Genomic DNA, 288358 nt, shown 5'->3' with positions numbered 1-288358 from the left:
CACCCCTACTGGTTTAGTAAATGAGTACTACCATTATAAAGAGAATTGTGACCACTTGGAATCTCCTGTGTTACAATTACATTGATCATAGTTGTAAATGCAAGCTTTTAGGGTGACATAGACCTCTAAAAATTGGGAATTATAAAATAACAAATAGTCTGGCAAATAAAAATAAATGTCTAGTCTTGGAATTGTCATGTTTTTCCAGTCATTTATGTAGCCCAAGATAAAAGCTCTTCAACATTGTAGACTTTGAGAAAATAATTGTTGAGTTTTAGGTTGAATTGAGTTGTGTGACATTTGAAAATGCCAGGGTCACTTTCTGCAGTCAGCGAGGGTGACTCTGAAGTCTTCTTGTGAAATCTTTTAAATTCAGGTTCATTTGTCTAATGTGCAATTAAAATTGTACACTGAAATACAGTGCAGGGAGACAGAGAAAGGTTTGTTTGATTTGGCCGGAGCAAGAGGACTTGGACTGGAGAGCAAGATCTCTGAAATCTCCCCTAAGAAGCAAAAATAGTGAAATTTTATGTAGGTAGGGAGTAGGGAAGAGGGTATTTCATGGAACTGAGGGAAAAGTTTATGTTTCTTCTGTCTGAGAAAATAACATTTTGTGCCAACAGTCTTTGGGGCACAAGCAGATGGTCACAACATATATTCTCCTTTTGACCCTGGAGTTGTCTCATTCTGCTTGACAGAAAAACAGTCCATCAGCAAGGTAACATTGCAATGTGAGAGCAAGGGGTGCTTGGTGGGAAGAGCAGCTAATGTGTAAGTGAGCAACCACAGGGCTCCAACGACAGCTTTAGGTACAGAATGTGATCTTGTATCCCTCTGCCTTGACTTACGGAAACATTACCTGCAGTTGGTGTACTTAGATGTTGAAGATTATTTTGTTAGAGATCATCACTTTCTTATGGGCATCTTCACATTCTACCAGTTCCTGAAAATGATCATGACNCTTTGGGGCACAAGCAGATGGTCACAATTTTCTTAAAGGCATTCCTTCTGCACTATAAACCCATATATTCTCCTTTTGACCCTGGAGTTGTCTCATTCTGCTTGACAGAAAAACAGTCCATCAGCAAGGTAACATTGCAATGTGAGAGCAAGGGCTGCTTGGTGGGAAGAGCAGCTAATGTGTAAGTGAGCAACCACAGGGCTCCAACGACAGCTTTAGGTACAGAATGTGATCTTGTATCCCTCTGCCTTGACTTACGGAAACATTACCTGCAGTTGGTGTACTTAGATGTTGAAGATTATTTTGTTAGAGATCATCACTTTCTTATGGGCATCTTCACATTCTACCAGTTCCTGAAAATGATCATGACTAAGTTTTACACTCTTATTTGTTATTTGTCTACCTTTTATTACCTACAGTTCATTATCTATTTCTTCTTAATGGTTAAAAAACTCTCTTCCCCCAATCCCATCTTGGCTTTTGGTCCTGTCTTTCAATTCTCTCTATGGTTGGCTGACTCACCTTCCTGAAATAGAGAGATAATTTGTTCTCATTTGTAAAAATGCTTCAGAAGCCCTCTACCTGATAAAGTGCGCCCGGACACCCAAAGTGCACCTCGGTCTGGCTCTTGTCTCCTGGTTGCAACTACAACACAAATTGTTTTCTAAACTTCAGTCAAACTGGGATGGTTAGCCTAGATTACTGTATTTTTTCACGTATTATGTATTCTCTGCTTTATTCTCCCATCTGCCTGTCTGTACTTTGTCCAAGGTCTATTAAAAAGCTAAGTTTCAGAGAGTCCGTATTCTTACAGAACTGTGTACTTTTCTTCTAAGCATTGTACGCCTCTTGTATGAAAACCTCAGTTGTGTAGAAATTGTTATGTCTTATCCTTGCAACTAGAGTATTAATTCCTCAAGGGCATGATGAAGCAAGCCTTACTGGTTGTTAGATGCCCTACAATGTGGGTCACAGTAACAACAATAACAAGAACTCTACCGTTTATTGGGCATTATGTGCCAGAAGTTTTATATAAATTTGTATTATTTGTTCCCTTTTTATAAATATTATCACTAGAACTCAGAGACAGCAAATAACATCTAAAATTGAACAGCCAGATTCTGAGTAAGCTCTGGTTAGACACAGGTCCCTATGTAGTTTCAAAGCCTGTGCTTTTTCACCAGATTGGATTTCTAGATGGACCTTGCTTGGATGTTTCACATTAAACATTTTTTAACCTCTCAATTTCTCTTATAAACAGCCACCAGCAGCAGAGTTTGCTGGTAAAAAACTATTGTAAAGTAAAGATAACATTAGTGCTCATTGAGGCATTTGGGTGTAGATGAACCAGACGAATTTGAAGCGTTGGAATTTTAATTCTGTATCTTGCTAGCTGTATAACTATGGGAAATGTACTAAGCTTTTCTATGGCTTGTTTTCCTTAATGGTGAACAAGATATTATACATTTATCACATCATGTGTAGAGACTAACAGTGTCTGAGACAGTGTCTGAGAATAGCTACAGAAGACTATAGCTATTCCCAATACACCATATTTTGCTGTGTATAATGCACACCCATGTTTTTGACCTAAAAAAGTCTTTAATTTTAATTTTTTAATTCAATATTTTCATTTATATTTAGATACTTATTTTTTTGTATTATATAAAAATTTTAGCATTTATTTTTGAACATACAGATATCAGTTTGCTTTCTAGAGTTACACTTTTAATGCATAAGCATAAATAAAAGAATTAAAAAAATTTATATAGATGCAAAATTAGCACTACCTATGTATGCATCCTTTCAAAAATTTGAGCAAAAAAGTACACATTCATGGCAAAATACAATAAATAGCAAATAATTTCAAGATACTTGAGTTTGTATGTGCATAAGGCTGTAATACTTATTATTTATGCCTAAAGACCAGAGACATTAGTGCCAAAATATTCTATTAAGTCTATCAATATTTAACAGCCTCAAATATGCTTAGTGGAATATCAGCAAATATTTTCCAGTTTTAAGTACTTAAAATCAATCATGTTTCTACTAGAGCACATCTCATCTTGTAATAGTCAAACAAATTTTTACCTTTCTAATTATGAAATTTTAGTTCTCTAAAGAAAATGATTCTTTGCATGTTCCGATAATTCTTTGCATGTTCTGAAAAATGAAAAAAATATTTCATTCCATTGTCATGGTGTGGCTCATTAGTTGTAGGATGTGTACATGCCATTTGATAAACATTCCAACGCATTCCTTACAAAGACAATTTTGAGGAAGACTGAGCAATTACAAGTCATCTCTATGAAGTTTTATTAGTCTAGCAAACACTCTTGTGGAAGCATTTTAATACAAATTTTAGGCCNATTATGAAATTTTAGTTCTCTAAAGAAAATGACTCTTTGCATGTTCTGAAAAATGAAAAAAATATTTCATTCCATTGTCATGGTGTGGCTCATTAGTTGTAGGACGAGTACATGCCATTTGATAAACATTCCAACGCATTCCTTACAAAGACAATTTTGAGGAAGACTGAGCAATTACAAGTCATCTCTATGAAGTTTTATTAGTCTAGCAAACACTCTTGTGGAAGCATTTTAATACAAATTTTAGGCCATGGAACTAACATCTCAAACTCTCAGAACTGTACATAATTTACTCTACTTCTGAAATCTAAAATAGTAAAAACAAATACCTAGTTTTTTTATGGGGAAAAATTGCAAGTTCTTAAAATTAGAAAATCATTCAAAAGTAAGTGAAACAAGATAAGACCCAATTAAGCAATGGACAGTTAATTCAAACATGCTATCATAGGATACATAATAAAATTCAGTAACACTAGTTAATGTTGGTCAAGTAGTTTATTATTATTCCAAACAAATTCAGTAGTGTGTGGCAGAATATATTATTTTAAATGTCACACTTATGTGTAAATATTCGCTCCAATATAAAAAATAATAGTCATTCACCATGATCCACATCAAACAAAAAAGTGGAAAGAAATATTTTCAGTAAGAAATTTTAATGAAAATATCTCAGCAATATGTTAACTGTAGAAAAATATATTGTAGTGAAACTGAATTCAAAGCCCAGCCTTGCTGCTAGTATCTTGTATGACTTCTGACATATTACTCAGCAATTCTGGGATATTTGCCAGAATTGTGTATAATCAGTACTTCCCTTTGTTGAAATGTAGAGACAGACTCACAGGATATAGGAATCTGAGGGAAGCTTAGACATTTCCAAGCATAGGTCTTTCTTTTTATAAACACCCTACTTTGCAAAGTATCATGAAGAAACTAGGCCCTCTCGTCTCTAAGTAAAGGCTTATAGGCACAGGAATAGTGGCCTGGCACTTACTGATAAGTCTAATAATCTGTCCATAGTTTAAATTCTGCTGTGGACTTTAAGACTAGAAAATGAAAAAAAAATCTTTCAAATTGCAACAAATTACAGTTAAATAAAATCTCTCCAAATACTGATGTTTGCTAAATTAGAATTGAAAACAAGATATTTAAGATGTTTTCATTAACAAAATGAATTTTCATTTCTCTAGGATAATACTGATGCTCTGTTTCCAAAGTTATTGGACTTTCTAATAGGTTTTAATTAATTTGCAAGCATGCTATAACTTTTAAAATATGGGAGAAACATATTTAATAAAAACAAACACAAGAGAACCATCTCAGTCTTTCCAAACCACATGAATGGGGCAGGCTCTTTAAAAGTTGTGTGGATAGTATAATTGAGAGGGATAATCAGTGTAGCTGTATATAATTATCAGTATAGCCTGATGCTCTATAAACGGACTGCCTCATGTTTGTCCTTACAACTCCCATGAAACTCGACATAGTCTCCAACACATTCAAATTGGTGTTGTTGATCGACCTGAATCTCTGAACTAAAGCACCTTGTATCCTTTGGGAAATTATTTTTCTGAAAGAGAGCAAAACAACGATAAAGAAAAATAAATTCTATAGCTGAGGGAAGACAGAACAAGAAGAGGAAGAACCTGAACATGCCTCTAAAGAGAAACTTTAGAAAACTAAAACTTTCCTTGACTATTATTAAGGTTTTGCAGAGAGAGCCTATGCTCCCATGATGGAAGAGTAACCTGCAGCGCAGGCCTTTGGTTATGCACTGTGGGGCCAACATGGTTGTTGTTCATCAACACGGTTGTTTCTGCGTTATCAGCCTTTAGATCTCCCGTGTTACGGAGGTAGAGCCTTACTCAGCTGTGGGTTGACTGGTAGCGCATGTCCACCCTGAGGTGCAGCTTCACCTCCAGGCTGAACTGCCTGGAAGAAGTCTTCAGTGCTGGGAAGGATGGCAGGAGAAAGGTTTGGTGTCGTGGTCTTATTGATAGTCCTGGACAGGAAATTCCACTCTTTTCTTTATTACTGTTGTCGAGAGCCCTTGAAAAAATTTATAATTAAATGGAGTTTGGTACCTAAGAATGACATAGAAGAGCAGTGTGATTTCTCCTTTATCCTGTCATTATCAGCTGCTTAAAGATCATCGTTAATTCATTAAAAACACCTCTGATCACCTAATATAGTGAAGAACTGTACCAGATTCTGGAAATTAAAAAATAAAGAAGATACAGAACAATGTCCAAGCAACACAGAGTTTAGTGGAGAAGGTGAGCGTGCTGGCAAAGACAGGTAGTGCAGGAGGGGAAATGCAGGACAAAGAGTGATAACTCAGTGAAGGTGAGGCGGAGTCTCGAATGTCAGAACTCCGCCTGAGGGAGGTAAGGGCATTTGCCCCGGAAGGGGTGACATTTGACTCACGCTGAAGGCAGAGGCAGCAGAGGCACAAACAGGCCGTAGGAGAAGCCATTCCCGGCTAAGCAATGAGCTGAACATAGGACTGTAAGGAAGAACTCTGATGTGTTCACACAAGAAAGGGAAATAATTGTGGCAGGAACATGACAGGAAGGAGAAATTAGTATGAGAAAGGACGTTGGAACAGGATTTGAGTGATCTTCCATAACCAGCTAAGACATGTAGCTCTTCCTAGTATGTATAGTGTCTTAGTTCTATTCTTTTTTCTTTCTCTTTGACTACTTTCATGTTTGTCTTCTTTTCCTTTTCTTCTTGAGATGTTTTCAGAATAAAGCGTGGCCAGAATCAGTCACAGCATTTTGCTTGCTCTGGCCCTTCTTGTAGAGTGGGTTTGGTGAAGTAAACATGCACTCGCTGCTTTTGCACAGCCTACGTCGGTTAAAACCCTCTCCAGCTGGAACTGGTGATGTGTTTAGCTATGCAGCAAATCACCATAGTAACAATCGAAGAGAGTTAAACAAAAAGTAAAACACAGGGTGGGGCAAAAGCAGGTCAACCGTTGTGAGTACACCAAACACAGATTTTATTCTTGTATTATTATTAATTATTGTATTATTTTCCATACAACTGTAAACATACTTTCGTCCGACCCTGTATGTTTAAATCAATGAGCTGAGCAGACTCCATCTGTGGACTCATTCTTTCTGTCCTCGGAGAGCATCTCTAGGAGGTCCCACAGCAACCCTAGTCATGCTCAGTTAATAACATTTCTCTGGGTATTAAAATTTTAGTCTAATCAAGTATAATTTCAAAGTTCTCTTAAATGTAACTGCTTCCCTCCCAGCTCACTTGCACCTAAAGCAGAGAAGCCTACTGCGGACCATCCAAGTGTCATCTGCCACTTGTTTCTCCTTTCATCTCCACACTGGCTCCTGCTGCGCTGGCTCCTCCCGGATCAGGTAAGCACGTTCCGGATGAGGAAGAGCTGTGGATGCAGAGCATTTCTTACCTGATGTGTGGAAAGGTCATGCTGTGATTTGGCTTCACGAGCTTTCAGTGGTACAGATATTATGGTTAATTTATTCCCAGATAGAACCGAGATGGCCATTCCCAGGCTAGACTGAGGCCTGGTCCCTCCAGCCAGTCTGGTGTGTGCTCACTTTCCGCTTTGAACCTGCACAAGCCACCTCGTTTTTACTGAGGTTGCCTTGCTTCCAGTAGGAGGTCATCTTTGACATGAGGCCATTCAATAGATAATTTGTTGATTCAAATGGAAATAGGCTGCTTTTGTTCAAAGCTTGCTGTTACAAACCTATGTGTTGGGGACCACTCTGTGTGGTTCTGGAGACTGCAGCCCCTTAAAAGCAGGCTCTGAAAGGGGCTAGTAAGTCTCCCTGGAAAACCAGGTAACACAGGTGGCAGACATGACCTGACTCTAACACCAAGGGTTCCCATGGGAATCAGGCCTGCTGAATACATTTTGTCCTTTGAAGTTTGCTTTGCTTTGGATAGCTGTGTTGATATAAACTGGATGTTTAAGTTCAAGGCATAAGGAATAAACTCCTTATCTCATGAAACATGTCTTAAAGACGCTCTGGCATCAGCATGACTAACAGACCCTGACCTGTGACAAATCTCTGTGCTCCTTCCATTGTTATCTATAGATTATACCTGTTTTGTATGACTATAGCCTTTTGACATAGACTGATGAGCTATGCATGTATGCTGTATACACCTATACATACCATTCCCAGTAAAAACTGTTTGGGAGAAGGGTTCGGGGCGTCCCCCACTAGAGGGAATTTCTATCCCCTTTCCCAGGGGAACAACAAGATTGTGTGCCTGATGACTTATTTCTCATCCATGGTGGCTGGGAGAGCTCTGTGGGACAGAGTTCCTCCCACGCCTATGTTTATGGACTAAAGGGGCATTTTAAAAGAAAACAAGTCCGTACCTCTGCCTTTGGGCATTTCCATTTGCTGTTATCTCTGTCTGTAAGTCTCTCTCTTTGGAGCTTCATAGCTGGCTCCCTGGCCTTGTAAGGGGAGTCCCCCCACCTACAGAGCTCTTTCCTCGGAGATGTCAAAACTGAATTCTATGTTTCATTACAACCATCTTAACCAGCTAAATGTACCACAGAACTAGGAACTTTGAGGGATCTTGGTATGCCAGAGCATTCCTGAACCTGGCTGAAGACTTTTCCCCGACCAAGGACCTGTAGACTCATTCCCTCCTCAACAAGGTGCCCATTTTCAATTCTGTATTAGCACGTCCATCATGACACTCCTGTAGCAGGGACAAAGCAATGCTCACTGTAGACCAAGCCGTCCTTCTGCATACAAATATTAAAGGTTTTCATGACGAGTTTTAATTCAAAGAGTAAACTGGGTAAAAGTAGTAATAATTTTGCTTTTAAACTAAATTGTGAAAAATGTTTACAAACTCTTGACAGATCTTTGTGAATACACATATATAAAAATATATGTGTATATTCTTTCTTTGATATCATTGCAATATAATAAACCAACATAAGGCTTTTATTTTTATATATTTTATTATGCTATTATAGTTGTGCCATTCCCCAGCTTTTTATTCCTCTCTGCCCTGCACCCAGCCTCCTACCCACATCCCCCACCTTAGTTCATGTCCATGGGTCATACTTATACATTTTTTGGCTTCTCCATCACCTACACTATTCTTAACCTCCCACTGTCTACCTACCATTATGCTTCTTATTCCCTGTACCTTCCCTCTATTCTCCCCACTCCAACGCCCCACTAATAACCCTTCATGTGATCTCCATTTCTGTTCTTCTGTTTTGTTGTAGTTGTTTTCTTTTTTTTTTTTTTCTTTTAGGTTCAGTTGTTGATAGTTGTGTTTGTTGTCACCAAAAGAAAGCTTTTAAAAGAATAGTATAATAAACCTAATTTACTGTTGTGTACATTTTAAAGAAATTTGTACAAATTTTCACTAAAGCACCAAAGTCATCTTTGTTTTAAAATGTGCTTAGCAGAGAATCTGTAACAGAACAAGCTGAGCTAATTATATCAATTACATTGAGTTTAGTTGATTCATAATTTCAGTGTTGTGTGTATATATATTTGCATACATGTGGTCTTTTTCTGCATAATTTTCAAATATCTATTAGTGTCTTTGTGAAAAGAAAACATTTTGAACAGAATAGATTTGTCAGGCCTTCCTGAGGTGAGAGACTCCATTGGTCTTACAATGTAAAAAGGATTTAAAATAAGATTATTGAAGACATTAAAATTGATTTGCTTTCAGATTTTCTTCCAAATATCCACAAATCCCCTTTGAAGACACATAATCGATCAGGCCATTCCCTGAGTGGTGATGAACGACCATTCCCCAGCATCAGCCTGATGAAGCTGCATGCATTCAAGGCTGCATGCATTCAAGGCTGCATGCATTCAAGGCTGCATGCATTCAAGGCTGCATGCATTCAAGGCTGCATGCATTCAAGGTGGCTCTCAATCAGTGGGTGACCCATTCCCCACACTCACCTCTTGCTATTTCTTGCCATGTCCAGGCTGAGGCCAGCCCCAGAGCCTGTGAGCTTTTCTCTGAGCAATCCTGCCCTCTTGAACACACCTGCATTTTCATTAATGATGTGGTCTCTTAGAAAACACATCAACATGTCAAAAATGATGAAGAAAAATAAAAATATTGCTTTTTAAAAATATTAGACCACATGGAGACTAGTGATTCTTCTAGTAATCTTGCCTTCTATTTTACAGACAAAATTGAGAGGGTCAAAAAAGCTCTTCCATGTCCAAATTACCAGAGAATTACCCAGTTTACTGCTCAGACACACTTATCTCTGGGCCCTTGTCACTCGTGCCCAGGCTGTGCCCCTCCTCACTGCTTCAAGGACTTGCATCCTGTGATTATTCCCTCTGTCAGGGGCATCGTCAGTTCCCAGTCCACTCTTTGCTGGATTATGTCTGGAGAATCAAACGTTTAGCATCTGCAATTCTAAAAACAAACACTTTTTCCTGGCCTCTCATCTCCTCCCATGTCCTGCTGCTTCTCTTTATAGCAAAATCATCAAGAGGTTTTTCTTCCTCTAGTTGGTCTCCATGGAGAACATTTCAATCAATCTTTTTTTTTTCTACCAGTTCACCAAAAGTGCTCTGGTCAAGGTCATCACTGACCACTTTGTGGCAGTGGTCCATGGTCAGGCTTTATCTTGCTGGACCTTTCACCAGCATTTTTGCTAATGGATCATTCCTTCCTTCTGAAAATACTTCTTCTTCATGTAGCATTTGAATTATTATCTCCTACATGACTCACAACACCTTTCCATTGTCCTTCTGAGAACTTTCTGGTGTTAGAGATGAAGAACATGGACCTTTTTGCTGAAACTTGAATTTCAGGTGCCAAACAATGGAAAATTTATTTGGTAATTAACAGAGTGATATAGTAGACTATGGCGGTTTTGTGATTCGAAGATGAACATTACTTTAGTTTATATGGAAGTAACAGACCAAAGCCCAATCCTGGGAAAATAAAGAATTTTTAAACTGTTTTGTGGTGGTTGTAATTAAAATGGAGAGAGATACATACTTGAAAGCTTACAGAGAGAAAAATTATATTATTTGGAGATTGAGAGGCAGTGTCAGAAAAAAGTATAAACCAAAATGTTTAAATTATTATTTTGATAAGCTAATCCAGTTATAAGTACTTTCTTTGCGTGATTTAAAACACTTGTAGAATATGCTTCATTATTTTACAGACATAAAACAGTAACTGTGGCAAGTGATCTGTAGGGGAAAATCCCATGTAGTCAGCCAGGATCATAGCAACAAATTAAATGTGCTTTGGCATACTGTGGTTTGTGGAAGAAATGAGCTGAAATGATTTTGCAGATGACACTCCTAATATATTGGGTCGAAAGGGAAATAAATACTTTACCATAAGTCCACATTGCCTGTTTTTAATTTTTTTTAAATGAGCCCTTGGTATTGTTATTACTGCTGCCATTTTAAGCCTACCATGAGACCCGCAGGTGGCAAATTGACTCAGCCTCCAACACTTGGTCAGCCTCCAACACTTGACTGATATCCAGGACCAGACAGTGAAGAGCCTGAGGTGTTCTTTTCTGTGATTCTTCTGGAAAATGAGACACTGTCTTGTATCAGTTCTCAATTTGAGGTGGATGGTATAAAGTAATTCTGACTGAAAATACCATGTTACTGGCAAAGGAAAAAATAAAGATTGAAGGGTATTGTGGAAGTGGTAGGATAGCCTTTCCAGAAAAAGTGGAAGTCAGATGTGAGTTTTGAAGTGCAGACTGATACGGGTGTTGGGAGTTTTCTAAAATCAGTACTCCTCCTTGTGACTGTGTTGGCAAAGCATGTTAGGTCTGACATCTACTGACCTGTCTTCAAGTTAGAGAATGAAGGAACAGGGCTGCCTTTTCATTGCTCCCCATTGTTTCCTGAGCCAGTGTTTCCACTGACTATCCCTCCTTCATGGAGCTGTTGTCCATGGAGTTCCCTTAGATTTCTTGTTCAGTCCTTAGCCCCGTGTCCCTTTGCTTTGGCTCAAACTTTGGCCCATGCAATGCCAGTGTTCATACAGTAGTATGGAGACAATGATTTCTTCCAGTTTCAATTGAGTGTACACTGTGTGCACAATTTACCCTTTTCACAGCAGCCTAATTCACACTGTCTCCCTCAAAATCCAATTCAATCAAATCTTTTTTTCTGAGAAATCCAGAAACAATCATTTTGTGTTATGGATTCTTACATCACTTTTTGTGTTTTACTGCTATATCATTATATGCTGTCATACAATGTTTCCTAACCATGTTATGGGGTTTTTTATTTGTTTGTTTCCCAGTTGAAATTGTACCTTGTAGATTTAATGATTGTGGTTTACACAGCCTGTACAGCCCTGTCCCTCTATCCCATGCTGAGCAGAAAGCAGGGATTCAACATGTGCTGAATTCAATTATGTGTCACAGCTGATTTGCAAACAGAATCTGGCAGAACCATAAAAATGCAAACTTCTCTTTGTGTATCTTCTTTAGGATGTTTTCCTCAGAGTTTCCTGATATCAATTGTTGTGAATGAAGGGGGGATGAAAATTAAATTTCCTATAGAAAATATTTTGAATATTCCTAGGATTAGGTTAAATAAATGTCGTATAATCACAAGAGTTTATAAGAACTCTTGATTTCACATAAGAAAATCATTTGGAGATATAAAGAACCTTGAAATTATGAGCTCCAAGTGGCAAAGTCAAAGGTTGCTCAGGTTCTCAGGCCTCAGATAAGGGCTGCCAGGAGAACTCTGTGTGAGGTGTAAACAAGCAAAATGGGACAAGAAAGGAGAGTTTTTGTCTTGGGCTTTCAGATCAAGGCAGCTGACTTAGAACCTGAGTGCTAAGAAAAATTATGGGTAAAGGGAGGAGTGAGAAACACAGGTTGTCTCTTGATCCTACAGACCTATCCCAAAGCTCAAAATGAACTGGAGAGTGATGTAGCTTAACTCCACTTACTGGACCACTATTCCTGCCCACTCCAGAACTTTAACTTTTGTCCTTGAGACTTTAGTAAGACACAGAAAACACTAATGTCTTAGGGTTGTATGCTCTTATGTCCTTATGCCTAATGTCTGCAACATTTTCTCCTTCATTTCAAAGGAGCAAAATCCTCAGTAAAACATCTAAGCAATTTGGGATTAGTTAGCTATTATTTAATGCTTAGGCTTGAGAAGCTGACGCCACATGCAACATGAACAAGGATATATGATACATTTTTTAAATTAAAAATATTTTAAGTATTTTAGATGCAATTCTGATTATCTCCCCTCTCTCTCATATTCACATTGAAATTAAAAATCCAAAATGTGCCAAAAGAAATAAATGCATTAACATTGTTGACAAGAGGTGGTGACCAGCGTATCAAGTATGGTCGCAAATTTATTGAAGATGGAAAGCAAATAGAACCACACTGACGGACGAATTACAAAAGAATACAGAATACACACAGAGAAAGACTGCAAAGTTGAAAAGTGCTTTTCCTGAGAAAACAAGATTTACTGCTTCTGAAAAACCACTCATCACTTTTTTGCATCCACTACTTCCCTCCAAATACAGAGGCATTTGCCTACAAGCTAAACTATGTTTTCATTATGTATATGCTGCTGACTGAGACAGAAGTATAAACTAAAATATTTTAGTTTAAATGTTAGCTTTAAGTGTGTTGAAATAAGCTACTTTTAAAGATTAATGTCCTATACATTCAAACATAAAATCAGATTTTTAAAGGAAATGTAAAATTGATGGAATTGAGGTCTAATAGCACATGCAGAGAAAACATGACATGGACCACAGGAGATGGGCAGGCCTGCTTCGGCTCTGCCCTGAATTTGCTGCTACCTAGAGAGTCACTCATACATTTCCTGAGACTGGTTCCGAAGGAGTTGTTGCCGGTGTCAGCAGATAGCCCTGGCCTCCAAACAGGGACATGGGCAAAGCCCAGCACAGGCATCAAGGAGGAGCACGCACACCAAATTTTGCCTTGCTAGTTTCTTGTTGTTTTCTTTGCTTCTGGGACTGTACTTGAGTATGGCTTCGCTCGCTGCTGCCCGATGGCTACTCTGCGTGATGCCCTGACCACTTCGGGAGGCAACTACAGCAAGACAGGCCAAATCTGGTCAATGTCTTATTTTTCCTTCTTTTCCAAACAAAAGAGAGAATTGAGGTTAATTATAAATTTAGGCAAACTACCATAGATAGTAGCTTCTAATTAGTGTATAGTTCTATGTCCTTAGTACAGCTGGGAGAAATAAATGGAAGGGAATGACAGATAGTACGTGCTTTGTTCTGGGCTCATTTGTTGAGCTGTTGGGTATTTGCAGATAACTTAGTCTCTTCATTCCCTGTCTCATTACATTATCCGCCATGTGCTTGGGGCTATACAAGTGTTATTGTGAAATGCTGCCATTATATTTTTCATGGCTCACCTACAAATAAACACCAGTGTGACAGGCATGTTAATGGACACTAAAAGCAAAATGACCGTGAGATAGTTTTGTCCAATTCCATACTTTCAAGTTAGCAGGGGCTGTAACTTCATGTTGCCAGTGATTTTTTCCATCAGAACTTTATAAATTTGTTATTGAATATTTAATGAACTTAAATATGTGAGTTACCACCTGTACCTCTGGTTTTTCATCTTCAAAATGATCAAATGAGTACTGTTTTTTCAATTGAAAAATATTTTCAGCAGAAATATCACACTGATGGATAAACCAAACCAAAACAAGTGGAATTTCCTCATTTAACAAAGACAGGGCTGGACCTTGTCTGCATCCACACCTTCCAGCTGCGCCTCTCAGGCCTCCCAGCTCTGGGAGGCACATCTGGAGCAACCAGACCAGGACATCCATTGGACCCTCCTGTTCAGAGAGTGTGAAACAGGAAGCTGAATGCTACATCTCACAAGGGTCGTTGCTTCCTATACAAGAGAGAGAAAAATCATGCCCATAAAATGTGTACTTCGTGCATTTTGATGAAGAAAGGCAATATTTTAGAAAAGACATGTTTCAACGTGTTGGCAGAACCATTGAGAAGAAACCAAAACTTTGAAAGCCTCACTACTCAAAGGGCAGCATCACCCACTTCACATACAGATCCCAGGTCCTTCCCCACGAGTAAGGAATCAGAATCCGGATTTTAACAAGCTGTGTTGATGACTCACGTTAGGTTGGTGTTTGAGACGCACTACACGTAACAATGGCTCTCAGCCTTGGCTGCTCGCTAGAACTGCCTGGAAAGTTTTACACTGACACTTGTGCACCATCCCCAGGTATTCTCTTAATTGGCCTGTACTGGGACATTGATAATTTTGTACAGTTGTCAGGTGATTTAAATATGTAGCCAAGGGTAAAAAAAACTATTCTAACTAAAAAATAAGAACCCCATATTCAAGAAAGCTAGAAAGAGTCTCCGAGGCATAATCAAACAGAAGGCAAGTTTCAGGCTGACCCCTGGGGGAGAGCTATGTGTTTTGATTAATGACAGAGCCACTCTGCTGAAATGCATACATGTCACTGAACAATCTGACAAGCCTTAGTGGGATGTGTGCTGGCGTCTTGAAACCAAAAGTTATCTCACAAATTGAATCTTATGGGGACAGAGATTAAAATGTAATTAACCATGAAAAATAAATATTTGGATGGCTTATTAAGATAGTGTCAAAGGATTTCGATTTCCATGTAATAGATTATGAAAACAAATGTGTATACTCTTAGTCATAGGCAAAGTGCATCTCATAATGAATGAAAAGACTTAAGTTAGTAAGGGTTGATTTATCCATGACTGGTTCCCTCCAGGTTACCCACTCAGAGATGTGGACCTCCAATAGAGCTCTATGGAAACCAACTACTTCCAAATCCTTAAAGCAATTAATTATAAATAAGAATAACAAAATAAAGCCATTGTCCCATTGTGCTATATAGCTGCAAAAATTGCAGGACTTAAATCCTAGACTTCTCATCACCCCAGAACCCAAGCTGGTGATCTTCCAACCAATGAGCATGAAGTAGCTGAGCTGGACTAGATCCTAATCCATGGTTAAAAACAGGCAGGGTCTCTTGCTTCTATAATTATGCAGCTAAAGTTTCTCATCACGAGAGAGAGGGTCCCTCTCCTGCAGTTGGTGTCTGGGTACAGATCCCTGCTGTTTTAGAATTCTCTGAGCAGTGTGCACCCATGTGCACCTGACACTGCTACTTTCTCTGAGAGCTTCCTCCAAAAGCTTTATTCTACAGGATTTGATGTGTATGATCTCCAATGTTGGCTTAACAAATATGTTTGTTTAGGGAATTCTCCAAAAGCTCATTAAAGGCACAAAATGAAACCTGTAGAAAAGAGATGACAATATCCAAACAAAACTATACGATGGGTGCTGTGGAGAATGCAATAGTCAATTTTATCTGTCAAGTTGTCTGGTACACAGTCTGATATGTATGCTCAAACATTGTGGATGTTTCTGTGAGTGTGAGTTTGGACTAGATTAATATTTAAATCACTGGATTTTGAATAAGGGACACCATCCCCAATAATGTGGGTGAACCTCATCCAAGTAGCTGAAGGCCTAAATAGAACAAAAGACTGACTTTCTCTGAGCCATAGAGAATTCTTGCCATCATGTGGCTTTCTGACTTGGACTGCAATGATGGCTCCTCCCTGGGTCTCCAGCCTGCCAGCCCACCCTGCAAATTTTGGATTTACCAGCCTTCATAATCACGTGAGCCTGTTCCTTAAAATGAACACGTACACATATGCACACACACCTGTATATACACACCTAATTGGTCCTATTTCTCTAGAGAACCTGATATACAGAGCAGCAGTGCAACACAGGGAAAAAGTTTCCAAGTACTTCTTGGTAGATAACAATGTAGCCACACACCAGGGGGCAATAATTGGGAATTGAAAAATCTGTGTGCCAGTTTAAAGAATGTGCATGAGAACAAACCCAAACTTGAAATGTTTACTGCTGGTGACAAATATGTCATTGGCATCACTGAGATAATGACACTGAACCTTAAAAAGCAATATGACCATAGATCAAATGTAGGTTGTCAAGAAGAACTAAATAAAATTGTTCAGATGTAACAGTAAGTAATGGTTGGGAAGTAAAAATTCTAACAAAGCAAAAAAAAATATGTTGCTCTATTACTTTATCTATAACAATGAAGCTAAACTAGGTTATTTCTAAAAACATCATCTGAAATAACATGAAGGATTAGATTGTCAAATCAAATATCTATGAATCAGAGATCTTCCTCAGAATCAAACTTCACTAAGTTTCAAAGACATAATTAATTGTGAGGCCAACGAGAAGCAGCAAATAAGAATCTCCAGTGCGAGATTTGAATGTGGCATGGCCCAGACTAACACATAAGATTTCTGAGTGATGCGGGAAACCACATCACTATACAGAGGGAGGTATTTCAGTCGTGGAACGTTACCATTTTATACTCAGAAAGTTACATAGCTTATACAACATTTTCCAGGAATCCATGCCCTACATGCACAGATGTCAGGTTTGTTAACCATAAACAAGCTGAGAAAATCAGGCGCACCTCACTAAAGCATTTTTTAGTTGTTACTGGAACACCAATGTTTTTCATTGCACTGCACTCACCGACCCAAAGAAAGTCAGGAGTAGGAGTTCACAGTATAGAAAAAAAGTTTACCGTTGAATTGAACAATCAGAGATGGGGAGCTAGTGCTGCAGACCTGACTCCCCAGTGGTTTCTAAGTTACAGATTTTATAGGCCAGCATCACAAGGTACCATGGGTTATTCTTAAGGACAGCTCTGTGGTCTTTTCTGTTTTTTTAAGATTTTATTTCTTTATTTTTACAGAGGGGTGAAGGGAAGGAGGAAGAGAGGAAGAGAAGCATCAATGTGTGGTTGCCTCTCAAGCACCACCTACTGGGGACCTGGCCTGCAACCCAGGCATGTGCCCTGACTGGGAATTGAACTAGTAGTCCTTTAGTTCCCAGCCCACACTCAGTCCACTGAGCTACACCAGCCAGGGCCTTAAAGTCTTTTTCAGTGTCCCTATGTCTGGCCTCATGGGAAAGTAGCCAGGGGGCCTTTCCACTGTAGGGCTCAGGAGCTGAAACATAACTTAGATCAAGATTATGATGTTTAGCCTGCCAGGTGTCCAGAACATGTGGCCATTAGTCAGGTTCCAGCTACAGTCTATTGCTGCATCTGTGGGTCATCAGAGGAAAGGGTAGGTCTCTTAGGAGGTATATGAGATCTGTCCAAAAAAAGTCTAGTCATTATTAATATAACAAGAACATATTGCACACCAGTGATGTAACCTGGCAGCCAAGGAGAGTAGACTAGAATGTGTGTGTGTGAACAGTGATGACTTCATGGTACTAGGCAGTGGAGGGTGGTAGATGCCAGAGAGTGAGCATGTGTACTGTGTGGCCCATCGCATTCAAAATGACTGAGTAAGTAAAGCAACCACTCTGCATCAGATTTTGGTTAAGCTTGAACATTCCTCCGTGGAAGCTATGCAAATGATTCAGAAGGCTGCAGTTACAGGCAACTGGTGATTGGCAGCTTCATCACAACAATGTGCCTGCTTGTGCACCATGTCTTGTTCAGAGTTTTTTTGTGAAACATCAAATCACCCTGGCAACTCAGCCCCTCCACAGCACAGATTTGGTGCCCTGTGACTTCTGGCTTTTCCCCAAATTAAAATCACCTTTGAAAGGGGAGAGACTGTTGATGAAATTCAGGAAAATACAAACAGGTAGCAAATGGCAATTGGGAGAATTGTGTGAGGTCCCAAGGTGCTTACTTTGATATTACCTGGCTGGATACTCTCTGGACAGACCTTGTATGGTTGGAAAATATGGGAAGCTTAGAATGTTGCCTTCAGGTCTTTCTCTAAAAGCGCTAAAATCTTTCTACCAAGTACATGCAGATAACAACACAGCCCCCAAATATATGAAGATTAAACTGACAGATATGGAGTCTTCTATCTAAGAAACAAACTAGTAAATGCATTACTTTACAAGGCAAAGGGAGAATTGCATGTATAATTTAGGTGAAAGACTTTGAAATGGGGCATTTATCCTGAATTAATACTGGTGGGTTGAATATAATTATATGAGTCCTCAAAATCAGAGAGTCTGTCCTGACTGTGGTAGAAAAAGATGAGAAAGACGTGATCTCATGTCGCTGACTCTGCAATGTAGGGGACTGTGGGCAAGGACCAGGGAGTGGCCTCTAGAAGCTGGAAAAAGCAAAAAATGGATTCACCCTTAAAGTCTCCCCAAAGGAATGTCTGCTGATGCATTGATTTTAGTCTAGTGATACACATATTTGGTAATAACAATAAGATAATACATTTGGGTTGTTTTAAATATGTAGGTTCTTTTATGTAACATATCATATATATAGTTGTTAAAGTAATCAAACAAGAAGGTCATTAAAATAGGGTGGTTCTAATGCTTGGTAGCCGATGGAAGCAAACCAAAGCTTAAGCTGGAATCAATGTGCTCAATTCTGAGAAAGTCAAACTTCACAAAAACCAGTTACAAACACCCAACTAGGTTTTCCCAGATAAGACAACCACTTAAGCTCTAGCCAGCGAACTAGTTTCCTTGCCTTTCTTCCTCTCTGCTCTATAAGAACCTTTGCCCTGGCTCCTGTCGGTGGAGGGCTCCCAAACATTTTGGTTTGCTGCTGCCCAACTCAAATTGGTGTTTGCTCAAATAGTCTTGAAAATTTTAGTGTTTCCCAGTTTATTTTCAGTGGTATTTGTATGTCTATATATCTCTATCTGTTCATACTCATATGTCCACTTCAGTTCAAAACCACGGGGTTTATTCTTGCATTTTCCCTTTGCTCATTTATAACTTCTCTCACTGACGGTGGGAAACCTGGCCCTCGTCATCTGCGGCACATATAGGTCTGTGTGTTCAACAATAATATGCATGTGGAAACTGGTTCAAAATTGCCGACCCATATTGCTAGGGGGAAAAACATTATGAACTGTTTGTATACAGTTGTTTCTGGCTCTCCCCTTACAATATCTAGGGAAAATATTGTTTTACCAAATTACTTCCACTATGTCCCTATTTCTTCCTCTTGGATGGAGCCCCTTAGGAATCACCAAACACTGAAGTGGAAACACAGCTCAGGAGATTGGACTCACTTTTCTGCATTTCTTTCCTGGAGGTTTACTCCTCAAGTTTTGGGTTGCCTTGTTCATTTGAGACGTATTTTTGTTTGTTCAAAGGTCCACAAATGGCTAAAAATTCTTCAGTTTCCTCATTTCTTAACAACCCTTTTATGCTTGACTTCTGAGCATCTCTAACCGTGCAGCTTAAGAAGCAGAAAATGCTTCAAAGGAATAGTAAAGAATATCTAATTCCTCAGTGAGTTTCATTTTTCCCTGAAATCTTGGCTCCTTAAGTCTGGGCTGCCTTCGTTGCCCTCCAAAGCTTTCAAACAGATGAGGTGTTTGATTGTTTTGTTGTTTTTTTGTTCCTTCAGCTTTTCAGTTTTACTGGGAGCTCTGGTCAGCTACACGCTACTCCTTAGTAGCTAGCTAGAAGGGGATGTCGCCAGCACTGTTTTCCTTGGATAATATTTTTAGTGTTTGGTTTCAGTTTGTGTTTCTAGTTAATTCAATGTTAACAGCCTATAACTATAACTTCTGTCCTCCTGTCTGCATTTTTATGGTAGGTCAACTTTGGTTTTAGATGGCATTGGAATTCTTTACCATTTTAGAACTTCCGATGGGAACTTTGAAGAGGATACGTGATTCCTTTTGAACAGGTTACTGTATTGGCCTGGAAGTCTTAGTAGGTTTGGAATTGTTCGTTTCTTTTTCTTGCTCAAAGAATAGGACATTTTTTTAGTCAAAAAAGTTCATAATTAAATTCAGTAGTTCCAGAATTATTTTCACAACATTATTTGCCCTGAGGAATATCTTCAGGTTTTGGTAATATATCAAAAAGTATTTTAGTGCTTTTAGAAAAAAAAAAAGACTGAGTTAACATGTGAAAAGCATGCACAAATCATATGACTATATAAATTGGTTAGATTTTATTTTTTTAATTCACAATCATTAACTTCATTCAATTTTAGATTTCAAAAAATGTGGTGGAAATCATTTTCTATATGGACAAATGTAATGAGTATTCTCCGAGTGGTAACCTGTGGTGCTTACAGGCACATCTTCTTTTGGGTAGCCCCCAATTTCCCACTGAGTAACCAAGTGGGTTAGCTGTCACCAAAGAATGCAGCAGAGAGAGTTAAATAAATGATCATGGGTTATTTAATCTTGGAAATTCTCATCTCTCACTGTTCTCCATTACCTTGGCAAAATATAGAACTAATTCTCTGCTTTCGACACCCTTGTACTTATCTTGGCAATTGTTTCCATCTTTTCATATTCAATGTCTTCATTAATACATATATTTGTCAGACTTTTAAAATTACACTGTTTATCATAATCAGAATTTTCTCTGTGTTTATTGTAGGAAGCCTACAATTTTTAGAGTGATGTTATTCCATTGCTTTGATGGACAACAATGGCAAACTTTAGGTACAGGTGATAAGTGGAGGATTCATCTCAGCTTTGTTTCAGAGCCAAGAAAATAAAGGAAAATATAAACGTTTCTTATAGGCATTGAATCTTTTGCTTTCTAGTGACTCTATCTGCTCCTTCTCAGCATCTTGGGTGAAAAAAATGAAGTTTGTTTTGAAGTCTTTCTAACCTTTCTCAATATTTTTCAAGACATAGTTTATGGACACCCTGTATTCAACTATTTGGAGGAGTTTGTTGAAAATTCAGCTTCCTTATTCCATTTGTAAAACTTGGATAACAAAAATACTCACCTGGATCCCTGGCTGATGTGGCTCAGTGGATTGAGAGTTGGCCTGCGAACTGAATTGTCACCAGTTTGATTGATTCCCAGTTAGGGCACATGCCTGGGTTGTGGGCCAGGTCCCCAGTAGGGGGCATGTGAGAGGCAACCTCACATTGATGCTTCTCTCCCTCTTTCCTTCTCTTCCCCTCTCTCTAAAAAATAAATGAATAAAATCTTTAAAAATTCTAAAGTCTTCTGAGGATTGTGTGAAATAATATAGTGTATATGCATCAACTATAATACCTGAAACATATTAGACACTCAGAAAAAATAAAAAAATCTATTTTATACTTCTTATGACATTCTCAATTGTGCATGTTGTGGATACTCGACAAGTATGATTGGCTCTTTTTTTTAATATTCCTCTTTTTATTGTGGCAAAATGCATGTAATACAAAATTTACCATTTTAACCCTTTTTAAGTGTATAGCTCAGTGGCGTTAAGTATATTCATATTGCTGAGGACTCATCACCACCATCTGTCTCCAGTAATTCTTTTTTAATTATAAGAGGATGATGCTGGTTGAAACTCAGATCATAGATGAGTGAACATAAGCACAGATGTGAACTACGAATTGGAAGCAGGCATAATTTCTCTACATTATGTTCAAACTCTACAAGAAGATATTCATATTTTCTTCCAACAAGTATTCATTGAACAGTTACTGTGGGTTAATCACACTTCAAGGAGTATTTCAATGAACAAGGTAAGCCAAAATCCCTATCCAATATAGCCTCTATTCTAGTAAGGCTACTAATTAGTTCATTCCATAATATGATGGTTACACACACATATATAGACATATGCACAGCTTCTTTAGTCAGTTACACTTAACAAGTTAGAGCCTGAAATGAAGAAAAAGAGAGATATAAATAGAATGGAAAGGAGTAACAATAGTACAGGGTCTGGCTGAAGTAATGCCTCTGTGAGTGTGGTTGGTAGGGCAATAGTATGGGTGAAATAATTTATAGTTTAAATTTGAACATTTCACCTAAAATGTATTTGATGTGCTTGAGTGTGATATTGTTATGTTACAGAATTACAGGCTTATGATTATGTAAAAAAAAGGGCGGGGGTAGGGGTGTTATTTGTGCCAGACCCTGTGTAATACAGGTGATGTGTTTCTGGATACTCCCACGTTCTCCTAGTTCATGATGTGGTTATCCCTTGTTATTTCAGCACATCCAGTGTCTCAACGATCTCCAGTGCTTCTTGTTTCTAAACTCTTTAATTAAGGATAGAGAAAAAAAGATTTGATTTTTTCTGCTTAACTTCTTTGGTCATTTAGAAAGGTTCGAGTCTCTCATAGCAGCAATGCTTGGCACAAGCACGATGATTAGCTTTCTGGTGTCACATTTTAAGGGGACATTTTTTCTTTTCTTCAGAAACAACTCTTTTTTCCCCAAATAGACAGCGCTTATATATATTCATGATTTTCCTGCTAAAGTATTAGCCCTGTAGAAAGTAAGATGTATGGTACTTGCCAGGATAGATTTAGTTCTGTAGCAAAAGTTGGCTGTCTGGTTTGGGTTATGCTCGGTACATGGTGTGCTCGAATAAATTCAGACAAAATGCTTGTAGTTCACCTATTCAATTCCACCCACTTCTCAATACCTATTTAAATTCTCCATACTTCATCCAACCTACTCTGACTGGTTCAGCCTATACCAAATTGTCCAGCTTCCAAAATTCTATGTACTCTTTATGTGACCATTTAATTATTGTCTCTTTTGTTTTTTTAAAAGATTTTACTTCTTTAGTTTTAGAGAAAGGGAAAGGAGGGAGAAAGAGAGGGAGAGAAACATCAATGTGTGGTTGCCTCACACATCTCCTACTTGGGACCTGGCCTGCAACCCAGCATGTGCCCTGACTGGGAATCACACCAGCAACACTTTGGTGTGCAGGTCAGTGCTCAATCCACTGAGTCACAATAGCCAGGCCCTAATTATTGTCTCTTTTAATTTGCTATTTAAAAATGTTATGTTTATATGGAATATACTAGCAATTGGACTGTAAAATTCTTTAAGCCAGTGATATCTTTTTTCTCTTACTTATTTCAGAATGCAGCATAAGCATCTAGCAAAGTTCTAGGTGAATTTTACTAAAGCCAGTTCACTGAAGGTGCATCAGAATATAATGAAATCTTGTCCTTAGTGAACATACTGAATAGTAGAAGAAATAAAACATTTAGCTTAGTACCATAATATGGTTCAAAATATATTAAATGCCATAAGATACATAGAGACAAAGTACAGTCGATTTCAGTAAAGGAAAATGTTACTTTCATCTTGATCAGAAGAGTGGGGTGGGTGATAGGGAGAGACAGAAACCGTAGAACAACAAGTGCCTCAGCAATATTCAGGAAATACTGAGCATTCTGGCCGGTACATTGAAGACTAGTGGAAAATATATTCAATAATTAGAAAGGAAGTTTGGAAACAGTTTGTAGAAGTCTTGAAAGCCAGACTGGGGATTCTCTTTCCTTGTGTAGACAAACCACAGTGGTTTTTGTGCAGGAATATGGACAACGCAGTCATAACTACTTTATCTCACCCATGAGGAAAAAGAATCAGGGAGTTATTTCTTATTTTAAAATAACAGACAGTCATTGAATAAGTTTCTCCAAGATTATGTTTTCCTTTTTGGAGTCTCCAAAGGCCATTCAATTCCCTGAGGGCACCAATATGACTCAACCAAATTGGCAGGGTTTTAATTGCTCTTTTCTGCATAAATACAGGACAGTCCACTAATTCCACATCTTCCAAAGGCCCACATCGGAGGCTCTGTGAATGACACCAGACTTTTAATGTTTGGTAAACCTGGGTCTGTTTAATTCTTTACGGACTATGGGCACAGTACCCAGGGACTATGTGCTTTTCAGGGGCCTACACAATTTTTTAAAAAAAATTTAAAGATTTTTTAATTTATTTATCTTCAGAGGGGAAGGGAAGGAGAGAGAGAGAGAAGTATCAAAGTAGGGTTGCCTCTTGTGCATCCCCTGCAGGGAACTGGCCTGCAACCCAGGCATGTGCCCTGACTGGGAATCGAACCGCAATCCTCTGGCTCACAGGTCTGCACTCAGTCCACTGAGCTACACCAGCCAGGGCTTCTGTACAATTTTTGAAGTAAAAAAATATATTATTCTGTCACCAATAGGAAAATAAAATCTACGTATAAAAATTAATAAATATTTAGCAGTTAACAAAACATAACTTAATGCTAGCAACATTATTGTTAAATTTAGTATTCCTAATATGTCTTTTACACTTGAAACTAGTACCTTAGATTTCTTCATTTTGCAAGAATCTCCACATTTCCACAGTGATTTGAGAGAATCAGAGCTAACTATAAATTATTCATATTGCCTATAGACAAATACTTTTAAGACAATATTATAAATATCCTTTTATTTTTTCTGTCAAGTATTACATGTAGTGTGAGTGGTGGCTACATTTTGATATACTTAATACGATGTAGAATGAAGCCAGAAATTGGCTGAGCAATTTTATCTCCATCCTTTTTCTTCATATGCTGTTGATCACTAAAGAATTCAAATTTACCTTTTAAATACTTCATCTATCACTCACTTCTGTAGCCATCGTCTCTTCTCAGGATATGCTGCAAGAGCCTCCTGGCGGAGGAATCAAAGGCACCAGATAGGGACAGTGTTGTGCTGTCTTGCTGGAGGGAAGAATTAGAGGCTTGGCAAGAGAACAGCCAGGAGCTGGGGGCTAGGGGGACGGCACAGGGAACTTCAGGAGGCTTATGACACATGGACATGAACTAAATGGGACGAATGTGGGTGGGAGGGGTGTGCAGGGTGGAGGAGGGGGGAAATGGGACAACTGTAATAGCATCATCAATGAAATATATTTTTTTAAAAAAGAAAAAAAGAGGCAGCTGTTTGGAAGAGTGAGGTTGCAGGGAGAAACTTACATACAGAGAAGTTTTAAGAAATATTTTCTTTGTGTGTTAAGGCAAGTCCTGCTCTCCCTTTCTTCCTCATGCAGACACTTTTTCTGAGACTTTAGTGAAACTATTTTTGGAGTCTTTTGAATGCTGCACTACACAGGAACAGGAAGGGAACGATGTATGTGTATGCATGCATGATAGATAATTTGGTATGTAATAGATCATGAGATCATGCAGGAACCATGGGATAGAAGGAGTGCCCATGGTAACAGAAATCATTAGGAAATCACGCCTCGTGGTGGTGGTGGCTATTTTCTGCCTAGTCTTCTCTGTGCTTCACGGTCGTCAACCATCCCGCCCCACCTGGTGAGTTAGGTTATGACACAACATTTCTCACATCTCTAAATTTAAACGGTAGTTATTAATTACCTTCTTGTGTAAGATAAAATTAGCATGAATTTAGTGTTGCATAACACTGGAGAAATCTGTATTCAGATATTCCTAAGGGTGGTGTGGTAGAAGAATATGACCATCTATAAACAATACAAGTGACCAGTTATTGGAAAAACAAATACGTAACATCAATGAAATTCAGTAAATATATAGCATGCTAATTAGAATCATCAATAACATTCTATATACCCTAAATTAATAGCAGAATCAGGTATCTAGTACTTAATGTGTCATGCTCCACATGTTTTAGTCATAGAAACCTATGAGCATTATTAGGTTTAAACCTATTAAACCCATTATTAGTAATACCCTAAGTGTCAGTAGTATCTAGTTTCCAAAAGAACAGTGGCAAGACTGATGATGTAAATTGCTCAGAGCTGGTACACACATCGGACAGAGCCAGTAAGCTGTACAGAAAGATCCAAAACTGGTGATCTGGCTCTAAAACCCCTTCCACTAATCTCTCTGCTGCACCATTATTAGTAAAATCAAGTACCATAGACTCAATTTCCATTGAGCAGCTTTTATTTGAAAGGCATTTTCAATCATCTTCCCCCACAAGTGAATTTATTTGCAAAAAGTGCACATACTAAAACACTTGCCTTTATTTCTTAATGTGTTTGATCCATTGTCTAAATGTCTTTTGTTGTTTGTTTTTTCACCTCCACTTTGCCAGTTTCCACCAATTGACTGTCTCACTATGCAAATGTAAGCTTCCCCTCTTCCTCATTGCATGCCACAGACAAGTATGTAGACCACAGGCAGATGTTTACATAGTAAGCAGGTGTTTTAAGACCTAGGCTTTGTTCTTGTTTGTCTTCACTTTCTCTAGGCTTCATTGCAAAATTTTACTATATCTTCTCATATTGAAACAACTTTACACATAATCAGCTTTTGTAAGTAGAGCTTGAAGTTAGGACAGAATTACAGAACCTGTGTTTTATTTTTATAAAAATGTTAATATCTCTGTATACTACATTCTGCTCCAAAACATTTAAAGTTTGACCCTAAACGATTTCAAAGCTTCTTTAACCTTTTTGTAGCCAGAAGCCCTATTTTTCAAAATTAGAATCAGAAAGCTAGTTAGGGGCATTTAGAACAATTTCATGACCTGCATTCATTTTTGTGTCCTAGAATATACTTATTTAAAATTGCAACAAATAACTTTTTAAGAGTACCATAAGCAGGGTATGAGATCTGTCCAGAAGGTATCCAGCCATATAATATAAAACATACAGACATTTATTGAAGAAGATACAAGATACAAGAAACATTGTACATAGGACGATGATGCTTCAGGCCCCTCCAAAGCAGGCATCTTGGGACCTCACACACTTGCTCCAATTGCCATCAGCTACCCCATTGTGTTTTCCTGAATCTCATCAATAGTTTGAAACCTCTTCCCTTTCAAAGATGGTTTTGGTTTTGGAAAAAGCCAGAAGTTGCAGGATGCCAAATCTGGGCTGTAGGGAGGCTGAGTCACCTGGGTGATTTGAGGCTTTGCTAAAAAAACTACCCCAGACATGACGCATGAGCAGATGCATTGTTGTGATGAAGCTGCCAATCACTAGTGGCCCATAGCTGTGGCCTTCTGAATCATCCGAATAGTTTCTTTGGAAGAATGTTCAAGCTTAACACAAAATTTGATGTTAAGCAGACTCATTGCTCTACTTGCTCAATCATTTTGAATGCAATGGCCACACAATACACCTGGTCACTCAATGGATCTACCGCCCCTGCTGACTAGTACCATGAAGTCATCATTGTTCACGGATGCGCATTCCAGTCCATTCTCCTTGGTTACCAGGTTGTGTAAACCATTCTTGATATACTAAAAATGGTTAAACTTTTTCCAGACAAACCTTGTATATTCTGACAACCAGATACCTAAAGCATAAGGACGGGGTGAATAATACTTTTTAAACATAAGGCAGTGTACACGTGTGCATTCAGAGTATGCTCACTTGTCATAAAGGAATGAATGGCCAAAAAAAAGAAGAGAAAGTATTTTTGAACCAGAAGAGCTGTTGGTGGTTCTTTGTTGTCTTTGATTATTACATCTTTAAAAGTTTCCTCATCACTCAAAATTATTTTTCCCCATAACAATAGTACTGAAACATTTAACACCTACCAAAGTCAAAAGATCAGTCTCAAGAGCAAATTTTTATATAGGTGTATATTCTGTGTACATTTACCTGAAATCGTTAGGCAACAAGATGAATTTTGCAGATAGATGAATTTACTTCATTTACCAATGAAGTCATCATTCATGTAATCATTTTTATTGAAATTCTTTAATAATATAAGGAATTTCTCCATCCTCTTAAATAGAAAAGATAGAACATAATTTAAATCATGACTCATCAATAATATTCAACATTTCACTGTGTGGAATTTTAATCTTTTCTCTCTTAATCTGTCGTTGCTATTAATGTTAAACTGTCAGTCATGATTTGTTATTTTGTCTACTTCAATAATTCATCAGTCCATTCATTTGTTCTTTCATTATTCAACATTCTTAGCATACATCACTGTATTATAAAAAAGCCTAAGGCATCAAAAAGTTTGCAGTGCAATAAAGAAGACAGACAAGCAATAAAAGTAAAACTTTATTAGTAAAAAGATAGTTAAGAGTCTGTACATGATAAAAGGAAAATACCAAGAGAAATCAGAAGAGTCAGAACAAGACTGAGATAATTTTACATTATGAATAGTAGCTAGAAGAGGGGGGGTGTAGAATGTTGTTTCAGGAAGGAACAGACTTAGCAAAAAGAGCAGCGGGTGCAAAAGCCGAGAGTTATGAGCTACTAAAGAAATTAAAGAAGGTGACATGGTTTGATTTCTGTTTTAAGAAAATACTCTGGCATTGCTCTATTCATCCTGATTTTGAATTTCTAATATCCTGTGCTTATTATACCAGATAGTAAGTGTTTAAGAATTATTATATAAATAAGACTTGATACGTGAGGCTACTATACTAGGTTGTTGTAGAAGGCCTTTCTAATTACTTTTTATACTCAAACATTCTGGAGGTTAGAGGTTTCTGAGAGCAAGATACTTAGGTCAAGAGTTGAGGCCATCTTTTTAATATTTTAAAATTATTCAACAATCAAAAAACTATGTTGGTCAAAAGTCAAGGCAAACATTTTTACTATTTTAAGATTATTCAATGATCATACAACTATGTTGGTAGATACACTCAACATTATATCCCCAAATTGTATATGATTATATGCATATTTATATATATGACTATATAAGTAAATATATATACACACATTTATTGATAAAATGATACTGCAAATGACATTTTCTTACTAGTATTGATAAAATGGAATAGGTACCTTGTTTGGAAAGTCTGGCTTTTGATTAGAAAGAGAGACCTTGTTGGAGATCTTGTTGGTCTCCAACAAGCAAAGAAAAAGCCAACACAGAAAAGAAATGCAAGATACTGGCACTCGAAAGAGAAAGGTGGTATATCATGAAGTTCTCGATAACTGCTACTGCTGTTTCTTTTCCTTGAAGCTGCATTTATACATGTATAGTGGCTTCAGTATAATCCAGGACCCCTATAATCCAACATAGTTTAAATCCAGGAGGAAATGAGGCCATCATAGAAAGTCCCATTAGAGAATACAAGGGCCACAAGACAGTGATTAAGAAGATGGCACCCTGGCTGGTGTGGCTCAGTGGATTGAGCACTGGCCTGTGAACCAAAGGGTCGGTTGGGAGTGTGAGAGGCAACCACACATTGATGTTTCTCTCCCTCTCTTTCTCCCTTCTGTCCCCTCTGACCAAAAGTAAAATAAATAAAATCTTAAAAAAAAAGAAGATGGTGACTTTGTCTAGTTACCAGAAGCAAGGACACAGTACTTTGTGGATTAGACGTGGCAGCACAGGGGATTGTGTTTTCCATGTGGCACTTAGTGTACATGATTAAACTTCTGTTCTAACGGTCTTACGCTGAAGAGAAGAATGGTGGGCATTACTGGCTTACTTTTGCAAGAGAGTTGGCAGAAGGTAAGGAGGGAACTACTCTCAGTTACAATATTTTATGAAATTAATTATTTGAGGAATTTGAAAAAGGGTATATCCACATTGGCAATTATATCTCAAATCCATGCCATATTGAAATTAGTTAGTGAAAGACCTAATATACTTTTTCTTTAGTTTTGTTGGTAGCTCATATCATTTGTTGATTCCTTGCATATTTAAATTTTACATTGAAATCTAAAAACAAAAGAAAAATAGATTTTTCAGAAGTGTATTCAAATTTCAGTATGCCTAAATATCCTTAAAATAATAAAAACTACCCCAGATTATCAGGAATACTTGAAAAATAGTGATATATGTCATCATGTACATATGTAATGAATTATGTCATAATTTCTCTATGTAGAGGTGATGACACAGATATGGATTATGATTTATTTAATAAAATATTACCTAGGTTCAAAAGTAGTAAGTTAAAATAGTTTGGGGTCACAGCATCTTTGTTAAACTGATGACTACAGTAAAACTACTTTCCAAAAAAATCCATACTTACCTACATGCAAAATGTTGCATATAATTTCAGTAAGTTTGTGGACACTTCTGAAGTGCCATCTATGGAACTGACATGTGTTACCTCCTGCATTAGTTCGTTTGATGACTATATACTTTTATTTTTATAACATTTGATTTAAAAATTTTATCTTTACAATACTTTGATGCAAATTTAAGTCAGTTGTCATGAAGGAAATTTGTTTGAAGAGTAAAATAATTTTTTTAAGTGGGAATTTTCTTTCAGTTGCACTCGACTTTCTGACCTGTATTCTCTGCGGCCCTTTGGCCTCCTGTTTAAAATGAACGTGTTTCAGGTAGATTTGCTAGTTACTCCAAAACTACCCCCATTCTCTGCTTGCTTTGCTCATGTATTATAAATGCCATGAATTAATGTCCTCGGTATTGTTCTGTAAACTTGTTTAGCCACAACAAAAGGGTCTTAAAAGCAGAGAATACTCTGCTACCTCCTTTTTTCCTGGTAGAAAGTTCTCATTAATGTGTGAGCTCAGTAATTTCTCAAACTGACTGATGATGACAGCAAGAATGTAGGAGAAAATGAGCAAAGAGCCAAATGGAATTCAACAGAGAGCAGCAAGAGAACAATTTGGAATGCAGTTTAATTATATTACCAATAGATTAATGTGCAAGAAAACAACATTTGCTAAGCTAGAAATTTGTTATATTTTTTAATAAAAATTTTAGATTTCAAGTTGGAATAGAAGTTGACCTTCATCTCCTGATGAGGAAAGTTGACTCCTTTATAAAGGCTCTGAAATTCCAAGCTAAGTAGCAAGTTCACCTTAGTAGTTTGTGGTATCCTGAGCACCATTCATGGCATTCAGATGCAGGGATTCTGCATCCTTGCATATTCACAGTGCTGTCACTGCTGAAGTAATAATTGCTTCTCATTTATTTTGGAAAAAGAAAAAGAACAGTTTCCTTGCAGTTTTTATAACTGTTTTAGTGAGTTCATATTCTAAGATTGTGAATATTCTGTCCCAATAGGATTTGCCTATGTCGCCCTATTTAACTTGTACCACTTGTCTGGCATCAGACGTTAGATCTCAACCTCACAGCTACTTTGTCATCCAAATTAAGTAACATGAATTTTGTAACTTAGAACCTGAGGATGAGAATTCTTTGCTTTTCATAGCATTATCAGTGTTTCTTCTGCAAAAGGAGAAGTGAATGCTTTTCTGAGTCTCTGAGCTGTACCATTGAAATTGAATTAGGAACACAGATGAAAGGAAAGCAGCACATGACTGCAGGCAATCAGTATGATAGAAACATTAGTAGCTAAGCTCTTTTGTTCTTTCGCTGCGGTCTCCTAAATTCAGTACCTCCGTTTTATGATTCCCCACTGATCATACATGTTTACAAATGAGATTGTTCTTAATGAGTGATTCTGAATTCTACCACTGTTCATCAAATGGGTGGACTAATCCTAGGATGCAGGCCATTGGAATTGTATTATCCCGCATGGAAATGTGTTTGTATACTGACACTACAGTTCTTCCTCTTCAGTAAAATCATCTTAGTTGCCATGACCACAGACAGGCCATATTGCTTTGCCTTAAAGTTATTATGAGCTTTTGAGTAACCAGGGTCCCCAATTCCTTTAAAGCTGATGTGAAAGTCTAGTATATGATTAGAGCTTTTAGCAACATCTTTGCTAATTATTTTATTGAAATAAGGGAAGCAAAGTTTGATATGAATTTTTACACATATTAATAAGGAAAGACTTAGTATACAGCATGATTGAATACATCTTTTATAGTTTATTATTCTTTAAAGAGGTTATTTTCTGTTTTTTCCACTTTATATTGCATCAAAATTCCATACACATACTCAGTTCAATAATAACTTAGTGTCTCTTTATTCTTTATGGTTTCATATTTGGAATAGATAAGTAAATATAAAAGAGATTTGGAATAAGTAGTGGTATAAAAAAATTACCAAGAAATAATGGCAAGTTAAGTAACAAATAAAATGCCTAAATGAATTATTTCCCCCATTACCAGTATAACATTCTTAATGTGATTTATCTGACTTATCCTCATGCAATCCTGTGAAGTAGGCACAGTTGAATCCTCATTTTGAGGTGGAGAAAATTGACATTTAGTATCAGGGTTTAAACCCAAGTAGTCTGAGTCGGGAGCCGATTTTTCAATCACTACACACCCTAGGTGTAGCAAATGGCTTCTCAAGTGTAAAATAGGCTTTATTATGTGTTTTCCTACTCTTTAGGCTTCAACAGACTGCCAATGTCTTCTCTTGTTATTCAGATACTAGAGCTGAGCTGGAAAGTGGAATTTAGGGAAAGGACTATGTGAAATAGAGTGGAGAAAAAACAATGTAGAAAGAGATTATATAACATCAGCCAGAACATTAAAAAAGAAAGAAATTTGAAATACAAATGTATCGGTAACTCAACAATTCAAATTGAATTGTAGAAAAGCCAGTAAAATATGGACTTCATTCCTTATACTGCTTCCTGATCAAGGCCGTAAATTTGGTGATGTTGGCATGGGGACTGCCTCTTAGTGCAGAACAACACAGAGCTAAGTAACCTGATGTGCAAATCACAACAGTGCACTAACTTCCCAGCCCCTTGCACTGATTGCTTGTTTTAAACAGTGCTGATAAGAAGTAGAGAGTGCATCTTAGTTTTCAGAGGGTGCTCAATGGGCATGGAAAATTTTATTTTGATTTTATTCAGGAGCTAAGAATAGTATTTGTTCATATATCATAGGTATTACTTTAGAAATAGAATATAACTTTTAGAAGGCAGTTTAAACTACTAATCAAGATAAGCAACATAAACTTAACAAGAAAATAGTTTGCTAAGGGACAAGCCTGACACATCAGAAAGTGTATTCCAGGTGCATTTATTACCTGGGAAAGGCTTTTGTGTAATAGAATCATGGCTACCATCTGCAAGGAAGTTCAGTTTATAGTTTATATTTGTTAGCTGGAAATTTCTAGAATCCTTGGGATAACTTAAAAGCCACACTAGAGCACCTCTAGATCCTGGAGAAATATGGCAGCTTGTCAGAATTTTATGTCACTCAGCAGTGGACTTGTTTCAGAGGTGGTATCACATGCTTCGTGTCAGACTGGGCCTGGGAGAAATGGACCCATCATCGCCACATGCTCCAAACTCAAGGCATATGGAGCTACTTGAAATTTCCAGAAAGTACCAGCTTGTTCAATCCAACATCTATGTACCTGTTCCTTCCTTTACCTGGATTCACCTCTCTGTTCCTCTCTTCTTTACCTTTGATTTTTTGTGTGAGTTCCTTTCTTCCTTTAAAATCCTTGAAGGCACCTTTAAAATCTGCTCCAAACACAAAGCGCTAGTTCATCTCTGAAGCTGTTGCATGTTCTCAGTGTTACCTCAGAACAACAGGTTACCCTCCTCTGCATTCTTCATAGCAGCTGGGGGGATGCTGAAGAGTCTAAGCAATGATAACAGGACATGCAAAGACACAGAGGGCGGGAAGGCATTGGCACACAGGAATTTGAAGAAGCCCATGTGACTGCAGTAGAGGAAAAAAGAGAAGTGCCTAAAATTAGGTGGGATACAAGGCCAGCAGTCAGGCCATGGAATCCGAGTTTGGATTTCATTCTGAGTGCAATTGAAAGCTGTAAGCATGTTTAAAAAGGGGCACATTTTACATCATTATAGTTTTTTTGGAGTGTACAATCAGGAGCAGGCTGGGGAATCCATTTGTCACAGTCCAGGTGAGAGCAGATGGCGGCCTGGACCCAAGTGTGGCAGCGGATGTAGAGTTCACCAGTTACACAAGAGACTTTGTTTTTCTGATGCTCTAGACATGGTGATGACGAGGATGAAGGGGAGAACTTGAAGTGATGTCTAGGTTTTCTGGCTTAAGCAACTGAATAGCAACGCTACCATTTCTAAGATATAGAAGAAACTGGGCCAGGTAGAAAGTTGGTTGTGTAGGACAGGTTTGAAGAGAATCAAGACTCTTGCTTTAGATGTAAATTTGAGATGCTTATAAAACATGTGAGCCTGGATCTTAGAGGAGTTGGTTTGTGCTGGACATAAAAATTGGGGAACCATCCTGCCAATGGGAGTGGAGACACTTCAAACCATAGGAGTGAAGCTCACCAAGAAAGAGAATATAGAAAGAGACAAGAACTCAAGCCTGAATAACAACATTTATATGGTGAATAGAAAAAAAAGAATCAGAAGAAAGACCAACTGGTAGTGTGGGAGAAAACCCCAAAAATACTTCACAGAGTACAAAAGAAATAATTCAAAGAGTAGGGAACTCTGTTAGAAGGCTGCTGCTAGAAAATGCATACTATGGGGACAGCTAAGTGTCTATTGGATTTGAAATTATGGAGGAATGAGGAAATTGAATGAAATTGAAGATCCGATCTGCCTTTCCAAGCAAGAGAGAAGTCTCCAGCAGGCTGCCTTCAGACTTTATCTGCACTGCCAACTCTTCCTGGTTCTATAGCAGACAGCCCTTGGACTGGAACTGCAGCATGGGCTCTCCTGAGTCTTCAGCCTCCCGGCTCCCTCGGCAGATTTTGGACTTGCCAGCCTTTATAATCACATAAGCCAATTCCTTATAATTAATCTCCTTTTACATATATACGTATTTCATAGGTTCTCTTTCTCTGGAGAGCCCTGACTAATACAGGACATCACTGAGGACCTCTGGACATGACCAGTTACAGAAGAGTGTTGGGGGCAAAATCCCAAGTATGGTAAAAAACAGAGAAACTGAGCAATGAGGAAGTAAAGGTATCATGGGTCGGCCCATGGAGAATAAGGAAAGATGGTGTTGTGGCTCAGCCTGAATCCAAAGGCCAGTGGTAGGTGGAAGTACCAGAAGGCCCAAGAACCAGGAGCCCTGATGACTGAGGGCAGGAAAAGGTGGATGTCTCAGCTCAAGCAGGGAGAGTGAATTCGCCTTTCCTCTACATTTTTGTTTTACTCAGGCCCTTCATGGATTGTGATACGCCTACCCACATGGGTGAGGGCACTCTTCTGTACTTAGTTTAGTGATCAAATACTAATCTCTTCTGGGACACCCTCACAGACACACTTGTAAATATGTTTTACCCCTATCTGAGCATCTTTTAGCCCAGACCACTTGATATGTGAAATTAACCCTCACAGAGGTGTTCTGTGTAATATACTTTGAACAATGATGATCTAGAGGAATATCCAGCACACACTCCTGGGGTTGTGCGTGGGGTGTGGGGTGGTATTCCTAGCTCTTTAAACTTGGTTGTAAACTTGGAGATATTTAGCTTTGAAGTGTGTGGAAATGGAGCAAAGCTCACTCTGGAAATTGCTGACTTCAACAACTATAATTCACCTTTTCTATCTTTTGAACCATGGAAACCTGAAATGGCACTTTAAGAAACAGTATTCTAAATTTTAAATAGTATAACAGGGAATACATGCATAGTACAGCAAATCCAGGGTGAAAAGAGCAAAAAAGCATGGATAAATGCTTATAGACATGCACATATCACAGCCTTAGGTTTTTAAATAGTTTTCAGAGATCATTGTACTTCTAGCTGTGATCAGCTACTTAGGTAATGGAGTTTGAGTAGCTCAATTCTGAATTTCAGAAATGCTTTAAAATATTTGAAAATGAAATAGCTTTAGTTTTAATTAACTTTCCAACTTAAGATACTATTACAAACTTCAAAGTTCTTTCACGGGCTTATACGTTATCAAGTATATTCTTAAAGCTCAAAATATACTCATGGAATAAACTCTAATGAGAGCTTATGTTAAATTTAATAAGTATATTATTGCATGATAAAATGTTTTAGCTAACTAGAAAATATGTTGCATTGAGAGCAAATCAGATAATACCAGCAGAAGTAGGAATTGGGCCGAAACAAGAAACTAATCAGTTTCAGTTATTTCATACAGACAAGGTAGGCAGAGAGTTGTAAGACAAGTCTGCTAAAACTTGAAAGGGTAGAGAGGGCTACAAAGATTCAGTGCCCTGTGTCTTGAGAATAAAATTCTATGTGATCCTATCAACAGAATGAAATATAATGAGAAAAACAAAGAGCTTAATGTAGTCACCAGAAAGCAGAACTTAGTGGACCGGCAAAAGAGAAGAAAGGCACTGAGAATACTTTATAAACATGACTGATGGAAAGGGAGGGCAAACCAGTGCCTTCAAATTGTCTTATCCATTTATTTATTCAACATTCAGCAGTGATTTGTTGAGTGCCTACCAGTTACTCTTCCGAGTGTTACACATAACAGATACTTCTGCTTTTGTGTTGCTTACATTTTAGTAAAGAAAGTAGTTAGTGATGTGATAAATTAGAAGGTATTAAGTGCTAGAGAAAAAGGAAAAGTAGAGCAAAGTAATAAGACTGGAAGAAGGTGTGTGGGGAGAAGCGTGGGTTGCAATGTTAAGAGGACGGCCGAGATGGTCCTCACTGAGCAGGTGACTTTGGAGTAAATACTTAAAGGACATGGAGAATTCAGTCGAGTGGACATGCCAGAAAGAGCATTCCTGGCAGAGGACACAGCTGATGTGAACGTCCTGAGGTCGTGGTGCACCTAGAACCAAAGACAGGCTACTTTGGCTGGAGCAGAGTGAGTAAGAGAGACTAGTAGTAAATAAGACCAGTGAAGTAATGAGTGGAGGAGGGTGGTGATGCGCAGCGGTCAGACTCATGCAGGACCTCGTAAGCCATTGTAAATATTCTGAGTTAAATGAGGAGCTTCTCTGAATAGAAAGGACCATAGTGGGGCAAGGATAGGCGGAGGGAGAGCACTTAGGAAGTTATTAAAATAAGCTAGCTGAGAGATGATGGTGACTGGGACCAGGGTGTTAGCAATGGAGATGGTGACAAGTCATTGGATTGTGTGTATGTGTTAGAGCAAGCAAGATTTCTTAAAGAAATAAAGTATGAGAGGTATGTAGTTGGCAGAATACCCCCCAAAAGTGTCCACATCTTAATCCCAAGAACCTGTGAATGTTACATTATGTGACAGAGTAGAATTAAGAATTCTAATAAATGCAATTGGATTTAAAGTCACAAATTAGCTGAGCTGGAGATGAGGAGACTGTTCTGGACTCTTGGTTTCAGTCCAATCACAGAAATTCTCTAAATGCAGACAACTTCCTGTTATGCTGAGACAAAGATGAGATGACAGAAGGATCAGAGAGCTGTGATGCAAAAAATGCGGACCTGCTGTTGCTGGCTTCGAAGATGAATGAAAGGACCACAAGGCAGGGAACAGAAGCAGGTGCTAGAAGGTAGAAAAAGTGAGGAAATGGATTCTCTCCTTGAGCCTGCAGAATGCAATGCCAGCCTGCTGACACCTTGCTATGAGCCCATTGAGTCTTGTGTGCGACTTCTAACCTACAGAGTTGGAAGGTATTTGTATGGTTTGAGCTGTAGAGCAATTGTTTAAGCCACTAAGTTTGTGGTGATATTTTATAGCAGCAATAGAAAACTGATCCAAGGAGTCATGGATGACTCCATGATTTGGGTCTGAGAGAAAGGAAAATTCTGGAAGAAAGAGTTTAGGGGACAGCAAGGTGGAAAGAATGGAAATTAAAATTTGGATTTGTTAGGTTAGAACTCGTTACTAGTTGTCCAAATGTGAAAATGTCAAGTAAATAGTTATAAATATAAGTCTGGAACTCAGGAGAGGCTGGGGCTATAAATGGAAATTTGGGGGAGATGTTAATACCAGTTATTAGATGGTTTTTAAAGACATAAAACTAGACTATATCACCAAACCTTTTTTACAGCATTTAAAAATCTCAGATTCTGATTTAAGCCATAAATTATTTCTATTCCAATTACTCTGATTCCAGTCATTACTTAGAAGTGAATTCAACAGCATAGAATCGTTTCTTTTTTTACCTGGTAGTTTAAAACCATTCTAACAATGTGACCAAAATAAGAGTTGTGGATTTTCATGTAATTTGACCATTGAGTTTCTTAACTATTTTATTTTACCCCTTGGAAAGAATATTCTCCACTGGAAATCAACGAGTTGGTCATCTGTGCCCGAGCAGACAAATCTGTAGGATGGATAAGCAGAGTAAAGCACGAGCAGGGAGAAGTGAGTAAACACAAAGAAAGGTGAGAGAATTGTGCCTATTTTAATGAGAAATGGTTAAAAAGCAATCATTCCTCACGTATTTAGAAAAAAATACGTTGAGTATAGTGTGTGCAAGACTCTGGGTATATAGAGATTGAGATCTGTCCCTGGCCTTGACTAAATTCCCAAGGACAGTAGAGGACAAAGTTCAATCTGTGGAGGCTGAAAACCTGGAGTTGGGTTTATGGGACAGTAAAAGGGTGCGAATAGATCAGGGATGAGATTTGGGGGTTAGTCTAAAAGGTCGAGGAAGGACCTCATGATATGAGAGAAAGAAACCAGAGAAGTGCTCTGTTTGGATGTGGCTTAAAGGGTCTGATAAAAGTATTTTTATTCCTTTTTGTAGAAGAGGGAACAAAGAGAATTTAAAAGATAAGTCCCACCGTTCATGAGAGGGAAGTAGAATTCAAATGCAGCTTATCTGCGACCAAATCCTGGGCTCTTTTCACTAGGCTTTGAAATGCTGTACAGAATCTGATAAAAATAAAAGCCAAAGTCCTCATAATGGCCTGCCAGGTTCTAGTGATTATTCAGTCAGCCCTCACCTCTCTGACCTTATTGCCTGCTATTCGACCTGAACATTTCCATCCAGCTCACTATTGTCCTTGCTGTTTTTTGAACATGCCAGACACCACTGTGCCCCAGGGACTTTGCACTCATCATTCCTTCCTCCTCGAATGTTCTTCCCCAGAATTCTCTCAACTCCCTCAAGCCTTTCCTCTATTGTCATCTCCTAGATGGGTTCTGCCACCATTCCCCTATTTCATACTACAATATGCTTTGCTTTATCACTTCTAACAAATTATCTGACAAACCAGTGTATAATGACTATTGTATGTTTCTTCTGCTACAAAGTAAGCTCCAGGCAGAGGGTAGGGAATTTTACCAGTTTGCACATTACTGTAGTCCGAGAGCCTAGAGCAATGTCTGGCACATAATCAGAGCTCAATATAAAATTAATTGAGTCCATGATCCTTGAGAAAGCTCCTTCTGTCATGTGCTTGGAGCAGAAGATGAGCTGCAATGGACCCCACCGCCAGTGCAGGTGCGGGCTGGGGGAGGAGGCGAGGTGGTGAAGCTAGGAAAATTGGGAAAAATTTCTAAAGAAAAATTTACTGGTGAGAAAAGGAGATGAAATAGTGGCTAATGAGTCAGAAGCAGAGTCAAGCAGAAGTTTGATCTTGCCCCGTAAAAGGAGGAAGACCTGAGAATGGTTGTAAGTTTTAGGAATCTGTGTAGGAGACAGGCTAAAGACTCAAGTCAGACAGATGACTGTGTAGGGAAGAAAATTATTGAACCCTTTATGTGGTTAAAAAGAACTATTTCTTTAGATGCTCTCCCACCCCCAGTCTCTCAGGAGCATTTCTAACCATTATGAAAATCCAAAGCAAATGCAGATAGTATTAGAGTGTCTACTTCTTCCGACAACTTGAGCTCCATGTTGAGAACATTATAGATATGAAAGCATTCAGCCAGAGGCTGTGTTGCTGCCTTCAAGCACCAGGCAATATCTTATTAAAAATAGGAGAGAAATCCAACAGAGAAACTAGAATAATGCAGTGTATCGTTTAAACCACAGGTGGCAAACACAAGGCCCAGGGGCCAAATCTGGCCCTCCACAACCTTTTATCTGGCCCAGCACCTTGTTTCTACCCAGCGGCAGTACTGAGCTCTCCCTTAACTGTTAAGGAGTATTTACATTTCTATAGTCCTAAAATTACATTCCGCCCTTTGAAGGCAACTGCGAGGCCGATGTGGCCCCTAGTGAAAATGAGTAAGTACACTGACACCTCTGATTTAGACAATATAGGTAAGCAAGGTGCCCAGTGCACAGCAGGACACATTTCCATGCAGTGTGTGGTGTTACAACAAGCTCAGGAAGAAGTGTGATCAGCTTAACTAATAGGCCTTCAGATTCTCTCTCTCAAAATGCACACTTGTGCTCACTTCATGAGATCACATAAATACTCGCTAATCTAGGGACAATGGCCTTCAATTACAAAGGCCGTATGTGAGTCCTTCTTCCCTGAGCGTGTAATGCCAGAGCCAGTTCTCCCCTTCGGCCCCAGAGGAAGCGTGTCACCCATTGAGGATGTGGTGGCAGAGAGTCCGTGGACAATATCTCATAGTGCACGATGCCACCACAGAAAGCGTAGTTCACTCAATCTCTGGCGTCATTTGCCAGATTGTCCACAGTGAAATGACAACTTCTTACATTGTAATAGTTCATACAACGACCTCCTTTGGATCTTGTGTTCCAACTTCTTCTGGACAGAGCAGACTTCTTGGAAATTGTGACCTTGATTTAAAAAAATCAGTATACAGGTAAAGTATCATAGAGTTGTATTCTTGAAACTTGCATAACCTCATTAACCAATGTCACCCCAATAAATTTAATAAAAATTAAGGAAATGTGTAACTCACAATAAAATAACTCTGACACCATGTCAATGAAAAAATAATACATGAATCTTTTGAGGTCTGTTGGCCATCCATAAAAAGGTAAGGTAATTGCACATCTTTACTGAACATAATGCCTGTCAGTTCATCTTTATGGCTTTTCCTGGATTATCTAATTTCATGCACAGTCAGCCCCATGAAGTATGTGTCATTGTCATCATTTTATAGATTAAAAACTGAGGCTTAGGCACACTAAGTAATTCACTCAAGTCGCAATTAGTTGGCTATAGAACCAGCCCTGAAACCCACAGCCTGGCACTAGTGCCCCATTCTCAAGCAGGGCGCTGTCACTTCGTAGGGAGTGTAGGAGGAGCCTTACCTCTCTGGCTTGGAAACAGAAAATAGCGCCATAGAGGTTTGTTTTCACTGGAACTACTAGTGAGAGTCTCCATGGAAGTCTCTAAACAGCTAATTTGAACAGAAATGTCCTTTGTGTGGATATATTTCTAATTTTAGCATCGCTCGTTTATTCAGTAGTGGATTGTATAAGAGCTTTGCTATCTTGGTTTAAGCTTTTGGAGTGATTCTACCGAGCAGGATATTAACACTTGTGATGTGAGTAGCACTGGCTGTAAATAATCACTTCGTTCTTGACATCAGAGTAATTTTGGGTATTTGGCAGAGTTAAAAAATATATATGTACATACATATATAGAAAATGTATATGTATATAAATATATAAAATGTGTGTGTGTGTGTGTGTGTGTGTGTGTGTATGTATCTCACTACTCAAGACCCAGGTCAATTGTTAAAAATCAAATGATTTAAAGCTAATTGGCCAAATAATTTGCTTGAAAGTATGAACCAGCTGAAAAAGAGCAGCTTTATCATTTAACCACTTTAAAGTAGTAACATTAGTGTTGCCACAACATAGATGAGTGAGTTTTTTTCTGGTTTTATTTTTTTAATATATTTTATTGATTATGCTATTACAATTGTCTCATTCCCCCCCTTTATTCCCCTCCATCCTTCATGCCCCCTCCCACCCGCATTCCCCACCCCTCAGTTCATGTCCATAGGTCATACATATAAATTCTTTGGCTTCTACATTTCTTATACTGTTCTTAACCTCCCCTTATCTATTTTGTACCTTCCATTTTTGCTACTTATTCCCTGTACCTTCTTCCCCATTTCGATCACAACCCCACTGATAACCCTCCATGTGATCTCCATTTCTGTGATTCTGTTCATGTTCTAGTTGTTTGCTTAGTTTGTGTTTGTTTGTTTGTTTGTTTAGGTTCAGTTTTTAATAGTTGTTAGTTTGTTGTCATTTTACTGTTCATATTTTTGATCATCTTCTTTTTCTTAGATGAATTCCTTTAACATTTCATATAATAAGGGCTTGGTGATGATGAACTCCTTGAACTTAACCTTATTTGGGAGGCACTTTATCTGCCCCTGGATTCTAAATGAAAGCTTTGCTGGGTAGAGTAATCTTGGATGTAGGTCCTTGACTTTCATTACTTAGAATACTTCTATTCAGCCCCTTCTTGCCTGCAAGGTTTCTTTTGAGAAATTAGCTGATAGTCTTATGGAAACTCCTTTGTAGGTAACTCTCTCCTTTTTGCTTGCTGCTTTTAAGATTCTCTTCTTACCTTTAATCTTGGGTAATGTAATTATGATGTGCCTTAGTGTGTGCTTCCTTAGGTCCAACTTCTTTGGGACTCTCTAAGCTTCCTGGACTTCCTCAAAGTCTATTTCTTTTGCTACATTGGGGAAGTTTTCCTTCATTACTTTTTCAAATAAGTTTTTAATTTCTCGCTCTTCCTCTTCTCCTTCTTCCACACCTGTGGTTAGGATGTTGGAACATTTAAAGTTGTCCTGCAACTCCTAAGCCTCTCCTCATTTTTTTTTTCTTTTGAATTCTTGCTTCTTCATTCATTGTGGTTGAATGTTTATTTCTTCTTCTGGTCCAAACTGTAGATTTGAGTCCCGGTTTCCTTCCTGTCACGGTTGGTTCCCTGTACATTTTTCTTTGTTCACTTTGCATAGCCTTCACTTTTTCCTCTATTTTATAACCATACTCAACCATTTCTGTGAGCATCCCGATTTCCATGTGTTTTGAACTTGCATCTGATAGGTTGTCTATCTCTTCATTGCTTAGTTGGATTTTTTCTGGAGCTTTTAAAAATATATATATATATATATATTTAATTTACTATGCCATTACAGTTGTCCCATTCCCCCCCTTCATTCCTCTCCACTCTGCACACCCCTTCCCCCACAATTCCCCCACCATTTCCCCTCTNTAGGTTGTCTATCTCTTCATTGCTTAGTTGGATTTTTTCTGGAGCTTTTAAAAATATATATATATATATATATATTTAATTTACTATGCCATTACAGTTGTCCCATTCCCCCCCTTCATTCCTCTCCACTCTGCACACCCCTTCCCCCACAATTCCCCCACCATTTCCCCTCTTTAGTTTATGTCCACATGTCTCAAGTTCTTTAGATTCTATATTTCCCCTACTATTCTTGCCCCCCCCGTCTATTTTCTACCTACTACTGTCTATGCTACTTATTTTCTGTACCTTCTCTCCCCTTTTCCTTCTCCCACTCCCCTGTTGCTAACCCTCCAGGTGATCTCCATTTCTATGGTTCCGCTCCTGATGTAGCTGTCCTCTTAGTTTGCTTTTGTTTTAGGTGTGGTTGTTAATAACTGTGAGTTTGCTGTCCTGTCACTGTTTATATTTTTTATCTTCTTTTTCTTAGATAAGTCCCTTTAACATTTCATATAATAAGGGCTTGGTGATGATGAACTCCTTGAATTTGACCTTATCTGAGAAGCACTTTATCTGCCCTTCCATTCTAAATGAAAACTTGCTGGATAAAGCAATCTTGGATGTAGGTCTTTGGATTTCATGACTTGGAATACTTCTTTCCAGCCCCTTCTTGCCTGTAAGGTCTCTTTTGAGAAATCCACTGACAGTCTGATGGGAAGTCCTTTGTAGGTGACTGTCCCCTTATCTCTTGCTGCTTCTAGGATTCTCTCCTTCATTTTAATCTTGGCTAATGTAATTATGATGCACCTTGGTGTGTTCCTTCTTGGGTCCAACTTCTTTGGGACTCTCTGAGCTTCCTGGATTTCCTGGAAGTCTATTTCCTTTGCCAGACTGGGGAAGTTCTCCTTTATTATTTGTTCAAATAAGTTTTCCACTTGTTGCTCTTCCTCTTCCCCTTCTGGTACCCCTATAATTCGGATGTTGGAACGTTTAAAGATATCCTGGAGGTTCCTAAGCCTCTCCTCATTTTTTTCTTCATACTTTTCTGTTTGGTCATTTTTTTCTTCCTTCTGGTCCACTCCCTTGATCTGAGTCCCAGTTTCCTTTCCATCACTATTGCTTTCCCGTGCATTTCCCTTCATTTCAATTAGTTTAGCCTTCATTTGTTTCTCTAATTTGTGGCTAAAATCGACCAGTTCTGTGAGCATCCTGATCACCAGTATTTTGAACTGTGCATCTGATAGGTTGGCTATTTCTTGGTCACTTAGATTTATTGGCTCTGGGGCTTTGAGCTCTTCTGGAGCCACGTTTTCATCTGTTCGCACCTGTTACATATGAGGAACAGAGCCCTAGGTGTTGGGCGGGGGGCAACTCAGTCGCTGGGTTGTGATGCTGTATGTGAGGGCGGGGTCAGAGAGAGGCAATGGCCAGCCCCTCTGCTGCTTCCCATTGCTGGGGCCTGTGTGGTCTGTCTTACTGCTCGTTCCTTCGCTGGTTTATCTGTGTACGAATGTGTGACGCTGGTGAGCCTGCCGCCTTACGCCCTCACTGGGTCCGCCTGTTGCTACCCCCACACCTGGGATCCGCCCACGGCTGCCTGCGGGCCTGGGTCGGGAGATCTTTCCTGCTAGACTCCGCTCGACTGCTGGCTCTGCCCCTCTTACCATTCCGGTTGAACGGTTCATTGTTGTTGGATTTCCGTTTAGTTCAATTTTCTGTGTTTTGGCTGCTGCGCTTTTGTTACTGAAACTTTGTTGACTTTAAACTTGGTTGTGAGAGGAGGTACAGTGTTTCAACCTACACCCCCATCTTGGCCTAAGTCCGGATTTTTTCTGGAGCTTTGATCTGGTCTTTCATTTGGGCCTTTTTTTTTTTTTTTCTCAAAGTGTTTGTTACATAAGGGGGGTAAAGCCTTAGGTGTTCACCAGGGGCAGGCAACCCAGTTGCTGGGTTGTGACTCTGTATGTGGGGGAGGAGTCAGAGAAGGAATAATGGCCCTTGCTCCGTTCTCTGCCAGATTTCCCTCCCTTCCCCAGCTTCCCACCAGCAAATTGGGTCCTTCTGATGCTGATTCCCATGTGGGTGGGCTTGTGTACATTCTAGGACCCTGTGGGTCTCTCCAACGAACTCTCCTGTGAGACTGGGAGTTTCTCCTGCTGGTGCTTCAACCCCCACAGGTGTTTTCAATTAGAGGTTTGAGGCTTTATTTCCCTCATCCCGAGTACTGGGTTGCATAGTTTGTGGGTCTGAGTTTCTCCTGCTGCCTCAACCTCCACAGGTTTTTTCAGTCAGAGGTTTTGAGGCTTTTTTTCACACAGCACTGGAACTCTGGGTTGGGAGGAGGAACGTGGGACCGCCTAGTCCGCCAGCCCCTGCCTTGCCACCCCTCCTACTGGTCTAGATGAATATTTCTTCTTTAACTCCTTGGTTGTCAGACTTCCATACAGTTCGATTTTTTGTTAGTTCTGGTTGTTTTTTGTTTTTAAATTTGTTGTTTTCCTTCTTTTGGTTGTGGGAGGAGGCACAGTGTCTACCCATGCCTCCATCTTGTCCAGAAGTAATGACTTTTTATGCATGTGCCATACATCAAGATGGGGGACAAATATGGGGTAATTTTGGTTCTTAGGCAATCTCTGCGATGGTTTGCAGAAATTCATAGCATCTTGTTTTAGAATTTGTGTTTTTTTAAAGATTTTATTTATTTATCTTTAGAGGGGAAGGGAAGGAGAGAGGGAGAGAAACATCAATGTACGGTTGCCTCTCATGGGTCCCCTGCTGGGAACTGGCTTGCAACCCAGGCATGTGCCCTGACTCGGAATCGAACGGCGATTGTGTGGTTCACAGGCCCGCACTCAATCCACTGAGCTACGCCAGCCAGGGCTCAGAATTTGTATTTTTGATAACAAGTTCAATTCAGCATATTATGTTTTGCTGGGTGAGCAGTATTTTATTTTTAAAATTATGTCTCTAGCTCTAAGTGATTTATTCAAAAGTGTCTGGGCCCCAAACAACTATTTTCTGATATTAGTTGATGTGCTATATGGTGCCTGTGCATTTTAAGCAGTTTTACTTTAACTGTTTACTTTTTAACTTTTTTATCGAGTACTTTTTTAAACAAGTGATGTTTGTTAGAGGGGATGTTTGTTATTATCTTATTTCATCATTTTTCAATTTATTTTTAATCCTATATTTAAGCAGCCTCTTCATGAAGAAAGTATAAAGTGTTTGTAGAGGAATGACTTGATATTTCTGCAAAATGCATTTATGTAAATATTTGAGAAATATTTTTCTAATGCTTTGGGGAATTATTGTACCTTTGACTACTTTTATAGAAATACATGATTAATAGTTATTCCTTAGTTTGAATATTTAATGTTACAAAAGGAGAGTAAGTATAATCAGCTACAAATCTTCGACACCAATGACTGGAGATTATTTTTACGGTTAAATTTTTTTTACCACCATCAGTGAGGCACAATGACCATGGTTCAAACTACCTGAGGGCTCCAGAGGAAAGCTGTGGTTTGGTCACATGACGAAGACGACGAGGAGGATGCTGGGACCATATAAGCATGGTGATACTCCTGTGAGGTACTGTGTGCTAACAGACTTACGTACAGCATTTCTATAGCCATCACTCAATGGTGGTTTTCAATTCTGTCTCCCACTTTACAGATGAGAGAATGGAAATCTAGGTAGGTCACCTAAGATCATTCAGGTCTGAAGTTTACGTAGTATCTCCCTGTTGCATAATGCCAGGCCCTCTAATGTAATGTCCCATTCCTCCCCACACTGTTCCCACCGATCCTCAGGCCATCAGGGTTCAAAGCTGGTGGGCAGCTTTTCTTTAAAACAGTCAGTCTGGGATTACCCATTTTAAAGGACTACCCTGGCTTTTCTTTCTTATACATACCAGCATTGTCACCATTTTCTCTCTGCCTCTTTATAGTTCTGTGAAATCACCTTCCACCAAGCCCTATAACATCTTATTCTCCTCTGAAACTATTATGATACACCCTGATGTGAAACTAGGAGACAATGTCACTTTACCTGAACCTCATTAGAAAGTCCCAGTAACAGCAAATGGACTTGATATTTCACTTTGTAGGAGGAAAGAACATTTTTTCATTACTCAGTGGTGAATCTAGTGATAAAAGCTAGGTGGAGTCAGATCTGTATTTTATTAACATTTTTATTGCTACGTGCTCCCAATACAACAAACAGTATCAGTAGTGTACACGTTGATAAAAAAAAAGAATTTTTAGCTTAGTAGAAAATGAAGCTTGAAGGTCAGAAGTATATGACTGTGTACATCTTTATGGGAGGTTTATGGGTGTGACCATCTTTCTCTATATTCTCTTGTGGACCAGATGTATACACATGCAAGCAAACTAGAGAGAATTCATTCAGGGGAACTTGGGAAGGGGAATGACTTCTACTTGAGGCTCAGGGATTATTTTATGATCTGGAATTCACCTAATTTATTTGACTTTCAAAAGTCTTGCACGAAGTAGCAGCGATTCCTTAGAGGTATAGAGTCCATAGGTGAAGCTGTTTACTGTGGTTAAAATGCAAAAGTGCTTGCACACTCTGTGCTTTGAAAGGTTATCATATCTTCATAATTCAGGAACTGACCTCAAAAACATTATGCTGACATACACCTTTTTTCTTTGAAGTATAATTCATGGAGTATGTATGTTTTTCGCATACTTTAAAACAAATATATCTAGTTCACTATTTCATAAAAAGCTAGCTGAGTTCACATGATTTTGTTTCATCAAAGGGGAACAAATCAGCTTTGTTTCAACCACTTCAAAAATGCAAATGGTTTGCATAACATCAAATTTGTTCAGTTTAAGCTCTTCAATTTGGCTGTTGTAGTTTGCTTAAATTTCTCCTCTAGGCACAGAACAGAGCATGCATCTCTAATTATGTCTCTCTAGTTTAACAAAATACGTCATTGATATTAGTGTAAATATTTAGTACATAAAAATACTATCAAGAAAAATTCAACTTTTAATAAATATCTTCAGTTCTGAATTCTATATACAAGTACTTTACATCTACTCCCTGGAGAGAGCATTTCTGGCTTCACTGTAAGGTGACCACTGACATAAATTACTAGCACATTATTGCAGTCAGATGCATTGTGGTTGGGTACAGTTGGGTATGTGAACCATGCAGACAATAAATATTGCAACCATTGACAAATGCTGTTTGGAACCTGCTTCCCAAGGCTTACTGTACTTGAGCATCAGTTCTAGTTCAGTGATACTTTTCTCAGCTATCGACATACAAATGATCTCCATACATATTCCTTTGTTAGTATTACAGTACATCGAGTAGGCTTTTTCTTGAATCTGTCAACTACGGGAAAACAAAAACAACACAAGAACATAGGACACTGCAGTGGTGCCTATTGAGGTCCCAGTAAGAGGGTTTCAGGATTTTTAGGATGGTTCATTTACTGGACTCTGGCCCCTGTGACCACAGTCCCATTTCTTTTTATTAAAGGGTGGAAGGTAATAGGTAAGCTGAAATCTATATCTGCAGCTTATCTGTGTTTTCTTTTTCTGTAATTTAGGTATCATACTGTTGATTAAACAAAACCCTTTGTATTGTCAATAGCTGCAATCCTTCCTCTTTGTAATATTTTGCTTTGAAAATCAACCCATACATGTCAAATAAGGCGATACTCAATGACAAGCACCTAGAACATCCAGAAATGTAATATAGTAAACAATCATTTGAGAACACATCTCTTAAAATAATACTGATTTCTGCAATATACAGTATTTACACAACAGCTGCAAATTTGCTCATATAATATTTCTAATATAGATAAATAGGAATACAAGTCTACGAATTCTTTGCTCCATTCCCAAGATATTTTGTTAAGATGTAAACCATTGGCACCTTTTTCACTTTTACCGTAACTGTTTTTAAACAAAAAAATCAGCCGAAATGCACAATTGGTTCCAGTCCCTTTTCTGCTTTAGAGAGTGACCAACGTATTTAGCAACTTACTTTTCCTTCTGTTAATACTCTTTGGTGCTTTCTTCCAATGAATTCTGGTAAATTAGTCAATGCAGAACAAAAAGGAGGAGGAAAGACACTAGAGAGTGAACCAGCACTTTCTGTTCTTCCCTTTACAGGTAAAATGTGTTGACGATCAATGGAGATTTTCACTTTAATTAAGCGATATGCACCACTGGGGAGAGGGAGCTTGGCCAGGCTCTCCTCTGATTTCTGGCCTTTTAGGTTCACCTTCTCATCTTTCCAAGGGGGATGAGCTTATTGGATGTCTCTTGTCAATCGTCTTTTCATCTTTCTTTGAGGTTCTTGCCTGAGAAGAAGCACCTATTGAATCACGGACTGCCAGGGAGGGGGCAGCAGCCACTGGTGAAGATGAAGAGAGGGGGCCACTCCTGGTGGCAGAGGAGACCTGTCCCACGGCCCCACTCCCTGTGTGCGGAGCACTCCGCTGGGGTAAGTTAGCACCATCAGGTTTACCGTTCGGCCTGAAAGCAGCATGTGCGTTTGGAGCCCTGACTGGAGAGATCCTACTCAAAGATCTCTTCCTCACAGCAGGAGTCTCTGGATAGTACGGAACCAAAGATGTAGGCATCACTAGAGATCCAGCGAGGTCGAGGTCACCGGGGTTAAAGATGGCATCGTCCTGAGTTTCAGCAGCTTCAGGAAGGAATGGTGGTGGCAGCGTGCCACTGCGCTTGCCACAGGACTCACAACACAGCTTGTTGTAACCTGGTATGGAGCAGTAGCGCGCCAGCACCTCCATTTGGCAGAATATGGATTTATCTCCCAAACACGGCTCATCTGCGAGAATTAAAAGAAATACGTCTAAATATAAAATAAGGAGGAGAGAAATTAAAATTGTTTATGACTATAAACAGATATAAGTAAAATCAGGCATTGATGGGAGTTGTCCATATGAGCCTTTGAATTATAAAGATCAGCATTAGGATGAATTCATTGAAAAAACACTTGGTACACCACCATTTTAATATCTCCATCAGGAGTCTGCACGCGAGGGTACTTTTTGTACCTACGAGGAATGTTCATCTGCTCTTCTAATGAGAAAACAGAATTAGCAAATATTTTTAGGATCTAAAGAGGTATCTAGTTTATTTGATGGTACGTCTGTATTTCTAATAGAGTAGACTGTATATTAAATTTAAAATCGAGATATATATTAAAAGCCTGCTACAACAAATTCAATCTTAAACATGTATTACCAAAGAAAAAGTCAAGATGATACTTCGATTAGATGTATCGGGTAAAACTATATTACTAGGTAAGGAACCTGCTATGTAACTTGCCATAGAAATTAAAAAGTCTTTTTTCTCAAGCTTGAAAAAATTTAAAAAAGGGTGAGTTTTCAAGGCCCATAGGAAGGTTAAAAATACCACCCTTGCTCATTATGTATTTAAAATTATAATATCATCTATTAGTTACAAAACTATCCCATGTCTCAAATTGTGGAGTGACTTACATTTGCCTGGCATTCACAGATCCATTGTACAGTATGATGAGTTTGAGTAATTTATACTAGCTAAGATAATCCTCTAATATGGTGTCAATGCCTGAAAATCACCTTAATGAGTCTCTCCTCAACCATCAATTCGTCATCACACCTAAATGACTTTTTCTATGCCTGGATTTCAAAAGAAGGAAACTATTTCCTTCTTCCTGAGGTTAAGGCTCTCGCCCTAGGATAATGGACCTTATCTGACACTGTACTCTCTTTTCCCTCTGACTCTTCACCTCCAACACCCTTGTTCTGGTTCCAAGTCTTTTAAACTTTCTAAATTATGTGGCCCAGCTCCAAGCGCCCTAATCTCTTTGAGTCCAAGAAGCCCGCACAAGGGGCTCCAGTCTCCGAGTGTGAGCAGCCTGGTACTGCAGGGACAGGTTCCCAGCCTGGGTCTAATTAGGTCAGAATATGCTTCAGTGTGGGAGAGGGAAAAGGGAGAGATAGTCTGAAAAAAATAAAAGCAAAGGCATACATTTGTTTTACCGTAATTTGCCTCGAGAGGGATGGGAGGGACTTAATGGTACCAATAAATAATACAATCCAAATGCGCCTAGAAAAGGGCTCCTAGGGCAGAATCACTAGAATTGAGAAAGCGTTTTAGCCTTCTCACTCCATGCCCAGATCACTACAGGAAGTTCAGGAGAAGTGTTTTACACAGTGGCTCAGAAGGCCGTTTGAGTCTAATTGCAGCTGGAGACTCTGCTGGGAAGTACTGCTTGCTTGACTGATACACGGAAGAACTACGGGGCCTTTCAGAGCAAGAGAGCAGCTCAAAGGAAGTGAAATCACTAACACAGTTACGTCCTCTCACCAGCACCCCTGTTTTCCAATAAAAACATTTTCTTTTGGCCGAAGGAAGAAAATCAAACATTCTTGCTGGTACTTAGGTCTATTTGCAGAAACCAATAGCTCTGTCAGCTATTAAGATCAGTAGAGCCTCCTCACAGAGTCTTTGGCAGCCTGGCAGTAATGTTTACATGAGAATAAAATTTTAGGGCAACTAAGCTTTAAAGCTTCAGAATAAAGTCTGTTCTTTTGGATTTGACTTCAGAGTAAAGTTTGCTTTTTTGGATTTATGTATTAAGATTTCAAATATACTTTCCAGAGAAAAATGATTGAATATACAGGGTCCAGCAGAAGTAAGGCCTGCGTGAGTGTGGTTGGTAGGGTACTAATTGGGTGTGATACTTTACAGTTTTAATTTGAGCATTTCCCCTAAAATGTCATATGGTGTGCTTGAGTGTGATTTTGTTACGCTACAGAAGTACATGTTTAGGATTTTGTAATAAAAGATCGTGTAATAAAAGGGGCATTATTTGTGCCAAACCTTATACCGGTCCTTTGTCTCCCTCTCATGGTCATTCCTGTTCCTGCCACTACACGTTGCATATGAACATTTACAAGGTTCAAAAGACTTGAAGCCTGAAATTTCCTCATAAAAAATCACACACTGGATGAAATAGTGCTTTGGAAATTTTCTTGAAAAAAAAAAACAAAAAACACTGTTTAGCACATAGCAGTATTCCATTAGTGGCTGAATTATGATAGGGCAGGCCAACAAAAAGGAAACTTTTTTAGTCCCAAGTCTCACTAGTACGGCAGGGCAGTGTCCACAGTTGTCCCTAGGCACAGATTTCGTACCGCTGCATTTCAGAGAAAGCAGGGGAGAAGGGCGGGGGGCGGGGGGAAGAGGTATGTAGGGGAAGAAGGGGAAGAGGCAGAACAGGCAGAGGGGACAGACGGATGTAAATGGAGCCAGGACAGAAAAAGAGGAAGGAGACAGTGTGACAGAAACTGAAACCACCCAATATATGTATTTTGTTTGTTTTACAGTAGCAAATCAATGTCTATGTTGAAATTAAACCGACTCTGTACCACAGAAAGAGAGCAGACTAGGCATATTTGTGCATGTCCCCGATGTGTCTATTCTGAAATTACCCCGGGGGAGTGCATGTAATGGGTGGGCAGACATTGGAAATGGCCTATTAAGTAGCATTTATCATCCACATGTCTATATGGAATAATTTTAGTAGAAACATCTCAAAACCTTCTGCAATAGTATGGTTTTACAATGATGGGAGGTTATAAAGAAAGAGAAGACAAGTGAGGAGAGAGAAACAGCAGCCTTTTCAGAACACAAGCTGACAGACACTGTGTGCACACGCCACAGCTCTCAGCCCGGCTCATACTGTGGGGGGCTGTGGAGATAGCATAACTCAGGCTGGCCTGCAATGCCATTCTTAAGAATTGTGTTGGACTAATTTTTTAAGACTGTTTTCTTTTGGTTGTTTTTTGATAAGCAAATAGAAATTCCAGAGCTTCTCCTGAAAGGAAATTCTGCTTTGTGATGCTAACAAACGGCTGTTGGAGCAATGAAACCAGTGAGCGTCACACCTACCGTTACAGGGAGGCAGCTGACAAGCTCTGACGGCCTCCGGCTTCTCCCCATCGCAGTGGTCTCCTGCCCTGCAGAGGACCTGCCTCACCTCCGTCCCATCGCCGCAGGTGACGGAGCACTACGGAGACAAAGGCTGTGATTACAGATGTTTGTTGCACCAGGACCACCTTTCTTCCTTCCCCCATGCTCACATGCATACACACATGTATGCACACACATGCACACATGTACACACAGCTCCGGGGTTCTTTCTCTATGGAGGTGGTTCCACTCTGGGGTTTGGAGACAGACAGTCCTAGGCTTGTACTCTGGCTCCATCATTTACCAGCCTGGGCATGTTGCTTTTTTCTCTGAAAATTGGAATAATAATGTTTGCCTCATAGGACGGTTGTAGAATCAAATGATGGCAAAGGAGACAGGGTATGTGCAAATTATGCCAGGCATGTAATAAGCATTTGCTTCGAAAGAAGCCATGGGTATTATAATGTTAATATATGCATAGTGGTGCTGTTTTTAGGGGGCTGATCGTGGTATTGACCTTGCCATTTTCTCACCTTCCTTACAGGTGGCAGGATTTACTGACAGGCTACCTGGGTTGATTCAACCTCTTTGGAACCACTACTACTCCATTCTCATAAATTCACTTCTTTAGTGAAGGGGCTAACTGCTCCAAAACTATGCTCAGAAATGTCTATGCTGTTCTAGATAGGAGGTACAGAGGAGGGCCCTCATTCTAGGACTTTAAGGGGAAGGAACGTGAATTATCATTACGGTCTGTTCAGGTGACCTTCCCGTGCTTGTCCTTCCTTCTTGGGTCTGCTCTCCCCTTCCTCCTCCTCACCTGTTTTTTGATGCCCTTCCCTTCTCTGGCTCTCCTATGAATCCTCATTATGGGTATTTACAAACAGAAAAGACATGGGGTTAAGCCGGGCACCCCAACATTGAGTCTGCCAGTCACCAAACAAACATCATTTCACAGGCGCTGGCTGGGTACCAGGGAAACAAAGCGCATGGTTCTCGAGAAGTGGGCAGGTTAGTGGCCAGCACAGACTCAAGGACAGGAGTTAACAGTACTCTGCCGTGAGCAATATGCCTTTGGAATGCATAGGAAGGACTCTGGGAAAGGCACCCCAGAAGGTGGTAGTTTGGGCTGTGGAGGTGAGCCTTGGGCGATGAGAGGGAGATGGTTAGAGAGGAGGAGGGTGAAGGGCCAACCTGCCAAAAGGTGGGCAGCTCTAAATGGTGAAGTCCTTTCGGAACAGTTAGAATTTTACTCAATCTGGGTCAAAGAGTGGGAATAAAAAAGAATAAGAAGAGTCAGTGTGGGACTTCTTGTGACATATACAAATGTCGAATCATTACCCTGCACACCTGAAACTAATATAATGTGCGTCAATTATATCAAAATTAAAAAAAAGAAGAGTTAGCAAGGTGCCAAATGGAGCAGGGCCCTGCACTGAGTGTGAGGGGCTTGGAATCTCCCCGTAGGAATGCGGAAGACAACAAGGATGTTAGATCCATCACCTTTGGACTCCTCTTGGCCGCACAACACTCAAACGTGGTTTACCTCTACCAACTTATCTTAAATACAAACACTGTTTTAAAATATTATTTTTTCTAACACCTTCAGGTGCTTAATGGTTACAAAGTGTTCGTTTCTTGATTCACACAAAGCCTGACTGATATTTAGGCCAAATGCAAATATACTTCACATGCTTACACGTGCATGCAGAACTGACACACCCACCTCACTCCAGGGCCCCGTCTTCCACTGGGCTGGGCAGGGCACTCTGTTACAGGGCCTGCGGCTCTCGGGACGGTCACCCACGCAGTACTTGCTGTGCACAGAGCGGTTGGTGCCGTCGTGGAGGGGCTGGAGGCAGCGCACCGTGCGCAGCTGGTAGCCGGAACTCCCGCAGGTTTTGGTGCAATGCTCCCACTCCTCCGCTGCCCAGCTGTGGGTACAGGGGTTAAAATCGAACACGGTCACTGGGGTGTAGCGGGTGCGTCCTCCTGCACGGCAAGCCTGGCCTGGTCTGCTCTCTGAGTGACATGCACCCAGTGGGGCACAGGGCGGTACAGGGAGCCCTTTCAGAAGGATGGGTGTATTGAACAATTAAAAAGCCTCAGAACTTTCCAACCATAATAGGCTTGACGCTTCTATTTTTAATGGCTTAGTATTGTTCTGCCGCCCAGGGACTCCAAAAGCTAGTCCCTTCCTAAATGATGATGGACAGATGGTTTCTGAAACTCATCTAAAGGATGCGTGGTTAGGTTCAGGCATGGTGGTAGTTTTCAAAATAGTACCAAAGCAGTCTCAGTGACATTGCCTAATGGTGTTAAAGATCTGAAAGGAAAATAAAAAAGGAATCCATCTCATTCTTGCTAACACAAATTTGTTTGGCTGCTGCTGCCTTTTCACAAAAGTGTGAATTTACTCATGTTTTAATTTTCTGAGATAACTGTTTCATTTCTACAACTGTTGTCATGAAGATTGTCTCACACAAAGGTGTGAAATCAGGGCTTGAATGCACCTGGAGGAAACATTCTCAAAACAATATGTTCAGAAAGACTTCCCACAGGACACTGCCAAATACAAGTGTCAATGTCAAGGCCCCCAGTGCTCCCCAAGTCAGCTGAGTGTATGGTACTACAGACAGTTCTCCATTACACCTGGTTACCAGGTCCCGAAGGGCTGTCCCCATCAATTGCATCTGTTTTATCAGTCTGTCAGAAAGTTACTGAGGCATGCTATTTAGCCTTTGTAAAGTTACTTTTCCTCTGCAATTGTTTTTTCTTTACATATATATAGGACATCAAACTACAACCATGCTAAAACCTTAGCAGACTTGGTATTAACATTTAAGATTGCTCTAGCTTATCAAGCAGGCAGTAAAACGTATTCTGGCAACAAAGCAATTGTTTTCAACTTTGAAGGCCCCAGTAGTGACCCTCATCTGAAGACGGAAATGACATGAGACACACAGACAGTTATGGCTGTGTTACTCCTTGAAACTCCTAGAATGGCAGTGAAGGAGAAAAATAGAAAACCACAAAGGCAAAAAAACTTGGAAGAAAGCCATCACAAGATAATTTTGGAACCTAGAAAACAGTTAGGTGTGTGGCTGCTAATTCAGTAGCTACAAGAAGGAGGAAGTTTAAGTTAGCAGTAGGGCTGACAGACTGATGACAGAATTTCAGACGTCTCCAGAAACTATGGCCGCAGTGGGGAGTGTGAACGGTGAAAGCATGGGTGATGGGTGGCGGGGCTGAAGACGGAGGAGACGATGGAAAGTCTCTTGGAGGCAGTGGGGCCTAATCCTTGACCGCACTGGGTGATCGCCCCTCCTGTGAAGCTGCAGAAGACTTGAGGTTTGTCCTCTGTAGAAGGTGAACCAGACTTTTACCCTTTGGACAACAGACATAGTCGAGAGACCACAGAGAACGAAACTACACTGAAAACGGGGATGATGTAAAAACCCACGTAGCGAATGCCAAGATGAACTAGCTGCCTACACCATAGGCTTCTACCCCCTTAGCAGGAAGCTGATTCTGTTCTATGGAGTCTAATGATCATTTCATTAGAAAAGCCCTAAATATACAAATAATTGAGGGTCTTCCAGTGAAATAACCCAGCCAGCTCATCTTACAGTGAAGCCCAGCAGCAAAGTCTTGATCAAAAACCAGCTTCCCATCACCCTGTGTAATCCTGCCAACAATCCCCCAAACACAGAAATCCCCTAAAGCCAATGATGAAGGTGGGGAAAAAGAAACAGAAGAAAATTACTCAAAAGATATAATACATGAAATAGGAAAAATACTGAATTTTTTAAAGAGATAAAATAATTTATTACATTTGTGAAATAAACAAATGCCTTGAAAAATGAAAATTTGAAGAACTAAACAGAATTCATGAATATTAAAGCTCTCTTGAATATTAACATAGAAGAAAAACGAAAAATTCAGCATGTGGAACAATAAACAATGGGAGAAAAATAAATGAATTTTAATTTAATGAAATTAAAATCTAGAAATTCTAAAATTAAATCTAGATTTAATTTTATTAAATTAAATCTGTCTAGAAAGCCTCACTACAAATATCCCCAAAAGAAAGAACATTGGGAAAAAAAGACCAATAGAAGACATTTTTTTCAAAGAAACATACAAGAAAATCTTCCAGAGATAAAAAAAAATATTGGTTTCATGTTTTAAAAAGTCTGTAAGTACAGAACATAATGGATGAGGAAAGATGAGCACCACGGCTGTGAAGTTTCAGGACACTGGGAACAGAAAGACCCTACAAACTAGGATGACAAAAGTGGGTCGAAGAGAAAGCACTGGTTAGCAGAACGTTAAATGACTTTTTTACAGCAAGACTGGAGTCTGGAAAACAATGGAACAATGGTTTCAAAGTCCAGAGAGAAGTACATTATAGTTTGGAATGAAGTGTGTGCCCAAATGATCAAGAGTGAGAGTAGAAGAAAGACTTCACTTATGTTTTTCTTGGGTGTGGAAGAATTTAATTCTTATATGAAAGTTTTTAATTTGTGTATACTTTTTAAATGAAGCTATTGAAAGATATGATCCACCAGAACAAATGACCACAGTGGGAGATAAGAAGAAAGGAATGCAGGCAACAGGCCTGGCTAGAAGGTGGTGAAACAAACCCCATCATGAAAGCTGTGTGGTGCCCCAGGCTGAGCTGGAACACACAGAACTCTCGGAGAGATGTCTCTTAGAAGATACTTGAGTGTTTAGTATTTAGTGTTCAGAGCAGATTGCTACTCACGAAAAAGAGGTTGGAGACAAACTAGTGAAAAGCAGTAAAAAATATATCAAAATCAAGACATTCATGAACCCTAGAAGAAACAAAATTTTACCAAAAAAGAAACACAACAGGAGGATGCTAGGTGTCTTGACTTGTAAGAAACATGCATGTCGTTGAAGTAATACAAACTCCAAACATTAATATCAGTAAAAGACAGGCTATACTGATACTGAAAGTGTTGGGGAGGGAGAAGTACGGGCTGTGGGTGTGTCTTTGGAGAAGGACCGCACCAAACCGTTCCTTGCCGTGATGGAAGTTCCTTATACATAATGTCTAAAACCTCCCCCACCCCTCCTCACCCCAAAAGTCAAGCAGCAAAAGCAAAAACATCTTAGTTGGAGAGATGGAAGCAGTTGTACCAGATATCAAACAAAGCATAATAGCTGAAAGTGTTGCTTCTGAGGAGCAGGAATGTGATAAAGGGCAGGGAACTACAGCTTTACATAAATCCTGAAAACTATTTAATCAGGTACACCTGTTAGCTTTGAGTGAAATTAAAATTGAAGAGCGCTGAAGACACTGAAACCCACTTTACTTAGTCCCCAGGGCATAAGAGTTAAATAAGTGCGTACAGTGGGTGTGTGCATTCTTGAATGTTGCACATTCTTCTAATGGGTTTCGGCTTTTTGTTGACTTCACAGAAGCTGCGATGAACCATTTTATTATCACTTTTCCTACGGCATCCATATTTAGTGTACTGGAAACCTGGGAGAGAAAGTAAATTTATCTGGATTAAATCACTTATTCATCCTGTTATATATGTGGTCATCCATTCATGCACTCAACAAATATTTACTGAATGCATACAGTAAGCCAGCCACTGTTCTGGGTACTGAGGGTCCAGAAGTAAATTATATAAACAAAACTTATCTTTTTAGAGCTTACATTTAACAAATTTTACAAATTATTAAGTAGTAATTGTATACTTGCTAATAAACTGGACTCTGAATATTCAGAATCTAGTGTCAGGGACAGGTTTGAAAACCACAGTGACAATATTCCACGACCAAGGCTTTTACAGAGCTATGCACATAATTTACTGCAGGGGGCATGAAAGGAACACAGGAGAGTCTCTAATTTAGCTGGAGAAGGGGATAGAACTCTTATAAGATCAGTACTTCCTCGAGCAGAATCCTAAGGTCCAAATAGTACTGCATAAAGGGAATAAAGAAAAATAATACTCCAAGCAAAGGAAATTACACAGGAAACTGCAGGTCTCTGAGTGACTGGAGCTTTATGTGTCAAAGGGGTGAGAGAGATGGGAAAGGATCCAATAAAAAAGCCTTGAGTGCCAGACAAGTGTTTGGAATTGATTCTGAAGGTCACAGGAAATGATGAAAGGTCTCCTTAACTGCCAACTTTCATAGTTATGAATAATTAATTTATTTTTTAAAATTTCAAACCTAAAGAAAATTATAAGGAAAACACAATAAACATTTGTATGTTTTGCATCTAGATTAACCTTGTGTTACTGTGTCACCATGTTTGATATATATATTTATATACATTAATTATAATGATATAATTCTAATACATAATTAATATGTAATTCATATGTGAAATTTTGCTGAACCATTTAGCAGTAAATTTGTTGACATCTTTCTAAATACTTTATTTATCACTTAATAACAAGCACATTTTCTTACATAACTGCACGATAATTTCTAAAACCAGGATATTTAATGAAGATATAATGCTATTATATATTGACCATACTCAAAAATTTCCCATTGCTTGTATAATATTTTGTATAGTAATGCTTTTCCAATCAAGAATATTTAGTTGTCATAGAATTATCAGATTAATCAGGAACAGTGTTTGAGACTTTTTATCTTTAATATATTTGAGGTGTACAGGTCAGTTGTTTTAAAAAATGTCCCACAATTTGGGTTTATTTAATATTCTCCTAAGGCAGGGATGTCAAACTCATTGTCACTAGGGGCCACGTCAACCTCATGGTTGCCTTCAAAGGGCCGAATGCAATGTTAGGACTGTGTACATGTAACTACTCCTTAACAGTTAAATGAGAGCTTGGCACTGCTGCCAGGCAGAAACAGGGTGAAGGGCCAAATAAAACACAGTGGGGGGCCAGATTCAGCCCATGGGCCTTGTGTTTGCCACCTGTGTCCTAAGGGTTAGATTCAGGTTATTCACTTGGCAAGGACACTACGTAAGTTCTATTGTATTTCCAGGGAACGTGTTGGGAGACTGAAGGATTTGAATATAGGAAATAATATAATTATACTCATTCATTAATTTATTTATTCATTCATTCAAGAAATATTACCCTGGAAATAAAGGAAGAGAAGAAAAATCAAGTTAGTTGAGTAAGAGACTTCTGCAATAACCTTCCTTTCCAAAATTGGGCAGGAAGGAAGGAATAGGTGTGGTAGATATTAAAAAGGTGTATATGACAAATCTGGTGACCAAGTCGATATTGAGCATGCAGGCAGAAGGCAGGGTCCAAGTTAAATCGACATCTTGTAATGAATAAAGTGTCATTTTACATAATGAACTACAACACTTTATGTCTATATCCCCCCCAAAAAAAAAACACTTCAGAAATATATTCTTGACTTTGAAATCATACAATCAATAATCTTTTGTTTTCAATTATTCCGTATCATTATTGTGAGAGTGCCTGGCCTTCTCCTGCCCCTTGGAGAGAATTGTGTCTCGGCCAGCTCAGCTCTGGAGCACTGTTGTACAGAATGAGAAGAATGGATGATGGGAGAGACTGAGAAATCTTGAGAAGAGCTTAATGGATTTACCTTGGGGAGGGCAAGGGGCACCAAAATGTAGTACGAGCATGTGCTTAGAAGCCTGGGTTTGTATCTTATGGCCTGGGCAAATTACTTACCTTCCTGGTGCTTCACTTTCTCCATTAATATGATAGAGATAATAATAACAGTGACTTCATAGAGGTATTGTGAGTTTTCACGCATTAATATATAAAGCATTTAAAACTGTGTCTGGTACATAGTGCATCTAATAACTGCTTTGCTATTAACAATGTTAGAAGAGAAATGCATAGGTATGGAGAATAAGAGTGGTAAAGAAGGCAAGCACCAGAGGACCCTGAATTTGGGAGAGCCTGAGAAGAGTGAAGTGACTGGGGGGGACATGGCTACATGGTGGAGGGGGGACTCAAAGGGAAGGGCAAGAGACGTTTAAGAAGGTCTACTGTTCTTATGAATGGATTCCCATCCTTTGTAGATTCTGAAATTTCAGTAAAAATGCTTTGCATTGACACTTTAGTTATATATGATATTCTCAGGCATGGCCTCAATTGGAGTCAATCCTTAAGGCAGAAAAGCAGGAAGACTGGTTTAATACGATTACTTTGTAGTGTAATAAATGTGTTCAATGGTTACCTCCACCACAGGGTTTGGAGCACTGAGACCAGCTCTTCAAAGCCCACTCAAAAGTGTCTAATTCTTCCTGGATGACGTTGTTGTTGCTGATTGTAGGTGCGGAGTCTTCGTGGATGATGTACTTATATGTCAGGCTAGAGCGGGTGTCGTTCTCCTGAGGTACGATCTGGCGCACACACGGGGAGGTATATGTAAATCACCCAAGAAAGTTTTAAATTATAAATGAAAAATTTTCAATATTTCTGAATATCGCTCTTACTGAAACTGGAAGACTTTCAAGTTGTTTCTAAAAATATGGTTTTGTTTCAACTAAAGTATGTGTTCTCTGTTTAAGAAAAAAATTCAATTATATAAAACTTCGACCACAAAAATATAAAAATATATACATTGAGGAGTTTGTATTATAAAAGTAAATAACTTTGTAATGAGATTCACTGTAAATTTCATTAAGCTATGTATCTCCTTAATGCATTTAAAAATGATTCTTTAAAAAGTTTTATTATGATGATGAAAATTAAAGTTCCCTCCAGAAAATGTAGATTATAAAAAAAGCACAAAAATATCACCCATAATTCTATTAAACCAGAGAAAGCTAAAGTTACTCCTATTATTTTGGGATATACCCTCAAGATATTTGCATACCGTGTGTATATGTGTGTGAACACACTCATGCACACCCACACTCTTTCTGGACTTGCTTATTCCACTAAATGTGTCATACACAATTCCCCAAAATAGTAAATATTACTTGGAAACACAATTGTAAATGCCAGCATAGTGTTTAATCCTAATGGCTGGGTGTATTATTTAACTATTTACTTATAAATATTTGTATTGATTAGAATTTATCCCCATCTTTATGATGATTTTTGATTTTCCTTAGGGGGCAAAAGGGTACAAACACTTTTTATCATTCTTTCAACAGACGGATGAATGGCTTTTCAGAATGGTTAGAAAAATTATCACTCTCCAATCGAGACGGTATATGAAAGTGCCCCAGTTCAGCACTACCTATTACATCATTTTCATCTTTACTAACTGAAGGGGCAAAGGATTGTTGTTTTAGTTGTTATTCACTGGATAAAAAGTAAAGTTTAGTTTCCCTAAGTTTATTAGCTAACTGAATTTTGTCTGCTGTATACTGCATGTTCATGTCATGTCCTCTTTCCGTAAAGTGGTGTATAAGTCCTTTTTCCTGAAGATGAAATAAAGATACTAATTTTAAAAACATAGCAAATAATATTCAATTTTACTTGCTTTTAAAATTTTGTGTAAAGAATTCTTCTTCTAAAAAATTCATTTTTATTGAGTTCCATGTAGCTTTTGTAGGATTATATCAATTATACAAAGGGAAAATGTGCAATTCATTAGCATTTTAATATAAACTTTTAGAAAAAGCTTTTGTTTGAGAAATCAAGTGATACTAAACCACTAAAATGAAGGATGTGGTTATCTAGGTTTTGTTCCCTTTTCCCCTCTTAGCCTTTGTCTTTAAAACAGCATTAACAATTGAGAGGTTAATGCTGTTTTACAAACCTTCCCTGGAGGTTAAATGGCAGACTCTAAGACAAGACACCTGTGCAGCTGGAAAAGAATGCAGTGTAATCATGTAAAAGTGAGAGAGAGCTTATGCTTGCCAATCATTCACACTTAAGATTTTGATTATTATACATTTTCTATAAAGTTATCTAACCTGTGGAACAGAGTGATAGTTCAAAAATAAACTCAAATACATTTAGACAATTTTTGCCCTAGATAAATGGAATTATTTTTAAAAAACCAACCAACTAAATATTCAATGTATAAAGTAAAAGTGTTTTCAGAGAAGTTAATAACAAAATTATAACTTATCCAACTAAATAGCGAGCCTGGAATACTACATACCAAAACAATAACAGGATCGTGTAGAGGTCCGTCAGTGTGAAGAGTTTCAATGTCATCTTCAATGTTATAATCCCATTCCACACCAAGGTCAATGAAGGTCCGTGACTTGGCTTCCTCCCCTTTGCCATTTAAAATATAGTGGCCTGTAGCCTGGTTCTTAATAGCTAAAGGAAGGAAAACGAGGAACCAGCAGACATTTTGTTTTATCATATTCCAGATTTGATGATCTATATTAAGTTTATCTGTCTACTTCTATAAATCAAAGACTATTTCTTAGCATCAAACAAATCAGAATGAGTGTTCTGATATGAGTCCCATTTCCTTCAATAGGTATTTAAAATCTTCAAGAAGGATTTCTAACTAGTCAAAAGCAATAATAAAAAGTTTACATTGAAGATAAAAATTAGGAAATGTTCCCATTTGAAAATATTGCCAAACAGGTTAACAGTTTTAAACTCATTCAATCTTATACATTTCCTCAAAAACATAGGAATATTTTGAAAATAAGGGATATGTCTACAATAATTAATGCAAATCATGTATTAATTTCTGCATGTAACATAATGGCTTATTTATTTACTGTGCATCTCTTTTAAGTTAGTCGAAATATTTATAGGCACTCAATATAATTGAACTCATTTTTAGTTCTTATGACTATACAATTCCAAAGTCACATTCTCTACTTACATGGTTAGTAAAGCTGTTTAATGGCTAGAATTCTTTTTTTAAAAAAAGATTTTATTTATTTATTTTTAGAGAGAAGGGAAGGGAGGGAGAGAGAGGGAGACAAAAATCTATGTGCAGTAGCCTCTTGCATGTCCCCCACGGGGGTCCTGGCCTGCAAGCCAGGCATGTGCCCTGACTGGGAATCAAACCAGCGACCCTTTGGTTTGCAGGCTGGCACTCGATCCACTGAGCCACACCAGCCGGGTCTAATGTCTGGAATTCTTAATGTGTTATAGATCTACTATGTATTATAAAATAAAATACTTTCTTAATGAATAAGAAATAAATGAAATTTTCAAGTTTGGAGGTATTTATCAGCATATAAATGATGTAGAAAATAAAATTTCATATTAACACCATTACTGAAAATATAGAGAAAATATGAGTAATTTAAGGTAAATAGATTGATTCTTAGTGAGTTTCTAAACTAGTCTAATTTTTCCAAGAATAATAATCCGAATGCTAAGGATGAAAAATAATGAATTTTAATTACTGGGGAAAAAAACTCCATTAATTAAAATTCCAGCTTATTGCCAGATTGTCACAGAATCTAGTAGAGAATATAATTTAAATGCTAAAAATATTCTATGAAATACCATTTTTAAGTCACACATTTAAAAAATAATTTTCTACAAATTTTAATGTGGTTGATGGATGACACCTTAGTTTCAGAAATCTTAGCGCTTTAATAGGTCAAGTACAATGGGAAAGTTATATTTGCACTTGCACATACACTCTGAAGTGCATTTCTACATGATGCCCTCAGAAAGAAGGAAAAGGATCTTCTTTTGGAAGTTACAGCCATGCAAATGGATCCGTAGGTACCAGTCAGAAACTGGACACGTAACAGATACTAGGAAAATTTTCACTAAACTAGTATAACTGACATGTGGTTGCTGTTAAGTCAAAGAACTTAAAGTGCTATAAAAGTAAGGAGAGGCATACAGTATGGCATAAACCAAAATATCAGAACTAATTTGTCCAAATAAATATGGCAAATTTTCTGATATTATCCATAATTTGCTGCATTGTGACATATTTATTTTTTCTTATCCCCTAATGCAGAGCAAATATGTAAATGTACACATTTGTCAAATGATTTTTTCACCATGTAATAATGGACCAATTGAGGTTTACAGAAATTAAAGCTCTAATTTTGAATATTTGTTTTAAAGAAAGAATATTGAGGAGAACTGCCCAACAATCACATAACAATGCATTTGTATTTAACTTGAATCCTGCATATCCATGTATACATATATACATCTACATATATATCTATATATACATATATACACCTACACATATATATCTATATATAGATAGGATTCGTTGACATTTCCACACTTAAGTGTATGTTAAAGCAGAGGCAGCAGTTAGAAACACTTACCAAGAATATGAGGAGAAGCCTCGTCTTCTTGGATTAACACATGTCTGGCACCAGGGGGGATATCAAACATCTTAAGGTACCCTTTGCATGTGTAGTGAATGTTGCAGGAAGCAAAGGAGAAAACAAAAGCAACAACCACGGTTAGTTGAGCACTACAGTCTCACTGCTCCTGCATGCAGAAGAGGGCATACATAAACGGAAAGAAGCAGTTTCAGAAGTCAACTTCAAAGCACTGGTAGCTTGTGTGACATCTGGCATAAGATTAGAGGAAACCTTTTTTTTCAAAAAAATAGAGGAAGAAAAGAATTAATCTTTCCAACCTATCAGCCATTTATTTTGTATTGACCTGTGAATTGTGTCAACAACAATTCAGGCAAATTCTGTACTTTCCTGTGTCTTTCTATGTGATTTTTAGTTTTATAAACTGCTCTTTTAAAGTGGGACTGATTTTTAGAGTATTAGTTGAACTTCTGAAAGTATTTTATCAGCCTACATATCATGTTAAAATCCTAAGTAGCAAGTGTAAATAGCTAAACTTCTAATTAATGAAATATTTTGATATTTAAGACCTGCCCTATTCTAAAAAATTACAAAAGGAAAATCAGTGAGCATTTCTCTTGTGATAAGCAACGAATTTAAGGCTTTCAACAAGTATTATAGCAGGAAATGTGCTGAAGTACATGGTATAAATTTGACCAAACCATTTGGCTGGAAAATGTCTGCAGGTTGTCAAATATACCCTTTACACGCACCCTGGTCTCAAGCTTCAAGTGCAAATAAATAAATAAATAAGCTCAATGGCTTGCCTTGGGTTTTAAAATCATATTATCAATCCTGTTACAGTCAATTTCATACAGAACACACTTTCTTAGTGTTATCACATGTTCTAAAATTTATCTTAAGATCACTTAGAATTAAGACCTCAGCTGTATATCAACGATAGTCAGGGCAAAATAGAGAAATGAAGTGTGACATCTCACTTCCATCAAAAAGTAAGCGAATATAGGAAGATGGTGCAACTGATACCTTATCAAACATCCAACTCATATACTACAGAATGAGTATTGACAGAAATTCAGTTATAAACTCAGAATTGCTGGTGGAATGAGAAAGAAACATGTTTGTCATGTGTATATAGACAATTACTAGCTCCCTGTGGGTAGGCACAATATTCATTAATGGCTTAACTAAGTGGAATAGTGATTTGGGGTCTGAGTTTGGGGCACCTGAGCCAGGGGGAAGTCCAATACATGGAAAGTACCATGGTTGCCTAGTGGTCAATGGCTGCGAGTAACATGCGTAAGATGTCCAGGACAGCAAAACAGCCTGATGCCGTTTATGGATGCCCATCTTTCTGCAGTTTGCTACAACTTACCCAGCACATTTTTAGCTTCCCTTGTTTCAGCAAGAGAAATATTACGAGCTCCTTTGGGTAAAGTGAAGGCGCCTCTCGTTTTCCCTTAAATAGAATGTCTTTCATTAGTGGAGGTTTCATGTTTATCAAAGTCTTGTTGTTTCATTGACTATATAAGCTATATGTATATGTATTATTAAGTAAGTTAAAAATATGTTTTGTAGTTTTATATGTTGACGTCAAAGTGCACTTATAATAATTAGCTAATGCCAATAAAGTGTTAATAGTCAATGAAAGTAAGACTAAGCATGAATGAGAAATGATATAGGTGATTTGAAGTTGAATACTTGCAGATTTCATTTTCCAGCAACTTCAATTCTTTATGGCACCTCTTGCTTAAATGTTTCCCTGTTGGAAAATGTTAATTAGTCTTTGAATGACTATAACAACAGCCTTAGTGCATAGAAATGGATGTTAGATGATCTTTTAACAGTTTAAATCTGTTTGATTGGTGAAAGCTTTCTTCTGTTCATCCGACCTTGATTTGCAGGGTTAGCATAATTTTTGAAGTATCTGAAAAAAAATCACTACCTCATATTAAACACAATATACAGAATAAATGAGTATGGCAAAAACTTTTTTCATTACATTCATTCACACTGGAAACAAAGTGAATTACTTTACATCTGAAATAAAAATACATAACTGCTGTAAAGCACCATAAATTACTTCACAAAGAGATGGAGAAAATTACATTTTACTCCACCAAAACATTATATACAACATTCTAATTCTGTTTGCTTTATTAAAATAATATAATCAGCTGGAAATGGCAATATTTGCTTTTTAACAATGTTCAAAGTACAAAACCTAGTAAATTACCACACAGGAATGACAGACACCCATAACTAGAGTAAGGAATGCCTAAGAAAGACATTGGGGCTGGCTTGAGTGGGCCAGCTGAGGTGCAGTGAGAATAAGGAGAACTAAGAGAATTATTCCACTTGGATAAAGACCAACTCTTTTATATGTTCTTTTCTTCTAAAAGGGAAAATTACCACTACAATAATGTGCTCTCAGTCAAAGTAAACCAAAATTATTTGTTTTACTTTGTTTTCCTTCATTCCATAAAGGACAACTGCATACTGAGAGGGCTTTGGGTAATGGAAGAGAAGTTTCTCAAGGGAAGCACCACATCAAATGTGTTAAGTGCAGAATTGTCAGAAACATTTGTCCAATAAATGGTTATTGAATAATTAAATATTTGTAATAAACTCAGAAAGTTTAATAATAAATGCCTGTATCTAAATATTTTATAAAAATTCAAAAATAAAAATTCAAATGGATAGTTATAATACTGTTAATATTTTTGCATATTATTTTGGGTTTTTTTTTTGTTGTTGTTCCATCTGTTGAAATTTCCCATATGACTAAGACCAGGTCATTGATTGTTTAAAAAGCACAAAACGTCATACACATAAGAAATTATACCTCAGGTTATTTTTGGTTGTACCTCAGTTTTGTTTAATATAAAATTTTCAAAGTTATGTGAAATATGGACCCTAGATGTGTAGATTTATAAACAGGCAAAACTTGTTCACTTTTAAAATAAAGGAACCAAAGATAATATAAGTTGTATCTAAAGTTTTATGTTTTTTTAACTTCTGATCAACAATTTATGTGCAACAAAAAATTCAAAGTAAGCACCAATTCTATTAGGTCTAATGCATTTTATTAAAAGCAAACTAAAACAGAACAAAGATTTTAGCTAGCTACTATAATTGATAGTGATTTATTTGTTTTTTATCAAAATGTAGTAGATAATTTTTTACGAATGCTATGGACATGAATTCAATGGTTTTTTTTTTTTAACTTTTAAAGGTCATCTGAATAAAAATAAATCAGCAGTTAATATTTGATTATGTTTATAGAGAAAAGGCTGCATTCCTAAAAGAAGTTTCAAAAAATACAGATCAGAGAGAGGGATGCTAAATTCATCAAAGGCCGCATCTTACCAAGCTTCCTGGGAGTCCTGGTGAAGGTCCCCTTCACGGTTCGACAATGGGAGTTATCTCCTCCACAGACGCCGCACTTGTCCTCAACCTTGTTGGAGCCGATTTCTTTATCGCAGCCCACTTTCTGCGGAAAGAAGATGGTAAATGTGGCTATTGTTGATGTGTCAAGGCAAGGTTTGACATCACTCTCACCCTAGGGAACCATGACCTTGTTTAATCAGGTATGCCACTGCGCTGGTAGGTGCAGGATGAAAGTGTGCGGAGGAAATACTGACCCCACATCCCTTGACGTACGACACACTGTGGGGGGTGAAAGATGAACCCCCGAGCGCACTTTTGGGAGAATTTCAGACCAAATGAGGCATCTGCACACTTAAGATTCATTAATATAACACAAGTTGTTCTGAAGTGAGAATGAGTCAAACAGGAAGAAGCAATGTGTTCAGTTAATAAGGATATTTCAGATGAGAGCTCTGGGGGCATATGGCCTGGTGGGATTGAACAACGAAAACCTCACGGACATGGACAACGGCGTGGTGATGGTGGGGATGGGGGGAGGTGGAGGTGGGAGAGGGTACAGGGGTGATAAATTATAATAGAAAAATACAATGAACTATTAAAAAGGATAATTTCATACCAACTTAACATGATATATAACACACATAAGAAAATAAACTGCATTTTAAAAAGATTAAATAAGATACAAACACAGTTTTTGCAACTTCACTACTTTGGTTCAGATGTTAAATTCAATGCTTAAGCTTAAAATCAACTGGAAGTTGAGAGGAGGAGAGAATTATCTCTTAAAGAAAAGATAAAACACATTTAACATTGAAATTGTCAAAACAAAGGCATTGTTCCCAAATTGTACTCCCAACCAGCAAACATCAGAGTAACTTGGCTCAATATGAGGAAGATTGTATTTAAATATTCATTCAGCCAGTGAGCAAAGTTTGATGTTATTAAGTGCTATTTCTCCCAGATTTAGTTTAGCTACTGAACTACTCCTATATTCACATCATAATGTGATTTCACAGATCAGAAACAGTTCAAAAATCTTGAAAACATGCAGATGAATGTTAGTTAAAGCAGAACGGCACAGCACTGCAGGGAGCTCACCACACACTCTCCGCGCACACAGATGCTGTACGGGTCTTTGTAAGAACAGCGCGTTCCGTCGTGCACCAGCTGCTTCATGTACGCCACGTCTCCAGTCTCTTTGGATTGGCAGTAAAGGTGGCACCTTTTCTTGGCTGCATAAGGTGGAAAATTAAGTCAACTCTTTATATAAAATGGTATATTTCAGAGTATAGTTTATTTTTTAAATACAAAGTTTTCATGTGATTCCCTAAAAACAAAATAGGGTATAAATAAATATAGAGAGAGGAAATTATATATACCTAGCGCGCCTTTTCAACTAGGGTGACCATCTGATTTAACATCTAAACTGAGATACTTTTGAGAGTGAAAAGGGGCTCTACTACTTTCTTTACCAGGACAACAGGTTTAACCTGGGACTCTCCCGGGCAAAACCAGGTTGCACGGCAACCCTAGATTTAACTACAGCTCTTCAAAAACTTTAAATCGGAACCACTTTCCTTTCAGTGATGCTTAGAGTGCTGAAAGAGTTTCTCTTTCATTTGACTCAATGAGCTACTAAAGTTTTTGACTTTGTGTAACCTCATTAAATTTATTATAATTTATGTGACTCACTTGACCAAAATTGGTAGAAAAATGCGTTTTTATTCATGCGTTGTACCTTTGAATTCCAACATGGATGCATCTTTCTTTTAAAATGGCTTTCAACTGAATTCAGCAGTGTATTATATTGCATGGTAATCATGTAACTATTTTTTTATTCAATCAAATAAGAAATATGATGAGACATTTTCCTTTGAATATATTTAACTGAAAGTTTAAGGGTTAGAAGTGAAACATTAAAAGAGAGCCTCCAAGTGTATTTTTTAATAATAGCATACAGTACAAAAGTAAAAAGGTTATGAAGTTTCTGTTGTTATTAAATAGTAGCCTTTTTCTTGCTATTGACCCCATTGTAAAATAACTACATTTTCCTTTAGCTATTCAGAAAGGACAGATCACAATATTCCAAAAGCGTTTCCTAGGAGAGGGATTTCTGTTGAATCAGGAAAACTCAACATCCCTTCCATGCTTTTCATTTTGTTTGATTTCCCTTGGTCCTTCAGTAGTGATGGGGTAGTGCTACTTGACAGAACTATTCCAGAATTCTCACCTCTTTAGAGAAAGGAGGATGTTAGCCTTATTCTTGGAAACCCAGAAGGACTTACCCCTGTAAGCACGAAGGTTTCTAAATTACCAAGTGGGGATCAAGAGTCCAAAGGAACGGTGAAGACAGAGCATAAACTCGAAGTCACCCCAGGTGCAGGAGGAAAGGAACAGGCCGCTACTCACGGTCAGGGTGTTCGTAGGGCATCCAGTGGTGTTTGCTGTTCTGGTATTCAAAGTGGGAGTTACGCTGCTGGCACTGCTGCGCTCTGAAGTCCTCAAAGTGTTTTTGGCATTCTTCTGTATTACAAAGCTGGTACTCAAAATTGACACCTGGACAATCCTGACCACCATTGATGGGCCTAAAGAAAAGACAACATTTAAAAATGCCTCTTGGCCTCGTTGGTGTGGCTCGGTGGATTGAGTGCCAGCCTGTGAACCAAAGGGTTGCTAGTTTGATTCCCAGTCAGGGCACATGCCTGGGTTGCAGGCCAAGTTCCCAGCAGGGGGCGTGCAAGAGGCAACCACACACTGATGTTCCCTTCTCTTTCTCCCTCCCTTTCCCTCTAAAAAAATTAATAAATAAATAAAATCTTTGGGGAAAAAAAAGACCTCTTGGCTCCGGTCCAGTAGCTGAAGCTTACAGACAGTGCTTGAGGGAGTGCAGGCAGAAAGCCAGAGCTTCTGAGCTGCCAGCACCGAGTGAATGGACTCATAATTCCTCGTTTCAATCCCTTTTGAAAGCACCATCCTCTCCCTGGGGGTGGGGGGCAGGAGGAAGAGGGGTGGACCCAAAACTCAGCTTAAAATGCCTTTTTAAACAGTGTATTTTTAAATGCATGGCAAAGTATATAAAGGAATAACAAATATAGGCTAGATAAATTTTTATTTTCTGCCATGCACAAAACATGTAGGTGCAACTCAAAAAGATTTTGACCACAGCTCTAGGCCTCAGTTTCCCAGCCTTTCTTCCTTAGAGGAAAATTGAGAGAATTGGATGAGGTTACATATTTAAAACACTTAGAACACAGTGTGGCCCATAGTGAAACTTAGCTGTTCTTACTATGGCAATTTTTATTGTTTTTGTGACTGCCGCTAATAGTACCATCACCACTTCCTGTGAAGACAGATGTGCGGCATGCAGTCTGTGTACAGGATGTGCTCAGAGCCATCCTGCTGCTGGAGACACAGCACTGCTCACACGCTAAACCCTAGACAACGAAGAATGTCTGAAGATTGCTATTTTGGTTATTTTTTTCCCTTAGAAAATATATTTTCTTGAGCATGCTAGAGGGATTCGATCAATTTAGTCCAAGTGAATAAATGAATAGCTTTGCCCAACAATGCCTGACCTTCTTCCCCATTCTTTTTGGTTGCCCCCCTCCAGAAGCACGCCCTCCCAACCCCGAGTGAGTGAGCATCTGTGGTTGGTGCCGCTCCCGCCTGGACACACCTGTGCTTCTTACAGAGAATCTCAGGGCTTCCCCTGCTCAGATTCTTAATATTCCTAAATAGTGACTCCTTCAAAATCTGTAATGTTCACTTGAGCTTCTCATCTTCCCCACTGACTACTCTTCAAAAATTGACAAATGGAGTTTTACCTAAAATAGACATTTAAACCCTTAGTTTTCATGTTCTGTATTTTAAGTGTACTTGATGAAAGAAAACAATAATAACAGTGCATTGAAGCATTTTCTGGCCTATACAAAAATAACCGGAATTACAGGGGTCATACTCACATTGGATTATTGCACTGGCGTGTTCTGAAACGAACACCCGTTCCACACGTCCGGGAACAGGAGCCGAATTTGGTCCATGACCCCCAATTGCCATCTTGTTTTTGTTGATTTGCATTCTTCCACATGCAATGGCCCTTATAGCACCACTTAGGAAAATGACAAAGATTAATAACTATGACAATCACGCCTATGTTGAAGCTGAAGTCGTTACACAAGAAATGAAAGGGCTTCATTCCCTGCCGTGCCCACCAGGTGAAAATTTGTCTAAAATTACCCAAAAGTATTTATAAAAATAAGACCCCCTATATAAAGGGCAATTTAGACTTGCATTTTTAAGTATAAAAATGAGATACTAACTAATTCATTCTGATGAGTTTTTATATGATACATTTATGAGTATCAAACATAACCAATAAAATGATCTACATACCTAGTTTCCACAGCAGAAAACATGGAAATGTGGGCCCCAGAAAGGAACATGAGTGACATGACCGTCTGACCGACCAGGGAGCGACTGAGTGGGAACTGCTGTAATCCTGAATGCATCTGGGCACCTGCTCACAGTGCTCAGTGCACAGCAGGTCCGAGGCCTTTTCCCTTCCAACATTTTGACTTATTTTTTCATTCTACATATAATAAAAGTGTTTCTTAAAACTCCACTTTGGTAAATTTAAATATAATATAAATGTGTTAGGGAAGTTGATGTTCAGGGAAGTTGATGTTCAGAGTTGACTTGGAGTCTATCTTTTTTATACAGCAAAAATGAATCAACTCATTGTTGCTCTTGCTTTTTAGTCAAAAGTTTGTAATACTAGATTTTCCCACAGCAGCACACGGTATGTAATCCATTCAGCATAGTGACTAACAAAGCTTAAGTATAAATAATGGCAGGTTATTATTATTATTATTAATTATGCTTGTAATCCTCATTGCAAGTACAGATTATACACATTTAAAAGGGAGCTTTAAAGGGCTTGAAAAGAACTAAAAGCTATATAAATCTTCTTTGCCTGCTTTTGGTCCTGTCTACAATATCTTATTTCCAAACTAATCAAGGCACGTCAACTTGAGTTCTTAACACGCCTTTGTTTGGGGATGGGTGACCTTTCCCCTTAGGAGTAAGGTAGCTTGGCCCTTAGCCAGTTTCTGAGCATTCAATCCTGACTGCACAATTGGAGATTTAAAACCTCTGGGCTTCTCTCCCCAAGGAGCAAGGCCAAATCTTCTGTATAAATGCTCAAGACTTTATTTCTGGACATTTGCACAAGGAGAGGGAGGCCAGCAAGTAAATCAAATCCCATTCACAGAGTCCCAGATGTCCTACTGAGCTGCTGCTTCCCGGTCTATCTGTAGTGGGCTGAAGAGTGGGGTCTCAAAGACAGCAGGCCCTAGAATCTGTAAAAGTTACATTATTTGGAAAACAGTCTTTGCAGATATGATTAAGTTGAGGACTTTGAGGAGAGATTACCCTGTATTATCCAGATGGGCCCTAAATACCATCATGTGTATCCTCCTAGGAGAGGAATGGAGGGATAGTTGCCCACAAAAGAGGAGAAGGGAGCAATGTGGTCATGAAGTCAGAGACTGAAGTGATGGAGACACAAGTCAAGGAATGTGGGCAGCCACTAGATGCTGGAAGAGGCAAGGCCAGGGTCTCCAGCAGAGCTTCACACATTGGTTTTGATTCAGTGAAACTGATTTGGGACTTATGGCATCCAGAATTGTGAGAAAGTAAACTTCTGTTGTTTTAAGGCACCAAGGTTCTGGTAATTTGTTATAGGGGTCCTTGGAAATGACTACACAATGTTAGTACATTATCACAATGCAACCTCATGTACTATGGTATCCATAAAAATGACAGTACAGCTATGTCCATCATTTCCCAGACTTTTAAAGGTGATTATTGCGCCCCATATCTTAAATCTTCCTGGTATGGACTCACTTTTCCAGCAGCACATTCAGTCCCATCAAGTGGGGGCCCCTTTTTAGTCTTACAAAAGTAGGGGTTATCAGGATGGCTACACCACAGCTGTTTGCATGGGTCAAAGGTTCGGAACTGGAAGAGAGGGAATCAAAATCTCAATAAAACGCAGATGGCAGAATATGTACCAACAGCATCTTCTATACAATTTCCTCACATTATATTCCTTGGATATTTTAACCTCAGGCTAAATTTAAAGTCAAGGTTGTGGCACGACGAGAAAAAACTACTATCTAAGAATTCCAAGTAGAGACTATTTTTAGTTTGCTTTTCTAAAATAACGGTGATAAACAATGATCTGTCTGGAACTCTCTAGCTGACTCTTAACATTTCTGCATGTCATTTCTATTTCTTGCTTTTCAAATAGACAATACTGGAATTTTTAAAAGTAATTATTATGAACATGTTAAATATGTAAACTTATGATAATGGTTTTGCAGCTCTCAAGCTATCAAAATGGCTCCTCTTAATCCCTATAAGTATGAACCAATCAGATATAAGTAATAAAAATGCCCATCATAATGAGCTGACTAAAAGCAGAAAATATTTGTCAAACTTTCTGTGTAAGATAGTGTATTCTGGGTACAACAAACTATTATAGTACATTCATGTGGTTTATAAAATACTTTCCATATATTCAAGCCTCATAACAACCCACGGCTGAGAATATGCGGGTTACGAGGTAAGGCTGTAGTTATTGTTACAAGTAAGGCAGTCAAAGACCCCAACTAGAATCTTAGTTTTCTGTCTTAACAATATTTTTATTTTCCTAAAACAGCACACGACAATACACAAAGTGTGTGTCAGCCCACATATTTTTGCATGCTCTTTACTTGTCCGCTTTCCTTATAACTGTAAACATCTTACCACTCTTTAGATAGATTTTTGAAAATTATCAAATAGCAATTTACCTGCATGTCATTGGCTATACCACCAATTACACAGAGCCTGTGGTCAGAGCTCTTTCTTAATTAATTCTCATTTTGGACCTGGGTTTTTTGTTCTAATTCCTATTATTTAATTCAGACACGTACTTTCCCACCATATTGAGCCCTAGTTTTAGAATTTTCAGGTCAAGACATTAATGGTGGTGGTAAGGAGCTGACAACGTATAGTTGACGGACAGTCCAAATGGTTGAAGCTATCTGCATATGGAAGATTTCAAACAGCATATCATTTATTTTCAGTACCATGAAATACTTAATTTTTTTGCTCTAACACATAGCGTTTGCTCCAGCACTTAAAAAGCACCCCCTTTTTTCTGAACCACTAAATCTCAACATAGAAAACTTAATAGAACATCCCTCTAACCTAAATAGCTACATAGAAGGCTGGCCACTGGATTCCATGGAGTATTTACTATGTGCCTAGATCATACTAAGCACTTCAGTTCATTATCAACTTGAACCCTGATCTATTTCTATGAGAGAAACACTATCATTATCCACATTTTATCCACAGAGGAACTAAGACAGAGAAAGTAAAGAAGGTGCCTGAAATCCCACAGCCGGCAAGTGCCAGGTCCAGGCCCCTAGGACCCAGCAGTCTGACCACGAAGCCTGAGTTCCTGAGCCCCCTGCTCTGCCTTCTGATTCTCACAGGAGCTTGAACCAGCACCACCCTTCCCTGGGGTCACAGCTACATGGGATCCTGGCCAACAAGTTGATGAAAAGCATCCTGTCTAATGCTTAAAAGTCATCTTTAAAGGATGACTTTAAAAAACCAAAGGAGCAACTGGGGTAGGTTGGAGCCAGACGGCCTTGGTTTTGGTGTCCAGCTCCCCTGTTTACCAGATGTCTGAATTAATCAAGTTGCTTAATCTTTGTAAATCTTGACTTTTTCGCCTGTAAAATAAATAAATAAGGAGTATCCCAACTCCCATCTAGTCTGTCACAGGACTAAATAAGACAGTATACATAAAGCACTTAACTTTAACACGTAGTGACCTGGCAAATGCAAAATCACTGGAAAAAATTCTCACGAGTGAGTGAGACTCACCAGTGGGTCTGTCAAGCTCCCCAAACAGGAGCTATGCAAATAGATTTCAAGACGCAAGATCTAAATTGACTATGAGAAACATACCGCAGTGCACATTTTATAACCAACTCCGAAGTCGAAACGACATTGCTCATCCATAGAATAATTGATTCCAGGAAGTTCTGGGAGTTTGGGCCAATCATGTTCAAAAGGGTCATCAAGGAGACAGTCATAGGAACTGTAGGAAGGAAAACATCACATGTAGTGAAACGTCCCATTCTTTTATCATGTCCCACTGAAAACAAAAGTATCCTTAGGTTATATACTTTGGAATTTCATTAGATCACAGAGCAAGGTCCCAAAAGCATCCCTTTAAAGCTTTTTTTGGCTAAACCTTTCTCAAAAACCTGCTCCTTATCCTCAACTCAAATTTAACCATTAATCCAAGATTCCAGGAAGAATTTACTTTAAAAAATCACAGTAAAAAATCACTTCAATTCTAGGCTTATGACTTAAAATATTGTGATCATATTATAGAATCATTGTGCTGAAAACTTTGGGTCACAGGAAAATGTTTCCTATGAACAATAGTTCCCAATCACTGGGAGTTTTGTTATGAACAAGATCCTAAGAGTCCTTTTCACGTCTGTATTTCTTTCATATTATAAATGCTCTCACGACATGCAGAAAGGGACATACTGAATGTATCTTTTCAGTTCTTGGCCGCTGCATCGGGACCAGTGGTAACGATGAAACGCTGCTTGCACCAGGGGCGCCATGACACTTCCCAGAGCAGTTTCCTCGCCACACCTGTTGCCTTGTCCATCATGCTCCATGCCCAGCCTGGAACACACATGAGAGCTCCCTGGTAAGAATCACAGGCACCAGGCATCTGCTTAATTTCTGCCTTAAAAATAAATGCCACAGATCCTCAAATTAAGTCATCCTGTTTAATGTGGTTTCCTTAGAATGTTGATAAGGTGCCACAGAAACTTAACTCCTGTTTATATCGATTAGCCGATGGTAAAACTGGTTTTATTTTAAGTCGTGTTGCATAAAGTTGAGGAACCTATCGAGGATGTTAAGCAAGGACTTACTGTACAGGAAAATACCTATTTTTCAAGTGAACATGGCTTTTGTGGAGGAGTCACAGGAACTGTGAAACAGAGAACGATCGGACAGAAAGACCTTTCGTATTTCATAGCAGGGTGTCTCTGAAAGCTAGTCACTCATTTGGTTTCAGTGCATGACCTCGCCACTGCTTTCAGCTCTTCACACTTGGCAAGGGACAGGAGCCACACGCAGGCATGCACTGTGCCCAAAGCAGGAACAATACTGAGAGAAGCAGGGAAGAAAAGACCTTTCTCAGCTTCGTAGCTGTCAACAGTGACTTACACATGGCCAGTTTCATGGGCTACGACAAAAGCAGATGAGAAACCATCCTCGTGGTTCAGGGTACAGCTTCTCACTGGATGACACATGCCTGTGACTGGAGCATATCCTGTAGAGAATAACAATTACTTTTGTTTTCATTTTATGAGAAAACCCATTAAGAATTACTACTGGACCTTTGCCTAGGGGGTGGGGAGCTTTTCAGGAAACAGAGGCAGTATTATTTCCCTGCTAGCCACATTCTCTTGGGAAAGCCACAGGTAATCGTCTCTGAAAAGATGCACTGAGTCTGCATGTTCTCCTTTCTTATGGGAAGGAACTGCCCGGGGTTACCATTCTGGTCCGCCCGCCAACTAAGCCTCGCCTTTCTGTTGTACAGAATGATCCTTCATATCATGGTCCTGACGAAGGGAGCCAGAAATTCCATCAACATTGAAAAGAAAACCGTCAGTCTTTTTTTCCCAAAGCCGGCATCACAATTTATTAGATAAATGTAAGCTGGCTTTGGAAGAAAGCTCTTGGCAGCAGTCGGTTCTACGGCATCTCTTTTCCCATTCCAAACACTCAGTGGAACTCACACTGCATTTTACAGCGTCCCCTCCATGCCCCAAATGCACAGTCATTATTTTAAAGGAGAGTATAATTTATTACAGTATTTAAGTGGCATTTAACATTGTGAATTCCACAGAAGTCACTGGAAGCAATAGAAAGAAAATGTATGCTTGGCTGATGCTCGGCGGAAAGTGGAGGTAGAGACGTGAACATTTGAACAGACTCCCTGATTTAGCATTACTTTTGAAAAGTCATGCTCTTAAGTTTTTCCCCCCAACATATTAATGGAAATACCTTGCATTCCAGCAGGTCCAAAGTCTTGCCTGGTTAAGAAAATTGCATGATCATGGTGTTCAGAGTGGTTGGGATCAGATTTTTGTTGTTGGCAAGCCCAGCGGCACACGTTCTCCAGGCTCCTGGACGGGTTTCCCCTTTCTATGAGGCTGATGGACTGCGAGGGAACGGTACGTTGAAGACACACACAGCATTTTTCCAAAGGCTTCCTTACATATCTTTCACTGAAGTTAACATTTGGGATTACAGCATTCAAATAATGTTTGATAGTATGATTAGGGGCTTATTTAAATAGCCACTTTAGTTTGGGAATTCTAAGTGCCCAGGAAGGATATCTCTGTGACACTCTCTGTTATCTGTGTGTAAGGTGGCAGGCCCATATGTGAGAGTGTGTGATGCTGAGACTTGCTACTGTGAGGCAACTGATGTTAGTCGTTTGGTGCAGACCTCTAGCAGTCTGAATATCTCCTACTTCGGTTTAGATTTTCAGTTTCATGGGTATTGAGAATAAAAATAGAGGGAACAATTCTGGCATGAGACTTTTATCCAGAGCTGTTAGAGTGAAAGATCTTTGTCCAGAATTAATCAGCATATGAGAAGAATGTAAGTTCTTCAATGAGCTGACAAAGCTGGTCAAATCTTAGTTCATGTACAGTACTCAAATTCTATAAACCTCACACTGGGGAAAAAACCCCTTTTTAAGCTCACAGCAATGAAGAGGGGTTTACACTTATCTCATAGGTCGCATAGATGGAGTGAAGTTCCTTGGAATGTTGTTACTATCACATTATGGTCAGGAGTTAAAAGTTCAGAGGGAAAGAGCCCGTCCTTCAAAACCCCAGGAGGCACACCTCCAAGAGTACCTCTGATGGAAGGAGAGCTTGAACTTGCAGCCCAAAATTCATCCCTAATTGGCTGATGGACTAAGAGTTTTGTTATATTTCAGCAAATGTTATTATCAGTGTTCGCATTTATAACAAAAGTAGCTTGGTTTTGCTACATGCTGATCACACACTTCTCCAAACAAATTTAATAACCAATTGAAGGCTGTTAAAATCTCCAGCTGGAGTTGACTTGTATTCAGTGTTATTGACACAGTTGGTCAGGTTTATGGGATAAACAAGATCAAGGACACCCTCTCATCAGATAATAAGGGTATGTTCAATACATAATGAAGTGCAAGCATATGGATTGTTTCTATTTGCTAAATATGTAATTTCATTAGTATTTCACAATCAGGAGCATTTAATTATGGGAGGGAACGTATAATTTTAAACATCAAGAGACTGCCAAGTTAGTCACTTTCCCTAAGATTTCTCCTCAAAGGGAGACACCATTTCATCCTTTTCATTATTTCATTATTCAAGGACAGGGACATACCTAGAGTCATTTTAAAGTTAACTACAGTTAGTTATATCACATGAAATGCCTACTGTGTACATTTTGACCCAACTTTTAATTTTCAAAAGGACTAAGCCTCTTTAAAATGAAAATATTCACTGTGTGCTTTACTTTTCTTAAGCAGAAAGGTAGACACATAAAATATTATCTTTAACTAATTATGTGAGGGAAGGGTCTCTGTTATTTTTCCTCACTGATACATTTGGAGCACCTAGAAAGCATGTGACACACACACTCTATATATTTTGAATGAATAAATAAATCACAGATTTGATAAAATAATAAGGAAGGAAAATTCTCTTTCCTCACAATGGTATCCATTTTTTCATTCATATGGTCGTGTCTGATATCAGGGTGACTATCCCCAGCTCCAACAGAGAGAAGAAAGCACAGGGACTGGCACGACACAATAATGGTTCATGATCTGCTCAGATTTGGAGAGCTCTGCGCACTGCGGTCATTTTTCTCCTTTAGTTCTGCACAGCCGAGGTTGGATACAGCTTCAATAAGACAGTCTTCTGTTTGCGAACCCGGTCCCTAAGGTCCGCGGCTCACGTGTTTTAAGTCAGCTCACCTTCGCGTAGCCCAGCATGATCATGCGCACCAGGACCACGTTTACGTGTACTCCGAGGGATTCGTCGTGGTAAATCTCATTCACCTAGAAACAAAGCCAATACTAAAAGAAAAGCAACAGAAGAATTTTGTGAACTGCTTACTAATTAAGGGATCAGCCTCCGTGTAATCACAAGTACTGCAGTCTTCGTTTAAACTGAACTCTTCAATGAAATCGCTGACCTTCAGCTTTGGAATAATTTTAGATCTGTAAATTACTGAGCTGGTAAACTCTGGAGAATCACAAACATAGAGCATGTGCTTTAGGGGAATATGATTGTACAAGTGCCTATCAGTTGAATGGCAGCCATGGATAGAGCTGAGAAAAGCAAAGCTGAGTAACTGCTTTTATTTAGTTTTTAAAGTTACTTTGAAATTTCTAAAAGTGACATGGTATACTATAAAATTGTAGATATTAGAATTTAAGCAACCTCAGAGGTCATAGTCCAAGATACTTGTATCCAAATGAGGAAGAGAAAGACAGTAGATATTAGCGGACATATAAAAACACAATAAGTTATTGGCAGATATGACTCCAAAGTGGACAGTCACTGTATTTTCTGCAGAACCTAGTGCAAAATTAGTGTGATAAAGAATTCTTAGTAAGTTCGCAAATGCCAGAAGGAATGGGAAAGGTGAGGTCGTCAGGCTAGATTACAAAGTTAGCTGTTTCCCAGAATGGCGACCCAACATTTATCCCGGTAACTAAGAGAGGAATGGAGAACCAAAAGCACTTCCACTCAGATCCAGGAGATTTGAATGGTGAGTGCAGCCAACTAAAAACCTACAGAGAGGAGATAGGCATAATCTCAAAGCGAGGCTTTAAACAGAAATATAACTCAAGAATGGCAGAACACTCTAAAAAAAGAATTCATGAATCATAAAGTTGTGAAATGCCACACTGACCAAGATACAGACCACGAAATCCCAAGTGAAATGTTTCAAGAATCTAATGGGCCTACATAGACTGCCTTAAAAAACCAATGCCTTAAATGCAGACTAAAGGTTTACTTACTGAATTTGTACATGAAACAAAAAAGAGAAGAGCATAAAAGGCAGGAAAAAGATCTGATGAACCTAGTGTACACTGAAGATGACAAAGTGTACTTTAACAAGATGTAGAGTCCTTTTAAGTGGAAACATGCATGCGTATGTGCACATTTATCTACAAATACACACACACAAGCATGGAATGGAAAGACCCAATTTAACCCCGTTCAAGGTAAGCGAAGGAATGAGAAAGGAAATGTGCTGTCAGGTGTGCAGGCAGGTAGCTCATCCCCACGTTGTCCCAGTACAGGCCAGAGTACCCCTGAAGTGTCAGGCTCCTTTTGTCTCTGCTGTCATGTAAGAGTTATTGATAAACACGGATGTATCCAGAGGAAGGCAAAGAGCAAGGAGCCTAGAGAAAGTGTCACATAAAGAATGACCAGAGAGACACAGTGGCTCAGAGCCTGACACTAGACACTAAAAGTCTCAGTCGATACCTTGGGTCAACCCCTCACTGTTTGTGGTCTTTAATTTCTGAGCTTCAATCAAATGGGCATAATAAAAGCACTATCTCACAGGGTTAGGTAAGGATAAAAATATTTAACTCACGCAAACAAACTGCTCATAAAAACTTTAGTGAGATGGAGGGAAGGACATAAAAGTAGGGAAAGGAGGAAAGAAAAACTTAGAAAGAAGACATAATAGCAACCAAATGGAAAAGGGGTTCAATTTATTCTGTGTATTTACATAAAACAAATGTAAAAACCATGAGTGAACACTGTTCAAGGGGTAGATTTTGGGTAAATATAAGGAAAAATTGAATGCTGGACAAAAGGCTGATCTCTTATGACCTTTTTGGAGTCCACACCTCACGTTGCCTAATTGAAAACTGCATGCCCCCTCTTCTAGGTTAATTATCTAACGAGGAAGTCCTAACATTATAGGCCAATAAAAGCAAAAAGCCCAAAGCCAAGCCTGCCACTGATGTATTCATCCAGAGACTCATGGACATTCCAAGAGACTTTTTGTAAGGCAGCTGTTCTGAATTAGCAACATGGCTTCACTCAGCACATACTTAGCTTAACGTAACTGAAATGTAAATACAATCAATGTGAAAAAAAAAAGGCTGAAGGCAATCAGCAGATACACAAAATAGAAGAACGATACAACTTAAAACTAAAGAAAGTAGTTAGGTTTAAGTAAAACAAAGGAGTTTCTGGAGCAGAGGTGACGGAAGGGAGGGAGAACAGACAGCCACTGCAGAACAGCAGTGACAAGTCCACTTTTAAATGTTACAGGAAAAATCTACCGCAGAAAATCTCAGAATCATACAATTAACAAACATTGGTAATAGTGTCATATCTGAGTCAGCAGAATGCATGTATAATCCCCCTAAATGTATAAATTCCATTGTACTTCATGAATTTTAAAATTAGTGCCAAGAAAGTATAATGGACAAAATTCATGTTGGCAATATTACTCAAATATATCGTATCCACTTCATGAAAATATTACATTTTAATATGATGGAATAAAAAGACATTTAAAACTTTGCTCTTCACCAAAAGAAAAGTTTTACCTAACAAAAGTCACCACTAGTCCAAGCTAATTAGATAACAGGACTCTGACAGGACCAAAATTAGGTACAGGATGTTCTGAGTCAGCATGCATTCAGGGAACTGTCACAGGGTGTACCTAAGTTTTATGGGTGGAAATAACCAAATATAAGGCAGGAATATTTATACATAGAAGAAAGTATTCTTTCAGCATGACAAAGCAACAAATACTAGGTGCCTATTTTATGCAAAGTACCGGAAAGCACTCACTGTTTTGCCTTTCAAGGTTTAAAAAGTTGCTTCCCATACATGATTTACTTTTAAAATGAACTTGATAATTTGGCTGCTTTTCACCTCATCAGGCCTTGTCAATACTAAGATGCAATGCCTTTATCCTTGGAGTCACAGCGGATATGGTGGGAGCTGGAGAGATAATTAGCACCTCAGGATGCGACATTCAAAGACCAGGACTTCCATGGCAGCTACGCCACGGAGGAACCAAGTGACCTGTTATTCATGTGACCTCTTCACGCCTCCATTGTCTCACTGACAAATTATAACTGGGCTTGCTCTGCCTATGTCACAGGGGTGTTCAAATTAAGCAAAAGCCCCCACAACTGCCCTTAGCACTCTCCCATGTACCCATGCAGAATGTTTTAAAGGTTTGTGGATGTAGTCTCATAATCTACCCGAAAAGAGCTAGAAAAACAACTGCCCCATCTTAGTTTTCCCTGAGAGAGATGTGAAGACTCATCCTTGAAATGTGTTTAATTTTAATTAAAAGATGTAGTTTAACTTATTTAAAAAATTGACAGTAATTTGTTTTTTTAAAAATACTGCCTGAATGTTGTATAAAAGTTCTCTCCAGCAGATGGCAGTATGTACATTTTAGTGGGAGTAAGGGACAGGCCACTTAATACACCTGAATGTACCTAAATACCAGTGGGTGTGTCTGCCTTTTCCTATATTTACACATAAATAAAATAACTTCCTTAAAATTAAAGAAGCATTCAAAAATATTCTAACCCAAGGAAAACATTGAGTTTTGAATACTTCACACATTTGACTCTTGAAAGCAAAGAAAAATATTTAGGACATCTTTATTTAGACTGTTTTTTAGTGTCATCTGACTAAACCATAAGAGGCATAAAAAGACTCCTTTGACTTGGCTATAAATTACTTGCAAAATTTAAAAATCAATAAATGATAGAAAAACAAAAGCATATTATACAAAATTAACCATTTGAATGTGTCAAGATGAACTTAAATAATATTTGCTTAGGAAGCATTTCACAAGTCAGTGACAAGGAAAGCAATTTTTTCCTAAGTAACAGCAACATCAGCGGCACACGGAAACAGCAGCTAAGGTTCCATAGAGCTTTCTGGGCTCCACACACAGTTCTAAATCCTTTACTTACGTTAATTCAAGGAATCCTTGCAATGACTTGAGACATATTTCCATTTTCCACCTAGAGAAATTGAGCCCCCTCCCTCCTAAAAGGAAGAAATCGAGGCCCAGAGAACTCAGGCAACTTGCCCAAGGTCACACAGTTAGCAGACAGAGCAAAGGAGGAACACCTGGGCAGTCTGACTCCAGGGTCAATAGTTGGCAGCGCACGGCCACCCCCACAGACCTGCAGACTGCAGCCCTACCATCACCAGGCACAAAAGGTCTGGTGTTAGAATGACCAATACAAGTTTGCTACCCCTCTGTTCAAGAAATGGAGGATTGGGGGGCAAATCATATTGATAAAAAGAATTTAAGGGACTTCTGCCAAGATGGAGGCATAGGTGAAAACACTGTGCCTCCTCTCACAACCAAGTTTAAAGTCAACAAAGTTTCAGTAACAAAAATGCAGCCAAAACACAGAAAACTGAACTATATGGAAGTCCGACAACAACAAACCCTTCAGCCAACCAGTAAGAGGGGTAGAGTCAGCTTCTGAGCCGGGTTGGGCAGGAAAGATCTCCCAACCCAGGCGTGCAGGCAGCCGTGGGTGGATCCCAGGTGTGGGGTAGCAACAGGCAGACCCAGTGAAGACACAAGGTGGCAGGATGACCACGGTCACACATTCTTGCGCAGATAAACCAGCGGAGGAGTAAGCAGTGAGACAGACTGTGCAGGCCCCAGCAACGGGAAGCAGCAGAGGGGGCCATCATTACCCCTTTCTGACCCCACCCCCACTTACAGCGTCATAACCCAGCGACTGAGTTGCCCCGCCCTGGTGAACACCTAGGGCTCCGCTCCTCATATGTAACAGGTGCGAACACAACAAAACATGGCTCAAGAAGAACTCAAAGCCCCAGAGCCAATAAATCTAAGCGACCAAGAAATAACCAACCTATCAGACGCACAGTTCAAAATACTAGTGATCAGGATGCTCACAGAACTGGTTGATTCTAGTCACAAATTAGAGGAACAAAAGAAGGCTAAACTAATTGAAATGGAGGTAAATGCACAGGAAACCAATAGTGATGGAAAGGAAACTAAGACTCAAATCAAGGGAGTGGACCAGAAGGAAGAAAGAAACAACTGAACAGAAAAGAAGGAAGAAACAAGAATTCAAAAAAATGAGGAGAGGTTTAGGAACCTCCAGCACATCTTTAAATGCTCCAACATCTGAATTATAGGGGTACCAGAAGGGAAAGCAAAAGAGCAAGTGGAAAACTTATTTGAACAAATAATAAAGGAGAACTTCCCCAGTCTGGCAAAGGAAATCGACTTCCAGGAAGTCCAGGAAGCTCAGAGAATCCCAAAGAAGTTGGACCCAAGAAGGAACACACCAAGGCATATCATAATTACATTAGCCAAGACTAAAATGAAGGAGAGAATCCTAGAAGCAGCAAGAGATAAGGGGACAGTCACCTACAAAGGATTTCCATCAGTCTGTCAGCTGATTTCTCAAAAGAGACCTTACAGGCAAGAAGGAGCTGGAAAGAAATATTCCAAGTCATGAAATCCAAAGACCTACAGCCAAGATTGCTCTATCCAGCAAAGCTTTAATTTAGAATGGAAGGACAGATAAAGTGCTTCTCAGATAAGATCAAATTCAAGGAGTTCATCATCACCCAGCCCTTATTATCTGAAATGTTAAAGGGTCTTATCTAAGAAAAAAGAAGATAAAAAATATGAACAGTGAAAGGACAGCAAACTCACAGTTATCAACAACCACACCTAAAACAAAAGCAAACTAAGAACAGATAGATCGGGGCAGCGGGGGGGTGGGTGGGGTGGACCATAGAAATGGAGATCACATGGAGGGTTAGCAACAGGGGAGTGGGAGGAGGAGAAGGTGGGAGAAGGTACAGAGAATAAGTAGCATAGACGGTAGGTAGAAAATAGATGGGGGGGCAAGAATAGTAGGGGAAATATAGAATCTAAAGAACTTGAGACACGTGGACATAAACTAAAGGGAGGAATGGTGGGGGAGGGGGTGTGCAGGGTGGAGGAGAATGAAGTGGGGAATTAGAACAACTGTAATGGCATAATCAATAAAATATATTAAAAATAAAATAAATAAATAAAATAAATGATCAGGATCCAAGAAAAAAAAGAACTTAAAATTTTCACTTCCTTTTCATAACCTTTCCTCATGTAAATTTTAAGAAAATGAGGAACTGGAGTCGATTTATTATAAATAAGAATTTCTTGATCATCAGTATAATGGCATTCAAGAAAATATTGGAAAAAAATAAAGAGAAGTTTGGGCAGATGACTGGAAAAAACGAGTAAGAACAGAAAAGTGAGGGCTGAAACTTATACCCAGTGTTTTGGGTTGTAAGAAAAGCATTAGGCACAAACATTCTAAGAAGTCACCTATTCGAGACTACAGAATGCAAATGCAAGTTTGTCCACAAAGAATGGAATCCCCTTTCATCACCTGAGCCAGTCTACTAGAGCATATATAGGTTCACTGCAGGGTGTTTAGGGTTGAGACCAGTCTTTATTAAATTACCTGGAAGAAGGGGTAAACAGAACATTAATTTAATTTTCAGATGACCTTATCTTGAAAGGGGTTGCCAGGGACGTGAGCGGGGAAGAAGAGGGGGGAAGAAAAGGTAAAATAAAACCAAGTATTCCTTTCCTTGAAAAGAAAATTCCTTCCAGGTTTGTTCCCAGACAGGACAATTTCTCCAAGGACATTCCCCTGGCAGGACAATCTGACCTGCTTTGTCTGACTAGCTGATGAACAGCTTTGTCTGGCTTCAACAAAGGAACAATCTTTTTGCCCCCAGATGAGTGGAGTAGGTCTTGAGAGGCAGTTATCACTGAGTGGTAAAGGGGCTGGGCTCTGCCGCCAGACTGCCCGGGTCTGATCCTAGCCATGTGACCTTGGGCATGTTACCTGTTTCTGTGCCTCAGTTTTCTCATCTGCAAATGGGATAATGATGGCATTGCCCTTATAAGATTGTTGAAAAGAATAAATGAGCTCACATATGTATAGTATTTAATGGTGTCTGGCCCTTGCAAATATAAAAACGAAAATTGTAGCCATTATTCATATTATTATTCACACAGAAATAAATGAATGGTACGTGTATATAATTTTTTTTAGAAAAAGACTTTGTTAACTGAAGACAAACAAGTAATAAGATAGCCTAGGTAACTACTAGCCTATTTACTTTTCGGCTGTAAGAATAAATAAAAGAATTCTGAAATGGGCTACAAAAAAATGTAACTCTGACTTCCGCCAAGATGGAGACATAGGTGGAAGCACTGTGCCTTCTCCCACAACCAAGTTTGAACACAACAAAGGTTTGGAGAACAAAGACACAACCACAAAACAGAAAATTGAATTATACCGAAGTCCGACAACCACTAAATGTTCAACGGGGACAGTAAGAGAGGCGGAGCCAGCAGCAGAGCAGGGTCGGGCAGGACAGATCCCCAGACCCAGGCGCGCAAGTGGCCTGGACCCAGTCAGGGTGTGGGTCAGACTGACCCGGTCGCACATTCGAGCACAGTGAGCCGGACCCCGCAGGCCCCAGGGGGCGAGGGCTGACGGCGGTGGCACACTTGAGTGCAGTGGGACAAAACGCGTGGGCCCGGTGACAGTGGCGGCTGCTGCACCTGTGGGGGCCGCAGCACGAGATGGCAGACAGACGCCATTGTTCCTCGTTGACCCCGCCCCCACATACAGCATCACAACCCAGCGACTGAGTTGCCCTGCTCTAGTGAACACCTAGGGCTCCGATCCTGCTACATAACAGGCAGAAACAGCCCAAAAGATGGCGCAAGAAGAGCTCAAAGTCCCAGAGCTGATAACTCTAAGCGACCAAGAAATAGCCAACCTATCAGATGCATAGTTCAGGACACTGTTTATCAGGATGCTCACAGAACTGGTTGATTATAGTCACAAATTAGAGGAACATATGAAGGCTAAACTAATTGAAATGAAGGGAGATGTCCAGGAAACCAATAGTGATGGAAAGGAAACTGGGACTCAAATCAATGGAATGGACCAGAAGGAAGAACAAAACATCCAACCAGAAAGGAATGAAGAAATGAGAATTCAAAAAAATGAGGAGAGGCTTAGGAACCTCCAGGACATCTTTAAACGTTCCAACATCCGGATTATAGGGGTACCAGAAGGGGGAAAGAAACAGCCACGAGTGGAAAACTTATTTGAACAAATAATAAAGGAGAACTTCCCCAGTCTGGCAAAGGAAATAGACTTCCAGGAAATCCAGGAAGCTCAGAGAGTCCCAAAGAAGTTGGACCCAAGAAGGAACACACCAAGGCACATCATAATTACATTAGCCAAGATTAAAATGAAGGAGAGAATCCTAGAAGCAGCAAGAGATAAGGGGACAGTCACCTACAAAGGAGTACCCATCAGACTGTCAGCGGATTTCTCAAAAGAGACCTTACAGACAAGAAGGGGCTGGAAAGAAGTATTCCAAGTCATGAAATCCAAAGACCTACAGCCAAGATTGCTTTATCCAGCAAAACTTTCATTTAGAATGGAAGGACAGATAAAGTGCTTCTCAGATAAGGGCAAGTTCAAGGAGTTCATCATCACCAAGCCCTTAGTATATGAAATGCTAAAAGGACTTATCTAAGAAAAGAAGATGAAAAATATGAACAGTGAAAGGACAGCAAACTCACAGTTATTAACAACCACACCTAAAACAAAGGAAAACCTAGAGGACAGCTAGATCAGGAGTGAAACCATAGAAATGAAGAACGCATGGAGAGTTAGCAACAGGGGAGTGGGAGGAGGAGAAGGGGGGAGAAGGTACAGAAAATAGCATAGATGGTAGGTAGAAAAAGACAGGGGGGAGGGCAAGAATAGTGGGGGAAATATAGAATCTAAAGAACTTGGGACACGTGGGTATAAACTAAGGAGGGGAGAATGGTGGGGGAGGGAGTGTGTGGGTGGAGGGGAATGAAGGGGAATAGAACAACTGTAATGGTATAACCAATAAAATATATTTTTAAAAAATGTAACTCTATCCACAACTAACTCTTGTAGAGCTAAAGGTTTCCAACACATACTTGCTTCATCCTCAGCTCTGTACTCTAGTCCTTTTACTGAAAGTTGGTAGCCATCTCCCAACCTGCCAACTCTTCCCTCATTCCCAATCACAGACTAAGTTTTTAGAAATAGTCTTATCAGCCCTGGCTGGTGTAGCTCAATGGACTGAGCTCAGGCCTTCGAACCACAGGATTGCTGTTCAATTCCCAGTCAGGGCGCATGCCTGGGTTGCAGGCCAGTTCCCAGCAGGGGATGCAGTTCCCGGCAGGGGGCGCGGGAGAGGCAACCATACATTGATATTTCTCTCCCTCTCTCCTTCCCTTCCCCTCTAAAGATAAATAAATAAAATATTTAAAAAAAAGAAATAGTCTTATCAAATCTTTACTGAATAGATGCCACATATGCAATTATCCTAGGGGTGGGGGACTAAATAGTAAATGACATGAGTCTTTTCTTATCATGAATACTCAGATATTCTAATAGGTAAAATAAACTATGAAAACAAATACAAAAAGACATGCAGTCAAGGTCATTTCTGATGGGAACAGGTACTATGAAGTAGCAAACAAATATGAGTGGTGAGATGGAGGACAAGCAGTCGAGGAAGAAGGTACCTGAGGCTGGGCAGTCCGAACAGGGAGACCCACAGATGGGAAAGAGGTGGTCTATGCCCATCTGAGCACGAGCAACGGAGGCAAAGGGAAGGGCAAGTGCACAGGCTCAGCCTACACTGTGAAAGCTCAGCCCCCTACCAAGGAGGGCTCCTTATCACCACTTGAGAAGCTCTACAACAGTCCCCAAATAATTAGCACAGCCAAAATGCAAGTAAGTCTGTGAGATATTAATTCTGGGTCTTAACAACACCTTGCTGCCTTTTTCTTTCTTCTTAGTGGAAGTGTTAAGTCTCTACCTTCTTCTAAGGCTCCTTCCCACTTCCCTAAAGACACTTGTTCCAAAATATCGACTTTATTTCCCCTATTCAATCCCTTCCTTTCTTGGTATTCTTTTTCCTCTTTTATTAATGTTCTCAATTTTCCTTCATCATAAAAAACCTGCCTACAATGTTTTGCAGTATGTAGTGCTGTTTACCACTATGTTCTTCAATGAAGAACACTGGTTTATTTTCATTTATTTTTTAGAAATACCAGCTTCTCTTTCTCTCTCTGGTCCACACGTGTCAGTGTCCTGTTATTGTCACTCCTCTTCTCTTCTCACCTACTTTCCCTGCAATGTTTCATTAACTTTTGTTTCTTCAACCACTCCCTATAGCATAGGCTGATGAATTCCAAATGTTTCAATTCCTAACACTGATTCATCTCTTGTTCTTCAGAGCCACCTGTTCAACTCTAGTAACAGACCTATGTCTTTGGAAGTAAACCTAAACATCTCAGAGTGTACTCACCTTCTCCCTCAACATCTTCTCTTTTCTGAAAACTTTATCACATTCAAAGACTAAATCATCCTTGACCTCTTCCTGTTCTGAAGGTATTACAGTCAATGTCTTGCAAGCCCCACCGATGTCTCTTAAGCCCGACCTTCCTATCCACGCAGCTTAGTACCCATCTGAATGAGTTTCACAGCTGTAATAACCTGTAAAAACTTTTTCAAACTACACAATCCATTTGTGTAGTTTGGGCCCATTTCAGCGGTTCTTCAGAAGGGCAGATTATAATGGTTAGATGATTGTTTTCAATAAACAGGAGTCTGTCCTTTTAGGTTAATTATGCTTTTACCCCTTGTACGCATCCAAGGAGCTTTGGGTGGGTCAGGAATATACAGTTCAGCTGTAAGGCCTACAGACTCTTTGGGCCTCTGGGACAGTAGGAAAAGCTCGGGTACGATTCATTCCCATTTTTCAAGAATGAAAAAAATTATTTCCTCAACAAGCTAAAAAGCTTTTCTATGTTTTAGGACTCTGGAAGAAATCAAGGAGGGCATAAATCTGGGAAGGATAAGGTCAGACTGATTATTTGTAGCATAAAAGAGGATAAATGGATGAATGTCAGGAAAAAAATTGGGGGCTGCAGAATCAAAGGGGAAAGAGGAAACTGAAGTGTTTCAGTAAAAACCAAAAGAACCTCTGAGGCAGCAACACCATGTATGTGTGATGTGACTGTAACCTGTGATGTGGGGACTCTTCTAGAATGATGCATCCAGGGTTTTCCAGGGGAGGTGTGCATGTTTGTATAAGGAGGCTGAACTGACTTGTACTTACCCCAATCTGTCTCTGCGACCTGGTGTGTTCAGTCCGCACTGGGGAAGTTAGGAGAGTTGGCTGAGGCAGGGAAGGGTAGTGTAAACCACACAGAATTTGGAGCCAGACTCAATGCAGTTGGCCCCTAATTCTGGAGCGTAAATACTGTGCGTCTATGTCCACAGCATGAGTCTAACAGAGTCTCTTCCTCCAAATCATTCCAGGGCATCCAGAATTCTCTTTCTAAAACACAGACTGATTGAGTAACCAGTCTTCTTTAAAACACTGAATGGCTGGCTCTTCATTAGGAGGGCGAAATTCGAACTCTTTAGGGGGCACATGCTTTTCTGAAGGCAACGCAGCTGCTCTGCCCAGCCTCATCTTCTGCCATCTCCCCGAAACACCCTTCAATTCCATGTACAGACTAAACTCCAGTGGCTCCAAAACCACCTCTTTTAGTATCTTTTTATAATTTGTTCCCCATCTTTCAAGACTCCTCTTTTTTTCTACAGCAGGGAAATGCTAATTCATTCTCTAATTACAACTCAAATGACATACTCTCTATGAAGAATGACTTCATCTGCCACTGTCATTATCTGCCAAGCCACACCCCTCCTTTTCAATTAATGTTTACTTCGTGGCTGAATTTTTTGAAGAAACTATTCTATTTTATCATTATTTGCTCATTTATTTCACCTGCTGAATTAGCTCCTATGGACAGGAGCTAAATCTTATTAATTTTTGCCTCTCTAGAACCTAATGGGACTTGGTCTGTGATAAGGCATATATGCCAGGTGAGTAAAGGACAAGAGGACAGTGTGCAGGCACAGGTAGGAAATGGATTAACAGTAACGACGACAAATAGCAAACTGCTACATAATTTGCTTAGGTTGAACAAACACGTATACTCCCCAGGTAAATCTGCCTTGCATTCACATCGATGTTTTCAGAAACATTAGTTAAAACATCAAAATCAGTGTTGAGATGTAATCATCACTAGGTAACCAGTCACCACACACACTTGCTAACTTTTTTTCTTTTTTAAGATTTTATTTATTTTTACATAGAAAGAAAGGGAGAGAGAAAGAGGGAGAGAAACATCAATGTGTGGTTGCCTCTCACTCACCCCCTGGGAGGTGACCAGGGGGTGAGTGAGACCTGGCCCGCAATCCAGGCATGTGTTCCAACTGGGAATCAAACCTGCGACTCTGGTTCACAGTCCAGCACTCAATCCACTGAGCCACACCAGCCAGAGCATATTTGCTAACTCTTGAATAAATCAACTGATGCTTCATTGGGTACAGAGTGCTTCCATGGAGTTTTTTAAAAGACTAGGTAGTAAAGCTTGCCATGTCCAGATGCTGCTATTATCATTAGTCCATTACCCAACTTAAGTAGCCAATTTCAATATAAAAAAGAACTGATGAATTTTCTCTTAATTATTAATAAGTACTTGGAAGGACAAAATTGTTTTTCATACAAGGAGACATTTTTTAAGTAAATTACTTTCTTTTCACTTGGTCAATACTGAGATTACAGCACAGACTGAATTCTCTGTGGGGCACTGAAAATATTAATAGGAACAACAGACCCAGATCACTTCATAGATCTCAGCACATGACAAGGATACCTGCCGCAGACAGGGAAGTGTTGGTGACAGAGACCATCTNCAACTTAAGTAGCCAATTTCAATATAAAAAAGAACTGATGAATTTTCTCTTAATTATTAATAAGTACTTGGAAGTACAAAATTGTTTTTCATACAAGGAGGCATTTTTTAAGTAAATTACTTTCTTTTCACTTGGTCAATACTGAGATTACAGCACAGACTGAATTCTCTGTGGGGCACTGAAAATATTAATAGGAACAACAGACCCAGATCACTTCATAGATCTCAGCACATGACAAGGATACCTGCCGCAGACAGGGAAGTGTTGGTGACAGAGACCATCTACCGTACTGAAAGAATACAACCCACCCCTTAACCACAAAATCTGCTTTATAGCTCTGTTAGAATTTTAAACGGGCTTACTAACTGATTTGATTCAATCAGGCAGGTAACTGAATTCTCATTTCAGTGACTTGAATGGTATTCTCACAAGACACAGTAAAAAGTAAAGACATCAGAGTATTATTTGGCAAGAGATACATGGGAGGCAGTGAAGCTTAGGGAGGAAGGGCAGGCAGAGAGATGTGGGCCCAAGTCCCGGTTCTGCCACCTCTTCGCTGTCTGACTCTGGGAAGCGTAGCCTGACTTCTCCGAATTTTGATCTCCTCATTTGTAAACTGGGAGTATAAGTGAACATATTTCAGGGCTGAGGATTGTTATAAAACTCATGTAGAGTATTTAGCACAGAACCAGGCAGAGAGCACAGGCTAAAAGTTAGTTGGTGGTAGGATAAGCCTTCACCCTTAATGTTAAATCATTCTTTGTACCTTGACCTAAAACTAGATGATATTGAACATCCCCAAAGATTTTATCACTAGCTTTCACTCCACATAATCTGTTTCCCCCCCAGATCACGCCCTCTATGTAAAGGGCACCATCATGCAGACGTGTTCAAGCGAGAAGAGTGTAAATCGTGATGGATTCCTCCCTCTCCCTCCGCCCTGATCTGATCTGCTGGCAAGTTCTATTGATTCTCCTATTAATGCTCCCTTGTTTAGCAACCATCCCTGTCTCACACACCACTGTCTCTTGCCCAAACATCTACAATTAACTTTCAGTTGGCTTGTCTTCATTGTTCCTGAACCTCTCTACTCCACTCTTCACAACACAGAAAGAGGCCTCCCGTGGCTGTCCCTTAAGTCTCCTAAAACTGCATTCAAGCTTCTCCTATGCCCTGAGCCATGTCAAGGTGCTCTGTCAGGTTTTGGTAATATGAAGTCACCAGTTTTCCCTTTATGATCAGTAGAGCCTTTGTGGGGAGATCCTTTGAGGCTGTGTGTATATCCCATTTCTCATTAGACTTTCATCCACTAATTTTGTCACTCATTGATGATACTGGCCTGCAACAATTACTGCATCTGGTTTGCCAATTAGCAATTTTCTACATCTAGCACTATATTAACTGGAATTCTACTATAAGGAAGTAGTATCCTGTGTTTACTTACATAGCCCATTATTTATTTATATCAGTATGAACTTACAAGTATTTCTTTTACTGCATGTGTTACAATACTTTATTATCTTTTATTTATTTTTGCTCATATTATCTCAGATTTGGCTACTGGGAGCTACTGCAAATTGGCTACATACAAGGGTTCTTAACCTGAATCAATGTCAAGTGGGCTTTGACTTTCTGAAATGGCATATGCTATTTTGGACACAAATAGCATATGGTTTTCCTCACATTCATAAATAAATCCACACTCTAAAAGATTTGTTAAAAAACATTATTCTACACACATATTTTGATTCCTAAATATTATTTTGACTAATTAGTTTTCAGGATTGCATTGATAGTTATGGAACAAGTCAGACAATTCTTAAAGGGATGAAGGTTGGCAGCCTATTCCTTTTTCGGGCAAGTACTCTGCTGTAAATCAGTTCTTGCTGTAGCATACTTTTTTAGTACGCTAGCCCAAAGCATTACTGAGCACATATGTTCTTCAGTTCACATCATAGAGTCTCCTTCAGATATATATTTGAAAGTTGGATACTAAATGACTAACTATTAGCATAAATGTTAAAGTGAAGTGGAGTTAAAATGGGGATCAGAGACAAAATCAGACTGGCTTTGCATTAACTAAGTACTTGACACTAGGTAAGTAACTTGACATTAGCCTTCAATCCCTCTGTCTTCAAAAAAGAGAATGTTACAGAGGATCACCTCTAATGCTTCTTCTTGAGTCCCAAGGTGTGATCCAATGTCAGGACACATCAATGGCAACGTCCACCTAAATTACCCTCGGAAAAGAGAGCATATGGTGGAGAAAGCAAACATTAGGAAACAAAGACTCCTACTGAAACACATCACACTAAACTGGTTTCTTGAAAAGAAAATTCATGAATCCCATTTGCATCACAGGACATTAGACTTCAAAGTGAAAAATTTCGTATGATGGGATTATCCTTTGAAATTCGACTGTTTTTTGTTCTGATCACTTAAACGACAGTTGGCCTTTGTCCTTGTAACAGAGACTATTCTAAAACTCCGTGGGGTGTTTCCTTCTTTTCCCTTCACCGTACCACCAGGAGCCATTCTTTTCCATCTAGCTGAAACGCGGAGAAGACCTGGAGCCCATCCTTCGCATTTATCTCATTGGCTTTCCTCTCAGCAAGGCCCATTTTTTCTCCTATAGCAGCTAGCACATATTCCAAAGGAAGGAACCACCATACTCAGACTGGGGAAAAACTGTTACCTGCCTAGAATGCTCAGAGTTCTGTAAGGTAAGCTTCAGAGTAGCTCACAAGATAACACATTTCTTCCAACAGAGTCTGAGTATCACGATACAAAGAAAAACTGTTGGAAAAATTACCAGGATAATCTAATTACTTGTGTTTTTCACTCTAAGAAATTTTATTTCTCTTTCTTTATTTTTAAAGATTTCCTACCCCTCCCCCCACTCTGTCCTTTCTGTTCTTATCCTTTATTATCACACTAGTGAGCTTTTAACTATGGGTATTCATCAAAATTACCCATTGGGCTTGAAAAACACACTCCTAATTCAGTATCTCTTCCCTGACTCAGCCTTTGGAGCTGATGATCCTTCAGACAGGATCACTCTTTGCCGAGCCCTTGCCTGACTCCCTTCCTCATCAAATTTCTGTATCTCTGCTCAGACAGTATCTCAGAGAAGCTTTCTTCCCACCTCCTATCCAAACTAGCCCCCACGTCCCCCGCTTCACAATAGCCCTTTACTCTTACCTGTTTTTCATCTTGGCAGTTATTACAAGCTACAGTCTCCTTTCTTCTTCAGAATTCTACAAAACTAGGACTGCTACCCCTGCCTTACTGGTGAGGAAGCTGAGACATTGAAAAGTTTCTACTTGCACAAGGCCTCTCACCTCGTAGGTGCTGGGGACAGGCTTGAACCCAAAACTGTCCTGCCCTTCCAGCATAGGCTGTTGCCTCCTACACATCGGTTTCTCTATGGAAGATACACCTCAGGGACATCCAAATGGAACAGACCCAAGTGCAATGCATGGAGGGGGGGTGCAGAGCTTCACGCTCTTTCAGGGCCTGCGCCCTCCCACCTGGGCTGCATGCTGCCACCTTCTACTAATCACTGTCACCACATCGTCACTATTTGAGGCTGTTTTACAAAATTCAAACAGTTTTTAAAATTTGCCTCCATTTTATTAACAGTTTAAAAGCCTTTGTTTCCACTAGAAAAATGGGAATAATTCCCATCTTGCAATATACTTGGAAAAAAGTATGATAACCAAGGAATGTTAATTTATTTCTTAAATACTTTCATTACATCATTAAGCTGTTTAAAAGCCTTAACTTGTCATTTATTTCCTCTTGTTTTTTAAAAATATATTTTATTTATTTATTCTTAGAGAGAGGGTAAGGGAGGGAGAAAGAGAGGGAGAGAAATATAGATGTGAGAGAGAAACACTGACTGGTTACCTCCTGCACACACCCTGACTGGGGACTGGGCCCACGACCCAAGCATGTGCCCTGACCAGAAATCTAACCAGTGACCTTTTACTTCATGGAATGACACCCAAGCAGCTGAGCCACATCAGCCAGGGAATGTACCCTCATGTTTTGAATCCAAAATTGAATGTCCCCAAGATTGTTCATAATCTACTTCCATGCTGTTTATATGCCTTTGTTCATTTACCCATCCTTTCATTAAACAGATAGTTAACATTTAATAACTTGAAGACCCTTTTCATCATATAAAAGTATGAAATAAGAAATATAAGCTTCCCTTAAAAAAAGAGTTCAGTATAAATGAAGAAGACAACCGTGAAGCAAAGCACTTGTTCAGGAACTATAAAGTAAATGTCACCTGGGCTCTGGCACCAGAACTACACTGACTACCAGGTAAACTACAGGGAGAAGGCATTTACTTACCAGTCAACTGCGGTAAAGGTTTCCTGTCAATAGACTCTACCTATAAAACCTTTATATTTTCATGTGTCCTTCATAAAACAAAACAAAGTAACAACAACAAAATGAAAAATATGTAAACAAACCCCTAAAGACCCAGTTTAACTCCCAACTTTCTGACTGAATTATTAATGAACACTATCGAAACTTTCGATTTTATAAAAACACAAATTAAATCCCAGGAAAGCACGTGATTTGCCTAAGGTCCCAGGGCCAATCAGTTAATAGAGCTCAAACTAAAGCCCCTGCCTCCTAAGTCCCAATTTAATATTCTCAGCACTTTATACCTTGGATGACTATTGTCAAGGCTCCTTTCTCTGAAGTCTTACAAAATTTATAACTCAGCACCTACAACATGAGCCTTAATGGTAGCATGCCTTTTATTGCTCCATCTTTAAAATCTCTCTTAAATTTTTTGCCCTCAACCAAATTATAAGTTCCGAGAGGGCAAGGACCAGTTCAAATCTCTGCTGCATCACTCCGAGAGCTTTCTACAGTTTGAACGCCAGTTAGGGGCCCAAGAAGTCTGGAACCGACTGCCTTGCTAGTGGAAGGAGAGAGCCGACACGAGGTACAATGACTAAAGTGCCTTGGGAAAACATCTCCACAGGGAATTTTATATTTTAGGTAATGTCAGAAATAAATTTCATGTGGAAATCTAAACCATGGTTGTGTACTTCTGCATGTATATATAGTAAAGCACATGACTTGCATTTGTTTGTTCAATTCTCTCAACATTCCTAGTGAGTCCTGTTATTTTCCTCACTTTCCTGATGGGAAGACTAAAGCAGGTGAAGAGAAGCTAAGCAACGTACTCAAAGTTACTATCAAGTCATCTAACAGCCCATAGTTGAAGATACTCATTTAATTCTCAGTGATGAAGCTTTATACAAGGCTAGTCGTTTTTTTTCTGTGTGCTAACTGGTCTTCATAACAGGAATTTGTGCTGACGATCAAATAAAAATGTATTTGAATTTCTATACTTATTTTACATTTCAAAGAGACATGGCATCTCAAAGAACAAAAATATATTTAACAGAGACTTCCCACCAAGATGGAGGCATAGGTGGAAACACTGTACCTCCTTGCACAACCAAGTTTAAAGACAACAAAGTTTTAGTAACAAAAACGCAGCCAAAACAGAAAATTGACGGTATGGAATTCCGACAACAATGCACCGTTCATCCAGACTGGTAAGAGGGGTGGGAGTTGGTGGTGGAGCCCGGTCGGGCAGGAAAAATTGGCTGGAAAGACCCAGGAGCGCAGGAGCGCAGGCTGTGTTTGGTGGATCCCAGGCACGGGGTGGCAATGGGCAGACCCAGTGAGGGCACAAGGCGGCTGGCTGACCATGGTCACACCTTCGCGGGCAGATAAACCAAGTGAAGGAGCGAGCAGTGAGACAGACAATGCAGACTAGGGCTCCAGCAATGGGAATTAGAGCCTGAAAGCACCAATTGGAAAGACTTTCAGGGTTGAGGTACCAGGAGAAGCTCCCAAGCTCACAGAGAGTTCATTGGAGAAACCCACAGGGTCCTGGAGGGTGCACAGGCCCACGCACCCGGGAGCTGATACCAGGGGGGGGCAGTGTGCTTGCGGGAAGCAGCAGAGGGGACCGAAATCTCAGAGACAGTGGAACAAATGCCGTTGTCCCTCTCCGATCCTGCACCCACATACAGCGTCACAACCCAGGAACCTGGGTTGCCCCGCTCTGGTGAACACCTAAGGCTCCGCCCCTCATACATAACAGGTGCAAACAGACCAAAACATTATGACTCAAGAACACCTCAAAGTCCCAGAGCCAATAAATCTAAGCAACCAAGAGATAGCTAACCTTTTAGATGCACAGTTCAAAACACTAGTGATCAGGATGCTCCCAGAATTGGTTGATTTTAGTAACAAATTAGAGGAACAAATGAAGGCTAAACTAATTGAAATTAAGGGAAATTCACAGGAAAGCAATAGTGATGGAAAGGAAACTGGGACTCAAATCAAGGAAGTGGACCAGAGGAAGAAAAAAATGACCAAAAAGAAAAGAATGAAAAAACAAGAATTCAAAAAAATTAAGAAGAGGCTTAGGAACCTCCAGGACATCTTTAAATGTTCTAACATCAGAATTATAGGGGTCCCAGAAGGGGAAGAGGAACAGCCATGAGTGGAAAACTTATTTGAACAAATAATAAAGGAGAACTTCCCCAGTCTTGCAAAGGCAATAGACTTCCAGGAAATCCAGGAAGCTCAGAGAGTGCCAAAGAAGTTGGACCCAAGAAGGAACACACCAAGGCACATCATAATTACATTAGCCAAGACTAAAATGAAGGAGAGAATCCTAGAAGCAGCAAGAGATAAGGGGACAGTCACCTACAAAGGATTTCCATCAGTCTGTCAGCTGATTTCTCAAAAGAGACCTTACAGGCAAGAAGGGGCTAAAAAGAAGTGTTTCAAGTCATGAAATCCAAAGACCTAGATCCAAGATTGCTCTATCCAGCAAAGCTTTCATTTAGAATAGAAGGACAGATAAAGTGCTTCTCAGCTAAGGTCAAGTTCAAGGAGTTCATCATCACCAAGTCCTTATTACATGAAATGTTAAAGGGACTTATCTAAGAAAAAGAAGATAAAAAATATGAACAGTGAAAGGACAGCAAACTCACAGTTATTAACAACCACACCTAAAACAAAAGCAAACCTAGAGGACAGCTAGATCAGGAATGGAACCATAGAAATGGAGATCACATGGAGGGTTAGCAACAGGGGAGTGGGGATAAGAAGGCGGGGAGAAGGTACAGAGAATAAGTAGCATAGATGGTAGGTAGAAAAAGACAGGGAGAGGGCAAGAATAGTATGGGAAATATAGAATCTAAAGAACTTGTGACACATGGACATAAAAAAAGGAGAAAATGGTGGGGGAGGGGTGTGCAGGGTGGAGGGGAATGAAGGGGGGAATAGGACAACTATAATGGCATAATCAATACAATATATTTAAAAACATATATATTTAACATATAGGCTGAAATATCAGAAAAATAAAATCATGCTTAATAGCATTAATGGTTTTTCTTCTTCAACATAATTGTTTGAAATGTAACCTTAATCACTGAAAAAAGGAGGTAAACTACATAGATGCCCAAAGAAGTTACATTTATGGTCAAAAGCTGAAGGAGGGAAACAACAGGCTTAGACAACAATGTTTGATAGATCAACAGAATATGAATTTCATAATTCTAAGCAATAAAAAATATAAATTTGATTGTACTACTATCTCAGTTATCTTTTAGAAGTAGGTGATTTATAAATTATTTCTTCTCAATTATTCTCTGCCTATTCACAAGGAAAAAAACACACCCATTTGAAGGACGCTGATTAAATATCTTCTGGATATGATTAAGGCCTATGAAGAAGAAATAAAGAATAAATTTAAAGAGCCCTTCATGACTGCATAGCAGCACTGTGCCAAGAGTTGACTGTGCTTTGTAAATATATTACCTACATTGTATAGTATAGAAAAATGGCACTCTTATTCAAAGGCTCTACCAACAAGCATGAGACAGGGTTATTAGGCCTCAATCATTCTTTATCATCCTGGGATAAAAACAATGCTAAAAAGAACTATTTTATCCTTTGTGGTCCACATGAAGGCAGGTAGATTAAGTCCTGAGAGTTTTGATTATTCCCAGAACAAATTGAGAAAACAATTCACATCACAGTTCCATTGCATTATGACATTTTTCAAATTATGATTTCCCCTTGATGACAATGGAAAGAGTTGATGAACCAAAAGAAATGTGTGTTTCGTGCTTCCTTTATTTTTGCATCCTTGTATGTTAACTGTGGAAATCACTGTCTGCATTCAATGCAGTTGTATACACATTTTGAATGAAGGGCACAGTCATGGAAGTGCCCACACAGGTTTCCAGGAGACACTAACAAACCAGATGTGAACTAAAAGATTAAAAAAGAAAAGAAAAAGGCCTCATGAAGGAGACACTACTCACAATGTTCATCAGAGTGAGGAGGTAGTTTTGGACATGCTCTTTGCCATGGAAACGGACCACAGAGTCATCCACTCCCAGCAGCACCTCGATGTTGTAATCGTTTTCTTCTGCATGTCTGCGACGCCTAATTGTTTCATTCAGCTGCCGGTCAATGTTGCGGTAACCAGTGCCTAGATCATCAAGGCCTCCCAGATCGGACTCTGCAAAGAAGCAAACAAAGCTCAAGCATTTCAGCTTCCCCAACAGGCCTTCTAATAACTTTTTGCAGGATCTTCTAGGGGACCCATTGTTATAATCCATAATCACTGATTTTCAGTTTATTCCATAAATAATATGTATATCCGCATGATCAGACAGGCCTCGTATAAATTCAACATAGAACAGAAATATTGAGGGTAAAATGATATTACTGTACGGAAGGCAATGTCGCCGCACTGGCCGAAATGTCCCTGAGGCTGAGTAGCTTAGTCGTCCTCCAGCTGCACCCCCACTGCAGAGCAAAGAAAGTGGGGTAGGAACAAAGTGCTGGCTGAGTGGTCACCAAATAAATAGAGATTTTAAATAAAAAATCATGTCTTGATAAGTTTACAGAGGCTAAATAACTATATCAGAGTGTAGAATTTGTATCTCAACCCACTGAAATTGCTCCTTTTTCCGGTAGCCTTAACTTAAAAATCCAAGTATAGTGTGGCAACACAACAGCATCTAGCGGTATAATTATTGGTCATTATCTATTACTTTATTTCTGCTGAATATGTTTTTCTGGTGAATAGAAGAAGTGGCAACACTAGGTATATCCACTTAACATCCAGTTAACACTATAGGTCTGCACATTTGTACTGGCCATCATTTGGAGAGGTCACTTCAATTGCTATATAGCTGAATCTATTAGATGCCAAACTAAGAAAGTCAGAAAATTACCTATAAGCCAAAGGAAAAAATAATAGAAACTTTTTAAAATTTTATTTTTAGTTGAAGGAATGTAAAAGTTTTACTTTCCAAATGGGAATACACACACAAACACACACAGAGATACACATACAGAGTAAAAACATAGAGATATAAACACATACATATATATGTTTGTCTGTCTGTCTGTCTGGAGAAAGTGAGTGAAGCATCCTTAAGTTCCAAACATCTAGATTATTTGCCTTTAGATTACCATATTTCTGGCAAAAACAATGTTTTTGGTGGATTGAAAAATAAAATCTATCACTTGGATATTAAAACTCAAGCTATTCAAAACTGTTGCTATAAAACTGAAAGGATATTCATTTCCATTTCAAATATATAAAACTTGGAAAACATTTTATTCTACACACTGCCTTGATGTCTGAAACAACCGCATATCTGAAAACACATTTGACAGAACCTTGTCTGACTTCACGCTTTATGTGAAGGGTTATTGAATGCTGCACCGAGGCCCATAGCTAGTTGAATTACTGTGTGACATTAATGAATAGGCATTTTCCTCTCCACCTTTGTGGTTTTAGTCAAGTTGAGGGGTAAAAAGAGGTGTCTCTTAGCCATAAAGATTGATGACCAAGCCACAGTCACATGGGATTAGAAAGAGTGGAAGTAAAGATCCCACTCACACCCTGTCCACTTACAAAAAAAAAAAGAGAGAGAGAGAGAGAAACAGCAGTACCCCCTTCCCTCCCCCAGGAGTACAGCCCGGGCATAAACTCTGAATGTGACTAGTCAGGTTTGAAAGCTATACTGTAATTCGCTTTGACCCAAGCCCAACTGCTAGATCATTAGCTGGGAATTTTCTCCTCATCAGGAACTCCGGTTGGCTCCGCAACACATAAATAACTCTCACCACCATCCACATCAAACAGAAAACTTTCCTCAAAAGTTGTTTTTGAGAGTTGTAAGCCTCCAGTGAAGGCAAGAGACTACACCTGCAAACAGCTTTACTGTTCAACCTCAGGCCTTTTCACACACTTGAGAATGTGAAAGGTTGTGATAGCCAACATACAAATAGGAAATTCACACATGAACTCCCAGTTCTAAAAATGGTCCTATTTGTCAGAACTGTCAGCGACCACATCCAATGGAAATATACCAGCAATGTCATCATATCATTAAGTCTGATGCTTGAATGAAGGAGGCTAAATTCATATTTCAGAGATGGTTCATCCTGCTCTAACACACCTCTGGTTTGGCCTTTCTATCTCTCCTTAAATAGGCAGTTTTCTGGAAAGAGAAGAGAATCGTTTTTTTTCATTGCATGGAACTTAGGAAGAGAGAAGTTCTTTCAACCGTTGCCTTTATTCAATCAGCAATACTTCTGTCCCTATTTCCCCCTGGGCTGTACTGCATGTAGTGATCTTTCTTATGATTCCTAAAGTGAGCAATGCCAAACATTCCCAGGAAAAAACAACTTCTGGCACGTATTATCTCTACACATCTCTATTAATTACAGACAGTTCTGAGGCTGTAAAATATCTTCATTCATCATGAACTTTTCTTAGTATGCCTACTTTATAATATAATGGTAAAATGATTAGCAGCATGGGCTTTTAAGCAGACATACCTGGCTTTAAATCCTGGGAGTGTCACATCCTATCAGTGTGATTGTATTTAAGATGCCTGACTTTGCAGACTGGCTGCAATGATGTGATTAATGATCATCAAAAAACACCGTGTACAGTGCTTAGACGTAAGTGCTTCACAAATACTACTTACTGCTCCTACTACAATAATGATGATATGATGATGATTTCCCATTAAGAGAAGCCATCATTTTCAGAGCCTCCTACATTCTATTTTGTACATCACAAATCAAATAGTTATGGTTCTTTTAAAACAGAGATAAGGAAAAATTCTTGAATTAGTGACCGATACTCTGAACTGCTGGTGACTTTAGAAATGAGGGTAACCTACATCCTGCAGAGAACAAAATAGATACAAGGAGAGAAAATCTAGAAGGTTTACATTCAGTGTTAAATCAGGATTAAACTCAGTGAGACAAGCTTGTTTCGTAGATTAAGCACACTGGAAAGAGCTAGTTTGTAGATGGCACTGATCTGCATTCTATGCATACTTACTTACATGAGTGTCCACATGTGTGTAGACCCTGGGAACCACACAGTTGTACTGGATTTATATCCATAAAGTAGCTGCATTCTAGTATGTAGTAAAAACAACAGAGGCAGAGTCATTTTCCCAATTGCCAGTTTAAGTAGCTCTAATCAGGCAACTAACACATACCTTTTAGTAATATTTCATACCTTTATAAAGCTTCAGAGTTTAAAAGCTGACAAACTTTGGCAAAATTTTAGATATTTCTATGTCCAATTCTCTGTCATCTCTGTGCCCCCAAAAGAGAAGGAAATAGAAACCTTGAAAGGAAGTGGCATTCTAATCATGTCAAGCCACCCCCTGGAGAGCTGTGTCCTGCCAAGAGGACTAGGAGGAATCACACAGAAGTCAGCAGGCAAGTTCAAGAAGCGAAAGCTGAGTGACAGTTTGAATGGGGTGCCGCAAACGATGGCTCTCTGGTGGCATGTTGTTGGCATCCTGCTACATAAGTGTGTCCAAGGCAACTTGAATGGTGGTGGCTCAGTGGGACAGCAGAAAGTGATGGGTGCAGTAACAAAATTAGCGGGAAAACAGGGCCCCTTTAAATAAGTAAATAAGCTCCTGCAATAGGTATAGTGATGCTACTGTTCCCCCACACTGTGTTTCAGAAAAGGCAAATCCCTTTGAGGACTGAGGTTGAGTGGGTTTTCTCTTTGCAAACTTTTTGGAAAATGGAAGTTTTAAAACTTATCTAAGGAGTTACTGATACAAATTAATATTTTTGAAAATATTTTGATTGTATCCTTTTGGGTACCCCTTAGTTTCCCAACTGCTGTATGTGAACTTTTAGAAAAATAGTTTTCCTATAAACAGTTTTTATTGAAATAAGAGATTTGGGGGAACATGGGTAATCAAGTTACAATACATATAATCATTTTAATGTTAAATATAGAATTGTCATGTTAACTCAGAATTTTGAACTTATCAAATAGGTAAAGTAGAATATAGCTTCTTTTGCTGATTATGAACACTTGGGATTAAGACATTTCCTGGATGGAATATGGCGTGTGTGGCTGGCGTACATGCCCACTATATTTACAGTGTACCTGGTAAAAGCAGTCTATACCCCAGCAGAAATTCCTATGGTCTGAAAAATGGCAGGAGACAAAGATAAAATTGCCAAGGTACACGTTCTCAATCTGATACGAATATACTTGGGCTTGGAAAGCAATCTTAACCATCATGGGATGAAGGCAGTGCGAGAACCCTCAGCCCCAGACTCTGTTCTCTCCTTCCTAAGGAGCAGCACGTCAACATTTTATTTGACGTGGCAATACATTCGGCTAAAAGTCATTCCCAGTCTCCCTGCAACAAAGGACCACATGTGCTTAAGAAGAAGACAATGAGATGTGAGCAGAAGTTTGGCTTATACCCCAGTGACTTAAATTAACTGTATGACCGACTTCCATGAAGGCTTCCCAAAGGAAGGTCGTTCACCTTGGTAGGTGCACCCCTCCTTTGTCCCTTTACTCAATATTTCCTCCTGCTGCCTGGAAACACGGACATGGCATCAGTCCTATGAGGTGACGCTGGCATCAAGGCAAGCGCTGAGTATGGTAGGGCAGCTGCAGGGATGGGATCTAACCCCACAATGACAGCGGAGCCACCATCCCTCCCTGGATTGCCTAGCGCCAGACTGTGCCACCCATGAGGAACAACATTACCATTGTGTTTGGGCCATGTTTGGGTTTTTTTTTACGTCACAGAATATAGTCGTAATAGATATGACTGAAAATGTTTAATCTTGTCTAGATTATCACCCCTTCTGCATTTGGGAATGCAAGTTAATTTTTATGTGAATAAGTGAGGGACAAAGATCTCCTTTACCAAAATGTTCCATAGCAGCTTTCTTTATAGTGCATGCATTTCAGGAAATGAGAAGCATACTGTTTTTCAGTAACAAGAGAAAATACAGAATGAGTTTATATGTACAAATTATACATTATCCGTAAGCAGAATACTGTGCGAAATCAAGCAACTGGAATACCCCAACCTGGATTTTCCAATAGGAGGTGGAGATCCTAAGATGAGATCTAAAAAATAGGCATAAAATCCAAAAAATGTCTTGTGATAACATCAGAATCAGAGAGCAGTTAACTTAAATAATTGTGTTGATCTGTTTGTATCACCCAACAGTGATTTTTATACTTCTCTTTTTAAAAAAATTATGTTATTATCAATTCCTATAAAGATATGGGACCACCACTCTACTGAGATATAAAATGCTTCTGTGAAAAGCAGCTGAATCCTTTACTAACTGGGAAATTCCATAATAATACTTCAAAAAACTATATTCAGGCCAATTTATGAAGTCAACTCTGTTCATTAGGTAACTGTTGCTGTTTTTTTAAAGACATTACCATTGAATGAACATTAGTTTCCATAAGTTCTTTTCCCCAGAAGTTCTAATTCCAAAATACATGTGTTGCTTTTGTTTTCACTGACTACTTTAAGGGATAGTATATGGCATTTTTTAAAATGAAAAACCTCTCACCTTTTAAATGAAAAAACATGCTTTTATGTTTGGGGTTTGTGATCATTAGTAAACAAACAAAATAGAAAAGTCATTCAATGTCCAATATATAGAAAATTCTGACTTTTAATAAAAATCTCCTACATGTCAGAATATTTTTATCTGCAAATAAAGAAAACTTCACTTAGTTTAAGCAATCAGAAAATACATTTGCTTGCCTTAGAAGAGGTCCAAAGGTAGGATGATTCCTCATTAAGCAGTTCATCAGGAGTGGCCCTCTTCCTGCATTTCCTAGTAACAGTCTTTCACTGGCTTCTTTTTCTATCTTACTTTGCATTAATACCATTTGTGTTTAATTTTTTTATTGTAAAATGAAAAAATTTATTGGTCTCTGATTGCCAAATCAGTAGTTTCTGATTGCCTAGAGACCACTTCTGTATTCTTTGGGCTCTTAATGTTTTGGAAAAGGTACAGTGCTTTATTCCCAGAGTAGTGAAACCCCACCATCATGGCTTATTCAGGCTCATTTCATACATTTCTTGAATATATCATTAAAAATTTAATAATATATTTAATGATATTGGGTGTGGGCTTAGTTAGACAAAATATTGGGTTGGCTAAACAATTTGTTTGATGTTTTCCATAAAATGGCTCTGGCAGTGTTTATTGGTCTTTAATGTCATTCAAGACAACTTTGTTAGATTCTATTGCGACAACTGTCATATCAGGGTGCATTTGAAAACTTATCAAAATGGGTGAATTTTTTATGCAGCTATTTTTATATTGAAGATGGAAGAAAATATGCAATATTTTCAGCATGTTATGCTTTATTATTTTAAGAAAGGTAAAAATGCAACTAAAAAGCAAAAAAAACCCCAAAACCCCAAAACCCAAAAGATTTGTGCAGTGTATAGAGAAGGTTCTGATCAAACATGTCAAAAGCAGTTTGAAAAGTTTCATGCTGGACGATGGAACTAAAGAGCATATGCTAAGTGAAATAAGCCAGTTGGTGAGGGACAAATACCATATGATATCACCTTTAACTGGAAGGTAATCAACAAAAGAAAAAAGCAAACAAAATATAACCAGAGGCATTGAAGTTAAGAACAATCTAATAATAGCTGGGGGGAAGGGCAGTGGAGAGAAGGGTTTTTAGAAACAACTATAAAGGACACAGGGACAAAATCAAGGGGGAGGGCGGGAGCAAGGGAGGGAGGTGGGTTTGGGGGTAGTGCTGTGGAGAAAATGCAGAAAACTGTAATTGAATAACAGTAAAGTAATAAAAAAAGTTTCATGCTGGAGACTTCTCACTGGATTACACTCCATAGTCAGGTAGACCAGCTGAAGTTCATAGCAATCAAATCAAGTTTGCAAATGACATGATAGTATATTCAGAAAACCCTACAGGCTCTACCAAAAAACTACTCGAGCTAATAAATGAGTTTGGCAAAATAGTGGGATACAAAATCAATATTCAGAAATTGAAGGCATGTTTATACATCAACAATGAAATATCAGAAACAAAAAGTAGGAAAAAATCCCATTTACTAAAGCAACAAGAAAAATAAAGTATCTAGGAAAAAATTTATCCAAGGAAGTAAAAGACCTATACTTAGAAAACTCTACAACACTGAAGAAAGAAATTAAGGAAGACATAAAAAAATGGAAGCATATATCATGTGCATGGACTGGAAGAATTAACATCATTAAAATGTCCATATTACTCAAAGATTTAATGCAATCCCTATCTAAATACCAATGCCATATTTCACAGGTTTAGAACAAATATTTCAAAAATTCATATGGAACCATAAATAACCCCGAATAGCCTCAGCAATTTTGAGGAAAAAGAACAAAGTTGAAGGGATCACAATACCTGATATCAAACTATATTACAAGGCCACTGTAATCAAAACAGTCTGGAACTGGCACAAGAACAGATACACAGCTCAATGGAGAGAGCCCAGAAATAAACCCATGTTGGTATGGCCAATTAATTTTTGACAAAGGGGTTGGAAGAATAAAATGGAGTAAAAATAGCCTCTTCAGTAAATGGTGTTGGGAAATCTGGACAGGCATATGCAAAAAAAGAAAGAAAAAAAAGAAGGAAGGAAGGAAGGAAGGAAAGAAAGAAGGAAGGAAGGAAGGAAGGAAGGAAGGAAGGAAGCTTGACCACCAATGTACACCACATACAAAAATAAACTCATAAGTTATGAAACCATAAAAGTCCTAGAGAAAAACATAGGTAGAAAAATTTTGGATAATCCACACAGCAATATTTTCATCAACATATCTCTTAAGGCAAGGGACATAAAGAAAAGAATAAGCAAATGGACTACATCAAATTTAAAAGCTTCTACATGGCTAAAGAAAACATCAGCAAAATAAAAAGTGAACCAACCACATGGGAAGAAAACACATTTGCCAATGATACCTTAGACAAGGGTCTGATCTCCAAAATATACAAAGAACTCTATGACTCAACACCAGGAAGACAAAAAAGCCAATTAAAAAGTGGGCAAAGAACCTGCATACACACTTCTCCAAGGAGGACATACAGAGGGCCCAGAGACACATAAAAGGATGCTCAGCATCACTAGCCATCAGAGAGATGCAAATTAAAACCACAAGGAGATACCACTTCACACTGGTCAGAATGGCCATTGTTAGCAAATCAACAAACAACAAGTGCTGGTGAGGATGTAGAGACAGGGGAATCCTAGCGCACTGTTGGTGGGGACGCAGACTGGTGCATCCACTGTGGAAAACAATATGGCATTTCCTCAAAAAACTAAAAATGGAACTGCCTTTTGACCCAGCAATTTCACTGCTGGTAGTATACCCTGAGAATCCTGAACCACCAATTCAAATGAACCTATGCACCCCTATGTTCACAGCAGCGTTATTTACAATAGCCAAATGCTAGAAACACTCTCAGTGCCCATGATTAAAGGAATGGATCAAAAAACTGTGGCACATTTACACATTGGAATACTACACAGCAGAAAGAAAGAAGGAACTCCTACTCTTTGCAACAGCATGAATGGAACTGGAGAGCATTATGCTAAGTGAAATAAGCCAGGTAGTGAAAGACAATAAGTGAAACCTAATGAACAAAACAGACAAATGAGCAAAAAGAACTAGAGACATGGAATTAAAGAACAAGGGACCAGACAGGGTCTCTGACCCTGACAGGGACCAGAGGAGAAGGGTTACAGGGATAATGCGGGGAAAAAGGGGGAAGCATCTAGACAAGAAACATGTATAAAGGAGCCATGGAAATGGACAACATGGTGGGGACTGACTGTGGGAGGGGGGTCAGCAGAGCAAGGGAGAGCAATGGGGAAAAGTCGGGACAACTGTAATTGAATGATAATAATTTTTAAAAAGGCATAATTGAGAACAACCAACATTATAGCATACAGGAGATAGCCAACATACTCAAAATATCCAAATCAATAAAATTGCTGGTGAAAATAAAAAATATGCCTTTTATTTTATCCAAAAAACTAAACAGACTTTTTGGCCAATCCAACACATTATTTTCTGTTAAATTCAAATTTCAGATAAATAAAACTTACTGTGTATCTAAAATTAAAATTTAAATAAAAAGTCTTTATTCTTATTTGCCAAATCTGGCAACTCCAGGTGTGGGGCAACTATCTTTTCCCAGACAGCCCACGCAGTACCATGGATGTACACCCTCCAGGCCTCACCTCTGCACTCCACCCTCGGTCTCAGCTCCAGCAGCGGGCATTGACCCAGGTAGGGTTAAGCACTACATTCTATTTCTGTGACTCCAGTGATTGGTTAATAGATGGACACACTGCCTAAATCATGCCAATAAAACTGTGACCTAGAACTGTTTTACTGGGAGATATGAGGAAAGAGAAGTTTTCACCACTAAACTTGAAACTAACAGATTATAACAGTGCAGCAGAAAGGGCAGCTGCTTTTGGCCAATGTGGAAGAGAAGATTACTAATGGAGAGAATAGTTTATGCTCCAATGATGAGTTTCAGCTTCTAAATTCAACCAGGCCTGAAACCGTGGTCTTCTTAGTTCCATGAGTCAATAAACTATCACCACCTCATTTTCTTTTCTATTTGCTTTTTAATTTTTTTTTTTTGCTTAACAGAGTTTGATGTTAGTCCCTAACAGATGAAATTAAAAGAACCATGATCAATAAATCCATCTACACTTTTCCTGTTATAGTCATCAATTGTCCTCATTTTCTTCAAAAACTTCTGTACTAAAATATTCTTAGGCTATACACAGTTCTTTGAAAAAGATGACCTATTCTATTTAATCTCCCAAAGTAATTAGTTTATTCCCTTTATTTCATTTGTTACTAGTGACCTGTTTTGTAGTTTGTTTCTTTTATTTCTCTTATTCAGCTAAAATCATACAGCTAGTTTCGGAAGAAAGTACAGTTTTTAATTTTCAAATTTTACTACTCTATAGATTCAATAGCGGAATTTCAATGAATACTTCTCTTTCCCTTGATTATATTTTATCTTCCTTGTGGTTTTTGTAATTGATCTCTACTAAACTGAAGACTACAGGAAGAGGTCCCCATGCCCAGTTACTAGATTAGCTTCTAGGAATCTCACACTGCTAGAAGTTAACATTTTCTAATTTAGCTCAATTGTATAACAAAAAGTAGGATTTCATTTTACAGCTGTCAGTTTCAAAGCTCAAGGTATTTCTTTCAGTTGCTTCTTATATGATACTTTATTAAGACCAAAAGACTTCTTCACCTCAAATTTCTCCCAGAAACTCTACTTGAGTATCCTAAATTTTTCCTCAAAGGCTCATTGAATGGTTTCATAAAAATTTAAACAAGTTGTTATAAGCAAACTATAAATATTAACATTTGCCATTTATTCTTTCCAACACATACCTAAACAACGGGGCCACTCGACCTGGCACCATTCTAATCACTGGGAGCACAGCAGTAAACACAGGAGACATGGAGCTTGACCTCAAAGACTCAATTTCCAGTGATAAGAATCATAAAACAAGGCGAGGAAAAGAAGACAGAATGAAGAGAATAAGAGTGACCTAGTGAAATAGGCCCAATTTTAGATACAATGTTCAAAAGAAGGCAGATAATAGACCTTGCAAATGATGAAGTAAGCCACATGAATATTAGTTATATTTGTGTGAGTTACAAGGAAACTTTGTATACATATATGTAAACTTTTCATTCATAGTTATGGTATAATCTTCCAGAATGTATGGCATAGTGCAAAACTCCTAACCCACAAATGATAATATCCAAGTTAAATTTAGTCATAGCATTCTTCATTCAAGTAAAATTATTGAGCCAGCCTTTCCTAAAGTGAATTTCTGCTAACACTTATTTGCTAAAATAAAACTATTTTTAGTCTAAGGAATAAAATATGCCAGAGGAAAGAAATAGTTACATTTACATTTTACCCTATGTCTACAATACATTCTCCTAGACAGCACTGATTACATGGAAGCAAAAAAAAAATTGGAGGTATTTTATATCTATTTTTAAACACATGGAATACATATAGTTTTAATAGCTGTTTTAATGTTTTATATTCTAACATTTTAGTCAGTTCTAAGTTGATTTTGATTGATTTTCCCCATCACTGTGGGTTGCATCGTCCTCCTTCTTTGCATACCTGGTCATTTTGATCAGACATCTAGTATGGTCAATTGTACCTGGGCTGTTGGATATGTTCATATTCCTATAAATATTCTAAGCTTTGTTCTGGGATGCAGTTAAAATTCCTGAAAATGGTTTGCTTTCAGGTCTTGCTTTAAAGATACTAAGCAGGATCAGATCGAGGCTCGTCTAGAGCTCATTATTCACAATGACTGAGAGAAGACACCCTGGGTATTCTATCCAGCGCGGGGTGATTCATGAGACATTCCAGTCTGCTTTCGGGTAACCCTTTTCCCAGCCCCACAGTAATCCTTCCAAGGTGGTTCTTTTCCAAGATTTGCAGAGCTTCACCACATGAATGTGACAACCAGGACTCAGCCAAATAATACGCATGGAAAGTAACCTCTACAGATCTTCAGAGTTCTACCTCTATGTAGTTTTCTCTTCTCCCACACTCAGTCCTGTGAACGCATGCCTCCTTCCTCTCTCAGACGCTCAGCTCTGGCTTCTCAGCTCTTCCTTGGGACTCAGACTGGAGACTCCCCAGGAAGTAAACTGGGGTANTACCTGGGCTGTTGGATATGTTCATATTCCTATAAATATTCTCAAGCTTTGTTCTGGGATGCAGTTAAAATTCTTGAAAACGGTTTGCTTTCAGGTCTTGCTTTAAAGATACTAATCAGGATCAGATCGAGGCTCGTCTAGAGCTCATTATTCACAATGACTGAGAGAAGACACCCTGGGTATTCTATCCAGCGCGGGGTGATTCATGAGATATTCCAGTCTGCTTTCGGGTAACCCTTTTCCCAGCCCCACAGTAATCCTTCCAAGGTGGTTCTTTTCCAAGATTTGCAGAGCTTCACCACATGAATGTGACAACCAGGACTCAGCCAAATAATACGCATGGAAAGTAACCTCTACAGATCTTCAGAGTTCTACCTCTATGTAGTTTTCTCTTCTCCCACACTCAGTCCTGTGAACACGTGCCTCCTTCCTCTCTCAGACGCTCAGCTCTGGCTTCTCAGCTCTTCCTTGGGACTCAGACTGGAGACTCCCCAGGAAGTAAACTGGGGTAACACTGAGGCTCACCTCACTTGTTTCTCCTCTCTTAGGGATCACTGGCCCTCACTGCCAGATATCCAGTGTGGGCAAACTACGGTTTCATATATTTTTCCAATGTTTGGTTGTTTAAAGGAGGGTAAATTCAGTCTCTGTTATTTCATCTTGGCCAAAAGCAGAAGTTCACTTAATTGCATATTGCTAGGAACATGTGGTGCTTATGATTTAGAATTTTCTATAACCATTTTCTATATACATTTACTTGGGTATCCCTAAATGATTTTCTATGCACATTTACTTGGACTTGTGGAAGTTAGGTAGTAGTACAGCGTTCTGTGTGAAAACCCTGACATTGCTCTTTTAATTAGAGAATCATACATTTATGGAAAATTAAATCTCCTCAAAAATGTCTTGCAATACAGCATACCATATGCAAGGGAGAGCAATTTAAGGTTGAACAGCATTTAGTAAATTTCAAAAAAAAAATCCTACCTTTCCTCCAAAAGAATGTGAACTTCTTTGTTCATTGAAAGCTAGCTAAGCTAGGAGGTACTGTAAATGTGTTTACAGAAAAGAAAACTGTCTTCCAAGAAAAAAAAGCTACTTGTTACTTAACAAAAACATGGAGAGAGTTCAAAAAATTAAAACCTTATCAAACATAGGTATTGCTTTTACAGTCCAAAGAACATGCTTGAAATATTCACTGGAAATGTTTTAGACTGACTTTTTTTAGAGAATTGCAAACTAGGTTTTTAAAAAATCATAATTAGCCCTGGCTAGGTGGCTCAGTTGGTTGGAGCATCATCCTGTACACCAAAAGACGGGGGGGTTTGATCCTCGGTCAGGGCACATACCTACGTTGTGGGTTCAATCCCTGGTTGGGGAGTATGTGGGAGGCAATTGAGTGATCTCTCTCCTTCCCCACTTCCTTTCTCTCTAAAACCAATTTACAGAGCTATGCACAAGTGAAGATTATAAAAAATTCATGATTAGATAAAAAATTGGGAGTGAACTTCAGGAAGTCACATTACAGAGTTGGAGGCAAGAAACACATCCTATAAAGCAGGGCTCATTGCGGTCCAGCCCCTAAAATCAGCAAAGGCACAACAAGCAGAATGAAACTGCTCCCTCAAAAAAAGGCATCATCTCATGATAATTGCAGAAAAATGAAACAAAGATGGTTCATAGTACACTAGGTCTTATTGCTAAATTCATCTTTCTAGATTTTAAAAACCCTTCCTTTGCATTCTTAGTGCAAGAAATCTAAAAATTGGCATGTTCTACTCAATCGAGGAATAATGTATGGGACAGGTTAACAAAGATGGAGTGAAAACACCACGGTCAGCAAAATCAATAAATACTGATACTTTCTTCAAATAGCAGGAGGAAATTCCAGACTAGAGGTAGTAAGTCTATTTCTAGGTGAGTGTGGGTTGATTTCTCCTCTATTCATTCCATTTTAAAGATCTAATACATTGGTAATACAAAGAGGATCATTGCAAGTAAAAATGTTAAAATTACTGGAAAAAGGTTCATTAGCTCTCTTCTTCCTGCGCGTCCCCCTCTATTTTTCCCGTCTTTCCCTTTCCCCCTCCCCTTCCATTTCTTGCTCCATTCACTTCCTTTTTTCCTTCCCTACCACCCTCACTCCCTTCCACCCATATATTTCCAAACATTTCTTGAGCACCTTTTTAGCTTCTAAGACAAAAAGATAAATAAGCCCAATTCCTATCATCAAAGATGTTATCACTGAGTAGGAAAGATAAATAGATACTCTACACAAATATGTCGCTCAAGAAGAAGCGAGTTACCCCACCTAGAAGAGTCTGAGAATGTTTCAGCAGAGGAGGTGACATGCAAGTTGGAATTTCAAAGATTCACAGAAGTTAGACATGTGGAGAAATTGGGAAGGCCATTCCAGACAATGGACACACATGTGCAAGAGACCTGGGAGGTACTGATACGTTGGGGAAACAGAACACCAAAGACGATGGAGCAAAAGTGGGTGAAGATCTGTGTGGCGACAAGTGGTCACTGAAGGAGGTTGGGCAGGATCAGGAAGAACTTTTAATATTTTATAGACAGACTTCGACTTGGTTCCCCTGGGCCAGTTCTGTTCCATGCCTGTTATCCTGGCATAAATATTAGTAATATTTTCTCTCACATTCAAATGTGTCTTGGTTGGAGCAGTAAATTAAGTGGTCACTCTTCTCATAGGTCTCTCGGGCTCATAATGAAGGCAGGGCTGAGTCTGTAATTCTCCTTTGTGCACTTGTGTTCAGTGATAACGGAGAGACTGCAATAGCAGGGCTTCCGCGTTCGTGTTGCAGTGATGCTCTCTCCTACTTGTGGGAGCAGGCCTGGGGAATAGGACTACTTGGAGTTGGCATCTATTCCAACCTCCTTGAGGTGCAGACTCCTCCAGAAGCTGAAACCTTGTGCCCCAATATGCCTGCAGGTGGGATTCCAGGTGAAAATGTGGTTAAGCCAACTAGATGCACTCATGTGAGACATGACATTCAGAAGTGGCAAATGTGACTGGGGAGACACTGTGGAGATGGGTTTTCTTTAGCAGCATCCTAGGCTGAGTCACTAGCTATGTGGACAATGGGGTGGCAGTAATGGCAGTTTGCTGTCCTCAGAAAACATCTCCAGTGGCAAATTCTTGGAATCAGCAGTCCCAGCAGCAGCTTGCTCATTCTTCCCCTCTCTGACCACAGTGGCATTACTACTGCCTTGGCGTCAGCGGGGGAGGGTAATCTCCTGAGTCCTTCTGGGAACTTGTCCTGGAGCCCCAGCCTAGCGGCCACCCCTCCAATCAGTCCAACAACTTAATGTGCACTTAATTATTTATATTAAATCTTTTCAAGCTTAAAACAGCTAGTGTGGTTTCAATTTCCTGGAACTGAACCGTAACTTATATATGGTAAGTTATTTAACAAAACTTGGCCTCAAATCCATGGCATGTAATAAGAGGGTTGGGCTATTCAATGACCTGCAAGACCGCTCCTGCCTCTAGAATGCTGCTTCTGTGATTTTGACATTTGTGGAGTTTACCTAATACCTCTATTTTTCTCTCCTGCATCCCTCAGAAACTACTTCCAATCTGGCCTTTAGCTTATATTGCCTTATGGAGACATGTGGCAAACAGTTAGCTTACTAACTGTTTTAGTAAGCTATTAAGAAGATCATTATTAGTAAGCTATTAAGAAGATAATTATTAGCTTATTAGTAAGCTATTTAGTAAAATGATTATTAACATAGTTTCAGTATTTAGAAAATACACCAAAAGTCAAATATATATAAGGCAGGAACGAGAGATCATTCACTCATTCAACACACATTTTTGAGCATCTATTATGTGTCAGGTGCTCTTAAGTAATATTATATAAACCCTTCAGCCTAGTCCAGTGATTTTCAACCTTTTTCATCTCATGACACACACAAATTACTAAAATTCTGCAGCACAACACAAATATTTCTTTCTGATCTGACAAAATAGGTATAATTTTGATTCTTTCACAGTGGATGGCTATTGTTGGGTTGGCTGTGGTCATTTTTTAATTTGACAATCTAAGGCAGCAGAGATTGGTGCCCCTGATTAAACAGTCAGGTATGGAATGTTTTAAAATTCTTGTGGCGCACCAGCTGAAAATCACTAACCTAGTCCAAGCATTTGTTTAGACAAAAAATCCTGGAAATACATTTTATCTTTGTCCTGTCTGCAATTTAATAGCTTTCAGTCCTCACTCTGCAGACAGCCCTGCTCACCCCGTTCCATCCCAGGCTTCCGTCAGGGTAGCTGCTTCTTCACAGAAACTGACCAGTCAAGTGAGGATTTCTTTTCCCATCTCCCTAGAACATCGTCTCCATTTCTAGCCCATTTTGCTTTCTTCAGTCGAGTAAGTTATCACACATTCCTTCTCTGATGCAGTCTTTGAACTTCACATTTCACTCCACCCCACTCACAGTTTTCCCCATGGCCGTTTGCTGGACCCTGTGTTCCTTACCAGTTGGCCGAGAATCATCCATGCCTTTTTGCTTTTTACACATATTTTCTTGGACAACTAATTCAGTCTGAGAATTTGAATACATTTTGTAATCTGCAGGTTTTATCCTGAGTTGTGGAACATTTCTACATTCTATTTCAATGTCATCTCATAATTATTATTCTCAAAGCATTAACTTATCTCCACATAATACATCCTGCAACCTTTTTTAAATCCTCACCCAAGGATATATATATATTTATTGATTTTAGAGAGAGGAGAAGGGAGAGATACACAGAGAGAGAGAGAGAAACAAGAGAAGGGGAGAGAGAGAAACATCAATGTGAGAAACATCAACCGGTTTGCCCCATGTGCCCCAACTGGGAATTGAACCCACAACCTAGGTATGTTCTCTGACCAGGAATCAAACCTGCAACCTTTTGATGCATGAAATAATGTTCCAACCAACTGATCAACCTGGCCAGGGCTATCCTTCAATCTTTTGTACTTCCTTACAAAGCAATCAAAACTCTGTAGTTATTTTTACTTTGTTTGCCTCATAAGGCCATTGCCAAATTCTGATAATTCTCACTCCATAATATTCTTGGATTTACCATTCTCTCTGCTTTTCTGCATCCAACAACATATTCCAGGTTCTGTGCATTGAGCTATTTCTTCTCTTTTTCTATTTTCTGTCTTCTACATTTATCATATGTTCAACCACTTAAATTATCTTGTTTAAATGTTACTGTAAGAGCTTCTGGTAGTACAAATCTTTCTTCATTACATGTAAACCTTTTGGCATTGGCCAAACTACCTAAAATACATGTCTGTTATTGTAGGTGAGTTTTATTTTTCCTCTAGTAGAGTTAACCTAATTATTTTTCATTACAGTCTACTCATTTTTGTGATTTTACTTACTTCATCAGCCTAGAATGTCATCCACTTGAACAAAACAATTATCTCAAAAAAATTAATGAAATTGATCAAAACTTTCTCTGTTCAAGGATTATTTTATATGACTCTAATTAATATATTTGTCAATCTCAGAGGATTTTCTACTAACATCTGTAAAGGCAAAACTCCAAAACAAGTATTCAAGGGTAAATTCACATGCTATGTTTTTCCTTATACAGTGGACATCAGAGTAAGTTCTTGGTAGAGCAAAGAATATAATAAAACTCACCACAGCGCATAACTTCATGTAAGAAGACTAACATACTACATTATACTTGCTATACTACAGCTATAGTCAAGTAAGAAGCATATTATTTATGAAAGTCAGTGCATCTTTACCCTATTTGCTTTGAAGTTCTTCATTACATTGACTCCATGGAACTACAGACAGAGGAACATACATTTTCTAAAAAGCAGACTACTTTTTAAAATTTAAAATATTATGATAATAATTGCACCTATTTTTTAAAATGGGGAAATGTGCTAAAACATAGCATGATGAGCCTGAAACACATTAAGAGATCAATATTTGTTAAACATATAAATGAACAAACAGCAGGTAAATGGTTTGAGTTTAGGGAAAATGAGGATATAAATAAGCTGAAAGTATCAGTGTGCAATAACTGGAAGAATGGAAAAGGGAAACGATAGCTAATTGTTACCGAAGTTTGTAACAGTACAATAAGTGATAATGTTGAAGAAAAACTGGAGGTTAAGTTATACATCGAAGAACAGAATTACAATTAAATAAATTAAGCTTATAATACACACAGAGGCACACACTATAATATTATATGATGTTATGGTTCATATACATATACATCTAATACAGTCAATACTCATTCTTTGTGGATTCTGTATTTGAGAGTTTGCTTACTCACTAAAATTTATTTGTAATCCTCAAGTCAATTCTTACAATGATTTCTCAGTCATCTGGAGATGTGCACAGAATGGCAAAAAACTCAATAAAGCAATAAAATAAAATAAAATAAAATTACAACTTATAAAAAAGAAATAAACACATCACTTTCCAAATGACATGAATTGTTTTCACAGAAAGTGCAAAAGAACCTACACATCAACTATTAAAATAAGTGGATTAAATAAATCACTGAATACAAAACTAACACAGAAAATTAATTGATTTTGATGTACAATTGACCCTTAAACAACACGGAGACTAGGAATGCTGACCCCTGCCCAGTCAAATGTCTGTGTACAACTTTTGACTCTCCAGAATGTTAACTACAGTTGTCCCTCAGTATCTGGGAAAAGATTGGTTGCAGAATCCCCACCCGCATGGATACCAAAAGCTCCAGTTGCACAAATTTGTTACACAAAACTGCATAAAACCATGTATATGGTCAGACATCTACATCAGTAGATTCTCAATAATGGATTGGAAAGAGTGGATTCGTGGTTGGTTAAATCCATGGTGCACAACTCGGGGATATGAAGGGCCAACTGTATATTTATTGAGAAAATCTGCATATAAGTAGATCCACGCTGTTCAAACCCATGGTATTCAAAGGCTGACAAGCCAAGAGAAACAAATTTTTTCAACAAACAAGAAAATACCATTGAAAAGGGTATGAAAAATAAAATTCTTAGAAACAAATCTGATAAAGATACGCTAGACTTCTACACTGAAAACTGTAATTACTTAAAGACAATGAGCCACAGAGTTAGAGAAGATATTTGCAATACACATCTGACAAAGGATTCATATACAGAATATGTAAGTAGTTCTACAAAACACTAAGAACAAGACAGACATCCAGTTTCTGAAAGTGCCCTTAAACATGCACTTCATAAAACCACAGTGTGAGAGCCAATAGGTAGATGTAAAGGTTCTCAACAGCGTCAGACATCAGAAAAACCAGACTAAAGCCAGATAAAACATTCCTACTATAAGGCTAAATTAGAAAATAAATCTTGACAAGTCTAAGCATTGACTAGTAATTTGGATCAACTGAAACTCTTGTACACTACAGGTGGGAATGTATTATTGGTGCACTACTTCCTAAACCATTTAGCATTACTTCCTAAAGTTGGACATATGCACACCCTATTACACAGTAATTCTAGTCCTCTGTAAAAATGAAACAGAAATGCACACGTATACTAACCAAAAGATATGTTCAAGAATATTCTTCACTATTTTTAATACATAAAACTGGAAAATAAATTGGATGAATTATGATAAATTCATACAATAGAATAGTGTAAAGCAATAAAAAGAACAAATTACCAATGCATGCAGCAGCATGAATTAACCTCATAGAAAAATATTGTTATAGAAACCAGACCAAAAGTAATAAGCATTGCATGATTTAATTTATATTACACAAATTAAGTAATTTCACTTAATTAAATATTTCACAAAAAATAATGAATTTCATGAAAGATCCGGAGCATGCTATGTTGACAGAACTAAGAATGGTGATCACATTTGGTGGGGAACTGACTATACGACAGTACCAGCTGGCTTTTCTGGTGCTGGAAATATTCTATTACTTGATATGCATGATGGTTACATTTGTAAAATTTGTTGAGCTGAAAATTTAAGACTTGTGAACTTTTCTACATACCGCAAGTCAACAAAAAATTACCAAAATAAAACAAAAAATGTATATATGAATCTATTCTATCACACACCCTGACTGCTTGACACCTGAGTGTAGAAACAGGAAATGATGGAGAACACCATTAAACTCTCTGAAGGACATGAGGCAGCAATCTAAATAGATGCAAACTAATGCATGCAAGAGTGACTAAAGGCCCCTCAGAAAGACTGCCTTCTCGTCTCCTCACAGTGACTTGAAAACAAAAAACACTTTAAATTAATCCACAAAATTTATTTTCTGGGGTTGGAATGTCTGGTTAATGTAAGCCTAGCGAGAGTACACAAGACATTTGCCAGGTTTTTGCCAAAGAATGCCTATGAGATCATTCTTCAAAAGGCCTCCCCTCCATACTCCTGACATGATATAAACTACTTTGGTATTTATGTACGCTGGACACTGCTGTAGTGTACTTTATAGTGTTTAAATAAAACCAGCTGTCATTCTAGCTAAGCTTAAAAAGCAAAAAGAAACATGGTTTCTCTATCGTACTTTGTGCACATAAGAATCACCTTATTCTTAGGGCCTCCTCCTGGACATTTTCCCACATTAGGTCCGCAGTGGGTTCCAGGACATGCACCTCAAGTAGCGCTCCAGGAGATCCTGGATTGAGTGGTTTGGGTTGCACGTTCATGATCCACTGCTCTGTACCATAGTATGCCGTGTTTGCGTTCAGTTTATCTGCTCACTTATGAAAAAGGTAATGTCCTCTTTCTACATTATCTTAATTAGCTTGCATGATAGAACCTACTACAATATATAATAAAGGAAAACAGGGAACAAATAAAGAAAAATCTGAGAGAGACTGAAGAGATTAGAGAGGAGCAAATGATCTGGATAGTGACTAAATGAAAACAAGAACATTCAAGTTATTTTAAGTGAGAGAGCAAGACTTCCTTAGAACACAGGCAGAGAACATGGTAGAAAGTGGAAGATACGATATTAAAAAAAGAATTTTTAAAAATTTTTTGCTATTGCAAAAAATAATTTCTTCAATAAGCAACTAAAAAACCCCCACCAAAACTGCAAACCAGATTGGTATGTGGCTGATATTGTGAGTTTGAGAAATACCCTTGATTATTTTGCTTTTGTACCATTATAAAATGGAGACACCACCCAGAATCTACACTGGACCTCAGGGTACCATGCAACTAATGAACTAAGATTAGTGAACTGTTTTAAGTGCCTTGAGATATAGTATGCATTTATTCAGATTACTATGCTTTGATTTATGCTAACATATATTTTACTGTTGTTCACATACAGTTGTCCTGCCTTTTTCCCCATTGCCCTCCCCTCCCCCAAGCCCACCCCCACTCCTCCCACCATTATTTATGCCCATGAGTCCTCTATTTATGTTCCCTGACTTGCCCCTTCCCCTTCTTTCTGCTGTTATCCCCCTTCCCACTCTCCTCTGGTCATTGTCAGTTTGTTCTTTATTTCCATGTCTTTGGTTCTGTTTTGCTCATGTTTATTTTGTTGATTAGGTTCCATTTATAGGTGAGATCATATGGTATTTGTCTCTCACAACCTGGCTTATTTCACTTAGCATAGTACCATCCAGATCCATCCATGCTGTCATTAAGGGTAGGAGTTCCTTCTTTCTGCTGCATAATATTCCATCATGCAAATGTACCAGTTTTTTTATCCACTCCTTTACTGATGAGCACTTAGGTTGCCTCCAGCACTTGGTTATTGTAAATTGTGCTCCTATGAACATTGGGGTGGTGCATAGGTTCTTTTGGATTGGTGGTTCAGGATTCTCAGGGTATAATCCCAGCAGTGGAAATGCTGGGTCAAAAGGCAGTTCCATTTTTAGTTTTCTGAGGAAATCCCTTACTGTTTTCCACAGTGGGTGCAGCAGTCTGTATTCCCACTAGCAGTGTATTAAGGTTTACTCTTCCCTACACTCTCACCAGCATTTCTTTGTTGATTTGTTTATGATGGCCACTCTGACCAGTTAGAAGTGGTATCTCATTGTGGTTTTCATTTGTATCTGTTTGATGGCTAGTGATGCTGAGCATTCTTTCATGTGACTATGGGCCCTCTATATGTCCTTGGAAAAATGTCTGTTTAGGCCTTTTGCCCGTTTTTTAATTGGATTGTTTGTCTTCCTGGTGTGGAGTTGTGAGTTCTTTATATATTTTGCAGATCAAACCCTTGTTCAAGGTATCATTAATGATTATTTTTTCCTATTCAGTTGGTTCCCTTTTCATTTTGTTGATGTTTTCTTTAGCCATGCAGAACTTTTTTTATTTTCATGTAGTCCCATTTATTTATTCTTTCCTTTATATCCTTTGCCCTAGGGAATATATCGGTGAAAATATTGCTACATGCAATACCTGACATTTTTCCATCTATGTTCTCCTCTAGGACTCATGGTGTCATGACCTACATTTAAGTCTTTTATCCATCTTGAGTTTATTTTGGTGTATGGTGTACGTTGGTGGTCTAATTTCACATTTTTTGCATGTACTTGTCCAGATTTCCCAACACCATTTGTTGAAGAGACTATTTTGACCCCATTTTATGTTCCTGCCCCCTTTGTCAAGTAGTAATTGACCATACTGACATATGTTAATTTATTAAATTTATGAATTAACATTTTAAAAACATTTAATATCATGAGAATGAAAAAATAAACAAAGGCTACAGGGAAAATGTTTTATGGAGAAAGGCAATGTGAAAAAATACATACATAATTTCTAAATTTGTCTGTGAAAGAATTACTTTTTCCTGTTAGAATATTGGATATCATTTAAATTTGAAAATGCTAGAAATACTAAGACCATGCTTGGTTTAATAAAAACATTATTGAGAATATAACACCAATGCTGATGAAATATACTACCTACCAAGCACTTAAAATGCTAACTGAATGAATACACTCTAATTATTAGTAATTATACCAATGTGAATGCAGAGCACCACTTTAACATAACAAGTAGATTATCACTGAATTATCATCATGGGCAAAAAGGGAAAAAACAACAGCACTTTATAAATACAACCATTCTGCCTTTCCTACACTGTACTTTAAGTTTCCGTTTTACCTCCCGTACTAGTTCCGTAAGATTTTTGGAGGAATTGATATGATTCATTCCTATTTGCATCCACAGTGTCTACACCATACAGTGCCTGGCATATTGGTAAGCATTCAGTAAATGATGGTTGGGAAATTTCACCTTTGTAGAAACAAAAACCAACCAAGGACAATGCTATCTTCTACCACATACAAACAAAATTGTTTCAGACATGACCTCGTAATTGCATAAAGATGTACACAGCTGTGTGGTCACCGGGCCAGCAGGCTATCAGCTAGAGAAATGAGAGTCATTTCAAGGATAGCTGGAAAAATCACTCACATTGAATTCTACCTTCTTGTATTTTCTGGTAAATATTTTATTCATACTTGCCAACCTCTTCTTGGAAGACTTTCCCACACCTGCACACATCAATGTCATTCGTGTTTTCCAACAACTCTTTATTTATATCTTTATTATATCTACAATAGAGCTGTATTACAGTATTATTTGTAACTATTTTCTTTGGTGGCACGGTGAGCTCCCTGAAGGTAAGCAGTATGCATCCCTTATCAAGACCACTGCATACAGTCTAGTAGGCTGTGCACTGCACCAGAGCTCCTTGCGTAAAGATATGCTGTCATGGATAGCATACACTGGTGTCTTTACAACATCAATTTTCTGGTGTATGTAAAGCACCATGCAGCAAGTCCTTTATTCTCCTATATTCAAAATTCTTGGAATGTGGAAGGTACTCAAACATTTATAAAAATGAACACACCAATAAATGAATGAATAACTAATGCATATGAAATAAGTGCTCTGAATCCTGTTTTTCTCTTTCATGTTAACATGAAGGAAAGAAATGGATTCAATACGACAGATAATACAGATTAAAATGTGATAAAATGAAAGACCTTTTATAAATACTGATGAATTTTATGGTCTGAGGACATGCAAAGCAAATTATCTCTGAAATAAGTATTGTAAAGCTCTATCTTACCCCCTAACACTAAAGCAACCAACACAGGAAACCAGGTCCAGAAATTTGCTCTGTCTCCTATGGTGCTTGTAAGTTTAATGTCACAAAGCATGATAAACACTCCTATTTAGGTTTAAACAAATGATGTTTTCACTTTCAGGTCTTCAAGGGCAATGTATCCAAGAGACCTACAACCAAGGCAAGAGGTATTAACAAAACAACAACTCAATGAAATAGTCTGTATTTCTTGGCTCCCTTTCATTTAATCAGTATTTTCTGAGCATTTTCTTTGTATAAAACACTATGCTAAGAACCCACATTATTAGGCAGATTCATGTCTCCAAACTTTTTCCTTAGCAAGATGGTAACCTTTTACTATTTTGATACTCACTGTTGAGTTACGGTAGAAGATACTAACCTACATGATGTAAAGTTTTTTCAACTAATCCAAGTGGCCAAAGGTATAATATAATTTAATCCAGTCTTTGAGTGAGCCTTGCTCTGAATGAAGGGACTTATCAAGCTATGCTCTTTAGGGTTTCTTCTAGTAACTCTCTTTGCATTTAAAAGTGAAATATACATATATTGTGGATTTCAACAAGAAAAAATATAAATAGGTTAGAATTTCTAAAACTGTGAATGGCATCAAACCACCAACTTAGGAAGTACTACAGAACCCAAGGAGGATAAATAGAAAGAAAGCCATGCTTGGGCATTGAGATCCAAAGACAAAGGAAAAATATTAGACTCAGTCATAGAGGGAAAAAAAGCAAATGTTATTTTCAAGGGAACAACAAAATGACTGGCAACCTGACTTCTCAGTAGAAATAATGAAAGTCAAAAGTCAGTGGGATCATAGTTTTAAAGTGCTTAAAGAAAATATTTTACTAAAGTAACAATAAAAAATAAAGCATTTTCCCAGATAAGTAGAGCTAAAACAAACAAATAATCAAAACTGTTGTCAACACACCCACAGGAAAAGACACACTCAAGGTAATTGTTCTGACAAAAGAAAAGTGATTTATGAAAAACTTGTACAGAGAGGTATGGAGACCACAAGAAAAAAGTGGATAAATAAAAATGAATCTTAGCCATTTTGGGGGACTGAAAAATATACCTAAAATTAAAACACATCACAATAATAATCCAAATGTTGGTAGACAAAGGTAAATAGAATTAAGTTCATCTAAAATTCTAATATTTGCCTAGGAAGTATCAAAAAATTATACCAGACCATTGCTGGCTGGATTCCCACTCAGGGCACATGCCTGGGTTGCGGGTTGGGTCCCTGCTTGGGGTGTACACAAGGCAATTGATCACTGTTTTTCTTTCAAATTGATTTTCTTCTTCCTCTTTCTCCCTCCCTTCACCTCTCTCTAAAAATATATAAGTAAAATCTTAAAAAATTATACCAGACCATAATAAGAAAAGTATGAATGTTGTAATTTTGAGGGTAAACACTGGGGTAAAGGTAAAAAAAAATTGTAAAATCATTGGGGTAAGCACTAAAAGAATGTAAAGGAATATTTATATAAACAGCTAATCTAAGGTGAAAATGGAATAATAAAAAATACTTGAGTAATTAAAAAGAAGGCAAGAAAGAGAGAGGGGAAGACAAAGAGGAATAAGACAAATAAAAAAAGATTCAAATGGCAGATATAATCTCTGATATACTACTAATTATTGTTTTGGGTTGAATTGTGTCCCCAAAACGGTAGGTTTAAGTCCTAAGCCCTGAACATAACCTTATTTGGTATTATCATTTCAGATGTAATCAGGTTAAGATAGGTCAGACTGAATTAGGATGGATCCTAATTTAATGGCTGGTGGCCTTATAAGAAAAGGGGGATTTGGACACAGACACACAGGGAGAATGCCATGCGAAGATGGAAGCAGAGAGCAGAGAGATGTGTCTGCAAGTCAAGGGATGCTAAGGAGTTCCGCATCTCCAGAAGCTAGTGGGAGGAATGGAACAGGTTCTCCATCCCAGCTTCCAGGAGGCACCAATTCTGCCGACACCTGGATCTCAGACATCTACACTACAGATTGGGGAAGAGTTCCTTTATATTGTATTTCCACCACCAGTTTGTGGTATTTTGTTACGGCAGCCCCGAGCAATATATCACTTACAAAAGACTTTACAATATACTTACAATAGACTTTAAATACTAAAATGCAGAGTTTAAAAATGAAAGACTGGAGAAAGGTGCACCACGCAAACACACACACAAAATAAAGCAGATGCATCTAAACTAATATCAGATAAGTTAGACTTTATAAAGCAAGGAGCATTACTAAAAACAAAAAAGACCTTGATAAGATTTTAAAAACTCAATCCACCAAAAAGATATGGCAATTTTTAATTCACAATCAACTAATTATATAGCTTTTCAGTATATAAAGCAAAATTCAGCAGAACTAAAATGAGAAAAAAATCATAATCATCGTGAGTGGTTTTAATACAACTAATACTAACTACAGAATAAGCAGATAAGTAAAACAATATATGTCTTGATTATATTAATTAACACACTTGACTTGGTGACAAACAACATTGCATCCAACCATGACAGAATTCACATTCTTTTCAAGTGACCATAGAACATTTGTGTTTTGCTGGACCATAACATTTTATGCTGAGCCATAAAGCAAGCCTGAATAAATCCCAAAGAACTGAAATCGTTTAGTGTTCTCCCACTACAATGGAATTGAGCAAGAAATCAAAAGGAAAAAGACATTAGAAAATCTTCATACAGGAAAATTAAGCAACACACTCACAAAACATGTGTCAAAGAATACAATGCAGTTGAAATGATGTTGAACTGAATAACAGCAAATTAGAATTTGTTGGATGCACATGAGGCTATATCTAGAGGAAAAAATTATAGCCTTGATTGCCTAAATTGGAAAGAGAAGAAAGAGTAAGTATTAGAAGAGGAAAAAATAAAGTCATTAAATTAGATGACATAATAAAGAGAAAAAAGGAAATAAGTATACTAGAAATTAACATAGACAAAAATTAAATCTGTGGAAAGAATGATGTAGTTTTAGAAGATTTCTACAAAGATCCATCAGACAGAAGAGGTACAAAAATAAGAAATGGAAACGGAAATATCAGTACAGATCCAAAAAATAATTACAAAAATTAGAGGATATCATGAACAACTTTATGCCAATAAACCAACCAATTCCCTGAAAGACACAGCTTACTAAAATGATACATAAATAAAAATATCTACATCTATTAAGAAAATTGAATTTGTAACCAAAACCTACCCAGAAACTCAAAGGATTCTATGGACAAACTATAATAATTAATAACTGAATGTAGCAAGTAAGATGGATATTGAGTCAATATAAAAAGTTCCTTTCTATGTGCCAGAAAGACACAAATATTTTTAAAGAGAGAATTTATACACAAATCAGATAACTAGTAATACATATAATAAAAGACATACAATAATTATACACTAAAAAGAATAAAATGCTACGGAGAGAAAATATGACATTAACATATGAACAGATAAACTATGTTCATAGTTTGGAAGACTCATTATTATAAAGATGCCCATCCTGCCCAGATGGATTTAAAGATTTAGTACAATTTCTTTTTATTTATTTATTTATTTATTTATCTTTAGAGGGGAAGGAAAGGAGAGAAAGATCAATGTATGGTTGCCTCTTGTGAGTCCCCTGCTGGGAACTGGCCTGCAACCGAGGCATGTGCCCTGACTGGGAATCGAACCGTGATCGTGTGGTTCGCAGGCCCGCGATCAATCCATTGAGCTACACCAGCCAGGGCAGATTTAGTACAATTTCAATAAAAATTTCAATTAAGTATTTTTTTTGTGAAAGCTACAAGGGTAATTTTTTAAATTATATTGAAATACAAAGAACTAAAAACAGCCATGGCAATCTTTAAAGAGAAGCAGAGATGTGAATTCATACCGCCATATATCAAAACCCATTAGAAAGCTAACCTAGCTAAAACTGTCTAACACTGAGGCAAAGACTAACGAAGAGGCCAGTGGAAAAGCACAGAGAACCTAGAATGGACCTGTATACTTATGGTCACCTAAAATACAAGGCAAACTAATGTGAAATAGGAAGAGAATGGCCTTTTCAGTAAAGGTATGAGGTCAACTGAATATCCATATAAGTGAAAAATGAATCTTGAGCCATACCTCACAGCAAACACAGAAATCAAAAGTAGACAGTTTGTAGATCTAAATAGGAAAGGAATAACAGGAGATGATTTAAATGAAAACACAGACTATTTTAGCTGACTTTGGGATAGGCAGAGAAACTCTAAGAGGTCACAAAAAATGTTAACTATGGGAAAATTTGGCCAAGTTCAATTTTAACATGTTTATCACAAGGCAGCGACAAGTAAGAAAGTTAAAAAAAAGTAAGCCACGATATCAGAAGACATATTTGTGATATATATGTATCTGAAAAAGCGCTTATCTGTGCATTTATAACTCCTATTCTATAAACCAATAAGAAAAGCATATACTCCAAAAAACGGATAAAATATTTAAACAGGCAATTAACCAAAGTGGGTATCCAAATGGTCAACATATATAACAATGCTTAACCTTAATAGCCATCAAGGAGGGCATGCAGACCAAACAACCGCAGTTCGATTCCCAGTCAAGGGCACATGCCTGGGTTGCAAGCCAGTTCCCAGCAGGGGACACACGAGAAGCAACCATACATTGATATTTCTCTCCCTCTCTCCTTCCCTTCCCCTCTAAAGATAAATAAATAAAAATAAAATAAAATAAATAAAAGCATTAAAAAAATAGTCATCAAGGAGATGTTAATAAAACCAGAATAAGTTATCACTACACACCTTCAGAATGACTAAAACTAAAATAACAATAGTACAAAGCACTGATGAGGATGTGGAACAACTAGGCTTCTCCTATACTTTTTAAAAAGAGTATATATTAATAAATCCACTTTGAAAGTTGGAAATACCTTCTGAAGCTAATTTTTGACACAAAAATTTCACTCCTAGGTATATACCCACCAGAAATGTTTGTGTGCATGCACCAAAAGATACGTACATTAAAGTTAATAGCAGAGTTATTTGTAAGAGCCAAAAATGAAAACAGCCTGCTCCAGTAATAACAAATGGGTTTAGAACTGTGGTATATCCATGTGATGGAAAGCTATGCAGCAATAAAAATGAATGAAATATAACTATATACATACAGATAAATTTCACAAAAATATGCTAGGCACCAATAAACTACATACTATGCATATATTTTTATGTATTTGAAGTTCAAAATCAGGTAGAATTAGCTGATAATATTTTAAGTCAAAATAATGGTAAGGGAAGCGTCTGAGGTGCTGACAATGTTCTAGGTCAGGATACGGTGGCTTCATATTTTCTAGAAAAATATAAAGGGCTGTGGGACACTTGTAAAGACTAATGATTCTCTCCAGAGTTTAATGAAGAACACAATTTTAACAAGCATATTGCCCGTTTCTTCATTTCCCCAGACAGAATGTGTTACAAAGAATCTAAAAAACAAATGTTGTTAAAGCATATGGTTATGTTAGCAATATAAAGAAAAAGTGAACACTTTATGTCACTCTATAATATTTTTGCCCCTGTGACAAAATTTTAAAATGTATTCATTTAATTAAAAACTGGTAGCATCTTTGTTTACTGCCTATTTGGGAACAGTTCCCTTCCCCTTTTGGGGGTGTAGAATTTCCTATTACTATTTTCTCGTTATGCTTTGAATCATCTAAGCCAAGAGTTGTTTTGAGCATTAAACGGCTAACCCAGAAGCAAAGAAAACCAGTCACAAGGGATTAGCTCGTTTAGGGCTGCACTAGAATTATTACACATGTGAGTTACTTAAAAATTGGACAATTTTATGTGGCAACAGGGAGAAGAGAGATATAAATAGAAGAAAGTAAAAGATGTCACTAATTATTAACTAGGCAATATGAAAATAAACACTTCCATAAATAGATTTTTATATTTTTTCCTTACACTAAATTTTCTTCCACTTCTGTTTTTTCCATCCTGTCTACATTGGTGGGTTATTTATTGCCATTTCAGTTATATATTTCGAGAGAATGAGGTGACTGATTATACTTTTGCATAGTTGCTTGGTTTAAAATGCTGCGAAAGGCATTTACTTTTAAATCTGGAAGCTGTTACTATGGCATCAAAAATGACAACAGAAATGGTTAGCAAAGAAATACTCTCAACAACACCTTTAATTCTAGTGCATATAAATGTTTAAAACCTCTTGCCCTTGATACAAGGAAATACCTTTAAATGAAAGCAGGTATTTCCAAGATACCCTGAAAGTCACTAGCTAAGCTTGAATGTTCTGGTTCTTCATTATTCTCCTCAGAAATGCTTCCCATACCTCACAGGTTACTACATGAAAGGAGATTATTGTTTATGGTTTTAGTTCTGAGCTGCTAGCCCTGAAATGTTTCCTCCTAATATATTTCTTCTTGATCTAGATCTTCCTGGCTATGTATTTTATTACCAATTCCTCCATTTCTTCCACTTCCAGCATTACCTCACCCTTCAGATGTGGTGCTAGGCACCGTCTCCCTGAGCCACAGCTATGACTCAGGAACCTGCCTTTGGCAACCCTGACTCAATACTCTATTTCATCCCCATGAGTTAGGAAAATGGCCCAGCAAGCTCGGCTGTACCATAAAGAACTGCCCCTGAGCAACCAATGCATTTCTGAGGGAGGCGGGGTTCGGTCCACTCCATTTCACAAATATTTCCCGAGTGTCCACATTGCCAGGCACTAGAAAGAATACGGTGAGTAAAAAAGGTAGATTGCTGTCTTTTCAAGAGCTTTGATGTAAAAGACAGAGTTTAAACAATTAACCGCATACTGTAGTTTGCTGTGTTTAATGCACATACACAGGATTATTATGCCCAGTATTTTACCCATTGTATGTAATCATTATACCCATGTACAAAGTGCGTCTTCCTTTTCCCCTCAAAATTTTAGGCAAAGAAGTGCACATATACATGGCAAAATATGGTAGATCTATGATTGCAGACTAGAACGAGTGCTGAGAACAGCAAGTACTCCACACTACAAGGGCATGTGACCGTTGGTCTTACTTGGTCTGCAGGGCCGGGAAGGGCTTGCAAGAAAGAATGATAAATAATACCACCCCCACCCCCGGCCACAAACAATCCAGTTTTAAAAAATGGACAAAGGATATAAATAGACATTTCTCAAAAAAAAAAAAAAACCTACAGAGGGCCAACAGACATCTGAAAAGATGTTCAACATCACTCATCATCAGGGAAATGCAAATCAGAATCCCAAGGAGATACCCCCTCCCACCTGTCAGAGTGGCTGTCATCAAAAAGTCAATAAACAACAAGGGCTGGAGAGGACGTGGGAAAAATGGGACCCTCATACCATGTTTCAGGGATTGGGACTTGGTGCGGCCACTAATTTACAGTGGCTGTAAAACAGTATTGGACATACAGTCTGAGTATGGAGATTCCTCAAAAAATTAAAAATAAAGCTGCCATAGCCCAGCAATACAGTTCTGGGTATTTATCCAAAGGAAAAAATAACATGTTCATTGCAGAGTTTACATAGCCAAGATATAAAGGTGTTATACCTTGTAGATATAAAGGTGTTATATCTTGTAGGTGTTAATCAGTAGATAATTGGATAAAGAAGATGTGATCCACACATACAATGGAATATTATTCAGCCATAAAAAGAATGAAATCTTGCCATTTGCTCTGACAGAGATAGACCTAAAGGCCATTATGCTAAGTGAAATAAGTCAGACCGAGGAAGACAGATATCTTATGATTCCACCTATATGTGGGATATAAAAAAAACAAATGAATAAAACAAAACAGAAACATACCCATAGATCATAGGCTAAGACGGTGGTTGCCAAAGGGGAGGGGGTTGAGGGGAGGACAAAAAAAAAAAAAAAAAACAAGCCCAGACTGGTGTGGCTCAGTGGATTGAGTGCCTGCCTGTGAACCAAAGGGTCACCGGTTTGATTCCCAGTCAGGGCACACACCTGGGTTGTGGGCCAGGTCCCCAGTAAGGGACACATGAGAAACAACCACATATTGATGTCTCTCTCCCTCTCTTTCTCCTTCCCTTCCCCTCTGTCTACAAATAATCCTTTTAAAATAGCAAGATCTTTAAAAAATAAAATAATGAGAACATTCATTTTATCAAATGTTATTATGATGATTCCATGGGGTGATTTGGAGAAAGATTTTAGCACCTAGCAGATTTTTATCCCTTGTATTGGAAACCCAGAATGTCACTTAGTGCCTGAGGAAGAAAGGGTGACTGAGAATAGTAGTGATAAATGAAAGTTTATTTTAGAAATTCTGTCAAATAGTGGCAACATCCTTGACTATAATATACCCCGCGTGTGAAGCAATTCAGAAAAGACAATTTCTTGCTTAAGCTACAGCAAGAGATTTCCTCCTTAGATCCCTCTTAATGCAAAGAAGCTGCTAGGCGATCTTCTGTTTGTTTGCTTGTTTCCTTTTAATTAAATGGTGAGAAATGAGCGCTCCACATCCGAAAGCTTTCAGTTAATTAAACAAAGACATTGTATATGGGGAAGCCCACTGCTCCTCTCTGCTCAGAGGTCTGGGATCTGCCTCGCAGACTGTACAATGGGGGAGAGCGAGGAAGAAGGCGGGCCCCTACGTATTCCGTGTAACTATCAGGTGCAGATCAGCAGTTTACCTGTGGCAGGTAGGCCAGGTCCGCTGTTAGGATAGTTTCTAACTGTAAAGCTGATGTCAGGGAGAGGATAGTACAGACAGCATGAAGAAGGGATGTAAAGGACAAGGCAAAGTTTGGCATAAAGAGTAACTAAATCCTTAGCCTATTGGGTACTATGGAGTGGCAATTCGCTGTTTGTTATGCCAGGTTTATAACAAGATGTAAATATCAGCAGGCAGCTGGGTTTACTGGTCTATGCAATATAAAGAGATTATTTGCAATATAGTTGCTTGCCATTTTGATCTCAGTCCATTAAAACGGTGGATTCTTTTTTTTAAAAATATATTTTATTGATTATAGCATTACAGTTGTTCTATTCCCCCCCTTCAATCCCCTCCACCCACACCCTCCCTCCCCCACCATTCTCCCCCCCCCCCTAGTTTATAACCACGTGTCTCAAGTTCTTTGGATTCTATATTCCCCCACTATTCTCGCCCTCCCCCCATCTATTTTCTACCTACCATCTATGCTATTTTCTGTGCCTTTTCCCCCCTTCTCCCCCTCCCACCCCCCTGTTTCTAACCCTCCATGTGTTCTTCATTTCTATGGTTCCACTCCTGATCTAGCTGTCCTCTTGGTTTGCTTTTGTTTTAGGTGTGGTTGTTAATAACTGTGTGTTTGCTGTCCTTTCCCTGTTAATTTTCATCTTCTTTTTCTTATATAAGTCCCTTTAGCATTTCATATAATAAGGGCTTGGTGATGATGAACTCCTTGAACTTGCCCTTATCTGAGAAGCACTTTATCTGTCCTTCCATTCTAAATGAAAGCTTTGCTGGATAAAGCAATCTTGGCTGTAGGTCTTTGGATTTCATGACTTGGAATACTTTTTTCCAGCCCCTTCTTGCCTGTAAGGTCTCTTTTGAGAAATCCGCTGACAGTCTGATGGGTACTCCTTTGTAGGTGACTGTCCCCTTATCCCTTGATGCTTCTAGGATTCTCTCCTTCAGTTTGGTCTTGGCTAATGTAATGATGATGTGCCTTGGTGTGTTCCTTCTTGGGTCCAACTTCTTTGGCACTCTCTGAGCTTCCTGGATTTCCTGGAAGTCTATTTCCTTTGCCAGACTGGGGAAGTTCTCCTTTATTATTTGTTCAAATACGTTTTCCACTCATGGCTGTTTCTTTCCCCTTCTGGTACCCCTATAATATAATTGTTTAAAGATGTCCTGGAGGTTCCTAAGCCTCTCCTCATTTGTTTGAATTCTCATTTCTTCATTCCTTTCTGGTGGGATGTTTTGTTCTTCCTTCTGGTCCATTCCATTGATTTGAGTCCCAGTTTCCTTTCCATCACTATTGGTTTCCTGTGCATCTCCCTTCATTTCAATTAGTTTAGCCTTCATATGTTCCTCCAATTTGTGACTTTGTTCCTCTAATTTGTGACTAGAATCTACCAGTTCTGTGAGCATCCTGATAAATAGTGTCCTGAATTGTGCTTCTGAGAGGCTGGCAATTTCTCGGTTGCTTAGAGTTATTGGCTCTGGGACTTTGAGTTCTTCTTGCGCCATCTTTCGGGTTGTTGGTGCCTGTTCCATAGCAGGATCAGAGCCCTAAAGTGTTCACTAGAATAGGGCAACTAAGTCGCTGGGTTGTGACGTTGTAGGTGGGGGCGGGGTCAAAGAGGGACAATGGCTCTCACTGGTATTGCAGGGCAACTAAGTCGCTAAAATGGTGGCCCAGTGGGGGTCTCTGTGGAAACTGACCACTGTCAGGGTAGGAGCAAAGCCATGACAAATGGTCATGGGTGGTGAGTGACAGGCTACCTGATAGGCATCCTCCTGGCCATGGGAGTGTTTGGGATTGGGTGAGTAAGGTGACTGCGGCTTTGCAATGAGGGCTTTGGCCCTCAATGACCAAAGACCGATATGGCAGCAATGGTCCAAACATAGAAATATTAGTATTAGTGGCTTTGCCTTTCCCTAATAGTGTGCATAAGTGGGACATCTGCCTGGAATCTCTGAAGTGAATTACCATAGCCAGTTGCTCGGCTCTTGCTACATGTTGACAAGCCAAAGGTCCTCTTGTCCAACAACACTGGTATAACCTGTCCAGTAACTGCTGCCTCCAGACTGTATCCTGTTGGGCTCCTGCCTATCCAGGAACACGCTTTCTGCCCCCACAAAACTAAGCACCAGAACACAGAAAGGTTCTATGTGAAGGCAAACCATATAATTTAGGTACACTTTTAAACATTTCGGAACCTCAGCCTCCTCACCTCTATAAAGGGGGCCATAATCATGGGGATGTTTGTGTACTAAATCAAATAATGATTTTCTCAGGTCCAGCACTGATTGCTACTATCATCCAAGGCTCTGAAATCCATCAAAGCAGAGTCCATGTTTAAAAAATGAATGAATGAATCAGTCAAAAGGAAGGAAGGAAGGGAGAGAAGGAGGGAAGAAGGGAGGCAGGCAGGCAGGGAGGGAGGGAGGAAAGAAGGAAGACAGGAAGACTAATAAGCAGGCAGGGGTCACACCAGGCTTCTGAGTAGCTGAATAAGGATTTGAATCCATGGAATGGAGGTGCTTTGTTTTAGAAAATTATTAAATAATTTACCCAAGATAAGGGGATGAGGGAAAACTGAAATTTTAACCGGGGAAACTAAAATCAAACATATTCCAGTGTAAGGATTGTTTCACGTCACGGGAGAAAAATAATCACTCTCATCTCACATTCTGCCTAGAGTCCTTCTGAGCCTCCAGAAAAGAAACTGAAAAAGGACCCAGAGCCATGGCCAGGACATTATGTGGTATACAACTCTATAAGGAAAAACATAGGTGACAAGGGGAAAGTGCAACACTGAACAACAATTTATATGAAAAAGAAGAAAGGGAGCAAAATGCCACACACTAGAGATGCAGGCAGCAACGGTATCACAGGAGAGGTCATTGAAAAATAAAATTTTAAAAATAACAAAAATAAATTTAAAAAATATAGGCAAGGTTAATTTAAGATGAACATCAAAAGAGGACCATTGGGTAATATCCCTTAGCATCCGACAGTTTATATATCCTCAAGTCTGTGTAACCATTAATATGCAAGTGCTATTAGCGTTAAATATAAGTAAAACATACAAGTAAACATTAAACCAATTTCATTCACAGTGTCACATACAGAAAAGGATATCCACACATATGAAAATAGAAGGATACAGTAGCTCTTTCTTTCACTCTTATCTCTGCTATATATTTAATTTGGGCTGCTCCTCTGATCGGCAAACACCATCCAGAGAGCATCTGGCATTCAGCCGCCCATAGACTACACACAATTATTTCAAATTAGCTTGGGCACTTAATAAATCCCTGCCACTGTGGAGACAGGAAGGTAAGATGGAGAGGACCCTGAACTTGAATCAGACCTCACTGAAGGCCTGAGGCACTGAACCTCTCAGAGAGTGGGTCACACCAACAGCGGGTACGGGAATCACCTAGAAGGCTTATTAAAACGCAGGCTGCTTGGTCCCACGCCTGGAGTTCCTAGCCAGTAGATCTTGGCTGGGGCCTGAAATGGGCATCTCTAACTAGTTTCTGGGTGAGGTTGATGTTGTTGATTGGGAACCACATTTTGAAACCATATCTCTGAGGTCATGTGGCCTCATCTGTAAAATGAAGCTATTACTGCCTGTAAGACCCATCTCCCAACTTGTTGAATAAAACCAGAATGCCCTTGGAGGATATCATCCGTTTCATATTTGTCTTATATTGCACTGCCAAAGATGGTATCTTTTAATAATCAATGTCTATGTTTTATGAATAAAAAGATACTATGTGAGTGTGAGACAGTAATAATCAAATATCTAAGCATTCTCCCTAAGTGTCATTCACATAGGGGCATGGATAAGCAGGAATTCAAGTACTAGAAGAGAGAGAGTCACCCCAGTGCAAATCCTGGATGTTCTACCATAGATGGTTCTCCCTCTGTGCCTCTGCACCTCTCTTCCTCCTCTGTTACATGTGGATTCATGGACAATGTAGAAAAAAGGAGAAATGTCAAAGGGGAAAAGGGATTTAGGATGCTACGCTGTTGCAGAATAACTTCACTTGGGTGTTGCTGGAGGCTGCTGGGGAAAGGCAGTCTAGAGAGGCTTGCCTAGGCTCCTGACAGGAGAAAGGGCCCAGCAGTCATGGAGTGTGACTGGACTAGGTCTGCCTCTGTGCCCCAACATTTTCCAAAGCTATGTGAACTTTCCTCTGCAGATGCTAGAAATATTCCAAGTTGCCATCTGGTGTGACATAATTCCACTGCCAGCAGCTCTGCCACCTTGAGCCACTTGGGTTACAGCCTTGATATTCAGAGTGGCCTTTGATGTTGCCAGGCGTTGGAGAGAAAGAAGGAATTCCTCCTTTGAAGCTAGGTCAGTATGGGCTCTCCTTGCGCTCAGAGAAAGAGCATTTTCTCCACTATTTCAGCTGAAATTTCTTACCTACAACACTGAGATTCACTAACCAACAACAAAAATCTGGAAATAACAGTGAATGAACACCGAATTTCTCTAAATGTTTATTGCCAAATAAACTACTTCAAACTGTGACTTTTTCTGCCTATTCCGAGCAATGATCAAGTGAAGAAAACATGCTTAGAAAGTCATGAAAAACCACCCTCTCAGGAAAGGTTGTCTGGAAAAATTATATTTAATAGAAGGGATTGAAATGGATAATATCTGAATGATCCCATCTAGACTTATAAAAAGCTCACCCATATTAAAAGACTGGTGTTTCTTGTTAAGGTCCTTCATTGGTTTCCATAGAAAATGGGGGATTTCCTTGTGTCTACCTTAAGTACAAAACATGGGCACAATGAATGAAGCACTTAGTAAATCAGAGTGAAATTTAAAAGGGATATTTTCAATTCAGTGTTAAGAGTCAAACTGGCTGTTTCCCTCCTGGTCTTTCCTAGAGAACATGGTAGGAACACTTGTGCATTCTCTGTTTGAGCTACAATTGCTTCTAAAGGTCAATCATTTAATTAGTTCAGTGCAAAAGGTACATGTGAGTATTGTACTATGAAGAAATGACCTTCTTACATAAATATGGAAACTGAAAAAAAATACAAGTACAATTTTTAAAAATGGGGGAAAGCCATAATGCCCAGTAACAGGCTGCTATTGGCAAAAGCCGTGGACCAAAGAAATGCTGCCCCGGTCTGATCTGCACAGGGTCACTATTTAGCTGTGCTCTTGGGGGGCACTGAGCAAGATCTACAGGGCCGTCTCATTAATGGGATCTTATTTTGACTTTTTCAAACCTTCACAAGTGTTCAATGGAAGTGAAAAAAATACATTGCAAAAATGAAAATAGTGCATAAATGCTAGAGAGTAAAATAGTAAGTGGCTGCATTTAGCATTTCAGAAATATGACAAAACTAGTGTGGAAGGGGCAGAGGGGAGGAAACAAAGTGGGCAGAAATGGGTCAGCACAGAATAAGCACATGTACGGAAAATCTGTATATTTGTAGCTCAGTGATTTTGGATGTCCTTGGCTATTAAAATGACAGTGTTTCCTGGGTCTTCTGAGAAGAGTGAAGGGAGAAAGAGCATGTATTAATGGTCTGGGGACAGCGAAGGCTCTCACTATGACAGAGCATCTTTTCAAGCTAATCAAATAAATGAAGCACTTTTTTTAGAGGTAATTCAACACAGCAAGTAGAAATCAGGGGGAGGAGGAGGGCATAAGGGTGAATGTATGACTGTTCTTTGACTTTTATCTGAAAAAAGTTTAGATTTCCACTAAGAACATATTCATAAATGGAACTGAGCCTTGAAACAGCTCCATTTACTGGAATTGCAAATATTTGTCTTTTATAAATAAACCTCCAAGTATTTTAAAATTGATTAATTACAAAGAATTATGTCAGTTTTCCTGAAATGTGTATATATATATATATATATATATATATGAGCATTTATAGATTTTCATGAGCACAATTTCATATTAAAAGCTCTTGAACTCAAAAACATCCAAATAATATCATTTAAATTGATGGGCAGCAGTATATAGTACCTAACAAGTGCAACAAATTAGACATTAGACAAAAGAACTATCACTGCGGACTTTTCCACTTCATAGCTGAGTGAGTACGTTATTTAATTCATTGAACTTGAAGTATCTCAAGGCCCACTTCTTCATGGCCCCCTTCCTCCCTGCAGAATGTCTCCCTTACATCTCATGTTGACTATTACACAAAGTTCATTCCCTTCTCCGGCTTGAGGATGATCCTCTTGCAACAAACACTTGGTAAATTTAGTTACTCAGTTGCAGTTTTGCAGGAAAGGGTGACCCAGCCCACATTACCCGCCCTTTCAGTGCACTAACCCCCTACTTTGCCTCCTTCTCTTCCTTTGCTGGTACCCAAGCAAATTCATCCTCTTTCTCAAACAGGAAAGTTCTGCTCACAAGCAAGTCTGGTATGATCTCATCTGCTGATCCAAGTAGGCTACTACATTTTTTAAAAGATTTTATTTATTTATCTTTAGAGGGGAAGGGAAGGAGAGAAGAAGAGAAGTATCAATGTACGGTTGCCTCTCGTGAGTCCCCTGCTGGGAACTGGCCTGCAGCCCAGGCATGTGCCCCGACTGGGAACCGAACCACGATCGTGTGGCTCACAGGCCCACGCTCACTCCACTGAGCCATGCCAGCCAGGGCCCAAGTAGGCTATTACATTTGATTTTTTTTTTTTTTTTTTGCCAACAGAGGCTGGTCTCTTCCTGAGGAGGATTCTCAAACCATACAATAAATATAGTAAAATAATAACACTTTATCCATATAGTTATATTACCTACTATTTTTATAATTATTATAATTATCATTAGCAGTAGAACCTTTCATTGCTCCTTCTAAACAGAACCACGTGATATCATCTTAGATGGGCTATTAATAGTAAGCCTCGGAGCCTATGCAAGAGGGAGCTTTCATTATACACTGCTAACATATAAGTGCTTTCTTTCCTTTATCTGATGATGATATTTCCAACCCACCATCAACATGACTTGGGATTTTTCTTTGCAGTACAGAAGTTATGACTCACACTATGCCAACACCCTTCACTTTCTGTTTGCTGTGTAACAAATCACCACATTTTTAGCAGCTTAAATCAACACCTTTGTTAATTCAGTCTTGTGGGTCCGTGTTGGGGAGGGCTCACCTGGTTTTCCTTTTCAGGTTCTTGAAAAGCTGCAGTCTAGACACCAGCCAGGCTGAGGCTCTCACCTTCTGACCTTTGAGGTCCTCTTCCCAACTCAGGGGTTGTTACCACACTCCATGTCCCTGAGCGTGTGTCACTGAGTCCCACTTTTCTTGCCAGCCGTCAGCCAAGGCTTCACCTCCTAGAGGTTCCCGTAGTGTCTTGTTAGGAGGCCCCCACGGGCAGTTCACGGCATGAGTTTTCACTTTCTTCCAGGCCAGCAGGGACACATGTCTCTAACACTGCACCTTCTTTGAAATTAGGTCTTCTAATGAGGTGACGCGTACGCAGGGCAATCTCCCTTTTGATATCCCATCTTGTTCACAGGTTCTGGCCACACTCGGGAGGGGGCACAGACTACACCAGGCAGGCACCCAGGGAGGGAAATCCTGGGGCCACCCTGACATCCTGTTTATCACACCAGCTGCCCTGAAGCTCCACCCCACAGGGCAGCACGAACCTCTCCCCCAGAGGCCACAGGACGAGGTAAAGCAAGTGGCTGGGACTCCCAAATAGAAGAGCTCACTTCCACCTACTTCACATTTTGAACTTCCTGACACATACAGTCTCTCTTTTTAAATTTATTTGGGTGACACTGGTTAAAGAGAGTACATAGGCTTCAAGTATACAATTCTAGAACACATTATCTGTATATCGCATCGTGTGTTTCCCACACAAAGTCAGGTCTCCTTCTGTCACCATAGGTTTGATTTCATTTACCCTTTACTCTCTCTCCATCACCCCTGTCCCCTCTGGTAACCACCGCACTGTCCTCTGTGCATACGTGCCCTGTGCCCGCTGCTGCATTTTTCACAGTAGCCAAGATATGGAAACAACCCAAGTGTCCTTCAATGGACGATTCGGCAAAGAAGATGTGGTGCTTATATACAACAGAAAACGGCCATAAGAAAAGATGGAACACTGCCATTTGCAGCAAAACACGTGGATCTTGAGACTATCATGCTAAGTGACATTAGTCAAGAACCATATGATTTCACTCATATATGAGATATAAAACTGAAAACAAAGTGAACAAATAAGATTAACAAGCAAAAACTCATAGACACAGATCATTTCTTTTTTTAGTAAGTAGTTATCCAGGTATGTAAAAAAGTTTAATAAACTTCTTGAGCAGAAAATCACTTAGAGATCACCCTGACATAAAAACCTCTTCTCTCCCTAATATTCCATGATTTTATAACAAATTCAAATTAATCAGAGAACCTACAGTCCAGAATATCTGATAAAGTGAACAGAGCATTTAATTGTTTTCACAGACACTGAATTTAAGTTTTAAAGAATGATAGTAGGTTTTTCATAAAAGTCATAAAACATTACTAGAATTATAGTTACAGTTCCAAATATTGCTTGTTACTGGATTAATTCACATAGCCTGTTTCTCCTAATGCATAGCTGTCATATGATAAATTTGCCACTTCCCCCCTTTATTTTATTAAGACAAGGACACCACTAGCAAATTTATGTGGCAGGACCATCAGTTCCCATTCTGGCTTAGTAAGAAAACAAACCTCTATCACACAGTCCCACACTTTACCATTCTAGTCTCCAACATTTAACTCGTGTTTAAGTCAGGTTCTAGAGAGCAGGAAGTAGCAGTTGCCCCAGATGACAAAAAATAAATATATGGCAAAGATCGAGACATAAAGCTCATAAAAATACACAATTCTGCCAACTCAGTAAAAATTTTAAGGGTACAATGGCTTAAAAGCATATCAACATATTTCTTCCATAGTAGGGTCCTTTCAATTAATTCTTTTTTTTTCTCTGCTTAACTTTGTATAGTCATATTTTGTGTAGGAAGTTACAGATATAACTTGTAAAACCACTCATAAGTTTCCCTCTTCCTTAAACTCTCATTCACATATCCTGGGGAGCCTGACATCTAAGTTGGGATTGAAAGATACACCACCAATTCTTAAACCTAACTGAAGAACAAGAGTCACCAATAAAAATGTGTTAATACTACATCTCCACACTTATTAGAGTATCCGGGGATGGAAGCCAGAAATCTGTGTGTTTTACAGACACCATGGACTAGAGCAGGGGGTTTCAAACTCATTTTCAACAGGGCCACATCAGCCTCATGGTTGCCTTCCAAGGGTCGAATGTAGAGGTCCTTGTCCCTAGTTAAGGAGTAGTTACATTTATACAGTCCTAAAATTACAATCGGCCCTTTGAAGGCAACTGCGAGGCTGATGTGGCCCCTGGTAAAAATGAGTTTGACACCCCTGGACTGGAGATCATGCTGTATATTAAGGATTGAGAGCTACTTGATTAGACTCTCAAACTAGAACCTATAGGACAGTTGGGTTGATATCAAATATGCTCATTATCACATTTAAATATATTATTTCTGTATCTTAAATCACCAATTTATAAATTATAACTTTTATACTTTTACAATAGGCAGTTATTTAAAAATACCCCTGGGGATCACAGTAGGATTCACTATACTTTTTTTAAAGATTTTATTTATTTATTTTTAGAGAGAGGAGAAGGGAAGGAGAAAGAAAGGAAGAGAAACATCAATGTGTGGTTGCCTCTTACTTGACCCCCACTGGGGACCTGACTCACAACCCAGGTATGTGCCCTGACTGGGAGTCGAACTGGCGACCCTTTATTTGCAGCCCTCAATCATTCCACTGAGCTACACCAGCCAGGGCAATTTTTTTTTATTTAAATGATCCCCCACTGGATAAACAGTTCTTTCCCAGAAGCAAAACTTTTAGCCTTATGGTATATCTTGGGAATAGAAGCTTTGTTCTGTTTCAAGAAATGTTTCTCCCATTATTTTTAAAAATTTATAGCTAGTGCATCTTCCACATTCCAAAACAAATGACAGCAGTTCACTTCTGGAATAGCTGAGTATTTCTTATCTAACAAACTCTCTCATAGATAACAACTATAAAGTATGGGCAAAGAACATGTTGTAATGACAAAGCAAGCAACAGAAAGCCAGGCAGGGAGAAGCAGACGGCTGGGGAGGTGAGAGTGGGGGGAGAGAGAGAGAGAGAATGAATGAATGAATGAATGAATGAATATGAATCACCTGGACAAATACCCAGGGCACTACTATAATATCACCATTATTTTTGCGAGCTAGTCAACAATAAAATAATAGGTAACTTTTCCAACACTATTCATCAATTAGGCAAGGATAGGAATCAAATGCAGACCATCTGACCCAAGAACCCACCCTTTAAACCCACTGTACCATTTCATCAAAGTATAAAAACACTATGGTATTTTAAGGGTTGGTAATGAAGCCAGGTCCTCAGTAAGATGAACATAGCATGTGTTTTTGCAAATCTTATCCACTGGCCTTCTCGTTTAAAAAATCAGGTAAATGACAAAAAATCTAGTAGCTGTTTGAAACATCAGAGTTCATTTAGAAAAATAAAAGCTCTTAATAATAGTTAATGCTATCCAAAACCTTAAGAACCTGTTCTTCATCTCTGGCTCTTAAAGGAATTTTAGAATAATAACTGCCTAATTTTCCAAGATGAAGAAACATTATCAAGATAGAAAATACCAATTAGAATCTCTTTTTACATTCCGAGTACCTTCCCTTTATAGGACTAATTAGTTAACTAAAGTTCATAAGATATTCACAGGTTATAAGATGATTTTTCATTTAAACATTTTACATTATCCTCGTACCAATCATGTGAGGCAGGCATCCCTGTTACTAGACCCATTTTACAGCCCTCAAACCAGAATCCACGGAAGTAGTTGCATGATTGACAACCGTTAGGATTTCAGTTATTTTCAAGCTTGTGATCTGAACCCCATACTGAGTCAACTACATTTTCTATTTCTTACATTTATCAAAAATATCAAAAATTCTTAAATGGACAATACCTCCTACAAATAATGACGTTGCAAATCAGGTAGTACTCATCTGTCAATTTCTGTGCTCAAATAAATCTCCTGTGTAAAGGTGAGGTCTCAAGCCTTACTTTTGTCACTGTGCAGAACAGTGTCAGGTTTGGAAGTATATATTGGGGTTGTCATGCATGAGTCCGATCTCACTCTAACTATAGTGCACAAGGTTGATTAGCAAGAAGAGGCATCTGTAGTTCTGGGGTGAACTTGCTACGGTGAATACATCACTATGGAAATTTCCTATTAAACTTAAATTCATTACCTACGGCAACTTAAGTGATGCTGGACAAAACACAAGTGGTTCAGTCTCCTCCTAGTTGATTAAAAGACTCAGACTCAAAAGTGCAATTTAACTGCTGTCCCACAGTACGTAATTAACAAAAGATGAAAAAGTAGTGTTTTTACAAGTTCTTAAAGAATGTTACTTAGCTACATCCGACAATAAAGAAATAATTTTCTCACATCAAAGTACAAAAGCACAAATCCAGGTAATTACCAAGTAATTACTAACAGCCAATCTCTGCCTCATTTGTCAGTGAAATATAAAATAACTGAAAATATATTATAAGCCGCTCATAATATATAAGACACTAGTCTCCACCATTGAGTAGATATGTATCCATTCTGAGATGTTTCATTTTGCAGTAGAGATAATGATTCGACACTGTCCAAACCCTTCCATCGTGTTCCTATTTTTCTCTGAGGCAATGGAAATAATGTGTAGATTATCTAGCCAAGGCCAGGAATTCAAGCAGTGTTCATACAAGAGAGTCTAAGTAACCTGTTCATCAAAGTAGATGATCTTCTTTGCAGCTGATATTAAGCAATTCCAAATTTCATTTTAAATAAGAGGAATAAAGGAGGAGTGGGAAGAAGAGAGAGACAGAGAGTCTGGTGGAGAGAAGAAAGAAAGGGATAGCAGTCATTCTTCAACAGAACCAGCTAAGATATTTTGAAGTCATACAGTTTATGATTTATACCAACTTAGTTTATACCAACTAAGAGAGACACAATCCAAAAGCATTCTTTCTACTGGAGAAAAACAACATCTACTTTAGAGACCTGCATCCATGTGAATTTATAACTGTTTCTGGAAGGGAGTGGTAAATTGAAAAGAAAGACCTGCAATGTTTATATCTGGATAAGTTATAAAAACAGTTCTCCTGTAAGGTCCTTGAACAAGAAAACTAAAAACAACGATCAATAGACATCACCGTAGAAAGAGGTCAGAGGGAAGAAAAAGAGGAAGAAAGTGGGGCAGAAAGGCAGGGAAGAGGGGTGAAGGAAAAGGCCATTTTGCTATGCTTGTTACAAAAGAAACACTTGGTATATAGAGTCAGCCCACTTACCACTTAATCAATTAGTTGTTTTTCCCCCCATAAATTAGTCGAATAAGCTGAGAATTTATTTTTTAAAGATTTTATTTATTTAAAGATTTAGACAGAGCAAAAGGGAAAGAGAGAGGGAGAGAAACATAGATGTGAGAGAGAAACATCGATCAGCCTCTTGCGCACGTTCTGAATGGGGACCGAATCTGCACCCCAAGCACGTGTCCCGGCCGGGGATCAAACTGGTGACCTTTCACTTTGTGGCATGACACCCAACCAACTGAACAACACTGGTCAGGGTGAGAATTCAATTATTTAAATGGCCAATCTTGTTTTTAAAAGCAACAAAATCCCAAGTGCCATTCTGGTATGAATCTTTACCAAAAAATCACTAGTTATAATCAACCAGGAAAGGAATATTATGAACTTAAGAAAAAAAACAGCTGCCAAAAATATCTAGAGATGCCACCTGAAATATAACCTACATTCTTTTAAATGAAAACCTACTCTCACAATAAAGGAGCAGAAATGAGGAAGGAACTAAAAACTTCATTTGAGGTATGAGCCACAGTTACAGCCGGGTGAGGAGGACGTGAAGGCAGAGTTGGGGGGGGGGGCGGGTTCTTTGTGGGGAGGAATAGTAAGCCCTCAGTTACATAGGGGCATAAAATTTAATGCCCAAGGGATGATAAGAGAAAAGGACCGGAGATTGGAGACCCTTAGATCAAGTCAGGATCACCGAAGGACTTACTGATGGAACGGGAGAAGAGGCAGAATGTTTCCGTTGGCACAGAGAGAAAACAGGAGTCTTCTCAACCATGAAGGCCAGTGTGACAAACCCTGTTGCTCGCTTTACGTGTCACAGCTGTAACTGTGTGTGAGGCTTGGCCCCAGCCCACTGACCACACCAGGTGGGAGGCTGGTGCTACCCCAACCTCAAACCCTCACCTGGTAGGACAGGGCAAAGCCAGGTCACACTGCTACTGAATTTTGACCTATGGTCACAACTGGTCCACTTCCCTAGTCAGGCAACTTTAAAGCATCAGAGTCAAGGGGAGGCAGGGGCTGGGTGGAGGTGGGCCAACAAGGAGGCAAACGGGGACATGTGTAATAGCGTCGACAATGGAAAAGGAGTTTTTAAAAAAGCACCACAGCCCAAATACTGAGCCTTCTTTCCCAAAGTCTGTCATTAATGCCTTCTAGAATTAGTTGTGCTGCCCTAGAATGCCATGGGCAATTGAAGGACTGCCCCTGTCCCCAATGCTGCTGTCCCTGTATGTTCTCCCTAATGTTCCTTGCTTCAGCCCCAGTCCCTTAGTTGTGGGCTGCCTGGTCATCTACCCTTGTCAGCATAATGGTCTTTCAACTTCTATACTATTACACTAAAGATAAATGACTAAATGACTTTCTCATTCAAGTCACTGCATTCTGGGCTCCCACTGCAGCAGCTTAGCCTATATCCCGACCAACACAAAGGCGACAATCTGTCAGGGGCCCCAAGACCACCCCTGGTTCAATCATTTGCTAGGGGGACTCACAGAACTCACCCATATCGTCATGCTGATGGATATGATTTATTATAGTGAGAAAATACAAAGAAAAAATCAGCAAAGAGAAAGGGCAAATGGGGTAAAGTTCAGAGAAAACCAGAAACAAGCTTCCAAGAGTCCTCTCCCACTGGAGTCACAAAGGACACACTTAATCCTCCAGCAATGAGGTGTGATGTCACATAGGAAATGTTAGCTCCATTAGAGGCTCAGTACCCAAGGTTTTTACTGGGGGCTGGATGTGCAGGCCGCTCTGCCTGGCACAAGCCAAAATTCTAGGTTCCCAGAAGGAGAGAAGGTGATTAACATCAACCATAGTGTGTGTGTGGTTTAGGAGCAGTGAGTCTCTCTTATCAGTTCTGGGGTGGTGAGAACCTCATGAAATCCATGTTCTCAGATTCCAGCCAAGGACAAACCTTGCAGGCAGACCTTGCTAAGGACAGCAGTCTTAGGGCTGCTCTGTCAACTCTTTCCTGCACATATGCCCGACTAATATTGTACATAGATCTAGCAAAAATACAAAGCATCCATAAATATAATATATATCAAAATGCATGAATGAATAACCCACAAGTAGGAAGGAGTGAAAAGGCATGAAGAGTGGGACTTACATCCACAATGTTTTCATTTTTTAAGCAGAAAGATCCAAAACAATTATACAAAAATTTTGGTAGCTGCATACATTTATGATACAGAAAGCACATCATCTCATTTAATTCTCAAAATAACCCAATATGGAAGACACTGATTCCCCCCCTCATTTTACATGTACAGAAACTGAGGCACCGCAGGTTTTAAGGAAACTGTCTGGAGTCCAGATTCACCCAGGTGGCTTTGATCCAAAGCCTGTATTTTTTAACTTAACTGATTTCACCCACTTCATTTCCTATTATCTCATACTTTATGAAAACATAATACCCAACCAAAAATAACTACATTTCCTATACTGATTACTCATAATACTGGCAAAACTAATGTTCTTATACAGGAAGGAGCAAAAGGGTATGCTTCTCCTGTGAATTAAAAGAAGGCTGCGGTAGCATTTCTCCCACACCAGTACTCCAAAGCCCAGCAAAAACACCTGTCTGGGAAAGCACTTCATTTCCAAAGCTGCTCTATAAATATCTGAAAACTATCTGAAAAAATAAAACACAATAACTGTTCCTGAAAATTGCCGTGCCTTCCTAACTTCCCCCACGATGATCCCTTTTTCCTGGGCTCCTAGAAAAAAGAAGTTCTGGCCAAACATTTTTTTAAGCTCCTTTTATGTCAGAGCAATGGAAAATCACTATGCGCTCACATTTTTAAAGAGCTGGCTGCCTTAAAATATTGTAATGGTAGAATTATAGGGCCCCAAGCACGGGCTTTCACCCTCCTCTGCAGTGTCTGTTCATCAGACCAGGTCCGAGGTACTGTGTTTAAAGTACCAGTATTTACATGGGACACGTGAAATACAGGGTCAAGGTAGTTACAGAAAAGAAAATCCTTTTTTCCATAGCACTTTACACTCCTAAATATGAAATAGTTTATTTATTATGTGTTTATTATCTCTTGTCCATTGCTAACAGGGGTTATTGGCCAGCGTAGGCGACAGGGTTGAGTGGTGGTTGAGAAGGGAAGGAAGAGGGGAGTACTGCTGGCTAAAGAAGTGGCATTTCCAAAGGCCCGCAGTGAAGAGAGAGCTTCGCAGTCCAGGGACTGAAGTTTCAGAGCAGCTGGAGTGTAGACAGCGAAAGAGATTGGTAACAAAATAGGCTGGCCAACCGAGAAAGTGAAGCTGTTTAGAGTAGGGACAAGAAGGGGCTGGGGGAGACAGAGGCAAATGAATGGGGGGAGGGCCAGGGGAATAATGAGAAGCCATTGAATCAATTAAAGGAAAGGACCAAGCTTCTGTGACTACAGTTGGGATAATGAACCTTATTAGTTTCACCAGTTGGTAATTGTCAGTGTTCAACTATTTTGGACATACAAAATGCCAGTTACCTATGATTAAACCTCATTAAAACCCTCCTAAAAGGAAACAGGACCAGAGACCAGGAACTTGTTAAATAGTGCAGATAAAAAGAAGAAGAAAACACAACACGGTGATAGTGAAGCTACCGTTTGTGACACAGAGAAGCTGGACAGCAGGACAACGCTGTTACAGATAAGATACTTGAGTAGGAAAAAAATTACCTACATGATCTGAAATCTGGGTTTAAGATCTTGAAGAAACCTTAGGAAACATGACAACCTCTACCCACCCTGTCCCACCTAACTTTTGCAATCAGAAAAATGGTGCATTTTCACTCCTTCACTCAAAAGCTGCGTTAGGAGTCTGTTCCAGGTGCCAGGTCTTATGCTGAGCACCATGAGTATACTGGAGCTTTAAGGAGCTTAAAACCTAATATGTCCACCTGGAGGGTGGCTACAAGCGCAACAGAGAAGCAAGCTCCTTGGAGCTTGTGGCAAAGGGGGACCGGAACTCATGTTTTTGACTCCTGGGGACCCAGTGCCTTTCCACTGTTCTGTGCTGCTCCAATTTCTTAAGCTTCACCTGAGACCTACAGCTAGGTCTTGCCATGACACCTGGGAATGAGAGGAGAAGCAACACGGACAGGAGTGGTGTGCAACAGTTGCAGGGTTATGGTTGTGAGGAAACAAAATAGAAGAGTGTATTCTTGTATTATTATTTATTAACGTATTCTTTTCCAAACAAACAACTCTAAATCTACTTTTGCCCACCACTGTATTTCTAAATATGTTTTCCCCAAAGGATAGCCCTATCTATCACTACTTGACCCCACCACAAATTTCTTCTTGCCTTCTTCTCATATATCCAAAAATTCTACTTCCTTATTCACACAATTCCATCATAGCATTATTTTGTACTGAAAATTTAATTTATTTGAAAATTCAAATTACACTTATAGTTTTGTCTCTGCATGCCCCTGTGATATTAGTCCTTGGGAAAGGTGCTCGCTAGGCTTACGGCACATCATCAGTTTTTCTAAGAGCAGTTCTAGAAGAGAAAAACTGATGTCAAGAGAAGAAAGAAAATTCTTTCATTAACTTCTTTGACTAAACTTTATTTATTTCTCTCTTTTTTTCACTTTTTTTCACTCTACACTATTTCAAAGGTAAAGAAGGCAGCTAACTTAATTTTATTTCTACTAGTCAAGAACTAAAAAGAAAATTCTGATGCACTTTCTCTCCAAAAGATTGTACCTAACAAACATTCTACTGCTATCCTTCATCTGTTTTATAATGGAAGGGTTATTCTGTGTCTCTTTATTCTTCCTACTGATCTGGAGTTTTAATTTTATTTATTTTAATGGCTCCTTTTTATTGTTGTTCAAGTAAGTACATTTGCCTCAATTTACCCCCACAACTCCCCCTTACCCCACCCATCCCCACCTCCCACCCTCAATCCTACCCTCTTTTGATTTGTCCATGTGTCCTTTATACGTGATCCTTGATGACCTTTCCCCCTTTTCCTCCTGTTATACCCTCCCCACTGCCCTCTGGTCACTGTCAGTTTGTTCCTTATTTCAATGTCTCTGCTTATATTTTGTTTGCTTGTTTGTTTTGTTGATTAGGTTCCACTTATAGGTAAGATCATATGGTATTTGTCTTTCACCACCTGGCTTATTTTACTCAGCATAAAGCTCTCTAGTTCCATGCATGCTGTCATGAAGGGTAGGAGCTCCTTCTTTCGTTCTGCTGCATAGTATTCCATTATGTAAATGTAGCATAGTTTTTCTGATCCACTCATTTACTTATAGGCACTCAGGTTGCTTCCAACACTTGGTTATTGCAAATTGTGCTGCTATGAACTGTTGGTGGGAATACAGATTGGTGCAGCCACTGTGTGAAACAGTATGGAACTCCCTCAGAAAACTAAAAATGGAACTGCCTTTTGACCCAGCAACCCCACTGCTGGGATTATATCCTAAGAACCCTGAAACACCAAGCCATAAGAACCCCAGTGATCTGGAGTCTTTAGATTGGAATTGGGAAATACCATGAGATAAGATTTTTATAGACTTTGAATCAGAACAATCAGAACTGGAATGAATACCCACTACTTCAGATGCAAATAAACTTTTCTCTTTGTTGTTTTATTTTTTTTCAAATATATAATATATGAATGCATAATTGCATTTTTAAACATGTACAATAAAAAACAAGCAAATGTCTTCTCTCACCATCCCAACTCCAAAATACAGTCTCATTCCCAAAAGACAACATAGTTATTTGTGTTATCACTGTCACCTATTTTGTCATTAAAAGTCAAGGGCTAGGTCATATGCTAAATCTATTTTTAGTTTTTTGACAAACTGCCATACTGTTGTCCATACTGGGTTCCATAGCGGCTGTACCAGTTTACATTCCCACCATCCGTGAAGGAGGGTTCCCTTTTCTCTGCAACCTCTCCAACCTGTCCTGTCAATAATATCCATTCTAACCGGTATAGGGCTGTATCTCATTGTAGTTTGATTTGCATTTCCCTCATAGATAGTGCAGTTGAATACCTTCTTCTGGGGATCTACCTGAAAACCTTGAAAACATTAATTCGCAAAGGTTCATGAGCCCTTATGTTCTCTGCAGCATTATTCATGGTGGATGAGACATGGAGACTACCAAAATGTCCTTTGATAAATGATTGGATAAAGAAGATGTGATACATACCAATAATGGATCACTACTCAATCATGAGAAAAGAAAAAAATACTACCATTTGTGACAATATGAATGGACTTCGAGAATATTATGCTAAGCAAAATAAGTCAGTCAGAAAAAGGTATGTGATTTCACTCATACGTGAGATATAAAACACGTATAGACTCACAGACATAGGATGGACAACATATGGTAGTTACTAGAGGGAAGGGGGTGGGAGATAGTGAAAACAGCCAAATATGTGATGACAGAAGATGATTTGCCTTTCGGTGGTGAGTACACAATGCAATACATGGGTCATGAAATGTGGAAATATTACACTTGAAACCTATGTGACCCTATTAACCAATGTCATCCCAATAAACTTAATAAAACTTTAAAAAGAGCTGAATTTTGTTACCCTCAAACATATTTTAATATATAATGATAAAATATATAATCCATTATATATAAAACATGTGTAAACAAACTCTGACCCAGGAAAATAAAAAAGATATAGATATCATTTATTTTGCAACAATAAAATAGTATATACTTAGTTTTAAAAATATACAGCCTCTGTTGGATTAATGAAATAATAATCCAGGGTAGGAATCTAGGTTAAGAACATCAACACCAAAGTTTTCCAGATGTGACTAAATAAAATTATCAGCACAAGCCATGGAATAAGTTTTGAAATCTTTTTTCTTTATTAAAGCTCAAGTTGGAAAAAAAGCTATTTCCAAACAACAGTAGTGAATTAAAAGTAAATAGTCTGAATAGTCTATTTCTGGACATAAATATTAGCTGGCTTTTTTTTCATACTGATTTTCCCACAGGAAGGAACAGATTAAAGGATGGATTACTTCAAGCACCATAAAGGTCTCTAGACTGACCCCACTCTCCGAGGAAACTCTTTCAGAGGAATAATGCTACAAAGACGAGTGAAAGGCCGAGAAACCCAGAGCTGAGCCCTTCAGAGGGCCCGCTTTCAGTCTCCATTGACTGCCCTGGCCTCTCTGAGGGAATTCAAATTCACTGCCCACTACAATACCGAATTCAAAACAGAGAGGGGGAAAAGGTGACGGGGCTGCTTTGCATCTGTTTAATTTTTTACAGAAATGTTAAGGGGGTTAATCTTCTACAAGTCCAGTCATGTGCTTTCACAAAGGGCCGAGAAAGGAGTCGCAAAGCCTGCCACAACTCAGAAGGAGGCCCTTTGTGTCTTCTCTTCTGAGCCACCTCTGACAAAGAAGCTGCCTGGGTCCCAAGGCTTTGGCTCTAGACTAAATCCTTAAGTCAGGGAAGCAACAATGATGTCACCGCCGCTGAAGATCACTGTTGGCCCAGGAAATGAAAATCTCTGCACCAAAAGCCTTATCATTTCCACGGCATAGATTTCCTAAACTTTCAAAACCATCCAGGATCTTACTTGTTGGGAGGGATGGTCATGGTCATTTTTCGGTAATCTCCTGCATTATGGAAAGAAAGCACTTTGGGATGTGTTTCCCTTTCACCAAAATATATTTTTTAAAGTTTAGCTAGTAGACTCAATTGGACTAAAGCAGTTTACTCACACATTTAAGAGGGGAAAATATTATGGTTTTTTTTATGGGCGATAGGTATGCTATTCAGCTAATGTTCTCCTATTAAAAGTCCAGTAGTTGAGAGGCAGCATACATAAGCACTATGGAAATTACAGACATTTCTCACATCTTTAGTTCCCAATACATGTATACATGAGGCTTGAAAAAAATCAAATTAAATTATCCAAAGAATATAAAACAGTTGAGGAAAATTTAGTTATTACATAACAATAAACCTTTAGGTAGTATGATTTCTTATTAGTAATAGGTATTACTAATAATACCATTACCTTACTATCACAATTCATAAACTTCGTACATAAATTTTTCCTACTTTAGGGGTAGCTTCCTTTCTCTTCAGTCATTGAATCTTGATTCAAAACCCAGGTATCCTTCAACAGCTTCGGAGCCCCTCAAACACTCCCGCATTATCTCTGAAGACATAGAATGTGTTTGCTATTCAGTCATTATAATGGTAACTGCATAATGGTTTAGTTTCAATTATATGTTTCTTTACCAACCTTTATTAAAGTATACCATATTCTGATGGGAGAGCATATATTGAGGACCCAATAAAAAATAAAAATAATGTGTCTTGTTTCAATGATACACTAGGTGTTTGTCTAAAGGTCATCACTAATAATTTCATGTTATACATTCATACTTTGTAAAGGTATAAACTATGGACACATATTCCATCTCTAATGATAAATGTTTTAGCATTTTACAAACTAGCTGAAATATGGGGCTCTGTTTCCTTTTCTGTGAGGTGGGAAATAGTAAAAACTGTTAAAAAGTAGCATATTAAACGGTTTTGTATTAAAATAAGTCACTGCAGCCCTGGCCAGTGTGGTTCAGCTGGTCAGAGTGGCGACCCTTAGACTGAAAGATCGCGTGTTTGATTCTTAGTCAGGGCACCTACCCAGGGGGTGGGTTTGACCCCCATTTGAGGGGTGCATACAAGAAAGGAACCAACCGATGTTTCTCTCTCACATCTATGTTTCTCTCTCTTCCTTTTTCTTTCTCTATAACCAATTTAAAAAATGTCCTTGGGTGAGGATAAAAAAAAGGCACTGCTTAGATTCCTGATTTCTTTAGTCTTCTAAAGACCCAGGTTGAAGATGTAATTTTAAAACTGGCTCAAGAGGTCAAATTCAAATGTTTGAGTCTGTTTTTATACAGGATATGCCTTGGCTAACTTTACTCTAAGAAATTTAAGACAGTTGGACTGTCTTCCTTTGGCTATGAAACACCTTTCATAGGAATGGCCATTTAGGTGGGGTTAGAGTGTGCATGGAAAGGGAGTTGAACAGAGAATATATGTGGTGCCGTCTTAACACAACATGTTCTTCTGTGAATCAAAATATGTTTTCTGAAATAAATACACTCTGCACCTATACCTAGAAACATACGTGTTTTCTAAGCACTGAGCACTGTGGTTTCCTATCCCCGTTACTTTTCTGCTGTACATTACGCTAAAACTGCTCTTTAAGCTTTAGCCACTGGATACGGGTACCTAAGGCAAGAAAGTGCCTTCACGACAGGTCTTATTAATTTTTCCTTTGTTATTGCCAAGAACTGCAGAAGACTAAAACAGATGACCTCCCTATTTGTACTGAAGGAGCACTGGTCACGATGCCCGTTTCACTTTCAACACCATTCTTCTAAGGACCAAAAGTCAGAAAACTCTGAAAAAAGAAGTGGACGGGCTCACTACAATGACACTGCTATTCTCTTATTTGCATAAAAATCACTTATTTTTAATCCTATAAGCAAAACAGCAGATTTTTACCTTCACAAAGAGAGTAAATTTGACTTCCTCATTTAATCATGAATAAAATCCTGTTATATTTGGGATAAAATTCTACGTTTGCAGATACTGGTTAGAAAAAAATAATAGTAAAGTACAATTAAATCTCAGAATTTAAAGAGTTCAGGGTTCTAGTGACGCAGGAGGATGATGCACTGCAGATGACAAACTACAGGGCAGTGTATGCTCACGTTATGGAGATAACATTTACTTTTTTTCTGACATGAACTCCATTTGTAAATCTGCTTTTTGTTATTTGCATTTGACATCTTATTGTTCTTAATCTGAAATTACATGTATCAAATGGGAGAGGAAAAGATTCCAATAAGAGCCCTTTCCATAACCCCATGATGGATATGGTTTCTGTAACTACAACAATGTGGAATTACAAGAATGTGGGTCACAGAAATATGGTAATTTTTTTGCAACGAGGAGGCCTTGAAAAAGGGGGACTGAGAGGCCTTGAAAAAGGCGAAGGGAAGGTATATAGACCATTGGACAGTAGGACTGCTGTGCCAAAATATAAAGCAACTCAATGTTCAGTTTCTCGAGGTCAAATAAGATTTTTCAGGAGAAAAGAGATTTGTAAGTGAGGTTGCCTGGCGAGAGAAACAATTTTCTAAATCCTCTTAGATCTCATATACTACATATCAACACCAGGCCTTGATATGGGAACATAAAGATCCTTTTAATTTGTTTGTTTTTCCTCCTGTGAGGGAAAATCCAAGCCATCATAAGTCTTAGTGATGAGGGGGGAGGAGTGAGGAAAAAGCACTTAATTAGAAGGAAAAGGCAAACTTGGCTGTTGTGATCTTGGACTTCTTGTGGGATGAGGTAGACAAACAGTAACCAGGAGACAGTGGTTCTGATTTCTTCCCAGTTCCCTTCAAGGCCACTTCTCAGAAGAGAAGGACATGAAATTAAAACATACACATCCTGGAGGACCTCCAAGGCAAAATCTTTTGTCGTGAACTATTCTCAGGACTCTGGAAGAACACCTCAAGGGCTGCTAGCTCGTTAATCACATCAGTCTGGGGGCAGCTTAGGAAGCCATGACCCCCCCTTGGTTCCTGTGTGACAAGAACAGCAATATCTGAGTTTCCTGGAGAGCCTGCGGGAGCTGCTAACCCAGGATCAACATGGTCCTACAACAAAAGCTGTGGGTAGATCACGTGGGCTGGGTGCATAGGGTTCCTAGCCAGAACTTGGGGTGGTCTGCTCACCAGTGAAAGCTGACTCGAGTCAAGTTGAGAGAGACCTGCAGTGAACGCCAGCAGGGCTAGCAGCAGCCAGGCAAACAAGGAATATCAGCCCAGTGGGACCTTCTCAGCCAGCCAAAGAAGCCCATGTACCGGTTAACATATAAAACATATGTACAAAAGCAAAACAAGATGCATTCCACATAGTAGGGTAGCTGGGCTTCCCCCCCCCCATTTTGTATTTGTTCTTTTATTTGTTTTCTCCACGAATATTTGTAAAAAGTGGCTTTGGGCTACAATGTAGCAAGTCCACTAATAAAAGGAAGGTCCATGTTCATAAATCTTACCACTTAGAATAAATTTTTGGCTTACCATTTACTTAATTTCTATTCAGAATACAAAATTTGAAGTTCATTTAAAGTATTTGAGCTGCTTTATCAAAGTTGTCAGAAGGTCACAAGAAAAGAGAAACAGAGAGGAGTGACGCTCTATGTATGCTTTGGGTTGAGGTCTGAGTTGCAATATAACTAGGAAAGATAAAAAATTCACAACAGTTGGAGTTTTATTCAGGAATACAAATCTGGGTGATTACTATAATAACTATTTTGCTCCATGCCCACTCTTCAAATCTATAAAAATAATCCTAGGGTATACCACAGATATTCACTAATAATTTCTGTACATCTGAGATGACTGGAAGTTAGAACATAAATTTAAGAGAAAGAATACTAGGTGAGTGATGGAAGGATACCCAGAGGAACTCAGATGAGATCATCCCTACAGATGCTTCTGTTGGCTTTTCAGATGTTGGGTCATTACAGATGAGAGAAGGATGTTGAAGGAGACTAAAACAACATATCTTGCCTGGCTAACTTAATTATACCCCTTTTAAACACAAATAGGGAGGTGCATTTATTGTACCTAGCAGTGATTTCCACTCAGATATTCCCCAGACTAAAAAGCTAAGCCCCGTCTCATGGAATGAGAAATAACAATATTTATTTGTAAAATTTCTATATTGGCTTTTTAAATTAAGTATATTTTATTGATTATGCTATTACAGTTGTCTCACTTTTTCCCCTTTGTATCCCTCTGCCTGGTACTCACATTCACTCCAGCAATACCACCCTTAGTTCGGGTCCATGTGTTGTACATATGAGTTCTTTGGCTTCTCCATTTCCGCTACTATTCTTGACGCCTTCCGGTCTATTTTTTACTTACCAGTTATGCTTCCCTGTACCTATTCTCCCATTCTCCCCTCCCCCTCCCTGCTGGTAACCCTCCATGTGATCTCCAGTTCTATCATTCTGTGCCTGATCTAGTTGCTTACATAGTTTTTGTTTTTTAGATTGCATTATTATTACATGTGAGTTTGTTGTCATTTTACTGTTTACGGTTTTGATCTTTTCCTTGGTTAAGTCCCTTTAACAATTCATATGACAAGGCATTGGCGATGATGAACTCCTCTAGCTTTGCCTTATCTGGAAGGCACTTTTTCCTGTCCTTCATTTCTAAATGATAGCTTTGCTGGAGGAGTACCCTTGGTCATAGGTCCTTGCTTTGCATCTCTGAATACTTCTTACTAGTCCCTTCTTGTCTGCAAGGCTTCTCTTGAGAAATCAGCTGATAGTCGCATGGGAACTCCTTTGTAGATAACTCTCTTTTTCTCTCTTGCTACTTTTTAGATTTTCTTTATTTTCTTTATGGCATTTTAATTATGATTATGTCTTGGTGTGGTCCTCTCTGGATCCAATGTCTTTGGGACTCTCTGAGCTTCCTGGACTTGGGTGTCTATTTCTGTCACCAAATTGGGGAAGGTTTCTTTCATTATTTTTTCAAATAAGTTTTTAGTTTCTTGCTCTTCCTCTTCTCCTTCTGGCACCTTCATGATTCAGATGTTGGAACATTTTAAGTTGTCCCAGAAATGCCTAAGCCTCTCCTCATTTTTTTGAATTTTTGTTTCTTCTTTCTGTTCTGGTTGAATGTTTATTTCTTCCTTTTGATCTAAATTGTTGATTTGAATCTTGGCGTTCTTCCACTCACATTTGGTTCTCAATTTATTTTTTTTATTTCACTGTGTACAGTCATCATTTCTTCCTTTATTTTGTGCCTGTACTCAAAAGTCACTGCTGTGAGCATCCTGATCACCAGTGTTTTGGACTCTGCATCTAAAAGGTTAGTTATCTCCATGTCATTTAGTTCTTTTTCTGGGGTTTTGATTTGTTCTTTCATTTGGGCCATATTTATTTGTGTCCTCTATTTGGCAGCCTCCCTGTATTTCTGTGTATTAGGCAGAGTTGCTTTGATTCCCTGTGTGAACACACCTGTTACATTGTAAGGGGCGGAGCCTTAGGTATTGGCAGGGTAGTTGCAACCCGATTCACTGCTTTGTGGCACAGTATGTGGGGGAGGGGTCAGAGAGGGAACAATGCTGTTTGCTCGATTCTTGCCCCATTTCCCACCACTTCCTCCACTTCCTGTAAGCCACTGGCACCCACCTAGCTGCTGCCCTGGTGCTGATTCCCAGAATAGGTGGTTTGGGGTATGTTCTAAGAGCCTATGGGCCCATTAAATGGACTGTCCTGAGATTGGCAGTTTTTTCCACCACCCATACCCCCACTGGATTTTACAGCTGGAGGTTATGAGGCTTTATTTCCCCAGCATTGAAACCCCAGGCAATGTGCATCAGGCCTGGGGCTGGGATTGCTTGCTCCCCAGTTGTCCCTCCTAGTTTTTATCTACTGCACATGCATGTGGGACCACCCATTCCCGTGGCCGTGGGACCACCTCTCCACACCATACTGCATCCTGTCTACCCTTCCTACCTGTGTGGATGAATGTTTCTTCTTTAAATCCTTGGTTGTCAGACTTCCATACAGTTCGATTTTAGGGCATTTCTGGTTGTTTTTTGTTTTTAGATTGGTTGTTATCCTTTCATGGTTGTGCGAGAAGGCAACGTGAGCCTACCTATGCCTCCATCTTGGCTGGAGGTTTCAGCTTTTTTAAATATATGTCACCCAAAACAGGAATGAAGAAATTTAAAAGCCAGTTTAATTTCCTAATTTCTTATTGTTAGAAGGCTGTACAGTGGCATTTTATTAGTATAGGTGTCATGGCACAAGACATAAACAGAACCTATTTTTATCATCAACTTTTCTCACCAAAAAGGCATTAGATATTGATTTTATTTTTTATTTTTGGCACATGGAGTAAGACCTGATAAAACATGAAAACGATAACTGTCAAAGTGCTGAGAGAGAGGACTGAAGGTAGAATGCAAAAGTTTTAGTACCACAGAGACGTTATTCTTCGCATTTAAAGCACACACAACAATGTGTGAAGCACACTAGAGAGAAACAAAACCTTCCTCAGGAATTTGCTAAAAAACACTTAGAATTAAAAGCTGTCCTTCAGACAAGAGTACACACAAAGGCTACATTTTTGGTATTGTTCATTGGAGCTCTGAAATGATGAACAAATATCTCAACCCAAGGGCAAATAATACATTCATGTGGGAGCATATAAGTGGTTCCCATAGCTGTGAATGATGAAAAACAAAAAATAATTTGATGTCTGATTCAGACACATCCAAGATTTCTGCCAGATACATAGTAAGGTACTGGAAAGTGATATAGGGATATGTTGTATATAATTGCTCATCTACAATAAACTTCATATTCCCACTCAAAGAAATGGATGCAAACATTCCTAAAACAAATCTTTTTCTTTTAATTTTTTAAATCCTCACCAGAGGATATGTTCATTAATTTTTAGAGATGGGGAGATGGACAGCAAAAGGGAGAGGCAGGATGGAGACAGAGAGAGAAAAACATCAATGTGAGTGAAATATCAGTCAGCTGGTTTCCATATGTGCCCTGAATGTGGGTCAAACCCATGACCTAGGTATGTGCCCCAACTGGGAACCAAACCTGCAACACTTTGGTGCACAGGATGACACTCCAACCAATTTAGCCAACCAGGAAGGGTCCTAAAACAAATCTTTCTATCATATACAAAGCCCCAATTTCAATAACTTTCATTAAGAATTTTTAAATTTAGATATGTAGAGCAAACAAATTGCAGCTGAAAATCTGAGTAAAATTTCTTGTACCTAGAAAGAATAAAACCAAATATTTAGCTTCCTTGCAGAATCCTGTATTAAAGGAGCATTTATTTTGGCCTAAGTATAGCTCTTACATTTTAATTCACAGAGCCCATAATCTAACTTCAGACAATTTTCAAATAAAAATATCATTTTATGCTACACTTATTTTTTTCCATTATTACATTTTTCTTTCATTTCACTAACTTCTACCCCATCTACCAGAAAGATGCCTCACAGGGAAACAGGAGTAAAAAGAAAGAAAAAAAGAAAGAATTGAGAGAAACACACCTGAATCTTCCATAGGCAGTCAAGGGGACCACAAGTGGGGAAATACTGTGCACAATATTGGGTTGGCCAAAAAGCCCATATGGTTTTTTCCATAAAATAAAAGACATGTTTTCCATTTTCACCAATAACTTTATTGATTTGGATATTCTGAGTATGCTGGCTATCTGCCACTATTGGCTTCTAGTAGGTGGAGGCCAGCATGCTGCTCAACATCTCCCAATGCATAAGATAGCCTCACAGGAAAGAATTAATGATTTGGCCAAAATTTCCACAGTACCCAAAAACTTCAGAAACCACTTTTGACCCATTTAATCAGCCACCCTTCTCCATCCACTGCAGAAATCTTTTTTTTGTGTTTAGGTGCTTTCTTATTTTTCTTGAAATAATAAAGAATAATATACCAAAAATGATGCTTATGTCCTTCGATCTTCAATATTAAAAAGGCTTACACAAGAATTCACCAATTTTGATAAGTTTTTTTTATTTTTTATTTTTATTTTTTATTTAATTCTTATTCAAGGACAGTTTTTTGTTTTATATTCCCTGCCCTGCCCCGCCCCCGTGTTCCCCACCTCCCTCCCATTTCTGCCCCCACCCTAATCATTGTCCATGTGTCCTTTATATTTATTCATGTGAGTCCCTCCCCTTTTCCCCTATGATTCTCTCCCCTCTCCTCTCTGGATCCTGTCAGCCTGTTCCGTATTTGAGTGTCATTGGTCATATTTTGCTTGCTTGTTTGTTTTGTTGTTTAGATTCCTGTTAAAGGTGAGATCGTATGGTATTTGTCTTTCACCGCCTGGCTTATTTCGCTCAACATAATGTTCTCCAGTTCCATCCATGATGTTGCAAAAGGTAGGAGCTCCTTCTTCCTTTCTGCAGCATAGAATTCCATTGTGTAAACGTACCATAGCTTTTTGATCCAGTCATTTACTGATGGGCATCTAGGTTGCCTCCAACTCTTGGCTATCGTGAATTGTGCTGCTATGAACATCGGGGTGCATAGGTTCTTTTGGATTGGTGTTTCAGGGTTCTTAGGATATATTCCTAATAGTGGAATTGCTGGGTCAAAAGGCACATTCAGTTTTAGTTTTCTTAGAAAGTTCCATATTGTTTTCCATAGTGGTTGTACCAGTCTGCAATCCCACCAACAGTGAACTAGAGTCCCCTTTTCCCCACAACTTCTCCAGCACTTGTTGTTTGTTTCTTTGTTTATCATAGCCATTCTGACTGGTGTAAAGTGGTATCTCATTTTAGTTTTAATTTGCATCTCTCTGATAGCTAGCGATATCGAGCATCTTTTGAATGTGTCTCTGGATCCTCTGCATGTCCTCCTTGGAGAAATGTCTGTTCAAGTCCTTTGCCCATTTTTTAATTGGGTTGCTTGTCTTCTTTGAGTGGAGTCAAGTGAGTTCTTTGTATATTTTGGAGATTAAACCTTTGTCTGAAGTATGCGCTCTGATATGACAGCTGTCACAATACGATCTAACAAAATTGTTTTAAATAAATTAAAGACAACTAAGCCCTAGTAGAGCTATGGTATGGAAAAAACTAAATGAATTTTTGGTCAACCGAATATGAAATGAAGATGATCAGGGGTGAATAACACTGATCATCATAAATAAATGTATTTAAAGTTAGTAACTGATGGGCCAGGAAGGAAAAGAAAACATTCAATGACAGAAAAATGAAGTCTACTTTACAGCAAATTGTTTTCTTTAAAATATCAACCACATTAGTTAAATGTAGTGAAACAAAAGATTACTAAACCTTCAGAAATATTTGGATACCTTACACAATGCACAGGAAGGTCTGTAGGTTGTACAAGAAGAAGAAAAAATAGTATAGGCTTTAAAAAGTGTTCAAGCAGGTACATTTGGCAAGAGCACCATCAACATGCACTTAATATTTTACTTAAAATGGGGTCTATCCCTCCTAAGCAAAATCAGTTGGCATGAATAAAAACAAACACTAAAATTACATTTTGATAATAACATCTATTTTATATTTAGAAAAAATAAATGTATTTTGATTACTAACACAATTTCTTTGTGATATGCATTTCTCCTCCATGAGTCAACTGATACATAGTTGACCCTTGAACAAACCACAGATTTGAACTGCACAGGTCACTTACTCAGATTTTTTCAATAAATATGTATAGTACCATAAATGTATTTTCCTTATGATTTTAATAATGTTTTCTTCTATGTAGCTTACTTTATTGCAAGAATAAAGAAGACATAGAACATACAAAGTATGTGCTAATCAACTGTTTATATTATCAATAAAGCTTCCAATCAACAGCAGGCTATTAGTAATGATTTGGGGGGAGTCAAAAATTATACTCAGACTTTTGACTGCATGGGAGTCGGTGCACCTAACCTCTGTGTTATTCAGGGGTCAACTGTAGTTACTTCTGAGTAGGCAATCATTTAAGAGTCAAGATCTGGATTATATTATCTGAATTAGCTTTCTACCCTAATATATATTAACTGCTTTTAATTGCACTTGAATTTCTCAGATATATTTCAAATCTTCCAGTTCTTTTTCCATTAATGGCACATCAATAATTAAATAGTAATGCATCAGTTCTGAATTCTCAATATGGTTTGTGTCTTTCCATTTCCTTATTAGAAAACAATATGTAGTTTATTTTATAAGGAAATTTCTTTTATTGAACCTACTCATGAAAGCATAGGATAGACCCAGTAAGACACTTTAATAAAAAAATTGTTATTCTCATATTTCACATCTGAAAGCTCTTTAACTATCACTCTGCTTCGAGATTACTTTATGTAATAATTCAATCTTTAATGCCCTTCATTTTTATAAAAATTATTTTAAATACCTAAATGTAGAAAACTTAACTGAAAATAAATTTTATAAATATGATCAGTATCTCCATATGAATCCTAGGGTACTAGCTTGATGAATGGCTGACCCTCAGATTATAAACTAAATTACACTGCTGTGAAATATTATAATTTAACATCTACCTAAAAGAATAGCTGCTACTTGACAGATCTCAATGATTTAGATATATCATGTTCCATGCTTCATTTCATTTAAAAAATTTGCTAAAATTAATTTCTTCTGTTTGATGTGTGTGTGTGTGTGAGTGAGAGAGAGAGAAAGAGAGCACACACATGTGTATTGCAAAGCTCATCAATGTTTCTCTTTGATCAGGGCATAGGTCATGAGAACTTGCAATTACAAAGGGTTATAGCACCTATTGACATGTCTATAGATTCAGGAAAGACTATGCCTAGGAAGTTCCTAGCATCACTAAATGCAGGAATAGTGTTCCTGTTACCCTAGTTCTTGTTTCATAGTTTCACTGCCCAGCAACCAGGAGCAACTCCCAAATCATTTCAGACTGGTACAATTTTCCCACCTGGGACAAAGGCTCCTTCACAGTGCCATGACAACCACACCAGCATCACAAACACTTGGGTTCATGCAGGAAAATGAAAATTCTGAAAGGAAGCCAGGAGATAAAGGCTTTTTCTATTCCTTGTTTCCCACTGGTAGGAAGTAATTACAAAAATTACTTTACACAAAGCTTCCAGTGAATGAATAGTTTGTAATTTGAAGGGAGAAGTCTAGGGGCCTGAGGACTAAATAAAAAACAGTAAAAGCAAATGATGTCATACAAGTACAGCCTTGCACCCCCCCCAAAAAAAAAATCTCGTAAGAGAATACATACATTGTCACTAATAAGAATAATGACATTCAGTTTGCATTCGGTAAAGTGAATAGCTTAGGGTTCTTGAGTGTAGGAGAAGCATAATTTTTATTTTATTTTTAGTTCTTGTTTTCTTAAGGACACAACATCCTCCTCCCCTATAGTGGTAGGCAGCAAACATCTTGCATGAGCTTCTAATTCTGTGCATTGTACACCTTCCGGTTCTCAATGACAGAGTTCAGAATGAGAGTGTAGAAGGCAAGCAGAGACAGTCCAAGCATCCACAGCCAAGAGCTTTCACCTGGCTCCAAAGCTAACCCTTCCCCATGTCTACCATAACATGTATGCAAGGCCATTCACTGAATCTGGGACATTATTATAAAAATATACTATGCATTTCTTCACTCATAATTACAATTTATCTTCAAACTCAGTATGGCCAAATTAACTCTGACTTGTCATCTTCCATCAAGCTTATTTGTATTTCTCATTATAAATACCCAAATTCTGGAAAGAGAACACTCTAGTCTTCCAGATTAGAAGCCCAAGTCATCCTGGATCACTCTCTTTCTCTCTCTCCAACTCTAACATCTACTCTAATGAATCAACCCATCAATTTTACTTCGATCTCAATCCAATCTTACTCTTCTCTACTTCACTCCTACTCACCTATTCAGATCATAATTATTTTTTAATTTAGAACACTTGAAACCACCTACAGACTTCAAATGAATGCAATTCTCTTGCTAAGCTGACAAAGCAAGAAATGTAGCCATGCAATGACTGTGACAACTAGCAAAATGCAGAATATTTCATTACAGGGTCCCTACTGATGAAACAGTAGGGTCAGAAGTGCCTTGCTTAGCTCAAAACCCCTCCTCATGACTTGTCACAGAAATTTATGAAGACCATGGCCCTTAAATGCTTTTCTTTCTAAATAAATCTTATGTTATGTATTTTCCTCTTATATATAACTTTTAAGGAAAAACCTCATGTGTCTCCTAAAATAACATTCCTGAACTGATCCAGAAAAAGCACTATTTTATACTATACTAGAGTTTTCACTTATAAATCAATACGCTTTTCTATTCCTAGAATCTGTTCAATTTTACATTTTAAAATGATGGAATAAGGTATAAAATATATTCTTAAATTTCAGTTGTATTTAGTCCATGTAATCAAGTCCTGTAACCTAGAAGTTAAAAAAATAAACTTACAATATGGTGCATTTAAATTCTGAGTCTGAATCTCTTTTTACCCTGGGAAGAGATTAACACCTCTACATTATTTGATATATGGTTACAATTTACGTTTCTCAAAAGGATGTAAATTGATATCACCAGTAAATCAGTTCAATCAGAACTTCATACATAAGAAAACAAAAACTGCTAAGCTCATTCTAGGGTTTAGTATGGAACATTCTAAGAGAACTGAATGTTTCTATTCTGGATCAGGTTTCAAGGCAACTGAGAGTTAACAAAGGAGCCCCTTTCTGCTTTCACCCACGAGCACTGAGAATCCTTCCAAAATGCACTACCCTCATTTGTGGAATACTTCTACTGTGAGGCAATCCTCTCTATTCCTGAGTGAAAAACTCAAAACAAATAGTCTCAGTGTCTACATTATAAGTTTATGTTGATTTTAATGCTATAAGCTTTTCTGTAATTTTAAAAATTAATGTCTCAAATCACCTTAAATTCTTTTACACTAACATATTATGACCACTAAATTATTTTCTCTAGCATTGAAAAAGATGATAGGTATTATCGATATTACCTAGGTATTATAGGTGTGGTGAGAATTTTTGTAAGAAAATTCTCACAATTTTCTTATTTCAAGAAAAAATAATCTTCTCTCCTTCCTAATTAATATGAGACTAATGGAAAGTACCAGGTGTGATATTTACAGAAACAGACACCACCAGGGGTTGAAATGGAGCAATAGGACACAGCTGCCTGAAACTAGATGGAACACACAGGAGGACAGTCGTAGAAACTATTCTGGTCTCTGGCCCTCTAATACAACCCCATAACACGTGGGCTCTGCTTTCCTAAAAGGTATTTAACTATTGCCTCAAAAGAGATATTACATGTGATTAACATATAACAATCAAAACATCAGGAAAAGCACTGCATCCTACTATCTACCCTTTGACCAGTCTTCTGACGTAAAATGACATTTTTAAATCATGAAAAAATAAGTGAGAATTAAGAGTAATGTATCCGTGTGACAAGCAATGTCTAACTATTCAACTTTAACAAAACTCCTAACATGTAAATATTTTGCACAAAGCAATACTAATAATCAATAACAAAAGCAACACCCAACATTGATTAAGTACCTGTTATTGATGAAGGCTACATTAAGCCATTTGCATATATCATTTCTAGTACTTATTGTAATTGTGCAATATATTTTAACTGTATTCACAGATAAACTCAGAAAGGTAATAATCCAAGGCACACAGACCACTTTACATTGCAGAGCGACTACTTACACCTGCCTCCTTCACTACAGTGTCCTCTCTTTCTCTTACATCAGAGTGACCCTCTAAGATGGGCACACATTTCATAGTGCTGCACCTATTAGTATAGACATTCTGTTACAAACTCTGTTACAAACCAGATATTTTTCAAAAATTTTTCAGGTCCTATTTATTTTAAGTTTATTTTAAATTTTATGAGTACATGAGAATACCATATCAGAAGAAGCTGGTGGCATTGAAAATCTAGGTAATAACTCAATCCAGAAGACAGATAATTGTTCAGCTGAGAAGATTACTTATATCTTTGGTGTCTCCCTAGGGGAAATTTCCATTATCTTTATTTAGAAAATCAGCCTGGCAATTAAATGTAGATTTTTGAGATGTGGTTTAAAAAAATACGCAGATTCCCAATTTTCCTTACTTCTCCATAAAGGAAACTTTTACACCCAATTTTATACTCAAGAATATCTCTTTAATGCCAAGTTACTTTCAGATTTCATTAAAACGAAAATAGAAAATACTCATGTGCCATAATTTAACTTGACTTTAGCAGTCCAAACTACTTTGAAATAAAATTCAACAGATGTAGTCAACTCATTGTCTCCACATGTAAAAAGTTTTAGAAAACAGACTTTCAATTAAAATAGCATACTTATTTTCAAATTTATCTATCACACTGATCTTAAAATATAACTCTTTACTATGTCAATATATCTATTTTAAATGTTTTAAAATAATATTAATAAAGCATAATTTAGATACTTCTAGAAAGCACAAATATTTTCAAATTTTAATGTAAGCTAGAGAAATTCTATTTTTAATGTGGAACTTTTAAAAGAAATCATAAATAACAGCCATATTGGGGATCCAATAATGCCCTGCAGTAAGGTAAGGACTGTAACACCTACATGCATTTTTAAAAAGGCAAGCCGTATTTCATGTTTTATAAATACTGAGGTTGGCAAAGGGAGGTTTACGGTCGTGAATACACAAAACACAAGAGTTTATTCTTGTATTATTATCTATTTATTATTGTATTATTTTCCACATGAACAACAGTAAACCTACTTTTGCCAACCCCTGTATAAGCCTTTTTTGCTTCCTCCACATTATACAAAAGCATGTTGACAATCACATTCTCTTGATTGATGAGAGGGTTGTTTTTATCATATCTTAAAACGATGGTTAGTTATAAAGCCCAGTCAAGGTGCCCACCTCTGTAGTAGAAGTCGCTGGGCATGTCTATGGGAGCCTGCTCCACTGCTGATCTCTTGTAGACAATGTGAATCCTTCCTTTTTCTTCCTCCATCTGTTTCCCTCTCTCCAAGGGTTCAATGAAATACTCATCGTCATCACTTTTTATCATGCCAGCCTAGAGAAAGAATACAATGAGTTAATTTTTTAAAGAAATATTTGTCATCTTTACCATATGAGTACCTTTTTCTAATGGTAAGATTATAATTTGTAAAAGCTGATGCTTTTTCTTTCCACTTTTGGCTACAAATTTTAAATGGTTTAAGGTATTATGAGATATCAGTAATTCACAGGAGGTATAAAGTCATATATGACAGGAATAAAAAATTCACTTAAGGTAGGATAAGAACTTTGTGTAGGGTACAAAGAAGAGAATCATACAAAGTATATATTTTGTCAGACTACAAAAGGTGTGCATTTAGATATTCTACCCGGTATTTTATCTCTAAAAGAAAACTTACGCAGCACGTGAGCTCCAGAAACATCTCTGGTTTCCCATAACAACTCATTATGGAGCTTCTGTCCATGCCTATTAATGCACTTTTTTAAAACTCATTTACATCTTCCTTCCACACCACTATGGTATGAAGTAAGTTCCATACTACACTCAGCATATAAACTTATTTCTGCTTTTATATAGCCTTTTTATGTTTCATTTAAAACTCCAAATTTCTAGTGCTATTATTTGAAAAACTCATATTTGTTCTATCTTAATCTAACCTCATGATTTTGTATATCTTGTTTTCCTTCTAAATTTTCATTCTTTCACACTGAAAAGGTTATTCTTACAATCAATTCCTTCCACCTCTCTATTTAGTGTCTTTTTCTGAGTTTCATCTTTTGTTTATTTAGGAAACACCAGGGCTATATTTAGTATGATAGCACAAGAGAAATGACTGTTTTTGTTTTAAATTTGTTCTCCATTAACTACCATGTTTATGCTATAGGCAAATAGTTACAGCTCATTTATCTGCTTTAAAGGTCATAAACTAATATGTATGTTCACTTAAATGTCAGTGTACTTATTTGAAAACAAAGTTGAACAGTGTGTTAGTATGGGACTGTAATTATTTCAAAAAATATATCAGATTGAGAAGTTAGTCATATTTTTCTTCTGAGGCTCTTATTCAATGTTTTCAAAGGTCACTGGCTTATATGGAATGCAATGGGGGAGGGGAGCTTCTTGTCCATTCTAGTTCATGTTGGTCTGATGTCTTTACCACTATGTGCCAAGCAACATGGAAATGAAAGGTAGGTACACCTTACTAAATAGCATTTGTTTTCAGTAAATATAACTCTGACTGTAGCCTTTCTATTCCATTAAAATCTGCTCCCTCCTTTTCATTCTGACTTCCACCACTATCTATATAAGCACTATCCCCTGTGTAAGTCTCACAAGGAAGTCTTTCCAGCCATGGTGTCTCCGGACGCCAGTCCTACACCCACCCAGGCACTGTGCACATGTAAACAGCCCTTGAACCTACAGGGTCATGTCTTGCAAGGAAACATCACCAGAGCCCTTTCACCATGGTTAGTCCTTACCATCTTAAAGCAACTCCTGGCCTTAACTAAAAAGAACATTGAGCTGGTGGGCATTCAATAGTACACTGATCTTCCAAACATAAATTCCAGTATTTGAAGTTGTCCTCCCATCTGGTCAATTACTTTTTCCTGTACTGTGAAATGCAGTGTTCTCACAAGTGGTATGATTGCATCTTTACCCTTCGGAGCTGCTTTTCCTATCAATGGATTCAACTCTTCTACAAATAAGTTTCCAACACTGGTTTCACACTTTCCAAATGCCATTTTTATTTTATGTGCTGGTGTCATATTCTTACATATCTTCTCACCAGTAATTTCAACATCGCTGGTTTTGCTTTTCTCAGGTATGGATGGGTTAATAATGTTCATAAAAGACATCCAAACTAAGCACAAATGCAGTAAACATATACTATGTTAACAAACAGACCAAATAAAAGGCTGAAATGTCTAGTCTCATCACTAACACTATCTGTTGGTGTCAGACAGTGTTAACTGGCTTTATCTTGGAAACAGTTCTGTTGACACACATATACTTCACATTATAAGTTGAAGTTCATTAGCATGAGGACTTCTATATTCTTCTTTATTCCATTCTTCTATGTCCCAAATCCATGTAGTCACTATGTCTTGTAGTTTCTTACATTCTTCTATTTCCACAGCCACTTTCTTAGGTACAGACCTCATCGGTGCTCATTTGGATTATAGAAATTGCCTCCTATCTTGAGACTCTCCATAGACCAGCGCCTGACTCTAGATGAACATAGCGGTCACTGAAGCATTCAGCTACTCTGAGCGATGAGCAATGAGCAATGGCTATTGGGGACACTGGAAAGTGAAGGGGTGGGCAGTGAAGATTAGCCCACATGCTTTAAAAAACATTTATCCATAAACAGGTTCTATGATGTTCCTTTGCCCATTAGACCACAGGAAGAACAAAAGTTAACACACCTAAGCCTCTCCCTTAGAAGGCAATTAACGCTTAAGCCAGTTCTATCTTAATCTGACCTCGTGATTTTGTATATCTTGTTTTCCTTTTAAATTTTTTTGAGGCAATATCATTGGAAAGGCAAAGGCTGGGTCTTGTGACCTCCAATAATTTCACGAGCAAAAAATGTGACAGACTACCCTTTTATTCACTAATTTAAACAAAGTTAATGAACTGTACTAGACACCATGGTAAATAAAAAATTCTCAAAGACCTGGTTTGCTTGCCCTCCAGTTCTAGTCAAAAAAAGAAAAGATATGCCTAAAGGTATTCAATGGAAAGTCCAGAAAGTGAGTGATGTAACACCTGAGAGTTAAATTAAGTGAGCTTTTTTTTTACCTTCGGTCTTACTATACATAGCAAATTATAAGTAGGAGCTATTGATCCTACAGCCAAAATTATTTTAAATCTACTTAAACTAAAATCTCCCTAATCTCCATCACAATGAGACTGCACTTTGGCTACTATTATTGTTCGCATTGCCTCATATTTTCATATCACACAGCAGCCAACTTTGTCTTTTCAAAATATCATTTTAGATAAACTAGGATGTGGTAACAAGTGGGCAGAATATGTATGGATGGCTCTAAACATCAGGTATTTTCTTCTTGCTCACATAAAAGTTCAAGACAGTCCTATGTAAACTGGGAGGAGGTTCTGTTCCACAGAGACATGCAGTTGTCCAGGCTGATGGTGCTCAGTACGGGCTCCCAAGTTTGCCCAGTGAGAAGAGACACAGCAGGAGGAAGCCCACATGGGAAGTTTTTATGAGCTAACCTTAGTCGTGGTATTCACTACCGCCACTTACTTTCATGGATAGGACACACAGCCAACTAGAAAGAGAGCCAGGAAATGAAATCCGGCTGCGTGCCCAGGGAGAAAAGACAAATGGATTATGATGAACAGATGGCAGTCTCACCCTCAAACAAAATTATGCCACTTTTGTCTAAATCACTTTAATTGCTTCTTACTGCTTTTTAAGAGTAAAAAGCAGTAAGCACCACCCTCCCCAGCATGCCTCTCAAGGCCTGTATCACCTGGCCCTGCCTACCAACCTCAAGTAGTGCCATTATCCCCTCTTCTCTAGGCCCCAGAATTGGAGGCCTTTGTTCAGTTTTGGTTGTTCTCAGAGGTTGTTGGGGTTGTTTGGTTGTTCTTAGATGTTCTCAAGTTCTTTATAGACTCAGGCCTTTGAAATGCAGTTGGTCTGCCTAGCAATCCCTTCTGCCACCATGCCTTATTCCCCTTAGCTAGTTTTTGTTTTCACCCTCCAGGTCTCAGCTTCAATGCTACTTCCTTAAAAATAATTTTCTGGCTCTGGCCAAGTGGCTTGGTTGGAGTGTCATCCCATGCACCAAAGGGTTGTGGGATCTGAAATACAAAAGCCCAAGACATGCTCGAGGACCGTACTCGGTTCACATAGAAGAGTCTCTGCAGGGCAGTTCCAGGAAACGCGGTTATGGAGCACTTAGATTTCCTCAACCCGCTATGCAGGAAATTCCTAAAATCTGAACTCCGGACCACGACCTACAAAGCTCTTGTCTACTTCTCTGGCTTCTCCTAATGTTTCGTACCTTGCTCACTCTGAACCAGCCACATTGGCTTTGGTCCCTCAGGTACTGCCCCCATCTACATGAATTCGCTTCCCCTTCAGACGCTCTGTTCCACCCTTTTTTTCCCTTTAAAGATATCTCCCTGATGATTGTCGGTCAACCTTTGGAGCACAATTTTCATCAAACATGGACTTTGACATATCACTGCTATTTCCCAGGGCCTGGAACAATGACTGGCTGAAAGCAGGTGCCTAATATTTTAGGGACAGTGGGAGAAGAAAGTAATGTAAAAAATGAACAAGTGAAAATAAAACTGCTTGGAAGGAAATTGAAAAGGAATGGCAAGAAAAGTGGGAGGAAAACAGAGCATCATGGGTAGCTAAGGAGGAGAGCGTTAGCAAAGTAAAAAGTAACTGCAATGAAGATGACATGAAGAATAAAGACTGTGGGAAGGAAATTAGACAAACAACAGTTTCTAATTAGAGTAATGGGGGCTGAAGAGATATTACAAAGCCTATGGAACCACACACATTTCAGATCCTAGACTATACGGAACCATCACAGTCAGAATCTTCTGCTGCTCTTCCCACCACACTATTGATTTTTCTCCCATAAGAGCTACCAAAAATGGAGTGACTTTTAGACACAACTACTAATGCATAGTCAGTGGGGGGGGATCATCAATACTAATAATTAAGTATTGAAGCCTCCTTTATCCACTAAAATATTCATTTAGGTACTTGCTCATTCAACGAGTATTTCTGGAAGCTCAAAGACCATGCACTGTCCCACCATAATATTAAGTAACTGACTCTCCTGCTCCCCGGGCCCCACAGTTTTATTTCACAGGATACATTTATTACATTCAATGATGGGGTGACTTGAAGGAATACAACCCAGTAAATATAAAACAAAAACTCTCTGCACTCTAAGTACTAGTATTATTTATAATGCTGCCAGAAATTGACAACTTTTAAATTATAACTTTAAAAAATTTAGAAATGTCATGCCTATGATTACATGTGGCTCTAAGAGACTCTATTTCAACAGACGCAATCATTTTTAATCCATCTTTAATGCTACTTAATTGGTGTATGATATCAAGACAGCATTTCATAAATTTCCCTCTATGATGCAAAGCCCTGAATATTTACCATTCTTTAACCCCATAAACCAAATAGAAAATTTTCATTGTATTTCTCAAACTATTTTCCAAAATTTAATACAGGTTAATTTTTAGAGTATGTTTAGTAGAGCATGTAACATATTATATTAAGCATGCATTATTATGCTTTAATTAAGTCTTTACACAGGCCCTTGACAGTGTTTCAGAGGGGATATGTATAAAACAATGTTCGAGGCTAGGAATCCAGATGCAGGACTCCCCTCTCACCGGGGCAACTCTTCCAGCGACATCAGTCAGCCCAAACACTGCCAAGAATCCCAAAGCAAGCCAAACACCCTCCAAGCATGGAAACAGCTATCAAACAGGCCACAATTCTTACTAGGAAGAGTCTTCAAGCCATATTTGACACCCAATTCTATAAATCAGGTGAGGTGGTTTCCTAATCCTCATCAGAGTGTAAATAACAGGAGGGTGAGGGGTGTGGAGTACAGGGACTTTCAGATGAGATAATGTCTATGAAAGCCCTATATAAATGTTAAAGCCCTACAATGAGTGTAAAAATCTAGCCTTTATAGGTCAGTAATAATAAACATCAGTAACTAAGAAAAGACTAAATTGTGTTTGATTTGGTTTAAAGTAAAAATCAGTATAGAAGTCATTTTAAAAAAGAGTTCCAGCAAGAATTACTAACATTTTCTGGAAAATTCCGTGCCAGATATTCTAAAAAACATAGGCTATGGATACATTCCATCTTTAATTGTGACACCCAAAATTGTTTTACTTCAGTGATTCTCAAATCTATTAAGGAAGGAAAATAGAGCTAGATAGCTTTTTTTGGAATACCAAGAAATAGGTGCCCAATAATGTAATAAATACCAAACTGAAGGTAACCAAATATTCATTATGTTGTACTAAATTGGTTGTAACTTTAACTTAACATAGAAAAGAAATAAGTTTTAAATGTCTGCTTTACATTTTAAATTAGTTTAATTAAACTTAGATTAGTTTTAAATGTCTGGAAGAGACACTGAGACAATTTTATATTGACATTGTGTGAGAGAGAGAATAAATGTATATATAATATTGAAAAGACTCTCAATTCTTTAGTGGTACAACAACTATATCTTAGCTCATTAAGGTTCTGTGAAAACATGTGGACAATCACCATTTCACTGTGTTGCTTTCTCCAACATTTTTCTATCAAGGTGCCAGCTGAACACAGTGCCTGGTCCATTTTATCAGTAGAATGGACAGATATCATTACATGAAGATGATTTTCAAATTTTTCCTGAATTCCAGGGGGTATTTCAATGGTATCCCCTAAATTTCTTCAGCAGAGTAGTTGGGGAAGGCAAAATAGTTAAGAAGGGCAGGGAAATGGAGGAGAACAGATTCAAATCTGTATTTGTTAACCAAAAACACTATTTACTCTAAAGAAGCTTAATTATATGGGGTTCATTTGGACAGAATTCATGAAGATTAAAAAGAAGGTAAAATGTCCCCAAGTCAAACCACTGATTATCATAAAGCTTTCAATTATTTCAAAGCCAGGAGCAATTTTTATCCTTTTAGGACAGCAAGCATTTTACGATATTTATATGGTACTTACCACTGTTAATCTTTTATTATAATTTTTTATGTTATGTGTGCTAGTGCCTGGAAATTGAGAGACATTGAGAAGGAAGTCTGCCAAACCAAAATACAAATCTGATTAAATTGAGTTTGGCTGTCATTTCATTCAAGAATAATCCTTCTGGATCACTTCAGAATCTGCAGAGCATCTAATACAATCCTCTGAGAACTGACACACCAAATGTATGTGTGCAGAATCTCCTGCATGAATGAGCCCTCTAGTCAGGCAGGCATTATGGCTATAGTACTAAATATAAAAAAGGGGTTCAGTGATGCCATCTTGACTCACAATTCAATTCATTGCTTTAGCAAATGAATCTAACCTTAATCAGTGACAATGGACACCTCCAATTTAGTCTCTTATTTAGAAATCATACCCTCAAAAATCTGCTGTTTGCTTCTTATCAAAACTTAGATTGCAAGAAATGAAATTGCAAGAGGATTTCCCAAAGACTAAAGGATTTCCTATTCATCCAGTCCAATTACACTAATTTTCCCTAATCTCCATTACTAGGCAGGCCACCGTTATTGGGGAACCTGATAGGACATTTTTCATTCAATTGTACAAAGTGTTAACCATCAGCCTATGGTAAAAGTGATTACACAAAAAGAGACCCAGGAAAGCTCATTATCATCATAATGGTATGGTTATTGTTGGGGACCTCTCTTAATATCATAATCATATACTATTTGCTCTGTGAGAATCCAATAAAACATTATACATAAATAAAAGAAGAATGCCCAATTTTTAGTAAAAGGAACGGTTTTGCTTCTCCTGCAAAACTAGTTCATTTTTATTTTGCAAATACTGTGCACTATGTGAGGTCTGTCTAGAAAGTATCCAGTCATGTGCAATGAAAAACAGACATTTACTGAAGAAGATACAAGCAGCATTATACATAGGACAATGACACCTCAGTCCCCTTCAAAGTAGGCACCTTGGCACCTTACACAGTTCTCCCAACCACCATCAGCTTCCCTGTTGTATTTTCCTGGATCTCATTAACAATCTGAAATCTCTCCCCTTTCCAAGGTGATTTAAGTTTTGGGAAAAGTCAGAAGTTTCAGGGCACCAAATCTGGGCTGTAGCGGGGCTGAGTCACCTGGGTGATTTGATGTTTCACAAAAATGCTCTGCACAAGACATGAGGTTTGAGTGGGCATATTGTCGTTATGAAGCTGCCAATCATCAGTTGGCCACAGGTGTGACCTTCTGAATCACCCAAATAGTTTCCGTGGAAGGATGTTTAAGCTTACCACGAAATCTGATGCAAATGTGTTGCTCTGCTTTGCTCAGTCATTTTGAATGTGACTGCCACACAGTACACATGCTCACTCAATGGCATCTACCACCCTTTCTGACTAGTACAGTGCAGTTGTCATTGTTAGAGCATGTGCATTCCAGTCCACTCTTCTTGGCTGCCAGGTCACATTGATGCTGTGCAAATTGCTCTTATTATATTAACAACGGTTGAACTTTTTCCAGACAAGACTCATAGAAGTAATCAATCTCTGGGTTTTTACGTTGAATTTTTCATGTTAAAGCACTTTATCTAGTAATTTTCCTGAACCATAATGAGGGTAATATAGACATCAAAGAAAATGTCTAAGACAAAACTTCAATTAGATGACTAAAGCCCTAATTAGATCAAATACTACAAACATTCAATTTATTACAATGGTCAATTCAACAAACATACAGATCCCTTCTGATTAAATCCTTGGGATTTCCTTTATGATCTTTTCATTAACATACCTAACTATCATGATCAAAGATAAGATGAACCTACCTCATTTTAGAAAGGAACCTAGCTTGGCTGACACAAAATTTGGATTTTGGTCAGAGCTTTACTACTAACTAATATGACTTTTGAAAAGCCATTTAAACTTTTGGGGCTCAGTTTCATAATCTGTAAAATTACAAGAATTTTACTGGACACAAGGAAGGACCCCCCAAAATGGAATACATTTATTAAAAATGTATTTATTCTTACATGTTTAAACTTCAGTCACCTTTAAAGTATTCTTCATTTGATGCAATATACCTACCAAGATGTGTTTCCCACTGCTCAAAACATCTTTTGAACTTATCAATTTTGATGCCTTTTACTGCTTCTGCCAGTTTTTGTCTCACCTCTTCCACATCAGCAAAACATTACCCTTTGAGGGCTTTTTTCATCCAGAAAACAGAAAAAAAGTCAGGACATGATCAGGTGAATAAGGAGGGTAGGGCACTGGGGTCATGCCATTTTTGGTCAAAAACTGCCGAACACTCAGCACAGTGAGAGTAGGTGTGCTCATAAATCATCCATCATGAAATGTGCAAATGAGCCTTCAGAAATATTCACTGAAGCTGAACTTAACCTCTTGCAGCAATGCCAGCTGGAGCAGATACAGATGAGTTCTTAGAACATTCAACTAGCAGGGAAAGCCTATATGCAGGGGCCCACCCTCCAGAAGATAATTCTAGGGGGAATTCTAGGGGGTCCCCCCATAATCTCTAAAATTACTTCCAATTATATTATCTTCCAATATTACAGTTCTCAGGAAAGACATGAATTTGACAAGCTGTTACTCCCTGTCAACATTCCAAGACCCATTTATTACCATGATAAATAACTTGAGATATGATCATAAGATCAATGCAACTAAAGGTTGCAATCTTTAGTGTACCAAAGAAATTAGGACCCAACTTCAGAGACTTTTCCATGTTTCAACTCCAGAGAGCCTGATTCAAAAGGACTGACATGGAGATCAGAAATCTGCAATTTTAACAAGAATTTCAAATGCTACAAATAGTAGTAGTCTGAAAATTATAGTGAGAAAAACTGCCTAAAAAATATTGGGCCAATCAAAGAATGACTTTTTGCATGTTTATTCCCTTACTCCAAAACAAATTTTAAAAACATGACTGCTTAAAGAAAACATGAGTAAATGGAATCTATGAATTGAACTCTATGTAATAATGAAAATACATAATATCATCTACTAAAGATACACTAAAATATGTATGCACTTCTCAGGTTTCAAAGAGTCTGCAGAATGAGTCAGGGTATCATAAATTAACAATCATAAAGAACAAATTAAAAATCACATTCTTTAATCCAGAAGAAAATAGATATCTACTAACAGCTGTCACAAGAGAAAAAAAAGCTTTATAACTCCAACAATTAAAAAATAGTTTAAGTGAAATGTTAAATCCAAAAAGAACCTAACTTTTTGATCTTAGAAATTATTTGAAATAGCATTATAACACACACCAAAGTACATGTTAATTCCAAACTTTCTTTAGTCAAGAAGATTAATGATTAATTATTAAAGCTAGAATTGTGCATTATATATTATGAGGATATATATTGAAGATATATGTATTATTCCTTAAAAACAAGCAAGATCACAACTAGCATAACAGTCAAAATAGTATGAGACATATAATTTAAAGTATATAAATTCTGCTTGTAAATAGAAATAGAATCCAGATAGTTTAACTATTCCTTCAGCATTTGCTATTTTTCTGCTATTGGGTGGATATTCTATATTTCTAATAAACTCCTAGGTGATGCTGATGCTCTGATCCCTGGATGACACTTTGATAACAGAGCCCCAGAGGAAATCCCATGAATGAGACACAGGTCAATGTAACAGATTTTATTTTCCAAAAATGGCCCACAGTACAATCTCCCATCCCACACTGTTTTTCTGAGTTTGACCTTGCTACTCCCCTATCACAGGTAGAATTCAATTTCCTTCCCTTTCAACCCAGGCCAGCTTTTGTGACACGTTTGTAATCAAAAGAATGTAGTGGAGATGCCTCTGCATGACTGCTGAACCTAGCTGGGAAGAAGCCTTGAAGCTTCTGCCTCAATCTCATGAAACGCTCTGTCTCCAGATGCTTCCTCTCAGATCCAGCTGCCACACTGTGAAAGACCCAAGTCGCATGAAGAAGCTATGTGTAGGCACTCTGGTAGTGGTCCAACCAAACCTTTGCATCACTGGGCCCAGCCACCAGACATTGAAGACAGAATGAAGAAGCCAGCTCCCAACACTCAGACACTCAAATCAATCCCAGTCTTGAACATTCCCAGATGAGAACCCAAATGCTCTGAAGCAAAGACACTTGCCCTCTCTGAATTCCTGATATACAAAATCCATGAATATAATAAACTAAGTTTGGGTGGTTTGCTATATATAACAGTGGAAAACTGGAAGAATAATAGAGTTAAGTAAGAAAAAGAACATCTAGTAAGTACTTGATCCATACCTATTACTTTTGACTGTTTAGAAAAGTTATGTAGCTATCAGAGGGAAGGTCTGGTGATACAGAAGGCATCCAAAACTCTTATGAAAACTCGAGAGAAAAGTCTGGCTAGAACAGAAGGTGAGTCCTGAGATGAGGCAAGAGATTAAAACATACATGAAATGGGGACACCAGCAAAGGAACTTTGAAGGCATCGGCAACAATAAAATAGCAATCAATTAGATGGAAACCTATGAGCATATAAAGGAAGTTAAAAAGGGAACATGGACTGTTAAGACTTCAGGATGGCTGCTGGTTCCACCAGTGAAACCACTTTCATTAGACTAACTCAAATACTCATAAAGCAAAATACAAACCAAACTGGAGAGACCAAAGGAAAAGCTGCAAGGAGAGAAACAGAAGCGATGCAGTAGAGAGCACACTCAGTGGGCATCCATAAGAAAGAGCAATGGCATGGTGTCTAAAATGGTCCATGGGATTCTGTGATAATTCCTCTAAACAAAAATTGTTGAGACCCTACTGTGGGTCATTCACGGTTTCAGGAACAGTGGAAATATAGTGAAGAATATGGAAAAGTAGCCACCCTACAAAGCTTAAAGTACCAATGAGGGCAATAAACAATTAAATGATAAGCTTTCATACAGTGATAAGTAACATGAAGAAAATAAATAAAGTAGCATAAAGGGTAAGAGAAATTTGGGGAAGGTGAAATTTGGGGAAGGTGATACAGATCTATAAGATATGTATATATTGACTATAACCGAGAAAAAGCCAATGAAGAGAAAATAGTAGTGACAAGAAAAACCTAGGAGTTATTATGAGTAAAGTTTCCAAGAGAAGATAAGAAAGCCCAACATAGCTTCCTCACCACCATCTACCAGGTGTTCTGGTCAGGAAACTGGGACTCATTCTTAATCCTTCTGTAGCAGAAGCTGTTGGTAATCACCAATATTCATACGGTCCTCTTCTTTGTAGGCATACAGAACTATGTTTCCGGGCTTCCTCTTCCAATTGGGTACATCCAGACTCTAGCCAATGGGATGTGGGTGGAAGTGATATATGCCACTTCTTGCTTGGCCCGTAAAATCCTCCCAGAGTATCCACCATGTCAGAGAATTGGAGAAGAGAGAGAATAGGTGTTTCTATTTTCCTCTCCCCACCACACCACAGACCTAACAGTGGTGGTGTCTACCGTCCTCAGGTACACTCCTCTACGGCCCCAGGGTTAACACCATTTAAGACTTTGAGGTCTAAGGACAACAACACCCTGCTCTTGAGAGTCTCCAGGTGTCTCATCATCCCGTCTTCATTCCCTTACACTAGACATACCTCTTGAAACAGTCTCTTCAGCAAATTCTTCTCAAACTTTTCAAGGGTAAGCACTGCTTCCCACCAGGGTCCTGACAGAAATACCCCTCTATTTCATTTCTGGATAAAAAAGGACAACACTTGGGCATTAAAAAACTAGTAAAATGACAGAACACTAGAACTGAGAGTGATCTTGAAAATAACTATGAACCCAAAACTCTTCATTTTATACTGACGGTACCAAGCACCAATAATGGAATTGATGAGTAGTTTTTTTCCCCTTTTATATTTTCTACACAATCATTATATTTAGCTCACACTAAGTATATATGCCAAACTTTTCTCATATTTTAGAATATTTAGTTATGATATTTATAATATTTTCAGGAAAAAAGTAACAGGATCCAATTTTTAAAATTAGCACTCAGAAACTCGCTCTCCATTGGAACAGCATCCACCTCAGCTGGAAGGCAAAGAACATATATTTCTGAGTTCTCATTCTTTCAATGAAACCTGACTCCGTTTATAGGGCCGCCAAATGGCCGAACCAGCCCAAAACAGTTTACAGTATTGAAATATAGTGACTTTTTCCTCTGATGATCCTCTTATGATGGAAAAAACAAGCTCTAACCACAGCTGACCCTGATCATTAATGTCAGATCCTGATCAAAAGCCACACCCTGCCTGCAAGTTACATTAAAATGCTAAAGCATCTCTCCAGCTAGAAGTTCAGTAGCAGCAAATGGCCATTATCGAGCTCCCTGGATAAAAACGTTTTCTAGTTCCTTCTGTTTCCCTCTAAATTTACCCTTGCTCCACAGCACTCATACCATATCTTGAGTCTCTTCCAGTGTTCTTGTTCTGAGATGCAACGTTAGCTAATATGTACCATTTCAAGGAACGGAGAAGGAGTGTCTGTCAAAAAAGTTATACTTTGCTTCAAACCATGCCTAGACCCGGCACATTAAATATTAGGCTAAAGCACTTGCTCTTTTGAACAGCTACGTTAGTTGATCCAGCAGAATTAGGCAAAAAGTGTGGCGTGTTTTGCATTTTAATCTTCCTGAGTTTTTCTTTCATACCTTTGCTGTATGAAAATGCAAAGTCACATAAACATGTTTTTTAATAACAAAATTCATTAGACTCATGTGCTGCTACTAAAATATGTCTTTTAATGCCATAATTTTGGTTAAATAGCACACTTATGTGTAAATGATTTCCCAAGAATTGATAGTTGTTATTATAAAATCTCTACACATAAACAAGTGCTTTTTGTTATGTGTGTCAGGTGATGAATGCTTTTTTTTTTTTTTAAAGATTTTGTTTATTTATCTTTAGAGGGGAAGGGAAGGAGAGAGGGAGAGAAACATCAATGTATGGTTGCCTTTCGTGCGTCCCCTCCTGGGAGTTGGCCTGCAGGGAACTGGCCTGCAACCCAGGCATGTGCCCTGACTGGGAATCAAACCGCGATCCTCTGATTCGCAGGCCCGCACTCAATCCACTGAGCTACACCAGCCAGGGCTGTTTTTGTTTTTTTTAAATTATAGGTATATATCACAGGTATGTGTGCTGAGAGTAGAAAAAATGTTTTCAACAACAAAGCATGGTTTTTACAGATGGGCTGGCCTCTCTTGCTTCCTATTGCGATCTAGCACACCAAGCAACCAGACTAGTGAGGTTGATTTCATCAAAAGAGTAGAAGCCGATAGCACATCCCGATCTTTAAATGGACACTGGAGAATGGAGGAAAGGGAGGGATCTTGGTCTTCATCCTGAGGGCCATATGCTGCAAACAAAATGGGGTCTCTGACCCTAAAGAGAACTACGTACCTAAGTGTTTGAGGTTCAACTATATGGTACCATAACAGTGACAACAATGTCAGTTTACACTTGGGACAATCCCAAGCTCCCAAACCACACACACACACACACACACACACACACACAAAAACTACGTTATAACATAGTAGTCCATTACACATTCATTTGCTCATTCAGTCTTTAAAACTATCTTGTGCTATTTAGAAACCAGATTCAAGTAAGTTAAGTGATGTCATAGTCATATGATGAGTGACAAAATTAGGACTTGAAGCCCTATCTCCCAACTCCTAACATGATCTTATTCTATTCTCACAGAACAGAAGATCTCCGTTCATGAGAAATCCTGGAGCTCCACTGTAGACTGACTAAACCCGATAGTCTGAGGTTAGGTCTGAGGACAAGCAGAGTTTTAAGGTGGCACCTAAGAATACCCTTGTAATTGGTAAAGATTTAAAAGAAAGATAATCTGGGGCCTTCAAAATGATGGAGAACCTATATTGTTAAACACGACTATGGAATTATAAATTATTACCACCTTTCAAGGGGATAATTTAACAATGTGAGTCAAAATTCTTTAAAAAATGCATTTATCTTTTGATTCTGCATTTTCACTTCTAGGAATTTAAGTGTAAGCATGCCAAGTAGAATGAACAAATAGAGATTATGCAAATCAATTGCAGCACAGCATCTTCAAATTTGATTCTTGAGGCATTTTTACTGCCATGAAAAGACATGAGCTCTAATGTTTGACAAATCGCAAACTGCCATAGACAGTATGACTGCTAGAACCATGTGACATCAGATATTTGTCAACCAACTTTCTAAAATATTCTCAAAGTAACTGATTGTTTATAAAAGAAAGCTTTGTGCTAATTCATGGCAACACAAAGGTGATCAGATCACTAGTTTGCTGCCCGTGGGTCTTTACCCCCCTTAGTCCATATGAAGAATTTTATGGCCATGATCACAACCCAATGTCTGCCATACCTGATCACTCTCGAAAAACTTTATTGCTTTTCTGAGTATAAAATAATGTATCCTCATAAGAAATTCAAAATTTATAGAAATAAAGAAAGTAGAAAGTGAAAGCCCTGTATGCCTGGACTGAAGGCTAAAGATATCATCGGAGATGTGATGTTTGTTATGCCTTTTTAAAAATAAAAGCTGTATTTTGAAAAAAGGAAACCAGAAAGTGTTTAGGTTGAAAACTGACACAGAATATACTCTGCTAGGGTTGTGTGGTGAACATTTGCCTGGGCCAAAGTGCTCAGCCAGGTCCCCATACTGGTCCACCACGAGCCAGTCCTCAGCGATGCTCACAACACTCGTAACACCAGGATGAACTCTCTGAGATCCACGTGGCTTTCACTCAGTACTTATGATAATTCAGACCCAAGTGAGGAAAACGAGAATTTCTTCAGGGCTCACACTTCTAGGTGGAGTCCTTTATTATATTCACTAATATTAACAATAGGTAATGCACTAATACCAGTACTGACAAAATATAGTCAGTTTTGAGGAAATCAAAGGTACCCTTACTATTTATAAGACTCTTTCCATTAAATAGAATGAGTGTTTAGTTTGATGGAACTGTTTCATCCTTTCCAGTTACCACAAATGTTTTGGGTTTTTTGTTCCTTTTAAGTTCCAGCTATTGTGATTTTGAGTGAGGTTAAGGCCAAGTTCACAGACAGCCCCGCCTTCATTTTAAGTGTTCGGAAAGTAGGACACAGGGAGGCAGCATGGCTACACACAGAGGTACCAGGTGTGAGACAGGATCCCCTAAACAAAGCTGTGAGAAGGCTCAGGGTATGACACTGCTCCCAAATTAAAGCTCCTTCTTTCATGCAAAAATATCCTAAAATGATGTTTCTCAAACTTTTTTTCTCAGAACCCTTTTACACACTTTAAACATACTGAAGATCCCCCAAAAGCTTTCGATTGTGCAGGTTATGTTTCTTGGTACTTATTGTATTACAAATTACAATGAAAATCTATAATGCATTGATTAACTCATTTAAAAATAAATTAGCCCATTATGTAGTAAAATAAATATTTTATGAAAAATAACTATGATTTTCAAAACAAAGAATTTAGTGAGAAGACTGACATTGTTCTCCATTTTTGCAAATCTTTTCATGTCTGACTTAATAGAAGACAGCTGGATTCTCCTACCTGCTTCTGGATTCTTTCTGTTGTAACATAACTCTTATAGCAGGGGTCCCCAACCTCTGGGCCATGGACCGGTACCAGTCCAGGCCTGTTAGGAACCAGGCCTCACAGCAAGCAGTGAGCTTGAATGCACTGTGCTTGAATCATCCTGAAACCCTCCCCCTACTCTGGTCTGTGGAAAAATTGTCTCCCTCGAAATCGATCCCCAGTGTCAAAAAGGTTGGAGACCACTACATACTTTAGTGACAGTGAGAGTGTAAGAAACAAAAAGTGTCTTGCATTATTATGAAAATAATTTTGAACTCACAGAACCCCTGAAAGGATCTTGAGGACATGGAGTTACCAAACTGCCGGGTCTGCCTGAGACATACCTAGTTTTAACATTCCAAGTCTCGTCCTGGGGAAACCCCTTGGTCTGGAGCAACCCAGAATGACTGGTTACCCTCTCCGTACAACACTGTAAGAACAACGGTGTTGAAACAAAATAAAAAAGACTGACTTGCTTAAGATTAGCAAATACACTATGTACTGCTATACCTTCAAAATCACAATGCTACCTAACTCCTGGGCGCACATACATTCATTGTTAGTTTTATACAGTGCTTAATAAGAATGCACTAATTTAAAATCAGTGGAATGTTTCAAGCAGTATATACTCAACTATTCACAAAGTAGAGGTTAGATGTATTACATTAGGAAAAGTCGAAATTAAGTGATATTTAATTTTTTGTGCTATGGGACTATGGGAGCAAACCCATGTAACTTCATAAATGGCCCTTAAAATATAATTTTTAAAAGAAAAGTAGTAGCTTGCCATTTCATTAAGCATCCACAAAATGAAATCAGAATTCTTATTATCACAATACTTAATTATTTTGAGCAACAACAAAAAAGTATTTAGCTTCCTGAGAATTAGCTCAGTCTTTAAAAAGCTTTACTGAATAAAGTATATTAACTTTGCTTTATGACATCCAAGTGCCAAACCACACGTTTTCCCTCCACCACCTTTAGTTCCTTTGAAATGACATTGTGTATGAGTAAGTCTTTAGTCAAATAATGCAGTCATCTGTTTCCATCATATTGTTCCTTTCTTAAAAAAGTGTTTCCTTTTTCTTAAATGTTATGCATATAACTACTAAGTGATCGGTATGATCTTTTAACAATTCCTAAGGTGCTTTTTTAAAAAACATGAATGACAAAATCATATTGTTCAGATTAAAATGTTGTAAGAAATCACCATCGTAACCAGTGGTTTTCCTTCATGTGAGATATTTTACATTATTGAATTGGCAAGACATTCATTTCAAGCTCAAGACATTTTCTGGCCATCTTATTCACAAAATTAAATGTGTACCTACAGTTGCTATGTTACTGGTATAAGCCTTACCTTGGCATAGTACTTTTGCTTAAATAAATCATTTTCTGAAAAGGTGTTTGCTGAAACTTTAAAATATATTTCCAAAAGCAATAATTCCCCAAAAGAAAAAATGTGGCTTCCTTCTCCAATTTTCTTTTTTAAATTTTTTCTTCACTTTTCAATTCTTTACAAGTTCTACTATGAAGGATATTTGTGAGTTTTTAAAATGACTTACAATGTCAATGAAAAATTTCAGAAGATACACAGAACATTAGTTAACAGCTTCCCTACTTTAAATAGGAATAAGAGCAAAATATTTCACAATAAAATACCATGAGTTAATATTTCAAACTTCAAACATTTGATTAAGGTCATTTTTAATTGCCTGAAAGAATAACATTTATATAATACTAATCATGTAAAAAAGCATCCAATAGGCAAGTGAGTGATGCCTTTCACAGTGTGCTTCAAACACATTTCAGATGAGACGAAGGTCTGAACCCCATTTTGTAACCACACATCCAAACCTGGTGAAATATTAGAATCCACAGTAGAGACATGACATCCAAACAGTAACATCCCTGTCACCAGTTTCTCCAAATTTTTGCCTACTTTCCACAAAGCCAGTGAACTTTTGGGCCGGGAAATCACTCCACCAGTTAAAAATGTCCACAGATATCTGTTCCCTGGATGGAATCTGACTCCATATAACTTATGATGCTCATTCAGTCCCCTGAACACCTGATCGTTTGCCAATTCATTCCCTTTATGAGTAGGCCTCGAGTGCCTTTCAGCACCTGCCCGCAGTGAAGCTCAGTCACACATTTTCTATCCGCTACCGTAAGCTCCTTACAAGCTCATAATCCCATGAGCCTTTAAATACACTCTTCCTCCTTTCTGTGAAGATATGCCACAGTATAGGGGAGAGATTTATACAAGAGGAACAATTAAAAAAATTAAATATGTTCACTATGCCAATTTTGCCCATCCACAAATAAAACCAAAATAATCTCATGAAGTCCCGGAGGAGGAGAATATATCTATTCAATTTGGATTTCTACTCTTTTTTTTATTCTGATGAGAAAATTATCCCTCCTTTTGTGTGTGTCATTCTTGAAGTGAAGCAAAACTAATACACAATAGAAACAGAGCTTGGGTGTTCTACACATTGAATGGTCACAATTGCAAGTACCTGTGTAACCAATACTAAAAATAAAAATATAGGGCACAGCTGTCGGAATCAAAAGGTTCTCTCCAACAGTGTGAGGACTGACTGTAAGAAGGGAGGGTTGGGGGGAGGAGGGCCAAGGGGCAGAAATTGGGACAACTGTAACGGCATAAACAATAATATTTTTTAACATTTTAAGAAAGGATCTCTCATGCCCCTTCCTAGGCAATTTCTCTCTCCCATCCCCAGGCAACCACTTGCTAATTCCACCATGACAGATTTTTTTTTTTTACTATTCTCTGACTTCATGTAAATAGAAACATAGTTTATGTAAATTTTTGAATCTGGCTTCTTCCACTCAGCATAATGTTTTTGAGATTCATGCATATCATTGCATGGACCAGTATTTTCTTATTACTATTACTGAGTAGTATTCTATTGTACGATTACACTATACCTTTCACATATTTAATGATACTTTATATATCTTCTTTTGTGACATGTATGTTATTTTGTCCACTTTTAAAAAATAGATTGTTCACCTTCTCATTACTGATGTGTAGGGTTTCCTTAAAGATTCAATACACACATTGTTTTTTTGATATACATGTTGTAATGTTTTCCCCAATCTGTGGTCTGTCTGTTCATATTTTAATGATGTGATAAGCAGAATTTTTAATTTTAATGAAGTCCATTTATCAACAGTTTTCTTGGACACTGCTTTGTGTGTGTCCTATCCAAGAAATCTTTGTCTACTCCAAAGATTTCTATTAGAAGTTTTTTAAGTCTAAGATTACATATAGGTCTACGATCTACCTCAAGTTAATTCTGTGCATAGAGTAACACAGGGCAGGGTTCTTGGATGATTATTGAATTGTATTGCTATTTGGGAGGGATGGAGAGTCAGCCCTGTCTGGATGAAGTGGACATAACGCTCTCCATCCCTTCTTTCTGGGAAGAGGCTGAGCAGCCTCCTCTACCAAGGTCAGACCTTGGGGCTAAGGCATGGGACCTCAGTCTCAATGCATTCCAAAGGAGTTGAGCTAGAAAGTGCATGGTTTCCAACTCTTGTGTATGTCTGCAGATTACATAACCCACTTTAAGTATTCTCTGAAGTTTTTATTAAAAATTGCATCCCCATCATTCACAATTTCCCTTTATTTATTCTATGTGCCAATAATTCTCTCCAGATTAAGAGCATCCTATTCCTGTTATAAGGGTTCTCTCATTGGAGGCTGCAACTTTGTCAAAGGGAAAAGGCTTAACACAGCACTGGTCTTGGTTTATTCAGCAGCCATCTCAATACTGTAGCTGCCAGCTCAAATATTCATAACCTGTTCCTATACAGGACCATTTTCTGGTGCACCCCAAACGACACTACCTTTTGTGACAGCAAAATGCTTGGAACTGGAGAGTGTTATGCTAAGTGAAATACGCCAGCCGGTGAAAGACAAATACCATATGATCTCACTTATAAGAGGAATCTAATGAACACAATAAACTGACAAGCAAAACAGAACTGGGGACATGAGAACAGGAAACAGACTGACAGCTGCCAGAGGGGAGGGAATGGGAGTGTTCTGGGGGAAAACAGGGAAGGGGCTAGTCAAAGAACAGGTAGGAGTGACCCACTGGCATGGACAATGGTGTGGGGAGTGATTATGGGAGTGGAGTAGAGGGGTGCGCTGGGCAGAAGAGGGCAGAGGGGGAGACAATGGTAATAAACAAGTGGGATAAATAATAATATAAATACATACATGAATAAAATATTTAAAAGAAAGAAAGAAATGGAAGCTGTAACAAGAAGTTCCTGGTAACTTCTTGGTTTTGAAACTTAATGTCCAGGCTGATACTTGAGCAATTCTTTTATTTTTTTAAAATATTTTATTTATTTATTTTAGAGAGAGGGGAAGGGAAGGAGAAAGAGAGGGGAGAGAAAACCAATGTGTGGTTGCCTTGTGCAAGCCCCTACTGGGGACCTGGCCCATAACCCAGGCACATGCCCTGACTGGGAATCCAACCAGTGACCCTTTGGTTTATAGGCTTGCACTCAATCCACTGAGCCACACCAGCCAGGGTCTGAGCAATTCTTGTGGCCTTTTCCTCATTGTCACTAGAAGACTTCAACGGCTCCAGCCATCATGTTTTCTTTGGGTTCTGTGGGTCAGGATTGCAGACAGGGCACGATAAAGATGGCTTATTTTTGCTCCACAATGTCGGAAAATGAGCTAGGAAGACTTAAAGGTCTTAGGAGACTTGTATGGCGAAAATCAAGAGTTATCTGGAGGCCCTTCACTGCACGAGCTGTGCCTAGACTGCCGTATCTCAAATACTTACCTCCCCATGTGGCTAGGGCTTCTCGCAGTATGCTGCCTGGGAGCTGAGAGAGGCACCCGAGGGAGGGAGTGCCCAAGAGGACCACTTAGTGGGCACCACTAAGACAGGATCACTCTGAGTGCCAGGAAAGGCGGCCTTTTTACATGAAAAGGCTTACTGATACACTTTATCTAGTAGAAAGGAAGAGGAAGTTTTCGGGGTTTTTTTTCATCTTGAAATTAGATATAGCCCTTACTTGGGAAGTTACCAGTCCTTCATGTGAAAAGGGGTGACAGATATCCTTGAGTTCAAAAACTGGCCCACCACTGGAAGCTCTTTGACCTTGGGGTAGCCACCTAATAGCACCAAATTTATTTTTCCCCTTTGTACAATAATAACACAGTAATAAAGAAATTATTATACCATGTACTAATATTATAAGATAAATACTATAATAATAATATAATGGAATAATGATACTACTTTGCTCAACTAATACAAATGTGAAAACAACTTATCCACCATGGTATCAGTAACGTAAGAAGTAATTTCCATAATTTAGTTCCCTGTTCCTATCTGCCCTGTAAAATGCTATTGTCATCACAACACCATTAAGAGACATCAATAACTAAAACTCTCTCCCTCACCAGGAAAAAACCCAGTTCCTTCCATGTTCCACACATTTCCATTATAGCACATTAATACAATGTTCAATTATGCATCCATCCATTCAATAAATACTTGTTGAGTGCCTACCACCTGTCTAAGACTGTGCTTAAATAGATGTACAATGTTTAAGGAAAACATTTTGAGGCCTGACCATCAAAAAGCTTACACTGGAGTGTTAAAAGTGACTTTGTGCGCACCTAGACAATGAAGTGATGAAAGTCACCACTGTGTCCTGCTCAGCACACTCCCTGACAATTGGTAGAGTCTCACAAATGTTTGTTGATTAAATCTTCTACAAAAGATGGAGTAGCGTAAGCCTTGTCGCAGCTAATTCACGGTCAGGCAATCAAGCACAACTGTATTAAAATAAACTAAAGCAATTTTAACAGCTAATGTTTCCACTTGGGGGAATCTGAAATCCCAGAGGCACTAGAAGAAGCCAAAAAAAAAAAAGAGAGAGAGAGAAAAAGATCCTGGAAGCCTCATCCACATTCCTAGTTCAACCAACTAGGAATGTTTCATGTGTTTACCCTTTTTAGGTCAATTATTCCTCAAAATTCTGGCAATAGAAAAGAGTAATACTGGTCATTCTGGTGTCCTCTGTGGTCATCCAAGTTCATTCATGTGTGACCTATGGATTACCTACACAAACCTAGTGGACTGCAGAACCACATATCAGAGGGAGACAGAGCCATATACTTATGGAATTGAAACACACAGGGAAGCAATCACCCTAATGAATGGTCCTTGTATGTCCCACATCCTGCAAAAAAAAAAACACCTTCAGCAGCAGCTCAGCTTTCGGCTACAACAGCAGCAGGCAGGGAACACACACCGCATGGCTGCCGCCGTGTGTCTGAGTGAAAACGAGACCAGTGCCGAGTTCCCTTCTGAGGAGAACATACAAACACACAAATGCACAGACAGTTCCTTCTTCTGTTCTGAGAAAAACAAATAAGGAAAGAATTCCCCGCTACCCTCACCAAATTCTAAGTGAGTAGGTAAAAGAGGGACGTAAATCTGCACGTGTGACGCATGATAAAAACTTATTCCTCTCATGTCCCTCCAAGATCATAAAAAATAAGTCAGTAGCTGTCATCATGGTCTTATCCTGGACATTTAAGGATAAACATGAAACACCTCAGGGTATTTTTTCAAATTTAACTTTAAACTCAGGTTTACAATTACCATCTGTGTTAAAAGTAATGTGTTCACATGTGAATTTCTCTAAGTTTTTTTTTTAAATCCAGGGATTTATGTGCGTGGGCATTTGTATTTGGATGCACGCTGAGTGCTCTCTCCTTCATTATTTTTGTTTTGTGTGAAGCTATAGACACATTTTAAGGAGTTAAGTGGTCACTTAAAGTCTCACACATGGAAAAGTCACATCTAAATGTTGGACATAATCAGAGGGAAAGAGCATAGTTTTTCTCTTTGACTTTGCAAGTTTGGATGCAAAGTAAAGGAAGTGAAGGATAAGTTCAGCTCACAATACTAAATAATCCCTGATGGCCAAGAAGTGAAAACAAGCCAACATCCCTGAACTGAAGAATGGATAATTAAAATGTAGTAGTGCCATCCAGAGGAATACTATTCTGCAGTAAAAAAGAATGAAGAACTGACATGTGCCACAGCAGGGATGAACCCTGAAAACAGGCTAGGTGAAAGAAGCCAGGTACAAAACACTCATTTTATCATTCCATTTACACAAAGTGCCTAGAATAGGCCAATCCACAGAGACAGAAAATAGATTAGCGGTTGCCTAGAACTGGTGGGGCGGGGGAGGGAAAAATGGAAGTGGAGAGTGACTGCTAATGCACACAAGGTCTCATTTCAGCATGATGAAAATGTTCAAAAATTAACTGTGGCCATGGCCATGTAATTCCATGACTATTCTAGAAACCATTGAATCTTATATAGGTGCATTGTGTGGTGTGTGAATTATATCTTGATAAAACTATTAAAAATAGATAATACTTCATAGCAGTGAACAACACCAGCACCTACTTTGTATATAAAAGGAGAGTATGAAATAAATACCTGTCCATATTTATAAGCATAAATCTGGGAGGATAAAGAGGGAGGCAAATCTGGGAGAGAGAAAGACACACACTAAACATACGTTACCTCAGTCAAGTAGTGCAGCAACCCAATGATCTAATAATCTGTAGCAAAGTTTCTCTACCTGCTTGAAAGTCTCAGTTAAATAATACACAGTCCACAATATCTTGAATATTAGGTGGAAGGCAATTTTATAAAAGAGGATTTTTGAATGCATTCACTTTAAAGGTTGAACAGGAAAACAAAGCCAATACAGAACAAAATAGCAAAATTACAAAACCTCATTATATAAAAAAAGACTTCATCCATCCAGGAGGGCAAAGGGGGAAATTGGGACAACTGTAATAGAATAAACAAGAATAAAAAAATACAGTGTTAAAAAATAGCCAAATAAATGTAATGTTTATGGCCCAGGGTGCTTTCTTTAAGAAAACATTGGCCCAAACCAGCCAGGGTTAACCACTGTTAAACCCACTGCAGAAAAAAAAAAAAAAAGCAACACCTGCCATGTGCTCTGCCTCCTTAACTCTAGAATAAAATTTTAGCAGAAAACTTAGTTTTCACATCAATCAAGTTATGGTTTTTTGCCTATGTTTATGAATCACTAAAGAAAGGTTGGTTAAATGTAAAAATTCCATGAACAAGATGTCATAAACAATGGTAAGGGTATCATGGATGGACAAAAGTTTCAAGAAACTTAAAATAATACAAGGGGTTGGGTATCTGTCTGTTAGGATGCTCAGAGAAGCAAGTAAGAGAAGAGAAAATTATAAGAAATGGAAACAAGGAAGGATCAGTCCCTCATACAGAAGACGTGATGTGGAAGGAGTGCTCAGCTGCTCAACTTGACCTCAGGGTTCAAGGACTTTGAGTCTTTCTACCTTGTACCCTAGACTCCTATGATGTCTCTCCTAATGATTCCCAGCTAAGAGTTCTGGATGATAACTCCTTACAACTCCACATCCAAGAAAAGAAGGAAGGAAGGAAGGAAAGGTAGGAAGAGATGAAGGGAAGAAAGAAGAGAAGGAAGGAAGGAAGGAGAGAGAATAAGTAATTTCCTCAATTAGCCTTTTATTTGGGGAAAAGTCTTTCCAAATGTCCCCTGGTTGACTTCCTCTCAGGTCTCAGAACCAGGATTGAGTCACGTGACCATGCCGAAACCAATCCCCAGCAAAGGGAATGAGGCCACAATGACTGGCTCATTCTGATCATAGTTTTCCCCTGGAGCTGGGAAGCGGGGTCATCCCCCCAAATCAACTGGAAGGGCAGAACAATGAACAGATTCAGGGCTGTTCCAGGAAGAAGTGGGGACAACCATCACCAAAAGAAAGGTGATCAGGATGGTATGTGATCCAAACACCACCTCACATGCAGAACAAATAAACTAAGGCTATTTAACCTAAGAGGGGAAGGCTATGATGACGTCTTCAAAGGATCATGTAAGGATCATGTGAAAGAAAAGCTTCTTGATTCATTTAATTTGAGGCCTTACAAACTATATCTTTCTAACAAAATGTACGGGGCAGACCTCATGAAAGGGTAATAATGGAATTATCTGCACAAAGGCCAACTCCCCATCTAGCTTATGTGAGAAGATAGTCATTGGATAGCAGGCTGAACTAGCTAATCTAAGATTTCTTGAATCCCTTCTGTAGTTTGGCTAACCCTAGCAGGTAGGAAACTTGACCATAACTTCCCTCTTCATCTACCTTAGCAAATCTGCCAATTCAAATTAAAAGCCTAAAACTAATGCTTTTAAATGGCAAGAAGAAAACAACAAAACAGTTTTTCATGGGTCAAACAGCATTTTCTCAAATCAGACAACAGAGTAAAGAAAAGAAGGAAATTTTAGAGGGGGCTAAAGAAATTCTAAACATCGGTCATTGGTTCTTTTCATTTCTCTGATATTCTTCCCTCACTACTCCATTCCTATCACAGGCAACTGTTCCTGGAATTGGTCTAAGTGGAAGAACAGACTGCAGATCATACAAGGTCTCTAGCTTCAGCCAGATACTAAATAAATAACAACAGGGACGAGGGAAAGGAGCAGCTGCCATCAAGACCATGGGAGGAGCCCATTACTTCCAATCCATTCCTCTTCTCTCCAAGTCCTACTTTCCAATTTCCATTTTGACCTATTTTCATGGAGTTGGTGTTGATGATGATTTGGACAAATAATATGATCTCAACCCAAATTTATTTGACTTTAAGAATAGACCTTCAGTCAATTGTGAGCAAAGGTATAAAGTTTATATTCAATTACTGCAAAATTTGAGCCAGGACCTAACACCACATTTGAAAACAAATTTAACAAAATGCAGATGTAAAAATCAACCTCTGTTTCTCCCGTGTTCAAAAACAACTGGGATTTTGAGATGCGAGACAAAAAGGACCTAAATTGGATTGAGAAAGGTATCTGATGGCTGAACACTCATCTTCACCTTCATCATTTATATGTTTTTCATTTACACATTTTATAGAAGATAAAACCATAAAGAGCACACTTGGCCCTAAAAGGCAAAACTTCTGACCCCTAATGAAGCAAATGGCAGCTAAAATGTGTATTTCCACTCCACGTAACTCAAATCTCATCTCTGCTAGCCCGGAGATTTCCACAACATTAACACAATATTGTGTGCATTGCTTGACCAATACATCATATTGCTACTTACCCAAAACTTTTCATCAAAGATGTAGATCAATTTTTTTATCCTAAATATTTAATTTTTGAGTATAAATCCAATGGGATCTCTCTGTTTCTATTTCACTTGGTTGTCTGCCTGTCCAGTAAGTATGCACTTCACCCTACTACTTTTTCCTTGGAGAGGAAGCTAACAAAGTTTAAGGTTCAGGTCTCACACTTGCACAGGCTACTTCCAAGGCCCAGGGAGGGGCCCTAAGAATGCTTCCATGATACATTGTAAATTTTATTTTATTTTTAATTTTTTAAAGATCTTATTTATTTATCTTCAGAGGGGAAGGGAAGGAGAGAGGGAGAGAAATATCAATGTATGGTTGCCTCTCGTGTGTCCCCTGCCAGGAACTGGGAACTGGCCTGCAACCCAGGCATTTGCCCTGACTGGGAATCGAACCTCAATCGTGTGGTTCGCCGGCCCGCGCTCAATCCACTGAGCTATACCAGCCAGGGCGATATATTGTAAATTTTAAAAAATAGGATATTTTAACTTCAACATTAAGACTGCTGTCTCTTTCACTTCAACTTCCTCTCCATCACACTTGCTCTTGCGTTGGGGGGTCCTGGTAATGTTTTGGGGATCTATACAGATAGAAATTGAGTTGGGAGTATATTTAATTCAGGTTCAATGGAATAGATTTCTGTGGCCAGATTAACTTTCTTGTAGAGTTTGGTTATTTCTAGTGGCCCTGGGTAAAAGGGCCTTCTGGGGTGATGACACAAAAATATCAGGAATAAACTGATTTGTGAGTGTCCTCAAAGATGATTTACTAGTCCTTGTGCATAATTTCCTGAAACCAGAGAACTCACATGTTTAAAAAACTTGATAGAAATTTCCCAAAATTTGGCAATACTCCCAAAAATGTACACGACATTATCAATAATGGGCTGTCATACTAAAAGAACTTCTCTAAAATTATCAATCTAAAAATAAAATTTGGACCAACCATGGTAAGTAGAGAATTATTTGCCTTTCTAATCTCTGTGGAAGATATTACAAAATTGTAGCATGAAGAAATGGTCCAAGATTAAGCACTCATCCCCTCAAAAACAGTTTTATAAAAGTGCATCACGTACTCATATTAATAAACCAGGTTTCCAAAATTTTGTGATATTTGTGGCATTTTTATCTCTTTGTAAGTTCTCATGGTTTTTCTTTCTCATTCTAAGAGGACCCCCACATTAAATGTCAGACCCCACAAAACCTACGGCCACCATCTTCTCCTTTTTGAAATTCTGTCTTCCTTTGCCGTCTATGGAATCACACTCGCCTTATTTTCCTCCCACCGTACTATCTATTCCTTTTCTGTCTCATTTACTAGATCAACTCTGTATTTAAACCATAAAAGTAGGGAAGCATGAAGACTCTGTTCAGGGCCTCCTTCTCCTTTCTGATGATTGATTCCCTTAGGTGATCCCATCCAATACTAAAGAACATCTTCCAACTGTTTTTTTAAAATATATTTTATTGATTATGCCATTATAGTTGTCCCATTCCCTCCTTCACTCCCCCCCACCCTGTACACCCTCCCCCACCATTCCCCCCCTTTTGTTCATGGCCATGTGTCACAAGTTCTTTAGATTCTGTATTTCCCACAGTATTCCTGCCCTCCCCCCATCTATTTTCTACCTACCATCTATGCTACTTATTCTCTGTACCTTCTCCGCCCTTCTCCTCCTCTGACTCCCCTGTTGCTAACATTCCATGTGATCTTCATTTCTATTGTTCCACTCCTGATCTAGCTGTCCTCTTGGTTTGCTTTTGTTTTAGGTGTGGTTGTTAATAACTGTGAGTTTGCTGTCCTTTCACTGTTCATATTTTTTACCTTCTTTTTCTTAGATAAGTCCCTTTAATATTTCATATAATAAGGGCTTGGTGATGATGAACTCCTTGAATTTGACCTTATCTGAGAAGCACTTTATCTGCCCTTCCATTCTAAATCAAAGTTTTGCTGGATAGAGCAATCTTGGATGTAGATCTTCGGATTTCATGACTTGGAATACTTCTTTCCAGCTCCTTCTTGCCTGTAAGGTCTCTTGAGAAATGAGCTGACAGTCTGATGGGAACTCCTTTGCAGGTGACTGTCCCCTTATCTCTTGCTGCTTCTAGGATTCTCTCCTTCATTTTAATCTTGGCTAATGTAATTATGATGTGCCAACTGTTGATGTCACCTAAATCTCCTGCCTTAGCCTCTCTGTGAGGCTCCAGTCTTGGTTGCCCAACTGCCTACTCATGGTCTCCATGGGAAAGTCTGGAAAGCATTTCAAATTTTCCAAGGCCAAAACAGAACCTCTGAGTTTGCTGCCTGAACCAACAGCTCCCTTCATTATCCCCATCTCCGGAAATGGCCCATCTGCACATTTCCTCACTTCTAAAATCTGCAAGTTATCACTGTTTCCCCTCTCTCTTACTTCACATATCAGGTTCATCAGCAAGTCCTGCCAAGCTAGCCCCTCAAACACATCCCAGATCAATTACTTCTTTCCACCTCCCTTATTGCTACCCGAGTTTGAACCGCCATCATCTCTCACCTGGAAACCAAGAGCCTCCACATTAGACTCACTCTAGCCCCTCTCCTATTCCATTTCCTACACAATGAGATAATAGATTACCTTTTGTAAAAATTAAATCATACCATATCATCCTTCTGCCTCAATCCTCCATGGCCCCCATCATACCTAAAACTAAACTTTTACACTGGATGGATAATAAAGCCATCTGAGATCTGGCTTCTTCCTATTCCTCGGACTTTGTCTTCTAACACCTTGCTCACATCTCACTGACCTTAGCAGCTCCTCCTGATAGATATGCTTTAACCCCAATCCTCCCAATTTCCCCCACATCTGGAATTTCTTTTCTTTCAGCTTTCTTTCACCTAAATAACATGTCTTCCTAATCCCCGCAGATGCCTCAGTCACTTCTTGTCATATCATCCTATTTTATTTCTAGGCATCTCACTGACACCTCTGCTGAAATATGTGATCAAGGAGCCCCATGGCCGGGCTTTGGCATTATGGAAAAGCATGGATGGCACTCCTGCAGTAGAAAAAGACACCCCACTGTCTTTCAGGTAAGATTTGCTTATTGTATCTGAGTAAGAGGCTTCAAAGCTCCAAAAACCTTCATTGAATCCACTACATGACTATTGCTGTGCTTTAAAGAATTGTCACAAACTGGTGTTCTGTCATGCCTGTATAGAGATAATAATAGGTTTGTTGAATATAATTTTTTCCTAGGGATTCAATGGTGCCAGTGCCACAAATACACATAATTACACAATCTAAGAAAGTCTATGGTAAACTATAATCTGTGGTAAATGCCCTAATACTGCAAAGGTGTAGACTCCATGACGCTTGTTCAGTCAGTATTATTGGTCCATTCCAGCTGGTTGGCTGGTGCCATCTGTACCTCTTCTCCCACCTGCCTTGCTAGAAAGGCCTTCATAGAGGTACCAGTAAGAGGAATATGAGAAGGAGTAGAAGGCAGGAAGGGGAAGAAAATGAAAAGAAGGACGTAGGGAAAAAAGGAGAAAGAGAGGGAGAGAAAAAGAGAGACCAAAAAATTAGAAGGAGGGAGACAGAGAGGAAAGGATGGGGAAGGAAGCAAGGAAGGAAGGGAGAGAGGGAGGGAAGGACGGAGGGAGGGAGGGAGGGAGGGAGGGAGACTGTATCAAATAAGATATTCCAAAAGAAAATAGCACTAACACAATTTCCATTATTTTCACTGTAGAGACAGACTGTGGACTGTGAAAGAAGAGCATACCATTTCACAAAATCATCTACAGACCTTTAGAAGTATCAAAGCCTAACTCTGGCTGGAGAAGTTGGCCAGGTATCTAAAATGGAGAGGATGAAGTCTAACCCAATCCTGGCTGGATCTACAAATTCTTGAAGGTCAAGTAGCATTTAGCACAAAGTGACTGCCTGGCTAAAATGCATCTGAGCTACTCAGAACAAATGTCAGCAGAAAAAAAAAACAGTTAATAATAGGAAAGGAATGACACAGATTTCTCAATAACATCTGAGGCAATTTCTGACTGGCAGATTCCAAAATGGTAGCAAGCCATGAGCATACTAGATTGGCAAAATCCATGAAACCTAGCTTTTAAAAGATAGCTGTGGAAGCCCTAGTGGAAAAGCTAGCCCTAGTCTAATGTCAACATATTTAGAAAGAAGGCCAGTGCTATTTTATGACGTAAATTGAACATTTTTCAGACCTAGAAATTTGTAACCACAAACACAAAAATAGCATGCTACTAGGGAAAAAAAAGTTTATTATACAAACTGGCTCCAAATATTTTTCTATATTTCAACTGAACAAAAACCAAAACTCAGTACATTTCTGATAAGAGTTTTCAAAATAAATCATGCATGTTGAAGGAAATGTAATCAAATATAAAGTGATGTGGTCCCAGCACACACAGGCCACCCCTAGGATGGACTCTTGTTGATTTTTTTCCCATTGCTTGTGACAAAGTTCCTTACAAGGATAAGTGAGTAGACCTAAACAGAACAAAGTCATCAGAAATGGTCAAGTCATAATAGTTAAGTAAAATGTCAACTGAGCTTCAAAAATTGAACAGAGGACTATCCTCCATCCACCCCCCAAAACTGCAAACTTCTCTCTCAACAGTGAAAAAAGTAAGAATTGGATAGATTTTGTCTACAATTATATTAACTCTGCCAGTCTGCTTGGTAAGGGTGGGGATAAGTGTAGAAACACATACACATCTTCACAACAAAGATGAGGAAAAATAATAATTCATGCTTGTTCACAAAGACTAAAACAATTTGAATTAAAATATTGATGAAACAAGTCAACTTTATATTTAAACTCAGGAACGGGCATTTTATTTTGCTGTACTAATTTTCTTTCTTTTTTAAATTTTAATCATTTCTTATTATTCTATGACAGTTGTCCCAGTTTTTCCCCTTTTGCCCTCTTCTGCCTATCCCATCCCCCACTCCCACAGTCAATTCCCATGCTATTGTCCATGGCTGTGGGTCATTCATACATGTTCTTTGACTAGGCCCTTCCCCTCTTTCTACCATTACCACCCTCTTCCCACCTCTCACTGTCAGTCTGTTCACGTTTCTGTGCCTGTGGTTCTATTTTGTTTGTTAGTTTATTTTGTTCATTGGAGCCCTCTTATAGGTGACATCATATGGTATTTGTATTTCAACAACTAGCTTATTTGACCTAGCAAAGTATTCTCCAGTTCCATCCACGCTTTTCTTTTATTATTACTTTTTTCTTATTGTTCAAGTACAATCGTCTCCATTTTCCTCCCACTCTCAACCCTAGCCCCCTTTGGATTTGTGTATGTGTCTTTTATATATGTTCCTTGATGATCCTTCCCTCTTTTCCCTCCATTATCCCCTCCTACCTCCCTTCTGGTAACTGTAAAATTGTTCTTAATTTCAATGACTCTGGTTATATTTTGATTGCTTGTTTGTTTTGCTAATTAGGTTCCACTTAGAGGTGAGATCATGTGGTGTTATCTTTCACCAACTGGCTTATTTCACTCAGCATAATCCTCTACAGATCCATCCATGCTGTCATAAAGGGTAGGAGCTCCTTCTTTCTTTCTGCTGCACAGTATTCCGTTGTGTAAATGTACCACAGTTTTTTTATCCATTCATTTACTGATGGGCACTTAGGTTGCCTCTAGCACTTGGTTATTGTAAATTTTGCTGCTATGAACATTAGGATGCACAGGTTCTTTTGAATTGGTGTTTCAGGATTCTTGGGATATAATCCCAGCAGTGGGATTGTGAGGTCAAACGGCAGTTCCATTTCTATTTTTCTGAGGAAATTCCATACTATTTTCCACAGTGGCTTCAACAGTCTATATTCCCAGCAACAGTGCACTAGGGTTCCCTTTTCTGCACATTCTCACCAGCACTTAGATTTGTTCATTTGTTTATGATGTGCATTCTGACCAGCATGAAGTGGTATCTCGTTGTGGTGTTAATTTGCATCTCTCTGATGGCTAGTGATGCTAAGCATCCTTTCATATTTGTCTGGGCCCTCTGTATGTCCTCCTTGGAGAAGTGTCTGTTCAGGTCTTTTGCCCATTTTTAAATTGGATTGTTTCTCCTCCTAGTGTGGAGTCATGTGAGTTCTTTATATATTTTGGAGATTAAACCTTTGTCAAAGGTATCATTAGCAAATATACTTTCCCATATGATTGGTTCCCTATTCATTTTGCTAATGTCTTCTTTAGCCATGCAGAAGCTTTTTATTTTGATGAAATCCCATTTGTTTATTCTTTCCTTTATGTCCCTTGCTCTAGGGGACATATTGGTGAAAATATTAATGCATGGAATAGCTGAGATTTTCCTATGTCTTCCTCTAGGTATTTTATGGTATTACAACTTATACTTAAATCTTTAATCGACCTTGAGTTTATTTTTTATATGGTATAAATTGTTGGTGGACAAGTTTCATTTTTTTGCATGTAGCTGTCCTGACCTCCCAACACCATTTGTCAAAGAGGCTATTTTTACTCCATTGTATGCTTCTGCCCCCTTTGTCAAATATTAACTTGGGTTTATTTCTGGGCTCTTTATTCTGTTCCATTGGTCTATATGTCTATTTTTATGCCAGTATCACACTGTTTTGATCACTGTGCCTTTGTAATATAGTTTGATGTCAGGTATTGTGATCCCTCCACTTTGTTCTTTTTTAAAATTGCTGCAGCTATTTGGGGTTGTTTATGGCTCCATATAAATTTTTGAAATATTTGTTCTATATCTTTGAGATATGTCATTGGTATTTTAATAGGGATTGCATTAAATCTATAGATTGCTTTGCATAGTATGGACATTTTGATTATGTTAATTCTTACAATCCAGGAACACAGTATATGCTTCCATTTATTTGTGTCTTCCTTAATTTCTTTCGTGAGTGTTGTGTAGTTTTCTGAGTATAGGTCTTTCACCTTCTTGGTTAGGTTTATTCCTAGGTACTTCATTTTTCTTGTTGCTATATCAAATGGGATTTTTTTCTGATATCTGTTTCTGATATTTCATTGTTGGTGTACAAAAATGCCTTCAATTTCTGAATATTGACTTTGTATCCTGCTATTTTGCCAAATTCATTTATTAGGTCAAGTAGACTTTTGGTGGAGTCTATAGGGTTTTCTATGTATACTATCATGTTATCTGCAAACAGGGAAAGTTTTACTTCCTCCTTTCCCATTTAGATGCTTTTTATTTCTTCTTGTCTGGTTAGGATTTCCAATACCATGTTGAAAAGAAGTGGTAAAAGCAGACATCCTTGTCCTGTTCCTGATCGTAGTGGGAAAGCTTTTAGTTTTTGCCCACTACATGATGTTGGCTGTAGGGTTCTTGTATACGGTCTTTATCATGTGGAGGTATGTTTTCTCTACTCCCACTTTGCTGAGTGTTTTTATCATAAATGGGTACTGTACCTTATCAAATGTTTTTTCTGCTTCTATTGATATAATCATATGATTTTTGTGTTTCCTTTTTTTATGTGATGTATTATGTTTATTGATTTGCGAATGTTGTGCCCTTCTGTGTCCCTAGGATGAATCCCACTTACAACTTCTTACAAAATAGTACATTAATACAGAAAATTCTGAAATACTAAAATTTATTCTGATAATTATCTTTGACTTAAACATTCTAGGTTTTACAAATAAACTGTCAGAAAATGATCCACTATTTTAAAAGGGCTACAACAACTAAATTAAGAAAATCCATGGCTGATATATCTTGCAATCAAAGGAGAAATATATTTTAAGTCATTTCTAAATGTTTTTTTAAAGTACTCAGATCTGTTGAAAAGGCTGTGTGATTCACTTACACAGGCTCCCATGCACTCCCACTAGTGTTTGGTTCCTTGTGAACCCCACCTTCCATGCTAGGCCACATTTGAAGTCAACTGTGAAGAAAATGCGCATTTCTCCGTACCAGGATGCTCATAACGAAAGGCTCCTCTTGCATTGTTGGCTCATTATTTATATTTGTATTTGTATGTTTCCTTGTTTATTTGTTCCAGTTTTAAACAGAGCACACCCTATGTAGTGCTCCAAGACAACACCAGGATCACTGGCTCCAAGCTAATGACCAAAGACATTTTGTAATTTAGCTCTTGAGAAACTTAGTGAAGTGAACAGATTCAAAATGGCATTTACTGGAAGTCTTAAATTTGTAGAAATACTCATGGAAGAAAATTACCCAAAATTAAACAAAAGGGATCTTTGAGTTATAGGGGTGAGAGCATTTTTTTCTTCTCCAATGTTTCAAATATCTTTTAGCATGTCTAAATGCTAAATGAAATAAAGATGCTCTACATTTGTAATGGAACCAAAAATTAATAAATGAAGTGAGCTTTCTCTGGTAACCCAAAATGTCCTACATTAGTGACTGAATTTTATCAGGGTCTGTTTGCCCATTGTAAATAGGCATTATTTATAAGAAACTGGAAGAACATAACAAAAATTAGAGATGAATCATTTACATTTACAGGCTGAAAACCATTAAACATGTATGTGACAGTAATGATACTCTAGTTCGTTTGCAACATAAAGCAACAAATACATTTTATTTTTAATAAATTTAAATGATCAGTGATTTAGTATCTAATCAGACAGAGAGAAATGAATACTGCTCCAAATTCAATATTACATGCTTCTTGAACTTGTCAATACAGATTTTTGGGTGTTTTACTTTAAATAGAAGTGGTTGTTTTACTTTAAACAGAATGCAGTAGTTTCTAGATAAGTCACTAAAACTGGGAGACATCAAGAAATATATCTCACCAATAAACATTTACTGAAAGTTTATTATGTGCCAAGAATATTGCCTGCTCTACCCCCCAGCCAATAGGTACACTACTAGTGCATTTTATCCTGAGCATAAGGGCAACAGTGCTAACCAGTGGCAGGTCTAAGATAACAGATTCCATAACCTGGTTGTTAACTACTGCACAGTACTATATTCTCTTTCTAAAGAATATATTTTATTGACTATGCCATTACAGTTGTCCCATTTCCCCCCTTTCATTCCCCTCCACCCTGCACACCCCCTCCCCCAGCCATGTGGCACAAGTTCTTTAGTTCATGTCCATGTGCAACAAGTTCTTTAGCTTCTACATTTCCCTTAGTATTCTTGCCCCCCCCCCCGTCTATCTTCTACCTACCCCCTATGCTACTTATTCTCTGTACCTTCTCCTGCCTTCTCCTCCTTCCTTATGGTTCCACTCCTGATCTAGCTGTCCTCTTGGTTTGCTTTTGTTTTAGGTGTGGTTGTTAATAACTGTGAGTTTGCTGTCCTTTCACTGTTCATATTTTTCATCTTCTTTTTCTTATATAAGTCCCTTTAGCATTTCATATAATAAGGGCTTGGTGATGATGAACTCCTTGAACTTGACCTTATCTGAGAAGCACTTTATCTGTCCTTCCATTCTAAATGAAAGTTTTGCTGGATAAAGCAATCTTGGCTGTAGGTCTTTGGATTTCATGACTTGGAATACTTCTTTCCAGCCCCTTCTTGCCTGTAAGGTCTCTTTTGAGAAATCAGCTGACAGTCTGATGAGAACTCCTTTGTAGGTGACTGTCCCCTTATCTCTTGCTGCTTCTAGGATTCTCTCCTTCATTTTAATCTTGGCTAATGTAATTATGATGTGCCTTGGTGTGTTCCTTCTTGGGTCCAACTTCTTTGGGACTCTCTGAGCTTCCTGGATTTCCTGGAAGTCTATTTCCTTTGCCAGATTGGGGAAGTTCTCTTTTATTATTTGTTCAAATAAGTTTTCCACTTGTTGCTCTTCCTCTTCTCCTTCTGGTACCCCTATGATTTGGATGTTGGAATGTTTAAAGATGTCCTGGAGGTTCCTAAGCCTCTCCTCATTTTGTTAAATTCTTGTTTCTTCATTCTTTTCTGTTTGGTCATTGTTTTCTTCCTTCTGGTCCACTCCATTGATTTGAGTCCCAGTTTTCTTTCCATCACTATTGGTTTCCTGTGCATTTCTCTTCATTTCGATTACTTTGGCCTTCATATGCTTCTTCTAATTCCTGACTAAAACCGACCAGTTCTGTGAGCATCCTGATCACCAGCATTTTGAACTGTACATCTGATAGGTTGGCTATCTCTTTGTCACTTAGAAGTATTGGCTCTGGGGCTTTGAGCTGTTCTTATGTTTGAGCCATAATGTTTTAGTCTGTTTGTGCCTGTTACGTATGACGGGCAGAGGCTTAGGTGTTCACCAGGGCAGGTCAACCTAGTCACTGGGTTTTGACTGGGAGTGGGGTCAGAGAGGAAGAAATGGTGTTTGTTCTGCTCTCTCTTGGATTTTGGTCCCCTCTGCTGCTTCCCACAAGCAAATTGGGCCCTTCTGTGCTGGTTCCCAGGTAGGTGGGCTTGTGTACATTCTAGGAGCCTGTGGGTCTCTCCAAAAAACTCTCCTGTGAGGCTGAGAGCCTCTCCCGGCACCTTAACCCCTGAAAGTTTCTCCAATTAGTGCTTTTAGGCTTTAATTCCTGTCACTGGGGCCCTGGATTGCGCGATCTGTCTCACTGCTCATTGTTTTGCCTGGTTTATCTGCGCGCAAATGTGTGATCTCGGTAAGCCAGCCCCCTTGCATCCTCACTGGGTCCGCCCATTGCCACCCCACGCCTGGGATCTGCCAACCACCGCCTGTGCACCTGGGTCGGTCCAGCAGCCACCGCTTTTTCCTGTCACAACCCCTCTCCACTGGTCACTGACTCTGGCCCTTTTACCGGTCTGAATGAATGGTTCATTGTTGTCAGACTTCTGTACAGTTCAATTTTCTGTCTGTTTTGGTTGTGTTTTTGTTTCTAAATCTTTGTTGTCTTTAAATTTGGTTGTGTGAGGAAGGACAGTGTTTCCACCTAGGCCTCCATCTTGGCCGGAAGTCAGTGTCTGATTTCTGTATGTCTCATTTGAAACTCTGGCCTCTGGTCTTCTGCAGGTCCAGCTAAGTGCTCCCACGGCTGCCCGATGATAGCCAGCTTCCCTATCTTCTCTTAAAATCATGAAAGACTTATTCAAAACCAACCTTTATCCTTAAAACACATAACACATTTTATATACTTCTTTCATAGTCTCTCTGCATTTCCCTCCATGAAATAAACTCATCATTTCTGTTGGATAATTATAAGAAAGGTGGGTGCTGTGACTCATTTTAGGGATAAAGAATGCAAAGTAAAGAGCGAAGACCGACAGAGCACAGACAGCCCCAGCACTTACGGACTGCTTCCTTTATCACTTCACTGACACCAGTCTACCCCAGGCTGACAGGGTGCGGGGCTTTAATCAGGTGAGTCTAGGGCCAGTAATATTTGGAGGTGGATGGAGGGAGTGGCCCAGTAGTGCTGAAGAGAAAAGGAACTGATACATTCCTTCTCTTACTGTCAGAAAAGAAGAGGGGAACCTAGACCTGTACTTAAGATTATTAAAGTGTAGTTTATACATCATGGAAATTACAGGTTTCAAATAGCCACCTCACACCAGCCAATCATCCCAGAGGCCTAAATTCTCCAAATTATAGTCTCTCTCTCTCCTCCCTCCATTCCTCCCTCTCTCTCTAAAATAAGGCCACTTATTCAACTAGAGACTATTGGATCACAGTGTTAATTACAAACAAATGAAGACCAAGTGTGTATAATTTTGAAACCTGTATAATTTTGTTAACCAGTTATCAACCTAATAAATTCGATAAAAATGAAACAAACAAATAAAAAATATGCCCATGCCCCCCTCCTTGCCTGGGAAACAAAGACAGTACCATGTTAAAAAAAATCCTTAAAGTTTAAGCATAGGAAATTGACAAAAGAATAAGAACAGAAAATGTGGACAAATAGGTATCTGAAAGTCAATAGGTGTAAGTAGCTAAATAAATGTGGATGAGGTTTTGACAATGGGGATGTTTTATAAGTTTCTTTAGGTTTATTTTGTCTTTGGGGATAGTCGAATGAACGATGACTCAATGAATAACTGAATGATGAAAATGATAAACTCTTTTTTAAAAGGGTCCTATGACACATTTTCCACATTGCTTTAGGCATTTCTAAGATGTCCTGAAGCTGCCTCCATGGTCCCCAAGTTAAGAACCCCTATAGAAAATAATGACCATGGTTATAAGCAAATATTTACTGACTACCGCCAGATATCAGAAAGGGTTTCTACTGATAAGGGCCACACCATTTTCAGTAAGAGTAGGGCTGAATGTAACAAGGACCTTGAAAGAACACTTAAAACTTCTACTGGAAACTAATGTCCATTAATGATGAATTTTATCAAGTTCAATTTGTTTAATGCCAACAGCACCTCAGTTGGCAAAAAACTGGCAGAGCACTGGAATTATTAATGAGAAATGCTAGGAAAAACAATTTGCCAATAAAAGGCCATTTTGACTTTTCAAAGGTGTTTTACATACTATAAACTATTAAATATAAAAACTACTATTAAACAAAAAGTGCATTTGAAATGCTCAGGACCAGAATCACTTTTATTTGATTTAAGGTGGGAGTTAGGCAATGGATGAGGAGCCTGTTTAAGAAAAAGGACTAGGCTCAGTGGATTGAGCACAGGCCTGTGAAGCAAAGAGTGGCTGGTTCAATTCCCAGTCAGGGCACATGCCTGGGTTGCAGGCCAGGTCCCCAGTGGGGGACACATGAGAGGCAACCACACATTGATGTTTCTCTCCCACTCTTTCTCCTTCCCTTCCCCTCTCTCTAAAAATAAATAAATAAATACAATTTTAACAGAAAAAAAGAAAAAGGACCAGGGAGCACTCTGACACTAGGAGATCAAACTTAGAAGAATCAGTAACTGTTGCTCTGTGCAGAGACATGGGAAGATGGCTTTGCCAGTGTATACCTATTCATTTTGGACAAAAATTAAAATGTATTTACTTAATATTTCAACTCAGAGATGGTCATACAAATCCATATAACAGAAAGGGACTTTTTAAAAGAAATCCTTAGAGATAAATGCAAATTTTCAAACCCAATCTATTTGGCCTAGCATCATGATTAAGGGAAATCACAATGTTTCAAAGCTGTCCAGACCCAAGTACGAATATTGTTTAAGGAAAAGTTCCAGTTAACTTCTGAAAGCTTCAGTTTCATCATCAATAAAGATGGAAACATAATAGGATTAAATAAGGAAATCATAAGAAATAGTGACTTACACGCACACAAAATATCAAATTATGCTTATTATTCCTAGAAGCTATCATCCTACTATAAATTACACTATTATCTTAGTGTAATCAGGGAAAGATTTTAGTATTCCAAAAATTTTAACAGAACCAGGAAACAAACAGTTAAATATTAAAAGTATCTTCTTCTTTTTTTTTAAACTGGTCATAAACTGATTTTTTTTAGCCAGATTTGGTCATCTTCAATAGTCACAGATTTCTTTTTCTGCTTATTAGAGTTGTTCAAGATGGGTTTTCTAGTTTATTTTGCTGTTCTGCCAAGTGACAGAGACGAGAAAAGAACAATAATTATATACCGTATATCACATGAATATGTGTGTATGTTTTAACAATTTGAAACAACTTCAAAAGCCACTAGAACTCCAACACATTTAGAGAGAAAATAAAAAAAGGGGGGAGAGCATCAGGAATGTCAAAGTTTTAGAGACTCCACAAGAAATAAGATTTTTAAAAACTTAAGCTTACAACAATAATTAATTAGTGAGTGTCCAAGCTCAAAGACCAAATCCATAAAAAATTAATAAGATGCATAATTTATAACAAAATCACTCATGAATAAAACCCATAAACATGCTATGACCTTAAAAAATAAGCCTAAAATGTAGAGAACAAAAATAGGTTGTTACCTATATTCAAACTTTGTGAATCCTTTTAGCTACAATGTCAGAAAGAAAAAAATTGCTATAACTAATACAAGATAAAGTCAAAAATACCTTTATTTATTTTATAAGACCAAAGGAATATTCAAACATTGAAAATACCACCCATTCATAAATCAACAGATATGAAAATGTTGACAACCTTTGACTGAGAATCTCCCTGTGGAAATTCATCCTAAGACCATGTGTCAAATGAATCGTGAAGTCACAGGCATTCGGATAGATAGTCAACCACATCATTACCTATACTATTAATAACCAGAAAAAAGCTAATGTTCTGAAATAGAGCAAAGCTAAATAAATTTGGAATATTCAATTAAAATCAACAAATGAATATGTTCTACACACCAGGCACACAGCTGATTAAGGCATGATAGCTTTGTTCTCAGTACAGTCTCATCCTAACACATCAATCTGATGAACTATAAAACCATTAGGGAGATGGTAAAAAGATAAATCTTCATGGTAAAAGTTAATATATAAAATATGAACTATACTGATTGGAATCATATAAAAAAGTGGACGTAGAGTGAAAAGAAATATAATCATGAGAATAACTGGTAGTTAATTACAGGGGGTTCACTAATCCATTATCCTCAGTCTCAATTTCACAGGCCGTTTCTCATGCCGTCTGTTATGCATCAAATGTCCTCTTTAAACATTTCTTATCAGTGGACAGTAGACACTTTCTTCTGTCAATTCCATCTGTGTGTGGCAGCATGGGCGGCAGCACCATGACATTAGTGCGCTCAGAGGATGGAGATTCTGAAATTGACAAACCTACCGCTTCTACAGAGAGATGGCCGAGAAGGAAAGAGATTTTTAAATGTATTCGTATAGCCAAGAGTATATGCTCTTTTAAAGCCTTTACTAAAACAAATCTAATTTCTGTACTCAATCTTTCAGTACAACCATACTTTGAAATCTTTTCCCATTTCCTGATTATTGGCTAACTTGGGCCAAGTGATATGTTTGTTACATGCAATCCAGTTTTTACTCAAAGTTCTACTGAAAGTACTAATAAACATTTCACATGGGCAAGATTGATGGACTTTCCTGTGCTGGTTTAACTAACAACATGATGAATGATATTATCTGGGAGACAATCACTATTTCCTTTCTCGACTGCATCCTTTATGCTTCATTTCCTTTTCTCATTTATTCATCCATTCGACACACATTTGTCATGCACTTACTATATCTTCATGCTCTTCTGAGTGCTGAGGGTTAAGCAGTGAATAAGAAAAATATCCCTGTTTTCATAGAACTTAGAGCACAGTTGAGAAGATATAAACATGTTTACCTATATACAACTTCAGATCATGATAACTGCTATGAAAAAATAACGCAGGTGAGTGGAGAAAGGGTGACGGGAACAGGGGCTTTTACTCTTCTGAGGAGGTGACATCCTAGCAGAAGATGAATAAAGTGAGGCAGTGATAAAGTCACCAACCTCTGGGGACTGTCAACACCTGTAATAATTTAAGCAATTTGATAAGTCCCCACATAAACCAGAGAGATGATTTACACTTGTTTCCTTTCTTTGCTGTTATTTCTAAGAGATCTAGTCATAGCCCACGGCTTGAGTAATGGACTGCCAGGAAGACTGACAGCCTAAGGGTGCCCAAGCCCCAAGCACCCAAATGTGACTGCATCTTACATGAGTACAGTCGGTCTATAGCTCTGGAATACCCAGATTCCGGAAATGCCAAAGCCCTTCACATTTTCACCTGGTTATTGATGTTTAATGATTTAGGCCAAATATACTGTATAAACACTTAAGGGGAAAAAAACCCCTACCTAGACCAAACAAAGAATGAGACAAAAGCCAGAGGGAAAAGCAGTGTTAATTATTGAAACACAGCACCTTCCCACTGGTGTCCAAATCCCCAACTATGTCACAAGGGTATCCATCTTCCACTCCTCTCCCAACCCCTGCCACTGCCCCAAATTAGTGGTGGGATTTAGGTAGGCTTTAATTTTTCAATTTCTTTTTCAGTGTTTTCAGATGTATTTTGAACAGTGGAACAAGCAAACAAACAAAAAAATGTAGCATTTTTTAAGAAAAATTTCCTCATCCACATCTAGGCATCTATTTTTTTTTCTTTTTGTCTTGGCCAGTTACAGGTGGCTAGCAGCAAAGAGCTCTACCAGGCCATTAAATGAATAGAAGCCTCACTGAAAAGGATCAAGAGCTCTGTGTTTCATCAATTTAACATCCCAGCATTAGCACCAGCCAAGCAGACAGAGCCAGGCTGCCAAGACAAACAAATGGGGTTTGGCAGAAGGGGGGCCCAGTTTCTGGAGACAGCCCTCTAGTCTAAACTTCTTAAGGAGTTGGTATAAACGTGCTTTTATTAAAGAGGTGCTGCTCCATCTAAAAGGCCCAGATTCAGTTCAAACACTGCCACCTTTCACTGGGTGTGTTGGCTTAAGGTGGGTGCAGTTCAGTGACTGCAAAACCTGCGTCACAGCTACCTGCTGCTCGCTTTTTTAATCCCCAAACCAAAACTTTTGGAGCCACACTAAACACTGGCTGTTTTATCAAAAAGAAAACAAGAGGGAAGGAGGACGCTAGGCCACAGAGCCCCTCCCTGCCTCCACCCAGCCTCATCCAAATAGGGAGGCACAGGAGGTGAGTAAGTGATTACAGGTCCCCTCTGTTGCTCTAGCCTGGTGGACAGAATTTAAATTTAGTAGGGGGTATCACTCCTTATTCCTATTCCAGAGTTCGTCAGTAAACAAACATTGCTTAAAGGTTAAGTTTCTTGGAGATGGTGGAGCAGCGGGAGGCTCAGTTTTGAAAGCTACAAAAACTGAAAATATTCATTTCAAACTATAAATTGGTGGTCACAAAATAGTCACCAGGATATAAAGTACAGCATAGGGAATATAGTCAGGGACACTGTAATAACTATGTATGGTACCAGATGGGTACTTGAAATATTGGGGAGACCACTTTCTAAAATATATGGTTGTCTACCCACTATGCCATGTACCTGAAACTAATAAAAATAATATTTAATGTAAACTGTAACTGAAAAACATTAGCTGTAAATATTTTACAGAAAACTTTCTGTAAAATATTTACAGCTAATGTTTTTCAGTTACAGTTTTTTTCAGTTACAGTTTACATTAAATATTATTTTTATTAGTTTCAGGTACATAGCATAGTTTAAGTGTAAAAAGTTTTTAAACCACCATTCACAAATGTTTATTGAACATCTACTCTGTGCTGAACTCTGGATAAAGCACTGGGGATGCAGAAGAGAATATGGCACTTACCATGCTTGAGGAACTAGCAATCTCATCCACTCAAATAGTTCTGGCAACAACCAAACATAATTACAACCCTCTGAAAGTTTGAGAGATTTGGGTTCCCAAGAATGTGCAAAAAGAATCTCTATAAAGTAATGTACCAGAATTCCATGAGCCAGTTTGGAAAGGAACACTCGTTACTTAATGTTCAAATTGCATAACCTTCATCCTAGAAGTTTTACACATTTATTTCAACTGTGTTTCACCAACAGAGGATTCAAATATTCACAGTAACAATTAGTCACCCTCACAAGAGTAGCAGAAGTATTTCATTCATCCATCCTCTAAAGATTGGGCTTCTAGGATGTACCAAGCACCTCCTTCCAGACACTGAAAAGAGGATGCTAAATAAGAAAGAAAAGGCCCCCATCCTCACGAAGTTTACAGCCCAAGCTGAGGAAGAGAATATCATTAAGTAAATAAATAAACAATGTTGCTTAGTGGCAACTGTGATGATAAAAATTAACCTGAGTTTTGAGGGGGGACTTTGAGGGGGTAGGCAAGTACTGGAAGAACTGGTTCAAGAGAAGGTAGTCTGGGGAAGCTTTTCTGCAGAAGCAATGAGCACAGATCTGAAGGATCCAAAGAAGCCAACCACGTAGAAAGAGTGGCTGGCAGAGGAAGAAATGAGCGTAACAAGTTCCAGAAAGAACCAGAAGGCCAATGGGGCTGGAACACAGTCAACCAGGGCGGGGTGGCAAGACTAGGTAGGGGTTAGTCTCAGCCAAGGCCGACATCCACGGCAGTACTTGTCAATCACGGAAAGGAGTCTGGATTTCATTCCGACTGTAATGAGAGACTACTGGGATGGGAGGGAGAAAGGGGGATAAAGGGGACATAATATAATTTACGTGTTTTCAAAAGCCAATCGGGATGCATTTATTCATCCAAATATATGTTGAGCATTTACTATATTTGAGATCCTGGGGCTACAGGAGTAAATGAAAAGGCAAACTCTTCACTTCATGAAGCTTGGGCATGGGCCAGACATTTTAGGGGCAATTAATACAAAACAAACAAACAATTTTAATACACTAAGTGATGAAAACTTCTAAAATAGAACAAAGAGGTAGAATAATATAATGGAAGGTGCTATTTGAAACAGGTTGGTTGGGGAAAGTCTCTCTAAGTAAGTGTTCCAGGCAGGCCAACAGTGCAAAGGTCCAGAACAGCAGCCTGGCTTCTGGCTGGGAATGTGCCTGGGGAGGATGATGAAAGAAAGATTAGAAAGGTAGGTAGCTTGTGGCAAAGTCATTGCTGCCTTGTGGGCCATGGTAATTTGGATTATATTCTTAATGACGAGGAAGACCACTGGAGAGTTCAGAGCAGAGAAATGACTATCTAATCCACATTACGAAAGAACTGGTCTGACCGCTGGGCAGAGAAAAGATGGTAGGGAACAGGATAGGTGCAGGAAATCCTGTGAGAGCACAGGAGCTGCGAGTGGCTTGGGCAAGGGGAAATGATCAGATTTTGCATATATTGTGAACCCAGAGCCAACAGAATTTGCCAAACAGGATGTGGGAGTGAAAGAGAATGAGAGTCCTAAAGAATTATTCTAAAGTTTCTATCTTGGATGCAATGTTTTTTCTGGTGTCCTGCCTCTCTGGCTGCCTCTTCTATTGGTTCCATGTAATCTAATACTATTTGCCATGTTTGGTCCTTGGCCATTTTATCTTCTCTGTCTACACACTCTTCATGGTCGTTTTCATTTCTACCCATTGCTCCAACTACAGCTGTATGCAATGATTTCCAAATAATAGACTGGGGAAAGGTTGTACTTTAGGGTCAGATAGACCTAGACTCAATTCCAAGTTCTACCACTGCCAGCTGTGTGGTCTTAGGTAAGATACATGACCCCTCTGAAGTGCCTCCCCACTCGTCAATTATAGATGGTAATGCCTCAAGGGGACACTCAAATGAGTAAATATGTATGCTAAAAAAACCTTAACTCTATCCCTGGCACATGGAAAAGTACACAAATATTATTTTAAGGTTATAGTTTACTGTGTCTCCAGCTCAAAGCCCCTTCAAAAAAGTTTGCTCCTCTTCCATATTTTCCATATAATTAATCATCCATATGTTGATCTTAAGAATGAACCTAGCGTCCTTCCGCTTCTTCAAAACCAATTTCCAATTACCAAGTTGGCAGATTCGAACTCCTAAAAACCTCTTGATTTCATTCTCTCCTGCTAAGCCCATACTTAGGGACCCCTGGAATCTGCTGATCACCATCTCAAGTGTTACTTCTACAGTTTTATCTCAGGGCACACTGCTTCTCGCCGAATCTATTCCAATACCTTCAGACTTGTCCCAAGTGCTATTCCAGTGAGTCCCTAAAAATGCAAGATCATATCATACATTATTAAAAAGTTATGAATAGCTTCCTATAATTTAAATGAGATCTGAATTTGTTATATGTACTCAGGGTACATTCATGTTGGCCCCATTATAGATCTGCAGCTTACTCTTCTGCATTATCCCATCTTTACTCTATGTTTTTACAAGAGTCATACTGTCCTATTCCACCATGATTTGTCCATGGTGTTTCCTCTGCCTAAAATATGTTCCTTCCTCTCAGACCCCCAGATTCTATACCTGCTTATCCTTTACGTTCAAGTCCTACCTCCTCTGAAGCATCTTCACAGAATGTGTCGCAGGCTAAGTAGGTATCTCTTTGCAGTGATGCCATACTAGAAAGCTCGCATCATGTTATCACTGTGCCCGCCATACCTCACTGTGATTGTATGCTAATCATCTGTACAGTGCTCCAGCTAGACTGTTATCCTTGAAGATAGAATAACCTGCAACTCATCTTTATAGCCTCAACACCTACCAGTTCAGAGCAACCCTGTGTCCAACTATATAGAAGAGTCAACTAATGCTCAAAAAGATTAAGCTACTGCTCAACGTCATATGCTTGTATTACTAGATAAGTGGAAGTTATGAACTCTGGTCCATTTTGTTCCAACAGCCATACCTTTTTCAAAATCAGAATCATGTAAAGATATACTACTTTAATAATCCTTCAAAGATTTTCAGAGTATTAAATAAATCTCTTTATGCAGATCTCAAGTAAAGTCTTCATTATATCTGGACAGAGTGAAATGATAAATTATATTTAATCCTTTCATTTACATACTCAAAAACAACAAAAAAATTATACAACATACAGAGTAAGAACCTCGTTGGCAAAGTTTCACAATTATCATGATTATGATGCTGATGGAATTTCTATTTTTTCCACAGCAATCATCCTCCAAAGTTTACAGAAGTCTTAAGGACAAGACATCAGGACAATAGACAAAATGTCTTTGCAAATATAAACATGAATCAATGTCAAATATTATACAATTATTTCACAGTTCAGTTTTTGTTTTTTAAAAATACTTCATAATTTTACTAGAAATTACCCACACGGCAATTATGTAAATGAGAAACTAGATATATCAGTTATTTGAAGGGAATCTCTCCATGCCTAGACATATTTAATGATGGATTTTGAATAAAAAATAATGGTTAACAAATGCATTATCCAAATACAAAAGATCATGCGATACTTTCCATTATGGCTTAAATAATGTCATTGGAAAATCATATGATTTCTTTCAGACATCACAGCATAAAACAGATCATAACGAACTTAAACCAATAATGTTAAAGTACACATGTATTAAAGCAAGCAAACAAGCCAACAAACAAGAGACTAGAAGTTGAATCTTCCCGAGGGTTCACTATTTATTTTGCCTCTATGTATTATATAATCCCTCCCTTCAACTGTCAGTTACATTTTTATTTTTCATATAAACAGAAAACAGTCTCCTAGGTTTCAGTAAAAAGAGCATGGCCTCTTTCTTACCAGGAATAATCATTAGATAATTGTTCATATTTTTCCATATACAATTTCCTATAGTACATACACATAATTATAAATCATTCTACAATCATATAATTTAAACCCTGCTCTTCAATCATTACTACTTAATAAATTAGCACTCTAGCCCCCCCTAGTGGATGAATAAATTTTAAAAATTGTCTTCGTTTTTTCCCAGAAAAGTAAATATTAAGCTTAAAGCGCATGCATGTGTATTCAGAAGTCTGCTTAGAAGACAGATACAGTAATAATTAACTAGTTAACCGTGTAGTCCAAGAGGCTCAAGAATACTGACATGAAGACTTCATATTATAATGAAAAGAGATGGCTGAATTCTAACACCAACCCACAGGAGTGACTTATTCTCAGGCTAATTGTTTGACACCTGAGGCTCCACTGCGTCACCACTAAAATGAGGCTGATAACAGTGACTTCATAGGGTGCTCATGAGAATTAGGAGGGACTCTATGTGAAGTGCCTTGTAGACTATTATTAATATCAGCTTCCTTCCCTCCTTGTTGCTCTCTCACCACTCACATCTCAATGGTCCGCACACACATGCCTCTCAGGCCTGCCCCTCCTAAGTATTCTCCCAAAGTGCCATAATTTTTGAGATATCTTCCTCAGAAAAGATTTCAAATTTGTGTACAAGACAAGAAAAAACAAAAGTCAGGCAAGGTTCATGGTCGGTATCATCTTAGTCATTTTAGTCCAGGCGGATTCTGGCTCTCTTGTTGGCTTCCTCCAGAATCACAAGTCTAGCCTTTTCGGCGTGTGCTCTGACTTATTTTTCCTGGCCACAGGCAAAATGGCTTGGCTACACTGACTTGATTTCTCCATCTCTCGATACTCTAACCTCCACCCACATCTCAGGGGTCCTATGAGGATTACCAAAACTGCTTTTTAGAAATTCCTTTACATTTTGAAGCAAAAAGAAATATATAGCAGTAAGCATTTTAAGAAATACATCTATTGTCCTATATAGCCATGACTTAGAGCAGTGGTTCTCAAAAGGTGGCCCTTGAACTTCTGGGGATCCTGAAACCCATTCTCTTAAAGGGGTTCTGCAAGGTCAAATCTGTTTTCATTTTAATATGCAGATATCCTTGCCTTTTTTACCATTTTGATATCTGCACTGATGGTGCAAAAGCAGTAGCTGATGAAACTTCTGGAAAGTTAGCACGAATCTAGGCAGTGGAACGCCAATGCACGAGGAGTCATGATATAACAGTAATAATTAGTTTTAAAAAGGCAGTTGAACTTAATAACATGCTGATCAAACAGTAACAACCTTATTAAATCTTTAGACTTATGTACAACATTTTTAATAATCTGTGACAGAAACAGGAAGTGTGCAACCATATCACACCTCCATTGCATATGAAATTATCAAGGATATCTCAAGAAAGATCACTAATGCGATTGTTTGAGATGTGACTTCAACCATCCCCCTTTCTTTTCATGGAACACCATTGTACTTGAAATAACAACCAACATAAATTATGGTTATTTATTCAAACTTGGGTATTTGGCAAACACCTTGAAAATGAATAAAGTGAGCCTGCCTCTACAAGGAAAACAACTGACAGAATTTGTTGCCAATGATAAAATTCAAGCTTTCAGGCAAAACTTAGAAGTTTGGATGCTTGTATGTTCCACTGTGAGCCTGACAGACTGCCAACACAAAAAGACTTTCTGATTCTATCTATGAATATATTAGCAAATGTTTATACTGTAATATCTCATAGCTCAGTGAACCAATATTTTCCAAATGACCGATGCATGAAATTGCAAAATCATATAGAGCTAAATGAGCCCCTGAAAGTGCAACATGGATATTAACGTAACAGAGTACAAAAATATTTGATATGGTTTCAGATTCCACATCGCAACTAACCTTTAAAATGCCACCATTTGTTAATACGGGATAAAAGAATGTGTGCAGCCTCAGTGATCTGAAAAGGCACTAAAATATTCCTTTCTTCTCCAACTGCAGATGTTCGTTGAGACCAAATTTTTTTCATAGATTTCAAGCAAAACAACGTATTAAAATGCAGAAGCATATATGAAAACCTTGAAGTCTTCTATTAAGCCAGATACCAAAAAGGTCGACAAAATGAAAACCAATAGCATCCTCCTCTCAAAAACTTAATTTTTGAAAACACATACGGCTATTGTTCATTAAAGTTATTTATGTTAACAGATAATGGGCTTACCATTATTTAAAGAAATTAATCAATTTTAATATTTTCTCAGCTTTCATTTCTAATATGGCAGATGTAGACTGACATAACTTACATAAACAAAGTCTCTTTGAGGTCTTCAATAATTTTTCTTATAAGGAGGTTCTAAGGTTAAGAAGTTTGAGAACTGCTGCCTTAGAAAAAATCATATCTACCCACTGAAAAAGGTTATCAGTAGAGATTCACTTCTCCCTCCCTTTGAAGCTGGAATGTCAAAAACTAAGCAACACTAAGCAGATACTTAAAACTCCTAAAATAAATACAAGGAATACCTAGAAATGAGACCAGAGCTTCTAAAGATGCTATCATTTCACATCTAGAAATCCTAGTCCAGGAGAAAACGAGATGGGGCTTGGTGATGTAAATGACAAACAGAAGGAATGATAATGTTTTTGTAAATATTCTTATATTCATACATTCTCAATTCCACTGAGTCTCTTGTTTTTTCAAGGCCAAAATTTCATGCCCCATAGGAGGAAAGAAGCCTATAAAAAAAACAAACTGCATTCTGATCATTTTTCTTCTGAAAATAAAATGTTATCCTCTGCTACTGCAGAATAATATATGCCAAATACAGAAAGATCCCTGGTGAAATATCTTTTAACAACATGCAAAGCGATTCAATGTAGGTTTATACAGTATACTAAGGACATATAAACAGTGCTTTTGAACATAAAAGTTACTCATAAGTTTTTGCTTCCATGTCAAGCAGTTTGTTTTCTTACTGTTTTCGCTGAAATAGGCTAATGAAATAGTTCATGTTATAAATTTCTTTAAAGAATGTAACAATGTCATCCTGTCTCTTTCCCAATACCCATTTGAAATAAGGTTCTAAAATAGGATATCATTCAAGGGAAATATTGCTTCTTTCATTTTGCAGTGCATCCCCATCGTAAACCAAGGAAAAAAATCAGAGCTATGATAGCATATGCTCTTGGGGGAATAATTACTGGCTATCCCACACAGAAGAGAAGCCAGATGAAGAGTTAAAGTAATTCTTTATAAGTACCTCTCATAGACAGTTACAGAATGATTTAAGCACCTGCAAAAACTTAAGCTAATGATTTGTTTTATGTTAAGACATTGATCAGCCCTGGCTGGTGTGGCTCAGTGGGTTGAGCACTGACTTGAGAACCAAAGGGTCGCCAGTTCAATTCCCAGTCTGGGCACATGCCTAGGTTGTGGGCCAGGCTCCCAGTAGGGGGCATATAAGAGGCAACCACACATTGATGTTTTTCTCCCTCTCTTCCCCTCTGTCTAAAAATGAATAAATAAAATCTTAAAACAAAAGACACTGTTCAATTAGAGGTGTCTCAAACTTAATTGTAATATGTATTTGATGACCATAAATATGAGTAAGAGAGAAATTCATCTAAAAATTAATATAAGGTACAGCAAAACAAAATCTGTAATTTGCAACAAAGGTAATTTTATACTCCATTTTCAAACTTCTAAAAAGAATGTCAATATTGACAAAAGTAATAATAATTAATTACATAGAGCCTCACTATTCAACATGCATAACTGCAGCAACAGATCCCAGAGATCTTGTTAGAATGCAGATTATGAACTTCTGTACCCAGGAAGATAGGGTAGACTTACTTCTACCCCATGTAGGGATTCTCTCCACTAAGTACACTGAATACCCTGGGTATTACATATACAAGAAACATAAGACTCTAAAGAAGGAGAGAAGAGACACTGGCTAGAGACCTCAGGATCTGCGATGAGATGCTGGATTTTCTTTTTGCCTCATATATTCCAGACTTGAAGTGGAAAAAGGTAGCAAAATTGGAAATAATAGGCACAAATGAAACACAAAAGCCCCAACAAAAGAATTATTTACCAGGAGAGGGACAGCCTCAGATGATAGAAAACCTTAGACAATAACAGCTCTGATCCAGACAAATACCACAGAAAAGAGTTGTGGTCCCACCTACACCTACACCAGCACCAACGCAAGCCAAGTAGAGAGCCTAGACTTCCTTCTCTCAACACTGTGATGAGTCACCCCAACACTCCAAGGGACAGAACGCCAAGTGGGAAGCGGGAACTTCCATCCTGCTGGTTACAAGTCAGTAGCCAGCCCTTCCCAAGCCCCTTGTGTTATCGGTGGACATTGCATGGAAAGCCAGACTCCCACTCACCGCCCAGAAGTAAGGAAGCACCCTTCCCTCCTCCCACGTGACCAAACGACACCCTGACTACAAGCTGTTTAAAAACTCACTTTCAATATAAGCAACTTGGAAGTAAAAGAAAAGAGAAAGATATAGTGTGAAAATATCAATCAAAGAAAATCAGGAATAGCTATATTAAAATCAGATAAAAGTAGATTTCAGAGCAAAAAAAAATTACCAGAGAGAGGAAAGGTTCTTATATAAAGATAAAATCATCAATCCACCAAGAAGACCTTACAATTTTATGGGTATATATGAAATAACAGGGCTGTGAAATATATTATATAAAACTCATAGAGGAGAAAAGGAGAAATAGACAAATTCAGAATTATAGTTGGTGTCTTCTGCACACTTATTGCAAGAACTGATAGACAACTAGACAGAAAATTACCCGGGATATATAAGAATTCAACAACACCACCAACCAATAAGATTTAATTAATATACAATATTCCATCCAAGACCACCAAAATATACATCCTTTCAAGAGCTCACAGAAGATATACCAAAATAGAAATATATCTAGACCATGATAAAAACAAAAAAATCCTCAACGAATTTAAAATCAGACTGAGTTCTCTGACTACATGGAATCAAAATAAAAATAATAGAAATATCCCCAAACACTTAGAAGCTAAACAACTACTTTTGATAATCTATTAGTCAAAAAGGAAATCTCAAGGAAAGTAAAAAAATACATTGAACTGAATGAATATAAATATACCAAAATTTGTGGTTCTCACCAAAAGCAGTACAGAAAGGTAAATTTATAGCATGAAATGAATACATTAGAAAAGAGGAAAAGTCTCAAATTAATAATCTAACCTCCCACCTGAAGAACCTAGAAAAAAGAGAGCCAAATAAACCCTAAGCAAGTAGGAGTACATAACAAAAAGTAGAAATCAATACTTTAAAAAGAGAGAAACAATAGAAAAATCAATAAAACAGAGATGCTTCTTTGCGAGCCTCGGTAAAATTGAGAAGTCAATAACAAGACTGACAACAACAACAAAAAAAACGGAGAAGACACAGGTTCCTAATACCAGAAATGAAACAAGTGATTCACTCAAGACCCTACAGACATCAAAAAGTAAGGGAGTACCATGAACACCATAAACGTAAATTTGATAACAGACAAAATACTTCCTCAAAAAACAGACTACCACGACTCATCTAATATCATATAGATAATTTGAATAGTACTGTAAGTATTAGGGCAATTAAATTTAAAACTTTAAATATCTCCCCACCTCCACAAAAAAAGAAATCTACAAGCCCAGGTCGTTTCACTAGAGAATTCCACCAAATAGTTAAAGGAGACTTAACACCAACTCCAGACATCAGTCAACACCAATCCCATTAACATCTCTTCTAGAAAACAAAAGAGAAAGGAACACTTACCAATTCATTTTAAAAAGCTAATGTTGCCATGACAGAAAAACCAGCAAAGACAGTAAAAAAATTAAAAACTCACTATCAGTACCCTTTATGAGTGGTGATGCAAAAATCTTTAACAAATATAGCAAACAGAATTCAACAATATAACGATGTAAAGAATTATACAACATGACTTAATGAGGTATACTACAGGGATATAAGTCTGGTTCATATATGAAAATCAATCAAGCAATGCAAACCATCACATCCACAGAATAGTAAAGAAAATTACATGATATTATTAATTGATGCAGAAAAACCATCTGGGAAAATTCAACTTATGAGAAGTTGAATCCACTTCAGAGAGAAAAATAATCAGAAAAATAGAAATAGAGGGGAACTTTCTCAACTTGATAAAGGGCACCTTCAAAAAACCTACAGATAACATACTTAAGGGTAAAAGACTCAAAGTTTTCCCCTTAAGAGTGGGAACAAGGCAAAGAAGTCTGTTCTCAGAACTCTTTCTTTAATGTACTATGCAAAGAAGACAGAAAAGACATTCAGATTAAAAATAAAAACTATCCCTAATTCCAAATGATGTGGTTGTCTATGTAGAAAATTCTAAGGAATCTACCCCTCCCCCAAATTAAACAACAATAAAAAACCCTCGTAGAACTAATAAGGAAGTCTGGTAAGGTAGCATGATAGAAGATACATGAGCAAAAATATATTTTGATGTAAGCAATGAACATGTGAACACTACAATTATAAAACATAATGCTATTACAACCACTCTGGAAAAATGAAATAGTAGGTATAAATCTAAAAATACACTTAAAGGACTTATATCCTGAAAGCTACACAATACAAATGAAACAAATCAGTCCTGGTTGGAGTAGCTCAGTTTATTGAGCCTAGGCCTGCAAACCAAAGGGTTACTGGTTTGATTTCTAATTTGATTCCTAATCAGGGTACAAGCCTAGGTTGTGGGCCAGGTCCCCAGTAGGGGGCACACGAGAGGCAACCACACAGTGATGTCTCTCTCCCTCTCTTTCTCTTTCCCTTGCCCTCTTTCTAAAAATAAACAAAATCTTTTTTAAAATAGGAAATCAAAGAAGATCCAAATAAATGGAAAGAGATAATGTGATCATGGATTGAAAGTTCAACATAGTAAAGATATCAATTCTCCCCCAATTTTTATACAAGTTTTATACAATTCCTATCAAAATCCAAGCAAGATTTTTCATAGATATAGATAAGATTATGCTAAAATTTATACAGATAGGCAGAAGAACTAAGATAGCTAAGACAATTTTGAAAACTAATAAAGTGGGAATAATCTGTCCAAATAGATTAAACTAAATATAAACATTAATACTACATAATTTCTACATAATTTCCTCACAATGCATTTTGAGTTTTTCAAGAATTTCTTAAATGGGACATAAAGAACATGATTATAAAAGAAAAATATCAGTAAACTAGACTACAAAATGAAAAACACTTCCTCTTAAGAAAATGAAAAGAATAGCCACAGACAGAAGAAAATATAATATATATGCAGAAAATATAAAGAATTCTTAAACTCAAGAAGACAATCTGTTTTTTTAACAAGTCAGCAAAGATCCACACAGTCACCTTACAAAAGACATACAGATGACATATACACATGGAAAAAAATCCTCGACATCACCAGTCATTACAGCAGTGAAGATAAACGAAACCTTACAGAGATACCCCTCGAAGCTCATAACAATAGCTAAAATCAAGATTGACATCACCTAATACTGGCAAGGAAATGGAAGAACTGGAATTCTCTCACCTTGCTATGAGCAATGAAAAATGAAGTCAGTTCATAAAAAGGTTTAGCAGTTTATTTTAAAGTTAAACATACACTTATTACATGATTGGGCAATTCTACTCCTAAATATGTACATAAATGAAAAATAAACCTGTCCACAGAAAGGCTTTCATCCTAATCTTCATAGCAGCTTTATTTGTAATAGCCAAAAAAATTAAAAGACTGCAAGTGCCTTTCAACTGGTGAATGGATAAACAAATTTTGGGGTACCCACATAGTGGAATAGTATTCTGCAACAAAAATACACACATTATTGACTCAAAATTAAATGGCTGAATCATAAAAGCACTGTGGTAACTGAAAGGAGCCACACACACACACACACACACAAAAACACCTACTGTACAATTTCATTTGTAGAAAATTCTAGAAGGGACACAATTATAGTGAAAGCAAGCTGCTCAGTGGTTTGTGGGGGTGGTGAAGGGGGGCCACCAACAAAGGCACACGAGGGAACTTTCTCTAGACCATGACTGTGATGGCCACTACATAGCCATACAATTGTCAGAATTTACCCAACAGGTCACCTACAATTTGTCCATTTCAGTGTATCAGAGTCATGCCTTGATGAATAGCAATAAAAAGTCTACAGCTAAGCTACATATTATAGTCTTGGTCACAGCAGGATTAGTGATTAATCTTAAAATAAATGCTTTAGCTTCATTTCTGTTTATGGCAAGCTCCTCCCTCCTTCATTTCTCTTCTTCCCAGAAAAATAAGAAAGAGTTCCTTAACAATGAACTCAAGAAGCACATTCTCCTCTGGCCTCCCAGGCAGACAGGGAACACACCTGGTCCACCCTGGTGTCAGCTGGAGAACAAATCTGTTGCTAACAATGGTTCTCAGAGAGGTTTACCCACCCTAGTATCCCATCTCACTGCAAGCAATGTAATGATTTGAATAAAACTAGGGATGTGGGGCAGACAAGGAGTACCTGCATCTCATTAAGATAGCATTTATTGGCCATGTTTCTGTTTCAAAATAGCCTTGGTTCCTTCTCCTCTTCCCCATTTGATCTACCCCAATTCTACTGCGCCCCCCTTAAACACGTCAGAATTATAGCAATGTGTGAAAAAGCAAAGCAAAAAAATAATACCAGTAAACCTTTTAAAACAGAACACTAAAGTATAGTGCATGTTAAATATAAGTGTACTATCCCAGTTTCTCTCCAGCGAAATTTTCAAGTGATGTCCTGAAAGCTATTGGCCTCCTTTTTTCCTTTTAAATATATATATATATATATATTACCTATATATATAATACATATATAATATATATATTTATAAATTTTATATTATTCATTAAACAATTACCTTTTATCTTTTCAAAATTCAAAAGCCTGACTGTGTATGTCCCCCCAGAATATACCGAGTAGACTAGGCTTAAAACAGAACAAAAGGAGAATGAGTGAGTCTGAATCTCAGGCACACAGGGAGCTGCATTTGAGTCACTGCATCTGCTCTACATTCCTACATCCAACCAGAGATGGGCCAGGAAAATTCAAGTCCCTTGAATTTCTATGCTCACCTTAGCATAAACGGGGTGGACTCTCCCCCATGCTACCCACAGTGAGTCTACAATGCCCACAAGTTTCATACTGGGAAAGTGAGGAGGTGCCCCCATTGAGAAGATAGGCACCCCCATTGTGGAGATAGGCACCCCAGTGAACAGTGGTGGAGAGGGTTGTTGCTGTGTTTATCTTTACAGCCTAGGGTAAGGGTGGGCACCTAAAAGATACTCAAGCAACAAGGCGATCAAACTGTGGTATAGACAGACCTCTCTTGGAAGTAGATCTCTAAAAGCATAAGGCCCTAAAACTTCTCTTCAGCTTGAAAAATGTCAGATTATAAATGTCAATCCCTTTTGAGCATTTATCCTTCTTTCACTTCCCACAGGACAAATACTGTAAAAGCAGAGCATCTGTGTGAGGTTGGGACGCTCAAAATTTTTTGAAAATACTGTGTGAAATGTTAAGTTAGCTGAAATGGGTTAAAAAGAGAAATGCAGCGTGTTGTACTTCTGATGATTTCTGCAGCCACCAGGTTTTCATTAAGCCGCAGGCATGTGGGTTTGTAATTATTCTCATGACAACAAACACTAAAGCCGGGGAACAAGATCTGTAGTTTAAAGAAATTCAATCTTCCAAAATTTCTCCACACGGTCCAATATACTGCTCTTGCATATTTGGTTTCCAGCTCTGTCACTCCATTTCTTGACCTGCGACAGATGTGTTAATCATAGTGATTCGTTCATAATCAGCTTAAGCTAAATTTGTTCAGAGTTCAGACTAGAGTATAATTGTCAAGTAGTGGTTTCAGATCTGATACTCATTGTAAAATCTGGACATATCATTAAAAATTGATAATAAATCAAAATTACATGAGTTCTAATACAAAATGTTTGTAAGTTTGCCTTCACGAACTTGAAGTTTTATTTTGTGTGTTCTAGTTTAACAGGTTACAGAGATTTTAAAAGATCATTGAGAAAATATGTTCAAAATAAAATTATTCAAGGAATATCTTTCTACCTGTTCTCTTCCCAATATTCCGTTTTTTGTTACTTTAATTTCCAACCTCTAAATTCTTTTCTTCTCTCTCCTGAGGTATATCTGCCAATCCTAACTATATTTATACTTTTTCATACTTTCTAAACTTCTAACAGAAATAACAACCATGTAACTACCTTCACAAAAGCACTGTATGTCATAAGAGACACATGTTATCTTAGTTTAGGTCAGGCTGAAAATCCACTATAGGAAATATTATTCCTATTTTAAAAATGAGGGAACTGTGACCTACAGAAATCAATTAAATTTGCCCAATGTAACAGAATTTCTAGTTGGCCGAGCCCGACTTCATCCCATTCTCATTTATTTCAAAACCCAATACCTATCTTCATCATCATGGTAATTTTGATACGCACACACTTTACTTATATCTCTGCATAGCCCGGTACAGAGAGGCCTTCCTGGCTCCTACTTGCAAATAGAAGTTTTTGAACCACAGGTTCTATGTCTGTTTCACAAAGACAACTGACAATTACGTGGGCAGCAAGCCTCTGAAGCAAGAGCCCTCCAACACATACATTCAAGGCTTTGAACAAGTATTTTTCAGAGTGCGTCAAGAGGACCAAAAGCTAGTAAAATCAAATTTCCAAATAGGCAGATTTCTGATACCAAAAAGTTGAATCAAAAGTAGGAAAAAATATCTTCTCCAAAAACAGACTGAATTACCAGATGGAAGAAAGCGTTTAAGGACAAAGAGTGTCCACTTCATAATTTGAAGGCAGAATCTAGGCATCTGATGATGAGTACACTACTCAGAACAGCTGGCCCACCAGGCTGGATGGAGGACTTCGCCCCCACTGTCTGATGCTCTTCACTTCTCATCCGCTCCATCACTTCCTCATCCTCCCTCCACTGTCCTTAGTTTTCAAAGGTGGGAGAGCAAAACAGAGCCCCGTAAATAATAGATGCTCAATAAGCTATCAAGTGACTGTTGACTTAATAAAAACTGTGCTCATCCTTCCCTGAATGGAAGAACTTAGTTTAGAGATCACATCTATATCCATCACTTATTTTATAAATGAGAATTTTTTTTAAAAGATACTGAAAGTCTGACATTTTCCCAGTCACAAGGGTAGAAGCAAAACGCCCACTCTATGCCAGATGTTGATCTGGAGGCTTCACCTTTTCAATAAAAGGTATGTCAACTCTTAGATCATTATCTTTTTCATAGAAAACATGACTCGTAAATGTGTACATTAATAGATTATACTAGCTCCATGTTCAGAAAAATAAACAGAAGACAATCAAGGAAGAAAAAAGCTAATATGGATTTTTTCCCTTCAGAAGGGAAAAAGGATGCTTGTGCTAAAATATGTCCTTGAAAATTTGCAATAAGCAATCTCTCTCCATCACAAGAATCAGTGACCTTATTAAGAAGTGGCTTGGAGCCAAGAACAACTCACTAGAGGAGCGTAAAGGAGAAAGTCCCAGGACTCACCCACAAAGCAAAACTGTAACAGCTACGTCTAAGTAAGACACATGCCCGTCTGTCTTCCCCAGGCAATGTATGTGGGCACTCAGTTACATGAGTCTCTACCCATCACTTCTGGTTCCAGATTTACTGTGAGTGAACAAGACTTGTATCAGGCAGTGACTCTTATTAACAAAGCCTTTCCCAACATACTAAGATTTTTATTTTCTCCCTTTACTTATATACCAAAGCATATCACTGTAAAGCCAGGTTCTATATGAAGGCGAGCATAGAACTGAACAAATTTGGTATATATTAATTAGTAAAGAACTCTATTCTGCTAAAATATTTTAATAATTCAAATAAGCACTACCATCATAACCAAATCAACAAACAAGTGCTGGCAAGGTTGTGAAGAAAAGGGAACCCTAGTGCACTGTTGGTGGGAATGCAGACTGGTGCAGCCACTGTGGAAAACAGTATGGAATTTCCTCAGAAAGATAAAAATGAAACTGCCTTTTGACTTAGCAATCCCACAGCTGGGATTATACCCCAAGAATCCTGAAACACCAATTCAAAAGAACTTGTGCACCCCAATGTTCGTAGCAGCACAATTTACAATAGCCAAGTGCAAGAATCAACCTAAGTGCCCATCAGTAAATGAGTGAATCAAAAAACTGTGGTACTTTTACATAATGGAATACTACCCAACAGAAAAGAAAGAAGAAGCTCCTACCCTTTGGGACATCATGGATGGAACTGGAGAGCATTGTGCTAAGTAAAGTAAGCTAGGTGGTGAAAGACAAATACCATGTGATCTCACCTATAAATGGAACCTAATCAACAAAGCAAACAAAATATAACCAGAGACATTGAAATTAAGAACAAACTGACAGTAACCAGAGGGGAGGTAGGAGGAGATAATGGGGGAAAATAGGGAAGGGTTTTTAGGAACATGTATAAAGAACACATGGACAAAGCCAAAGGGGGTTAGGATCAAGGGTGGGAGGGGGGATGGCTGGCGTGGGTGGGAGTGCTAGGGGGAAAAGTGGAGACAGCTGTACTTGAGCGACAATAAAAAAAATGTGGAAAAATATATATCTGCTTGAAAAAATATTTCTGATCTATTTATAAATTTGGTTTATAAAATCTTTGGCCATCAGCTAATCTGTTGATCATATTCAAGGTAGAGAAAAAATATAAGTAACTGTCTAAATCTTATGCACTTTACATATGATTCCATAAATTTCTACAGATCCAGAAAAGTTACACAATTTGTTTCTTCATAATCAAATGGAAAAGGCTATGTTCACATTATTAATAAGCTTATTACGTATGTGTCTAGAAAGAATGCCAGTGACATTTGCTACCTTTTATTTAAAAGGGAAGAAAAAAGAAGAGAAATCATTTGTCAAACTCCTTTAAGCCCTTTTTTCTGTAGAGATACATAGTCAAGGATACAACACATGATTCAATAATAACAGATCCAAAACAAATACCTAAAAAAAAGCATCCAATCACACCTACTCATTTCAGTTCAATTATATCTTCATTACCTGCAGACGAAAAAAACCCTCCCACAATAGCCCATGTCCATTAGATGTGCTGTCAACCAGTTTGAGGAAAGAATTTTTTCTTGGAATATATATTTCAGCATGGTAAAAGAAAAAGAGATGGAAGAACAAACCAGACCTACTAAACAGTAAATATTTTGCATGGAAACAAATAAGCACATTATTTCAATATAGCACTATTCCTGTTCTACTTTTCTCATGTAAACAATCTTGTTCACCTACAAATATACTACGTACCTACTATGTGCCACTCATTATGCTAAGTGCCAGGAGTAGATGAATATAGTGGGAAAAGCTTTCCTTCGTTGCTTTCATTTAATGTTTTGAGACGAGTTATAATTTTGTAAAGAGAAATTCATTAGATTTTCCAAAAATCCAGCTGTATCTCCTACAAACATGGCATTACGAGAGAAACATATTTAATCTTACAGAAGAAAATTTCAACCTACAGTCTTGGCAAAATGAACTAATAAAATCTGGAATGATGAAGTAGTCATCAAAGCAGTAGCTTTTTGTGGTTTTCTAGTCCTTTTTTAAAATGTAATAAACCAAATGTTCTTACTTTGGGCTTTATCTTGCTGAAAGCAGCATTGTTCACGTAAGCGTTCACTCTGGAAATGTTTTACCAGTGTATAATAACTCCATCTTGTGGATTGTCATGACCATGGCATCCAGATCTCACCTCTCTTCAAGCTCGTGGAGATGGCCAGCATCAGCCTGATCCCATCCAGCCTTCCCAATCTGTAGAATGCTTCTTGGCTGTTGGATAATAACCATTATAAGCAACCCTCTCTGGGGGTGCCCAACCTGAGGCCCATGGGCCACATATAGCCCAGGATGGCTATGAATGTGGCCCAACACAAAATCGTAAATTTAGTTAAAACATTACAAAATTTTTGTGTGATTACACGTCACAATATATTTAATGTGTGTCCCAAGACAACTCTTCTTTCAGTGTGACTCAGAGGAGCCACGAGGTATATCGGTTCTGGTCTACACAGCGTGTGTATATAAAGGCCTCGGCCATTCCCACCATCACCACTGCGAAAACCATGATCCGCTCAGCTGATCCAGCCCACCAAGACCAATGCTGATTAGTGTCAGAGGCACTTGGTTTTCCTGTGGGTGATATACTTTTAATTCCACTGAATTTACTAACAGGGCATTATTAAACAGTGACAAAGGTTCTTTAAAACTGAGATATGGGAGAATGGGGGCCAAACGGCCTCCCCACTTTAAATGGGCTTCTATCCTTTTGCACCTTTTTTTCACATTTGGTTTCTGAAGATAATTGCTATGATTCTATATACTTCAGCTCAAATATAGCTAAGAAACACCCTATCATTAAAAATCCCCCTGGATTGGCTTAGTTATGTGGGTGTCATTCTGCCAACCAAAGGTTGCTGGTTCATTTCCCAGTCAAGGCACATGCCTGGGTTGTGGGCTCCATCCCTGGTCCGGATGCCTGCAAAGGCAACCAGTTCATGTTTCTGTCTCACATCGATGTTTCTCTCCCTCTCCTTTTCCCTCTCTTCCCCTCTTACTAAAATAAAATAAAATAAATTTTTAAAAATTAAAAAAATAAACACTCAGCCATACATCAGTTAAAACCCTCTATTTTGATTCCATATTTGGAAAGCTCATAACCTAAAGGGATTTCTCCCCTCTCACCCTCACCCACCACTTTGCACAGGAACAATTGCTAATACCCAGTATTTCTTGCTGGTCAGTCCAATTGCCACCTTTGGAGGTTGTCAGAGCCTTGAATTCAAAGCTCACTCAGTTTGTCTAAAGGGAAGTCACTAAATGTTAAATGTGCCCTGGCTGGTATAGCTCAGTGGATTGAGCACAGGACTGTGAAGCAAAGGGTCGCAGGTTCGGTTTCCAGTCAGGGTACATGCCTGGGGTGCAGGCCAGGTCCCCAGTAGGGGACACATGAGGGGCAACCACACATTGATGTTTCTCTCCTACTCTTTCTCCTCCCCTTCCCCTCTCTCTAAAAACAAATAAATAAAATATTAAAAAAAATAAATGTTAAGCCCTGGCTGGTGTAGCTCAGTGCATTGAGCGCGGGCCTGCGAACCAGATGATCGCGGTTCGATTCCCAGTCAGGGCACATGCCTGGGTTGCAGGCTGGTTCTTTGTAGGCTAACTACCAGCAGGGGATGCACAAAAGGCAACCATACATTGATGTTTCTCTCCCTCTCTCCTTCCCCTCTAAAGATAAATAAATAAATAAAATCTTTAAAAAAATTAATAAATGTTAAATGTGTGAACCAAATAATTGAGGTGCTCTTCCTTAAATAATTCACAGATTTAAAAGGGAAAAAAGACAGAGTTGTTAGAAATGTTTTATCATAAGGACAAATGTAAATGTATTTTATCCTATCACTTAAAGCCATAGAAACCTGTATTCTGGAAATAAGTATGTAGGTACAACCACAAAAATCAAGAATATGTTTTGTACCCTGACTAAAAGTGTAGAGTAAGCAAAGCCTCAGTCTGCAACAGCACTGACACTTTATTTTCTGGTTTAATGGTCACACTTCTGCTCCACAGAACATACCTATAAACATACTCTTTCAGAGGACTTGGAACACACTTTCCTGTTTATCTCTTACATTTTTATGGAAATGATATAACTGATTTGACATCAATGAGAATCTTTTACTTACTATACATACTTTAATATGTTAAATATTAAAATATTTTATCAAGAGATAGCACACAAACCTATTAACCCAGAATACAATAAAATTTCAGCTGAGTTTTTTAAACAAAAGTGAATTTTCCCACTTAAATATGTTGCATCATAAGACATAAATATTCAAGCATTCAGCAGCTAAAGCACTAGTATTTAAAACAAACTCTCCAACAAAATTTCAATTTCTCCTGTTACAGATTAATAATCATAATCAGAAAAATAGTATCTGTTTACACTAAAATTGGCCAGCTAATCATAACATTACCCAGAAGTTTGCCTAAATAATTTGAACATCAAACTAAAAAGTTTTGGCACAGCCAAGGAAAGACAATCAACAAAAATGGAGAGAACGGAATGGGAGAACATATTCTCCAACAATACATCTGATAAGGGGTTAATATTCAAAATCTATGAAGAACTTGTAAAACTTAACACCAAATAAACAAATAGTCCAATTAAAAAATTGGCAAAGGACCTGAGCAGACACCTCTCCAAAGAGGACACACAGATGGCCAATAGAAATACAAAAAGATGCTCAATGTCACTAATCATAAGACAAATGCAAATCAAAGCCACAATGAGGTATCACCTTGCATTTTTCAGAATGGCAATCATTAATAAATGAACAAACAAGGGCTGGAGAGTGTGTGGAGAAGAGGGAACCCTTTTGCACTGTTGGGGGGAATGCAGACGGGTGCAGTCTCTGTGGAAAGCAGTGTGGAGGTCCCTTAGAAAAATTAAAAGTAAATCTGCCTTTTGACCCAGCATACCCCATTTCTGGGAATATATCTGCTGAAACCCAAAACACTAGTTTGAAAGAACACAAGCACCTCTATGTTCACTGCAGCATTATTTACAATCGCCAAGGTATGGAAACAGCCCAAGTGTCCATCAGTAGATGAGTGGATAAAGCAACTATGGGACGTTTCCACAATGGAATGCTACTTGGCCATAAAAAAGAAGAAAATTTTACCCTTTGAGACAGCATTGGTGGACCTGGAGAGCATTATGCTAAGTGAAATAAGCCAGTCAGAGAAAGACAAATGCTATGTGATTTCACTCATAGGTGGAATCTAGTGAACAAACTGAACTAACGAGCAAAATAAAGGCAGGCTCATAGATAAAGAGCAGGCTGACAGCTTTAGGGGAGGGTTAAGGGGGTGGAGGGGTTGGGCACAAAGGAAGGAGGGCTCATGGACATGGACAACAGTGTGGTGATTGCAGGGTAGAGGGAGTATAAGCGGGTAAATGGTAATGGAAAAAGTACAATAAAAATGCTTTTAAAAATTTAAAAACATTGCTGAATTCACATCACTAAAGACAAGCCATTATTTGTGCTTAAAGTACCTTTTTTTCCAGCTAAATGATTTTAAAGGAAAGATTAGATTTGCTTTTCCTGCTTGAGACTTTCAAAAGCTACAGTCATTTACCAAATGCAGCTGCCGGCTGTGTGGCCCTTAGTTGTCCAACCTCTCTTTTTGCACATGGGTGCTTCTGCAGATGACTGTTCAAGCAAAACTAAAAGGAGTAGTATGTAACCAATGTTTTCCATATATCATGTAGTAAAATATGTCCTTTGTGTTACAGAGTTGGCCAGTACATTCCGAGGCTGCCAATGTTAATAATTTTACTCAAAAAGAAACACTCAGTTTCCGATTGCTGCGCTCCATCCTGGTCTACCTGCTCTACAGAACGTTTTACACAGTCCACAGTGCCTTCGGCAATTAAAATCCTTCCCACAGTATCCCTGACAGCGTTAGCTCCATTCATGGTTAGTTTTATCAAAACCATCAATGTGAAGGTTTTATCACAAATCAAACCATCTTATTCTGAGACAAGTAGATATAATAAATGGGTATTTACTCGAAAAGCTAAAAAACCTTTGTTTTCAGGAAAAAAAGTACATGCATGAGAATATAACTTTAAAAGAAACATAGCACAAAACTACAGTCTTGGTGCACGTGCTACACTGTACTCACCCGAGAACACAGGCCTGTTCCCAAAACAAACATTCTACACTCACCCTGGAATACTCTCTCATACAAAAATAAAGTATTATTAATACACGAGATGCATCTGGAAGTAAAATGTTAGTGGAGAATTTCACAAACTGCTTTCTCACTAACTTTCTAATGTTTTCATGAATAACAATTCTAACCACTTTAGTAGAAAGGTGGTTCATCAGTCTACGTTCTCAACAATCAATGTGAAAACAGACCAGTTCCAAACCTTTGAACAAATTATACATAATATTTACTTCTTTGACACTCCTGAGAAAGTAATATAAAATCCTCCAGAGCGGGGTTTTCCAGAGCGTGGTCCACAGGCCACTCGCATCACAATCATCCAGGCTCTTTGGTGAAACTGGAGTCCAGAGCCCCCACCAGACCAGCTAAAGGCGAACCTCTGGAAGCCCACCCGGACGTCTGTACTGTTAGCACGCACCCCAGGGGAGACGCCTGCCAGACGAAGTTTGAGAATCACAGATCTGGAACCTGAAAGGTCTGCACAAATGTCTCCGGAAGATTTTTTTCTTTTGTCTAAATGTATGAAGAACCATGAGCATTTTTTTCCCATTATAAAGTAAAATGAAAACCTATCCAAAACAACTTATTCACAAATGAAGTGGCAAGCTCTAGATTTTTGGTGACAGCACTCTACATGTTCTTAATTGTAGGAAATCAAGTTCTGAACCAGAAGTGAAACAGTCCACCAGAAGGAAACACTTATTTTAGCAGGAGAATCTCCTCCTACCGGCAGATGAGAGTACTCATGTAAGTCAATGTAAATTCTACTCAAACAAAATGTGGAAACACACTTCTTTGCCTAAAAAAATAAAGTGTCTTGATTATCAACCAAAAAGTGACTCTCCATATTAAGTTCAACTCAGTGCTTTTCATATATTACAATAATGTATCTTTGGAGGCCTCTTGTATTTCTTTAAATTTTCTTTTTGAGGGAAGAAAAGCAGCCTGTAGTGCATCACTTGGTTTATCAACCTCAAGAGTAGTGAATGGAGGGAAAAGCGGCAGAGATTGTCCAAGAGCAGTATATAAAACACGCATGCGCAGTGTGTTTACCTGTGTATGTATGTGTCTATAAATCTAGATTCAGCTTCAGAGAGCACCTGAGCCCGTGTTTTTTAACAAGAAGCACGAAGCACCGTAAATATCTATGGCAGGCCTCTTGTGTTTGCCTGTCCAGCACCTCTTTTCTCTTCCACCTCACTCTTCTTTCGGAGACCAGCCCCTCTGCAGTCCATGCGCTTGAATTACCATGTCATCTTTCAAAGGGTGACCCAGTCCAACACGACCTCATTGGAATCTGGTTCCTGGGAATTTGTATAAAGGTAATACGTGACAGTTGGAACCTGATCATTACAATCTCCCAGAAATAGGATTTTCGACAGAGTTCTTGGCTGTCCTGGTTCCTGTGCTCTTGAAGCTTGACTGTTTAGCTTTTCCTTCAATTTTTGTGAGTCACCTAAAATACTTCCAGTGTATTCAGTTTTTTCTCATGTTGGCCAACTATTTCTCTTGACAACTAACACACCCAACAATGTAAGATTGGGATATCCTGAGAACACACCTTGTTTTGATCCACTATTTATAGGACACCTTCTCAATGACCATTTAAACCACTACACAAATCCTACCACTTCATCCATGAAATCCTTTCCGATTAATGGAAGGTTAAGAGCCACACTCACATTCATCCTATTAGCCTAACATGAATTTTTTCCATAGGCGCTCAGTCTGTTTTCTATCTAAGGACTTGATGTCTCTTGCTGTTGTGAATGTCCAATACAGAGTTAAGAGCACTCCTGTCTCTTTTGACTTGCATGTAAACACTTTACCATCCATCTATATGGATATAAATGCCCTCACATTTATGCTGACTTTTTAGAGTCACATATGCCCCTATTCACATCAAGCATGTGATATTTATCTTAGAGCGTACACAAATAATAAACACAATATCCAATGCACAATATCATTCACCATGCATAATAATCATCCCAATTCAAAAAGTACATCTATGCATTGCAATAAACAAACATATGCACATTATAAAATATGCATAAGTCAGTCTATGAAGTGAAATATGGAAGTTCCCCTGTACAGACATTACCATTCACTCTCCAAATATCCTCTCTACTACTCCTATTGTGAATTTGGGGTGTTTGCTTTTAATCTGTGCCTCAGTATTGATTAATTTATAGTAAAGGTTCTGAAGACACTTAATAAGCAGATTACACAGAAAGATTAAAACAAGTTAGTGGCTAAATTCTCCCACAAATAATTCTTGGACAGAAAAATTCAGTTATTTTTATTTTAATTTTCTAAGATATATTTCTAGGCAACTGTAGAAAACAGAGTATGGTCATATTCAACATGAGGAAGATGAGTCAAATGGATTTAAATGATTTTCTGATCTGAGAACCAGAAGAGTTAAGGAAATATTTTACCTTTTAAGAGAGAAACTTTGATATATCATCTGGCTGACTCAACCATGAGCAAATATAACTTCATGATAACAATACTTATATAGATTCTATACTTAGTAGATTCTATAATAATTTCTTCTTAGTAGTACTATTTTGGCATAATTTTAATTAACAAGATCACTTCAAACAAAAAGGACTGTGTGATTTAATTATTTTTTCCATTTAAACTTGACCCTAAACTTTAAATTCTTTGAATTCTATAAACTTTCTACTCTTGTGTTTACTTTTTTTTGTTTGGTTACTTCTTTCTGTCTCTTCCTCTGGCTCCTATTCTTCTTGCTCCCTACATATAAGTATTGATTGAATATGTGGGGGGCAAAAGGTACTTGGGGAATCTCTATGCCTTCTGCTCAAATTTCAGTTCTCCCATCTGGACATCCTCAACTCTATCCACTGTCTCAGCTTCAGGTACTGCCTGTATGCCTATATCTTCCAAATTTCTTTACGTGGCCATGTATCTCTCCAGAGTTCCCACAACTCCTGGCTGTCTGTTAAACATCTCTATCTGCACATCCTATTGGCAGTTCACATGCAATGAGTCTTAGAGAGAATTTATCAAATGTTTTTCTTCTGTTCTGTTTTCCGTATTTCCTAGTCATCCCAAAACTTTCTTCCCTCTCTATCCATACCAGTTGCTGAGTTCCCAAACTTCCCTCCCTCCCTCTCTCTTTTCCTCTCTCTCTCTTAGCATCTTTCATTTTCATTGGTATAACAGTTATTTTTATAAACACTATGTTGTCAGACCTTACCCACCACCTACAGGCACAGATGGGTCTAATTTAAATGCCACCAACTCTTGTACCTGCTGATGGGTTTCCTAGGTCCATATAAGTTTCTAGGAAACTCCAAGGCATGTTCCCCATATATTCATGAACAAAGCTTCTCTCACTATAGTTTTTATTTAGATGCCCTCCTATGTCTCCATGAGGCTCAGACATAAATCTATTGAGAGCTAGAGAAATAGGAAAATACAAAGAGCGCTCACTTTGGCAGCACATGTACTAAACAATTAGAACGATACATAGATTAGCACAGTCCCAGTGCAAGGATGACATGCAAATTTGTGAAGCATTCTATATCTAAAAAGAAAAACACAAAGGACACCAATCACATGGTCAGAATTGCTCTGTCCTTCAATGCCCAAGACGGAGTCAAGCTCAGAATAGCTGAGTTCTTCCTTGGGGTAAGCTCTCTCCCAGGAAGCGCATCAGACTTTCATGAAGTAGGCTTCTCCTGAGTTTAACCAGTTTTTCTGCTGTGCTTCACACTTGTCTATACTTCTTCCCAGATTCAAACACGGTCGCTGTTCCTTATTTTACTGTAAACTCTCAAACTCCCATGTTTTTTTATATTTTTAAATTTTTTATTTGTTTACTTTTTTAGAGAGATGGAAAGGGAGGGAGAAAGAGAGGGAGAGAAACATCCATGTGTGGTTGCCTTCTATGTGGCCCCCATTGGGGATCTGGCCTGCAACCCAGGCATGTGTCCTGACTGGGAATCACACTGGCGACCCTTTGGTTCGCAGCCCGCGCTCAATGCACTGCGCTACACCAGACAGGGCTGAAACTCCCATGTTTAAATAATCTATATCCTCACCAAAACATCTAACAGTTTCTTACACACAATCAGCCCTTAATGGAAAAATAAAATAAAATAAAATAAAATAAACAAATAGTCAAAATTAATGACTACTTAACACTTCAAAATGAATCCAAACATTTATAATATTTATGAATGATAATGCTGACCCTAACTATTTAAGCCAAGCTATATACAGTGACCAATCTCTCTTCTGTATTTTTCCAATACTCACACTTCCTTAAAATCACAAGTGTCTTTTGAAATCATTTTCAAAACCAGCTTGGCACCTAGTCTCCAGGGTTGTCATTAGGAACAAACAAAGTGCACCTAGTGTCCAGGACTGTCATTAGGATTAAACAAAGTAAACATAAGGTACTTAGCAGAGTCTCGGGCCTGGAATCTGTACACAACCAAAGTTAGTGTATATCATTCTCGTGAAAGCCAGATTTTACTTATAATTGTTTCAAAACAAATTCCACAAGGAAACATCCTCACAAGTGACCATTTCTTAAATCATCATAAAATACCCCAAATACTGCACATTGCCTACAGTTTATGTTAAATTCTCTTTGTCACGAATCTCTTCTATGTAAATTGAAGTTATTCATAGCTTTTCATTACCCACCTCTATTACTACAATAAAGAGTAGTTACCAGAAAACTCAAACTATAGTAATCACATACAAATGCATGCTTTCAATAAGTAAACAAACTCTTTTCAACAAATGTCCAGGTCATCAACTACAGCATTACTCTACCTAGATCTCTGAAATAAGGTCAGACTATCCAGATTTCTACTTAAAATGGCCCTAAAACTTCCCACAAATACACAGAGCTCTAATGTCCCTTTCACCAAACAGGGAATGAAAACTCAAGAATTTTAAGTAAAAACATAGAGACTCTATAGAAACGACGCTTAAGTGAGATGGCAGGTTAAACTGCTGGAACCAATACAATAAAAGACCCCATGGGAAGGACATTTCACAATCAAAGAGGAAATGGAACATCCTTTCTCCTACACACAAATCCATAATTGGAAAAAAAGACCGAGAACCTTTCCTCCCACCATTGACCTTCTAAGTAGGTGTGCTGGGCCAAACTTCACCCTCAACAGTCACTACAGATTCTGATCTTTTTAACACCTGGTCCAGTTTGCAAAGTCACTACATAAAACCTACCCCAGTTAGTTTCCCTCCATTCAACTTAGATTTCATTTCCATGAAATTTTCTTCTCTCTCAGAAGAGACTGGTTATAACCCTCATGAGATGACAGAACTCTGGCATGCTGAGGACGCTTTCACAGAACACCAAAGGTTAGCTGAGACCCAGAGGCCAGAAACAGAAAGGGAACCAAAGTCACCTACAAAGTCTACGCCTCATATCAGGTACTGTGATGAACAAAGAGTGATCCTCTGACATTACACCATTCTCATCACTAACCTTAAAATAAATACAGAATGATTATACTTATCAAATTGAACATTTACATCTCCCCCACACAGGTTCTATGTTATTCCATCACTAAACATTGTGTTAACAGCTTCCTTGAAAACTGATATAGAAATAAATCATAACCAACAAAAAAAAACAGTCTTCATGTCTGACCATGTTAAAAGTATTAAAACATTTTTAAAAGGTTAAAACCATTATAAAAATTAAACATTAAGTTCAAAGTTAAAAAGAGAGAGAAAGAACTGTCTAAGGCTGAGTGAATACCAAAGTGAGCTAGTTTCCTAACACTAGACATTGTTTGAGAGAATTGTTCTTAGGTCTTAAAAATATAAAAATCTCAACCATAGCCCCACCAGATTAAAAAATCATATATTCTTACTTATTTTCATATGAGGTTGTTCTATGAATGAGAAAAGATAATGATACCTGAATTTAATAGCTTAATCTTTAATTTCATAGGAGTTTTAGGCATAACCCAATAATCTTTCACACAACAAAGAGTAAAAACTCAACTATTGTAAAAGTTTAAGAAGAAAATGAGAAAATGTAGGTAGAATGTACATTCAATTTATATCCGATGGGTGCATTTAAAGAAAAAAAACTTTCTATTCCCAATAAATGTAAAAGCAGTTTCTTTACAACTTGATGAAGGTAATACAGACACAGAGTAATATTACTTCTATTTCCCTGAAAAGTACAGTTTCTAGAGTTCTTCTTTGTTTATACAACTAACATTTACAAAACTGAGAACAATGTTGTCCTATATATTTTACAAGCATTTTGTTAAGTGTATAGTGAAAACAAACTAAACCAAGCAGTAAGATTGTACACAAATGCCTTTCAAACTCATATAAAACTTACTATCTAACTTGTGTAAGGTAATATCCTAAGAGAAGTCCACATATTAACTTTTAATTAGGTTTAAATATGAGGAATCTATGTTGAAAACTTTGTTTTTAAATAATTGCGTGACTCATCTCCATTGCCTGTTTAAAAAATTAGTGAAAATATCAATATGCAACCCACTCAAAAATGACTCATTTTGACATTGAATTACTTCCATGCATAATCTGAACAATAATCTCTTTTAACAAACAACCAGATTATAATGAGGTCATACTAAAAGACAAAAAGTGTATAAAAATGTGATCTATAAATGTCAAGAGTGAGTTGTCTATCAAGTATATAAGGAGAATCTAAAATTGTCAAACTAGCCCTATTGAGAAAAAAATAACTTGCCTTTGAAGATTTGAGGTATCTTGTTTTCCACTGTCTAGGAACTACAATGTATAACCTAATGTATTTCACTGTAAGCTTTAACTGCCCATATCTTTAGAGCAACCGTTATTTTCCAAGTGTTTCATCTTGTTCAGTTCTTATGTTTGCAAATATTGCTTTTAGCTTCCTTCACACGGCCTTCATTCTGATCTTTCCTTAAAGGACCTAGCTGTCACTGTCCCAACATGAGATTTCCTCAAGTCCTTTCAGGATGGAGAAGGAAGGGAAGGGAGGAGGGCAGGGAGAGTGAGGGCAGAAAGGCATGCAGGTACTTGGACTTGGACTTGTCAGAGACCTGCTGTACTGTGTGTGGAAACAAGATCAAGTGCATGCTGACAATGTTCTATGATTTTTAAAGTCGAGGTAATCACAATGCTGTATGAGTGATAAACTAAAAAACTGAGCATATCTAAAAAGAATAATTATCTCTATTGAATATTTATGATGTCCCAGGACCTGTACTGAGTGAGTGCTTACATGGATTATTTATTCATCACAATAACTTATGAAACAGGTTTTTTATTACTAAATTATCATTTATTATCATCATTTTAGCCCTGGCTGGTGTGGCTCAGTGGATTGAGTGCCGGCCTGCACACAAGCTAAGGGTTGCTGGTTCCATTCCCAGTTGGGGCACATGCCTGCGTTGTAAGCCACACCTCCAGTGGAGGGCATACAAGAGGCAACCACACATTGATCTTTCTCTCCCTTTCTTTCTCCCTCACTACTCCTTTAAAAATAAATAAATAAAATCTTTTAAAAAAATTGTATTATCACCATTTTAGTCATAAAAATGTGACTTAAAGTGGTTTTATACCTAGTATGTGATGAACCTAGGATTCCTACTGCTACCTCCAGAGCATGTGCTCTTAACCAGCATGTCTCTTCATTGTTATTAAAGAAAATGCATGTGTTAGTCTGATATATATTTTCTGAAGGACTTAACTGGCTTATGAGAACTTATGCTTCATGAGAAGTAGGCAGAGGGCATCCAGCTCAAATAAAATACTGAAATAGATTATAGTTTTATATTGCCAAACCAAGCACTTGAGTAAGCTGAGGAGAAGGGGAAAAATGAACTGGACAGAGTAGAAAGCTGCCCTAAGACCTCTCAGAAGTCTTATGGATTCAGAACCAGGTGCTATATATTTAAAAAAAAACATTGGACACAGGGCTGTGAATCTTGTGTTTCAGATCTTTTTCTGATAATCAAAAATGTGTGATGTGGATTTTATCACTCAACTTCTCTGGGCATTAGTTTCCTCATCCATAAAACAACGGGAATGATTGTACAACCGACCCTGTACCTCTGACTAATACCCTGGGAGGACACGGAGACCTTCACATTTCCCTGCTAGGTATGCTCACAGCATCTGCTCCATAATATTGAGAGTCAAAACAGAGCCATAGGACCCCACTCCTATTTAGTCAGAGTGGATGCTTCTCCTTAGAGAGATCCCACTTCACTGAAAAGGAATATTCCACACTAGACAAGCCCTCCATAACCACATGGCTCACTAAGGGACCCAGAAGAAGACAGTGACCAGATATTCTGCCCACTAAGAAGTGCTTCACCACCTGATATAACCTAGAAAAAAATCCTGTCCTCAAACTTCTCCTGAAATTCCACCAATTCTGAAAGGGGCACCTGAAGTTAAAAAATAAAGCCATCACTGCGGCAGCTCAGATAGCTCAGACCAGAAGCTAGTTACCATTCTACGTGGTAGGAAGAGTTCATTGCCTTGATAGGAATGACACATAAAGGAACTTACAAGAATAAATGTGCTCATTTTCTCTTGCCCTTGCCCTCACCCTCCAAAGAAAGAGAAATGGGCAAAGTCAAGATCAGCATTAAGTAAAACTGTGATAAACAAGAAATATGCAGGCTTCTTCTCCTCCCTGATGGTCTGCCTTCCCAGGCACTGCCTGATTCTCCATGCCTGTCCAGACGTGGGCTTCATGTGCACGGTCCACCTCAGTGGAGCTCAGAGTTCTCAGTGGAGAACTCTCCTTTCTCCCATCCCTCAGTGTCCTTCAAGGAGCAAGTCTGCTCAATTGCTAATGTGACTGGACCTAAGCTAAAAACTCAAAACTAGTGAATTACAGTCTCTGCACTTTTAATTGTGGAAATTCCAGGCAAAACTGATGATCAGCTAAAGTGGGATAGGCTGATCCCCCTTAAATCACCCCTACCTAGGTGTGCATAGCACATCAAATCCTTCTCTGAGAGTACCCTGAGGGCAGTGTGGGAGGGGCCCGTGAGGTATCACAGAAGAATTTAAGGGGCTGGAATTAGCCAGTACCAGTTTCCTAGAACTTCGCCCAAGCAGGGAGTTGCTGCCCTGCCCCATCTCTTCCCTGCAATGGTGCCCAGGTCACTGGCCAATTTGCTCCCCTCTTCCCTGGCCTCACTCAGCACATCGGCATCATCTGAACAACCATGGCCCCACGGTAACCCTGGCTGGCTTGACAAACACTGGCAGAGAGAGTCTAGGCTGTGCTATTTAAAGCCATAAGCAGCTACTGTGCGTGGAGATGAGCTGCTTTAGTGACAGAGGATAAAGCCAGACTGAAGATTTTCACTTGTCCTAATGAGATTCACTCACCTAATGAGATTCACGCACCCGAATCTGAGAGAAAACAGCTCAGTTCTGTTTATTAATTACTAGTATTCACCTATCTATCCCATCCAGCAAATTTTTCATAGTTATATTGCTTGGCTTCAAATCATTAGATTTGATTTTCAGCCTCAAAATATACTAATACATGTGTAAACATGTATATACACACACCTAAAAACTCACATGGACTATTTCATATAAACATACATACCATATTTTTGGACTATAAAACACATTGCCCCATTCAGGCAGCTGCCAGCTTCCCGCAGTGGTGACCCGGCTCCTGCCTCCTGTGACCCCACTCCATCACCACCCCCCACCACCACAGCAAGCCAGGTAAGCTACATTCGGACTACAAGATGCACCCCCTTTCCTCCCAAATGTAGGGGGAAAGGTGAGTCTTATAGTCCAAAAATTATGGTACATACACCTTTGTACATGTATGTATATAGACAGGGAATGCATATGTAAATAGAGATCCATACATGTGTCTATGCTTGAATTCAAGCTGCATGAGCTACCTGAAATATTAGGAATATCCAAACAGTCAAAAAGACAGATTCTGAAAGCAGGTATTGAGTCTTGTGTGAGACACAGGGCAGGACATTCCCTCCTCTGGATTCCTAATCCATAAATGAGAACTGTTGTCAAAATTAAGTTAATTCCCTTAAAAGACAGACCTGTGCTTCACACATCACAGAGCTCATAAATTTTAACTAGTATTAGTATTATGATGAAACATCTATGGTCACTCAGGAGGACCACAGTGACTCTCATTTTCTTCCGAGCATCAAATGATATCCCAGCCAACACTGTTAGTCTGACCCTGTGTTCTCCTTGTCCTCTTAAACCATAAAATGTGCTCAACAAAAACCGTACCTAGGGAACTCCTATTCATCCTTAAAAAGCCACGTCAAACACTGTGTTCTCAGGGAACCCTCCCTGACTCTTAGCTTAGGTCAGATGACTTGGTTACCAATTTCATAAAACAATGTCCCCCCCCTGTATAGAAGGTATGCCAGTTTACCCTTATTCACATACTTTTTTTTATCCTCACCTGAGGATATCTTTTCCATTGCTTTTTGGAGAGATAAGGAGGGGAGAGAGAAAAAAAAAGAGAGAAACATCAAATGGTTGCCTCCAGTACATTCCTGACCTGGGCTGACCTGCAACCCAGGCATGTGCCCTGACTAGAATTGACTATGCAAACTTCTGGAGCATGGGACTATGCTCCAATCACCTGTCAGGGCTGAATGACTTTTTAAAAGAAATGTCTGTATTTCCCATTCTATCTAAACTTCACAGGGGCAAATTCTATGTCTGCTTTTGTGTTGCATCCCCAGCACTAAAAGGAGCATTACAGTAGATTCTCAATAAATACTTATTGAATGACTGCAGGACTCAGCCAAATTCTCTCCAGATGTCAATCAATCCATTTATTCCCTCCTAAGGAGCAGAAAGGAAAAGAATTGACTCACAGGAAATATAAGGAATCCTGGGAGTTACCAAGGAACACAAAGTTGGAAAGACCAATACTTGTCTAAAGAAGTTAAACAATCTAAGAAACTAAAGAGGTGTGGCTTTCTGTACTTGGCTTGAGAAACTTTTTAACATTGCATCAAGGAGAAACCACAGAAAGAAATGAAAGGCTGTAAGACAGAGTTCTGGGTACCAAAGGTGAAGGAAGAAGAGGGATTTTGCACAGAAGAAGGAATTGTTCAATTAAAGTTCACGAAACCTAGAAGCTGATAGCGAGAAGACTACCCACGGAATGTATGTGACTTCATTCCTTCAGTAACTCACCAGATATTGATTGTGCACCTACCGTACATCAGGCACTGGCTTTGTGGATACAAGAGTAAGCATTACAGACACTGTTCCAGTTCTCATGGAATTTCCAGTTTAACACGGGATAAAAGTCTTTAAACAAAAATTTATGTGATCAGGGCTGAGAAGGAATTACATGTTGCTATAGTAACAGCCCTGACTGGAAAGTCAATACATAAGAATATTTTTCTTTTCTTCCAAGGAATTAATCTGAAGTACACTACTGTATAATGTCTTTTAAAATTTTTCAAGCAACAGAAAGTCATGCTGATTTGTATCTGCTTTTGTTGCCTAATAGGATAAATTAATTTAAGAGACACCCTACATATCTACTATGGTATTGAACTCAAGTATGGATTTGGGTCAAGATGACATTGCCCATTTACTCATATGTGAAAGAAGAGGAGATGGAAAAGTGAGAGGAAAAAAAAACTTAGTTATAAAACCACAGCACTGAAACACTATTCAAGTTGATGGAGTTGACTTAGATGAAATCTTAGGAAACTTAAACTTGTAAGTTCAAAGCACTCCCTCCACATGTGAAACTTAAGGGAAGACAAGAAATATCAAAGAAAGGTCTATAATTCATCTTTAAAAAGTGGTAATCAATCCTCATTCCAATATTCATACCACTCAGTGTGTCAGTATTAATCTGTTGAGGACACACCTTATGCTAAGCACTGTCAGAAACCCAGGGGAAAGCATTCTTGTCCTCAGTAAAGTCCTCCATGCCTCCCCCATCAATACGTGTAAAAAATAAATTCAATAAATTTAAAATGCCAATAATGGCCACCAATAAGATTTAAAACACTGACATAGTGTAGAGTAACTAGAGTTTCTGTTTAAGCTAGAATAACCTGGAAAGTCCTTATTGAGAAAATGGAATTTCAGTCAACACCCAAATGATGAGTAGGTACGTCTATTTAAATATCTAGAAAAGAACATTCTCAGAAGTCTTAAAAAACAGCATTTTCAAAAGTCCAGAGACAGGAGAAACTTGAATTATCATAAAGACAAAATGAAGAGCAAACTGGCTGAATATAGTGGACAAAGGGATGCTCTCAGAGAAGGGTGCTAAGACCAGATCTTGATGAACAGTGGTTCTCAAAATGCAGCGTCACCCGAGAACACTTTAGAAATACAAACCTGCAGGCCCCTCTGCAGACCCACTGAGTCAGAACCCCAGGGCGCTGTCCAGAAACCTGTTTAACAAACCCTCTCTGGGAGTCTCATATCTCCAAGGTTAGAGGCCTCCTGGAGGCAGCAATGATTCTCGATTCCGGCTGCATATTAGAATCACCTGGAACAGCATGTAACCCACGTATGCGGAGCCTTACCCCAGACCAAATGAGTCTGTAACTCTAGGGTTGGGGTGCAGGCAGCTATGTATTTTAAAAGCTCTGTAGGTGATTATGATACACAATGATTATTGGAACTACTGACTTAAAAGTCAGTAGGAGCTTAAAAGTCATGGCAACATTGCAAAGGAAAGTGACTGGAGGCTTTTAAATAGAGAAAAGCTCATCAAATTTAGAAAGTGCAGCTTCTATGTGAAGGATGAAGAGAGGCAAAATGGACCAAAAAAAAAAAAAAAAAAAGGAGGTCGCTGTAGTTTCCAGGAAAGAAATGAGGGTTTGGACCAAAGTAGTAGCTTTGAAGATTTAATAAGTAGATCAGAACATATTTTATAGAAAAACCTCAAGACTTATTCATGGATTTTATGGAAGAGATGAAGGAAAAAAAGAGAAATCTAGCACAGGCCTAGGTTTTGGCCTAAGGAACAGTGCCCAAACTTCTTTCTGGAAGCAACTGTGCAGGGGTGACTATGAAGGGTTACTTTTTACCCCAGTTAAATTTGAGATGATTATTAGACATCTAAAGGGAAAAGCTGAGAAGGCAGCAGGATACACATAGAAGTCTGGAGCTGGGAGGAGTAGTCAGAGCCAGACACAGAGAATCATCACTGTGTAGATGCTATTTGAAGCAATAACATTGGATGAGATCATCTAGGTTGAGACTATAGATACAGAAGAGGGTGGGTAATGCACAGAGCTGGTGCGTGGAGAGACTATGGCGTTGACTAGTGGGAGCCCAAGGAGCATGACGGTCCCAGACTGCTAAAGCACGGGACAACTGAAGATGTCAGGACCCCTGTGTTGTCCATGGCACAGCCCCAAACCAGTTCTTGAAAGTTCAGCAATTTTAAAAACTTGAGAGCATGCCTAAGTGACTAATGGCTACCAAATAACTTAGCGCACCTATCCACTTCAAAGTTCCACCTACCACCAGGAAATCTTTACATGAATGAAAAGAGGAATCTGAGGATCAGACAGATTATGTGCCATGTCTGAGTTCACACAGTTTCTGTATTCTGCCAGAACTTGGCCTGGGGAGATGGCACTCCCTGGGAGCTTCCAAGGAACATGAAGACTCCAGGCAAGGGAACCAAGAAAGGAAGTTGTAGCTGTGCAGTTAATCCAATCTGGGGCTGACAGGTGCTGAGTCAAACTGGCTGGGATTAAGATGAGGCAGTGGGTAAGGGCCAAGGCAGTATTCCACACGGAAAACAAAAACCCCTGAAATTTCTTACCAGAGAAAGCTGGTCAGCTGGGAAAACCAGTATTCAGCATCACTGCACACAAACAGGAAACGGGCAGTAGAGTTATGCAGTCTGGCACGGATTGAGAACTTGTTAGATACCTACATTTTCAGGCCCACCCCACAAACCGTATCAGAAACTCTAGCAATCTATGTTCTAATAGGCCCTCCAGGAAATCCTGACGCCCGCTAAGGTTAGCAGCCCCTTCGGGAGAACGATCATGCTCAATTTCAGTTGCATATTCCTCAAATGCAACATCTGAGGAACTCTGCTGGGGAAGAGGTCCCACCAGTGCAGCTGGCACTGCTTTCTTATGGTGAGGCGACTTGGCACGTCCCTTACAGCAACTCCAAGGGACAGTCTCTTCTGCTCTCAGTATTTTATTAAAATATACATATATTTCCTCTCCCTGTATGTATATGTATATATGCATATAGTATGAATGTATCTCTCTATATGTCTGTATATATAGTTATATACACGTTTTTTCATGTGCTGCTTAACAACAGAGATACGTTCTGAGAAACGCGTAGTCAGGCAAATCACCATTGTGCGAACATCACGGAGTGTACTGACACACACCTAGATGGTACAGCTCAACATATGGGCTACATGGTGTACCTACCATATGATACCATATGCTAGATATATACACCCCTAGAGAGTGCGTTGCTGTACAAAACACCATGGTATTCAATCGAGCACAAGAGAAAAGGACACAATCCAGGGTCTCAGTAAACATGAGATGTGTGACGCTGCTGCTGTCCTAACAGGCCATACTGTTTTTTAGCAAATGATTTTTGTAAGTAGAAAGAGTACTCTCTAAAATAATAATAAAAAGTATAGCATAGTAAATACATAAACAAGTAGCATAGTTATTATCAAGTACTTTGTACTATACATAATTGTAAGGGCTATACTTTTATATAACTGGCAGCGCAGTAGGTTTGTTTACACCAGCATCACCACAAACATGTGAGTCATATGTCATGCTACTGTGTTATTGTGACTACAGCATTGCTAGGTGACAGGAATTTTATAGCTCCATTATAATCTTAAGGGACCACCAATTTCTGTGAGGTCCATCACTGACCAAAAGCTCACTATGCAGTGTGTGTGTGTGTGTGTGTGTGTGTGTTTGTGTGTGTGTTATTTTCACATTTCATTAGGATTCAGGCTGAAATGTCTCCGAAAACTTTTATTGCATTTAGGGTCTTTGGAGCCTTCACGAATACACATTTATAGTTAGTGGATTTAAAATAAATTTTAAATATAGAAAAAACATTATTAGAACGTGACCAGGTCTCAAAGTTTGGAAAAGTAACATTCACACATGACATTTCCACTTGAGACTGTGATTAATGAATAATGGTACATGTGATGTTTTGATTTCTCCCTTGGGCAGAAATGCATCAGCCATCAAGACAAACAGAACACACACTTAGTTAGAGAGTCATAGAACATCAGTCCTAGAATCTCTGAAAGCTTATAGTTAACAGTGTTCTCCGATTGTACATCCCTGAGCCATAGGAACCGGGGGAGGCAGTAATGAGGACCTGGAATGACTATTTCTGGGTCATAAGGCTCAACAATTTGGTGTGTCTATGAATAATTTAGTCTTCTTTTAAATAAGATTTTTTATTTATTTATCTTTAGAGGGGAAGGGAATGAGAGAGGGAGAGAAATATCAATGATATTGACATTTCAATGTATTATATTTCAGTATCAATGTATGTTGCCTCTCATGCGTCCACTGCTGGGAACTGGCCTGCAATCCAGGCATGTGCCCTGACTGGGTATCGAACTGCGATACTCTTGTTTGCAGGACTGCGCTCAACCTACTAAGATACACCAGACAGGGCTTAATTTAGTCTTTTTATTGGAAAAGATATGCTTCAGTGAAGAGGGAGAGTAATTTCTATAAATTGGGAACTCTGGCCAGCAATTTTATAGTTTTTTTTATTATTAATAGCTACATAAAATGATTTGTGACTTAAGAAATATTTTTCTGGCTTACAAAATATTTCATGACATAAAGTCCAACAGGTAGAACAATACAAATCACTGATCTAATTCCAACCCCTAATTTTTAAGTATGGGAAATAGTAAGAAAGTAGTTCTATAAATATAGCTGAAATGTAAAAATATCCTCATAGATTAGTGTACCTTTAAAATATTTCCAAGTGTGGTATATAAAAAGAGGCCCCACTGTGAAAACCACAGATCAATGGTTAGGGTCTAGGACCAATATGACTCAGAGTCTTCCCTCATCATTATGCGAAGTCTAAATCTGGTACCACAGTTGAAGCCCAAGGTGATGGTGGCATGCAGCTGACCAAACAGAAACAGGTATCTCACAGTGACTTACTTTTATCTGAACCACATCACTATGCTTGGTCTGCTTCTTGTCCTGGCAGCCAGTTAATACCATCCTCAGAGCCAGGTATGCAAAATAAAGGACTATATGAAGCCAGGCAGGAAAGCATGAAATACTGGCACACTCTAAGCAAGATCAAATATCCTGCAAGCCCAAAGGAAGTATTGCCCCAAGATTCGAATCACTGTTAAAAGCATAGTGTTTCACAGATAATGCTAAGTAAAACGTTTCCCACTGTGTTTGGTTGCTAACATTTGCAGAATCTCTCACTAAGTGCTGGTCTTTGCTTTCTCTTGGGCTTCACATGCTCAGACTGGGTCCCCCTACGCTCATATGACACCCCAGCTTCTAACTGTACAGTCCTCTCAGTCTGTAAAGAACTCCCACTTCAGAGCATCGGCCAATCAAAGGAGACCTTTCCAAATCTCATACATGTTAAATTGGAGTTGAAAAATCCTATCACATAATCAAAAAAATTGCCATGATCATTTTGATAATGCCATTTAATGTCAAAAATGCATTTTCTGGTGGTCGGAGCCAAGGACCCACCATTCCACACTTATCTCCATCCCCCTGAACTGCCTCCAGATTTGAAGAAAATGCATACTCCTTGCTGTATTTTTTTCCCCACAAAAGACTCCAGATTGGGGAAAATGGATATAAGATAGCACATTAACCACAATCACCTAATGACAGAGATATGAAATGACCAAGGGTGGAGAGACTCTGAAAAGTGTATACAATCTAATGTCATAGAATTCTTTTTCACTATCCCCAAAATGTCCCACTCTAAGATTCCTTATTTAAAATATTTGATCAAATCAAAAGCCTGAGGGGAACGTTAAAACCATGACTTATGTCTGGTTAATTCCATTATAGCCAGGATTTGGCATTTATCATACTAATAAAGAAAAACGTTTCCTAAAAATGAAGTTCTTTGCTGTGTGGTGCACCGAATGACTGTTCATTGTGTAAAACCCCTTACGACTGTAAGAAGGCAACCATTGTCACCATATCTTTGTCAACTCTAAAGACTCTGATAAGTGGAACAGGATATTTTCACTTCATATTTCTAAGCAGAACCTAAGGAAGAACTTTCCCTGGGGCAGAGCTGTATATAAACAAGACGGAAAGAAGTGCATTCCCCGTGCTTAGGAGTCGTCAGAGCAGGGGCCTGGGCACCCGCGGAGAAGACGGTGATGGCAGAGGTCTGTACCAGGTGCCAAAGGCGATCCGAAACTACAGGAGTTTCACCAAGGTACTCACTTCAGAGAAGACGGTTTTCCACAAGTTAGGTCACGGGCTGGAGTGAATAACTGCAGTGTTTCTTACTTTGCAATGCTAATCATCATGACTATTATTAATCACAAAATCTTAAGGACTAACAATTATAGACAGAAAAAAAAGAAAGGACTACAGTAACGATCACAGATGTCCCAGGAGCCAGGCTGTGTAAAGATGCACTAACATTCTTGAGAAGGCCTTGGTCTGAGAAGCATTACACTTTCCCCACTTTACTGAAGGAAAGAGATGTCCATAAGGTCAAGTAAGTTGTAGGGCACAAGACTGGTAGGTGGTAAAACTGGAATTGGAGTCCAGGTTTATCTGATTCTAAACCAACACCATGCCCGCTCCCTACATGAACCATTTCCCTCAACTATTTTATAAAAATTTTGACTTCTATCAACAATTGTACTTACATTTTTCCAAACTGAAATCTTTCAAAATATCGTATCTCAACAGTTAGGCCACTATTCCGCTTCACTGGTGTTTACTGATTGTTCTTACTACAAAACTCCAAATTCGTTATCTTCTAAATATTTTAGAAAAGTAGGCAAAACCTGTCAGGGTACATAATATCCTTTTCAAAAATATTACTAACTCTGGAAGTAGGTGTCAGTACCATTATGTATCCCAGTTTTTAAAATCAATAAAGTAGAATTTTCAGACATTTATTATAATTATTGAAGAATTGAATGAGTTCATCAAAGGACTTACAAATCACAATAAGTCTAATGATAATCTCCTGATACATTTAATGTAGTTTAATATTGCTCAAAAATTAATAAACTGCTTTGGTATTTGAAAATATTTGAAAAACTACAAAGTGTTTAAAATTTTTTTCTATTTGTTTGTTTTTTGTTAAATTAATCATATTTTTAAAATTATTTTTTTGCTGTTCAGTTACAGTTGTCTACATTTACCCCCATCACCCCCCGCCACCCAACCAAACCTACCTCCTCCCTTGCTTCCACCCCCCACCTTGGTTTTGTCCATTTGATCTGACAGTAACCAGAGGGGAGGTCAGAGGGGAGAATGGGGGAAAGGTTTTCAGAAACAACTATAACTATAAAATTTCACGTGAATTAAATTTCTTGTTTTAGAAGCAGAGAGTTCAAAGGCTAACTTCTTTAAGAAACAGTACAATTGATTTTGTTATCCCCAATTTTTTGCAATTTCACTGTTATAGACTGACAATAGTAAATTAAAATCTCCCTTTTCAATTATATTTCTGATTAATCTCTCTATATATCTAACAGTATTAAAAACATACAAGTTAATTTGTGTCATGGCCTCCATGGCCGTGTCAACGACCCACATCACATGGGGAGAGGCACATTTAGGTAGCTTGGAGCAACAGGACCGCCACGTGCACAGTTGTCAATAGGTCCACTTGCCAGTTCACCTCTGCCAATTGTATAACCTGGTAGCAAACTCTGTCACTGGTCCTTGAATCACAGTATTAAAGTAAACATTCATATTCTCTATCTTTTCTATGGCTTTCCATATATTTGTGTCTTTATGTGTATACATGTGTGTATGTATAAATGCATGTCTATATACGAATATATATTTGCATATATATACATACATATAGCTATGCACAGTATACATACTACAGATGACAAAATAAAATGGGGTTTAATATCAAAATCAACTCATATCAGAATCAACTGTTTGAGAGTGAAATTGATCAACTTACTGTTTATGCTCTACTTTTTACTTTCTACATAGCATGTCCCTGTAAACAAAACTAACTAACATGACATTCAGAGTACATCTTGGAGGAGTTCCAGCCAAGATGGAAATGTAGGTAGACTCACTTTGCCTCCTCACACAACCATACACAGGATAACAACCAATCTAAAAACAAAAAACAACCAGAACTCCCAGGAAATTGAACTATCTGGAAGTCTGACAACCAAGCATTTGAAGAAACATTCATCCAGACAGGTAGGAGGGGCGGAGAGAACATGGTATGGTGAGGTGAAGCCGCAGCGAGGTGGCAGCAGTGAGGCAGCAGTGAGGCAGCAGCAATGATGAACAGCAAAACAAGCAGGCCCACCTTCGCATGTGGCCCTGGATAAAAACTGTGAGGGACAACTGGGGAGTAACGACCCCAGACGCAAGCCAGACCACACAGCCGTTTCCAGTGCTGGGGAAATAAAGTCTCATAACCTCTGGCTGTGAACACTAGTTGGGGCTGGGACAGCAGAAGAAACTGCTGTTCTCTCAAGAGAGTGAGTTAAAAGGGCCTGCATGATCCTAGGACACAAGCAAACTCACCTAACTCTGAGAATATGCCTGAGGGCACCAGCCAGAAGGACACCAGTTGCTTACAGGAAATGGGGAAGTGAATGGAAATAGGGCGAGAGCCAAGCCAGGGGCGCTGTTCCCTCTCTGACCCCTCCCCCACATACAGCACCAAGCAGAGGTGCAGCAGGTTGTCCCACCCTGGCAAATACAGAAGGCTCCGCTCCTTACAATTTAATGACATGGGGAGTCAAAGCTAAGACACAGAAGCAATGGGAGGCTGCCAAACTGAGGAGATAAAGAAATATGGTCCAAATGAAAGAACTGATCAAAACTCCAGTAGAAGAATTAGCGACACAGAGATAGCCATCCTATCAGAGGCAGAACTCAAAATACTGGTGATTAGGATGCTCAGAGAAATGACTGAGTATAGCGACAAAATAATGGGAGAAGTACATGCTATACAAAGTGAAATAAAGAACAATATGCAGGGAATCAACAGTGAAGAAAAGGAAGCTGAGACTCAAATCAATGCTTTGGAACAAAAGGAACAAATAAACATTCGACCAGAATAAAAAGAAGAAAAAAGAATTCAAAAAAATGAAGAGAAGCTTAGGAATCTCTGGGAGAACTTTAAAATGTTCAAACATCTGAATTATAAGGGTGACAGAAAGAGAAGAGAAAGATCAAGAAATTGAAAACTTATTTGAAAAAGTAATGAAAGAAAACTTTCCTAATTTGGTGAAGGAAACAGACATAAAATCCAAAAAACTCAGAGAATTTCAAATAAGTTGGGCCCAAACAGGATCACACCAAGAGACATCATAATTTAAATGCCAAAGGTTAAAGATAGAGAATCTTAAAAGTGGCAAGAGAAAAAAAAAAGAGTTACCTACAGAAGAGTTCCCACAAGACTATCAGCTGATTTCTCAAAAGAAACCTTGCGGGCAAGAAGGAACTGGGGAGAAGTACTTAAAGAGATGAAAGGCAAGGACCTACATCCAAAATGACTCTGTCCAAAAAAGCTATCATTTAGAATGGAAGGGCAGATAAAGTGCTTCCCAAACAAGGTAAAGCTAAAGGAGTTCATCACCACAAAGCCCTTATCATATGGAATGTCAAAGGGACTTATCTAAGAAAAAGAAGACCAAAACTACGAACAGTAAAGTGACAACTCACAGCTATCAACAACAGAATGTAAATAAATAAATAAATAAATAATAAATAAATAAGCAAACAACTAGAACAGGAAGGGAATCATAGATATGGAGGTTACATGGAGGGTTATCAGCAGGGAGGGGGAAGAGGAAGGAGGAGGGAAAAGGTACAGGGAATAAGAAGCATAATTTGTAGGTATAAAATAGAGAGAGGGAGGTTAAGAATAATATAGAAAATGGAGAAGCCAAAGAATCCATACATACGACCCATGGACATGAACTAAGGGGGGAGGGGCTGCTGGAGGGAATGGGGGTACTGGGCAGAGGGCATCAAGGGGGAAAATTGGGACAGCTGTAATAGCATCATCAATAAAATATACTTAATAAAAACCAGTGCTTCTTGGAGACTGTAAAGAAGTAAGGGATATGAACATACAGCACATGTAGTAAGAAAGTGAGAAAAACATTTTAAATGGAAGATATTATAGCCATAGAAAGAGGCTTTCTAAATGGGCCACTTAACTGATCAAATGTGAGACGCTGAAGGACCTAGGTACTAAAAGAAAAAGTCACATTTTAAAAAAATCAAATTTCATAATCATCTTAGATAAAATTTGGGAGACAGAAGTGAGAAAAAAGTTACAGAAAATAAATCTGTCTAAACTCCAAAGAGAAAGTCCTCATGACTTAAGAGCAACTTTTCTTTGAAAAAAAAAATAAATAAAGCAACATAACTAAAACCAGGAATCCTCCTCCCCCTCTCCTCCCGAATGCCCACGCAAGCCTGTCAGTATCAGCCACACACTTGCCCTCCATTTCTTTCTCTTGCTCCTTCTTGTAGGATATTTGGCCCTGTATTTTGTTAACTATTACCCAAGACTTCTTTGGCTCTCCGGAGCACTCATTATATATGTGACAATGGTCATGAAACCAACCTCACCCCATTTTCTCCCATTCTGGTGGCCATCACACGTGGCCTGCCACACAACTCCCCTCCTTCCCCCCAGGCTCCTCCTCCTCTCCATCCTATTCCATTCCCTGCCATCATCAGTGATTACTTTAATAAAAAAATATCTGTATTTTCAATAATCTGCTATCCCAAAATATTGCTTCCTCTAGGAAGACTTCTGCCATCCTTCCAGGCAGAAAGAATCTTTTCATAACCTAGCTTTCACAGTTAGTCTGTTCTAGTCTTGCAAGCATTTAAAACATTCTGCCTTGCACTTTGGTTCTACTTTTGCATATCTTATTTCCAGCACCGTTGGAAGACAAAGGTTACACCCAACTCCCTTCACTATTTACTACAGCAATCAATATAGCCCTTTACATACCCTAGTGCTTCAAAATGCTGTATTCATTTGATCAGTATCCCTAGAAGCAAAGAGTGTTAAATCGAATGAATAACAGTTTTTTTGCAGTTGCGCACTTTGAAGCTGAGTTTAGTTAGCAGGAGTGGAGGCTCGATAGAGATGAGCAAAGAGGGAAAAGTGGGGAAAACTGTAATAGCATAAACAATGAAAAATAAAGAAAAAAATGTTTAAAGAACTCTGTGACCTTGAAGCATGATTATGCACAAGGGCAGCCTATTAATAACGCACTGTACTTTTGTTACTTAAGATATGCTCAGCACTATTTTCACAGCTCCTACGGCATTTCTTGAGTATCTTTAAAAATAACTATTACCGTTATAATAAAACCATGGCTGTCATGGCACTGAGAAGAATAGGAAGCATTACTTCCCAGGCCAATGATGGAAAGAAAAGTACTTGCCTTCCCCTTTTATTCTGCTTTCCATGTCTGCCCCAACAAAGACTTGCAATACATATTTACATTTTTCCCAATTTTTAACTCATCTTTAAACTTCATTTAAAAATTTACTATACCAAAGTTAGAGGAGATAATGGGACACAAATCATAATCAAATTGATGTAAATCAAATAATACGCGCTGAATAGGTGGTACTCATAAACAAACAATGATTTAGATTAACTACGAAATAAGCAGTAAAAAAATATTTCCAAAATTTGAAAACACTTGACTTTTCCCCCCACTTCCTACATTATTCCAAGCTCACGTCTTTGGCTTTTTTTTTATTTTTTATTTTTGTATAAGACCAACTAAGTCATACAAGAGAAATGCAGCCAAAACGTTTAGAATAAGCTAGACATAGCTTATGAAAATTTGACATGAAATGTGAAAATGATCAAGGACCAGGCCAAAACTCCTCTCTTTGCCCTCTGTAAGCACAAACTGGCAGCTTATCTACTGGAGAAAGAAGGCAGGTGGGCGATGCATCCACGAGCCCGCATCTGGCACCTGCAGGCCCAGTAACTGGGTAAACACTGTCAGCTCCCATAAGGCCACAGCTTGTCCAGATCTCCCAGAAGACGCCATGAGATGCGTCACAAACTGGCTCTCCCAGACTAATGAACATAGAGGACACTCACCCATTCTTAATGTTAAAGGGGCTGATGCCTGATGCTTTTTCCCTTCTACTTACAGAAATGTAAGGGTATGGGGGCTTTGAATGTCTCCTAATCCTACATTGTTACAGTTGCCTGGGATAGGTGCCTAGAGCCGAAATAAGGTTTCACTCCTTCGTTCTTCAGAACTTCTAGATCTCCTAAACCAGCATGAAAACCATGAAGGCACAGATCACCCTCTTTTCCCATCAATAAAACGCATGACGTTTTCCATAGACACGGTCCACGGAAGGAAAAGGTGGGAAGGGACTGGCCGTTAGCGAGCAGGTTCTTCTCTAAAAGCAGAGGTTCAAATGTCGACATCTACAGATCAGGCCTAGAAAACCCTCTTTTCTAAATCCATTATAAATAGCTACAAAGTTGTTTCTTTTATTAGTATCAGACACTTCATTTGCCAGATTGAGCTGTATTTACAATCACTGGTCAAATGTTCTCAATCCCAGGTACACTATCTCATAGTACTTTTTAAAAATAGACTATCTAAAACGTGCATATACAGCTAGACTCACTAAAATGGGCAGGACAAGAACATGTTTTAGAAGGGACAGAAAAAAATCCTAAAGTAAAAGTCTTAAGGCAGGGAAATCTTAAGGCTGTTTTCTTTCAAAGTTAGCAGTAGTCCACAAAGACTTCATTTGCCCATGTCCCAAATCTAAAAGGCATGAAATGCCTCCAGTATTAACCAGATGTACCCAACGTATATTTTAGCAATAAAGGTTCTGTTCATGGTTCCCAACTTTTAACCTCAAGCTTCCAAGAACTCCTACTCTATCAGTGAAGATGCCTGTTACACGCCCCAGGATTTAGATTAACTACAAAATAAGTAGTGAAACAAGGAGTGAAAACAAGGCAGTGAAACAAGGTCCGGAGTGAAACAAGGCAGGAGGAAGAGACACCAGGTGGAAGAAACCTCTCACCTGTGTTTTACTCAGGCCTTTCTTGAGTTTATCCATTTTATGTGTTATTAGATAACCCACCGTGATTTCGCTGGATGGAAGAACTCCAGATGTTTAAACAAAATGTTAAAAACTTCTGTCCTAGACAAATTCCCCTGATCAACCCATGAAGAAGTCACTGAACTGGATAGCCCAGAAGAGCCATTCACCAGTCAACTTTTCCACCCCCCAACGATTTCCTCTAATAACAATCCAGGAGAATTAACAAAGCAATATTGTTCTTGCAAGCCTAGAAAAATCCGGTTTCCTTATGTTATGAAATACATGACATAACGCCCACTAACCAAACAATCCTTTATTTTGGCAAATTTATAGACCACAAAATGCGATTGTGAGCTGCTGCCACTGGCAGGGGAGACTCAATGGTATTAGAGAGCAAATGCCAGGGCTCTGTGGAATAAAGAAATCTATTTTCAGCTGGGATTCTCATCCAGAAGCGTCTTCCCACTGAGGACAGTGCGGAATGCCTGCCATCACCATGGCTCCTGACCACTGGACTCGCGCCTCAAGGGCGCAGGAGCAGAGAGGTAAAGCGCGTGGACACCCTCTAACCAAGAGCACCGGGGGCACGTCTGCCGGTGACAAGCTGGGTTTCACACAAGTTGCATGGAGGGAGAATGCACACCAGAGGGAACCATCAGCATCTCAGTAGTAAAGTGTTAAGGGAAAAAAAAACTATTAGTAGGATTTAGGTTTTGGTTGGGTGATTTGGGGAAGGGTCTAGAGAAGCAGAGCTTTGTTCTAGGTCGGATACTGTCAGACGGCAGGGACAAGTCTACGACTGAGTACCTCTATAATTCTTACCTACAATTGGGACCAATAAGAATAAGAATAAAGTTGTAACTGGTAAAAAATTAGCAGTCACTCATAAGTGGCGATCTTGGCAAAGAACAGGGAAAGGTCATGCTACACAGGAACATGCTATGGGCCCTTATGTTCTCGGGCCCATAAGGTGGGAACCATCGTCAATTCCTTTGTGCAGAAGAGTTTGATGATGATTTCAGAAACCCAAAGAATAATATGTTAGTCATTAAGCATGCCTATGTCTAGATCGCATTCGAGACTGTAGCTCTGGAAACATGACTCAAGGAATTTTTCTGTCCTCTCCAATAACATCTACCTTAAAGCACCTTGTCTGTCATCACTGCCCACAGTCACCTGGAACAGGGGGACTCCACCTGTTTCAGCCAAGTCTCTGATGTCCAGAGGGGTAAAGAGGTGAGAGTCACTGCTTGCTTTCCAAACTATCTATGGTAAAGAAAGAGTTTCTTTTCTCCCCAATTGTATAATACAGTAAAAATTAATTACTAGAAAAATAAAATAAAAATGCAAGACACAAAACCCCAGCCTCATTTTTTAATTTAATCTTTATTGTATTTTTCCATTACCATTTAGTTCCCTTATACCCTCTTCCCCTCAGCAATCACCCCACTGTTGTCCATGTCCATGAGTCCTTTCACCTTTTTGCTCCATCCCCCGACCCCCTAACTGCCCCACAACTGTCATCTGCTCTCCCTCTATCGGTCTGTCTCCGTGTTGCCTGTTAGTTCAGTTTGTTCATTAGATTCCATATATGAGTGAAATCATATGGTATGTGTCTTTCTCTGCCTGGCTTATTTCACTTAGAATAACTTTCTCTACATCCATCCCTACTGTTGCAAAGAGTAAAATTTTTTTCTTTTTTGTGGCTGAGTAGAATTCCACTGTGTAAATGTCCCATAGTTGTTTATCCACTCATCTACTGATGGACACTTGGGCTGCTTCCATGTCTTAGCAACTGTAAATAACACTGCAACAAACATAGGAGTGATTATGTTTTTTCCAATTAGTGTTTTGGGCTCCTTCGGATGTATTCCCAGAAGTGGAATTGCTGGGTCAAAAGGCAGATCCACTTTTTTTGTTATTAGAACCAATACAAACAATACAAATACAGTAAGCATCAAATTGCTATCCGTTTCTATATATAGTCTTGCTTTCTGTATTTATCTCAGAAACCTGAGTCAGTGGACATACTTTGAGTAGCACTGTATTTTTTAATTAAAACATTCTCCTTAATATAAATTAACTGTCTCAGAGTATTGTCCATTTCAAAGTCACAGGGCATAAAGTCACGTAGATGACCTGCTCTCAATACCTTGCTCCTGTCCCTGCTGTCATCTGCAGTTTCCCTCCACAGCCACTGCGAGCTGGAAACTCAGGAAGAGGCTTCCATTTCCGCACACCCTCAGAGTCAGCACTGCCTGCTACAGGCCAGACCTACCCCTTGGCTGGATCAAACAGAAGCCCTGGACCACTTTTCTCTGGGTTGAAATTGTCCCATTCAAAAAATCTCGCTGCAGAATACTCCCTTTAACCACAATGCTTAAGTTAAACATGACTCGTGCATATATATTCCCACATATATGTACAAACACATATAAACATATACATGTATTTTTAAATATTTTGATACTTAAATTCTGTGGCATATTTAACATCTTTGAGTTCCATAAGCCTGGTAACTGTGGCTATTCCTTTTAGCATTTCACAGTGCCCAGAAGAATGCTTGACCTGTAACTGGCTTCCTACAGAAACTTTTAATTAACTGATTGATCAGACCAACAAATGGAACAAATTAATACCTGTAGTGCACACTGGTAGTATACTCTATACACACATGCATGCATACACATACACTACAGCTACATATACATGATGTCAACAGTGAATATCATATCTTTAAAATGAGAAATTAAACAAAACCTAATAATTTTAATCACAATTTATAGTGATTTTTTTTCTCTTTTTTGTCACAAAGTTTTATGCCCCAGACATCTGAATCTACATAATCTCACATATACAGTAAAACATTGCTAAATTCCACTTCAAAATCACTGTGATAATCCATTATAAAATTTTCTTGCATTTTGCCTCCCTTAAATTGATTTTTAAGCCAATACCCCAAGTTTCAAGTCTGAGCTGAGGAGATAAAAAGCACATGGTATTATTTAAGCTTAAAATCTAAAAAATAATGCTGAACTAAGCTTTCTAATCAATACATTTTACTTAAAAGTTTTATAAAACAGTACTTTTTCTATAACTTATTTCTACGTCTGTCTTTGCAGTACTACGTCAGCACTTTAAACCTCAATAACTCAGTTAATTCAGGTCTAGTCAACCTTTATGTAGAATAAGAGGAATCTGAGAGACCCCTTATGTCTTTAAGCCCGAAAACATGGTCCAACCCTGAATACGATATGGATCCTAAACGAATGGAATCCAACCCGGAGAGTCAGACCTGCCGCACACATTCCATTCAGTTTTCTGGACTGGCTTTTAAAATTCTACAGAACATCATGGGGTGGGGCAAGAGTGAAAAATCAAGCCTGAAACGAGGAACCCAAGAGCATTTGATAAAGCATAGGGTACCCTAACTCCTTGGTCTGGGGCATAGAGAGGGCAACAGCAGCATCTTCCCAGTACTGGTGGTGAACTGGCCAAGGCAGGAAAATCATAAGCGGAAGTGTAAGGAATATTCTAAGAACTCTCAGAAGCAGCGACAAAACCAAGGGAAAAGCTCTGAACTCTCAAGAAACAGCAGCCTGGCAACCACAGGAAGGAAAAATGGTTGCTCGTTTTAAACAAAGACTCGAAGTCAACTGTGGATAGAAAAGGCATAAACATTGACACACTTTTCAAATAACACGTAGAGATACCAAGCAAATAAAATACTTCACATCTGCACAGTGTGTAACTAGGAGTCGGTTATTATGGGGTTTCACCACATAACTGAAGAGCAACATATGGGTATTTTACTTGAAAGGAAAGGTTAAAATGAATCAAAGTCACCACACGGAAACAACTCTATCTCAGGTTCATAAAGTAATGCTATTTGTACAAATTCTGACAAAAGGTTTGCTGAGTTCCCATTTTAGCAGTCTGTGGGGAAGCTAAAGAATGCTTTCCAAATACTTTAAGGAGATATCAAAAGTTTCCACATAAGTGTAACACTATCATTTTGGAGGAATCTAAGTTTCTTTACAAAGTTTTCAGAACACTTTGAAAGAAAAAAGAAAATAAAAAATTCCACAGTATAACACAAGTAAAAATATAAGCCAAAAAAACCCCTATTAAAATAGCTGTCTTTTGTTTCTTGGAATAACATTGTCTTCATGTCAAAATTAAGCCAAAGCACACATCTTTGACAATAAAATGCTTTTTCCTGCTTCTTCCTAAATTTAAAATATAATAACGAGGCTTCTTTCCACCTCCACCTTCCCAGCCATGCTGAAGCCATGCCACACTCCCAAACGCCTGCAAACAAATACACACAAAGGGAATGAGTCTTACCAGACCATCACAGTTGTTAATGGCAACAGAGGTTCCTGGAATGTCCATGATGTCACCGACGTAAGCACAGTTAGTCTGCAAAGGCTCTGTTTTCCAGATTCTTTCAGAAGTACTTCCTGGTTGATGATCATTAACAGGGCTGGATGTATTCCCGGGCACTGGAGATGTTTCATGCCATTCCACAACAGCGCCGGGAGCTATGAGCTGGGTGTTGGGCTTCAGTCGCAGATGAAAATCTCTTCCAAACGCTGTGATGTTAAAGAACAATTGCTCAGAGTTGGAAGACACGTCCCTCGCTGATCTCTTTTTGTGATTTGCAGAAAGAATATGGGAGAGATAGTGTCCTTCTTGATTTGTGCTGACTGGAGTCACCAGCTCATACTCTTTCTTTCTCTTTATTGGTGAATCTGTGGAGTGAAAAGAGAATTGTAGGAGCCCCTGTGCAACAAGAGAACCCAGGAGGACACAGCACAGGGACAAAGTGCCTGCCCAAAAAGACTGCACCTCAGCTGGTGTAATAACTATGTTTCTGAATCATCTTGTAAGTACTGCATTTTGAGGACTCTAATCACTTCTCAAATGCACTTAGGTAACTGTGTTCAAAGAACCTTTTTCCTTTAAAAAAAAAGTCTATTACAGCACTGGCTGAAGTGACTCGGTGGATTGAGTGCTAGCTTATGAACAAAAGGGTCACTAGTTGGATTCCCAGTCAGGGCACATGCCTGGCTTGTGGGCCAGGTCCCCACTAGGAGGCGCACAAGAGGCAACCACACAATGATGTTTCTCTCCCTCTCTTTCTCCCTCCCTCTCCCTCCCTAAAATTAAATAAAGAAAATCTTTTTAAAAAAGAACGTTTTTTTTATTTTAAAAAGTTTATTACAATGTGAACATTCATATCTCATTTACATGTTTGAGAACATAAAGTTTCCATGAACAATACCTGGCTTGCTTATAATCAAAACATGTTCCCAATTAATTACTTATTGCTTAACTGACACCTGCTGCAAACTTTTAACAGAGTTGCTATTATGTAGAAGAAATTTTTTCTTATCTTTAAAACTTTTTCCTTTTAGAATCCTAGAGTTTATACTACTTACAATAGCTACTTTGTGTTACATCTCCCATGGCCTACAATTTATACACCGGAGTTTATGCACATTTTCTCCATCGTAACAACCCTAACAATCATACTTTATAGCTGAGGAAACAGAGACTCAGAAAGTACGTGTCCATGGTCCGATACCTGTGATGTTCAGACATGGACCAAATGCTGTTCTAGTTCTCACATATGCTTTCTGCTACATTGTGTCATGTCCCCCAAATCCCAGAATACTTTCAGAAAGTGAGGAGATTGGGAAAAAAGAAGAAATAATAACCTATAAATTGAACACCAGGTACTAGTGTTCAAGGGCAAGTGGCATTGTCATTTTGCACCATGTTTCTTAAAGGAGACAGATACTCATTTGAATATCAAAGTGTATTTGGGGTCCGTCTGACAACAAGAGTGGCCACCTACATGGTCAACTGAATTTCATTGTTAGAACTTCATTCGCCTCATTTGGTCAATGTGAGTATTATGTTTGCTAAAATGCAAGTGTCCTTGGGAAAGATAATACACCGAATGAACCATTACCCTTGAAGGCAGAAGACAGCGGATACTGAAGAAATGAGGGGGCAACAGGATGAGGAAAGACAGCATGGAAATAGATATCTGAGAGTATGAATTAGACAGTTCCCCTCCTTCATAATTCTAGCCTAAGACTAGTCCTGTGGTTGTTAAAGCACCCTGAAAACATGATTCACAAATACTGCTCACTTATAAAACTGCATGTATGTCATCCAATGGAGTTTGAGACCCATTAATGAACCTACAATCTATACTTTGAAGTATCATTACAGAATCACTGTTTCCATTATTCTCCTGCTTTTTAAATACCTTAAACAATGTGGAAAGTACCGGAAGACAAATAAAGGCATTTTGCAGCTCGGAAATTTCCTGAGTACACGTTTGTAATCACTGTGCCACTTATAATGACCCAAGGATCGCAACAAAATGTCTCTCTTTATTAAATGCACAGAGGAAGTAACAGGGTTGTAAGTATTTGCGAGTCAGAGAAGGAGCTGGGACTGTCCGATCCCGGAGACAGTGAAGCCTGACCCCAGCGCAGGAGCGCAGGTACGCAGCAGCAGCAGCAGTGTCCCTGTGTCAGAGGAGCTCCGTGTCTCCACCCAGGACCGACACTGGGCGGTACTGCAAGCACAGACACAGAGATGGGTCTCCCTACCACCATCTCTGGTGAATACCTTTGGAGATTCTGGTTCGGGGAAATAACTTGGAAGTTTAGGGAATGAACTCAGGTGTCCCGGGAGTGGAGCGATGGAGGGTAGTAAAGGATGAACAGGGATCTGGGATGCGCACTGACAAAGCTTAGCCCAAATCAATTCCTGAGGGTAAGAACTTCCCACTCAACCTGGCATTCCCGGTATACTCTAAAAGAAGATTGTATTCTTTCTGGGGTCTCCTGGCAGTACGATTCGTTTAATATGTGTTCGGGTGGCAATGCAGGTAACTAAAGAACCTTCGCTTTGTCTAGGCTGCTCCACACTCTGCCTTACTGTCCAAGGCCCATGAGCACCTGGCCGCACCAATAATCCTAGTTATAACTCTTTCTCTAACCATCCATTCATGGGAAGGCGTGGATTCCCACATTTCATGGGAAGGAGAAAGCAATGCTTAATTTTAATACACGGATTTCCCCTCTTCACTGAAAGGAATTCACACAACCAAAGTCTAGATGACATACTGATACCTGGATTAAGTGACTGGGCGACGAGAGAATGTAAAAAGAATGCAGGGAGGCCCCTCCACACCCTAGAGGATACCCAGGGCCTCGAGCTTCCCGTAAGCCGTGCGTTCCAGATTCACTGGGACAGTTACTTCCACTTTCCCGGCCAGACAGCACATTCTGAACCTCTTTTCATAATACACATGGTGTATGGCTACAGAGCTTTGTCTTGGGTAATGCTAATTAGTAAATCATTCCTAAAACGTGCACAGAAGACACATTTCTGAAATTAAAGCTTGACTGAGTCAGTTTCCAGGTGGAAATTAAGGTCATCAAGGAAAAAGGTGCACTCAGTAGCCTTCCAGGCTACCATCCCTGGACGGTAAGTTAACAAACTAGCAAAGGAGCTACTAGTCACCTGCCATTTCATAGCAGAATAAATACTGGGCTGTGCTTTGTGCTCGAGAATGTGCCATCTCTAATTCCCACAACAGTCATAGTAGGTAGGTATTATGGTCCCTGGTTTTTAAATGAGAGGGCTGGCCTAGCAGGCCTGACAAAGGAAAATTTCAATTGTGACCATTTTGAAATTGAAGATCACACTCCTGTGCTCTTATTCACTTCAGAATAGATGGAACATCTTACTATCAACTTGTAATTTGAAACCTGATTTACAAAGGAAAACCATCACAAAAATGATGACACTCTGCCTACCCACAGCCAGTCAACCGATGTTTCCTCTAGCGTAGTTTCAAAAATTTCTGTAAAAGGCTCTTCAATTCTCAGTCTTTGGGAGAAAACAAAAAGGGTGCTGGGTAAAGCTCACAGCTCTCAAAAGCATTTAATCTCAGACTACAATCACATAATAACACCAAATACTATCAAATGTTAATTTGCTGCATTCAGAAATTATACATTTCACAGGCCTAAACACTCCCACAGAGCAATACAGCTTATAGTTAGAGAATAAACCCCAGAGTCAGAAAACAGCAAGTTAACATACAAACTCGAACAAGTTCCTTATTTTTCCTCTGACTCAGTGTCCTCATTTGTTAGTAATAGTTCCAACTTCATAGGTTTGGTGAGAGGATTAAGTGAGATTATGTAAATAATTCAATTAGGATTAGCTGTTTTAACTTAAATATAAGTTAGCCAATCATTGAAATAATGCCCAAGTGCTATTTTAACACAGGAAACTATTCAATTGTCAGCTGAGATGGCTGACAATTGGCCACATTTGTCACAGCCACAGTTACGTGCAGGTGTGTGGGGGGTTTCACAAGCCGGGAGGGCTAAGGCCACTGTAGAGCCACCCCCTGCTCACGGATCACCCCAGCAGGACTCACCCGCAGGGCGAGGTCCACCTCCCTACTGTGATCTGCGTACTGTATGCAATCTTACCTGAGAGCAAACCGCACACACGCACCCCACATCCTAGATCCTCTTGCCTTTGCAAGAACAGTTTCAGCAATTGTCTTCTCTCTCTTTCCTCATCAACTTTCTCCGGATCACCAGACTACTCCCATCAGCAAATAAATAAGCTGCCATATTTTCCATTTCTAACAAAAAGTTAAAAAAACCTTCTTGATGCCACATCCTCCTCTAACTAATCCACTGCTTTGCTCCCTCTTATAGCAAAACACTTCAAAAGACTGACTAATTAGATGCCTCCAATTCCCCTCTTTCCATTCTTGTTCTTTCTCGAACCCACTCGAATCAGGCCCTGGTGGAGGCCGCTAGGAACCTTTTGCTGCTGAAACCGAAGGTCAAGACTGCATTTTCACACTTGCCCTATGAGCAGCATTTGACCCAGATTCTCCTCCCTGACTTTTTTTAGTATTTAGCTTCCAGGACACCATTCTCCTCTTTCCCCACTGGTCTCCTCCCTCCCTGAACCTCAGTTCCCTTATGCCCATAACCTGCACACACTGCAGTGCCAAGCACTCTTCTGCATCTTCCCTCTGCAGCCTGGCGAGCTCGTCCTGCCCCTGACTTTGAGTGCCTTCCCAATTGTACATCTCTAGCCCAGGCTTCCCCTGTGACCTCTTCTTTTGTCAGTGCAGTTACCCGTGGGCCCTGTCCACGTGGATATTCACTAGGTACCTCAACACTTCCAAAAGTAAATTTCCTAGCTTCCTGCTTCTAAGTCTGTCCCTCACCTGTGCCAGGAAATGGCAAGTTTATCCACCCAGTTACTCAGGACAAAACTTGACTAAACCATCTTTAACTTTACCTATTCTCATACCACACACCAAATCTCTTCACAAATTCTATTGACTCTACCTTCAAAATATCTCCAGACTCTGACCATTGCTCACCACCTCCCCTGCTACTACCCTAAGCCAAACAACCATCATCTCAGTTTTGAATGAACATCATAACCCCTCTCCTTGCTTCTGCTCTTCCCCTTTACAGGTTATCCTCAAGAAAGAACCAGAGGAAAGTGGCAGATCATGTCATGCTTCTCAAAAACCCATCCCAGAGTAAAACAGCTCATGGCCCAGCACTGGGAATCCTCGCATCTCAAGGTCACGGTACTTGCTGTTTCCTCTGACCAGCGTCTTCCCCCCAGACGGGTACATGGGTCACCCCTCAGTTCCATCAGGCCTTTGCTTAAATGCAACCCTCCCAGTGAGGTCTGTCCTGACCACTGGTGACCACAACATCACGCATCACTGTCACCCTTTCGTATGTTGTATTTGTCCACAAAACTTGTCACCACCTCAAACTATAAATTATATTTGTATGTTTATTTGTTTACTGCTTCTTTATACCTACTAGCATATAAGCTTCAGGTCGGCAGTGTTTTTTGGTTTTGTTTTTAATCCATTCCCTTCACTACAGTTCCCCAGCACCTAAAACAGACCCTGAAGTCATTCAATAAATACCTGTGTGTGAATAAATGAATGAATGAGAGCAGTTTGAGCCTGAGGGAGTATCTGACACTCTAGTGCATCCTCTTTACCCCAAACAGTAATTTATGACCAAACAATCAATGCCAATAAACTACACAAGTTGTCCTGTACTCTACAACCAGAATTTTGCTTACAGACATTGTATGCATTTCTCATAGTTCCTGCTGGCCTACAAATCAAACTTTTCAGAGCATCCAGGTCTTACCTGTTAAATTACTAAAAACAGAAATAAACTGATCTGGTCACTAACAGACCTCCTGGAGGGCAGGCACAGGACCCCTCACCCTTCGAAGCAGCAGCAGGACACTGGCCTCCCCTTTGAAGTCCCTTTGCATACTTGCAGAAGGGTAACCACACAGGTCAAAAATAAAAACAGCCTTGAAAAATCACCTAATCTTTGCCTCTTTCTTACAACTAAGGCATCTCAAGTAGATGGCATTATTTTTGCTTAAGTTACAGGAAGAGTGTCTCTAATCTGCTCCTGCTCTGAGAAGGGAGAGTTTCCTCTTGGGTACCCGAGGCCTCTTCATTCCCATTAACTCGCGCTTCACCTACCCAACCTCTCTTCCCAGCAAAGAAGAGTGAGGTATGCGGTCGGTAAGTCGGGGAAAAATGAGAAGTTTGCCAAGCTCTTGCCTGCCTCATCATTCCTCTTCCTGGGAAGGACTGTGATATGAAGCCCACCTTCTCTTCCGTGTCCCCGGGGGGCAGGCCTGATCCACACCGGATGGGGTGCCCATCAGCCAGAACACTGCCTGACCACATGAGTGTCCCATGCTTCATCCTGGCCTCTTTTGTAGAAATATATTTTCACTGTGTCTTTAGATTTGCTATTTCTCTACTTGTTCAGAACCCAGGCAGGTAAGAGGGCTATGTTTTTATTCTGGATCTCCTCAGAACCTTGAACTATCTTCAAGAAAATGTATTGTCACACCTCTGCCAGCAGTCTAATTATAATATTAACAATTCTCCCTGTCAGAGAATTCTCTCAAATCTAAATTCTCCGTTCCAGATTTTAATGTAACACCCTCTTCCCTTTGGTGCTGCATGAAAACACCACATTCTTGTCCAATGTACATATATGTATGTATGGCATATGTGTACATCTGTGTACATCTGGCATACATGTACATCAAAGGTTTTGAGGAGTTGGTGTTCTATGTTTCCATACACTTACAGACCTTTGAACCAGTCAGACTTTGTTTTAATGTCAACCATGATAGACTTTTCCAATAGTTTCCAAATTTTAATAATTTCTGAGGCTTTGGACCCATTTATACATGTCACTATTAAGTAGGATACCCCACACAAAAGAGGCCCTCAGTAAATATACGTGAAAAGAAAGAAGTTGCCTCAAACCAATACTTGAATGGGACAGCTCTCTGTTGAGAATAACGTGCCTTATACCCTTTTACCCTTCATAGATATAAAGCAAATTTCTAACTTTACCTGAATATTTAGCTACCTTCCTGACTTCATGATGTGCTCAATCTCCCCAACCTCCAGTCTAGAAAACCAACTTCATTTTAACTGCCCCCTCCCCCGCCAATACACATCAGTATCATCCAAGTTCTACTGATTTCTCCTTAGAAATGTCTCCCCTTTCTGCAAATCACCTTCAAGTCCTTAACACTTCAAACCAAAAACCTCCAAGTACCAAGTCCAAACTCCCCACACATAATTTCTCGTTACCAAATATTATATAGTTGTACCAAAACATTATGCAAATTATTGCCAGGAAACCTGTTTCAATGCTCCACATTTCAAATGCCTAGGTCCTGGCAGCCAGCATCAGTTTGTAGCTTGGCCTCTCCCTGGCACCTCCAAGCTCATCACAAGTGTCAGCGACCTGCAGATCCCTTTGTAGCTCATGCCAAGTAGCCCAGGGCAGGGCACAGGCTGCAGATGACCTTGGCCCGAACCTCCCACAGGTCCCAGAACCAACGCACCAGGTGGCCAGCTTCAGACCACACAGGAGCAGCACTGGATCACCTCGACAACAACAACACACTCAAAGAGCAGCAGCAGAGCCCTGCTAAAGTGAATCCGGCTCCATGGGGTCGGCCCCTGCACAATAGCTGCCCCCCTGTAGTCATGGCCAGTCCTGACAACCGATCAGCATGAGTGTCAACCCCGCCCATTGATGTGCCAATAGCAATTAAGGCTCAACTACAACATACAACAGGAAGGCACAGACAACCCACACAAAAGACACACCTAGAGCACCCAGCTCAGGTGATCAGAGAGACTGTGCCACAGGGCACTTATAACACAAGGCCGTTCTACTAAGACTGAGAGATACAACAGCTCTACCTAATACACAGAAACAAACACAGGGAGGCTGTCAAATTGAGGAGACAAAGAAACATGTCCCAAATGAAAGAACAGGACAAAGCTCCAGAAAAAGAACTAAACAAAATGCAGACAAGCAATATGTCAGATGCAGACTTCAAAACACTTATATCAGTAAGAACTTAAACAAATAGATAAGAATAAAAAAAAGAAGATAGAAAACACAAAAAAGGACAAGTCCCAAATGAAGAATACCATAACAGAATAACTGAAACTAATATACAGAGAGCAGGCTGACAGCTCAGGGTGGGGCAGGGGGTCCGGGGTAGAGGGACAGAATAAAAAAGAAAAAAGGACCCATGGGCATGGACGGCAGTGTGGTGACTGTCGGGTGAGGGGTGGTATAAGAGGGATAAATGGTAATGGAAAACATACAATTAAAAAGAAATTAAAAAAGAATGCATCAGAGAATCGACAGCTGAGATGAAGTAGAGGAATAAGTCAACAATTTGGAAAACAAGGTAGCAGAAGACACAATCAGAAAAGCAAAACAACAACAAGAAAGAGTCCAAATAAATGAATTTTAAGGGGTCTCTGGACAATGTCAGGCATACCAACATGCATATCATAAGGGTACCAGAAGAAGAGAAAAAGACTGAAAACCAATTTGAAGAAATAACAACTGAAAACTTCCCTAACCTGGTGAAGGAAACAGACACACAAACCAAGCAAGCACAGGGTTCCAAACAAGATGAATTAGAGTGGCCTACACCGAGATACATCATAATTAAAATGCTAAAGGTTAAAGACAAGAAGAGAATCTTAAAAGCAAAAAGAGAAAAGCAGTTAGTTATTTAAAAGGGAGCTCCCATAAAAATATCAGCTAATATTTCAACAGAAACTTTGCAGGCTAGAAGGGACTGCCAAAAAATATTTAAAGTGAGGAAAAGCAAAAACCTACAACCAAGATTACTGTATCCAGCAAGGCTCTCATTTAGAATGGAGAGAGATAAAAAGAACTTCTTTCCCGACATGAAAAGGCTAAAAAGGAGTTCATCACCACCAGAGCGATATTACCAGAAAGGTTGAAGTGACTTCTTGAAGAAGAAAAAAAAAAGATCTGAAATACAAAATGTGAATAATGGCAATAATAACTATATAGCTAGCAATTATTACTCTAAATGTAAATGGATTAAATGTGCCAATCAGAACACACAGGCTGGCTGAATGAATAAGAGAACAAAACTCTCATATATGCTGTTTACAAGAGACTCCCTTCCCATTAAAAGACACGGACTGAAAGTAAAGGGATGGGAAAAGATATTTCATGAAAACGGAAACAAAAGAAAAGCCAGGATATCAATACTTACACCAGACAAAACAGACTTTAAAACAAAGGCTTACACAAGAGACAAGTAAGAACCAAGTAATTCTACTTCTAAGTATTTATCCAGAAAAACCCAAAATACTAATTCAAAAAGATATATGCATCCGTATGTTCCTTCAGCATTAATTGCAACAGTTAAGATATGGAAGCAACCTAAATGTTCATCAATAGATGAACGGATAAAGAAGAAATGGTGCATATACACAATGGAATACGACTCAGCCATACAAAAGAATGAAATCTTGCCATCTGCAACAACACGGATGGGGCTAAAAGGTGCTGTGTTGAGTGAAGTAAGTCAGAGGAAAACAGATACCATATGATTTCACGTATATGCAGAATCTAAAAAAATGAAGAAACAAAATAAAAACAAATTCATAGACATAGAAAACATTCTGATGGTTCCCTGTGGGGAGGAGTGTTCGGTAATGGTGAAAAAGGGAAAGAGATTAAGAAGTACAAATTGGTACTTATGAAATAGTCGTGGAGATGTAAAGTACGGCATAGGTAATACAGTCCATTTTAATAACTATGCATGGTGCAGGTGAGTACTAGATTTACCAGGATGATCACTTGATAAGTTATTTTAGTGTCTAATCACTATGTTGTATACCTGAAACTAATATTGTATGTCAGCCATAATTGAAAAATACAAAATATTTTAAATAAATAAATGCCCAGCCTCTACCACTTGCTATCTTTGTGATTTTGGTCCCTTAAGACTCTTTAACACATCACTACTCATCTGTAAAAATGAGGGTAAAAATATCTAGTTCATAGGATTGTTGTAAAAATTAAATGGCCTAATCTAAAACGCTCAGAACACTGTTTGGCACATAGTGCTCCATAAATGTTAAGTATTGATATTACCATGTTATTCTCTGAATAGTGTAAGTAGCTATCATCACTTTAGGACAAGAATTGCTTGAAAGACAGTGGACCAACCAAATCCTCTCACTTTACAAGTAAGAAAGTGAAATTCAGAGAATAGGCACTTAAGTACATCAAAACTTCCCTTTGATGTTTAAGGCCCTCTGCACTCTATCCCTAATTCCTTCTCAGCACCACCTATTAGCCCATCAAACAGTCTAACCTGCCTCCAGAGCCCGGCTCTACTTGACCACTCGGTAAAAGAACTGCTGCTTTTCCTTCATGTATCCAAGTTCAACCCATCCCCTCCCGTTTATTTCAAGCCCCATCTTTTCCCAAAAATCTGTCCTGCTAACATGTCCACAATACAGCCCTCCTGGTCTAAACTTCCTTATTCTCACTGTCCCACACTGTCTATATAAAAGTTATAAAAATCTCTATGGAAGAAAATTATATGCTTACGTCTTGTCCTTAGAGAGATCTTTAGGCTCTTTGGGACAGACATGTGGGATCTTAACTGTGTTTAAATGTTCCCAGTGTACATCAGTCTTTAGGGAAAAACAAAATCAATGATTATTTTTGGAAGTGGGAATTCTTGGGAGGGAGGGCTCTCACAGAATAACAATGCGGCCCACGCTCTGGGATCTTCCTCCTTCACGCATTCAGTCACATATGCCTACAGCTGAGGACAGGAAGTTCGGTATCTTTCTAAGTACGTTGTAGAAAGATACACAACTATCTCCAAGGGATACCAGGGGTCCCCAGAACATCTCGAAAAACACACTATGGGACAGTTCAGAGAACAAAAGTGTTCAGTAGTACAATCAACACCGCGAGGACCTAGAGTGAGTGCAGTACAAAGCTCCCATATTTAACAGCATTTTAGCTGATGTAAATAATTCCAAAGCCACCCCAGGCACACAGATTATTGGGATACTGTGATTGCTGCAATGGGCTTTCACCCCAGGCAAGAAAAGGAGTAAGGTATGATGGCTGAGCACTAAAGGTCTGGAATCAGAAAGCACTGTGTTTGAATTCTGGTTGGTTTCAAACTGATATACTCTTTGGTACCCTGCAAGCAAGTTATGAAAAGCAAGGCTCAGAGAAGTCATCTGTAAAATAGGGATAATAATAGAAATCAAATGAGGTAAGTCTCATACAGGGCTTGCCTAATGCCATTTCGAAAAAGGAAAATTAGTTGATGTTATCACCACCACCATCATTATCACCCTCTAGTTAGAGCTACAGAAGCATGAAGTCAGTTTCAGATTCCTTCCATCCCAATACCCCTCAGGCCTCTGTCCCCGCTGTGTCCCCAACCCCACCTCACGTTTCTGATGTGGTTAGAAGAGACCTCCTGTCAACACAGGGCCTCAAGTCCAGGCTGGCTGTCACCACCCAGGCTCCGTTACCCAACCCAGAGACGGGGATTCCCTCCCGAGAATCGGCCGATTGCTCTATGACGAAAAGGCAGTTCACACAGGCAATTTCCTTTATCAGGTATAAATTCTCAGTATGCAACAATCTGGCCACAAGAATAAAATCAAATAAGCATTTTCAAGATCTGCTAAAGAAGTAGCTCCAACAAAAACATTTCCAAATCCCAAGCCAAAGGAAAGAGAATGACTTTCATCAGAAATGACAGGAGCCAGCTGCTCCAGGAAAGATGGGAGCAGGGTGAAGAGTGGACCTCAGAAAGGGCACCACACGCCAAAGGGCTCACCAAGGCTGTAAACACTAACAGAGAAGGGGGCACATCTTCTCTGGAAGGCAATTAAAAATTAATTGTGGCACATGCTGAACTTTTGAAGACAGCCAGATTCTTTGCCCTCACTTCATCTCCTCTAGGTTGAGAAACTCTTTGATGCTTTTTTCTTTTTTAGTTGAAAAGCTATTTTCATAGTCACGGAGTTTTTATCAACTTATTTGAGGAAAAAACAAAAAGGTGCTTTGAGGATTATTCTGGTGAGCAGGGCAGGGGAGAGCTATGCGGGGGAGGGGAATGGGGACAACTGTAATTGAACAACAACAAAATTTTAAAAACTAAATATATATTAATAAAAATGTTAAAAAGAAAGAACAAAGAGTTGCACACTTACAAATTCTTCTCATTTTTGTAACTGGGGTTTTTTGTAAACAACTGTTGCAATTGCACAATGTTTATGTTCAAGAGTCATTTAGGAAAGAACAGCTCATTCTTTAGTGTTCCAGAATATGAAATCAGGTAAGAGATCTTCAAGAAACTTTTTAAAAGCCCGAAGAAAAATATTAGTTTTAAAAAACCACAAGTATTTTTCTTTTGTGCTACAATCTAAAGATAGTCAAATAATCAATAATAGGATAACAAGTAGAAGAGAATTATTTTTTAAGTGAGGCCCAAATGCCAAAATTTTAACATTCCCATCTTAGTTTTTAAAGAAGCACTCCTACTGGCTGTATTTATCATCTTGCAGACTTGAGAGCTATATTAGGCATTCTAAAAATTAATACTTCTCATACATCTTACAATTGGTTGATATATAATACTTTTAAAGGCTAATTTGAGTCCAGAATTTAAAGCCAGGAAAATCAGCATTTTTCTCCAGGGCCAACGGCTGGGGAAAATATGACAGATAAGAAATGCGGACAGCATTTTTAAAGACTTTCACTGAACCATTACTTGTGGTAATTATATTTTCCAAATCTAAAACACTCTGACTCATGGTTTAACAAAAGTATGAAAACTGGGACAGGCCACAAGGCTACTGCATTAGTTTCCCGTCGCTGCTGTAACAAATAAACACAAACTTGGTGATTTAAAATGACACAAATTTGTTATGCCATAGTTCTAGAGGTTGAAGTCGGAAATTAGTCACATAGGGCTAAGATCGAGGTGTCAGCAGGGCTGCATTTCTTCTAGAAGCTCTAGTAATAAGTGGTTTGCTTGCCTTTTTCAACTTCCAGAGGCTGCCTGCATTTCCTAGTTCAACCCCTCCCCCCACCTTCAAAACCAGCAACATCTACCAGGTCTTTCTTATGTTGCCATCTTTCTTTCACCTACCTCTCTCATTTATAAGAACTACCCCTGGATAATCCAGGACAACCTCTCTATTTTTAAGGTCAATTGATCAGTGACCTTAATTCCACTGCAAACTCAGTTTCTCTTTGCTGTGTAATGTAACCTTCACAGGTTCCAGGGATTCCAAAGCGGACATCTCCAGAGCCATGGTTCTGCCCACGAGAGCCACCAGTTCCCACGCAGTGTGCTGGGAAGTCCTCCCATCTGTGGCACTATTGCACATGTGTGCCACCCAACATCCCTCCACACTCCATGCCAGTTTTCCCTCGGGTTAACCATCCCACAATCTGCACTTAGTCCCTATAAATCAAGGATTGAATATCTCAACTGAGGCGGATCAGAACACTGCATCCCTGACCAAGGTGAATGGTTCAAGAATAAGCTTATGACTCAAGCTAGGTAGTCAATAAAAGCCCTACCAGGAACATTCCTGGAGATATCAGAAAAATAAGGTTTCTGTCTAGTGGGATGAAAGGTAGAATAATAGACTAGAGCTGCTGATGATGGTATTTACCACTATTCTGTCAGCAACTGGGCGTGGGGAGAGTTGTAGACATGGCCATCTAATCCTAATAGAGACTTCAGGTGAACAGAGAGGGAAAATTAGGAAGGAAGGAAGAAAGGAAGGGAGGGAGGGAGGAAGGGAGGGAGGGAGGAAGGGAGGGAGGGAGGGAGGGAGGGAGGGAGGAAATAAGTAAGTTAGTTCAAAGAATAAGAGTGAGATTGATTCCTGACATCATTCTGAATTCTCAGGTCCAGATGTACCTGTGTCAACTTGGTTCCTGTTTCTTGCATTCAAAGGAGTCACAATTAATATAAGAATTTTCTCTCAATGAAATGGAAAGAAGAAATTTTAATAAATAAGGTGAACAGAAGAGAAAGAATTGTGTCTGGTATACACACAATATAGGTAAGGTGAAATTATATGGAATAGCTGTTTTTGCATTAGTCCTTACTCAACTCTCTTCCTCTACTACTACAGTCCTATGAATTAAGCAATACCTCATTATCTACAGAAAGATAATACAAGAAAACAGAACTCTCAAAGAGCTGTCACATGGTGAGCTGAGTGGTTGGATAGTTTACAAGTCCATGACACAGAAAATTAAAGTCCCTGGAAATGCATGGTGTCAGGCAGACCTGTCAAAAATGCAGGGATTAGAATGAAATGGAGCTCCCTGAGTAAAAGTAAAAGCGATTTTTAAAAAGCACAAAACTAAGACATACTACTAATTCTACTATTCTAGTTTGCTTACCATGTTCCAGAATTGTATAAGTCCTTTACAATTGTGCAAAGTAAGCAGTAGGAATATGCCTGTGTTACACACAAGAAAGTGATGCTTTCAGAGATTAGTCATCAGCTAGACGGCAGTGGAGTCAGGGTTTTAAACCACGTGGTGAATAGTCTGTGCCCCTGACCATCTCAGGGAGGAAATGCAATGAATACTAATAAATACTCTACTGGGTACCCCGTGTAGGGTGAATGAAGATCAAGGAATGAATGGACTCTACGTGTAACAGAGAGAAGTTTTTACACATAAAAGAAAGAGAATTCAAATCATATGAATAATAATTTCAATTATTCCTTTTACTTGTTTGCATATGTGCACATAAAAATCTATGTACTATATATAAAGAAAATTATAGGAAATGCAGTTTAATATCCAAGACTACAGTATTTGAAGATTCATAGAGTTAATCCCATTTACTTTCTACAAAGTTTCCTAAGTACTATTTATGATTTATCAGTCACTTCAAGAACAAGATAGACTGTTGCATTCTCCTCGCAATTTGCTCCAAATTCCATAAAGGTTCATCATGCTGAACTTGTGGCAATCATTTTTATAAACAGGAGACTGACATTTTACCACAAAATCTTTCCTAGCGATTTACAGTTAGTCAGCAAAGTCATGTAAACGTATTTGGAAAATTAGGATGAATCAATTACATGTGGGAACAGAGATTTCAAAGCTAGGAAACTCTTCCCACGCATTGCTATCCATTCTAAAAAAATATGCAAGTCTAGAACTCTATCTTACAATGTGGATGAATCTTCTCATGGTACATGTAAAATTACAAAACTTTTTTAAAAAATATTTTATTTATTTATCTTTAGAGGGGGAGGGAAAGAGAGAGGAAGAGAAACATCAATGTATGGTTGCTTCTCGTGCATCCCCTGCTGGGAACTGGCCCCTGCTGGGAACTGGCCTGCAACCTAGGAATGTGCCCTGACTGGGAATCGAACCACGATCATCTGGTTCGCAGGACCGTGCTCAATCCACTGAGCTACACCAGCCAGGGCATATTACAAAACATTTTAATAATATAGTTGCCCTTCCTTTTCGGTACTTGATAACCAGAAAAAGAATTAATTCAGTTCCTCTTTCAGAGATTGTATAACCAAATATTTAAAAATCATATTCAAATTTCAAGAAGAATAGAGACAATACTAATGCAGAATTAATATTTTTAAATCAATATGTTCCTATATTGCTAGTGGGAGTTCAGGTCATACAAACTTTTTTTAAAGCCATTTATTAAAATGCATCATTTTACTCAGTCATCAGCTTCTAGGTCTCTCTCCTAAGCAGTCATTTGAATGGCAGGTAAGGACCTGCAGATGACAGTGTGCAGCAATGTTCATTGTCATGAGAAAACAAGTACCGTTAGGAAAATGGCTGCATAAACTAAGGGTTTTTAGTATGATGGGATTAAAATGATGTTTACAAGGTAAGTTTTTAATGACAGGGAAAATTATACTAAAATATTAAAGAAAACAAAAACAGGTATACGAAAAACACAATCTATATACCTAGGAAAGACTAAATAAAATGCTAAATGGTAACAATCGTTTTGTATTTGGGATGACTGTCAAAAATCTTGGAAATGCAGAAAAATTAAGGAAGATGATTATAAAAGGCACATGTAAAGCTTCTATAATCAGAGCAAAAACTCATTAATGAAAAGAATAATTCAACAATTTATAAAATAGAAATTGCACCACTTAGGAGTACAAGCAATCTCTAGCAGGGGGATGCTAGAGAGTGAGTCCCTGAAATGATACTGGGACTGGCAACCCTGTTTGAGGAAGGATGAGACTTTTATCTCGGTCATCACTGTCAGTATATCCAGTCCAAGTGATACAACCCAAGTCTTCATATTGAAGTTATGCATGATTTTACCAGACAATTTGGAACTGTCCCTAATGGATTTCCAAGGTAATCTGGGTTGGCTCTCCACAAGCAAAGAATATTTACAGATAATCATCCTGGAAGCAGAAGTGACCTTGAAGATTTCTTAACATTTCTAAGCAATATCATTATTCGGTTAAATGACAAGGGCAAACACTGAAAGTATGTGGAAGAAATACTGCAGATAAATAGCAATAATAAGTTCCTGGTGATAGATAACATGCTGAATTTAATAACATCTTCACCTAAGAAGCTTAAAGCGCAGACATATTAACCATTATGATGCTCAGTGGACAGATGGAAGCTAAAGCAGTTGTGTGCACGATCTATAGTCACAAGGAAGAATAATGGCTTGGGTAGCTAAAATTCTAAATTCTACAGAGGATTTGTTTAGCCTTTCTTTGAACCACACCCTTTAGCACTCCTGCTGACACACCAGATTGACAGACTTAAATCTTAGCTAATTTTATTTCTCCTAATGCCAGCAACAGGGCAAATGATCCCAAGCAGCCTCTAGTGTGAAATTAGTGGGTATTCAAAACTTGCATATAATCCAATCCAATTTGCCAAATACTGGTGAAGTACAAAAAAGGAAGGTGCACAAAAACCAATAGGCCTAGGTCCCTGAGCTCTGTGAAGCAAAAACAGCAGTCACAAGAAGTATTGACAACACTGAATAGTTCACTGTACAGCCACTGTCACCATCCTTGTTTCTTGTGGACCAATTAAATCTGGAGAGTGACACAGAACAAGAGCATTTAAAGAAATCCAGAACACACCTAAATCCCAATGTGACTATACCCTGCCTGCTAGATTTACTCATTGAATAAAACATATTTAATGCCCTGGCTGGTGTGGCTCAGTGGACTGAGTGCCAGCCTGCAGGGTCACCGATTCAATTCCCAGCGAGGACACACACCTCGGTTGCAGGCCAGGCCCCCAGTAGGCAAAAACACATTGATGTTTCTCTCCCTCCCTTTCTCCCTCCTTTTCCCTCTCTAAAAATAAATAAATAAAGTATTTTAAAAAATATTTGAGCACCCACAAGGTACCCAGCCCTGCTTTAGTAGGGATACAGCAGCCACCAAGACAAAGTCTGCGCTCTCGTGAGGACGACAGTAGAGGAAATGCTTACCACATGCCAAGGACTAGGTGAAGTAACTCACACTAATCCTCAAAAACCAAATAAAGGCCTACAAATTAATAAACTATTTCTCAGTAAACTGTGTATTTGAGAGAACAAGAGTAACAACTTAATTTTGTTAAGAATGAAATGCAATCGGCCCTGGCTGGTGTGGCTCAGTGGATTGAACGCGGGCCTGCGAACCACAGGATCAAGGTTCGATTCCCAGTCAGGGCACATGCCTGGGTTGCAGGCCAGTTCCCAGCAGGGGACTCATGAGAGGCAACCATACACTGATATTTCTCTCCTTCTCTCCTTCCCTTCCTCTCTAAAGATAAATAAATAAAATCTTTTTAAAAAAGAAAAAGAAATGCGATTGAATTTGAAGCTAGGAAGCAGAAATAAACACGGAAGATGAATACACCCCAATTCCAAGAGAAGGGGTGATGGAAGAAAGATAGCTTGACACCAAAGGCTCACAATGATTTTTCCTCTAACGATGCTCAGGCAAGCCCAGAATGGTCACTTACCAAATAAACTGCCTCAGAGAATTCTGTTTCAGATGCTCCAATTTCTACAGAATTATGATTATTTTCTGAGCCACATGTGTCACAGAGCAAGCCTCCTCACCCAAATATGGCAGCCAGCCAGCTGCCCACAATGACCCTAAGCCGTATTCTGAGTCAGAAATGAAAGAACTGATATGCCATAAAAGTGTGTTAATAACCTCATGGAACACGCCTACACATATATACACAGTGCATCTACATGCATATGTGCATGTAAGTGCATATGGATGGGTCTATGTAAGTATATACGGGTGTAAATCAGTAGGTAGGTGTTTCTTCCTGGGTTGACAAAGGAGGAGAGAACTAGGTCACAGTTCAAAACCTATTTGATCATTTTCTCTAGGGTGAATCAAACTCGCCTACACAAAAAGAGGGCACTTTCCCACGGGGTAGCGAGAGAAGGAAAGAAGCAATGTCCCTGTCATATACTCTATAGGTGATATGTCTATATATACTCTTTCCTGTCCCCATGACCAACTGCCTCCTTTCTACCTTTCGGGTTGTCCAAAAAGTCCGTTTAGCTTTTTCCATAAAATAAAAGACATATTTTTCATTTTCACCAATAATTGTATTGATTTGGATATTTTGAGTATGTCTGCTATCTCCTGCTATTGGCTTCTAGTAGGCAGAGGCCAGGGGCGCTGCGAAACATCTTCCAATGCATAAGACAGCCACACCGCAAAGAATTATGTGGCCAAAATGTCAACAGCAACAAGAAAATTCACAAACTCCATTCGACACATTTAATCCATTGTAGCACCTTGTCCATACACTGCACAAATCTTTTTTTGCATTTTTCACTTTTTGGTGAGAGTTGCTTTTTCACCTTTCTGGAAGTAATAAAGCATAATACACCAAAACTGTTGTGTATTTTCTTCTACATTCAATGTTAAAGTGGCTGCACAAAAACTCATCAATTTTGATGTGTTTTTTTAAATGCACACTGATATGCCAGCTGTCACAACAGAATCTAACTGAAGTGTTTCAAATGAGGTTTAAGACAACTAAGCGCTACTAGAGCCACCATTTGGAACTTTTGGGCCAACCTAATAAATACAAGCCTTTCTAGTCTGTAGAAGCTTTTCAGATATATATTTTTAAAAATTGGTTTCCTAGGCCAAATACTAAAGAGCACATATTGTAGGACTTCATTTATAAAAGCACACACAATAAAACCTGGCGATTAATTTTGATTAATTAATCAAATTAATGGATTCTGTCGGAAGTCAAGAGAGTAGTCACCCTTCATGAGGGGACAGTGGCACAAGCACGAGTAATGTTGGCCTTATTGGTCCAGGTACATGGGAGTGTCCCCTTCGTGAAGAATCAGCAAGGTGTACACTTAGGTGCGCTCTCCTGCGTGCATATTATACTTCAATAGAAAGTCATTTTAAAATTTAGCTTCCTAATAATTTGTGCCTTGTCACTACTTTACATTGAGACATTATATTACCCAGAAATTACTCAGAGCCATGGAATTTTCTCTAGCAACAAATATAAATTGATTAAGTCTATAAAACTTAATAGTCTTTCCTAATTATATAATTGATCAAATAGAACCTCTGGACAGTTTTATAAGATCACTTTTAATCAATTATTGGATAGAAAGTTAATTATTTTAGAGGCCTGCTTCTTACCAAAGCTCCCCATTAGCAAATCCTTTACACATGGGGACAAGGGAGAGGCCTCATTATTGTACATTAGACTTTTCAAAAATATACTTTCAAATCTGACACTTTTGGTATCACAAGACTTGAGTCAAAATCTATTTTTATCTTTATTTTTTTCTCTTCACTGCACCTGAAAACGTCAAATTAAAATGATGTTAATAAAGGAGAGAAATCCCAACAAGCTAAGGATCTTGGGAGCAAGGAAATCTCCATCAGCACCACCTAAGAGCACCCTGTCCTCCTCTCTTTCATACAGTTACTCACCTCCCTCCCACCAAATTTTAAGCACACTCACACTACTTTCTTCCCTGCAGAAAAGGGCTACTGGAGAAATTTTTAGTAACAAAAGCACTGGACCAAAGTCTAACCCAGGTATCTTACATGACAGCATGATGATTCTATCTGAAAATTTAATCAAAGCAATAGTTTTTCTTTTTCCTTCAGGAGAATGGGTTATCTTAAAAGAGTTTAATTTACATATTAAAAAGTTGGGATGTTCCAGTAACAGAATGTTTAAGTACTACAAGTAAAACAGCTTTCTTTTCCCTACTAGTCTGAAAATCAGTAAAAAAAAAATTCTTCTTTAAAAAGTGTATATTGATGGCGGAGTGCTATCAACTACAAATGACAAAGGTCTCTTTATAGACACTGTATTTTGAATGCAGTTCTCTGTCACTCTCTCTCCCTCTGTGCTGCTCTTACTATGAAGGTTTAAGCTTGGGGAAGTGTTCCAACCATGTTAAGCAGTGAGTAGGAAGGCTGATGCACAGCTACCTATAGATACACGGCTAATCTGGAGCTGGATCTTGGGGTCTGTCCATTAGTTTACAAGTATGGAATTCCTAAACCGCAGCCCCCCGGCTCTCCACTATGCACTACAGCAGATAACTATGTAACCTGTCAAACTTCATGTTCTTTAAGTCTAAAATGGCACAACAGTGTCTATAATTTATAGTTTGGTTGCAAGAATTAGATGACATAATGTACAAAAAGCAATCAGCACTGCCTGGCACGCAGTAAATGGGCAATGACTTGTAACTACGTTTGCAGTAATAAAAACTCTTCGTCTGAAGGATGACTTTACAATATCACTTGACAAATACAAAATTTACACAGACTAATACCCTGCCAAAAAGAAAAATTATCTCTTAAAGTAACCCAAGTTAAATGTGTATAAAAAGGCTTTGAGTAGAGCATGGCTCCTTGCCAGATGACTTTTAGTCTCTGAATGCAGAACAAATATATTTTTATAAACAGGTCTAAAAAAGACCATGGACTCTGGAGCAACCTGTTACAAGTCACTTACACTCTCTGAGCCTCAGTCTCCTCACCCATAAAATGGGAATCATAACCACACTGTCAGATAATACTGAGGTTTTCAATGTTATTTGCAAAAGGCCTAACAGTATCTTGCACATCAATAGGAAATCATTTTAAAGTAGACGGAACAAGGGAATTCATCAGAGGTTTTATTCAAAGCTGTAACATTTTTAAGAGAAAAATTTCCATCTCTGTACTTCATTTTCCCCCTCTTTGTAGCATTCTTACACTTCTGTTCTGTGCTCTAATCAGTTGTGCTTCTCCTAAGGCTACACAGGTTGGTCTGATTTTATTTATCTCCATGTCTCCTTCCAGCCCTACACTGCAGTCCTAGAACCTACCAGTGGCTTGTCCAAAGACAGTAATAAAACGTTCCTTGAAAAGTCCAACTGCAGGAGACTTTTTACTCTAACTCAGCCTGAGGAACATGAGATTCTCCTTCAGAAAGAGGAAGATAACAGAAATGTTCCTAGACTACAAATCAATTATTTTAACATGAATGTGTGGTTGCCTCTTGAGCATCCCCTACTGGACACCTGGCCTGCAACCCACGCATGTACCCTGACTGGGAATTGAACCAGTGACCCTTTGGTTCACAGGCTGGCACTCAATCCATTGAGCCACACCAGCCAGGGCTACAAATCATTTTTTTTAACCACAGGAAAAATTTCAGAAACAATATTTTGCTTAGCTTACTTCATTTCCTACTTTCTGCTAAGATAAAAGTGACATCTGAGAACAAGTCTTACCTATTTGCACCATTTCTTCATTACCAGCCTGGAAAGGTGAGGGGAAAGAAAGAAAAAAAACAGTTACTGGGTTTCATCTTATCACCCTGTGTGTCTTATTTCTACCATTAATGCTTTTCAGGAGCTAGCTAATCAGGAGATGCTGGATACTGGGACTGGTGCCCTTTAAAGGCTGCACCTGGGTTTATAGAAGGTTCTTGCAAGGTGAGCAAGAGTCAAATCAGTAACAATTCAGAGCAGGGAATTGTTTGCCCATTTTTATTTTAACTAAACATTTATGAAGTTAGCAGAATTAAATACTGGCACTCAATATTTTTTTCTGAAAACTCCAGATACTGGATCGGGATCAGAAAACAGTCTCTATATCACACGTGTGAAAAGAAGCCATAAAGGGGGGAGGGGGGGGCTGGCTTATCAAATGAAGTCAAGAACAGACAATCCTATACTTTTTACCCTATGTTCAGACCAGGCAGACTGGAGAAGCTACAGAAACTCACAGACGCATTCTCTACCCAAAGCCCCACCGGCCCTGTGCTGATGTGAATTACTACAAATGGCTGGGCTCCTGCAGCTCAGACTTCTGAAGGACTCTTCTGAGAGCACCGGGCTTCACCTTGAGTCTCCGAAGGGTGGGGGCTGGGCCAAAAAGAAACAGAGCTGCACTCTGCTTTAAAGAGGAGGAGTTGTGCAGAGGGGGAGGGGAGAGAAGCGGCAGGCGCCTCCAGCCTGTGCCCCGGAAAATGCAGGGCAGGAAACGTTCCCCAGCCCCCTCCCCAACTGTCAAACCCCAGCCCCGCCGCAATGCTCCCAAGACACGTGTCTACTGGATCGCTCCCCGTCCGACCCAAGGACTTCCTGAAACCCCCGCCTCCGGCTGCCCGAAAAAGCTGTGAGTCAGTGAGTAGAGAAAAGTCCCGCGAAGCCGACTCCAGCCGCAGCAACCAGAGCCCTGGGATCCTGGTCCCAGGTCCAGAACTTCATTCAAGCGCCCAGGCTGCCCTCCGGAAAGGAGAAGCCCAGACGGGTCGGCGAGGATGCGAATGGGCTGCAGTTTGTCACCAGGAATTATTACGAATGCGGCAAAGTGGTGGGGCCCTAGGTGTGACAAGCCGGGGCTCCCGGAGAGCAAGTCAAAACCTCTCGTGCAATTCAACCCCCCACCCCAAAAGCCCCACGCGCTGCGCCCAGCCCTCAAAACTTCGTTCCTGAACGCACAAGATAACGGGGAAGGGTGGGAGGGGGAGGAGGAAAGAGAGGAGGGGAAAGAGGGGAGGAACTTTTTCGGGAAAAGGTTGGGTTTGAGTTTTTTATTATTATTTTCCACTTACTTGTCCATCAGCTGAAGTCCTAACCTGTACCAGAGCGGCTGCTATCAACCAAAGTGACAGGAGAACCATCACGAGTCGAGTTCACTTTTCAACTACTGGGCAAAGCAAGTGCCCAGAGCACACCCCCCCAAAATAAGTTTCTTTTAAAAAATTAAAAAGAAAAAATGCAGAATTAAGAAAAAACGAATCTTCTGTGCTTTGCTTCAATGAAAATGAAATTTGAGCTCTGAGACTGGCCCCCTCTGCTCTGCAGTTCTTTCCACTTCACCTTCTCACCCCGTCCTCCCAAACGGAGCGAGCAGGAGCGAGAAGGTGCTGCGAGCCCGGCACGGGCTGAGCCGGGAGAGGGGGAAGGGACTGGGGCTTCCACTATCTCTGCCCAGAGCGGCTTTCTCTAAGCTTTTCGAGCACCATTGGTCCCCACGGTTAGCGCGGAGATTGCTTGGGTCCCCGGGAGTACAGCAGGGGGAAGTATTAGCGAGACAGAGGAGCGAGCGGGAGCGGGAGAAAGAGGCAGGGAGAGGGCGACTCCGCCGCGCACTCGGAGGTGGGGGCGGGAGCTGCCGAGGGGAGGAGGAGGAGGAGGCAGGCGGAGGAGGTGGGAGGGGTGGGCCGCACGCCGGCTCCGGTGGCTGGGGAGGCGGCCGTCTGCTCGCGGCGGGAGACCCGCAGGGTGCTAATAAGGAGGCCAGAGCCCCCCGGGCGGCTCCTCCCGCGGAGGTGCCCACGTCACGCGGGGCCGGGGCCCGCGCCCCCTGCCTGCGCCCGCGGCGGCCCTCGCAGGAGGACCGGCAGGAGTGGAGGGACCGCGCCGGCCGGCGGCCGCGGGCTAGGTCGGGGTTGGAAACCGCGCCGGGGTTTGAGTGGTCTGGGCTCGACCCACCACCCCCGGACCCTCTCCGTGGAAACCGCGCCGGGGTTTGAGTGGTCTGGGCTCGACCCACCACCCCCGGACCCTCTCCGTCTCCGCGAGATGGGCGAGGGGAGGCGGAGGTCCGGGGCAGCAGCGGGTCCGGACTGGTGGGACAGGCTTGAGTTAATTATAGGAAGAGGAAGGGTCCTGGGCTTTATAACATTCACTGCGTCCAGCCTGCCCCGTCACCGGAGAGCACCCCTGGCACTTCCAGATCTTTAGGGCTTGGTCATCTCCCCTCCGGACACCAGTCGCCTCCCCCATTTGGTGGGAGTGGTCCCTGTCCTCTTTAAG

At 38.8% G+C, this 288358-nt stretch overlaps 1 protein-coding gene and 1 non-coding gene across 2 annotated transcripts; one reads left to right on the top strand and one right to left on the bottom strand.

Moving 5' to 3' along the window:
- Positions 1–47712: 47712 nt before the first annotated feature.
- On the bottom strand, positions 47713–287693 carry ADAMTS3 (ADAM metallopeptidase with thrombospondin type 1 motif 3). The gene is made up of 22 exons (XM_037063442.1): positions 287152–287693; positions 285824–285851; positions 263894–264300; positions 169516–169672; positions 101925–102124; positions 80611–80694; positions 78636–78792; positions 77793–77898; positions 77097–77240; positions 76503–76635; positions 74382–74495; positions 72440–72585; positions 70887–71062; positions 69576–69709; positions 68457–68580; positions 65088–65168; positions 62972–63135; positions 61088–61253; positions 58286–58418; positions 54633–54840; positions 52886–53003; positions 47713–49769 (listed from the first exon to the last, which is right to left on the bottom strand). The coding sequence occupies exons 1-22, from the start codon at positions 287218–287220 to the stop codon at positions 49204–49206; spliced, it is 3615 nt and encodes a 1204-aa protein (XP_036919337.1). The 5' UTR covers positions 287221–287693; the 3' UTR covers positions 47713–49203.
- On the top strand, positions 238678–238783 carry LOC118999127 (U6 spliceosomal RNA). The gene has a single exon (XR_005069042.1). It is a non-coding gene; the product is annotated as a U6 spliceosomal RNA (small nuclear RNA).
- Positions 287694–288358: the final 665 nt, after the last annotated feature.

Source organism: Sturnira hondurensis, unplaced genomic scaffold (assembly GCF_014824575.4).
Source record: "Sturnira hondurensis isolate 20B ecotype Veracruz unplaced genomic scaffold, ASM1482457v3 Scaffold0014584, whole genome shotgun sequence".
Classification (NCBI taxonomy): Eukaryota; Metazoa; Chordata; class Mammalia; order Chiroptera; family Phyllostomidae; genus Sturnira; species Sturnira hondurensis.
This window is presented reverse-complemented; position numbering and strand designations above follow the sequence as displayed.

Coding starts and splice junctions, on each gene's coding strand:
- ADAMTS3 (XM_037063442.1), bottom strand. CDS start 287,220: ATGGTTCTCCTGTCACTTTGGTTGATAGCAGCCGCTCTGGTACAGGTT. Junction 102,125..169,515: donor CAGCGACTTCTACTACAGAG/GTGGGCACCTTG, acceptor GCTTCTTTGCAG/AGTCCGATCTGGGAGGCCTT. Junction 77,899..78,635: donor TGGACCTGCTGGAATGCAAG/GTATTTCCATTA, acceptor TATTCTCTACAG/GATATGCTCCAGTCACAGGC.